The 284,222-nt window shown below is 37.2% G+C and overlaps 22 protein-coding genes, 3 long non-coding RNA genes, 5 other non-coding genes and 4 pseudogenes across 58 annotated transcripts; 19 read left to right on the top strand and 15 right to left on the bottom strand.

Moving 5' to 3' along the window:
- The first annotated feature begins 32,534 nt into the window (after positions 1-32,534).
- LOC147564610 (uncharacterized) lies at positions 32,535-34,225 on the top strand. Of its 2 annotated transcripts, none has more exons than XR_015236936.1 (3): positions 32,535-32,594; positions 32,935-33,461; positions 33,987-34,225. It is a non-coding gene; the product is annotated as an uncharacterized LOC147564610 (long non-coding RNA). The 2 variants fall into 2 exon arrangements; XR_015236934.1 differs by lacking the exon at positions 33,987-34,225 and having other exon boundaries at positions 32,935-33,052; positions 33,347-33,574.
- A 6,987-nt stretch (positions 34,226-41,212) lies between these two features.
- LOC147564609 (uncharacterized) lies at positions 41,213-44,851 on the top strand. Its single transcript, XR_015236933.1, has 3 exons — positions 41,213-41,482; positions 42,032-42,813; positions 42,915-44,851. It is a non-coding gene; the product is annotated as an uncharacterized LOC147564609 (long non-coding RNA).
- Positions 44,852-56,582: 11,731 nt separating this feature from the next.
- On the bottom strand, positions 56,583-61,444 carry LOC147564608 (splicing factor Cactin-like). Of its 2 annotated transcripts, none has more exons than XM_086648221.1 (12): positions 61,048-61,444; positions 60,857-60,948; positions 60,317-60,488; positions 60,150-60,212; positions 59,845-59,985; positions 59,219-59,314; positions 58,510-58,794; positions 58,244-58,382; positions 58,038-58,141; positions 57,369-57,545; positions 57,010-57,276; positions 56,583-56,919 (listed from the first exon to the last, which is right to left on the bottom strand). In XM_086648221.1, the coding sequence occupies exons 1-12, from the start codon at positions 61,147-61,149 to the stop codon at positions 56,800-56,802; spliced, it is 1,758 nt and encodes a 585-aa protein (XP_086504347.1). In that variant the 5' UTR covers positions 61,150-61,444; the 3' UTR covers positions 56,583-56,799. The 2 variants fall into 2 exon arrangements, with proteins under 2 accessions (XP_086504347.1, XP_086504355.1); XM_086648229.1 differs by having other exon boundaries at positions 58,038-58,138; positions 61,048-61,442.
- Positions 61,445-78,719: 17,275 nt separating this feature from the next.
- On the top strand, positions 78,720-79,496 carry LOC147564607 (uncharacterized). The gene has a single exon (XM_086635561.1). It carries the CDS (start codon positions 78,720-78,722, stop codon positions 79,494-79,496), a length of 777 nt encoding a protein of 258 aa, XP_086491687.1.
- Positions 79,497-83,201: 3,705 nt separating this feature from the next.
- On the bottom strand, positions 83,202-112,135 carry LOC147564606 (very-long-chain enoyl-CoA reductase-like). 5 transcript variants are annotated; one of them, XR_015227702.1, is made up of 6 exons: positions 111,653-112,133; positions 111,389-111,428; positions 109,028-109,779; positions 108,555-108,649; positions 106,316-107,230; positions 83,202-85,214 (listed from the first exon to the last, which is right to left on the bottom strand). XR_015227702.1 is itself a non-coding variant. In XM_086648211.1 (5 exons), exons 1-4 carry the CDS (start codon positions 111,719-111,721, stop codon positions 108,581-108,583), a joined length of 930 nt encoding a protein of 309 aa, XP_086504337.1. In that variant the 5' UTR covers positions 111,722-112,133; the 3' UTR covers positions 83,202-84,699; positions 108,555-108,580. The 5 variants fall into 5 exon arrangements, 2 of the variants coding, with proteins under 2 accessions (XP_086504337.1, XP_086504319.1); XR_015227701.1 differs by lacking the exon at positions 83,202-85,214 and adding an exon at positions 102,979-103,484; XR_015227703.1 differs by lacking the exon at positions 83,202-85,214 and having other exon boundaries at positions 106,316-106,422; positions 106,734-107,230.
- Positions 112,136-115,393: 3,258 nt separating this feature from the next.
- LOC147564605 (uncharacterized) lies at positions 115,394-116,213 on the top strand. The gene is made up of 2 exons (XM_086665979.1): positions 115,394-115,591; positions 115,692-116,213. The coding sequence occupies exons 1-2, from the start codon at positions 115,473-115,475 to the stop codon at positions 116,128-116,130; spliced, it is 558 nt and encodes a 185-aa protein (XP_086522105.1). The 5' UTR covers positions 115,394-115,472; the 3' UTR covers positions 116,131-116,213.
- A 3,395-nt stretch (positions 116,214-119,608) lies between these two features.
- Positions 119,609-123,743, top strand: LOC147564604 (U-box domain-containing protein 13-like). The gene is made up of 4 exons (XM_086648180.1): positions 119,609-120,331; positions 121,207-121,323; positions 121,442-121,897; positions 122,225-123,743. The coding sequence occupies exons 1-4, from the start codon at positions 120,059-120,061 to the stop codon at positions 123,356-123,358; spliced, it is 1,980 nt and encodes a 659-aa protein (XP_086504306.1). The 5' UTR covers positions 119,609-120,058; the 3' UTR covers positions 123,359-123,743.
- Positions 123,744-126,199: 2,456 nt separating this feature from the next.
- LOC147564603 (dof zinc finger protein DOF3.6-like) lies at positions 126,200-128,085 on the bottom strand. Its single transcript, XM_086665972.1, has 2 exons — positions 127,719-128,085; positions 126,200-127,619 (listed from the first exon to the last, which is right to left on the bottom strand). The coding sequence occupies exons 1-2, from the start codon at positions 127,767-127,769 to the stop codon at positions 126,558-126,560; spliced, it is 1,113 nt and encodes a 370-aa protein (XP_086522098.1). The 5' UTR covers positions 127,770-128,085; the 3' UTR covers positions 126,200-126,557.
- A 1,299-nt stretch (positions 128,086-129,384) lies between these two features.
- On the bottom strand, positions 129,385-133,786 carry LOC147564602 (uncharacterized). Its single transcript, XM_086648171.1, has 9 exons — positions 133,621-133,786; positions 133,428-133,489; positions 133,131-133,221; positions 132,347-132,433; positions 131,485-131,538; positions 131,138-131,322; positions 130,542-130,624; positions 130,298-130,398; positions 129,385-129,866 (listed from the first exon to the last, which is right to left on the bottom strand). The coding sequence occupies exons 1-9, from the start codon at positions 133,666-133,668 to the stop codon at positions 129,648-129,650; spliced, it is 930 nt and encodes a 309-aa protein (XP_086504297.1). The 5' UTR covers positions 133,669-133,786; the 3' UTR covers positions 129,385-129,647.
- A 117-nt stretch (positions 133,787-133,903) lies between these two features.
- On the top strand, positions 133,904-137,435 carry PGGT-I (Prenyltransferase family protein). Of its 2 annotated transcripts, XR_015227692.1 has the most exons (12): positions 133,904-134,098; positions 134,662-134,737; positions 134,830-134,888; positions 134,994-135,133; positions 135,346-135,401; positions 135,558-135,634; positions 135,733-135,778; positions 135,945-136,069; positions 136,289-136,356; positions 136,442-136,529; positions 136,845-137,306; positions 137,354-137,435. XR_015227692.1 is itself a non-coding variant. In XM_086648143.1 (11 exons), exons 1-11 carry the CDS (start codon positions 133,922-133,924, stop codon positions 136,992-136,994), a joined length of 1,062 nt encoding a protein of 353 aa, XP_086504269.1. In that variant the 5' UTR covers positions 133,904-133,921; the 3' UTR covers positions 136,995-137,435. The 2 variants fall into 2 exon arrangements, 1 of the variants encoding a protein (XP_086504269.1); XM_086648143.1 differs by having other exon boundaries at positions 136,845-137,435.
- Positions 137,436-138,309: 874 nt separating this feature from the next.
- LOC147564600 (uncharacterized) lies at positions 138,310-140,058 on the bottom strand. Its single transcript, XM_086648158.1, has one exon. The coding sequence runs from the start codon at positions 139,370-139,372 to the stop codon at positions 138,398-138,400; it is 975 nt and encodes a 324-aa protein (XP_086504284.1). The 5' UTR covers positions 139,373-140,058; the 3' UTR covers positions 138,310-138,397.
- A 641-nt stretch (positions 140,059-140,699) lies between these two features.
- LOC147564599 (pumilio homolog 1-like) lies at positions 140,700-146,784 on the bottom strand. 5 transcript variants are annotated; one of them, XM_086648124.1, is made up of 10 exons: positions 146,448-146,784; positions 145,727-146,292; positions 143,645-145,044; positions 143,426-143,567; positions 143,230-143,337; positions 142,893-143,105; positions 142,675-142,785; positions 141,681-141,875; positions 141,292-141,466; positions 140,700-141,195 (listed from the first exon to the last, which is right to left on the bottom strand). In XM_086648124.1, the coding sequence occupies exons 2-10, from the start codon at positions 146,282-146,284 to the stop codon at positions 141,155-141,157; spliced, it is 2,943 nt and encodes a 980-aa protein (XP_086504250.1). In that variant the 5' UTR covers positions 146,285-146,292; positions 146,448-146,784; the 3' UTR covers positions 140,700-141,154. The 5 variants fall into 5 exon arrangements, with proteins under 5 accessions (XP_086504250.1, XP_086504258.1, XP_086504237.1 ...); XM_086648132.1 differs by having other exon boundaries at positions 145,727-146,305; positions 146,448-146,721; XM_086648111.1 differs by lacking the exon at positions 140,700-141,195 and having other exon boundaries at positions 141,209-141,466; positions 145,727-146,305; positions 146,448-146,718.
- Positions 146,785-147,835: 1,051 nt separating this feature from the next.
- LOC147564598 (protein IQ-DOMAIN 13-like) lies at positions 147,836-153,750 on the bottom strand. 7 transcript variants are annotated; one of them, XR_015227680.1, is made up of 10 exons: positions 153,614-153,750; positions 153,460-153,516; positions 153,268-153,328; positions 152,022-152,130; positions 150,639-151,087; positions 150,411-150,484; positions 149,806-149,873; positions 148,928-149,332; positions 148,597-148,678; positions 147,836-147,993 (listed from the first exon to the last, which is right to left on the bottom strand). XR_015227680.1 is itself a non-coding variant. In XM_086648070.1 (10 exons), the coding sequence occupies exons 5-8, from the start codon at positions 150,688-150,690 to the stop codon at positions 149,264-149,266; spliced, it is 327 nt and encodes a 108-aa protein (XP_086504196.1). In that variant the 5' UTR covers positions 150,691-151,087; positions 152,022-152,130; positions 153,268-153,328; positions 153,460-153,516; positions 153,614-153,750; the 3' UTR covers positions 147,836-147,993; positions 148,597-148,678; positions 148,928-149,263. The 7 variants fall into 7 exon arrangements, 1 of the variants encoding a protein (XP_086504196.1); XM_086648070.1 differs by having other exon boundaries at positions 149,752-149,883; XR_015227677.1 differs by having other exon boundaries at positions 148,928-149,873; positions 150,634-151,087.
- A 6,251-nt stretch (positions 153,751-160,001) lies between these two features.
- On the top strand, positions 160,002-165,129 carry ELF7 (hydroxyproline-rich glycoprotein family protein). The gene is made up of 13 exons (XM_086648045.1): positions 160,002-160,173; positions 160,382-161,401; positions 161,668-161,736; positions 161,943-162,050; positions 162,151-162,331; positions 162,434-162,510; positions 162,741-162,860; positions 163,318-163,423; positions 163,750-163,836; positions 163,945-164,013; positions 164,101-164,172; positions 164,262-164,402; positions 164,785-165,129. The coding sequence occupies exons 2-13, from the start codon at positions 160,470-160,472 to the stop codon at positions 164,932-164,934; spliced, it is 2,112 nt and encodes a 703-aa protein (XP_086504171.1). The 5' UTR covers positions 160,002-160,173; positions 160,382-160,469; the 3' UTR covers positions 164,935-165,129.
- A 1,235-nt stretch (positions 165,130-166,364) lies between these two features.
- On the top strand, positions 166,365-169,240 carry LOC147564596 (laccase-17-like). Its single transcript, XM_086648057.1, has 6 exons — positions 166,365-166,696; positions 166,809-166,960; positions 167,064-167,308; positions 167,421-167,549; positions 167,641-168,627; positions 168,899-169,240. The coding sequence occupies exons 1-6, from the start codon at positions 166,568-166,570 to the stop codon at positions 169,027-169,029; spliced, it is 1,773 nt and encodes a 590-aa protein (XP_086504183.1). The 5' UTR covers positions 166,365-166,567; the 3' UTR covers positions 169,030-169,240.
- A 22,140-nt stretch (positions 169,241-191,380) lies between these two features.
- LOC147564595 (mediator of RNA polymerase II transcription subunit 19a-like) lies at positions 191,381-194,794 on the bottom strand. Of its 4 annotated transcripts, none has more exons than XR_015227673.1 (7): positions 194,308-194,752; positions 193,929-193,989; positions 192,920-193,209; positions 192,585-192,800; positions 191,947-192,006; positions 191,685-191,821; positions 191,381-191,596 (listed from the first exon to the last, which is right to left on the bottom strand). XR_015227673.1 is itself a non-coding variant. In XM_086648014.1 (6 exons), the coding sequence occupies exons 2-6, from the start codon at positions 193,957-193,959 to the stop codon at positions 191,771-191,773; spliced, it is 648 nt and encodes a 215-aa protein (XP_086504140.1). In that variant the 5' UTR covers positions 193,960-193,989; positions 194,308-194,794; the 3' UTR covers positions 191,381-191,770. The 4 variants fall into 4 exon arrangements, 2 of the variants coding, with proteins under 2 accessions (XP_086504140.1, XP_086504156.1); XR_015227674.1 differs by having other exon boundaries at positions 193,929-194,211; positions 194,252-194,729; XM_086648014.1 differs by having other exon boundaries at positions 191,381-191,821; positions 194,308-194,794.
- Positions 194,795-195,462: 668 nt separating this feature from the next.
- On the bottom strand, positions 195,463-200,038 carry LOC147564594 (oxysterol-binding protein-related protein 3A-like). Its single transcript, XM_086647998.1, has 10 exons — positions 199,552-200,038; positions 199,309-199,402; positions 199,014-199,130; positions 198,860-198,932; positions 198,665-198,783; positions 198,308-198,429; positions 197,798-197,974; positions 197,304-197,448; positions 196,668-196,846; positions 195,463-195,978 (listed from the first exon to the last, which is right to left on the bottom strand). Exons 1-10 carry the CDS (start codon positions 199,647-199,649, stop codon positions 195,732-195,734), a joined length of 1,371 nt encoding a protein of 456 aa, XP_086504124.1. The 5' UTR covers positions 199,650-200,038; the 3' UTR covers positions 195,463-195,731.
- A 3,051-nt stretch (positions 200,039-203,089) lies between these two features.
- LOC147564593 (uncharacterized) lies at positions 203,090-205,847 on the top strand. The gene is made up of 5 exons (XM_086647988.1): positions 203,090-203,319; positions 203,536-203,639; positions 205,183-205,312; positions 205,409-205,464; positions 205,608-205,847. Exons 1-4 carry the CDS (start codon positions 203,206-203,208, stop codon positions 205,445-205,447), a joined length of 387 nt encoding a protein of 128 aa, XP_086504114.1. The 5' UTR covers positions 203,090-203,205; the 3' UTR covers positions 205,448-205,464; positions 205,608-205,847.
- Positions 205,848-211,963: 6,116 nt separating this feature from the next.
- LOC147564592 (uncharacterized) lies at positions 211,964-212,850 on the bottom strand. Its single transcript, XM_086647976.1, has 2 exons — positions 212,411-212,850; positions 211,964-212,304 (listed from the first exon to the last, which is right to left on the bottom strand). Exons 1-2 carry the CDS (start codon positions 212,771-212,773, stop codon positions 212,134-212,136), a joined length of 534 nt encoding a protein of 177 aa, XP_086504102.1. The 5' UTR covers positions 212,774-212,850; the 3' UTR covers positions 211,964-212,133.
- A 672-nt stretch (positions 212,851-213,522) lies between these two features.
- LOC147564591 (guanine nucleotide-binding protein-like NSN1 pseudogene) lies at positions 213,523-216,985 on the bottom strand (annotated as a pseudogene). The gene is made up of 2 exons (XR_015223533.1): positions 214,925-216,985; positions 213,523-213,537 (listed from the first exon to the last, which is right to left on the bottom strand). The product of XR_015223533.1 is annotated as a guanine nucleotide-binding protein-like NSN1 pseudogene (transcript).
- A 2,763-nt stretch (positions 216,986-219,748) lies between these two features.
- Positions 219,749-222,628, top strand: FES1A (Fes1A). 2 transcript variants are annotated; one of them, XM_086647965.1, is made up of 6 exons: positions 219,749-220,083; positions 220,236-220,378; positions 220,471-220,521; positions 221,227-221,433; positions 221,539-221,641; positions 221,845-222,628. In XM_086647965.1, exons 1-6 carry the CDS (start codon positions 219,998-220,000, stop codon positions 222,419-222,421), a joined length of 1,167 nt encoding a protein of 388 aa, XP_086504091.1. In that variant the 5' UTR covers positions 219,749-219,997; the 3' UTR covers positions 222,422-222,628. The 2 variants fall into 2 exon arrangements, with proteins under 2 accessions (XP_086504091.1, XP_086504083.1); XM_086647957.1 differs by having other exon boundaries at positions 221,212-221,433.
- Positions 222,629-225,004: 2,376 nt separating this feature from the next.
- On the top strand, positions 225,005-226,123 carry LOC147564589 (uncharacterized). Its single transcript, XR_015236980.1, has 3 exons — positions 225,005-225,113; positions 225,221-225,278; positions 225,938-226,123. It is a non-coding gene; the product is annotated as an uncharacterized LOC147564589 (long non-coding RNA).
- A 1,343-nt stretch (positions 226,124-227,466) lies between these two features.
- LOC147564588 (transcription factor PCL1-like) lies at positions 227,467-230,048 on the top strand. Its single transcript, XM_086647939.1, has 2 exons — positions 227,467-228,790; positions 229,571-230,048. The coding sequence occupies exon 1, from the start codon at positions 227,862-227,864 to the stop codon at positions 228,762-228,764; it is 903 nt and encodes a 300-aa protein (XP_086504065.1). The 5' UTR covers positions 227,467-227,861; the 3' UTR covers positions 228,765-228,790; positions 229,571-230,048.
- On the bottom strand, positions 229,930-231,410 carry LOC147564587 (thaumatin-like protein). Its single transcript, XM_086647946.1, has 2 exons — positions 230,991-231,410; positions 229,930-230,903 (listed from the first exon to the last, which is right to left on the bottom strand). The coding sequence occupies exons 1-2, from the start codon at positions 231,058-231,060 to the stop codon at positions 230,230-230,232; spliced, it is 744 nt and encodes a 247-aa protein (XP_086504072.1). The 5' UTR covers positions 231,061-231,410; the 3' UTR covers positions 229,930-230,229.
- A 506-nt stretch (positions 231,411-231,916) lies between these two features.
- LOC147564580 (Chaperone DnaJ-domain superfamily protein) lies at positions 231,917-275,233 on the top strand. Of its 5 annotated transcripts, XR_015227646.1 has the most exons (7): positions 232,045-232,501; positions 232,992-233,148; positions 233,494-233,526; positions 233,670-233,764; positions 234,705-234,940; positions 264,961-265,152; positions 275,101-275,233. XR_015227646.1 is itself a non-coding variant. In XM_086647921.1 (6 exons), exons 1-5 carry the CDS (start codon positions 232,160-232,162, stop codon positions 234,942-234,944), a joined length of 867 nt encoding a protein of 288 aa, XP_086504047.1. In that variant the 5' UTR covers positions 232,026-232,159; the 3' UTR covers positions 234,945-234,969; positions 274,929-275,233. The 5 variants fall into 5 exon arrangements, 3 of the variants coding, with proteins under 3 accessions (XP_086504054.1, XP_086504047.1, XP_086504039.1); XM_086647921.1 differs by lacking the exon at positions 264,961-265,152 and having other exon boundaries at positions 232,026-232,501; positions 234,705-234,969; positions 274,929-275,233; XR_015227647.1 differs by lacking the exon at positions 233,494-233,526 and having other exon boundaries at positions 232,047-232,501.
- Positions 236,821-237,019, top strand: LOC147564586 (U2 spliceosomal RNA). The gene has a single exon (XR_015231584.1). It is a non-coding gene; the product is annotated as a U2 spliceosomal RNA (small nuclear RNA).
- LOC147564585 (L-type lectin-domain containing receptor kinase IV.1-like) lies at positions 241,471-243,873 on the bottom strand. The gene has a single exon (XM_086647887.1). It carries the CDS (start codon positions 243,815-243,817, stop codon positions 241,928-241,930), a length of 1,890 nt encoding a protein of 629 aa, XP_086504013.1. The 5' UTR covers positions 243,818-243,873; the 3' UTR covers positions 241,471-241,927.
- LOC147564584 (U1 spliceosomal RNA) lies at positions 266,542-266,701 on the top strand. Its single transcript, XR_015231693.1, has one exon. It is a non-coding gene; the product is annotated as a U1 spliceosomal RNA (small nuclear RNA).
- LOC147564583 (U2 spliceosomal RNA) lies at positions 267,144-267,267 on the top strand (annotated as a pseudogene).
- LOC147564582 (L-type lectin-domain containing receptor kinase IV.1 pseudogene) lies at positions 268,257-270,613 on the bottom strand (annotated as a pseudogene). The gene has a single exon (XR_015227633.1). The product of XR_015227633.1 is annotated as an L-type lectin-domain containing receptor kinase IV.1 pseudogene (transcript).
- On the top strand, positions 270,901-273,125 carry LOC147564581 (L-type lectin-domain containing receptor kinase IV.1 pseudogene; annotated as a pseudogene). Its single transcript, XR_015227626.1, has one exon. The product of XR_015227626.1 is annotated as an L-type lectin-domain containing receptor kinase IV.1 pseudogene (transcript).
- Positions 275,234-276,509: 1,276 nt separating the features above from the next.
- Positions 276,510-276,669, top strand: LOC147564579 (U1 spliceosomal RNA). The gene has a single exon (XR_015231682.1). It is a non-coding gene; the product is annotated as a U1 spliceosomal RNA (small nuclear RNA).
- Positions 276,670-277,141: 472 nt separating this feature from the next.
- Positions 277,142-277,339, top strand: LOC147564578 (U2 spliceosomal RNA). The gene has a single exon (XR_015231583.1). It is a non-coding gene; the product is annotated as a U2 spliceosomal RNA (small nuclear RNA).
- A 1,841-nt stretch (positions 277,340-279,180) lies between these two features.
- LOC147564577 (U5 spliceosomal RNA) lies at positions 279,181-279,297 on the bottom strand. The gene has a single exon (XR_015231544.1). It is a non-coding gene; the product is annotated as a U5 spliceosomal RNA (small nuclear RNA).
- Positions 279,298-284,222: the final 4,925 nt, after the last annotated feature.

Genomic DNA, 284,222 nt, shown 5'->3' with positions numbered 1-284,222 from the left:
AAATGATTGATACCCATTTCTTGTTTCTGATTTTTAAGAGAATTAGTTATGCTAAACTTGCAAATTTGCCTCCAATTGTTGGACTCTGTAAGTTTGATTTCAGATGGTATTGATAAGATGGTAATACCACCAAGAGATAAGATGGTATTGATAAGATGGTAATACCACCAGAACAGGTTGATCAACCATGATGAGGCAATACCAAATTGATATATACATACCAAATTTTATGTGTGTAAGTCATTGTTATTAGTTTGTGTTCTTAATTAGTTTGTGTTCTTTAACTAAGTTGTATTTTGCTTCCTTTCTCTCTCTAAATTTATATACTCCTATGTAAAAACTTACTTACCTAGGCGAACCGAGCAACAGAAATTGAAAAAATAGATTTTTTTTCTCTTAACGATACAAACATTGGAAAAACGAAAAGTGTCTATAGGGTAAATGTTTCTTGATGAAAAATTTTCTCCGAATAAATTTTTCTCTATTATTTTTCTTTTCCCTGAATTCTTATCAAACACAACCTTAGTGGATTTTGGAGGATAATGTTTGATTCGTGTTATTTCATCTTTATCCCTTTTGGACATTTCAAATTTGGATAGATTAGAAATACACCGACGATCAACCATCTTTTTCTGACTCAAGACCTTCTTTCTTGTCAGTCTATTCATTGCTTCTTTAAGCATTCTTGGTTATTTTGGACATACCGTCCTCATCCTTTTGTGATTTGAATGACTGTTTAGGAGAGTCATAAGTCTCTTTGCATGTTTAACCAAGTTTAGAATCTTTTGGTATGTATTGTTAAATTAGCACTTTATAACATCTCAATATAGAAATAAACTTCTTTATTGATTCTCCATAATACTTAGTACAGGGATGATGTTAAAAACTAGAAAAACACTTAATCTAGATTAGTGCCTAAAGTAGACTCCGATCACTTTCAGCATCCTTAGCAGTCTAGGCTTCTGCTCCCTCTTGGATCTTCTCTCCTTTAGCCAAATACTCAGTTCCCAGCTGCACCTGTACATTCACAATGATAGGGCATTTTAGGTATCCAATACCATATTGAGAATTTTTCAGTATTTGATAAATTAACTGTTAACACCTGAACCGGAAACTACCATTCCGTTCTTCTTGTCCTCCTGGAACTTAGGGCAGTTTCTCTTCCAGTGGCCCTTGCCATCACAGTAGAAACATTTGGTGTCAGAAGGAGGACCTTTGTCTTTAGGTTTGGCAACTCGTTTACCTTTTCCTTTTGACGCAGTTTTCTTCTTCTGTTTCCCACCATTCTTGAAACCCTTGTCCTTTTGTACCATAAGAATATCCTTCTTATTCTCCACTATTGCTACATCCTTTTCGGCTGTTAGATGCATGATATGAAGTTCCTCCAATGTCTTGTCCCATCCATTCATGTTGTAGTTCATCTTAAACTGGTTGAAACCACTACGGAGGGAATGGAGGATAGTATCGGTAGCCGTCTGTTGGCTATAAGGAAAACCCAGTTTGGCCAGCTTGCCAATGAGCCTGATCATGTGACGAACATGAGGCCCTATTGGTTTTCCTTTCTCGAGGCGCATGTCCATAAGTGCTTTAGAGGTTTCAAACCTCTCCAATCTCGACTGTTTCTGGAACATTTCCCGAAGTTGTCGAATAATGGAGCAAGCATCCATGTCTATGAACTGCTCTTGAAGAGTTGGTTCCATGGTTGCTAGCATCAAGCACGTTACTGGCTCTGCCTTCTTTCGAATACTCTTTTCATTATCTTTCTCTTCTTGAGTCGAAGTAGCATCCAATATAGGAATTGGAGTTTCTAATACATTTTGCTTGCCTTCCATCCTGAGAACTATTCCCAGGTTCCTCTCCCAGTCGAGGAAAGTTGTGCTCATTCAGCTTCTCCTTCTCGAGAAGTGAGCGAAAGTTGAAATTCTCTTTTGTCATCTTAATTCTACATAAAGAAATGGCAAAGTTCAAAAACTCGTCGTGTTTGAAAAGCATTAGTTTTCACACATAATTCAATATAAAATCGTCCCCAGTTCTTCGGAGTAAAGCGGACTAGGGCCCTGCCCTTTGACTCCGTCGTTCTAGGTGAGTAAACTTACTTCACTGATCATACCCTTATGACTCTTGGTTGATAGATTTCATTGATGAATGACTAATCTATCCTTTTGCCTCGAGTATCCAAACTCTTTTGCTGATCTCTGAGTAGAACCATTTAGACATGTAGGACTCTTCTATAGACCTACCCGCATCGTCCCAAGGTAGAGGAGGTACTCTACGAAGGTCGACCCACCTTCCTCGAACAAGGGCGCAAAGGGTGTCTTAATCTGGATAGACATTTCACTCAAGATTACTTTTAGGGACTTTTACGCTAATCTGGCATTTGTTATAGTGAACTATTTACCCTAACTAACATCCACGACATAAAACGTAAATAAGTAAGTGCGCGCGAGAAAGTAAATCAAGCAGACATGGATCCCTAGTATGGCCCCTGACCTAGAAGATCTAATGTCCATTGGTTTGCTTCTTGTTTCGTCTTTTGGTTCGTCAAGATCTCCATCTTTGAACCTCCATTGTTTTCACCCACTCGCCTTTGGATTCCTTCCTCGAGTTTCTTCAATGGACTCATAGACCCTAAACTCTAATTACAAGACTCTAACGATTCGCAGATCGTATAAACTTGAAATTAAAATTAATAACAAATTATTCACCCATCTGTGCTTAAAACAAGAAGAAATAAACATTTTCTATGGCCATACTAGTTTCCCGCATTCACATCACATGCAATCATATAATATATCAAGGCTAAGAATTATATATGCATGATAATCTTGGGAGATACTTTTGTCGACATCATATGTCACATTACGGACCTTAAGTCTAAATTCGAAGAATTGGACTAATGGTGCCTTCCGGTTTTATTTTTTATGATTTCCAAAATCAATTTTAAGAAAAACTCCGTTTTGGGCTCGAGAAAGCCCGAGTCAATTTCGAAAAAGACTTGGTTCGATTCTTAATGATTTCATAAATCAATTTAAAGAGAAAATTTGGCAAAAACTCCGGATGGCCGGGATTAATTTTGAAATTATTTGGTGGGAATCGGAAGAAACTTTCGCAAAAACTCCCACTCGAATGATGGTCCCTTTTCATGGTCCGAAAAGCCTCGAAAAAACCCGGGACAAACCCCTAGACATGTCCCGGCCCAAGCCCACAAAAGGGCTCGGACAAGGTCCGGACATGGCATGACCCATAGGGCCGGCATGTCCTGGCCGAGGCCTTTAGGCCTGATCTCGTCCTGGCCGGAGCCAGGACGCTAGTCTATGTACCAGACGCGTCCCAGACGCATCTGGTGCTGGACCGGACCAGCACTAGGTGTCTTGGACTAGGTCCGAGACACCCAGGACCTCACAGACGCATCTCCAAGACGCGTCTGGTCGAGTGCTCTGGACGCGTCTCCAAGACGTGTCCAAAAGCTTCTATCGCAGCTGCTAGTCGCGTCCTAGACGCGACCTGAACGCGTCCAGGAGCTTCCTGGTTGCAGCTGCTGGATGCGTCTAGGAACTTCCTGGTTGCAGCTGCTGGACGCGTCCAGGAGCTTCCTAACCGGACACTAGGGTTTTCCAAAAAACCCTAGTTTCCAATTTTTTTTTTTTTTGCAAATCTCTATTTGCTATTTTCCAAAATTTTAAAACTCTTTCTAAATTTTGAAATCCTTTTAGAACACTTCTAAAATTTTCAAAACTTTTAAAATATTCCAAATTTTGTTTCTGGGAGTTTCCTTAAACTCAAAACAACTCCTTTTAGAATACTTCTAAAATTCCAGATTTTTGTTTTTGGGAGTTTCTTAAAACTAAAAAACAACTCTTTAATCAAACCAATTTTGATCCAAAATCTTAGATTTTTGAAAAACTATCAAGAATAAATTTTGAAATCTTTTGAAAAAACTTGAATCCCATTCAAATTTAATCAAAATTTTGTGTTCAAAACACTTTTAAACGCAATAATCTATCTAGAAAAGCATGGAATTGGTCAAAAACTTAGATAAGATAGGCTAATTGCAAGAGGCTCTGACGCCACTGTTGGGTTTTACACCCTTATACTAATGTCAATGGCCGAAATAAGACATCTAATGTCTACATTAGTATTCCCAGGATCACATGCATACGCCCATAATAATACTAAGCAAAACTAGAAGATGAATACCTTATTCGCTAGTTTTTCCCTCGAACCTTTCCAATTGCTTTTGAGAAGACCAAGAGCTTCAAACGTAGCTCCTCCACTTAGGACACGAGCAATGAACTTTATTTCCCACCTTGTTGTTAGCTAGCATACCAATGATGGTCTGATAGAAGAACTACTTTTTCTTTGACTAAATAGATAGTTTGGAATTAGCTCACTTTCTCCCAACTACTTGATGTGGTAGTGTAAGAAAGCTTAGAGAGAAATTCCACACTTTATTCTCTTCCCTAAGAGTGTTTATAAAGAACCCTAATGAGAATACACCTCCTCAAAGGTTCCTAAAACACCCTTTAGAATAAGATTTAGGAAAATTATCGAAAATAACAACTATTGATATTTTCTCAATTCCCTAAGGAGGGGGTGTCCAAACACCACGAAATTTTGCATACATATTTCTGTATATATCAGAAATCTCCCCTAAAAAAATCAGCCTAATCCGAGCCCTAGAACTGCCCGAATTGGTCTAGGCCCAAAAACTATATTTTTGGCCTTTTTGTACTATCTTTGCCTAATTCCTTTTTAGGCCTATGAGATATGTTTATAGGACACTCCCATGATTATATCTCACTCCCACTAGTCATATCCTCGATCAAATTGTCACTCTTATGTGTAACCCGTTGTAGGATCCGATCGAAGTTAGTCGCGAATTACTTCGTAATTCGACGATCGTAGTTGGTCTTTAGCTTAAACTCTACGATCCCTAAATCAATCGGACTTGATGATCTTTTACATCAATTGTCCTATCCGACAAATTGTTCGCATTGTCACCTTGGTCGAAGGACATCTTCTTCAACTCCTTCAATCACATGGCCGGTTAGGCCCTAAGTGGGCCGGCCAAGGAAGCCCATAAAGGGCTATGTTGGCCGGCCACACTAAGGGAACCCTAAAAGGGTGTTTTGGGAAAATACCTATAATTAGGCTTTAGTAATCCTAGTTTGGGTCTATCACGTATTACAGGGATTTTTATATAAGGACCTAATTAGACAACCTAAAGAGAACATACATCAAGGTGTGTGTGTGAGTGTGGGTTTTTGAGAAGGAAAAGCCAACTGAAAAGGGTTTAGTATACACATCTCAGAGAGAGAGAGAAAAGGAGTTTTCTCTACTATCTAGTCAAGAAGAAGGAGTTCTTCATCTCAATCTTCAAGAAGGTCGACTGAAAGGAGGGAGTTCAAGTTATACACTCGGTGTCTCAAGTAGAGGAACAACAATTGGGGCTCTTATCTTCCAAATACTGGTCGGGATTTAGTTCGTGGGAAAGCGATTAAGGTAATCTTCTTTTTATTCTAGTTAATTGATATGTTCATGTATAGATCCTGGTAACCTAGTGTTAAACAACTAGATGTTTGAGATTCCGCTAACAACACTAGCAACTAGATGTATTAGATACATATATCCCTACAGCATCAACATACTTAAGATTACCACTAGAGTTATAACAAGTCTACCCAAAATTTTTTCAAATTTGATCAAATTTTTTGAACTCTCAAATCTTTTGAAACCCAAGGTCATGAGGCCAAAATGTTATATCCCCATCCCCAAACTTAAAACTAACATTGTCCTCAATGTTTTAAGCATATACTCATGAAAAGATAAAAGACATATTAATTTTAAGAGGAGAGTGGAAAAATATTACCATAGCCGGAGGTGATAAAAAAGGTTACTACTGAGACTCATGCATACCGAGTTCCAAGTTGATGATAAACTCACCGCCATCCCCAAACTTTGAACGAACCTCGTCTCAAAAGCAACACAAATAAAAACCACTCCTAAATTATCAACAATATGAAGAAAATTGAAGTACATAACTGCATGACCATATAAAAATGACCACTCACGCGGGAACACTCGATTGCATCGAACCATGCAATTAGTCGTTGATTCTCTTGCTTTCACAAGAGCACGAGTTAGGTTTCGTGGAGGGTTTCCAGAGATGATACTCACAAACATCAAACCCATCTCAATCGACCAACAAATCATATAACAAAAGACGAAAGATTTGGGGGTCTACCCAAAGAAAAGATGTAACCGGTAAGAACCGTCTCACAACAATGTGATGGCATGGGTACATATGTCAGACGACAAAAAATGAGAGGTAATCCCCAAACTTGGATGATGACAAGGCAACAAAGTTTGATATAATAACAGAGGGGGCATGCATTTCACTAGAATGATCTACAAAGGTCCCAGGAATCAAACTAATCATGTTATTATGGTCCTCCTGTGCATTAATAGTATTGTCCCTTTGAACTACCGGTGCAAGCATATATATATCACAGGTAGGGAATAATTGTTGAGAGAATGAGAGTTTAGGTCTATTAACTGGTTTAGAGCCAGATTTCGACTTTAAAACCTCGTTATGCCCATCACCATTCTCAAAAATCGCATGATCCTCGGGTATGTCTACTGTCATGGGAGTATCCAAGCTAATCATTTCATCACTTTCGAGAATGGACTTGGCACTAGGTGTATTACCCTCACCTGTACCCTTGGGATTTGTTGGAGTTTGGGGTACCAGGGGTCTATTTTGGGGCAAACCCTTTTGTTATTGTCAAAAGCCACCCCAACAGACTGTCATTGTATTTTATCGACGGAGACAAATTCAATAAACTGTCATGCGTAAAAACTAAATATTTGGATGAACAAAAGAGACCACATAGTAAAAGGTAAAACAATAGTACTGTTGGGATTTACACTCTTCTACTAGTGTTTATAGCGAAAATAAGACATCTAATGTCTACACTCGTATTCCCAGGATCACATGCATAAGCTCATAATAATACTAAGTAAAACTAGAAAGATAAATACCTTATTCGCTAGTTTTCCCTCGAACCTTTCCAATTGCTTATGAGAAGACCAAGAGCTTCAAGCGTAGCTCCTCTACTTGGGACACGAGCAATCAACTTGATCTGCCACCTTGTTGTTTAGCTAGCACACCAATGGTGGTTGGAAGAAGAACTCCTTTCTTCTTGACTAGATAGATAGTTAATGGGAATTATCTCACTTTCTCCTCTCTACTTGATATTGTAGATTAAGAAAGCTTAGAGAGAAATTCCACACCTCATTCTCTGCCCTAAAAGTGTTTATATAGAACCCTAATGAGAATACACCTCCTCAAAGGTTTCCTAAAACACCCTTTAGAATAAGATTTAGGGAAATAGTCGAAAATAGCAACTATTGATAATTTCTCAATTCCCAATTGAGGATGCGTCCAAACACCACGAAACTTTTCATGCATACTACTGGATATGTCAGAAATCTCCCCTCAAAATTTCAGCCCAATCCGAGCCCTAGAAGTGCCCGAATCGGCTAAGGCCCAAAAACCCTGTTTTTGGCCTTTTTGTACTATCTTTGCCTAATTCCTTTTCAGGCCTATGAGATATGTTTATGGGGCATTCCCATTGTTATATCTTACTCCCACTAGTCATATCCTAGATCAATTTGACACTCTTATGTGTAACCCGTTGTAGGATCCGATCGAAGTTAGCCGCGAATTACTTTGTAATTCGACGATCGTAGTTGGTCTCTAGCTACAACTCTACGATCCCTAAATCAATCGGACTTGATGATCTTCCACATAAATTGTCCTATCCGACAAATTGTTCACATTGTCACCTTGGTCGAAGGACATCTCCTTCAACTTCTTCAAGTACTATGTCTCACCAACCCAACGTCGATCATACTATAACTCCCCAATGCATTTTTGTAGATCATGTTTGGTGAAGAGTAAATAATAATGCCTTATTTCATCAAAAACAAATAACAATGCCTTTTGGTTTAAAGAAAAAAAAAAAGAATAAGTAAATGCTTCAGGGAGGGAAGGAAGCTTCTTATGTCTTCATTAACGCGGTTTAGGAAAATTAAATCATAACTTACGAATGTGAAAAGAAATACTACTACACTATAAATAAAGGCATGTGATGTAATACTAGGGGGACCTAAGGACCCTCCTTTTCACAAAAGTAGTGGGTCTAAGGCATTTGTACTAAGTGAACCAAATCCAGTCATTGGGTAGACCCCATTCTTCTCTACTAAGGGGGTAGTGGGTCAAGACATTTGTAGACATCTCAAAATGTCTGGGGCATTCAAATCCAGACATTTGAGAATTCTGAAATGTCTTAGTCATTTAAATCCGGACATTTGAAAATCTTGAAATGTCTGAGACATTTACAAATCCCCGAATGTGTGGCATTCAATTATAGACAAAATGTCTGCGAACTTTGGTAAAACTTATAGTTTGATAGATTTTGTGAAGGATTTAGAAAAAATTTGGAGGTCAAAATGTCTTTACAAAAACAAGAGACATTTAGAGTCCATGGATCTACAACATTGTCATCCGTGTGAACCTTGCAAATGACCACATCTTTTCTCTCTATGATTTCTCTAATCAAGTGGTACTTCCTTTGGGTATGCTTAGATTTTTGGTGTGCTCTTTTTTCCTTGGCTTTGGCTATTGCTCCATTGTTGTCACAATAGAGTGTCACTCTCTCTTCTATGCCAGGTAAGTCACCAAAATCTATTATGAACTTCTTTATCCAAACTCCTTCCTTTGCAGCTTCTGAGGCCGCTAGGTATTCTGCTTCAGTGGTAGAGTCTGCAATTGTGCTTTGCTTAGAACTTTTCCAACTCACTGCTCCTCCATTCAGACAGTAGACGTAACCATACTGCGATTTGAAGTCGTCTCTATCCGTCTGAAAGCTTGCATCCACATGGCCTACAACCTTTAGAGTATCTTCCCCGCCATATGCCAGGAAGTGATCCTTAGTCCTTCTCAGGTACTTTAGAATATTCTTGGCAGCGTTCCAGTGCGTTTCGCCTGAATTTGATTGGTAATGGCTGCACATGCTCAAGGCATATGAGACATCTGGGTGAGTGCAGATCATGGCGTACATGATAGATCCTGTTGCCGAAGTATATGGTACTTCCATCATGTGTGCTAGCTCAGGACTCTTAGGACACTGATCTTTGCTAAGCACTATGCCATGTGTCATGGGAAGGAACCCTCTTTTGGAGTTTGTCATCTCGAACCGTTGAAGAATCTTATCTATATAAGTTTCTTGACTAAGTCCAATCATCCTCCTTGATCTATCTCTATAGATCTTGATTCCTAATATGTATTCTGCCTCCCCTAGGTCCTTCATAGAGAAGCATTTCTGAAGCCAGTCTTTAACTGATTCCAACATCGGAATATTGTTTCCTATGATTAATATGTCATCGACATAAAGGACTAAGAAAACTAGGTTGCTCCCACTAACCTTCTTGTAAACACAAGACTCTTCTACATTCTTGAGAAATCCAAATTCCTTAATTTTCTCGTCGAATCGAAGATTCTAACTCCGACTTGCTTGCTTGAGTCCACAAATGGATTTCTTAAGCTTGCAAACTTTTCCAGCATTTTTGGAATCTACAAAACCTTCGGGTTGTGTCATGTACACATCCTCTTCCAAGTGTCCGTTCAGGAAGGCGGTTTTGACATCCATTTGCCAAATCTCATAATCATAATGAGCTGCAACTGCTAGAATGATCCGAATGGATTTAAGCATTGCGACAGGTGAAAAGGTTTCATCATAGTCTATACCATGAATCTGTTTGTATCCTTTTGCCACGAGTCTAGCTTTGAAAACGCTAACGTTTCCATCCTTGTCAGTTTTTACTTTGAAAACCCATTTGCATCCGATTGGTGTTGCTCCATCGGGTAAACCGATCAAGTCCCATACTTGATTTTCTGACATGGAACCCATTTCCGATCTCATGGCCTTTAGCCATTTTTCGGAGTCGGGGCTCGTCATAGCTTGGTTGTTTAGGTACTCGACACAAGCCAAATAACAATGTAAGTGACTTACCGCACAAGAAACTTACTCATATATAATACATGAGTGGTTCTCACACAAGTAAATCAAGATAGACGAAATAACAACCATAAAATAAAAAACATCGATAAGAAAACAAATAAGATTATTATCTTCTCAAAATTTTATCCTGAAGGTTTTACGAAATTATCAAGCCTTGAATATTTTGAGTTAACTATACCATTAACGCGCAGAACTCATATTCTGATGCCAGCAGGCCCAATGCCTAACTTAGACTAATTAGTCCTTTTTGAGTGTTATCAATAATATTTTATGTGTTTTTCTTATTAGGTATCATATTTGGAGTTAAACATTAAATTCGGAATAACATGAGCGAATCATCACTATCATTTCATGTTCCCAAAATGAGAGAAAATTACTTCAAGCAAATCAAATTACAAGTGGAGGCAATGAGGAGTCTGACGGTGAAAACGGAAGTCAATTTCGAATTCGGACGGGGAAGTTATGAAAGAAATAATTCCGAGGGTATTTTAGTCCTTTGTGACAATTTGAAGATGTAGGGACAAGGATGGAGACACCTCTTGGTTTCTAAATTAAAGCCCAAAGCCAAGTCCAAGCCCAAAGAAGAATGACAAGGAAAGATTTTATGAGCACTCTATCTTTATGGATCGAAGTCAACAAAGTCTAAATGAATTGACTAAGTCAAGGGACTGTAGGGTTTTAGTAGTCTAAACTACTTTTCATCATCTTCTACTTTGGAAACCAAGCAACCAAAAGCAAGAGAGAGAAAAAGAGGCAAAAAGCTTATCTAGGGTTTAGTTCCTGTAAGTTTGAGAGAGGGAAAAAAAGCTAAGAGGAAGGAGTAGCCAGCCTTAGCTTGGCCGGCCAAGCTAGGCCGGCGAAGCAAGGCCGGCACTACAAGAGCACGGGAAAGGCAGCCATGGAAGCTTTTGCGGGAGCTGTTAGCAGCTTGGGTCTGCTCGGCCGGGACAACCAACAACACGGACAGCACGGGACACGGCTGCGGATGCATCTGCGATGAATGACATTAACTCTCGTATTCGGATACTCTTGAAGCATGATTGAATGTGATGAATGACATTATTTGTTTACATGTGAGTTTAATTGACTTCGTCTAGTTTTATAAACTAGAAGCCTTGATTTAAATCGTCTATTGACACAAAGTTTGATAATGCGTACTTAGTTTGATAATCGATACTTACTAACCTTTGATCGACTATACTTGATTTGACGTATTATACATATTAGTGTCATACTTGTTCGTTTTCGATTCATTAGATAGTGTGTGTAAGTTTGATATTCGATGCTTAGTGACGTTTGATCGATTATGCTTAGTTAGACACATGATGCTTAGGATTGTCAATGTGGGTGAAGTTAATTACATTTTCATGCGAATAGATTATCAATATTTGTCACCTTCGATCTTGTGGATCGAAGTATCCCTCTCAATCGACTTTTGCCTGAATCGAGTCTTACCGTCTCCCGACTCTTGTTCCTCCGACTCTTCTCTCGAATCTCTCTCGCCCGTTTACATTGATAATTTAATTTGTTGTACTTGCTTTCTTCTTTGTTGCTTATTTCATTATAAAGCCCACCATTTACCTTTCTTCCTTTCCTTTTTAGTTTAAGTTAGCTTTTGATACCTAGATTGGTGGATAAGACCCCTCGATATCCAAACTACCTTCCTATCCTTGGATCAATCCCGGCTTTGCCGGATTACTACTTGATACCTCCGCTTGGGTGTGCAACCTTTTCAGGTGCATCAAGTTTTTGGCGCCGCTGTCGGGGATAGATTTAGTAGTTTGGATAACGTTTGTTGTTTTGTTCATTAGTTTAGTGTTATTTGCTTCTTAGGCATTTTTGCTTTATTTGTTTGTGTAGTTTCTTATCTTATTTTTTTAGGTACTTTTGTTTTTTCGAAAAGAGCCAAAAAGAGACATAAAAGCGAAGGAAAAGGAAGGAATCGAAGAGCTTAAGTAGAAAGGCGAACGAAACGAGAGGAGCACTCGATAATATCGCATTCTATCTCATCCTTTTTACTTGTGTGTGATTGTTTAGTTTATAAGTGTTAGTTCCCATTTTGTGATTGCGTGTTAGTATCCTTAAACATTGTGAGATCACGGCAAGTTGGTCATTTGATGAGAATGACCTTATGCTAACTCTTTCCAACATTAGTCGACCATCTACAAGTCATCAGGACCACTCAAATATATATAGGAATGTTCCGACTAATGATAGGAATAGGAGAGTTGAGCATGACCGACCAAAGATGACCATGGGTGAATATCGACGGATGTATGGAGTCGGTCAGACTCGTCATGAATATGGTTTTAGGGATTATGAGCATGAGGGTAATCAACCCCGTAAGAGTCTTCGAGACTATCGTCAAGAATTTGGGATGACAACACCTTTATGTATGGATTTGTCATTTGATGATAACCATATATAGTTATATTAGTATTGATCGACCACGTCGAAGTCTTCGTGACTATCGACAAACATATGAACGGTTCATTTAGTGATGACAATTCCCGACTCGATGTTTCCACTCAAAGAGTCGAGTCTAGGTATCTTCATGAAGGTAGTGAAGAAAGGACCATGGAGACCATTAGCCCGGTTTGGGCTATTTGTGCGAGCTTAGACCATTTGACAGAGTATTGTCCCATGATCCGTGTTCCGCGAGAGTTTTCGTCTAGTTATACTCATGTGCCTTATTAGGAGATGTCTGAAGATACTCTCCAAGCATTTTTAGAGTATCAAACTAGATTCAATCGAGATATAAAAGAGATCACGGAATGGATTCTCAATATTGTTGATAGAACTGAGTCAGAGCCTATCGTCGACGAGGAAGGGGTTTGCGCACCCCAAACTCAAGAAGAGACTATGAATGATGGTGAGGGTAATACACTGACTCTAGTCTTAAGTTAAATGTCGAAGAAGCTCCTGATAGACCCTGTGAGATTGAATTGACCGATGACCCTTGTTGCTCACTCCCTCGCCCATTGTCACTTCACTATGATCAGACTACACTAGACTTTTATGTTCAGGATGATAGCTCTACGAGCAAACTTAGGAATGACAAAATGTTGAACTTTCTAATCTTTAGCACATGTAATTATTTGGATGGGTTATGTCGAATGGAAGGTGTTATGCCTAACTTTGAGGCTCCCGATGCCTTTAAGGACGTCGATGACATGGTAGTTAGAGAGATAGCGGATGGCTTGTTGGATTATTTATTATGGACCTTGACTTGGTCCCCGAACCTATTGCCTTATCCTTGGAATCTAGTTCGACCTTTCACATGATCTTAGACTCGGTTAATGACCCCTTCTGGGACACTTCAGACGTCTTCCCTAGCATGTCTAGGGACTTAGTGGATGTTTTATCTACTAAGCTTGAGTTTGACTTTTTGCCTTCGACTGACTTGCTCTCACTTCACTTCTATGTCGATCCTTTTGACGACTTCTTAGTCGTCGCCCCTAGCATTCATGCTGACTTAGTGGACCGTGCATCCACTAAGTTTGGGGATGGCCTCTTTTCGGTTTTTGTCTCACGTGCACTTCTTTGGATTGATATCTTTGTGAGACTTACAGCTTTTGTATATAGCTTTCTTGGGTTGATCCCCAAATCTTCCGTTTGTTACTTTATGATCGTTAGCCGTTTAAGATGAGCCTTGATGTTTGTGGGTAACATCTCTGGAAACCCTCCGCGAGACATAACTCGTGCTCTTGTGTGAAAACAAGAGAATCAAAGGCTAATTGCATAGCTCAATGCAATCGTGTATACCCGCGTTAGTGGTAGACTTTATATGGTCATGTCTTTTATGTGCTTCATTCTCATTATGTTTTGGATATTAGAGGAGCATTTCTTATATGTTTTACTTCTAAGGCGTGGTTTGTTCCAAGTTTGGGGATGTCGCGAGCTTGGCATCAACTTGGAACCTCTTTATACATGAGCATTGGTAGTATCATCTTTTATCTCCTTCGGTTATGGTAATATCTCTCCACTCTTCTCTTTAAATTGATGTGCCTCTTTATCTTTTGATGAGTGTATGCTTAGAACATTGAGGACAATGTTAGTTTTAAGTTTGGGGATGCGGGATTTGACCATAACCAATGCATGACCTTGGGTTTCAAAAACAAAAGAGTTCAAATTAGCCAAAATTTGAAAATTTAGAGTATATTTGCATGTGATTGTAGTGATAGTTTTAAACATGTTGATGCATATGTGTCGAGTTGATAAGTTTTGTGATTGCTAGTGGCCTTTGCATGAAAGTCGAATCTTTTAGTGTTTGTGTTGTGCCATGTAAGTAGCATCTTAGTGAAGAAGAAACATCTCTAAGAGACCTAGAGTAGTCATTAGTGGAGACTTAACCCATGTGAGAGCTCAAAGCCTAAATTGTCCTTCGAGTGTACTCTTCTGCGCTAACTCCGAGTAGAATGAAGAGCTACTCAACCTCGTAACTATTAAAATAGCTCATTTGATCTCGTGTGCTCAACTTCCTTAGCCACTAAGAGTGACATTAGGATAGCGAATTAACCTTGCCCTTGTAGTCTATGAAACCCGATGAGAATGTTAACTAGAGGGAGGCGGATACTTCATCATCATTCATCATCTTATATCCCGAGAATGAAGACATGAGAAGAAAGAATGAAGAATGTCAAAAGCAAGTATGAAAAGAAAAGTTGATTGCAAGAATGGAGTTGTGTGTGTTGTATTTTGTTTTGGTTAATTGTCTTTTTGTTATAAAAAGAAAAAAGAAAGAGAAAAAAAGTGATATGAAAGAAAAAAAAGTGAAAAAGTGGAAGAAAGAAAGAAGGAAAGAAAGACAAAAAGAAAAATAGAAGAAGAATAAAGTTGTTTATGTTATGTTAGAGCATGTTAGCTCTTTTGTTTGAGTAATGTGATTGTATATATGTGTTTGTGTTCATGTTCATGAATAAGTATTCGAAGCAAGAAACAAATGTTGAAGTGCTTGAGAGATTCAATCATGAAAAGGTCGACATTCTCGGAATCCATCATTTCATCCATCTCTTGTATTCGCTAACCTTTAGGAGGCATTCTTAAAGGGTAGAATGGGTGAGAAGGGCGAGTGAGCTTCCCCACTCTATTTAGTGGCTAATTCCTTTTCGAAGATCATTCGTTCTAAAATGTTATCCTCACCCCTTTTTATGTGGTGAGTCCATGTTAGTGATCACACTCACACATACGAGCGAACCATTCTTGAGTGATTTCATATTTGGAGTTTATGTCTGTGAGGCCGAAGTCGAGGCGAAATGTACTAACTTAGGAATCAAAGTTTTGTGACTTCGGAACATAGATGCTCATTATGGTATGACACTTGCACTTTAGGGTAAGATCATTAATGAAGAGGTCCTTAGTTTTTATATGAACTTATTTACTTGATTCATTACGTGTTGACAAGCTTAAACCCTTTACTATATGAATCATGCTTATCTATGATTTGGATGTTGGACCCTTGTGTGTTTGAAACCATGGTGTTTGTGGGTGTCATCTATGGAAACCCTCACGAGAAAATACTCATCCTCTAGGGGTAACCTACAGGTTTAAAGGCTTGTTGCATATGCTAAATGCAACCGGGATGCCTCTAAAAATGAGTTAGGCTTTTCTTTTGTTTTATTTGCTCGAGGACTAGCAAAGTTTAGGTTTGGGGATCTTGATGGGACATGAAAATGTCACATTTGGAGCACCTAACTTAGACTAATTAGTTCTTTTCGAATGTTGTCAATATTATTTTATGTGTTTTTCTTATTAGGTATCATATTTGGAGTTAACACATGAAATTCGGAATAAAAGGAGCGAATTATCACTATCACTTCATGTGCCCAAAACGAGAGAAAATTACTTCAAGCAAATCAAATTACAAGTGGAGGCAATGACGAGTCTGACGGTGAAAACGGAAGTCAATTCCGAATTCGGACGGGGAAGTTATGAAAGAAATAATTCCGAGGGTATTTTAGTCCTTTGTGACAATTTGAAGATGTAGAGACAAGGATGGAGGCACCTCTTGGTTTCTAAATTAAAACCCAAAGCCAAGTCCAATCCTAAAGAAGAATGACAAGGAAAGATTTTATGAGCACTCTCTCTTTATGGATAAAAGTCAACAAAGTGTAAATGAATTGACTAAGTCAAGGGACCGTAGGATTTTAGTAGTCTAAACTACTATTCATCATTTTCTACTTTAGAAACCAAGCAACCAAAAGAAGGAGAGAGAAAAAGAGGCAAAAAGCTTATCTAGGGTTTGGTTCTTGCAAGTTTGAGAGAGGGAAAAAGAGCTAAGAGGAAGGAGTAGCCGGCCTTAGCTTGGTCGGCCAATCTAGGCCAGCCAAGCAAGGCCGACACTACAAGGGCACGGGAAAGGCAGCCATGGAAGCTTATGAAAGAATGATAAACCTAAGACTATGTGTAGTCTGATCTAATGTTTCAAAGTATAATCGATGTTCGACTCCTAAAGTAGATGTCTCTAAGTACTACGTATATCCGGAGATCATACTTAGTGAAACAAACGTCTAAATCAGTTTATCCCGAGTCAACGAAAGTGTTGTCTAGTCGCCTAACTATGTGAAGTGCATGACAAGACACATGAAATTATGACTTAGACTAAGATCGAGATCGAATACTTCGTTTCGTCTATTAACTATGCGACGTGCTTGACAAGACACATGAAAATACGATCAAAACGATAATCGAAATTAATGAACATCAATTTATAATCAAAACATCAAATCATATTAAACATAATCACGAATTCATCACATTTCATCTTATATAATCGACACACTAAAGTTAGCTAAATATGGTGATTGAATAAGAAATGGAAAGAAAATGATGAGAGAATCCCCCTTTTTCGATGTGGTTCGAGGCTAAGATCGTCGGAAAATATGAGTTTTTAGTTGCAGCCGATCTCCCCTTAGCAATTTTCTGGGTTCCCCATAGCGACCCCAACATCTTCTCCATTTAGAACACAACCTCTATTATAGCTGAACCCTAGCTTTCTCTCTCTAGAAATTTTAGCTCAAAATCAAATCAAATCACATGGGTAATTAGCCAAGGACATGAGAAGTAAAAGCCCCATGGTTTCGGATCGAAAAAGGTTTCCGGAAGACTCATAAAAATACGGCCAAAGTATGCATGAAATTCGGCCAAAAAGATGAAGTTCCGAGGCGGATGTCCCTAGGTCGCGTCCACGGGAGCTCGAGCTTGCTGTCCTGCGCCTGCAGTTGCGTCCCGTGGAGGCATCTCGAGCTTGCTGTTCCTGGCCGCTCCGACAGGCGTTCCGTTCGTGCACAGCAGCTGCTGCAGGTCGCGCCTGCAGCAGCGTCCCGAGCTTGATGTCACGGGGTAAAATCTCGGCTATGTTGTTTACTCCGTGCGGCACTTGTATAGCTTCTTTTCCTGCACAAGTCTAAGCCTTTATAACTTGGATGCCTATGTAACTAAGACTAATAGGCTGCTCCACACTAGTATGCTTGAACAAAGAAAGCTTCTAAGTATGCACAAGAACACTCTAAGAGAAAACTCCAAGCTTTATTGCTTATGAAAAACTCTTTACAAGTGGGCACACTTCCCAAGTCACTCACTCTCTTGGATACCAACTTGGTTGCTCCCAACTTGTTGATTTACAAATGAGGGTCTCACCCCTATTTATACTACTTTGCCTATACAATGAATGGCTAGGATTAAGCCACTTGGTTTGCATCTAATGGTTAGGAAGCTTCCTAGGAATTCTCTAGAAAACTTGGGCTCCAAGCAACTCTAGAAGCTTCCAACCAAAATATCTCCTCCATTCTCTAGAGAAGTTTCTTGGGCTGGGCCAAGGATGAAGCTCCACATGTGTACAAGGCAGCCCAACTCTTATGGGTTCTGTCCCATCATTTATAGCTGCTTCTGGGCTGCTGCCTTGAGCTCCCAAGCTGCTGTCCGACCCAACATATAGCTGCCGTTTGGTGCACTCTAATGTGGGCTGTCCGGGCTGCTCCTTGGTGTTAAGTTGCTGCTGGTCCGACCACCTGAGCTGCTAGTTGGGGCCACTGATTTTGGTCTGTGACATTCTCCCCCACCTAAGTCGCAGACGTCCTCGTCGCGTACTTGGTTGCATCCTTTGCAGTAACATGTAACTCCTCCTTTGGCCTGCTCCAAGACATTCTGGTGCTCCTTCAAGGCTCTCCTTTGCCTTTGCCTTTGGCGCCTTGATGCACCCGAAAAGGTTGCACACCCAAGCGGAGGTATCAAGTAGTAATCCGGCAAAGCCGGAATCGATCCAAGGATAGGAAGGTAGTTTGGATATCGAAAGGGTCTCGTTCGCCGGTCTAGATATCACTAACTAACTTAGACTAAAAAGGAAAAGAATATAGGTAAACGGGGGGTTTTGGATTGAATGAGAAACAAAACAAGAAAACTAAGCTAAACAATAAAAGTAAACGGGCGAGAGAGATTCGAGAGAAGAGTCGAAGGAACAAGAGTCGAGAGACGGTAAGACTCGATTCTGGCAAAAAATAAGTGAGAGAGGTGTCGAAGTCCGGGAATCTATAATGACAAATCTACGACTATGTGTAGTCCGATTTAATGTTTCAAAGTATAATTGATGTTCGACTCCTAACGTGATGTCTATAAGCACTACATATATCTGGAGATCATACTTAGTCAAACAAACGTCATAATCGGTTAATCCCGAGTCAACGAAAGTGTTGTCTAGTCGCCTAACTATGTGAAGTGCATGACAAGACACATGAAATTATGACTTAGACTACGATCGATATCGAATACTTCGTTTCGTCTATTAACTATGTGAAGTGCTTGACAAAACATATGAAAATACGATCAAAACGATAATCGAAATAAATGAACATCAATTTATAATCAAAACATCAAATCATATTAAACACAATCACGGATTCATCAAATTTTATCTCATATAATCGACACACTAAAGTTAGCTAAATATGGTGATTGAATAAGAAATGGAAAGAAAATGATGAGAGAATCCCCCTTTTTCGATGTGGTTCGAGGCTAAGATCGTCGGAAAATATGAGTCTTTAAGGTGCAGCCGATCTCCCCTTAGCAAATTTCTGGGTTCCCCATAGCGACCATCATCATCTTCTCCATTTAGAACACAACCTCCATTAAAGCTAACCCTAGCTTTCTCTCTCTAGAAATTTCTAACCCAAAATCAAATCAAACCACATGGGTAGCTAGCCAGTAATGAGGGGAACAAAAACCTTAAGGTTTTGGACAAAGAAGGTTGTCGGAAAAGCAAGAAAATCCGGCCAAGTTTCTGGCAAAAAATGCTTGAAAATCCGGCCAAGATAGTGTTGCCGGTCCCTTGGCTTCCGGCCCGAGCTGTGCGCGCGTCCCAGAAGGTGCATCCGTCCCGTGCAGCTGCTCCTTACTCTTTCCGGTTGCTACTGTTCGTGGAAGCTGCTGTTGCTGCTCGGAGTTGCTGCTGGCGTCCCGTGCTACCATCCCGTGCCGTGCTGGAGCTGCTGCGCCTGCTGTTCTTCACGGTCCGAGCTGTAGCAGCACGGCCGGAGCTGCTACCCGTGCCAACCTTTGCATCCCGAGCACACTTGTGTGCCGCCTAGCTTGGCCGGCCAAGCTAAGGCCGGCTACCCTTCTTCTTCTCTCCTTTCCTCTCTTTCAAACCCTTTAACCCTCAAGAACAAGAGAAACCCTAGAAACCCTCTTGCCTCTTTTTCTCTCTCTCTCTTGCTTGGTTGTTGATTGATGATTGATGATGATGATGAATAGTAGAATACACTAGTAAAACCCTAGGGTCCATTGACTTAGTCAACTTCTTTAGACTATGTTGACTTGGATCCATAAAGAGAGGGTGCTCATAAAATCTTCCTTGTCATTCTTCTTTGGGCTCTTGGGCTTTGATTTAGAAACCAAGAGGGTGCCTCCATCCTTGTCTCCACATCTTCAAATTCTCACAAAGGACTAGAATACCCTCGGACTACTTTCTTTCATATCTTCCCCGTCCGAACTCCGAATTGAATACCGTTTTCACCGTCGGACTCGTCATTGACTATACTTGTCATTTGATTTGCTTGAAGTCTTTTCTCTCGTTTTCGGCACATGAAATAATAGTGACAATTCGTTCCGTTTATTCCAATTTACATGTTTAACTCCAAAATAGGTACCTAACATGAAAAACACATAATATTTATAATACTCAAAATGAACTAACTAGGCTTAGTTAGGCTCTCCAAATGTGACATTTTCGTGTCACATCACGCCTCCGTGCACTTTTGCTATGCACAAGTCCCGCCTCTTTAGCTTCTCGACACGTGCCGTGCCGGCTCCTTCCTAGTGCCATCTGCTGCACTAGTGTTTGGTTGGTCCCTTCCATCCTTGGTGGTACCTGAAGTAGGCTTTGGTTGCCTCCTTTGCCCTTCACCTAGTTGGAGTGCGGATACCGTCCCAACCTTGCTATCTTTGGTGCGCTCTACCGGCACCACACATGGGGACTTCTCATCTAACACCTGCAAAATATTCAAGTGTGGTATCACAGATGCCTTGGTTACCTCGAAAAAGTCCAGCCCCAAGATAACTTTGAGATCATCAATATCCCTGACGTATGAGTCTACCCTTCCGCTCCAAGCTCCTATCTTGAGTGGAACGTGCCTTGCCACTCCATGCACGGCCTTTGCCTCTGAGTTCACCGCCTTTATTGTTGAGTTATGATCTTCCTCGACCTTCATCCCCAACCTTGCGGCTTCCTTTGGCGTGATGAAGTTTTGATTGGCTCCATAATCGACCATTGCACGGGCCGACTGTCCATTCAAGCTCAGGTCCACATACATGAGACCCTTCCTTACCTTCTTCTTTGGCATGGTGTCTCAGCCTTCTACCTTAAGAGCACTGAGGTGAATGGCACCAACCTGCGGGCCTCCTCTTCCTCTTCAGCCTTATTCTTGCCTCTGTCCCTATCTTTGCCTTTATCTTCTTTGGCTTGCAAGGCATTGAGTGTACTCTTCTTCGACCATTCTCACGATCTATGGTCGCCTCCACATTTCCAGCACTTCCTAGGTGGGTTGGCATGCTCCTTGGACTCTAAGACCTTAGGTGTCTCCTATCTCCTCAGGTCCCTGTCATGGTTTCGACCTTCTCGTGCATTTCTGTCTCGATCACCATCTCCCCCACCATGTTCCTGGCCACCTTCTTTGGGCTTCTTTGCATAGTCCACCCTAAAATCTTCAAGTTTCTCCGTCATGACCAGGGCAGCGGAGAAGTCCTCCACATCTCTGCGTCTCAGCTCGGTCCTTGCCCAATTCTGCAACCCATGTAAGAAGAAGTATAGGCGATCTGTGTCCGACATGTTCGGGATGTCAAGCATAAGGGTGTTGAACTCCTTGATATATGCTGGGATTGTTCCCGTATGCTTGAGCACCATCAACTTGTCTCGTGCTCGAAACTCGACATTCTCGGGGAAGAATTGCGCCTTGAACTCTCTTTTGAACTCCTCCCACGTGTCGATCCTGCAACGTCCCTTAGCCATCTCATCCGTCTTCCTACGCCACCATAGCAAGGCGTCCTCGGCCAAGTACATTGCTGCCGTCTTCACCATGTCCTCCTCTACTTCAAGCCCCATAGCTTTGAAGTATCTCTCCATGTGCCATAGGAAAGTTTCCACTTCTTTGGCATCCCTGGCACCACTAAAGCACTTAGGGTCAGGTATCCTTACCTTAGGTGCTGCTAGGCTTGGCCTGCTCTCCATGTTGGCCACCACCTTTTCCATCACTAGGTATCTCGATTTGAAGTCTTCGAACTCAGCACACATCCTCTCCGAGGCTTTACGCATGCCATCCATGTCCCGCTTCAACACATCCACCACCGTCTCCACTGACTTCTCGATCCCATCGATAGCATCTTGTTGACGAGCTAGGATGTTTGTCACGTCCCCACAGAACTCTTCCGACTTCTCGATACGTTCCGCCATCATGTCCAGCCTCTCCTCGATAGCTACAAATCTTGCCTCCAGGGAAGAAGCATCCCGGTCTGCCGACTGCTCTCGTGCAGCCTTACCTCCCTTTGTCTTGGGTCTCACCCCTATTTATACTACTTTGCCTATACAATGAATGGTTAGGATTAAGCCACTTGGTTTGCATCTAATGGTTAGGAAGCTTCCTAGGAATTCTCTTGAAAACTTGGGCTCCAAACAACTCTAGAAGCTTCTAACCAAAATATCTCCTCCATTCTCTAGAGAAGTCTCTTGGGCTGGGCCAAGGATGAAGCTCCCACATGTGCACAAGGCAGCCCAGCTCTTATGGGTTCTGTCCCATCATTTATAGTTGCTTCTGGGCTGCTGCCTTGAGCTCCCAAGCTGTTGTCCGACCAAACATATAGTTGTTGTTTGGTGCACTCTAATGTGGGTTGTCCTGGCTGCTCCTAGGTGCTAAGTTGCTGCTAGTCCGGGCCACCTGAGTTGCTATTTGGGGCCACCAATTTTGGTCCGTGACATTAAGGAAGCTGCTGTTTTTCCCGTGTCGTGCAGCTGCTGTGCTTCCCGTGCCGGCTCGACTTGGATGCTATTGCTTCCGCGACTTGTCTGGCTCCTTCTCTCTTTCCCTCTTGCTCTTTTAAAACCTCCACACCAAGAACAAACCCTAAAACCCTTCTTGCCTCCTTTGACCCCTTTCTCTAACTTGATTAAAAAAACCCTAGACTTAGTCAAACTTGACTAAGTCTTTAGACCACAAATGGGTGCCCATAAAATCTCTACTCCTTTCTTTCTTCTTTTTTTTCTTTGTGAGCTTTGGGCTTGGTTTTGGGCTTGATTTAGAAATCAAGAGGTGCCTCCATCTTGTCTCTACATTTGGAACCAAGGGGAGTGCCTCCAAGAAAAGACCTTGGCTTCATTCTTTCATAACTTCCCCGCCCGAACTTCGATTCGACTTTCGTTTTCACCGTCGGACTCGTCATTGACTCCGCTTGTAATTTGATTTCCTTGAGGTCATTTTTTCTCGTTTTGGACACATGAAATGATAATCATAATTCGCTCATTTTATTCTGAATTTCATGTTTAACTCCAAAAATGATACCTAACAAGAAAAATACATAAAATATTATTGATAACACTCGAAAAAGACTAATTAGTCTAAGATATGCTCTCCAAATGTGACATTTTCGTGTCACATCAATTGGATACATGTAATTCCCAACACTTTCAATCTCAGCATACATGATAGCTCGAAAAATTGTCATAAAAATATTGAATTGTTCTTGTTTGAAATGACTTTTGACTTTCGCTACCACACACTTGTCGATTTGAAAAGTACATAGTAACTTTTGAGCATTTGGAAAGACTTCACCAATGGCGTTAATTAGTGCAAGTTTACGATCGGTAACAAACACGTTTGGCATTGAGTTTGGAGGAAACAACGTCCTCAAACGATTAAGGGCCCATGTATACGGATTAGTTGTCTCCCCATCCATAAATATAATTGCCACGGTGAAGGATTTCAATGTAGAAGTTACCCCGACAATCTCAAGCAATGGCTTTTTAAATCGGTTGATTTTATACGTACAATCGAGCATTAACACGGTATGGAAACTCTGTAATAATAGAATACAATCAGGATGTGCCCAAAATAGATTTGTTACCTCATCAGTGTCTTCGTTCTTTGAAAAATAGTAGACGTAATGGTGTTCCACCAACAACTTAATGAGTTGTTGCATCGGACTCCTTCCTTCTTGTTTTTTCTTACGCATGTTCGCACGTGCATTGTAAATGGTTTCCAACGTTGATGTGTTATCCTTGAATTGCTCATGAATTTGAAAAATAATTTGGGCGGGCTTCGAACCAATTTCTAATAGACGTTTCACAACAGTATTTTTATCGGGTTTCAACCTATTCACATATGCATGGCCTAGAAAATTTTCAGCTAACTCGTGGTTGTGGATACCAGACACAACTGTCACTTTCCACATGTCATTAACCCCCGGTATTCTTTTGAGCTTGAACGGACATTGATATATTTTGGTGCTCGATTTTCTTTTCTTTATAGTTGGTTGATGGGATTTTGGAACCAAATCCTTATTCTCATGTGAACGGAATTCTCCACTTCTTTCGCAACATAATTCTAACCGGGATTTCTCTCCACCTCTTCTATTACCTGACCTGGCGATCAATACTACGAACTTAAGCTTTCTCCCAATTTCTTTAGCCCAAGCAATGAATTCCTCTTTAGTTTGAAAAACATCTTCAGTCAGAAAATACTCACCAACATCAATACTAAATTGACACCCATCATTTGAACGTTGATTTTATTCTTCGACATGGTACTTATCATCTTCAATATGAACAATATTAAGGTCCAGAATCTGTCAAAAAACATAAAAATCACTGTAAGAAAAAAATCTTCTGGATGGAACAGATCGTCTAGTCTAGGACCTCTCAGCCTTGAAAGGATCACCTTGTCCGTCCATATCTGAAAGGTCACAGACAACCTAGTTCGTGACATTTCAGACCTGGACGGACCGGGTGATCCTTTCAAGGCTTAGTGGTCCCGGACTGGTTTAGTCTGCTCACGTAACCGAAGTTTCACTTTTTTTTTTCAAAAACTCACTTAAAACGTATTGAAACATGAAAAAAGGGTCGGAGAATGATTGTATACCTCATGAGAAATTTCTCCTTGTCCGGAAATAGGTGAAAGAGTTGGAATCGATGTAGAAATAAAAATTTTAGAACTCCCTTCATCCATGGTTAACTTCTTAATTTCTTTTGAAAAGATGATATAAAGAAGCTATAAAGGAGATATAACACAGTTGAATGATGAACAAATCATTCAGATTGATGGTTCTGAATAAAAGAATGGTCGCCGGTAGGTGTCGTTGACGTCGCCGGATAATGTTGCACTCTTTTCAAAGGTTTTGTTTTGGAAGAAAAATTAATCGGGATTCCGTTTATTTTGGAAGAAGAAGATGGAAGAAGCAAACGAAGGTGAACGTCACCCACATTAAAAACCGGTGCTTATAGAGACCTTGGGTCAATGGCCATTGACCTGAACCAATAAAACATTTGGATGCTAACAACGTTTTGACCCGGAGCCTTTAGAAGCACCCTCCTTTTTAAATAAGGAGGGACCCCAACACTCTTCACATACCCCCCGACCTCCGTGGACATTTTTTGCCCTAGCTTTCTTCATCAGTTGACACTTGACTTATTTTCCTTCCCTAAGTATTAGCCTACGGAAAGTAGTATTAATTTTTTTTTTCACTTAAACAATGTGTTCTCCAAACCAGAGTCTTAAGAAGCAGAGTTGAAAAAGAGGTTCTTCATGTCTGACTGTCTGAGATTAGAAAACACTAACAATGTTATCACCAACCTCATGAAAAACAACTAACAAACAAATTGTAACAAAACTACACTTTCAAAAGGTAATTTTAAACACAATTAATTATATTACATTCATCATACTATAAGTTGCATATAAATTAGAAAATTTAAAAATAAATCACGAGAACTCCCTAGGCCGTAAAAAAACCCATAAGATTTTGGCTTCAACTTCACTTTTTGCACAAATTTGTTAAGATGTGCACAAATTGATACTTATTTTGAAGATAACTTGCATAAGTTGAATAAAATCTGACATATTTCGTACAAGGTTTACCTTTTTTTTTTTGAACTAGCTTCATATATTAAACAACAAAGTTATTACAATATTTATTTACTAATAGACTTGGGACATTCTTCCACTTTTTGCTTGCGTTCTTCTTTCTCGCCCATTTAGCTAATTTGTCTGCGCTGGAATTGAGATCTCTCTTTATGTATTTGAATTTCACCTCCTCAAATTATTTTCTGCTCTCTCGAATTTTCTGGATGTGTATAAGGGATTGCCAGTGTAATGTGTGATGTTTATTATGAAGATGCTGAATGAGATTGATGTTGTCACTCTCCACGATTATTTTCTTGTGATGGTTTGCTTTTGCCCATTCGAGGCCGAAAGAAATCGCCATCGCCTATCCTTCTTCACTATTTCTGGCTCTCGTAGTTTTAACCTGCGCTTCTATGAATTTTGATTCTGCATTGTGAACAATAAAGCTAATTCCAACATTAGATGTTATATTAGTAAAAAATGCGTCAACATTCAACTTAATAAAGTTTTGAGGCGGAGGATGCCATTTCTCCGTAGAAGTTTGTTTGATTTTCTCTTGTTTTTTGTTGGTTTTAGGGAAGTTCTCGATCATTCTGATGATTTTGTTAAGATCATTGATTTCATGCTGGAAACAATGGTCACATCTCACTTTCTATAAGATCCATAAAATGGTCGAAAAGTGAATATTATCGTTAGTATAACATAGAATAGTATTGTCCTCCCACGAGAATATCCATTCTGATATAGACGTGATATTTTCAGATTTGATATTATAGTAAAACCAGATGTTTTTCGCCATAACGCAGTGTAAAAGGGCATGTTCAATAGATTCAGTCTGAGTGCAATTAGGGCAAGTGGTAATATTGTCGATGTATTTTCCGATTCTTTCTCTAACAGGAAGAGCTTTAGTACAGATTTTCCAAATGAACATCTTAATTCGCGGAACTGTCGTAAGAGACCAGATGAAGTTCCAGTTTTGACTGCTCGTGATTTGATTGCTATTATTAATATTGAGGTGCTGATACATAGAGGCTACAGTAGATTTACCCGATTTGGTGAGTTTCCATTTGAGTTGGTCTTTACCTTCGTTGTTAACTGGGATAGTTCTTATGAGGTTTTTGGTATTAACATCAAAATTGGCTCTGAGCATATCAATATTCCAGTTATCGTTCGAGATAAGTTGTGCTACTTTGGTGAGATCAGATTGATTATTGTTTTGGATAGTGCCATTGATCTCAGTGATCCAGTTGTCAGTCCAGATGTTTATGTCCTGTCCCGATTGCACTTCCCAAGTAGTAAGATCTTCAATGAGGCTAAAGTGCTTTCGGAGTGTCTTCCAATTCCATGAGTGATGAGCTTTAGCTGGGCCTGGGATGTCAGAGTGCTTGCCTTTCAGTAATTTGACCCATATTGCCTCTGGTTCTATTTTGAGTCGCCAAGTCATCTTGGAAAGAAGTGCAGTGTTATCTAGATCTGGCAGGTGGAGCCCTAGACCTCCTTTTTTTTCTAGGGGTGCATATAGATGACCAAGCTTTTGTGCATATTCCTTTTGACTTACTCCACCAGAAATTCCATTGAACGGCCTTGATGCTTTTGCTTATTCCTTTAGGAATCGCAAAGCATTGCATCTGGTATCGGGGTACGGCCACCGCTATGGCTGAGATGACCACAGTACGACCAGCTTGAGAAAGAAACGAGTGGTTCCATTTGTTGAGTTTCTTCTTTATGTGCTTTAGTATATCTTTGAAAACTTTGGTTTTTTGAGCTCTAATGAAAAGTTGAGCTCCTAAGTATTTCTCTCAGGCGGAAGCATATTTTACTTTGAGAGCGCGCATTATAAGCCTCTTGAACTTGGGATGCGAATTCTTGGAGTAGAAAATATTGGATTTAGCATAATTGATCATTCGACCCGAGTTATCACAGAAGTCTTGGAGAATCTTTTTGAGGATGTGGATGTTATCAATCGTGTTCTTACCGAAAATGATGCAATCGTCGGCGAAGAGGAGATGGGAAATCTCAAAATCTGCATGATTAGTCGGAAAACCGAAAAACTTTTCTTGGCTGCTATTCATCATCAACTTACGACTGAGACCTTCCATTGCTAGAGTGAAGAGAAACGGGGAAAGCGAATCTCCTTGTCTAATACCCCTTGAAGGATAAAAAGCTTTACCTGGGTGTCCGTTTATAAGAACTGACATAAAAGAAGTGGATATGCATGTATTTATCATCTGAATCCAGTGTTCGTCCAATCCAAGTTTTCTCATGATGTCCGTTAGAAATTTCCACTCTATTATATCAAACGCTTTTGACATGTCAAGTTTGAGACCAAAGTATCTGGTAGGGCCTTTCATCTTTTTGAAGGAGTGAATAATTTCTTGGCCCATAATGATGTTGTCTGTAATCTATCTCCCGGGTACATAGGCTGCTTGAAATGGTGAGATGATAGGGTTTAAGGTGTGTTTGAAGCTTTCAGCAAGCAGTTTGGTTATGACTTTGTAAGTGGTGTTCAACAGACTAATGGGTCGAAAGTCTGCTGGGGTTTGGGGGATAGGGGTTTTGGGGATAAGGCAGATATGTGTATGATTTATTTCAGGAGGCAGGTAGGCTGTTTTGAAGAAGTTCTGAACCAGGTCATAAATATCGGCACTGACAGTCTCCCAGTTAGATTGGAAGAAATAAGGGGGGTATCCGTCTGGGCCCGGGGCAACTTCTTTCTTAAGGCTTTGAATAGCCCAGTTTATTTCTTCTTTATCTGGAATAGTGAGCAAATCTCTGTTCTGATTTTGATTGATAGTGGGGGTGAACAGATTGAGAGCATTCATGTCTTCTCCTGGGTTAATCGTGGTACTGATATCAAGGAGATGAGAAGTGAAAGTATCTTGTATGTCTTTAATGTCTTCTTTCCAATCTCCTTTTTTGTCTTTGATCGCATTGATAGTGTTAGTCCTGTTGCGTTGAATAGCTTGGGAATGAAAGAATTTGGTGTTTTTGTCGCCCAAGGTGATGAAGTTGTTTCTAGATTTCTCCTTCCATAAACTCTCTTGTTGCTGGTAGAGCTCCTCCAAAGCGGTTTTGAGATTTTGATTTTCCTCTTTAGAATTGGTGTTTTGTAGCTTCTTGGTGATCTGACTAATCTGATTATCTATGTTGCCAAACACCTTCTTGTTCCAGATGGTAAGTTTTTTGCTCAGCTTCTTAAGGTCATACTGGATATTATTCTGGAGATGGTTGTTCTTAATATTATTCCAATTATCCGCTATGAAATTAAAGCTATCCGGGTGTGTCATCCAAGTTCTGATAAACTTAAATGGTTTGGGACTACTATGACTACAATCTTTATTATCGAGCAGGATAGGCAGGTGGTCTGACCCGGCCGCTTCCAGGTGGATAACTCTGTAAGATTGGAAATGGTGGAGCCAATTGAGATTAGCTAAAGCTCTATCTAGTCCATCTTGGATAAGATTCTCCTCAAACTGATTATTGCTCCAAGTGTACGGATTACCTTGGTAACCTAAGTCCAATAGACCAAGGTCACTTATAATCTCAATGATACGCGTATTGATGGAGTTGGATCCGATGGTTCCACCATTTTTCTCTGTTGGATCTAGAATGCAGTTCAGATCACCTATCATAATCCAAGGGTTGTCTTTGTCTTGATTGATCTATCTAAGAGTCTTCCAGGGATGATGCTTGTTTCTATTATACGGAGACCCATAAAATCCAGTGATATTACTTGTGCTATGATTGTTATTATTCTGCATCACCGCCTGAATGATGTTATTATCCGAGTGCGCGATCTTAATGTCCAGATGATGCTTCCAGTAAAAGGCAAGCCCTCCCGCTTTGTTAATGGGCTCCACAAAATGACTAGCGTAATTTTTGTTGATAGGAATGTTTTTCATCATGTTGTTAGATTTGTTTTTGGTTTCCGATAAGAAAATGATGTCAGGCTGATGTTTACGGATAAGATTAAGCAAATGTTTCTTGGTGATAAAAGAGGGCGCACCTCTAACGTTCCAACTTAAAATGGTAGGATTATCCATAGATAAAATATAAAGGCACCCTCGGATACTCCAAAAAAGTAACACACTGAAGGCACCACTAAAGAAGCAAAACATATATATATCTTAAGTACAAGAAAACCACAAAGAGATAAGAAAACAAGATCAACCTAAACTGGAACAATAACTATTGGACTTTACATAAAAAAGATTACTCATAGAAATAAAACTATAGGAGCAAAAAGTGCCTAACCAAACCATGAACACTAGAGATTAGCCAAGTGGGAGGAAAAATTAAAACTTGTATACCATACCTAACATATAAACACCGAATAAAGCCTATAGTCTAACAACAAACATGAAAGCATCACTAGTTTAGCAACCAGTAACTACCATAGAAGATCTAATTCTATTATCCTATCTCAAAAGATTTACTAGAAGAGAGGACGACAATAGATGAGGGTTGATGTCTAAGTTACGGGATTCGATTGTGGGAGCTAAATGATGTAATGGATACGAGAGCAAATTGAAACCGAAAATAAAATTGAAGGTAAGAGAGAAGAGAAAACCTGCTTTGGTGACTGATCTTCTTTTCGATCTATCCACTACCCCAACCGTTTATATTGTCTAAATCTATTGATTCGCCATGAAAGTAACTCTGCCATAACCTAAGAGTGAAGGAGCATTAGATTTTTAGTCTCTCTAATTCATGCAGGAGCTTCTCCTTCAAATCTAAGATAAACCTAGTTTTGGGGGTTTTATGGAATTTACTGCAAAGTATCTTCTTAGATCTAGGTTTTGGTAGTTTGTGTTAAGTATTTTAGGTTGGGATCAAGGACCAAGCAAGTTGAGATAGAAATTGTAAAGGGTTTGGGGCTGGATTGCCTCTTGCGGCTAGGGTTTCAGAGATAGAAGAGGGAAAAAACGTCTCCATGATGACGTCACTCGAGAGAGTCTCTCTCCTAAAAAAACCCAGCTCAGAAAAAAGTTGTACAAGGTTTACCTAGGTCTGCAAAGGTGGCTATGCTTTAAAAAAGATTGAGCACCTCTTTATAAATAAGACTAGGGAAAAGAATTTTTGAGCTTATAGCCCTAAAAACGGGTCCTAATATGACATTTAGTTCTCTCTAATCCTTTAAAGAGTTTGAAAACCAAAATAATAATGTAAATGGATATCTAGTCTATTTGTATACATCTAGAGAGAAAACACAAATCCCTAGAATACTAATTAAATCATAATTCCTAATTTAACCTTCCTCATATATTATAATTGATTTATCTTCGAAATCCATAAATATCTTCTTTCATTTTTATCTCCCACATTCTCTCTCCAATCACGTTTCTAAATCTAACCTTCCTCATATATTATTATAACTGATTTATTTTCAAAATCCACTACAAAAAAACGTCACATTTGTAACGGCTATTTGTAACGGCTTCCATGAAAGCCGTTACAAATAACCCTTTTGTAACGGTCTGTGGAAAGCCGTTATAAATCTTAGCTCATTTGTAACGGTTCCATGCTGAAAAGCCGTTACAAAAAACCTAATTGAGTCGGCGCGAAATTTGGCGCTCACAGTTGGGTTATTGTAACGCCTTTGTTAAAATAAGGCCGTTACAAAAACTGAATTAATGGCGCCGCACGTTCGCGCCTAAAACGCTTGTTATAACGGCTGCCCTGCCGTTATAATTAACTCTTTGTGTAACGGCTCTTTTGTATTACGGCCGTTATAATTGTTGGAAGCCCTAAATTAGAAAACAGACCCTCCATCATTATTTTCTCTCTCTAACTGCTACTCGTTCTCTCCGTCCTTCTCCTTCAATATGAGCTCATTCTCCTTCACTCTCTCAAACTCAGGTAAGATCTCTCTCATCTTTGTTTTTGTTCGACTTTATCTTTGAGTCTGATTCGTTCTCTCTCTCTCTCTGGTTTATCAGTCAAATCGACCACAACGAAGGAGCCAAGCAAAACCCTAAAATGAAATAACTAATTTGTGATCGAAACCCTAAATTTTGCTTTTCTTTCTCATAACAGGGGGTTATTTTGATCTGGTTAGGGTTTATGAATAGATGGGTATGTAATTTTCTTTGATCAAAACCATAAAATTAGTTATTTCATTTTAGGGTTTTGCTTTAGATGTGATTAGTGTTTATGACTAATTGGGTATGTAATTTCTTGATGAAAAGGGAAGTAGCAGCGGAATCAATTTATAAGAAGGGTATGTAATTTCTTTCTCTCTCTCTGGTCTATTAGTCTCACTCTCTCTGATTTGTGGTAAGATCTTCTCACATTCTTGTGTTAATCTCTAACTACTTTAGTTATTTTTTATTTCTTCAATTTCTAACCACTTTGATGTGTAAATCTATAAAAGATTTTAGGATTTATTTGATTCCAACAACAACAGAGATTCTGGTGAGGGTTTACCTTGAATCTTCCTTGATGTTTGAACTTTCAACTTAATAAGTGGTTGAAATTAGGTTTTCAATATTTCATTGATGGTTGTTTTTTAATGGGATAATTTTGTTTTTCTTATTTCAGTTATTGGTTGAACTCTCAAGGATTTTGTTGCTGGAATATCAAATTTTCTAGTTTCTTTTTCTCATGGCTTGAATCCTGCGGTTTAAATCAAACCGACCTAAAAGGTTAAAATGCAAAATCAATCCTACTGTTGAAATTTCAGTCGACATTGTTTTCAAAAACCCAAGACTGTAAGTTTGAAAACTTCACCAATTTCAGTCTTTCAAGTTTAAACAAAATACGGAAAAAGAAATCGCTTAGCTATATTTACTTACGACCTTGATTTCCTAATTAGATGTTAGTGGTTCTGTTTGTTGTATAGGGTATAGCTAAGAGATGGGCGAGAGCTGCTCCAAAAGGAGCTGCAAGGAAGGAGGTGAGTTATGACAAGGTAATTTTTTTTTAGAAGGGTACTAGGTCGACTGCATTACTGCTCTCTCTTAATTTGGATCAGTCGGAAGATCCGCTTAACATTCACACGTGAACACAGCTTAATACTGGTTAAGTACACTTATACAGTGACAACTGACAACCTTGTGATAAGATTAGATACTCCTTACTTAGGATTTCTCCTATCTGACGCGTGATGTTTATCTCATCTGAATGATAGACTCGAACTAATAGTCACTGCATTTGAGTCGGATACAAAATTAGTTATTATCAGCTGATCACTAGTTAATGGTGGGCAATTTACATCTGGGGTATTCAACGAGAACTCTTCTTCTTTTCAGTGTTTCAGGTTGACTGCTTTCATGCTTCAAGCAGGAGTGATCCTTCAGATGTTCCTTCTTCCGTTTTTTGTCAAGAACGGACTTAATTCATTTGAAGTGAGCAATATGTTATTGTTAGGTATTATAACCTAATCTCCTCTTTCTTTCATTTATGTTATACGCTAAGATATAGTTTCTTGAACAATATGTTATTGTTAAGTATTATAACCTAGGTTGGTCGTGAAGTTCAAAATGTTGTAATTCTTATCTATTATCCTTATGGGTGGGCAATCCCCTTCTATGATTAATGATGCCTGTCACATTTGTATGCCTTCAATTAGCATTTTCTGTTAGGTCCAAGACTTAAGTCCTGGCATAGCTCTGGCTTGAAGTTGAAAGTATACTTAAGTTGGATAATTGTTCTGTTATTTAGGCTATGGTTAGCAAACTTGGCATATTTCAAAACCAACAAAACAGAGAAATAGAGAGTAAGACTAGAAAAGAGGCTTCAATTCATCTTGAATTCTTGATGATGTTCAAGTGTGCAGGTAACTTTTTGGCATGTTTGCTATAGCAATAGTATAATATTTGCAGATTTTTCTCATCACCTCCAGTTTTTCCTTTTTTCGTGTCTTTATGAGTTCACACATACCTCTATAAAATGAACATCGTCACATTAATACTCAACTTTCCTGTCTATAGTGTAATGTCACAGGTATCACGGAAATCTTGGTCGAAATGAGTGGTGGTCGCCCATTATGTACATTTCGACCGAGAAATTTCAGCTGAAATCACTGTTTATGTCGAACTGAACAGTCATTGACACTGTATAGTAGATTAGCTAATAGTTAGTAAATAGTTCTCGATGATTACAAAAGGGTGAAAGGCATGCAGTTATTAAAAACCTATTGATTAGCTTTTGAATCAACCTGCTGTTTTATTAGTATAAGATTAGCTAATAGTTAGTATAATATTTGCTATGTTCTTTTGCCTTTTGTTACTTCTTGTTTAAGTAGTTCTGAATGTTACTGGGGAACCCATTTAATTCTATTTTTTCAATATTCCTTTTTTAGGATGAGAAGGACAAGAAATTTTGAGAACTATCGTTGGAGCTTAATCGAATAGCATATTTACTGATACTTCGGTATATTTTCAATCTTTTTTTTTAGTTGAGTTCTTAAATGCGATCTTCATCCAAAACACTAAACGATGTATAAGAAGTACTATGAAGTGTTTCTTAAGATATGATGTTTGGTTTAGAAACCATGAATTGGAAACTTGTATTAAGAGTATGAAGTCAATATAATGAGTTTTGTTTGATTTATTGTATTAGTTTAAGTTATCTCGTTTACGTTGGTTTTTTGATGTCCAAACAGGGAAAGCAGTGCTGGATTTCACAGATTTGATTTTTTTTTTTGTTTTTTATTAGTTATTTGTAACGGCCTAATCTCAAACCGTTATAAAAAGTCAATTTGTAACGGGTTTCCTTCCTCAAGCCGTTACACACAAGTGTCAGTTTTTGGAATTTGGCTGACTCTTTTGTAACGGCCTATCTTCACAAAGCCGTTACAACAAGACTTTTTATAACGGCTAGAAGCCGTTACAAATTTATTAGCAACGGGGTTTTTTGTAACGGCTTGAATTTCTTATATAACGGCTCCTGGCCGTTACAATAGACCATTTGTAACGGTTTTTTCCTGTTTTTATAACGGTTATGGCCGTTACAAATGTGACGTATTTTTGTAGTGATCTATAAATATCTTCTCCCATTTTTATCTCCCACATTCTCTCTCCAATCACGTTTCTAAACATAGGTATGTTAGCTTCATTATTTTCAGTAACCGAAATCTCTTTACTCTCTCTCTCTAAATCTGATTCACATAACAAAATCTCCATTAAACTCTGAAATCTTGTTTCATCTCATTAGATTATTTTTCAATCATTCGTCTTCTAATCAAGTTTTACAAACATTCATCCTTCATCAGCTTCTCAGGTTAAAGTAACAGATTCTCTATCTCTAACATTAATCGTAACAGATTTATTCATTTTGTTTTCCTGTTTGTTTACAGATTTATGAGGTTTATTTTCTCTCTCTAAGATTTTCATAACTGTTTATGATATGGATGGTTAATCCTTTTTTACTGATTCGTTCAAACTGATTATGTTTTGTTTTCATCTGATTATCATATCATATTTCTTTAGATTTATGTTTAATTTTCTGTGGTTTTTTTTATCTTTCTTCAGATCAGATCTATCTGTTCGTATAATTTTCGGACCTGGTGATTATCCGTACTGTTTCTCGTAACAGAATATACAATACAGTTAATTTAGTATACATTTCTATACTTTCCGGTAAATTACGCGAACTTTACAGGTAAGATGTTATTATTACTGAATGATATATATGTGTATTTTTAATACAAATTATACGTACTTTATTATTGATATCAAATACATATTACAGATGTGCATACAGTATTAAAAATTTATCCAACATTACTCTACCTTTTCATACCTGCAAAGATGCCACGACAAGCGTATAAAGCTTCTCTTAATCAAATAAACAATCGTACTTTTCCATACATTATATATAATTTACTGAAATTTACATGTCATTTATGAGACAAAATTTGTTTTCATATTAAATGTCTCATTATTAATGTATGTTAATTTAGGTTTAAGCTTCTTGATTTTCTGATATTTCTTCACCTCAGATCTTTGGTTTCGTACAATTTTATGAACCAGGTGTTATTTCGTACGTTTATCATAACAGAATATACAATATAGGTAATTTACAGTAAATTTTCATACTATCTAGTATATTACGCAAACATCTTCTGAACCATGTTTTTATAAGAGAATGTAAAATACGCGTAATTTGTTATACATTATATATAATTTATAATAAAACATCGTATAAGTGCATATAAATTATGTATTATTTATTTACCATTACGCGTACTTTTCATCCAAAACAGTAGCCTTGTTAAGCTTACCAAATTACTCAAAACCTTCAAATATTGTCAAAATTTGACAAACATTATACATAATTTACGGAACTATACATGTAGTTTATAATACAATGTATGATTTTTTTTGTTTAATGAATGTGTATTTATGTGTGTAGATTTGATATAACAGATGAAATTTCAAACAGAATCATCAAATCAAAGTAAGTCATCGAAACTAAAACCTGATGGCTGGGAAATATTTACTGAAGTTGGTCAGTTGTTTCCTGGTGGTGCAAAAGCATTTGCATATGCTCTTCGACAATATAGTGTAACTGTTGTTTATCCTGCTCAAGACTACAAATGGAGGGTAAATGGATGGACACCATTTTTGAACCAGAGAAGATTTTGTACGTTTTTTTGTAACAGAATGTAAACGATGTGTAATGTAAAAGAAATCATGTGCAATTTGTTGAACAAGACCCACATACATTTGATAAATTACGTTGTATACATGAAAAATGATGGTTTCTTCGTCATAAATAACACATAATTTACGTATTTGTTTCATAATTTGTATTCAATTTGTATTTATGTATGAGTAAAAACGAAAACAAATGCTGCTTTAATGTTCCCAGAAAAATATACTATTTCCAAATCTGAAAGTTAAGTGAGAGAAAGTGATATATATGTTTTGTATATTAACCCCCAAATCACGCTAAATTGATCCTAGAAAATATACTCTTTCCAAATCTGAAAGTTAAGTGAGAGAAAATTGATTTGAATCGAAAATAAATAAATTAATAGTAAGATAGACAAAATTGATTTGGTTTTCAAATCTGTAAAGAAGAGAGAGAAAATTTATTTGGAAATATCCGTTGTGATGTCGTTTCGTTTTGGTTAGGATTTTGGTTTCTGATTGATTCGGATAATAGGAAAGAATAAATTTAATTTCCAAATCTGTTTAGAGGAGAGAGAAATTATGATTTGTTTCTATCCATTTTTTGTTAATAAATCCCCCAAATCACGCCCAAATCTATCTTTTCAAAACGCGCGAATTTTGAACGTGGGACATTGACAGTACTGTGTTTAGAAAGTGAGGATTTTTATGTCCATAATGTAAAAGGATTAGATATTTATATTTTGGAAAGATTAGATCATAAACCTTTTTTGAACATTATGTTGGTCTATATACCCATGGACCCTAGGGAAAATGACTATTTGGGTTCAAAATATTATCATAATAACTAAAAAAACAATTAACTTTTCCTGAACTTACCAAAATGTTCTAAGTAATTATATATAAAGTTTAAAATAATATGTATAAGTATCAATGAGGTCATTTTATATTTAAAATTTTCCAAAATTACCCCTTGATAAAACATCTCTTTTTTTCTTTTTCCTCTCTAAAATCAACCGATTCTCTCTCGTTTTCTCTCTCTAAACTCAGTCGTCTTCTTCTTTATTATCATTTTCTTCTCATGTTCATCTCTCTAGACTCAGCCGATCCATCACCCTTTCATCATCACTGGTTCATCATCTTTGATCATTACCATCAGCAATAGATTTGGATTTTAGCCGGTTCAGTTCATCAACCATTTAAGTCGGTTATTGTTTGAAATCGGGCTATACCACCATCACCAGCCGATTATTTTATTGATTTCGTTTGAGTGGCCAAGAGTTTTAGAGTTCCTACAACACTGCTGAAAGTGTAATTCATTGGGCATATGATGCCAAATACATGGAGGCTGGAGCTGTGTTCAAGATGGGTTTTGGGTTGATGTTATTATAACAAATGACCTTTTAATTGGACAGCGGACGCCAAATCCATGAAGTTCTGTTGAAGATGAGTTTTGGTGTTGATGTTACTATAACTAATGACTTTTAAATATGTCTGGGAAGTTTGGTAGTTTGGTGATACTAATATAGCACATGAGTTGTTTAATGAAATGTCTGAAAGTCACATGTTATGTTCTGTTTTAGGTGAAAACTATTGATAACTAAAAGCCAAATCCCACAGCAAGATGATAGTGGAGCTAAGTGTATCGAAAAGACAAAGAATCCAACAAGACCAACGGATGATAACGAAACAGAAACAAGATTGTGCTAGTTAAAAAAGGACAGATACTGAAATTCAAGCTAAGAGGTTATAAATCCAGAGCGCAGACATTACAACAAATCCTCCTATAACTAATAAAAGAAAGGTATATACTTATTCCTAGTAATTTATTTTTACTCCTTTATATTTACTTTAACCGTCAGAGTAAAATCTTTGGTTGTTGCTACTCTCGAAGTTAATCTACATAGCTTGGTAGCTGCAAATTGTTAAGGCGACATTTTATAATTAGGTCAATCGGATATGATACTTGAATGAACTATATCAATAGGTGGCAAGCGGGTCTTGCATGTACTTGTTTGTGGAACTCTTTTGTGCATACTGACTATTGAGATTGTAACATACTAACATCCATCCACTTACGGCCCACAAAATGTTAGACTCTGAGGACTTCCTTACCCCGTAATCTTAGTATATCTTAAACAAGATATAGGAGGATTTGTACCTGGACAATGTATTTGAACACCAATGATGAAGCAGTCCGTTTTGGACATATCAAAAGCCTTGACTTTGGACTCGTTGAATCTGTCGTCTGCTATGAAGAGGATAAATTCATAATATGAATGAATGTTTCAGGGTCTAATAGAATTTTCCATGTTGTTATTTTGTTGTGGAAACATAAAATGATGGTTGATGATGGTGAAAATCATCAAAGTAGAACTCTTGTGACAAACCAAGGATAGGAGCAAAGAAATGAATACAATTGCTTGGCCCCACATACGCATTGGTGCTGTCTCTCGATATAGCTATAAATGCTACATTTTCGTATTTCTTACCTTGTCAAGTATTTCTCAGGTTGCTCATGTCATATGTGGGGCCAAATAATCTTCGCATTGTTACTTCTTTCTGGCTTAGGAGTGATGAAGATTGGGACGGTGTACTCATTCTGATTGATTTGGGCATAATATCGTTATTTGTAGGGGTGGCAATGGGTACCCGTTTACCCGAGAACTGAACCGACCCCGAGTCTTAATGGGTAGGTACTGGGTATAGGTTTTAGATCCATTAAGGAAATCGGGTCTTAAATGGGTATACCCGAAAGGACCCGACTAGGAGGCGGGTCCTTATCGGGTATATCCGCCGGGTACCCGACGGGTAATGGGTACCCGAGATAATACGAAAAAATACCCTAGATTATATAGTATTCTTGTACGTCAGGGTTTTTCTCACCAAGTTACCAACTCACCAAGTTATGAAATTTCTCAAATCCTCTTTTCCTTGGTTGAAAACTAATTTATAAAACACAAAAGCGAGCGAGTTAATATAACATAAAGGTTCATTTCTTCTTTCTTGATTCCCCTAATCTCTAATCTCTTATACTCATCAACTATTGTACCCGAGATATTTGCTTATTTAAGGATCTATGTCGTTTATGATATTTCTTTTCACTAGATTCATGCAAATTCTTCTACTTTAAGAAATATTTGATATACTTTTGTGAATACCCAATGGGTACCCGATACCCGATGGGTACCCGAGAATTTTAAAGGTTCCGGTTCTGGATCCTTTGATTGAGGTACCGGTACCGGAACCGTCAAGAACCGAAACCGTTACGATTTATAGGTTCCGGTTCTGGATAGTTAAATACCCGAACCGGAACCGACCCGTTGACACCCCTAGTTATTTGTTCTAGGGTTGTCAGTGATTAAATTTGTTCCTCACTTTCAGCCCAGCTTTGTTTATTTACTTATCAATTGGCATGAATTGATACAATGAGGGAAAAGAAAAAGGTATTAGATTAGGGTTTCATGTCTGTTATGTGTAGGAAACTTCATTAGATCGAGAAAATATGAAGTTGTGATTTTTCTTTTTTTGTATTAGCATTAAAATTCTGTTCTGTTTTTGTTCCACTCGTAGAATCCGTGGTGAAAGAGCTTAGATCTTAAGTGGGTTTTGATTTTTTTTTCCCGTAAAATCTTATCATGTGGTATTAATCTTTGTTAATGTTTTTGGGTTTATGTTAAATCAAGGGGTTTCTTGTTATTAATGGTTGTTATAGTGAATCGTTTGTTAGAGGGTACACTACAGATTCAAGTTTTATGAATATATGAATTTGTTGATCAGCAAGTTTTATTTACACCGATGGAAAAAAAAAGTGGTGAAGAAAGAGGAAAAGGAAAAAAAAAAAGTGGAATTTGCAAATGAGATGGATTGATGGTAAAATTTTCGTATATACAGGGAGAGATCAATCCTAGTAAAGCAAGGAAAGTTTTTGGGTGGAAACCAAAAGTTGGCTTTAAGTAATTTGTGAAGATGTCGCAAATGCAAACTGAGTTTGTAATGTCGCAAATGCAAACTCAATTTGCATTGTCGCACATGCAAACGCAGTCTGCAAAATCGCAAATGCAAACTCAGTCAGCAATATCGCAAATGCAAACACATGTTTGCAATATCGCAAATGCATATACAAACACATGTTTGCAGTTTACATTATGCAAACACATGTTTGCATAACAGATTGTTGCAAACACGTTTGCAGAAAAGATTGTTGCAAACACGTTTGCAGAAAAACGTGAAGGAAAAAAACGCCGTTTTTTTTCTGTGTTTTTTTTTTTGAAAAAAAGTGTTGAAAGTGGATCTTGTTAGAAAGCTAATGAAAAATCATTTCTAAATATATAATTTTTATAGAAATCCGACATCTCAAACAAAAGTTATATCGATTTAAAGTTTAAAGAAAAATAAAAGAATTTAGTTACACAAAATGATAAAAAAGAGTATTTTAGTATTTGCACACTTTTTGACCCGAATAATAATTTTCAAATGTTCTGTGTTTTTCTATTCATTTTCAATATTACTTTGACCTTTCTAGAAATTGCCCCATAAGACTATCACGAAATTGGGGTTTTGGCCGACATTCATGGAAAATTAAATGTGAAACAAAGTAATTTGTGATTAAGGGAAGCTAGTTATGCCAAAGGTAGATTTAAAGGCGCCTTGGATATTTGTCTAAAGGGCCTCTTGCTAAATTTCCCTCAACTTTTAAAAATTATTAAAAGCGCTTCCACTCAAAAGAGGCCCTTCCACTTTTTCTTTGGCTCAATGGCCGGTGGAGTAGGGCCGATTTGGTTATAAAATCAGTTCGCGTCCACCGATTTTAAAAGATCCAAGTACTTTCTACTGAATACTAATCAATTTGGTGGATTATGACCTAATTCTTTATGATCTAATTCTTTTTTGAAAGTCTCTCAAATCCACCTAAATTCGCCCCAAGTTGGTTGAATTTGGAACGCATACTTGAGCCTAACTCTTAGAGTTTTTGCAATAGTTAACTCATATTGCGTTGCCCGTTTTGTATTACAAACCAGACATTAGAAAAATCTTAGAGTTTCTACAGGCACCACATACTTGAGCCTAACTCTTTCGGGTTAGACTTGGATAATACACCATCACCTACCACAATCTCTCTTCTCTTACAATTTGCTTCTATACTAATTGTAAGAGATTATGGGTTCGATTCATAGGAGTGGTCTTCACTACTCATGCAAAAAAAACATGTGATTATAAGGTATAGATAAAATATCGATCTTTGTGAGGTCTTGTAATGGCCTTTAAGGGTGTCGGTATAGCCGTATAGGGTTTTGCTATTGACCTTTAAAGGTGAAAGGTCCAAAGTCTGTATCGCAGTCAAAGTGCTCTCTCAAATTATCATGTTGTAATTTGCTTTTGTATGCTCGTGATATTATCAAAGTAATGTAAGATGTTTGGATTTTACTCCATCATTAATGAAATTAAAGTTTCTTTCTCAAAAAAAGATTTTGCTTTTATACAACTTAACTTACTGCTGCTCCTAGGTAATTCTTTTATAAAAACATTATTTATGTGGTTTCTCACTCGCTATCTTTAGAACTTTACTTTCACTTCTTGATGCAATTGTTGTCCATTTGATTTAAGATTCTTTTTGCTAATAACTTGTTTGATTTGTAATTGTAGTGTATTTGTGTTTGATTTTGTGACTGTTTGTTCGTTTTTCCCAATCACTGAGATGGCGCCAATGTTTTCTTCTGGTATCCCTGAGAAGAAAACATTGGCGCCATCTCAGGGATCCCAACATCAGAGGAAATAAAAGAAGTGGTCATGTCTATGGGGTCAAAAAAAGTCCAGGTCCTGACGGACTACCTTGTGAATATTTTCAACTCAATTGGGAGATCATAGGAACCGAGCTCATACAGTATGTACAAGGAATCTTCAATTCAGGTTATATCGATTCCTCTCTTAATTTCACTACCTTGGCTTTAATTCCTAAGGTCAAGAACCCGAGTTGCGCTTCTGATTTTCGACCAATTTCACTCTGCAACTCCATTTACAAAATCATCAATAAAATTATAGCAAACCGTTTAAAACCTTTTCTCGAAGATAACGTGATGTGGACCCAGAATGCTTTTGTCCCTAACAGACAAATTTTGGACAATATAGTTATCACCCAAGAGTTATTACATTCTATGAATTGTTCTAAAGTCAAGGGTGGTGGATTCTCGCTTAAGATGGACATGGCTAAGGCCTATGACAGGGTCAGCTGACAGTTTTTAGAGGATTGAGGCAGGGTTGTCCTCTGTCACCCTCCCTGGCCGAATGCTTCAGCTTATTCTTTCATGCATTACCACACCCAATTTCAACATCCAGGTCAATGGTCACTTATATGGGAGCTTTAGGAGCTCGAGAGGATTGAGGCAGGGTTGTCTTCTGTCACCCTACCTCTTCATCCTCACATCACAGGCTCTATCCCTACTTATTTATCATTATGAATCAAAGTGTCTTTTTACAGGTTACAAGATAAATAACACGAGCCCCTCGATATCTCACTTATTATTTGTTGATGACCTAATCATCTTCGGAAAGGTAACAAATGACAATCTAAATGCTATTCTTGAGTTCATGACTATTTATTCCAAGTTTTCGGGCCAAGCAGTCAATTGTGACAAATCTAGTATCTATTTCAGCTCGGGAGTACCACCTGCAACAAAAGAACATTACAAGTCAATATTACAAGTTTCTGCCATGTCCGATCAATCAAAATATTTGGGAGCTTTAATTCTCAAACCAAGTAACAAAATTAAAAGTTTCGACTGGTTAAAGGATAAATTCAAGAGCATTATCAGGGTGGAAGCAACATCTTGTTTCACAAGCTGGTCGTACGGTTCTTATCAAATCAGTTCTAGGACCTATGTGTGTCAAACCTTTTAGTTATCAGTTAATTCCTAAAGGTGTGATCCAACAGTTAGAAAGGGAAGAAAGATAATTTTGGTGGGGTCACAATGTCAAAGACAGAAGGATACATTTTATTAATTGGGACCTCATTACTAGTTCAAAGAGACATGGGGGACTGGGAATTCGATCTCTAAATGAAGCAAATGAATCACTAGTAGCCAAAATGGCATGGCGGTTCTTAACAAATAAACAGGCAACTTGGGTGAAACTATTAGAGGCAAAATATGTTAAGAGTGGAAGTTTTTGGGAAGTGGATAAGAGTAAACCTGCATCTCCTTTTTGGAAGTCTCTTCTGCAGACTAGGGACACTTTCAGGAACAACACTATCTGGATGATATGAGATGGAACAGATACACGTATCATGAAAGATAAAAGGATACCTGAAATGGACAAACACAAGTCGATATTAATCCGAGAGCTTCCAACACACATATCATGGGTGGCAGACTTAATAGACAAAGAAACAAATTCTTGGAATCTCAATATGCTCCAGCATCACTTTAACCAGGAAACAATAATAGCAATAACCAACATCACACTACCAATTGCCAATCAAAGAGATAGATTGATTTGGAAGAATACGGAGAAAGGGAATTTCACGACAAAATCATATTACTCATCCATTAAAGTTAGACCAATAGTATCTTCGGAAATAGTAGAATTTCCATGGACAAAATTATGGAAAAAAACCAATATGGATCCGAAAATACAATTGTTCATTTGGAGGACCTTACATAATGGAGTGACAACATTATCCAACATCAGTAAAGGGGCTTCAAATATAAATCAGTTATGTCAAATGTGTGACTCAAATGAGATCGAAACATGTTATCATTTATTTGGATCATGCGAAAAATTTAAGCTACTGATTTCTAATACTCAAGATGATAAGCTATCGGATCTTGCAGGAAACTATATAAATAACCTGAAATTTCTACTAAACAAAGGGGAAGAAGGAAATCAAACATGGTATAAATACACTTATCTCCTCTGGAATTGGTGGAAGAGTAGATGTGAGCTGCAATTCAGGGGTATTCATGTAGATCTGGACAGAATATGGAGATCGACTTATATGGATTTGAACCGTAACTCATCTATACTTGTTTCTCCTCAATTGTCTAATGTGTTGCAGGTACAAGCATGGAAACCACCATCATTAGGTCGGATAAAAATTAACGTTGATGGAGCTTACCGGACAACAAGGAGCGGCAGTGGCAAAGAATTGGAGGGGAGAAGTGGTGGATTCCATCACAGAAGTATTCTCTCCAATCTCTGCTCTACATAGTGAGTTGAAGGGATTTATGCTAGGGTTTGTTTTGGGTGAGAAATTGGGGCTTTATAGCTATGATTTGGAAGGAGATTCAGAAGTCATGGTTAACCTAATAACCAACGACCCAGATGCATGCCCGTGGAGACTAAAGCACGATCTCGACCTTATACGTGGGAATCTCGCAAGGAAGAGTGTGAACATCACCCACTGTTATAGAGATGCCAACCAGCCCCCCCATGAGCTGGCTAATTCCATGTTAATCCTTTAATTTCAGTTTCAGTCCTGTCATTGTGCACATGTAAACATTTCCATCCTTTGTGATGGTTTTTTATGCTATGAGAGCTTTCATTAAAAAAAACAAAAAAAAAACATCCTATTTTTTTTTTAAACCATTTTCATTCATAAGTGATTAAATCACTGACTTACATGGATAATTGTTAATTCCTCTCGGTTCAGCGACATGTACATAAACAAATTCTAAGAACTTCGAATGTAAAGTACCTCATGAGGTGAGAGAAATTGGACTAGACTCTTACGAAAAAAGATGAAAGGATCCTAAAGATCACGAAATAAAAGACCCTAAAGGTCAACATATTATCTAATAATGCAAAAGTAAAGAAAATACTAATTTAAATCTCCGTTGCTTTCGCCGAAAAACCGTCATTGTCGCCAAATATTGTCGCCAAAAAACCGTCGCCAAAAAACCGTCGCCAGAAAACGGCCGTCATCACCGGAAAACCGCCACCACCATAGAAAAACCGCCGTATCACCGGAAGACATAATTAACTCAGCAATTCTCAACGAGCCAATTCCTTATTCTTTGTTACTGATGAAAGCGATTCCTTGTTCTTTCGGCCCATATCTTCATTGTTAATCATATACGAACCATAACCAAAATCATATACGAACCATAACCATAATCAGATCTTCTTTGTTGATTAAAGATGGAGCTTTTTGTTTGACGTCACAGTTACACGGGTGTCAGCGACCAAAATTTTGAAGAAAACCAAAACCTTATCTCTCGATCAAACCGGTCGCCCTACAGTTTCTTCCTTCTCCACTTTCTGCTCAAACTTCTTCTCCAAAATACTAAGATTTCTTCAATTTTGTGGGTTACGACATTTGTGGTTCACTTGTTGAAAAGAGAAACTAGAGATACGGTTCCGAACACCTCCATTTCTAATTTTAGGTCAGATCCAAAAGGCCTAATTTTTTTGAAGTTTTTTTCCTTTAGTGACCTACTTATTGTTCTGAATTGGCTTCCGAATGATTTTAGGCTCATTTCCTTGATTTTAGGCTCATTTCCTGAAAATATTTCACCTCCTAGACATCGTAGATGGGTAACTACAAACAAAGAGGTTTGGTTGGGACTTGAGATGCTCAGAAGTTTAGTCTTCCACTTTAGACGTCAATGGTTTGAGGCACGCAGACCATTCAAAAAAAAAACTACCGACAAAGAAAAAAAATACACATCATCCTATCTTTTTCAAGAAAGTAGAATTGTATTCATATTGCTAAGTCAACAATGAAAAGGATTACAAGCAAAAACAAGGCAAGAGACCAATGATGGCATTCCAATCAAAACCCAAGTCTAGGAATGAGGTGGTTTTGAGCCAAGGTTTATTAAGACTTCAATAAAGGAGATTCCTTTGGGTTAAGGTGTTACCTAATATTCTAAGCGGAATCTCTGATAGAAAATATCTAACATTAAGTTGGATGGATAAATAATAATGAACTAGAAATAAGGAAACGCTTTAATTCGTTTATTCCCTCAAACTAGTTTAATCACTTTTTCACGAAGATCTAGAATTTGACTCGTGCAGCTCCTCTATTTGAAACACTCGAACAATCAACTCGATCTTCCGCTCTTTAAGTTATGTAGAACCGAACCGAGTCCGTTCTTGATACATCTTTAGCGGTGAAGATTGAGAACTCTTTCTGTCTTTACTAGATAGACAACTTCAGAATAGATTCTATTTTATCATTGAGAATTCTTAAGTTGGAATTAATACCCTTTTCAAAGGAGAAATAGTATTTTGGTCGACTTCTTAGAATTTCCCACATGGATTTATAGTCAACTGAAACTTAGGATTTTAGCCACTTGCGTGCCAGAACAATAAAGAGGGCCGAAAAAGAAAGAAAAAATGAAATGTGATAGAGAGATGATCGAAGATGAACAGAAGTAGAGGTGGTTGGTGGGGAGGAAAGGAGGGATTTAAATAAATAAATAAAAATTATCCTAAATGCGAGTTTGTCGGGGTCAAAAATTGCAGTGACAGTTCGAGAGAAACCAAATGTAAATAAGAAGTTTCATTAAAAAATCTCGACCTAAAAAATTAGGCAATTTAGCGATACCCCCTCACCACTAACGTCTAATTAGCGATACCCCTTTTATTAATGGATTAGGTTTCCGCCTCGTCCTACGGGCGCGACAGATCCCTCTTGGCTAACACCTTTAAAGAGGAGAAAAATAAATTTGAACTAAAATTTTGAAATGAAGTACTTACCTCTAACATTCTCAAATTCTTCCGTGTAAATTAACAACAATCCAACATAAAGTATACTCCATTTAATTAACTTCACTTCATAATTAAAAATCAACCACATTTGAATAATTTAGTAATCTAGATAAATTAGATTTTGTTATAAATCTTTGATTTATGGTGGATGACCACCACACTTTGGTAACTCCCACCACCATAAGTTCTCCACCATTATTTGTATTCAAGCACTATTGATTATATGTAACTCTTGGTTTAGTTTTGTAACTCATCAAGAGGCCTATATAAAGAGTTTTCTTGTTAGTGAATAAGATGGACCAAACTAGTGTACCAATGTACCTAATATACCAATATATCAAAGTAGAGAAATCATCTACAAACATATGAATACAAATTCTAGTTCTTCTTGTCTACAATCTTTTGGTCTATATTTCCATTGTCTTTCTTCTTCCTTCCTTTATTTTTCATAACACGTTATCAGCACGAATTGCTCTATGCTTAAAGGGAAGAAGGAATTATTCACTCCTTGATCAAGTTATAAGCAAATAAAAGATTGGTAAGTTTGGTCAATTGTAATTGGTAAGTTAAAAGGTACGTGGGTTCTCTTTGTTAAAGTTTCAAACTTATTATTTTTACTTATCTCTAACCATTGATTTTGTGATTGTTGAGGCATAGTGAATCATATCAAAAAAATATTAGAATTAAGTAGATGATAATGATGAAAGGGTTACAAACATGAATATCAACGCAATCTATTCAATGGTAAGGTCAAGGTAAGTTATTCCTCCAAATTAAATTGATATTACTCTCATAACTAATGAAAGGGTTACAAACATGAATATCATCTTAAGGATGATGGATTATCTTATATTTACCCATCAAATTTTGGTGACAATCAAATGTAATCATCTTTATGTATATGAGATTACCAAACCTGAAGTTTGGTGTATATATTTCTTCAAATCTAGACAATTCTAAAATGATTATTAGAATAAAAAAAAAAATCTCAAAGGATGAAAAGATAATATCCCTTATGAGTTGGTAAATTGTCACGAAAAAGGGTAAACCCTTGAGAAAACAAATTTATATGCGCATTCCTGAAGAATGACAAATGTTAATTTTTCAGTAGTGAAATTATTTTCCATTGATTATGAAAGGATTATAATTAGACGGTGATAAGAAAAATCCTACACTGACTTCAGATTGGAAATAGAGTGACAAAATTGAGAATCTCATTTTACTATACCAACATATAGTTTGATTAAATTTGACAAAGCTATTCATCGTGGAATGTAACTAATTTTTGTGAAACTCATCATATATTAAGTCAAAATCAAGAATATCTATTCAGGTGATGATGATGATATTTTCTTATGTGTCTGTAGACAGTGATGAGTTGTAAATTCCTGACAAATAAAATTGTTTGATTATCATATTTAGTATTACACCTGAAGTTGTAATAACCAAAGAGAAAGTGATGATGGATTTAATAAATAAAATAAAATAAATTCACATGAAGATGATATATTTCACATGTAATTAATCACACCCGAAGTTGTGATATTATAACAAATTGCTCACACCTAAAGCTGTGATCAGATAGTAGTTTTTGTCTAACGGAAAATATGATAAGAAAATAAAAATCAAATTTGCCTAAAGCAATTGATTTTTCCTTCGTCATTGTCACATCCTTGAAGTATGTGCTCATAAATAAGACGAAAATCTATCGACATTAGGGGGAAGAAGTCCTATATTCAATGTCGTTAAATACTTGAAAATGATCGAGTTTTTCTCATTTGGAATCATTATACGGAAAACTTGCTACCTAGAAATATTAATATTTTTCAGAGCTTAATATGCTTATATCCAGATAAAGGTAATGGAAAATGATCAGAGTTGATCAAAGTGACATATACTCCTTGACACTGAAGGAATAATTTTTCCTCCTGAAGAGGCTATCAAATTAGAATTGAATGTGATCCATATTCCTAATGAAATCCCCTGAAGAGGATATGTGTAAAAAGAGACACCGACCTTTTACAAAGGTACATACATACATGAGATCATTGAACTATGTATGCTGTGAGAATTTGAGAAATCAAATAAATTATTTCAGACGATGTATTTCTGAATATAGTAGCTACTGGGAGCATATTGATCCGGAATTACTCTAAGTAATATTGGTCAACTTTTGACGAGATACTTCATTACTTGTGGATTTTCTTACAAAATAATTAAATCTTCAGACATGAAGTCGAAGCACCAATTAAGAATTACCCCGAAGGTAATAAAGTAGACATGTGTAAGAAATGTCTTCTAGTCTATAAAGGATTTTATGTCCACTTATAAAATTTCAATATGAATTACAAATCTCCGAATTATATTATGAAGTATTTATAAATCCTATTGTGACTCCTGAAGAGTTTATCAAAGTTTGACAGTAGAGTATTGAAAAAGATTATTCGAGTAAAGAAAATCTTGAAAATAAACATATTCTGAAATACTAAACGGCTATAAGCTTCAAAGCAACTCATATTGTCTTAACTTATCATATGTCATGAAAATTCAGGTCCTGAAGTACCTAATATAGTTCAGACAATACATTATGTCTGTTGAAATGTGGTTTTAGAAAACAACCATCATTCATATATAAAATGTCAATCGCGTTGTACTCTTTTTCCTTCGTTAAGATTTTGTCCCATTGGGTTTTCCTTGTCAAGGTTTTAACGAGACAACTATGCGTATTGAAAATTGTTATAATTTGTTTAAAAGTTGTAGTCTTTTTCCTTCGTTCAGGTTTTGTCCCGTTGGATTTTCCTGACAAGGTTTTGGCGAGACAACTCTATTTTAAGACAATAGTCATCGAATGATGAATTTAACACCTCTTATGTGTGTCAAGTGGATTATACAACGAAATGTGATAAGTACATCAATTTCACAAGATGTTATAGTTATCTTACTGATGTACATGATACACAAATACGGATCACTAAATAGTGACTTCAATCGATATCCCTAAAGGATTAACAAGCTTCAAGTTAAAGTATGCATGAACTTTAAGACATTATACTAATGCAACTTGAAATGTCAAATGCTACAAATTGTATTTTGTGTATATATACCAAAAAGAAGCTGACGATAAAAAGTTGAACAATGCCCTCAACCTTCATGAGGGGGAGCAAGTTTATGAAGACACTATATACTATATTTTCATAAAGTACTCTTTTTCCTTCGTTAAGAATTTTTCCCATAGGATTTTTCTTAACAAGGTTTTAATGAGACTGATTATGTGTTCATCAAAGATGTACATAAACAAAGAATTTGTACTCTTTTTCCTTCACTATGATTTTGTCCCATTGGGTTTTCCTAGTAAGGTTTTAATGAGGCAATATCTGATGTGGTGGACATCCAGGGGGAGTGTTATAAATCTTTGATTTATGGTGGATGACCACCACACTTTGGTAACTCCCACCACCATAAGTTCTCCACCATTATTTGTATTCAAGCACTATTGATTATATGTAACTCTTGGTTTAGTTTTGTAACTCATCAAGAGGTCTATATAAAGAGTTTTCTTGTTAGTGAATAAGATGGACCAAACTAGTGTACCAATGTACCTAATATACCAATATATCAAAGTAGAGAAATCATCTACAAACATATGAATACAAATCAAGTTCTTCTTGTCTCTATATCTTTTGTCTATATTTCTATTATCTTTCTTCCCTACCTCTTTTATGTTTCACAACAGATTTCAATATTAATAGAGGAGAGAGAGAGAATTGCAAATGAGAGAGAGAGAGAGATCAGAGATATAACATAGGAGTGAGACTTTTAAACTAAATTAGAAGTAACCTAATAGGGAAGATTTTTCGGGAATTTGGCCAAAACTCCCTAAATAATTATGACTTCGGTTAAAAAAGATTCATCAAACTTTTTTAGGTTTCACCTCCCTAGTGGCAATTATGTAATTTTCTATTACAGTGAAAAGACCAATCTAACCTTGGTCTAAGAAATTACAATTTCTCCCTCTCTTTCTCTAAACCCACGACCGATTTCAGTCTCTCTCTAAACTCACGAAAACCCACGAACGATTCACTCTCTGATATTAGCTAGGGTTTACCACAACTTCTTCAATCTAATTACGAGGTACACTTCTTTAATCTCAATAGTTTGATTGTAATGTATTCTTAATTTTGAACTGAAATCTAGGGTTTTGTTTTGTTGTTGTTCTGTTTTTCTTTATGGATTTTAGGATTTAATTGTGTTTGAACTGAAGTTATATGAGTTTTTTTTGTTAATTTAGAAATGAGTTGTTTGAACAGAAGTTATATGATGTTGTTGTTGATATTGTTGTTGATGTGGATGATGGATTTGCAAAAAGAATTTCTGTAATATTTAGGTCTATATGTCTATTTTATGATGCTATTAGGTTTTGTATTAAACACCTAGATGTATCTTTCAAGGCTTTTGTGTAGGTTTTGTTGAAATTATGTCGTTTAAAGTGCACATGACCTGCTCGACGAAATGCTTCAATGAGTTTGCACTGCCTTGCAGACACCTTGCACTGTCTTGCAAAGCCTTGCAAACACCATGCACTGCCTTGCAGACACCTTCCACTGCCTTGTAGACACCTTGCACTGCCTTGGAGACACCTTGCACTGCCTTGCAAACACCTTGTTTAGTTTAATTTATGTTCTATAATTAAACAATCCTACAATATCTTTGTAAGGTTTATAGTATCTTGACTAACCATAAAATTCTTTTGATAGACAGTATGGGTAAAGCAGAAACAAACAAAAAACGAAAGGGATCAAATGCTAAAGCGGTCGTAGAAAGAAAATTATCAATTCGGTCAAGCTTAAATGGATTATGCAACTGCATATCTGATTTGGAGGGTTCGATATTTCTCCTTATGTATACTATAAAGTTATGTATATGTATTTTTATTGGTCAAAAAAGGAGAAAAAAGTTTGAATTTGTCTCTTGGATATGAATATTTTGATGAATGAATGAATATTTTTGTTAATATTTTGTTGATTGCATGGATATGATAATTACATTTTGAACAATGTTTGTGTATTCTTATTTTCATATTGTCTTTACATGTTTTGAATAGAGCGCAAACTCCTTGCAGAGCCTTGCAAACTCCTTGCAGAGCCTTGCAAAATGCTTGCAGAGCCTTGTAAAGTGATTGCAGTGCCTTGCAAACACCTTGCGGAGCCTTACAAAGTATTTACAATGACTTCTAAAGTTACATATTCTTTTTGTCTGAATTGCTTTGAAAATTACTTCAAAAAACGGGGGCTCCACCCCCCGCACCCGCGTAAAAGAAGACGAACATGATGTGCGTAGAGTTCATGATTACTTCAAGTGATTTTGATCATTGGTTTTCTAGAGCTTTGGTAGAAAAAAGTTTCCAAAGCTTTGCTAGAGCTTGCATGATTTTTGCAAACACCTTACATAGCCTTGCAAAAACCTTGCAGAGCCTTGCAAACACCTTACATAGCCTTGCAAACACCTTGCAAAGCCTTTTAAAGACTTTGCATGACTTTTGCAAACACCTTGCATAGCCTTGCAAACATCTTGCAGAGCCTTGGAAACACCTTGCATGACTTTTGCAAACACCTTGCAAACACCTTGCAAAGCCTTGCAAACACCTTGCATAGCCTTGCAAACACCTTGCAGACCTTGCACTGACTTGCAAACACCTTGCACTGCCTTGCAAAGGCTTGCAAACGCCTTGCATAGCCTTGCAAACACCTTGCAGAGCCTTGCAAACACCTTGCATGACTTTTGCAAACACCTTGCATAACCTAGTAAACACATTGCAGAGCCTTGCAAAAACCTTGCATAGCCTTGCAGAGTCTTGCAATTAAGTTACAGCTGCGGCTACAATGGTCTCTAGTTCAGCTACTGTCACAATCAATTACATAAACATAATTCATCAAAAAAAATGAAGAGAATAGCAAGTGAAAACATAATGAAAAATAATTCATGAATTAAGTTGGTTAGTCTTCATGGTAAAAAGTAAAACATAATGAAAACTTGTTCAAACATCAAGTTTACAAGTCTACTTGTTGTGACCAAATGTACGTCACACACTACACTTTATCGACCTCTTCCACTTTGATCCAATGTTTGGTATTCTCAAGGTCCACTCGAAAAATATCTACCATCAACAACCTCAAGTTTTCATTAAATTCTTAATTTGAACATAATCACCTATCATTATTGTCAAAGAAGAAACATTTCTCACAGGCATTTCATCAAACAACTTTATAGCTAGTTCAACCAACCCAAATCTTGTATAACCAACTAACATTACATTTTAAGCAACATCTCTTTCAAGCATTTTATCAAACACATTCCTTGCATCAACTATACTTCCATAGAAATCCAACAAATAAGTTTGAACATAAACATCAAAACTAACAAAACATCATAACTAACATAACAAAAAATTACTTCATCCTCAAAGATTCAAAAATTGGAAATTGTAACTTTCTCTCTCTAAAATTCTTCACCAAGAACTTAACTCAAAAACCCTAAATAATCTTCAAACAACAAGTAAAGAGATTCAATCACCAAAACCTAAAATAGATTTATGATCTTATAGCAAAAAAATCGGCTTCAACAATCTCGACGAAATCGCCAAATACCCCACGGTCGTTTCTCTGTTTTAGTTGTTCATGTTGATTAGAATTTCAGTTTATAGGGTTTCCTGGTATTTTTAGATTGACAAAGGGTATATTTGACCTCGAAAATGGGAGTGTCTTTAAAATTGTCCTTCAAGAACATTTTGGAAATTTGTCTGGGGCCTAGCTTTTTAAAAAGTTAACTTGTCTTTTTAACCAAAAAAAAACATAAAATTTCCTGGGTTTATTCATCCGTCAGATGTGATCTCTGTCAAAATCTCAATAAAAATGAACAACAAGACTTATACCTCACATAACGAATTGAGTTGTTTTACTATATAGGATATTAGCGAAATCCTTTTTTTTACACTTAAAAGTATGAAACACCCTTATGGTTATTGTTTTATCCTTTTTTTTCTTCGATCTCTTAAACCTCTTCAATATTAAAATACTTCATCTCTCTTTCCCAATTGTTTCTCTGTCCAAAAATTACAATTAAAAAAAAAAATCATAGAAACAACGAATTATAGTACTTTATGAAGTTATTTAGACTACATTATGAAGTTATTTAGAAACACATTTAATCCCAAGAAGAAGAAATTGATAGGAAAATTTGCAGGGCAAGTTAAGAGAATACCTCCTTCTTAAACTCTTAGGGTCGCTCGTTTCAATTTTAAAGGGAATTTGGGTCAAATGACCTTTGACCCAAATGACTTTGGTCAAATAATTCTTATTTTTCAAGTTCTTTCAAATAACTTTTTTTTACACACTTTCCCATCATTATAAAAATCGAGTCCAATTTCGTCCCAAATTCCAAAGACAAAAAGAGAAAACAAGAAACCCCTTTCTCTCTCTCAACGATTCCAACAAAGCTCAGACGACCTTTAACCCTTCCCTCTTCTTCAATCTGCTCTTCCATCTAGGGTATGGCACCTAAAATCTCTCTTCTTCTCCATCTTGAGTCCCAAGGCTAAAACCCTAAGGAAAAGAAAGTTTTCTTGGTTTCATCTCCAAGCTTCACAACACCCAATTTTATCATAGTAGTTGAACTACCAAATTACTTCGAAAATCAGTATTGCTCGAGAATAAGACTACTTTGAGAATCATAAGACCTTTACAATCTTGATTCTCAATTTCCCATCCAAATATCAGTTGAATTAACCCTCTAATGTCAATACTAAGATTCAAGTCTTGGATTTTTGGTAGCAAAACAGACCAAAGAATCTTGATTCATACCAAATTTCATTCTGTTAGAAATTCTGCAACCAAACACACCATTGAATAGCCCGAAGTTAGCGATAATTAGACAACAACAATAATCTATTAAGAACATACTATTCAAAAGTACAGATTCCACGTTCAAGAACGTAACGACAGTTTAGTGATACTTAGAACATAATAACAGTTACGATTCTGATAGTTTTATCTATTTTTTTTCTTCGATCTCTTAAACCTCTTCGATGTTAAAATATTTCATCTCTCTTTCTCAATTGTTTCTCTGTCCAAAAATTACAATTGAAAAGAAAAAAAATCATAGCAACAATGAATTATAGTACTTTATCAAGTTATTTAGACTAAATTATGAAGTTATTTAGAAACACATTTAATCCCAAGAAGAAGAAATTGATAGGAAAATTTGCAGGGTCTGTTAAGAGAATACTTTCTTCGTCTTATACTCTTAGGTCATGTTTGGCACGCGGGAATCGAATGTGATTCTTGGGAATCACATTACTGTAATTTGATGTTTGGTTTGAACATGAATAGGAATTTGATTCATGACATATTCCTAATTAGGTGTTTGCTTCGTATAGGAATACGAATGTAAATATTTGTAAAAGTTCACTTTTACCCTTACTTAAACTACATAAAATACACATCAACTTTGTTATATATTAAAATCAATATTATTTATTTAAATTCGTACATAATAATACGATACACCAAAGGGTTAGAATTTAAAGATAATAAATAAATGTCTTAAGAAAAATTTCTCCAAAATAAAATTTTGTTTGTAAACATAAATAGAAATTTATCTAAAATTAAATTTTGTTAATAAACATAAATCGTACATGTTAATACCAAATTCCACAAATTATTACTTGGTAATTCAATATTTTGTTAAGGATATATTTGTCAATATATATTAATACATGTGATTCTGGGGGAATGGGAATCACAAACCCACCTCCCCTCGTGGGTTGTTATTACCCCTTTTTTAGGGAATCACATTCCCTGACTCACATCATTCCCACGAACCAAACAATGATCTGGAATGTGATTCCCGGGAATCACATTCCATTCCCACGTCATTCCCGTGCCCAAGCACGGCCTTAGGGTTGCTCGTTTCAAGTTTAAAGGGAATTTGGGTCAAATGATCTTTGACCCAAATGATTTTTGTGAAATAAATCTTATTTTTCTAGTTCTTTCAAATAACTTTATTTTTGCCATTTCCTTACACACTTGCCCATCATTATAAAATCGAGTCCAATTTCGTCCCAAATTCCAAAGACAGAAGGAGAAAACAAGAAACCCCTTTCTCTCTCTCTCAAACGATTCCAACAAAGCTTAGACGACCTTCAACCCTTCCCTCTTCTTCAATCTGCTCTTCCATCTAGGGTTTGGCACCTAAAATCTCTCTTCTTCTTCATCTCGAGTCCCAAAGCTAAAACCCTAACGAAAAGAAAGTGTTCTTGATTTCATCTTCAAGCTTCACAACACCCAATTTTATCATAGTAATTGAACTACCAAATTACTTCCAAAATCAGTATTGCTCAAGAATAAGACTACTTTGAGAATCACATGACCTTCACAATCTTGATTCTCAAACTCCCACCCAAATATCAGTTGAATTAACCCTCTGATGTCAATACTAAGATTTAAGTCTTGGATTTTTGGTAACAAAACAGACTAAAGAATCTTGATTCATACCAAATTTCATTTTGTTAGAAGTTCTGCAACCAAACACACCATTGAATAGCCCGAGGTTAGGGATAATTAGAAAACAACAATTATCTATTAACAACATAATATTCAAAAGTACAGATTCCACATTCAAGAACGTAATGACAGTTTAGTAATACTTTGAACATAATAACAGTTACGATATCTGATAGTTTTATCCTAAATTTCCACTGGTTTCCCGAACCAAAGTGAGAACCATTTTCCTTGAACCTCTCGAAAGCTAATTATGTCGACAAGACAGCTTGAACTATCTACGATAACGGTACCGTTTAAAATTGAAGTAAACATGCAAGATTTCACGTTCAAAAGTACATTTGAAGCCCTTCTTGTGAGAGTATTCCCACTCTTTGTTCACAATCTTGAATGCCTGCATTTCCAACACACCGAAAGATTTTAGTATTTCAAGATCCAATTAGTTTCAATCTCACTTTACGAGTAAGAAATGGGATAGACTTACTATGTCCTCGTAAGGAGGACCGGCATGGAAACGTATAAGACATGTCTCTCCACTGCTGCCATCTTTTTCTATGGTGTAAGTAGGAGCCCTGGTTTTGTCTACGAGATCTGGATAAAAGATGTTAAATTTGTAGCCTTGAACAACTTTAGGAGGCGGATTGTCATGGTCGTAGTGGGTCTGGTTGTATTTGTTCCACTCGTACCCAGTATGAACACGATTGAAGTATTTAGGTTTTCTTGGACGATATTTGTCGTGCCACCAGTAAACCTATAACCACCATAAAATAAAATACTTGTGAAAACATAAGCTTTTTAACAAGAAAGCAGACAATGAGAAGTGAACGTAGAGTTATATTCCACCTGTGAATCTAGGTTTAGTTCAGCACCAGAGCCAAATACTACATCTCCGTCTTCCAATGCTCCCATTGATTTCATGGCCTTAAACTCCAAGTTATCTTCCGGAGGAGCCAGTTTTGATGTCATTGCTTCCTTCAGACTCCTTCGATGTTCTTTTTCGACAGCGATACGCTTACATTCCTGTTTGGTAAGAGTACAGCGATTAGTCTGACAGAACTGTTTAGCAATGGTAAGTGCTAATAGACAAAATTGGAGGTCATTCTCCGACTGAGCTCAGGAAACCAGGAATTCACAAAAGGAAACAACCCCAATCGTTTCCATTCCTCCCTAGTACAATCTCGTCAGACCGACAATAAAGAGAACCAAAAGCTATTTTCACCCATAATCTGTACTTGTAGATTAATTACCACACACTTTAGCAGCACATCATGCACATGATATGAAAATCATTCTAGCCCTTAGATAATCTGGACACAAAAGTTCACTTAATAATCTTTATGAGTATTTTATCATATTAAAATATGGTTCAGCTAATGAAGAAGTGGAAGACAATAAGCATATGCCGATTTTAAATGTCCTTCTGGGTAGTAATTAAAATAACCATGGTACGACAAAAGTTTCGTGATGATTAGTTGCTATAAGGAACTACACCACAAAAACAAGATAGCTTACCAATTCAACCCTGTCGTCTTCAGGGTCGATTGCTTCTTCATTGTCGTCACCGTGCAGCAATTCTGGAGAAAATGAACCAGGCTCGTCTTCTAGCTCCTCAACTTCTTATTTAACAAATTCAGGCGAGTGAGGTGGGATATCTATTTTTAGCAAAAGGAAGCAAATATCCAACATGATAGCATAAATATGAATGAGACCATCCTTACCTTCCACGCAGTAATTGCTTTTTTCCAGTAGTGGCTCCAAATCATGGTCTGCTTCTGTTTTCTTTTCACTCGCTGCACGGTTTTCCGAACGTTGGAGATGTTTACGTAAGAGGCTGGCATGAATGTCCTTCAGACAGGCCTGCGATTAGACAAGTCACCATAAGTTTCTAGTCGGAAGAAGCAAATGAGCAACAGAAAACTTACTTTTGACAAATATAATTAATGAAGGAACTTGTACGAGATAGTATCAAGATTTGCATTGTTACCTTAGCCTTGAATATGTGCAGTCGTTTTAAGACAGCTTCCCAGTACTCTACAACCTTCGCTGTGCCAGAACGCATCTTTGACTCAATCTCGGTTAGTAGTACTTCTAACTCCCTGTAAGTTTTCCCTTGCAGGATCTTCTTCACATCTGCTTCGACGCTCAAGTCCAAGCCCATATCTTCTGCAAGCAACTCAGGAGGTGGTTGCTCCCCGCGTACCCTTGCTCGATCTAGAGCATCTTTTTTTCGAGATTCTGCTAGCTCCCAATCACAAACTACCACTAATGCCTACAAGAACAAGGATTGCCATATCAGTACCATAACTTGGAAGACACTGTGCAGAGATTTCTTGATTTAGATACCAAAGTTATATAGCTGGAGAAGTAAGAACAGAACCAACTAATACAAAACTCTTACTTTGGTCTTTACATAAAGGAAATTGCATTGTCATACAGAAGATAATTATGATTTGCGATAAGACTTGAAAATATCTAGGCATCCTGATATTCATTTTTACTGATCCCTGTCTAATAATGCTACAATTTCTCCAAAAGTTTGCATATTGTCAAAGTTGATCCATAATAACACCCTTGGTTTATACTTCCTAGTCGAGGAATATTCCCCCAGAAAACCCATTAAATATAAAACTCCACAAGTAATTAGGCATTACTTTGGAAATATGAGGCAGATGAGGTAAGAGAAAGGGCGATACCTCCCAAAACTCTCTATGCGTTGGTGTTGCCCGGTCCAGATTCAGATGCATTTTTATGTCCTCGCGGAGCTCTTCCATTTCTTTCACTGTCAGAACCTGTCAAGTGAATCCCAAATGTCAATGACTATTTTGATTCTTTTCTACACGAGGAAGAAGAAATCAAAGAATACAGTTGAACAGTAAAAAGTTAAGGATCATATAATGCCAAAAATTTACACCCAAGTTCAAACTTATACAGAATAAAAAAAAAATCAAGACATACGGTATAATTGAGCTGATTGCGTCGTACAAATATATTTTTGCATGACTAGAAGGATAACATGCAAGGTACATGTAATGCAAGCGAAAGCAATTAAATTTGTATTACACAAGTAAATAGATTAAATGAGGGTGTAAGTGATCTTTTTTTAGGCCGAAGATTTTGTTCCATGACCTCTGCAAGAAGAGTTCGAAACGTCAAAGAAAATTAAGCTACAAAAATTCTGGTCTGAGGTCTCCTTAACAATCTTAAGTCTGAAATCATGGTCGACACAAAATCAAGTATAAACAAAAAACACATGCTGGTCACCAAAAGCATTTATTGTACCACATGACGAATAAAATTTGTGAAATATGATTATACATACCTTAAAGACCATGTATGGTTCATCAATTTCAATATTGAAGTCTTTCGAACGATTAAGTTGCTTGGAGAGAACATCGATAGGCTTAGTCCGTCCTTCACGAAGTCTAATCTCTGATCTAATCTTGCTTTGATTGTAGTGAAACTGCAGATGGACAAATTTAGCAAAGTAAACATTTAATTTTGCTTTTGCCCATTTAGGACAGGGTGATAATTGACCTGTTTAGTGATCCTTTTTTGGAAACTGAATCTGAGAGGGCATCCAAAACCTAGTAGCAATAAAAGCTAAAAAACAAAGCTGTCACATACCGCTTCTTCCTTCTTCCCCAAGTCCTGGAATTCAGCTCTCGCCCGTTCTCTATCCAACAATGCCTGCGAAGAACAAAAAATGTTCGGTCAAACTTGAATAAAGGCAGATCCTACATTATTTCTTTAAACAACAAGAAACACAATAATCTGATGTAAATTATACGAACCATTTCCTCTTCGTGTTGCACTTCTTGAGCAGCCCTTTCCTCCCTTCTCTTTTTAACTTTTTCAATCTCAGCCATCCTTTCTTTTTGTCGTTTCTTCTCAGATTTGATGGACAGTGAGCCAAGTGGTACACCATTAGAAACGTCAAGCTTGATCTTCTTTTGCCACACAAACCTGCGACGAGGAGCCGTAATTACTATTGAAGACGGTAAAAAATCGAAGTCTGAGCCGAGTTGGCTTCCATAATTGAGTTTCTATGTTTAAGTACGTAATGGAACTAACTTCCTAATGCTGTCTTAAATTTCTAATGAATTTGTGATAACGATGTGCATGGATTATTTGTTCTAATATACACACATGAGGAACCAAATGAGGTCAAAGACTAATCGACTTACAATTTTAAGAACTACACGGAAAGATAAACATAACTATATAAGTAACAAATATCAATCTTTCCTTAACTATATAAGTAACAAATATCAATCTTTCCTAGATCAATTAGGAACATACAGAAAATAAACAAAGAGAAAAATAAGACCTACTTTTCATTCAGGTTAGAATCACCAAAAGGATTCAACTCGTTCGCATAACCAGAAATAGTATCTGATTTTAGTTTCTTCGCAACTTTCAATGCCTGCCATAAATCAAATCGAATTCATAAATAAAGAAGAATAATTTCATGATACTAACGATAAACAAAATTAGGAATCGAGATTAGGGTTAGGAGAAATACTGTTTTGATAGCTTTCTTTGTTAAGTATTCATTCAGTTCTTCATCTGTGATTGTCCTGGAAGACTTTCGCTTTCGTCGTCTCTCATCATCATCTCGCTCCATCGGTGAAGTCAAAGCTCTCTTTCTCCCTCTAGATTTCACTCTCTCTAATAAGATACCAGCAAAACGAAGAAGAAGATAGAAAAACGAAGAACGGAGGAGATGAAATTTCAAATCCCTAGCCCTAAACTATAAAGTATGAGGAGATTCTTTTTTTAAGTAAGTATGAGGAGATTTCAACTTCAAGATCAAATATCCGAACCGGTTGTGTTTCTTTTTTATTTTTACACAATGGCGGCTTCATCCGAACCGACCGAAGGTTTTTTTTTTCTTTTTTTTGAAGTCGACTACGATCTACGTATGTCGTAACATTTGGCATTGATATATCAAAGATGTGATACGCTCAATAACTGCTCACTCAAACTGAAACAAGACCGGGCCTATAGTCCAACATGACAATGGCCTAAAGCCCAACTACATTATTTACACCCTAATAATCCCAAATCAAATAACCAAAGATTTCACCTTCTCTGGGATTCGAACCTGAGACTTCCAGGGATTTCTGGAGTTTATGTCAACACCTTGGAACCACTTGGGCTACCAACTGTTGACGAACCGACCGAAGGTTGTGTTTCTTTTTTATTTCACAATGGCGGCTTCATCCGAACCGACCGAAGGTTGTATTTCTCTTTTATTTCACAATGGCGGCTTCATCCGAACCGACCGAAGGTTGTGTTTCTTTTTTACTTTTTCACAATGGCGCGGCTTCATCTGAACCGACCGAAGGTTGTGTTTCTTTTTTATTTTTTGGATTATTTCTCAAATGGCCCCCAACTTTGTAACATGAACATTAGATCTCATATTATCTTGAATTATTCATCAGTTTGTTTTATGATTTTCTAGTGGTGATGAGAGAGCGAGATATGGAGAGAGATCGACTGAGACAAAGCTCATGAGAGAAGATCGTAGAAGAATGGAGTACCGTGAGAAATTGAGCAAAATGAACGGGAAGGAGATGGGATGGGTACTTCAAAATTGGGCATCTTTCTAAAGATGCTCCTCTTTGTCATTTTAACCTTTGGATATTATTTGGGCAAATCTCAACCATCAATGTTTTGGAGATTAAATCCCCACCATTAGAGATAAAAGCATGAAGATAAATCTGGACCGTTGGGAGGAGGGAAAAAGATACCCTCCTCCCTTATTATATAGATATTCGCAAATATCTTGTGGATTTAGACGATTATTTGAAAGAATAAAATATTTTAGTTGTAGTACATTGGCGAATGTCCTATACGTTTCAAAATTCTTGTGCATATTATGAACGCAAAGTGTAGTCGTACTTATATGGACAGTACATTTGATTATGTACCGTACGTAACAAAATGTCCTCTGTTTTCTTTCGATGAAGTGTCGAAAATTTGAAAAGTCTGTATATCATAATTACATGGACATTACACGACATTTGATATGTATTGTACATTTAGTTATGTAGTGTACATATGAAAATATCAAAAGTCTATAAGACATAATTCAGAAAGTAAGAAATTTTTTATAAGACTTAATCACATGTATTATACATTTAATTATGTATTGTACATATCAAAACGTCTTATACTTTCTGACTAAATGTGTAAGAAATTCGAAACTTTGAGAGAAAAATTGTCAAGAGAAAAAAATATCTAGAGAAAAATCTGAAGAAAATTATCAGAGAAAAAAATATAAATAGAATAAAAAACACAATTTCAAAATAAGACAAAATCTATCCAAAATAAGAAAGAAACTTTGAGATTTTAATAAAAACACTACCCAAAACACAAGAAAGAAAATAAGTAACAGAGAGTAGTTAAAGAGAGACAAAACATTTAAATCCTATTTGACCCCCTACTTTGTGGCCAGCTTCAATGGCCCCCTATTTTCATACAAATGTCATAACTACTCCTCCTATTAGTGAATTTTCAAAATAAAAATTAAAAAGAAAAACCTAAATTCCACCTCACTTCCCTCTCCACCACTCATCTCTCTCCACGTCACCTCTCTGTCCAACTCACCTCTCTCTCTCCAACTCACCACTTTCTTCTCCGATGAAGGTGGTCGGCCGGAAAATTTTCCGGCCGGCGACCTCCAAACTTAAAAAAAAAAAAATCTCTCATCTCTCTCTAAAAACTCCGGCCGTAGAGCGGTGAGTTGGAGAGAGAGAGAGAGAGGTGAGTTGGACAGAGAGGTGACGTGGAGAGAGATGAGTGGTGGAGAGGGAAGTGAGGTGGAATTTAGGTTTTCCTTTTAATTTTTATTTTGAAAATACATTAATAGGAGGGGTAGATATGGCATTTGTAAGAAATAGGGGGCCATATTTGAATTTACAGAAATTTAGGGGTCATATATGAAGCTGGTCACAAAGTAGGGGGCCAAATAGGGATTAACTCAATATCTATTATATAAAACAGAAGGGAAAACGATGACTGGGACAAACATCCTTATTTAATTATGCATATTGTCTAGAAGCCCTTCTCAAAATTTAAAATATAGTCCTTCGTAGAAATAAAGTTACCTATTTAAAAAATAATAATCATTTTCTTCTTAGAAATAAAATAACAAATTTAAGAAAAAAAGAAACAAAATAAATTTCAAGAGTTAAAGAAAGAAATTAAAATTTCTCTCTCTCTCTCAATAAAATAATAACTAATTTAAGAGAAAAGAAACAAAAAAATAATACAAAAAAATAATAACTAACAAAAATCTCTCTCTCTCATTAAATTATAAAATAAATTTTGTAACATTTGATTGATATAAGTGTCCGTGCCCTAGGGCACGAGATATACTCTAGAGGCCCTTCTCAAAATTTAAAATATAGTCCTTCGTAGAGATAAAGTTACCTATTTAAAAAATAATAACTGTATCCTTCTTAGAAATAAAAATCTTTTTTTAATAAAGGATATTGTCTAAACAATAATAATTTCCATCTTAGAAATAAAAATCTTTTTTTTTATAAAAGATATTGTCTAGAAGCCCTTCTCAAAATTTAAGACATAGTCCTTCGTAGACATAAAGTTACCTATTTAAAAAATAATAATCTTTTCATTCTTAGAAATAAAAATTCTAATTTAAGAAAAAAATAAACAAAATAAATTTCAAGGGTTAAAAAAAGAAATTAAAATATCTCTCTCTCAATAAAATAATAACTAATTTAAGAAAAAAGAAACAAAAATAATAACTAATAAAAATCTCTCTCTCTCTCAATAAAATATAAAAATAAAATTCGTAACATTTTATTGATACAATGTCCGTGCCCTAGGGTTAAAATAAAATAACTAATTTAAGAAAAAAAGTAACAAAATAAATTTCAAGGGTTAAAAAAGAAATTAAAATCTCTCTCTCTCTCAATAAAATAATAACTAATTTAAGAGAAAAGAAACAAAAAATAATACAAAAAAAAGAATAACTAATAAAAATCTCTCTCTCAACAATATAACGATAAATTTCGTGACATTTGATTGATACAAGTGTCCGTGCCCTAGGGCACGGGATATACCCTAGTCTATATAATAAAACAGAAAGAAAAACGATGATTGGGACAAACATCCTTTTTTAATAAAGGATATTGTCTAGAAGCCCTTCTCAAAATTTAAAATATAGTCCTTCGTAGAAATAAAGTTACCTATTAAAAAACAATAACCCTTTCCTTCTTAGAAATAAAATAACTAATTTACGAAAAAAAGAAACAGAATAAATTTCAAGAGTTAAAAAAAGGAATTAAAATCTCTCTCTCTCAATAAAATAATAACTTATTTAAGAGAAAAGAAACAAAAAAAATAATAACTAATAAAAATATCTCTACTCAATAAAATATAACAATAGATTTTGTAACATTTGATTGATACAAGTGTCCGTGCCCTACGGTATATCATTATTTCTACATATCATTATTTTATTTCTACATATCATTATTTCTTAGAAATAAAAGTTCTAATTTAAGAAAAAAAGAAACAAAATAAATTTCAAGGGTTAAAACTTATTTAAAAATAATAATCTTTTCCTTCTTAGAAATAAAAATTCTAGTTTAAGAAAAAAAATGAAAATAAAAATAAATTTCAAGGGTTAAAAAAAGAAATTAAAATCTCTCATTTCTCAATAAAATAATAACTAACTTAAGAGAAAATAAACAAAAAAATAATAACTAATAAAAATCTCTCTCTCAATAAAATAATAACTAATGAAAATCTCTCTTGCAAGTGTCTGTGCCCTAGGGCACGGAATATACCCTAGTCTATTATATAAAACAGAAGGGAAAACGATGACTGGGACAAACATCCTTATTTAATTATGTATATTGTTTAGGAGTCCCTCCCAAAATTTAAGATATAGTCCTTTGTAGAAATAAAGTTACCAATTTAAAAAACAATAATCCTTTCCTTCTTATAAATAAAATAACTAATTTAAGAAAAAAAGAAACAAAATAAATTTGAAGGGTTAAAAAAAGAAATTAAAATCTCTATCTCAATAAAATATTAACTAATTTAAGATAAAAGAAACAAAAAAATAATACAAAAAATAATACAAAAAATAATAACTCATAAGAGAAAAGAAACAAAAAAAATAATAACTAATAAAAATCTCTCTCTCTCTCAATAAAATATAACAATAAATTCCGTAACATTTAATTGATACAAGTGTCTGCTCGCCCTTTGTCAGGACTATACTAATACATTACATATACATAGACCTAGGTGAGGTTATTTACTCATCCCTAAGCATTTCTGAATCATGTTAACTTTGATTATATAATCGTCTGCTTTAGGCATGAATTTGATTTTAATTAAAAAAAATTTCTGGTGGTTCATGGTTGCAGTATGCAAGTGTTGAACACTAAGGTATCATGAGAAAGAAATTAAAGAAGGTATCCCTTGGACCACTTTTTAAGAGTTTCTTCTGAATGGTTCTGAAAGGGTAATTTCATTAAGTTACTATTTTCTTTATTTATTTCCACTTTCACTTTTTTCTTTATTTATCTCTACTTTCTCATGAGTTTAAAGCAGAATTCATCATTTGCGGCAACTTTGTTATAATTTCCCAGTTATAGGTAAGGAGAGAAGAATTTATGGGTTTGTTTGAAACTGAAATAAAAAGAAAAATTTATATGGTAATATCCTTCGAATGGAAATTGTTGTTTGCTTAGACCCCCATCAGTTACTTTTACGGTGTTTTTCTTCACTCAGCCTTACATTTACGTAACTAAAGAAACCTGTAAACATGAACAACTTATGTTTGGTTTATCTCGTCGAACAGTGTTGAATACTAAAGTTGATGTGTAATAAGTTTGTTTTGACCTCCATATTTGGTAAGAAAGGTTTAGTTCATCGGATTTCTGGTGAGCAATTTCAACGGAGGTTTACAAAATATTTCTTTCTTACTTTAGACCGGTGATGGGTTTATTTTCTGTTTGCCGTAATTCCGACTCCTCGATTTGGTTTCGGGAATAGAGGTGTATTATGAATTAAGTTGCACATAGGAATAGAGACGAAAGATTTGCAATAAATACAACTCAGTGATCTTTACTTATTTTTAATATTTGATTATCAGGAAAAAAAATAATCTCATTTACTTTATGTTGGTAGTAATTTTTCCAAATATTTCATTCTCTTGATTATTACTTGAATCCTAGATCCAATCTCTTCAACCCTCATTATATATCATTTAATATTCAACCCCCAACCCTATAGTTGATCAATATTTTGATTTTCTTTGATTTTTGGTTGCCACATATTTGAATAATTGGTTATGCTCTTCTTGGTTTTGGTTTATTGGAAAGTGTAAATTTTCACCGAGCTTGAAATATTAAAGTTTGTATTGCTCGACAAACTTCTGTTAGTTACTCAGTTTACTAAGGAATTTGCTCGAATTATTTTCCAGAATGCAATTAAGAAACAAGCATTGGTATACTATTGAATGCACAATCTCATTGATATAGATCAAACAATATATAACAGTGATCTTTACAGCAAAAATTTTAATCGCATTAAATATCCTCCTCCGTTAGCAGATTTTTCTTTTCGACAACTTCGAGTGGTTCAAAGAAGGTCTTTCCAGCATTCGAGGAGGCGACAAAGTTCTTCAAGATAAAGGTACTTAGGGTCTTCATTCCTTGAAGCAAATATTCTTTAACTAACTCTGAACTTCGACCATTCTCTTCATCGGGTTCAATTCCTTCGATTTTTCTGTAATTAAGTATTTTTCATTACAATTATTTGTATGTATCTCCCTTTCTAAGAATATCCTAGATGATGAAGATCTACTGTAAGGCATGTTAGTTAGTTGAGCACTTATATGAGTTGATATTATGTTAATTCTTGTGTTCATCAGTGCACTCAATTTCATTCTTCATCATATACAGATTAAATGCTATACAACCTGATGAGTCTGCTTTCTCGCCTTGTATATATTTGTCTTGTCTAGGAACAATATTTCTTTCTGATTTGAAAATACAAGTGCTTCTGCATTGGACGAGATTTTGAGCATATTAGTTAGGAGGTCGCTATGGTTTTACATTACATTTCCGGTTTTGAATTTCTTGCTACTCTTGTGAATGCTTTCTTAAAGAGAAGATATCTGAAACTTTTTCTACATATTACGTTATTTTTCTAAATAGAACGAGAGTTGGGTAAAATGCGAATTTTCTGTTGTAGCAGTGGTGATGAATTTGTCGTTATCTTCCACTAGAGGAATGGACGAGCTTTTGTATTGTTAGTTGTTCTGGATTGCAGGCAAGCAAATTGGTCTCATCAATGCTAAAGAGTTTGTAGGCCGAAGGGGCTTATATAAAGCTAGCATCTCAACAACTTCATGTTAATTTATCAACTTCATGTTGCCCTCTGCTTTGGTACTTCTCTAAGATCACTCAATTTTGTAATTTTCAATTACCATTTAATTATTCAAATTCGAGAATAAGCACAAAAGATTTTACAATTACAAAGGATTAGGTTAGTTGCAGCGGTCGAGTTTGTAACATATACTTCCTTCTCTATTCTGTAAATGTAACTAAATTATTATTATTTTGATGAACACATATTTTTAGTTAATTACAAAAAAATAATTGTTGATGAAATCCTGGTCTTCTATTTTTGTCTCAAGGGCCATTGGGCATTTGATGAACAACACATATTTTTAGTTAGTTACAAAAAAATAATTGTTGATGAAATCCAGGTCTTCTATTTTTGTCTCAAGGGCCATTGGGCATTTGTTGTTCTTGGTAGGTTTTGTTTGCTCTCACTAGGTTTTAAGACAATTTAAAATCACTTTAGGTTTAATTTATCATTCAACCTCTATCGTACCAAAGCTACCTAAACACGAAATTGAGAATTCATTATGAACTAACAACTTACTTCCCCAACTTTCTCTCCCTCACAACTTTTGTATCTACAGTTACTGTGTCGTTTTCCACTAATTCTTAGTTAAACAAGCTTTCCAAGAATAACTAACTATTGTGTATCAAGCCCTCAGCATTCTCTCTTAACGACTTTGTCCCATTATTTCACTTTTCACTAATAGGCACTAAGTCGTGCAACTCCCCTTTCTGTATTTCTTTCTTTCCAGCTTCCTTATTTTTAATTTATTTAGTCTCAATTCTCTGGTTCATGTTTGATTTTACTTTTGTAGATTGATATGGCTCGAAAATTCGTTTAGTAGTGTTATTTTTTTGTAATCATATATCATTAATTAGGGTTTTTTTTGTAGATTTATATGGCTCTAGAAATACTTTTGTTGTATATTATTGTTTTGATAGAAATTTTTATGGTTCACTAATATTCATTTCTTTTATTAGTTCATCACTAGCATAACTCATTGAATAAATTTCTCCGTGCCGAAGGCACGGGTTATATCTAGTATACATATATAAACAGTTGTATATATACAACTATACAAACAATCTAGAATGAAACAGAGATCAAAAACATTTTTTTTAATTAACCAAATATCTATTACTACAAAGGGTATGAACAGTAGCTAGAGAGATAAAAGATAAAATAAAGTATATAAACAAGTATACTTCTTTTTTGTTTGTGTTCTTGAATTAATTGATTTACGGTTTTTACTACCAACCTAGAGAGATAAAAAGATAAAGAGTGACTGTTATTGAACTATTTTTTATTTGTCTACTTTAATTAATTTATTCATGGTTCCTACTACCAATCTAGAGTGAAAAAGACTGATTGTCCTGAGCTTATGTTTGTAAAGAGTCTAGATAAGATAGCATTGACCAGTTGATTGAGATAAAGGAAAAAAAAGATTAAAAAAATACAAACATTAATTGAGGTTGAAATCTCCAATTAACCTACTACTTACACTTGTATAATCTATAGTTCACTTCCCCATAGAACATTGACTGATTTCCTACTACCTACACTGGTACAATCTACAAAGATAAAGGGAGTGAAAGTGATGAATAGAAAGAGAAAGAGAGAGAAGAAGGAAAAAATTATCTGTACTTGAAATAGTTAATGTCTTGTTGTTATACATAATGGCTGCCCAAAATTAATGGATGATGGCACATGGATACATGGGTTGCCAATAGAGTTAGTTATTGTGGGTGCCTTGATGAGTAATCTTCCATGCCTCTATGAACGTCCAAGTGGGATGTGATGAGAAGACATCTAACACTTGTGGGATGTGATGAGAAGACATCCAACACTTGTTACTTAAGTTTGAACACATGTTCATCAAGGATGGAAAACTAAGTGCCAACTCCACAAAACCACCTCTCCATCTCTCATTTGTTTTTCCTATAAATACCTTCACCACGGTTGTAATGATATAGAGATCATTATATAAAACAGAAGGGAAAACGATGACTGGGACAAACATCCTTATTTAATTATGTATATTGTTTAGGAGTCCCTCCCAAAATTTAAGATATAGTCCTTTGTAGAAATAAAGTTACCAATTTAAAAAACAATAATCCTTTCCTTCTTATAAATAAAATAACTAATTTAAGAAAAAAAGAAACAAAATAAACTTGAAGGGTTAAAAGAAGAAATTAAAATCTCTATCTCAATAAAATATTAACTAATTTAAGATAAAAGAAACAAAAAAATAATACAAAAAATAATAACTCATAAGAGAAAAGAAACAAAAAAAATAATAACTAATAAAAATCTCTCTCTCTCTCAATAAAATATAACAATAAATTCCGTAACATTTAATTGATACAAGTGTCCGTGCCCTAAGGCACGGGATATACCCTAGTTTAAAGAGAAAAAGAAATTAGTTAAGATTTGAGAGAGAAACTACAGGAGAGAATAATGTGAACAGAAATAGGAGATAAAAAAGGTTAAACAGAGAGATGACGTGTAAATTTTCCGGTCAGCGACCTCCAAACTTAAAAATAGAAAATAAAAAAATCTCTCATCTCTCTTTAAACGTCATCTCTCTGTTTGTGCTCACTTCTAGAAAGGTCCAAATAATATTGAAAATGAGTAGAAAAGCACAAAATATTTGAAAATTATTATTCAGGTCAAAAAGTGTGCAAATACTAAAATACCCCCTTTTGTCATTTTGTGTAACTAAATTCTTTTATTTTTCTTTAAACTTTAAATTGATATAACTTTTCTTTGAGATGTCGGATGTCTATAAAAATTATATATTTGGAAACGATTTTTCATTAGCTTTCTAACAAGATCCACTTTCAATACTTTTTTTCAAAAAAAAAATCCAGAAAAAACGACATTTTTTTCCTTTACGTTTTTCTGCAAACGTGTTTGCAACAATCTGTTACGCAAACGTGTTTGCAAAAATCTGTTATGCAAACTTGTTTGCAATAATCTGTTCTGCAAACGTGTTTGCAACAATCTGATCTGCAAACATGTGTTTGCATAATGTAAACTTACATCAAACACCTTCTCTAATAGGAAATTCATCAAACACCTTCTGTCCACCTTGAATAAACTTATATTTCTCATACATTTGTAATTTACAAACTCAAAAGCTTATCTTCCCTAAACTACTTTTGTTAACATGATTCAAGATGTTAAAAAAAATCGCGGTGGTATAAATTTATATTTTTAGGATTAGAGAATGATGGAAGTTCTTGGTGTGTTTTATAATGTTAATATGGAAAGTACTACCATGAGTGTATCATAACTTTTGTTTCTTGTCCAAAAGTAAAGTAACTCAAAGCTCCAAAACTTGCATAGATCAAAGATATAAAACCCATTGAAATACCTAAATTTTTTCCAAAATTTCTTTTTATCTCTTGTCTCTAGTTCTAAGGGTAAAACCATTCCAACCCCTTCAAATGCATTAACTGCAACACCCAAACCATAAAACACAACAGATAGACCACCAAAAGCTTCTAAAACTGATTTTGTTTACATAAAAATCATTATATATTCAACCATAACAACACCCATAACTCCCATTCATGAGAGTTGTCCATCAGAGAAAGTTCCTTTCAGTCATTTCGACAAACACCTCATGAGTTATGTTGGTATCACCACACCTCCCATACATATTTACAAGGTCATCATTTATAATAACATCAACTCTAAAATACATATTTACAGGGTCATTATAACGATGGAATTGTGTCGTTTAGCAAGTTTCCAAACATATTCAGATCTTGAAACTTCGAATTCAATCAATCTCGATCCAAGTTTACATGAGAACTATCTAATCGCGATCTAATTCAATCTCCTTCCATGAATTGCTCCAAAAATCGATTCATATTTGGATCTATGACCGATTCAATCAATTTGACTCAAATCAGTTAAATGACTACATAATGAATACAAATATACGACTTGAAGACCAACACATTATAGGACTTGTTTCTTCGTCAACAAATGATGAAAAAATTGAAATAGATTTTGTGCCTTCCATCTTCAAACCTCTCATCTAATCTCTATGGTTATTTTATTCTTTACCAAGAATGGTATAGAAAATTTGAACTCAAAATTCATTGAACAGAGGAATTCACTGAACATCTATCATGCACTAGTAGTGCTAATTTTGACAAAAAAAAGTCTTCGAATTGATGAAGAAGCTACTATCAGCATAGTTAAAGAAAAACCGGAATTCTACCTTATATCATAGTGTTCCAAAGAACCAAATCTGGTTTTGGAATTTCTTCGAACACTTTACTTGCATCCAAGATACCAGACCACACACTTAGAATACAAATTAACCAAACCACTTCCAACATGAGAGTTTTGATGAAATTCAGTTTCAATAATGGGAAGTGGCAGCAATTTATACCCTTCCCTAGTTGTATTATTAACATAAGATTTGATTTTACCAAATTGAATTTTCTTGCATACAATTAACATCACCAATTGAACCTTCTACCATGAGTTTCAGCAACACCATTAACACGAGCAACACCCAAGGCAACCAGCGAATATTCTCGTGATGATCCAAACCCAAAATTATCTCCAACAATTGTAGTGGAGAATATGGATTTGAATTTACCAGATTCCACAAATTTTGTTCTGTATATTTTGGAAGGAATATTTATTCGTAAGAACACCAGACTTCGCACCAATGGTTGTCTTCTCATGAACGCATCTCTAACAGAAGAAGAACCCTAACTTATCTCCGATAATCATCCCGCTTTATCTGACAATCATCCTTCTTCACAGAGCTTCGAATCTACACAAAGAAGAACAAAACGAAGAACCCTAATTTCTGGAGAGAGAAAGAGAAGAACTCAATTTCGGGTTTTTTGTAGGCAAGGGTATTTTGGAGATAAAAAAAGTATAAATTGACCTGATTAGTAATTATCTATATTATTTTAATCTTTATATATCATTAGTCATAATATTTTGTCAACTTCTAGACAATGCAAAAAATACATGTTCTTTTAGTTACTATATTATGTAAAATATTTTGACCCAAACAACCATTTTCTCCTTTTCTTTTCTCCTATTTCTTTTCACATTATTCTCTCTCATAGTTTCTTTCTGGGTTTTTTAAGCTTACCCCCTCAAAATTAATTGGTAATTAAGTTTACCCCCTTCAATAATTGGTAATTGAGCTTACCCCCTTGAATTTGGATTTTTTGTCAAAACTACTAAGGATATGTTTGGTATGTGATAATAAAATCAGAAAGTAAATAATATATAAACAAAATCGATCTTTACTAATCATATTCCTGACCAAATCAAACAATAAAATGAAGTAGAATCCCTAAATATGAATCATATTGAAGAATAGGTGTTCTTGGTAGTGGCAATTATTTCACGTGCGCCAAACATAGCCTTTGTGTTTTTGTCACTAATAGTAAGTCCAAGGAGTAAGCTCAATTATCCATTATTGAGGGGGGTAAACTCAATTACCAATTAGTGACGAGGGGGTAAGCCCAAAAAACCCTTTCTTTCTCTCTATAGATATTTTGTCTCTCTTTAACAACTTCCTCTCTTACTTATTTTCTTTCTCTGTGTTTTAGGTAATGTTTCTCTTAAAATTTCAAAGGTTCTTTCTTATTTTGTATAGATTTTGTCTTATTTTGAAATTGTGTTTTTCATTCTATTTATATTTTTTCTTCTGATATTTTTCTTCAGAGTTTTCTCTAGATTTTTTATTTTCGTCTGGCAATTTATGTTGTTGTGGCATTTTTGTAATTTTCGTCTGACAATTTATGTAAATAAGGTAACAGACTACTAACTCCTCAAATCAACCCCTAACTCCTCAAAGGCCGCGACTTTGGGGAATAAACAAAAGTCTCCGGAGAATAGAGACTTATTCAGTCAAGTTTGACTCGGGAAGTTTATTAAACTTCTAGTCCAAAAATACGTTCGATTGAAGTTTGGCACCTAATCTTCATCTTCTTCTCTCTTCCTTTCTAAATTATCTCTCTCAAGTCTAATAATAACTTATTCACTCTCTCTCTCTCTCTCTCTCTAACAGTTTGATCTTGGTGATGGTAGTGTGAACTCTAACAAAAAGTCCTATTAGATTATCAATTCCATCTATTTACACAATCTCTTCTTCCTCATCTATTTAATTTTTTTTGTCCAAAAATGCATCTCCACATCTAACTTCAACAAGTTTTATTTATCAATCTCTGTAGCAGTTTGATCAAGGTTGATGTTGTCATATATGGTCTAAGGAACAACCAAAATCAGGGCTTGTTGGATTTATAAGATTTGATTGAAGTTGCTGGTATTACATAGATAGAATGATCCTAACTTTGTTCTCTGAGACCGTTTGAAGTCTTCATGCGCTCGTCGAGTTCATCCATGATTGGTACAGTCCGTGTTGGTTGATCTCCTCCCGTTATCCATTGGGCGCCGAAGAAGATGGAACTAGTCTGTGATAATTGATTAGGGTTTCATTATGTTATTTTTGTCTCCTAGAAACCCTAGAAACCTTAACTTCATTATGTTCATCTCCACTATGTTGATTAATTTGCGGGAGAGAGAGGTCGAGAAAGAGAGACAGTAACAGTGAAAGAGAAAGCAGGAGAGAGAATGAGATAGAAGAAGAGTGGTGGAGAGATGAAGATTAAGGGGGAAAATTTAATCATATGAATTTTTGGACTAGAAGATAAATATTCCTCTTGAATCAATCTAAATTGACTTATTTCTTATTTCCTGGAGATTTTTGTTTATTCCCCTAAGCCGCGGCCCTCCTCAAATCAATCCCTAATGATGTATCCAATCCTTAAAATCGATTTATCCAAAACCCTAACCACTAAATTGAAAAATTTGATTAGAAGTATAACAAACTGCGGCAATTGAAGTTTTCATCCATGATATACGATTATGACATGTTAATATTTAACAAGATATAGATTAGAAGTATAACAAACTGCGACAATTGAAGCAAAATCTTCTCCTGGATGAGGGTGTGTTACATGTTCAACAAAAAAAAAGGGTGTGTTACACCATCACAAAAAATAAAAGTCATCCCTAGACTGGGTGCAGGGTCCACTAAGTCTGCAAACATGGTAGGAGAGATAAAATGCGTGTCACCAAAAGTATGAACACATATATGAGGTTAGGTGGTATGCCGGACTGGACTTAAAGAGTTTGATACTCCTGGTAACAAATAGGGTCATTCTCATAAGTACTCGTAAAGCTATCATCATAAACGTCCAACTCTAGCATGTTCTCATTATGGTTAAATGGAAAACAATTCGCAATACGATTTGCAATTTACCAACATTGTAAATTTCTATTAACAGCGATCATTGGTTATAAGAGCAAATTGGAGCAACAATTCTCTGCTCTTAGTAAGAACTGAGTAGTCACCATATTCTGTCGGACTCTAGTTATCAATTCAAGAAAGCCATACAGTAATGAAGAAGACTGAAGTTTAGATACTCAGAGTCGACGAACTTCGATGAAGCTTGGGTGCAAAAGCCTTTTACTGTACAAAATGGTGAACCTGATGAAAGTGGCGCGCGAGTCAGTTAAACAAATAATATCCTGCTTATTTTAAGCTAAGTGTGAACTAGAACCATGAAAAATGAATTCGAAAAGATAATGGGGATACTTTAAGTTTAATGTTCCTGGCCTTCAGCTGAAAGCATGATTTGGTAGTTTCTGAGTTATTTATCATTAACCAAAACAAGAGCTGAACTCCAATTACAATAGTTTCATTCGTTCATAGTGCAAATTTTTTGGCAAAATAATCAACTACTATCACTCTTCGAAGGGGGTTGAGTGTAGTTACTTTACCATTTCTCTGTTTTGAAACTCTATATCGAACACTAGTGTTGTCAAATAAGATCTACCGTTTTCTTATTTGGTATATCAAACACTAGAGATGTAAAATATTGGGAGGCACTGACAAGCCAGTCCTAGCCTGTAGAGCACTCCTACACAGGCTTAGGCTGTTAGAATCGGAGCCGATTTCGGATCACTCAAATCACTCAAATCCGATTCCGGATGAATGAGATATTCAAGTATGAAGTTTGATCGATGTTTGGTTAATTTAGGGACTAAATCGCAACAAGGAAATGTTGGTTTAGGGACCATTTGCGCAAAGCGAACACATCCAGATCAGACGGCTGGCGTTCGCTCCGCGCAAATGCGCCAGATCCAACGGATCTCGTTAAGCTCGTGTTGGACACGGAGTGAGACATCTCCCGAACCTCAATCAATCGACTGATCTCCTTTAAATTGTGGGATAGTTTCGGTATATGTCTATAGATCTAACGGAGGGCGTTCCTCCCGAGCTTTTGAGCAAGATCTGACGCTCCTCATTGCAACCGACATGATCTGTAGGGAATGAAGTGATGCGTCACATTTAGTTCTCAACAGATGCGTCCCTTAACCAACAGAAACGTCCTAAATGCATGTGTCTATTCGAAACCTATTTATAGGACCCAAATGAACTCCAAATTTCATTCCGTTTTTTCCAGAGCATCAAGCATTATTAGAAGTTCATTTTAGAGAGTTTAATAAGATCATTTGATAGAGTATTCAAGGAGTTTCATAAGAAGGAAGTCCGGTCCATTCGCATTAAGTCAGAGGTTTGGGGGGCGAGTTGTGAGAACTCTTAATTTGGGGTGATCTTTTCGGGGTGAAGAGATCGTGTCATGTGAAGGACGATGTGGGGGGCCTTTTATAGGCGATGTTAGGCCGACTGTGATTAGTAGCGGTGGCGAGGCGGTTGCCGTCGAACCGTAAGGGAAGTTACCTCTTTTACGTATCTAGGGTTTCTTTTCGAGTCTATCAGGATCTTTGATAAGTGAAAGTTCCTAAGTTCAAGGATACTTTATATATATCTTTCTGGAGTGATAGACTCTAAAGGATAAGTTTCCTCCTTTAGATACGTGGAGTTCAATCGGTCTTAAACACTTCGAGATATGTGGCCGACTGAGATCTTTCTAGAATCTTCGGGATTAAGTCATTAGGTCGCGCAGCGCTGATATCTCCCCAGTTCTGGGCATAAGATATGGGTCGAACCTGTGGAGACCCCCCTTATTCCTTTTGAGATCTCAGAGTTGATCTGTCCATGTCAAGGGCGTTTTGTGCAGAGCTGGTTTCTTCTGGCCGACCTCCCAGTTAGGGGAATGTGTGGTGGACCATCAGGTATTTAGTTGTCCTGCTGCTTTGAGCCGAGTCGATCCAGGAGTCTTCGGGTCTGATCTTTGACTCTTCAGACGTTAGTCCACGTCTGGACATTTTATGCATCATCATGAGTCCCACCACTCCTTAGTTGAAAGTGATGATGCATAAAATGTCCAGACGTTGACTAACGTCTGAAGAGTCAAGATCAGACCTGAAGTCTCTTGGAACGACTCGGCAGAAGGTAGCAAGACAGCTAAACACCTAATGGTCCACCATACGTTCCCCTAACTGGGAGGTCGACTGGAAGAAATCAGCTCTGCACTAAACGCCCTTGGCATGGATAAATCAATCCTGGGATCTTAAAAGGAATAAGGGGGTCTCCACAGGTTCGACTCATATCTTACGCCTAGAATTGGGGAGATATCAGCGCTGCGCGATCTAATGACTAAATCCAGGACTTTCTAGAAAGATCTCAGTCGGCCTCACATCTTGAAGTGTTTAAGCCCGATTGGACTCCACGTATCTAAAAGAGGAAACTTCTCCTTTAAAGTCCTTCACTCCGGCAAGATATATATAAAGTATCCTTGAACTTAGGAACTTTCACTTATCAAAGATCCGGGATAGACTCGAAGAGAAACCCTAGATACGCAAAAGAGGTAACTTTCTCTTTGGTCTGACGGCAACCGCCTCACCACCGCCACTAATCATAGTCGGCTTAACATCGCCTATGAAAGGCCCCCCACATCGTCCTTCCCAGGACACGATCTCTTCACTCCAGAAAATATCACCCCATACTCAGGGTTCTCACAACTCGCCCCCCGAAAGGATCGATCAATGTTTACTCTTTTACTGCAAAGAGCACCCTGACTGTCTTGAGCGTCGGAGCGATTTTCGAACCCTTTGCAGGTTTTTCCCCCTCGGGAACAGACGAACATGAGCGAGGAGCAAGAAGCAGGAGCAAAGGAGCTGGAGCAAGGAGCAAAAGAGCAGAGCAGAGAAGCAGATCGGAGAAGCGGAGCAGAACAGAAGAAAACTCCCCTCTCCAAACAGAATATACCATCATAACGGAGGCTGTCATGCATCAACTCTCTTTTTCATGCTGATTTAACCGGGAGCTAATTTTCGACATCAGCATTTGGCGCTAGAAGGAGGGGATCTCTCCAGCAAATCATCAGATTCGGTAACCCGAACCTCACTCAATACTTCTTCACAACTAATTACTTTTCCTAAAGATCTTCAGGCAGACATGCTAGCAGAAAAACGAACACCCGGTGAAGACCGAGAAGGATTTTTATATCTCATAATGGTCTCAGCAGCCCTCGAGCGGTTGAAGGTCGAAAGAAGGAAGCAGGAAGAGAAGATAACAAAACTTCGAAGCGACCTAGACGTAGCAGAGACCAAGCTGAAATCCCTGCTCGGGAAAGACCCCAGAGTAGCAGATAGTCTGAGGGGTCCTACATTCCCGGGAATAGGATCGTTCTCAAGGACGAGAGACTTTACTAATCTCACCCAAGCTCTCCTCGCTACTTCCGGAAAGCCCTCCGACAAGAGGACCGCCAACTTAAGTCAAGGAGACCAGACGGTAGCCGGGCAATTCAAGGAACGACCCCAACGGCGACAGCAATGAAGCGTTTGACAGCACTGGCGAAAGAGCTTGGCGGAATATCAGAAACTCTGGCGGAGATATTCGCAGAGGCAGAAACGGAGTCCGAATCCGAGAGCGAAGAAAGTGTCAACGTCATACCCGGGGGACCAACTCGTGTAGAGGACAGGAGCAATAAACGACGACGAAAAAACCACGAAGTCATGACGATACACGATGAGGTTTCACCTCCTGTGATTTTCACCGATCATGACCTAAAAGGGGTGATCACTCCCCACGTGGACCCCCTGGTCATGACACCGTTAGTCGCTAATTGGAAAATAGGGCGCATTCTGATCGACACCGGAAGTTCCACAGAGATCATAACCCGGACGTGCCTCCAGAAACTCCAGGTGAGAGCGCATCACACCGAAACTTATGACCATTGTTTAACAGGTTTTGGCGAAAACCGAGTACGAGCTGGGGGAAAGGTTACCTTACCCATACTTATCGAGGAAGGGGCTACCAGCAGAGCACTGATTCTAGAATTCGTGATCGTCGACAAGCTGCATGCGTACAATATCATCCTAGGGAGGAATTTCTTGAGAGAATCACGAGTCGTGATCTCAATGAACCACCTAGCTATAAAATTCCCAATCTCAGGGTCGAACCTTGTGGGAACAGTCAAGGGAGACCAGGCGACAAGAGAGTGCTACGTTGTCTCGTCTCGGCACTGTCGACGACAAGCAGTGGTTCCCACCCTTGCGAGCACCGGAAAAGTCACCGACTTTAATCACACCATAAACATGATGGAGTAGCACGCTGAGGTCAGTATGGCTCCCCAACCTCACACAGATTATCTATATATATATATATATATATATATATATATATATATATATATATATATATATATATCATCGTTATTTTAGCTGTTAGGCAAGAAAAGTAGCGCTACTAGCTACATATTTTATCTATGTATATATATATATATATATATATATATATAAACTATTTTAGCCGTTAGGCAAGAAAAGTAGCGTTGCTAGTTACATATTTTATCTCTATATATATAAATACTATCTTAGCCCTTAGGCAAGAAAAGTAGCGCTGCTCGCTGCATATTTTATCTAATAAAATAAAAGATTTTCAGCATAAGACGCTATGAGAGGAGGAGTCCTGATTAAACTCATCTCGCTCTGAATCGAGCAGGTAGCCCTGATAGCGAAAGCCACGACAAAGGGACCTAATTGTAGCCTTGGTAGCGAAAGCAACGACCAAGGGCCCTAATTTAAAAACAGCCCTGCTAGCGAGAGCCACGACCAGGGACAAGAGCAGTCCTAGTTAAACTGAACTTTGCTCGAGTAAAACTGACCCTTCACCAAGGTCCTAAGGAGAAGTCCTAGTCAAACTGATCGGCTCAAGCCGGCAAATGAGGTAGCTCCGGTAGCTACGGCTGCGACCCGAGGCCTCGCAAGGAGAAGTCCTAGTTAAACTTAAACTCTTTACTGGAGTAAAACGTGGTCCCCGAGGATCCCCAAGGAGAAGTCTTAGTTAAACTACAGCCCTGATGAAAGTGACTGGGGGTATAAGGAGAAGTCCTTGCGAAACTATTCATGCTTAAAATGAGGAAGACAACCCTGGTAGCTAAGGCAACGACCAGGGGCACGGGAGTAGTCCCGGCGAAAACTAGTCGAGCTCAAGCCGACGAAACCAGCTCTGGTAGCGAAAGTCACGACCAGAGGTCTAAGGAGAAGTCCTAGTTAAATTAGTCGAGCTCAAGCTGACGAAACCAGCTCTGGTAGCGAAAGCCACGACCAGAGGTCTAAGGTGAAGTCCTAGTTAAACTAGTCGAGCTTAAGCCGACGAAACCAACTCTGGTAGCGAAAGCCACGGCCAGAGGTCTAAGGAGAAATCCTAGTTAAACTAGTCGAGCTCAAACCGACGAAACCAGCTCTGGTAGCGAAAGTCACGAGTAGAGGTCTAAGGAGAAGTCCTAGTTAAACTAGTCGAGCTCAAACCGACGAAACCAGCTCTGGTAGCGAAAGCCACGACCAGAGGTCTAAGGAGAAGTCCTAGTTAAACTAGTTGTGCTCAAGCCAATGAAACCAGCTCTGGTAGCGAAAGCTACGACCAGAGGTCTAAGGAGAAGTCATAGTAAAACTAGGAGCTCAAGCCGACAAAATCAGCTCTGGTAGCGAAAGCTGCGATCGGAGGACCAAGGAGAAATTCAAGCTAAACGGTTCAAAATCAGATTAAATAAAAGACAACCCTGGGAGCAATAGCCGTGATCAGGGGCAAAAGTAGGCTCGGAAATCGTCATGATTTACAGAACCGCGCTAACTTGGGTTTTATTTCGCAGAGGGAAATAGATTAGAGCATGATAGGTTAAGTCTAACTTTTTTTAATCTTTTGCAGAAGCGATCATTCGGAGCATGCGTAGTAAGTTTAGGAAATTGCATTAGTAAGCTAGGACAGACTAACCATACCCTACTTTGGGAGATTCTCATATGCGCAGCAACAGAATATAAAAGCAAGTCAAACCCTCAAGATCAAATCAAAACTACTATAGCAAAATCACAATTCAGACAGAAAAATAAAGAGCATCCAAAAGACAAAAGAAAAACAAAGAGAGCTACGGTTTATCACCAGAAATGAGAGGACCAGAACGACCATCAGGACCAGGAGCGGAGAAAGCAGAGCCTTTGTCAGAGTCATCACCCACATGGACCACGGAGTTGGTGACCTCCTGGTCCCACTCATCCTCGCTAAAGGGAAAGTCTTCTTCCAAACCTCGATCAACGACGACAGCATTAACGGACGAGGCGACTCGCTCTTTATTGAGGTGACGCAGGGGAGTAGTTTCCTTAGGAACGTAAAAACGGCGAGCTGCATCCCAGGCAACCTGAAACGCAGATTTACGTTGTCGTCTCAAGATCGCCTAGAACTCATCCCCCCTCTTTAAAAGTCGCTACCGCCTTCTGAAGGTTCGAGTCAGCCAATTCGAAGATATTCTTGTAAGAAGCTTGAAGAGCAGCCCTGTCTTTCTCCCTCTATTGAATCAAAGTGGCTTCTTTCTCCTGAAGGGCTTGAAGCCTCTTTTCCAGACTAATCACACGAGCGTCATATTGAGAAGATTGAAGTTCAGCGCTGGCCTTAGACTGCTCCGCCTCCAACTTCCACGAATATCGTTCGGCAGAAGCTATCTTCACGCCATTAGCCAAGATTTCAGCTTTGGCTTTATAAGACAAAGCATCTTTTTCAGCCTTTGCAAGCTGGGATTCCAGACGCTAGATCGAGGATAAGTGGGACGCGACATCATGACTAACCTGATAATTCTGAAAAAGGGGAAGATACAGAGAAATTAGTAAAGAAAAAAAAAAAAAAAAAAAAAACGGTGAAGAACTGGCGTTGGGAGTACCTCACTTTGGAAATGGAGATAAAGGCAATCACTCAGAGAAGTCACGTGGCGAGGAACGCCCTTGGGCAAAGTGGACATCTTCGCCGATAAACTCAGGGCGGACGAAGATTTCCCTTTACTAGCCAAAGAATGAATGCAGGCCCTAGTCCGGGAGGCAACACACGATTGATCGAAAGGGGGGAGTAGGAGGTGAAGGACCGGTGGGAATCGAAGGAGAAGCCAGACTGACAGTTCTCGAATAACGACGTCGGCTGAACTCCGGCTGACCAGAGACTTGGTGCGAGATTTTTTGACACCAGAAGAAGACGGCATATCTTCAGCCCTGTTCCGTTTTCCCAGGAAAGCTTAAAAGAAGAAGGAAAACAAGAAGATCAGACACATAAGGAAATACCGAAAAGAAAAAAACACATATCCGACCAAAACTCACCAGGAAGAGAAGGAAGCGTCTTTTTCTAGTAAAGGGCCTGTAGATCGGCGGCGCCTTCATGAATGAAACCCTCTCTCCCCCTATCCAAAGCGATTAAAGCTTCAAAACATCTGACATCTCCCTTATCAGGGACAATTTTTGGACGAATATGGGCAGAACTGGATACAGGAAAACTATAGTCCTAAGTTGCAAGAGAGGGACGAACAAAAAGGAATCTATCCTTGTAAACCTTAGGGATATTCGGAGCAGAGAAGAATGGACCGATGATGGGCGTAGAAGGTTACCCTAAAAGGTCTCCACCCGCAAGTATACGGGCGTCAAGTAATAACCCGGTAAGACCGGGATCGATCCACGAAGATAGGAAGGTAATACGAATATCGAGAAAGTCTAGCCCACCGGTCTAGGTGTCACTGAACTCAGACTAAAATAAAAGATGATAATTTGGTTTTTGGAGTGATTTATAGGAAATAACGAAAAGTAAACTAAATTATATACAGGGGAGGTGAGAGAGAGTCGGGAAAAAGGGTCGAGCAAGAATAAACTGAGGGGGATACTTCGATCCACAAAATCGATAGTGACTAGTACTAATGATCTATAAGCATGAAAAGTTAGTTAACTTCACCCATTTACTTGGATTGGTCAACGAACTCTTGGTTTAACTCAGATTCCAGTCCATGAACGGTCTAAAAATCCGGAAGATTTTATCATTAAAAGCAATAAAACTCTTGTCACATCAAAACATGTATCACGAGTATCCGACTACAAAAGCTAGCTAGACATGGTGGAGCACATAATAAACGAGAAGAAAATAAAGAAAGACAGGAGTTAAGGTGAAAATCTCCCTATTTCGATGAGGCGCGAGACTAAGATCGACGGGAAGTATATGTGTTTAAGTGTTGTCGATCTCCCTGTACAAGAATGCAGGAGTCCCCTTAACAGTGTACAATAGGTGTCCTCTCAGCAGAACTTGACCTCCCCTTAACAGAGTGTCATCTTCTTCCTCTCAAACCAAACCACCATGAAAGCTTGATCAAGCTTTCTCTCACTAGAAATTTGAACACCAAAGCACAAGGAAACAACCAAAATAATAACGCAATAGAATTTCGAGTTAAAGCCCTCAACTTCCGGCCACAAAGATGACCGGAACAACCCTAGAAAACCCGGCCAAGACTCGGTTCAAAGAGAGCTGCTGTTGTTCTTCCTTGAAGGCTTGGACCCGAACTGTTGCTGCTGCTGTTCGGCTGTTCTTGGCCTCGATTTGATGCAACCCAGCTGCTGCAATGGAATCCCGCGATCTCTGTCTCGTCCTAGCTTCAATCCGAGCTTGAGCTGCTAGTCTCTGACTCGAGCTGCTTCGTTCCTCCCCTTCTTGTGATGCTGCTGCTGTTAAGAACTAAACCCGATTCCCTTGCATCCAAAATCACAAGCTGTTGAAGACCTGCTGTCGGCCCAATCTGTTGGTTTGCTGCTCCCGTGCTTGAAGATGAAGACCCAAGCAGCTCTCTTGAAGAACTGAGTTGGTGAAGAAGATTGAGGATGCTGCTGTTGTTATTCTTCTCTTTCCCGTACTGTGTCGGCCGGCCAAAGTTATGGCCAGCGGCTGCCTCCTTTCTTTCTCTCTCTCTACTCCAAAAACTCTCCAAACCCTAGCTCTTTGATCCCTGTCAAAGATGAACCAAACCCTAGTTTTTCTAATTGTTCAATGATAGAGAAGCTCCAAGTCTGATTTCCTCTCTATTTTATTCTTCCTTTACTAAAATTAAAACCCTTGACTTGACCACCTCCATAGACTTTGACTTTGACCCCTAGAGAGGAGGTGCTCGCAGAATTTCTACTTGGTCCTTTTCTTTTCGGCTTTGTGGTTAGCCTTGGAGTTCCATTAAGTAACCAAGGGGTGTTTGCATAATTGTTTCTACTTCTTCTAATTTTCAGAAAAGACAAAAATGTCCTTCGGCTTCTTTCCTCCGTAACTTTTCCGTCCCAACTCCGATTCAGCTTCCGTCTTCGCCGCCGGATTCGCCATCGACTCCACTTGCCACTTAACCTTTAATCTCTGCCAAAATTACCAAAATACCCCTGGTCTCTCTTTCCTTCCGGTCTTTTCCACATGAGATAAAATGTGATAAATGTTCTGTTTTATTCCGAATGAAGCGTCAAACTCTAAATAAGGTACCTACCAAGAAAAACTTATAAATAATTAGAAATAAAACACGAAAAGAACTAACTCATCGAAGTTAAGCGATCCAGATGTGGCATTTTAACGCCACATCAACCGACACGAGAGGAAAAATAATGCCAGCACCGATCACTGGACTTAATAGAAAAAATCTTTTCAAAAGCATAAAGACTCGCTTTCTCACCATGATGAAGACAGAGGAAGTAAAACGCCATGATAGTCATTACGGCGTTAGGTTTTAGTTGAAATAGTTGTAGCCCATAATGGTTCAGCAAGTCAACAAGAAAGAGAGGGAAAGGAACCACCAACCCTAGATTGAAGAAGACCTCGTACACACCAACGCGGCGGTCATCAGTAAGGTAAATCTTGTCTTCGGGCGAGGGAAGAAGAAGTTCAACAGTGGCTGGAATCGCATGAGCACTTCGAATTGCGTCGATCTCCTCTTCAGTCATCCGACTTGTGAAACGATTTTGGCCGGAGAAATCAGCGGCGGAAGAAGGAGTCGTCATTCTCTTTCAAGAAACAGAAGATCACAATTCAGGAAATGAAGAACTGACCAGATGAAGAAAGTAAAAGAAGAAAATATGAGCAAATCCAGAGGCTTATAAAGACTCAGCTTGAGGGTTAAGGCTAACACGCACCGGACCAATAGGAAAAAGACGTGCGACAGTAATCAATCGGCGCAAAGAAACCCTAGCTTCCCCTCGATTACCAATCAAGGACGTCAATAATCCACGTTACTCAATGAACGGCGGGACAATTAAAGAGTTCTGGAAAGATCACTCATCCTCCACTCGTAAAGGACCACGCGTCCACCATGGTTGTTGTGCACAACAGTCCAGAAGACCAACGCTGAAAACGCGTGATCAGAAGATCAAAGACGTGACGTCACAGAATCACGCATGGAAGAGAAATCAATTACTTCAGCAGAAGACGAGACTTGTGTCGGGAGAACAAACCACATGTCTAAGACAAAACATAGCTGGGATAGCTCTGGCAAAAACAGCGCTCCGTGAGAAAGGATCTCCACTTAGTAGATACCAATCGGCTTTGGAAAATCAGCAGAATACTGAGTTCCATTAACTAGCCCTGGTCAAGGTAAAACCCAAAGAGTTTCTCGATACAGCTCTGGGACAGGTAATACCCTCGACTTCATGCCTTCAAATAAAGTAAAAAACACACGAGTTACTTCTACTCCTTAGTCTCTTTACTTTCAACTAAGGAGTGGCGGGACTCATGATGATGCATAAAATGTCCAGACGTTGACTAACGTCTGAAGAGTCAAGATCAGACCTGAAGTCTCCTGGAACGACTCGGCTTAAGGCAGCAGGACAGCTAAACACCTGATGGTCCACCATACGTTCCCCTAACTGGGAGGTCGGCCGAAAGAAATCAGCTCTGCACTAAACGCCCTTGGCATGGATAGATCAGCCCTGAGATCTTAAAAGAAATAAGGGGGGTCTCCACAGATTCGGCCCATATCTTACGCCCAGAACTGGGGAGATATCAGCACTGCGCGACCTAATGACTTAATCCCAGACTTTCTAGAAAGATCTCAGTCGGCCTCACATCTTGAAGTGTTTAAGCCCGATTGGACTCCACGTATCTAGAAGAGGAAACTTCTCCTTTAAAGTCTATCACTCCGGCAAGATATATACAAAGTATCCTTGAACTTAGGAACTTTCACTTAGCAAAGATCCAGGATAGACTCGAAGAGAAACCCTAGATACGCAAAAGAGGTAACTTCTCTTACGGTTTAACGCCCACCACCTCACCACCGCCTCACCACCGCCACTAATCACAGTCAGTTTAATTTCGCCTATAAAAGGCCCCCCAGTTCGTCCTTCACAGGACATGATCTCTTCACTCCAGAAAAGATCACCTCATACTCAGAGTTCTCACAACTCGCCCCCTAAAAGGATCGATCAATATTCATTCTTTTACTGCAAAGAGCACCCTGGCTGTCTTGAGCGTCAGAGCGGTTTTCGAACCCTTTGCAGGTTTTCCCCCCTCGGGAACTGACGAACAGGGGCGAGGAGCAAGAAGCAGGAACAAAGGAGCAAAAGAGCAGAGAAGCAGATCAGAGAAGCGGAACAGAATAGAGGAATTTCTCTACTCCAAACAGAATATACCATCATAACGGAGGTTGTCATGCATCAACTCCCTTTTTCATGCTGATTTAACCGGGAGCCAATTTTCGACATCAACAGAAATTAAAGAGACTAAGGAGTAGAAATAACTCGTGTGTATTTTACTTTATTTGAAGGCCTGAAGTCGAGAGTATTACTTGTCCCAGAGTTGTATCGTGAAGCTTTTTGGGTCTTACCTGGACCAGGACTGTTTTGCGTAGCTCAGTCTTTCTATTGATATTCCAGATCTGATTGATATCTGCTAAGCGGAGATCCTTTCTGACTAATTTTCGTTTATGCCAGAGCCAGCCCAGATGTGTTCTTGTTCTGACATGTGGTTTGTTGTTCCAAGACACGTTTCGTCTTCTGCACAAGTATAACAGCTATCGTGGATGCGTGGTTCCTCATGAGTGGGGGATGAACGTTCTCGATCTTTAATTGTTCCGCCGTTTACCGAGTAACGGGAATTTTTGACGACCTTGATCAGTAGTCGAGGGGGCGTTAGGGTTTCTTTACGCCAATTGATTACTGCCACGCGTCTTTATCCTGCTGGCCCGGTGTGCGTTAGCCTGAACCCTTAAGCTGGGTCTATTTAAGCCTCCGCATTTACCTATATTTTGTTCTTTACTCTCTTCGTCTAGTCAGTTCTTCGTTTCTTGAGTTGTGATTTTCTGCTTTTCCATCTCTTAAAAGAAAATGACAACTTCTTCTCCTGCTGTTGATTTCGCCGGCCAACATTGCTTCACAAGTCAAATGACTCAAGGGGATCTTGACGTTCTTCGAAATGATCATGCGATTTCAGCCACTGTTGAGCTTCTTCTTCCCTCGCCTGAAGACAAGATTTACCTTGCTGATGATCGTCGCGTTGGTGTATACGAGGTCTTCTTCAATCTGGGGTTGGTGGTTCCTTTCCCTCTTTTTCTTGTTGACCTGTTGAACCATTATGGGCTGCAACTCTTCCAAATGAGTCCCAACGCCGTTATGACTATTATGGCGTTTTACTTCCTCTGTCTTCATCATGGTGAGAAAACGAGTCTGTATGTTTTTTATAAGATTTTTTCTGTCAAGTCCAGTGACCAGTGCTGGCATTATTTTTCTTCTCGTGTTGGTCCATTTTTCTCTGCTCCGAATATCGTGAAGTTTATAAGGATATATTCCTTTTTGTTCGTCCCTCCCTTGCAATTGAAGACTGTGGTTTTCGTTCATCTAGTTCTGCCCATGCTCGTCTAACAATCGTTCCCGATGAGGGAGATGTTAAATGTCTAGAGGCCTTAATCGCTTTGCCCAGGGGGAAAGAGGGTTTCATTCCTGAAGGCGTTGCTAATCTACAGGCTCTTTATCAGCAAAAGAATCTCCCTTCTCTTCCTGGTGAGTTCTGGCTGGAGATGTTTCTTCTTTTCTTTTCGGTATTCCTTATGTGTCTGATTTTCTTGTCTTCCTTCTTCTTTTTAAGATTTCCTTGGGAAAACGGAGTAGGGTTGAAGATATTTCGTCTTCCTCTGGTGTAAAAAAGTCTCGTACCAAGTCTTCGGCCAAACGGAGCGCAACTGGTGTCGTTATCCGGGAACCCGTTGGTCCGGCTTCACCTTCAATTCCTGCCAATTCTTCTCCTCATGTTCCTCTTTTGATCAGTCGCGGTGCTGTTGCTTCCATAACTAGGGCGAGCGTTCATTCTTCGGCTGGTCCAGAGGATCTCTACATCCATATAGGTTGGCCTTTGTATCACAAATATGGGCATGCTTTTGAGGCATTCAAACTAATTGTGGCAGATCCTGGTTGTATTCTGGATAGGCTTACCCTTGAAGTTAAAGAAGTTGATCTTGATGGGCAATAGATGACTATAGTGGTACCTGCTTTGACACCAGAGGTGAAAGATTCTCTTATAAAAGACATAGGGAGGAAAATGACTCCACAACCAACGAAAATTCATGAAGATTTTGTAATGGAACGTTTCTAGTGTGATGGGGTTCTTCACATTCAGGAAGCTATGAGAAAAGATGACGTCGCTGGTAATGCTGATTATTCTGTAAAAATTAAACTGGTGGCACCTCCACTCTATGTTTTAACCACCCGGACTCTTGACAGGGACCAAGGAATAACTGTTCTTAACAATGAAATCAAAGCTTACACTGAAGCAATTGATAGTCACACGGGAAAACTTGTTGTGAAGGAGGCAGCAAGAGTTGTGAGCGAACGTGACAATCAATTGCTTTCTGAGCACATGGCGAAACTTCGTAATGATAATGATGATGTAGAATCTGATATACAGAAAAGGGAAGGAAGGTTATCGAATGAAGGAATGAAGAATATGGGTCACGAAGCCGAGAAATACAAGTCAGAAGACAAAAAGCACATGAAGAAAGAGAAATCAAAGAATGCTCTTTGGAATTATACTTATAACACGAGGAATACAATTACGGATGAAAAGATTGATGTTAAACTCGGAGCAGATGATAAGAAGAAAATTGAAGATGTCAATGAAGAAGCAATTCAGTGGTTGGATAGTAATTGGTTAACGGAAGCCGATGAATTTGATGATACGATGAAGGAGATTTATTTAGAAAACGAAATCTGGCGATGGCTTATTAAAAACTATGTGGTAGGAATCCTTAGTGAATACCAAATCGACCCTAAGCTTCCAAACACGGATTTGTCAACTTTAGTTTGTCGACAGTATGATATATTACCTCGGGGATTCCATAAGTTGACATATTATGATGGAATTATATTCTATAAACTTCATAAAGATGAACGTGGGGAGACCGTGTTTGAGTGGCATATCGATGCTACATGTTTCAACATCGTTAACTTTTTGGGAGTTGGTTATGCTTCTAATTTGGCCCTTGAGAAGGAATCCTGAAAATTAGCTACAATTGCTCTTACTTCAGATTTGCTCGTATTACTTACCACTTTCTTGAAACATATTAAGTGGTTGAGTCTACCGTGGGAAGATGGCAAGATGAATGTTGTTTATTCACTAAAACTAATTGTGCGACACTCATTGCAATATGAGACTAAGGTTGGTGATTTCTTGCAAATTAGTATCCTTCACATTCTTTGTGAAATTCGTTCGAAGTGGGAATTACGGATCGTCATGATAGAGTTCATCGTATGCGGGTGCGTCAACTTGTTTTCTTCATCGAATCGGCTCGGGACGAACCTTCTGGGGAAAGGGGAGTTGATGCAGGCGCATACGGGTCGGACCCACAAACCCACGCGCCTATGCCCTAGTCGGCCGAGTTAGTAGTCCTAATTAGTCTAGGTATTACCTTATATTAGTATTTCTATTATTTTGAAGTTTTTATGTTTAAGTATCTTTAATATTTAGGAATCCTAGTTTGAGTCTATCTAGGAAAGTCTAATATCCTATAAAAGGAGGTCTAGTCTATTTTTATATTCATATTGAAGAGAAAAACCCCTTGAAGTTTAATAAAGTTTAGTTTATTTATAGTTATTTACCGTTCTTCTTTTATTTACATCGTTCTTCTTTTAATTCCGCTGCGTCTACATCAAGAAGGATTTGGAGAAAAGTCTCCGGAAGAAGTCTGAACCCGTAACATGCCTTATGTTAGCAACCATGGAACCCAATCTTCAGGATAAGTTCATTCACATGGATGCTTATACCATGATACGACAACTTAGGAATTTGTTCCAAAAGAAGTCGAGAATGGAAAGGTATGAGACTTCAAAGGCAATATTGGATATGCGCCTTGAAAAGGGAAAGCATGTAGGGCCACATGTTTTCAAAATGATTAGTCATTTTGAGAAACTAGCTCGACTTGGAGTCGACCATGGCCGAGATTTTGCCACTGATATTATCCTGCATTCACTTCATGATGGGTTTAATCAGTTTAGAATGCACTATAACATGAATGGATGGGATAAATCTCTGGAAGAACTACACGTCATGCTCTAGACAGCCGAAGAGAATATCGCAGTAGCTGAACCTCAGAAAGAAGTTCTGATGGTTCAAAAGGAAAAGGGATTTAAGAAGGAAGGAAGGCAGAAATTCAAGAAGAAGAAAACGGGCAAATGGAAAGGCAAATAAGTTGCCAAAAACAAAGGTGCCCAATCTGATTCCAAATGTTTCTATTGCAACGGCATTGGCCATTGGAAGAGAAACTGTCCAAAATTCCTGAAAGACAAAAAGAACGGAAATATGGTTCAGCTCAAGGTAAATATATTAAAAGTTGATTCAATTAAACACATTCCTTAAAGGTATTGGATACCTAAAAAGTTCTTTTCATTATGAATGACAGGAACAAATGGAAGTTGAGTATTTAATGAATAGGAGATGAACCTGTCAAAAGCTAAAGGAAGTAAAAGTTGCTACATAAAGCTCGAGAAGAATCATGGACTCCATAGGCATTACTTTAAAATAGTTTTAGTTTTCTTTTTAGAACATTGACTCTGTAATAAGATTATGGAGATAAATAAAATATTCAGTATTTTATGATGTTCTTAAAAGATGCTTGTTCAACTTTTAAATAATTATATCAAACGATCCAATTTAGTTATTCTAATCTAGTCAAATAATTTGAAAGAACATGGATGAAGCTAAAGTTGATTGATCACGTATCTCGCAACAATAGTTAATCATGGTTCAAACAAAGAAATTTGACAAGATCTCTTATGACAAAACAGAGGCCAGTTACTCACTAAAGCTTATGTTAGACATAAGAATGTGATTAATGTGACTAGAATAGACTAAATACTAGATTGAAGGAAAGTCTTAGAGACTGAACTTAAATCAAGTAAGGATCAATTTGACTAAAGATTACGATGAGATCATAAGTCTAAAAGTCATATGATCTTCCGAAATCAAAAGTCTAAATGCAAATCTGCCATCCCACTAAAACCGAGATAAGCTATAGTTCCATACAAGTATGAATTTTAGAAGAGTTCTAAAACTAGATTCTTCGAAAGAAGCATAACGGGGTTTCCCCCACAAATCATCGAAACAAAATTAGATTGTTGCTCTCGATGGTGTCCTATTTAAAAGATAGCATCTTTTAAGATGGACAAGTGGGAGGAAATAAATATTCGAAACGAATAGAGCAACAAATGGAGTAAGGAGTTACTCGCTATAATGGAAGTAAGGAGTTACTAGACATGACGGGAGTAAGGAATTACTCGCCATGAATCCTCTTAAGGGAGGTATCTAAATATTTGCCCAAAACCCGAGTGAGTCTTAGAAAGAAGATTCACACATACTATAGCAGAATCACTCCGAATATAGACTGGGAGTCTAGAGGGACAAGATCAAGGGTGGGATCTAACATTCGTAAAGAAATTCACTAGATTCAATTTCTTAGAATGATTAGTCTTGTTCGACAAGAAGGTAAGTGGGAGTGAACCAAGAATGTTTCAAAGTCTTGTATGTAGGGACATACTGGGTTTGAGAAAACATCAGGAATGTTAAAACAGTTAAAGAACAGACTCAATAGGACAAAAGACGAGGGTAAATTTACCAAGGCATCAAAATTCATATCGATAGATTAAAAAGTGATGAAGACTCGTTCAAAAGAAGTTTTGAAAGAGATCAAAAACTCTCAGAGAAGAGATTCCACCCATCTCACATGAAACCTGCTGAGCGAAACTCGGATTTTGGAAATTCGACGAGCGAAAGCAAAACATGAGAGAAATACTTATGTCTGGAAAACATAAGATTGATCATGAAGATGATTGATATTTACCCGCACATCTAAGAAGTACTTGGAGTATAAAAGATGTCGTCACCCATAAAGTCAGAGAAGAACATAGAATGTTGGGAATGAAGGATATATTGCCTCGGTCTGAAGGAATGGTATCCTTCCAAAGGAGTGTCCTTCGACCAAGGTTGCAATGCGTACAATTTGGCGAATAAGATCTTAATGACCTTACTCGGAAGATCATTAGTCCGGTCCAATTAGGGGTCGTAATGCTTAGCTAAAAACCAACTACGATCGTCGAATCGCGGATAACATAGACCGGATCCAACAAGGGTTACACATCAGAGTAATGATTTGAACAGAGAGAATTGACTAGAAGGATAATGGCAAATAAGTGGATTGGATCCATTATTGGTAAGTCCAGATTGATTCGGAGAAGTCCGAAGAGATACATACATGTCCGGGCCAAAAGGGAGGCCCGGAAAGGCTTTAGGTAGGCCGGCCATGTGATGGCCGACCTAGGCAATAGGGTCGGCCATGTGATGGCTCGTTAGGCCTCAAGTGGGCCGGCCAAGGAAGCCCATAAAGGGCTATGTTGGCCGGCCACTTCAAGTGACCCAAAGGAGGGTATTTTGGGTGTTGCCTTATAATTAGGTTTTAGGAATCCTAGTTTGAGTCTAATACCTCTTCTAGGGATTTCTATATATACCTAATTATACAGCCTAAAGAAAGAGAGCCAAGTTTGTGAGCTTCTCTGAGAACTTGAAAGAGTTTCAGTATATACATCTCAGAGAGAGAGAGAGAGAAAATGAGTTTTCACAAGTATCTAGTCAAGAAGAAGAAGTTCTTCATCTCAACCTTCAAGAAGGTCCTAGCTGACTGAAAGGAGGGAGTTCAAGTCATTACTCGGTGTCTCAAGTAGAGGAGCTACACTTGGAGCTCTTATCTTTCGAATACTGGTCGGGATTTAGTTCGTGGGAAAGCGATTAAGAGGTAATCATCTTTCCAATCTAGTTCATTGGTATATTCATGTATAGATCCTGGAAACTAGTGTTAAACATAGAGATGTTTGAGATTCCGCTACCAACACTAGACAATTAGGTGTATGAGATACCCTAGAGTAATCCCCTACAGTGGCATCACGAGCCGTTTGCATGAACTATCTTTGACTAGACGAATTAGATTCAAACTTGAACAACTAGATACTAGTGTTTATGATGTTTGAATGGAGATTCAAGCATAGTTTGATGAGATCAAATTAGGGTTTTGAATGTGATTCTTGACCTAGAAACACTAAAAACATAGTTTTATGAAAAGAGTTTTCATAAACAAGCTTTAGGTTTTTAGAATTTTGATAAAAATCATCAAAATCATGAAGATTGGTTGATGAATTTGTCAAAAACAGTACCTAACAGTAGCTGGAACAAAGAAAAACAAAAAGAAAATCAGTTGGAACGGTAGAGTTTCCAAAAAGTTTGGAAACCAAGCTGGCCGGACCGGACAGGACGCGTCCAGGACGCGTCCGGGCCGGACCAGCACGTCTCGGACAGACAGTCCGAGACAGAGTGGGACGCGGACTGGAAATCCCAGTCCGTGAAGGACCGGGAATCCTAGTCCGAGCTGGACTAGGAGTCCGAGACTCTCGGGTCTCGGACATCCCAGAGCGTCTTGGACACGTCTGGGATATCCCAGTCCAACACGGACTAGGAGTCCGAGACTCTCGGGTCTCGGACGTCCCAGTGCGTGGAAGACGCGTCTGGGATATCCCAGTCCGAGACGGAATAGGAGTCCGAGACAGGGGCGTCTCGGACATCCCTGACGTGGCTTGGACGCGCTCGAGGGACCTATTAAGTCTCTGTCTAGGACCGAGACACTGGACAGCGGTCCGGACGCATTAAGAATGCGTCTGGAGCGACCAGACGCATCTAAGATGCGACTGGAAGCTTCCAGACGCAACTGGGATGCGACCGGAGCATCCAGAAGCGTCTAGGACGCGTCTGGACGCGTCCAGAAGGCATCCCAAGTAGGATGGCCTTGCCGTCTGTGCACAGAAGCGTCCGGGACGAGACTGTGGAGCACGAGTGCATCTCGGACCGAACATCCGAGATGGCATATCTGCTGTCCCAGCCCAAGACACGTACGGGACGCGTCTGAATGTTCCAACACCTCTCGGACTGAGCATCCGAGAGGAATGAAAGGTGACCCGATGGTCTGGACGCGTCTAGGACACGACCAGGACGCATCCTAGACATCTCACCCGAGATGTCTATGGTCTGTCCTAGGACAGAAGCGTCTAGCTAGGCTAGGACGCGTCTTCCCGAGAGATTGAGCACGACAGGAAGGTGTTGTCTCATGGTCCGGACCTTGACCAGGTTAAGACACGGGTTGACCAGAGGCCAGTCAAAGGACTTTGACCAGGGTTGACTTAGGTCTTTTTGAGTGTGACTCAAGGGCTTTTAGGCCTCGACCTGAAAGGGAGTTTTTCAGACTTTTTCTCCCGGTTCCGAGCATACTTTTTCCGACATTGACCCGGGTTAGAGAAGAGCCCGAACGGAGTTTTTCCTTATATTGATTTAGGAAACAATTAAGGAAGAAACATAATGTGCTTCTAGTTTAAGTATTGTGAATACGAAACTTTAGAGCCCATTAGACATAGAGATGTCACATATTCCCACAAATAGCTATACGAGAAATAGCAAAACCTAGAAACGGATCTAGGATACATACTTTGTTTATTATGATTGTCATATTATTGTATGTATGGATGTATGTGATTGCGTAGAATAGTATACCTTTAGATAAGATTATCGTTTCTTGTTCTAAGCGCAAGAAGTTGTGCCTGAATAATACTTAGAGTATAGGGTCTTAGAATCTATTGACGAACTTAATGATGAGATCATGGTTCAAGTGGGAGTAGTCAGTAGAGGTTCTTGGATATGAATCCAAACGAATCATAGGCGAACAAGAAATAAACTTAAAAGATGAGATCTTTTAAGGGGTAATACTAAGATTTAACAAATCATTACGCAAACCCACATAAACTTTTACGTAATAAATCATGAATGGTTATGCAAGAGTTCACAGTAACGCAACTTGATAAATTACGTAATAAGTCTCAAAAAGAATTTTGAGTAAAGCCTACCCATATTAAGACACCTGTTGAGCCCTTGTTCATCGATGGTGGGTCATGCCAAAGCAGGGTGCCATCTTTTACCTCGGGACACAACGGGTAGATCTATGAAGAGGTCTACATGTCTAAATGGTTATTCTCAACGAGTCAGCAAAAGGGTTTTGGATTTCGGGGCTAAAGGACGATTTAATGATTAAATCGTTAACCAAGAGTCATAGGAGTATGATCAGTAAGGAGTTACTCACCCAGGACGACGAATTAAGGGCAGTGCCAAAGTACGCTTAATTTCGAAGGAATGGGATCTTGGAATTATATTATTCTAAGGGGACAACAAAAATAGAATAATATAGGCAAATTGAGAAAAATTGCCAGGATAACAAGTTTAATCACTTTCGCATTTCTTACATGTAGTTTAATTATGACAAAGAACATCTTCAACCTCTATACCATACTTGAGAAATTGAACGATACCAACTTCGTTCAATGGGAGAGGAACCTGAGAAAGGTTCTAGGAGAAAGCGCAGAAGTATTGGACACTCCGATCCCCGTGCTTTCAGAAACCTCTTCTGATGAAGAACGTAAGCAAGTAGACGATATTCGAAGGAAGTCATCGCCAGTAACCGGTTTAATGCTAATGGCCATGGAAAGAAAATATATAGATATGTTCATTGACATGGAAGCATACACCATCATTCGACGACTAAGAGAAGTGTTTGGAACACAATGTCGAATGGAGAGATTTAGAATCACAATGGTGACACTGGGAATGCGACTAGAGAAAGGGAAATCCGTTCGTTACCATGTTTTGGAGATGATTGATCACTTCAAAGACATGAAATGGATGGGGTCTCCTGTGCCAGTCGAGATGGCGGTTAACATCATCCTGAATTCATTAGATGAAAGGTTTCAGGATGTAGTAACAAACTTTGAAGATAAGTTTGGTCGAGTTTCCTTCGAAAGTCTGCTAGCAATTCTGGAAGTTGCTGAAAGTAGGTTCAACACACCTGAAACTCTAGAAGAAATTCTGAGTGTTCAGGAGACTGTAAATACGGGAACGGAAGACGTTAGGAGAAGGAAGCAATCTGGCAAGAGAATGGGCAAGAAAGCACCGAAACCCAGAACTATCCTTCCCAACAAGAGATGTCTTGTGTGCGGTAGTACATCTCATATTCGATTAAGAAATTGCCCGAGGTTTTTGGATGAATTAAACGACGGAACTGGGAGTTCCGGTCAAGGTAAAAATTATTAAAAGTTATTCAATTGAATACTAATTCCTCAAGGTATGTGATACCTAAAAGACTCTTATCATTATGAATGACAGGAGCAAGGGGGAGCTGAGTATTTATTGAAGAGGAGATGAGCCTGTCAAAAGCTAAGAAGGCAAGAGTTGCTGGAAAAGCTTAAGAAGGATCATAGACTCGTTAGGCAATACTTTAAGGCAGTTTTAGTATTCTTTTTCTTTTCAGAACATTGACTCTGTAATGAGATTATGGGAGTGAATAAAATATTAGATATTTTATGATGTTCTTAAAAGAGCCTATTTAAACTTTTAAGGAATTATACCGAATGATCAGACTTATATTCTAATCTTGTCAAATAAGATTGAAAGAACATAAAACTAAAGTTGTTTGGTCACGTATCTCTCAACGATAGTCAATCGTGTTTTGGACAAAGAAATTTGACAAGAATTCTCGTAAGAGTACGAGAGTTCAGTTAATCGTAGAAACTCATGTTAGACATAAAAGTCTACGATTAATGTGATTAGAATGGACTTAAGACTAGATTTTGGAAACTTTTGGAAACAAATCCTAAATCAAGAAATGGGTCTAGTTGACTAAAGAATATGATGAGATCATAAGTTCAATAGTCATCGATCTTCCGAAAATACAAAAGTCTAATACGTATCTGCTAACCCACTAAAAACCTAGAAAAGCTATAGTGAATAATTGAGTCCATATGAATATGGATATTCTTTTTAGAAGGAGTTCTAAAAACTAGTCAATTATTCTAATGTTTAAAGCGTGTTAGACATAAGTTCTTCGAAAAGAAGAACGGGGTTTTCTCACAAATCATCGAAACACAATGAGATTGTTGCTCTCGATGGTGTCTTCATTAAAAGGAAGGTCCTTCAAAGAAGACAAGTGGGAAGAAAAATCGAATAGGATTCGATAAAGAGCAACAAAAGGAAGTAAGGAGTTACTTGCTTTAAAACGAAAGGGAGTAAAGAGTTACTCGCCTTACGAGACGAGGGATGTCGCCTTGAATAATTCGAGGGACAATCGCCTAGAAACTTCTTAAGGAGTTAAGAAGGTTGCTCAAAAACCCCCAATGAGTCTTGAGAAGATTCAAACGGACTATAGCAGAAACTACTCTGAAATTGGACTGGAAATCCAAAGAGATAAGAGTAAGAATGGTCAAATCTTGTGCGACAAGAAGGTAAGTGGGAGTGAAACAAGCTAGTTTCATGTCCTGTATGTAGGAGACATACACGAGAGGACAGAAGACGAGGGTAGATTAACTATGGGCATCAAAGTCTATGAAGATAGACTTTAGGATGATAAAGACTCGTTCAAAAGGAGTTTTGAAGAAGTCTGAATAAGAAGATCTCTTGGAGAGAAATTCTACCCAGCTCCTGTGATGAACATGGGAGAGACACTTATGTTTGAAAATATAAGAACGATCATGAGATGATTGTTGTTTACCCGAACATCTGAAAAGTACTCGGAGTACAAAAGATGTCGTCACCCATACAAGTCAGAAGATTGAAGAAAGTCATAAAAGTAATCTTCCGAAAATAAAGATAGGAATCTTTTAGGAAGGGCTAACAGGTGGAAAAGAGTTTTTCATGCTGGGAGTCGTTACTAACTCTACTAGATAAGAAAGTAAAATTAGAACTTGGGAAGTACTAATTTCAGTGGGAGAAACTGATATTATCATAATAGCTTACGAAGGGTTCGAAAGCAAGATAATAACAAAGCGAAGTGAAAAGGAAACTAAACTGTCACCTTAGAACGATCATGGAGATGCTCGAATCTAAGGAATTAGGATCAAGGAAGGAGTATCCTAAGAAGACTTGTAAAATTGAGAACGTGAAGGAGTTCACGCGGGTGCTCAAATTTTACAGACTCTTGTTATCCGAAATAAACTGGGTTTATTTCGTCATCTAAATTGTGGTTTAGAATTTAGACGACAGTCCAAAAGGATGGAGTGTTCCAAGTAGGTTTATTATATACGTGATCTAATAAAAGAAACCCTACTAAGTGAAAATGGAAGCACACCATCTTACTATCCCTGGTCCAGGTCATTAATTGGACAATAATGACTTAAGAAGACTAGCATGAGTGATTGACAAGATAGCGTTGTTTCTTGGGTTATGGGAATAGGAGTATTCAAAGGTCAACTTCATGGGTGTCTAGTTGATACACTGGAAACCCGCCGAATGAGAGTACTTCAAGAGTTGAAGTTATAAGATGTCATAACTCTCATTTAAGCAAATTAAAGAGATTCCTCAAAACATGAGTACTCACTCAATTTATGGAAGGAATGTCGAACTTTGGTACCGTCAAACGCCATCCGTAAAAAGTGGTTATAAAAGCGGGATACTGGGGGAGACAGGATAGACATGAAATTGAGTGGGAGTACAAGAATGGAATATGTTTTCTTGGGTAAAATCAGGATAAAGTATCTCCGGGCCACTTGATGAGAAACAACTGAAAAATGCATGGTCGTGCTCAAACGAATTAAGAGTTAATCGTTTGGATTGGAAGTTGTTCTCGGGATCAAGAGAGTCTGATGAATATGAAATATCAGATGAGATACGAAAAAACATGGGAATCGAGCATTGCACTTGTTCTAAGTACAAGTGAGAGACTGAAGGATATATTGCCTCGGTCTGAAGGAATGGTATCCTTCCAAAGGAGTGTCCTTCGACCAAGGTTGCAATGCGTACAATTTGGCGAATAGGATCTTAATGACCTTACTCGGAAGATCATTAGTCCGGTCTAATTAGGGGTCGTAATGCTTAGCTAGAAGTCAACTACGATCGTCGAATCAAGGAGTTGATTCGCGGCTAACATAGACCGGATCCTACAAGGGTTACACATCAGAGTAATGATTTGAACGGAGAGAATTGACTAGAAGGATAATGGCAAATAAGTGGATTGGATCCATTATTAGTAAGTCCAGATTGATTCGGAGAAGTCCGAAGAGATACATACATGTCCGGGCCCAAAAGGGAGGCCCGGAAAGGCTTTAGGTAGGCTGGCCATGTGATGGCCGACCTAGGCAATAGGGTCGTCCATGTGATGGCCGGTTAGGCCCTAAGTGGGTCGGCCAAGGAAGCCCATAAAGGGCTATGTTGGCCGGCCACTTCAAGTGACCCAAAGGAAGGTATTTTGGGTGTTGCCTTATAATTAGGTTTTAGGAATCCTAGTTTGAGTCTAATACCTCTTCTAGGGATTTCTATGTATACCTAATTATACAACCTAAAGAAAGAGAGCCAAGTTTGTGAGCTTCTCTGAGAACCTGAAAGAGTTTCCGTATATACATCTCAGAGAGAGAGAGAGAGAGAGAGAGAAAAGGAGTTTTCTCAAGTATCTAGTCAAGAAGAAGAAGTTCTTCATCTCAACCTTCAAGAAGGTCCTAGCTGACTGAAAGGAGGGAGTTCAAGTCATTACTCGGTGTCTCAAGTAGAGGAGCTACACTTGGAGCTCTTATCTTCCGAATACTGGTCGGGATTTAGTTCGTGGGAAAGCGATTAAGAGGTAATCATCTTTCCAATCTAGTTCATTGGTATGTTCATGTATAGAACCTGGAAACTAGTGTTAAACATAGAGATGTTTGAGATTCCGCTACCAACACTAGACAATTAGGTGTATGAGATACCCTAGAGTAATCCCCTACAGGGAGCATCCAGGATTATGTCTCTGAGAACAAAGATTGAAGAAAGTCATAAAAGCAATCTTCCGAAAATAAAGATAAGAATCTTTTAGGAAGGACAAACAGATGGAAAGGAGTTTTCATGTTGGGAGTCGTTGCTAACTCTACTAGATAAGAAAGTAAAAATTAGAACTTAAGAAGTATTGATTTCAGTTCGAGAAACTGATATTATCATAAAAGCTTATGAATGTGTTCTTAAGCACGGTAATAATAAGCGAAGTGAAAACAGAAACTAAAATGTCACCTTAGAACGAACAGAGAAGATGAACGGATCTGAGGAATTAGGATCAAGGTGGAAAATCCTAAAGAGACTTGTAAAATTGAGAAACGTAAAGGAGTTTACGCAGTGCTCAAATTTTACAAATCTTGTTATCCGAAATAAACTCAGTTTATTTCGTCATCTAAAGTTTGGTTTAGAATTTAGACGACAGTCCAAAATAATGGAGTGTTCTAGGTAGGTTTATCAGATGCGTGATCTGATGAAAGAAACCCTACTAAGTGAACGTGGAAGCACCATTATACTATCCCTAGTCCAGGTAGTGGTGGCCAACGGGCCGTGCCGTGGCGGCATGGCCCGTTTGGAAGCCATGGTGTGTCAGACACGCCACGGACGTGGTAGGCACGGCTTGAGTCATGTCGTGTCGTGCCCAGATCACAAAGGTCTAGGCACAGAAACGGTCCATAGGAACGCCCCAGTCGTTTCTGTGGCGTTCCCGTGCCGTTTCCTGACGTGGTGTTTCAAAGTGTGTCAGGTCCCGTGTTTGTTCCCGTGTCTCCGACCCCCTCATAAATTATTATTTTTTATTTGTTTTAACTAAGTCTAAGTACCGACTCTTTGTCTCTCTTTTAACAAAAGAACGTCTAAGTGAAAAAAAATATAGTAAAACTTTTTTTGTTAAGTCCAAGTATTACTTTTTTTTGTTATGTCTTTATTATGTTTGTTCTCTTTGTAGTATAAAGTTCTCATAAAATCTAACCTAAGTGATTTTAGTTTTTAAATTTAAATAACCAAGGTTGGTAATGGGTTTGTGGTTGGACTTTTCGTTGTTGGCGTTTCCGTGGCGGGCCGTGTATGGGGCTTTTTCATGGCGGGCCGTGTATGGGCCATTCCGTGGTGTTCCTACGTTTCCAACGGGTCGTGTCTAACGGGTCTGGGATTGTAGAATCCCAGCCCCGCCACGGAACGCCTGACCCGTGACGGGTCGGCACGGCACGGAATGGACCGTTCCGTGTTCTTAAATAAACGGGTCGTGCCGGTCTGTTTCCGTGTCGGCACGACCCATTGGCCACCACTAAGTCTAGGTCATTGGTTGGGCAACAATGACTTAAGAAGACTAGCATGAGTGATTGACAAGATAGCGATGTTTCTTGGGTTATAGGAATAGGAGTATTCAAAGTCAACTTCATGGGTGTATAGATGATACACTGGAAACCCGCCAAAGTGAGAGTACTTCACGAGAAGAAGTCATGAAATGTCATAACTCTCATTTAAGCAATTTGGAGAGATTCCTCAAAACATGAGTACTCGCTCAGTTTATGTAAGGAATGTCGAATTTTGGTACCGTTAAACGTCGCGTTGTGAAAGGAGGTTATAAAGGCGGATTACTGGGGGAGACACGATAGACATGGAATTGAGTGGGAGTACAAGAATGGAATATGTCTTTCTGAGTAAAATCAGGATAAAATATCTCCGGGCCACTTGATGAGAAACAACTGAAAATTGCATGGTCATGCTCAAATGGATTAAGAGTTAATCATTTGATTTAACAATTTGTTCTCGAGATCAAGAAAATCTGATAAGTATGACATATCAGACGAGTTATGAAAAGAAATGGGAATCGAGCATTGCACTTGTTCTAAGTACAAGTGGGAGACTGAAGGATATATTCCCTCGGTCTGAAGGAATGGTATCCTTCCGAAGGAATGTCCTTCGACCAAGATGGCAATGCGTACGATTTGGCGAATAAGATCATAATGACCTTAGACGGAAGATCATTAGTCCGATCGAATTAGGGGTCGAAATGCTTAGCTAGAAGCCAACTACGATCGTTGGATAACTTCGGTAATCCGCGGCTAACAAACACCGGATCCTACAAGGGTTACACATAAGAGTGATGCTTTGAACGGAGAGAATTGACTAGAGATAAAATGGTAAATAAGTTGATTAGATCCATTATTGGTAAGGCCAAATAGTGTTCGGAAGAGTCCAAACACTAGTACTCAAACCTGGGCCCGAAAGGGAGCCCGAAAGCCCATAAATGGGTTCGGCCATCACATGGCCGGTTATGAGCTAAGTGGGCCGGCCACATAAGCCCTTAAAAGGGCTATAGTGGTGGGCCACAAACAAACCTTAATAGGGATTGTTTTGGGATAAGTCTTGTTTCGTCTTTTTAGGAATCCTAGTTTGGATCAAACACCTACTCTATGGTTCCCTATAAAAGGACCTCATTAGACATAAAGTAGAAGAAGAGAAGAGAATTACATACACACAACTCAAGAGAGCTTTTTCAGAGAACAAAAGCTGAGAAAGAGAAAAGGAGTTTTTCTCGGTTATCTAGTCAAGAAGAAATAGTTCTTCATTTCAATTCTTAACCTTCAAGAAGGTCCTAGTTGACTCTAAGGAGGGAATTCAAGTCATACACTCGGTGTTTCAAGTAGAGGAACTACAATTGGAGTTCTTATCTTCCGAATACTGGTCGGGATTTAGTTCGTGGGAAAGCGATTAAGGTAATTGTGGAAACTAGGGTTTCCTAGGGTTTCCTGGTTACAGAATAAAGAGGAATTAGGGCAACATTTGGGTTTATATACAGTCAAGATATTGGTCATATGAGTCAACAAATATTGACCAAAGTTCAGTCAACAGGACCGGCCAAAGTGACTTCTCCAAGACTTGTCTAGAGGCAACCTCTGTTCTTGTCTAAAGACCACCATCATCTGAAAGAGAAACAAGAAAGGTTGTTAATAGCTTTGTTGTTTCTATTTCAGTTTTTCTGTTTTTAGTTTTGTTAGTTTGTAACTGTTTGTAACTGTTTTTCTACTCTTTCTTCTCTAATCTCTTTCTATATAAAGAGAGTTGTAAAATCAAAACATTCATTGAAATAAAATAGAGTTGTAACAATGCTGTTCTAACACATTATAACAGTGATGGTGATGATTTTCAGGAATGCTATACAGCTATTATGTCAACAGACTTAGATGATGAAATTTTTTATGATTGTGAAACACATGATGAAGAATGTTATGTTTCTACAGACTCCTCAATCAAGGATAGGTCTTGGTTGGCTGACACAGGAGCCAGTAGTCACATGACCCATAGTGAAGATAATCTCACCCTTATTCATCCCTATACTGGGTCAGATGCAGTTATGGTAGGCAGTGGCAAATTTTTGCCTATTTCTAGCACTGGTATGTCAAAATTGTCTACCTCTACTCATGATTTTGAACTTAGTAAGGTTTTGTGTGTTCCTCACCTAAAAAGGAATCTGTTGTCTATATCAAAATTCACTAAAGACAATTCCTGCTCAGTTGAATTTCTACCATGGGGCTATACTATAAAGGATATTCAATCTAAACAAATCCTAGCAGAGGGACCAGTCAAAAACAATTTATATCCAATAGAAGTTCACTATGTGGTGTTACAACATAGAGTAAATTCTGCTCTTTTATCTCAGACAGCATCACAGTATCATATATGGCATGCTAGACTAGGACATGCTCACAGTGGAGTTATCAAACAACTTCAAGAAGAACACAAAATTGAGCTATCTACTAAATTTGATAAGACTTTTTGTAAGTCTTGTGAATTAGGTAAAAGCAAGTGTTTGCCTTTTGATAACTCTTCAACCACTACAAATACACCATTATATTTGGTCCATTGTGATATTTGGGGACCAGCCCCTGTTAACACTCCAAATGGTGCAAGATATTATATACTTTTTCTTGATGACTTCAGCAAATATAGTTGGATTTATGCAATGAAACTCAGGTCAGACAGCATAAAGTGCTTTAGTCATTTCAAAGCTACAAATGAAAATCTTCTCAAGGAAAAGATTGTATATTTTCAGTCAGATGGGGCACCAGAACTCAAAAATGGTGAATTCAGGAAATTCTTGGATAAATGTGGTATTCTTTTCAGATGTTCATGTCCTTATACTCCACAACAAAATGGAAAAGCTGAAAGGAAACATAGACATATCACAGAACTAGGTAATACTCTTTCTTTTCATTGTTCTTTACCAAAACAATTATGGTTTGATGCCTTCTCTACTGCAGTCTATATCATAAATAGACTTCCCACAAAAACTCTACAACGAAATACACCATATGAGACACTTTTTCATCATGCTCCTAAGTATTCATCTCTGAAAATTTTTGGATGTGCTTGTTACCCACATTTAGGAGAACTTAGAAAAGACAAACTTAGTCCCAAAAGTGTTCAGTGTGTGTTTCTAGGATACAGCAATGAACACAAGGGTTATAGATGCTATGATCCTTTAACAAAGAGACTCTATATGTCTAGACATGTTACCTTTGAAGAAGACAATTTCCCTTATGTCAACCTCAACAATGGTATGTCTAGTGGTGATCAGATAACAAAGCCACATATTTCATTACCACTGCCTCCTATTGATAAACCTCAAACTAGGGCTACTGAATTAGGGACACCTAATATTTCTATTAGTACACCAGCTAACTCAGTCTCTAGATGTCTGGCTTCACATGATGAGGGCATTACTAGTACTTCTACTAGCACACCAGCAGCATCAATAGTACCTTTACACTCTACACAGCCTAATCAGATTACAACAAGAGGCAGGAATGGAATTATCAAAAGTAAACAGCTACCCACTGACTTTGTGGCTCATTATACATCCCCTCACACATTAAATGTTGCTTATTTATCTATTTTACAATTACCCTCTGAACCAACAAGTTATAAGGAAGCAGCTAAGCATACTGCATGGGTTCAAGCCATGAATGAGGAGTATCAAGCTCTAATTGATAATCAAACATGGTCTTTAGTTCCTTATCAACATAATATGAATGTACTTGGGTGCAAGTGGGTATTCAAAATAAAGCAAAAGAGTGATGGAACTATTGAGAGATACAAAGCAAGACTTGTAGCAAAGGGGTTTCATCAACAAGAGGGAGTTGACTATGATGAAACTTTCAGTCCAGTGGTTAAAGCAAATACAATTAGACTGATTCTTACTATAGCTATCACTAAAGATTGGCAAATAAAGCAACTTGATGTCTCAAATGCTTTCTTGCATGGAGTTCTAGATGAAGATGTATTCATGATTCAACCACCTGGTTTTGTTAAACCAGGAACAGAGAAGCTTGTGTGTCATCTCCATAAGGCTCTATATGGCCTTAAACAGGCTCCAAGAGCATGGTTCAATAAATTTGCATCTTTTCTTCTGACTTATGGGTTTCAAAAGAGTAAGTCAGATCATTCAATGTTCACATACCATCAGGCATCAACAACAATGATATTGCTACTTTATGTTGATGATATCATTTTGACTGGAAGCTCAACTTCTCATATTACTACTCTAATCAGTGACTTAAGCAAGAATTTCAAAATGAAGGATCTGGGGCCATTATCTTATTTTTTTGGGAATTGAAGTATCTACTGATTCAACCAAAGGGAAATTACTTCTAACACAGAACAAGTATACACTACAACTACTTCAGAAATCAAACTTACTTGATTCCAAGCCATCAAAATTACCAGTTTCTAGTGGAAAAAGGGTTTCACTTACAGAGGGTGATGAGCTTCCAAACCCTACTGAATACAGAAGTCTTGTGGGAGCCTTGCAGTACCTTACTCTGACCAGACCAGATGTGTCTTTTGCAGTCAATTACACGGCTCAGTTCATGCACAAACCCACAACAGTACATTTAGTAGTAGTAAAAAAGATCCTGCGATACTTAAAAGGGTCAATGGGGTCTGGAATTACTTTATCTAGAGGAGATCTTACAACATTTACTGCCTATTCAGATTCAGACTGGGCTGGATGCCCAGACTCGAGGAAATCAACAGGTGGTTACTGTATTTTCTTAGGATCGAGTCTGATTTCATGGAGTTCGAAAAAGCAAGCCACAGTGGCAAAATCTTCTACAGAAGCCGAGTACAAAGCATTATCTAATACTGCTACAGAGTTGGTTTGGTTATCATACCTTATGGATGAACTTCGTCTTCCTCTGAATCGACCCTTCAATCTCTTTTGCGACAACATCAGCGCCAAATACCTTGCTTCAAATCCCATCTTCCATGCTAGGACGAAGCACATAGAAGTCGACTTCCATTACGTTAGGGATTTGGTTGCAAATGGATCGGTATTGGTTAATCACATACCCACGAAGGATCAACTTGCTGATATCTTTACAAAAGGGTTATCAGAAGATCTATTTCAAAAGTTTCGAGACAAACTGATGGTGTTTCGCCTCTCCTCACCATCGGTTTGAGGGGGGCTGTGGAAACTAGGGTTTCCTAGGGTTTCCTGGTTACAGAATAAAGAGGAATTAGGGCAACATTTGGGTTTATATACAGTCAAGATATTGGTCATATGAGTCAACAAATATTGACCAAAGTTCAGTCAACAGGACCGGCCAAAGTGACTTCTCCAAGACTTGTCTAGAGGCAACCTCTGTTCTTGTCTAAAGACCACCATCATCTGAAAGAGAAACAAGAAAGGTTGTTAATAGCTTTGTTGTTTCTATTTCAGTTTTTCTGTTTTTAGTTTTGTTAGTTTGTAACTGTTTGTAACTGTTTTTCTACTCTTTCTTCTCTAATCTCTTTCTATATAAAGAGAGTTGTAAAATCAAAACATTCATTGAAATAAAATAGAGTTGAGAGCTTCTTCTTACAGTAATCTTCTTTCCGTTCTAGTTCATTGGCTAGTCATGTATAAATCGATCCTACATATCTAGTGTTAACATATAGATGTTTGAGATTCCACAATAAACACTAGATAGTGTATTAGATACACACGAAACCCTACAAGTTGGCCTCTCGGTTCGCAAGGTGGAATCTATAGCTATTGAATTTGGCTTATTAAAAGTATGAGTTAATTCTGGTTTGATCCCTAATTGTGTCAGGTAGTTAGTTGGCCTCCAATATTTGTCAGACCTACCCAGTTTACACTTGTGACACTTTTGTAAATCCTTCTATTGTTTCTTTTTATTATTTTCCTGAATTTCTTCTTTTTTTCTTTTTAAATCTCTAGTTTGTCAATTTTTTATGTCCGACTTTCTCTCTCTGTAGCATTCTCTCTATAATTCTTTCCTATCTAATTCTCCAACTTGGAGACCAAAACGGCCAGTTACTTACAAATTGGGGGACTAAAACAAAATTAACCTCAAAAGCATAGATAATGTTTGTCGGGCTTTAGCTCTATATTTTTGGGCTTTAAGGCCCCTTTAAGTATTTGTTTAACTTCGGGTGAGAGTAGATTTGTCCGTTTTGCTTTTGGCCTACCCCTCATGGCACTTCTCGTGGGACTGGGACTAATCTATATTGTTCAAATATACACAGATTGGCCCCAAGCAAGTGCATATTTTTGGGCTTTAAGGCCCCTTTAAGTATTTGTTTAACTTCGGGTGAGAGTAGATTTGTCCGTTTTGCTTTTGGCCTACCCCTCATGGCACTTCTCGTGGGACTGGGACTAATCTATATTGTTCAAATATACACAGATTGGCCCCAAGCAAGTGCCATAGGAATGTCAGGTGTAAGCCGCAAGGGTGAGGGAGGGCAATTAACTAGCTTAACACCTAAAATCTGTTCATCAAAAAAAAACCACCTAAAATCATTAGGTTACATTAAATTAAAAGGAGTAGAATGGGGACTCCAAATGATCGATCATACGCTTGTAACGAAACAAAAAGACATGAGATTAATACTTTTCTTCAGTACCTAAACAGCATGACTTGAATAGATTTCTGTCCCATGACAAAGGTGAACAGAAAAAGTAAAACCAAAGAAGTTCGTAGCAACGGTACCAGCCGAAGATCTCTCTAGAAGCTCCTCAGAGGAATGGTGGAAGAATAACCCATCGTCGAGGATATTTTGGTCTCCCCTCCTTGCCATCAAATAACTACAAACCAAAAGAATGTGAGATACTAAACTCAATTAAACTATAAATTTACTATGTGTTAGAGGATATTCGACCCGCTATTTGCTAACAAAACAAACTTAAAAAGCAGCGATACGTAACATACTAGAGTTTAAGTCAAGTTATCTACATTCCTGGTGATTCACTTGGATGACATTTTCCGTATCTTTAACAAATATTTTACCATTCTGTATCTTTAGAAAGATTTTACCATTTCTTACAGTTTGAATGTTTAAATGCGGTTCCTAATTGAGTTCTGAACTTGTTATATACACAGACTGTTCTCAGAGCAATGATCTCGGTTAAGCCATTGTTTTCGGTAAAACATGAGAATAACTCAGCTATGAAATAACAGTTTACCTTTCTCAGACGACGGTGCTTTGCAAGAGCCCAGTTGGTCATGATAGATGCAGCCACCACAAGAAAAACGTAACCAGCGACTGTCTGTGTTGCAATATTAAAACCCAACCATTGATATATTTCTGTTGTGTAATTTGCACACGTCACTAAATTGAATAGAAAACCTTGCGGGATTTGATATCCTCCATTGCCGCTAGGGCTCCGAAGGTTCCTCAGCAAAAGATGGCAATATAAATTAGAAATCTGGCAAACTAAACCAAACACGAATCCGGTCTTCATCTGGAGATCGCTAACAGGGGTGTAAAATGGGTGGTTTACATAGTAAGCAACATATGCCCCGAATGTCCAGTAGTAGGCACAGTTCCTAAACACATTGGAGACAGGTGATGTTGCATGGCTGAATCTATGAACAAAGAACGTCTCCATGATACGTTTGAAGTAATGGAAGCACCAGTAATACATAGCATATGTCTGAAATGGGTGAATAATCTTCTCTTTGTAGCCCAAGAGTTGGTAGACGGGGAAGTAGTAAAAGATGGGGTAGATAATCAAAGGACCCACATATTCCCAGAAGAAAAGCGTCCGGTAGGAAACTTGTGGGCCTAGATCCTTGAATACCACAGTTAAGTTATCTTGGTTTCCATCACAATAATCACGAATGTTGTTCTTGGAGTTGAGGACAACAGGTTTCTCTTTCGATCCAGGATTGAGGGGGAGAGTGAGACGTTGTCTGGAAGGATAGTACTTCTTGGCTGTACAATAGAAACAGTAGAATCAAGTACCCATCTTTGATTTGTAAAAAGAGATTCTTGCATACAAAAATGTTAAACAAGTGGACGATTTAGGCACCATCAACTGCTACAGAAACCAAGAGATACATGCATAATGGAAGTTTATATTAATTTCTAGGTGCTAAAAGCCACAAGTTATTCGCTACATGTTCTCAATTGAACAGTTACAGAAACTGTAGTTATAAGTACCTACGGTTAGATACATAATCTTTGCTGCCACAGCTATGAAATGCATTCGAGATACGCCACTTGGACAAATGTTGTTCTATCATTCTATGGAACCATATATTCTACCTGTCTTCGGGACAAATACTACATACCTAATGGCATTACCTGATTCTAGCACTTATAGCACCACGGTTTGAACATAACAATATAACTGTTAACAATAACTAGGTGGAATTTTTAGCCAGATCTCTCTCGAACGGAACTTATATCTTTGTCGCATAGATCTCATGGTTTGTGTGCCATCTCACTGTTCGAGTCGAGGGGTTAAATATTTAGCTGTGTCTTTTCCATAGGGCCTATCAGTGGTGTATCCCAGACTCTGCACATCAAGATGTGAAAAAAACGGAAAAAAAACAAGAACATCCCTTCGTTATCATTCTGACTAAAGCGAGGAAGTTTAAGTGGATCTGATGGAGAAACCTGAATAAATAAAAACTGCTGAGTACAGACTAGAGATCAACTATCCTCAGGCTCCTTTATGTAGCTTATTTCTTCAGGGATAAGATCAGAAAAGGTATTCTGGCGTCCCCAAAATAAAATGCCGAAGGATCACCATATTGGTTGAAGTGTGAACCATTAACAGTTAATTATATCCAAGGAAGATCAAACTGAAATAATATGCTTATAGGTGGTGGAGTAACTAGTGTTTTTTCTTGTACACAAAGATGACCTAATTTTCAAAACGAACACGCACCCAATACCCAATCAGTTCAATCTTTTTTTTGAATTGGTAAGTGTGTGCCTCGAACCCTTGACCTTTAAGTTGGAAGACTTACCTCTTACCACTTGAGCCAAGGGTTGTTGGCTATCAGTTCAATCTTTCATCATCACAATCAACACATTACAAAATAAAATCCATTAACTAACTGGCAACTCATATTCTACTCCTTCACTTGTTCCATTTGATCGTTCTATTCATCGGTCTCTTTCACGATCAACACCTTCAGCTAGGTGTACGTCAATTCATGTTCTTTGCACCAAAAAGTCAAGGTTCTCAGACGGCATACACATACTAGTCCTCATCATAGATATCCCACCTCTAAATTTGTATTCCTGACGATATTCATCCAGATCAAACCACTTCACATCTTAAGTGTAATTATGTTAAGTCTATACAAAACCTAGCATAGCCCACCTTACTTCCATACTAATTTCAGAGAAATTGAATCCAATCAACTAATCCCCCCCAAAAAAAAATTGTAACCATCAAGATTTATCTAATAGGTGGAAATTAAGCATGAAATGAAATTTCTTTCTTGCATCACAATGTCAATTAGTAAGAGTGGGATTAAGCATCATTATCTATAAAAGGGCAAGAAAATTTCCAGTTTGAAGTACTTACTTTGGACATGAATAGCCTCCTGAAGATCAGTCACCTTAGCCTGTATAGGTCAAGAGGGAAAGGAAAAAAAATCACAACTTTGACATGAGAGGAGCTACCCAAAATCAGAGTATAGCAATAACACAGAATCACAGATCTAACAAGACAATGCGAGAAAATCCATGGTTCTTTTCTTGCTGGAAAGAAGAAATTAACTCCCAAAGACAATAAATTAAAAGGAAACAGTGAATCAGATCCGAGAGAGAGAGAAAGAGAAATGAGTACCGAATCATTGAGCTCAATTCCACCTTTGACGATTTCTTTACCACTTCGAGAAACAATAGTAACCTTCATCTTCGAGGCTACGATAAGAAGGAAACCACAAACTACAGAAACAGAGAAATGGGTAGTTGAATTTTGCAAAGAGTAGTAGATGTTTTGAACAAGATCACAATAACCTAAAATAGAAACTCAAATCCATGAAAACCCAATCCCCCAATTTATTCAATTCAATGAACTTTATCAGACTGCTGAGCTTTCTAGATTGTTTATAGGTGAGATCCAGATTGGAGTTATCTGACTGACTAGTACCAACTTCTCTCTCTCTCTCTCTCTCTCTCTCTCTCTCTCTAAGAGAGGATTCTGTGTGGGGTAGTAGTTAAGGGGTGTAGTTGGAGGTAGGAGAACTAACACTAACGCGCACTGATTTTATGCCCATAAACCAGACCACCCAATTTCTTCTCTTCTAAAACTCAAAATTGACTATGGTGCTGTTTTTTTTTTGTATGTCTGAATCTGAATTGTCTGAATCTGAATTGGCCGAGTTGAATAACAAGTTAGCATGTTTGTTTTTCAATCTGAAATATTAGGTCTGAAATTAACTTTTTACATTTATACCCTCACTCATGTTTTTAACCCAATAAACCCTAATTTTGTTGAGAAAAGAATAAACCCTAGTATAGAAAATGTCTGTCTCTCTCTCTCTTGCAATCTCTCTTCACCATCTTACTGCTTCAATGGAACTTATCTCCCTCTCTACAACCGAAGTTGAGAGCCAAGCCCTAGAAAGATGACTCTATCTTCTCCATCTTGCTACTGGTAGGGGGATGATCTCTCTCTCTCTCTCTAAATCGAAATTTACAGCCAGATCCGGGGGTTTCGAGCAAGATCACCCTCGTCATAGCCGACGAGGGTTTTAGAGCAAGATGACCTCGCTGGATCATAGATCTTCCAGTCATGGCGGTTGTGTGTGCTATGGTTATCATCGTGGTTTGTATGTGGTGCTGGTGTTGTGGTTTAGGGAGTGGTGGAGGTTTGGTTTTGTGGTGGTCTGTGGTGGTTGTGATTTGGGTTGTTGTGGTGGTCGTCTAGTTAATGGTGGTGGTTTTGTGGTGGTCTGTGGGGGTGATTGTGGGTGGTAATGGCGGTGATTTTGTAGTAATAGTGGTGGTCTGTGGTGGTGATTGTGGATCGTAATGGTGGTGGTGATTTGTAGTAATAGTGGTGGTCTGTGGTGGCTGTGGTTGGTTTGTGGTGGTGATTGTGGTTTGTAATGGTGGTGGTCTGTGGTGGTGATTTGTATTAATAGTGGTGGTGATTGTGGGTGGTAATGGTGGTGGTCTGTGGTGGCTTTGTGGCGGTGCCGGTGGTGGCTTTGCCGTTCTGGTGGTGGTGTATTGCGGGGGTGAGACAGACACATGATTTTTCTAAATCACAGGGTTATTTGCGTCATTTTACACATTTCAGGTATTAAGACCCTTTTTCAGACTTGTTTTGAAGTCTGAAATAAGTGGGTTTTTTTCAGCCCATTCAGACTTCTACGAAATTCAGTTATGTTTTCAGATTTAACAGAAAAGAAAAACACAAACATCTGATATCTGAATTGAGTCTCAATTCAGATTTCAGATCTGAAAAAACAAAAAAACAAACAGCACCTATGGCTGCTGACGTCCTGCTCAGCTGAAACAAAATCGTCCGTCCTCGAATCAAGAACCTTGGATGTTGGATACGTGGTATATGTAAATCCCAAATAAACCCCTAGTGGGGAGTGGGGACTGGGTAGTATGTGGGTTGAAAGCTACGTGGACAGGTGGGAATTATGCTCGGAAGCCCGAAAACTCGATACGGGTAGTGCACGACCGACCTGCCTATAGAAAGTGGGTGGGTTTGGGTTTCATCTCGGAAACCCTTTTCGAGTGTTTAATCCGTCGATTAAGCCCAAATATCAAACCCATCTATTGGCACCCTGAAATTTTGATCCACGTGTGAATTTAATTCATTTCTTCGTCGAGCGAGAGAGAGAAAGTGAGAGAGAGATTGGAGGAATTAATTTCTCAAGTTCTCATGTCCTTTATCTTTGATTTCATCAAAATGTACTACTATGTTATTTGTGATTAGTCTCCCCGACCCAAATGCATTTTGGACTTGTGAAACCAAATTCTCAAGGGGTAGGCTAAGTCTCTTAGGAATGATTTTCGCTATGGCTCTATATAGCACGTCATGAAGAGCTATTGGTCTAAAGTCCATGAGATTTTGGACCTGCGAAACGTTCAACTTTACGATATGATTCAATTTAATGAGTAATATACAAGTTTTAAGGATATTACTGAAGAAAATGTTCTTCGATCGAGATAGCGATGCGCTTAATGGGTAATATACAAGTTCCTTTTTTATTTCTTCTTATTTTTTCTGTCTTCTTCTTCGCCGCCAATAGTGTAAAGAAAGAGAAGAGGGGAAGACGAAGCAAAAGATAAAGAAAGAAAAGAAGAAATTTATGGGTGGAAAGTCGTCAGTCGGCGACCTTTTGCCGAACAAGAATGAAGATGGGCATTGCCTCTAACCGTACCTGATCAACTTGTTTTGACCAAGTCTTAAGTGAAAAACACATTGCCTTTAACAAAAAAAGACACTCTATAAAACTTCCCTGAAAGGGAATAATAGATAAGATTTTTAGAAATACGATAAATTTAGATTTTGGCTATGTCTTACTCAATCGATTGACGATGCAATTTGTATCTGTAAATATGAATCATTGATATTTCAAGAAAATATAATTAATAAAAATTAATGATCACACTTAATTTTGATTCTGATTTACACTCAGAAAAACGTAAACTTTGGTTTAAATGGTTCAAACTACTTCCTCTTTTTCTCTCTCACTTGAAATATTAGGAAGAAAATACTATTTACCCATATATTCTAGGCATAATTACTCAAAAAAATAATTTGTTAAGATATTTTATTCCGCTGGATCTGATCGAAAGCAAAATCCCAATAAAAAGTAGATGGTCGGACTCATCTCCCATATAATCGATTTGCTTGTTTTAATATATATGATATCTAAGAGAAACAAATATTTATCTTTATATAAAATAAAAAGGTTTAGGAAAACGTATCTACGAGATCGAATAGAAGATATCGTAAATAAATGATCAAGATCGAGAATTGAATATCTAAACCCGACCTCGTCTTGGTAGATTTAGATGTCTATGAGTTATGTAGAGGTAATAAACCTAGATTTGAAGTACTTGGATACATTTACTATACTCAAATTGTTTGTTCTTTTTGGTACCCAAAAAAACATATAAAAAAAGTCGTAAACTACAACTGCTAGTACTTTTATTGTCTGGGTGGATTGTCCAACAACTTAAGCACCTGTGTCACATTTGCTTTCGGATCAATTTTGAGAGTACAAAATTTAATGAACCACAAATATTTAGTTTAATGACACTCAACACGAATGTAATCATATAGAGTATCATTTTTATTTCCAACAAAATATATTTTCGACAAAAACTTTAACTCAAACAATTTTTTTTTTTTATTTTCATAAATCTGTAGGAGATCCAAATCTTTTACACTCATAAATTTATCTAAACACCCCATTTAGACCGAAATGGCCATAGTTCCTCCAACTCAACAAGGGTAACACCATCAAGGGTAACAAGGGTAACAGGCATCAAGGTCGTTGTTGTAAAATAACCTTAACAAGAAGCAGATCTCATCGTCTCAAACGCAAATTCCCGCCAAATTCTGGTATTTTAACACGATTCAAACCAAGCAGCATAAAAAGAACAGGGAGTTGGTTGCCGATCAAGAGAAAGAAATGGAGCAAAACAACAACAACAATTGTAGTAGAGGCGAAACCCTAAGAAGCCCCCTCGCCACCATTGAAGACATTCAGAAACGCCTCATTCCACCTTCAATTCTCTCTAACCACCAATTGTAATTCAAACTCTCATCTCTTTCTCTCTCTAGATCTATCTAATTCATTGATTAGGTTACGTTTATGAACTCAATTCATAGTTTATATGTTTAATTTCAGGAATCCATTAGAATTTGAGCCCGATCGTAGTGATTCTTGGAAGTTGAATGAGAAGATCAGGAGAAGCGAAGAAGAAGGAAGAAATCCAAGAAATAGATCAGATTTAGTTACGAGGTGTAAAAAACTTGAAGATTATTTGGATCCGGTTATTCTTTCACGAATTCGTTTGAATATGAAAGAGCATAAAGAAGATGTGATAATGATCAGAGGAAAAGAGAATTTTGATTGGCCTGGCGATGAAGATCTGAAATCTTTTACGGAAGTATCAAGAACTTTTAAGAAGAGGAAATTGAGTGATGGAATTGTTCGTTTAAGAGATGATGTCGAAATAAACATAGTAGATGATCATGATGAACAAGATCAAGAAGAAGAAGGAGATGGAGATTCTTCTCCTTTTCGGCAATTCGAGAGAACTGCATCGAAGTTGTTAAAGGAGTGAATCGAAGAAAATTGTGCAGTACAGAAGGATCGGAGGATACTATCTGCTGTTTTGAAATTGATGAATTGATTTGATAATTTTGAAATTGATGAATTGATTTGATAATTTTGGAATTGAAGAAAATTGTTGTTTGCTGAAACTATTTTGTTAAATTTGTATGTTTCAGCCAAATATAAACCCTAATATCATGTACTCAGAGTAGTTTACTTTACTGACATATTGTGAGAGTTATCCTTTTGAATTTAGTTTAACTCTGTACTATGAAATATTTGCTTTTGAAGAAAATGATTCAGGAGTTCGTTCCAAATCACTTTTTGATAATCTTGTTTTGTAATGTTTTTTTTTTTGATGATATTGTGTTGTAATGTATTTCAAGACGTTTAGAAGAGTCGTATTGCCTGAAACGTCTAAAGTTAGATTAGCTCCCGTATGTTTAATCCTTGGGTTCATTGTTCGCTCCAAATTTCGAGATACAGAGACATAGGTCTTCATGAATTGTTGGTCTTGAGATACGATCGAGACAACCAAGTCGATGGTCAATGTTGTAGCACTATAGTTCTTATGAGGCAGTGTATTTGTTTTGGTTCATAGCAAGTAATGTTACCATCCTGACTTCGACATACCTCACCCTAATCGAGAAGTTAATTACCTGCCATTTTTCATCGAAGTTACAAATATTGTACTAATGATTTGAGTAGCAACTAGATGCAAAGTTGAGCAATTTGGATTCACCAATCATTTTGGGTTTGTGATATTCCATCATCAAAAGTAAGTTGTTCTCTTATAGATATTCTTTATGGTGTTCTTTTTCATTGGTATACCGAACTTAATCGTTAAAATATCTATTAGAGAAACCAATATACTAAAGAAAGTTGAAAATGTTTTCGATTTAGAGATGACATTGTCCTCGATGAACTATGATTTTGTGTTTCAACAAAAAAAGAAAAAACTAGTATGATTTTCTGAATACTTATTTTACCATAAAATATTCTAACTTGGAGGATTGCATCATATTCATGTGTAGTGTCAAGTTTGATGGGCTGTACTATGTAGGTGGGCTTGCCAGATAATCTATGTTGGGCTGGGGTAGGCGGGCTCTTTGTTGAACTGCTCTAACTAACCCAATCTTTGGGTTAGTTAGTTAAGTGGCTTGGTTAGGACCACCAGGGTGGGTGTTTTCAGTTTGGGATTTGGTGCTGTAGTAGTACGATGTAATAGAGGAAAATTGAAAACCATGTGCTCGCTCCCTCCTCCCCTTTGGCTTATAGCTGGTGGTGGTGGGAGTCATGAGCCTCACAGTCCCCACTAAGAAAACTCCCTCCCTGGTCCCACCCACATGATCATATCACCCTTTTTACGTCTCTATTTGTATTTTGTCTTCTTCACCTTCCTTAGCTTTTTTTTGGATGAATTCCTTGGCTTTTTTTTTTTTTTTTTTTGTTAAAAGAGACCTTCCTTAGCTTGGTACTACTTTCTTATTTTTTTTTTTGTTAAGATAACTCTTGATCTCATCAAAAAAAAGATAACTCTTGCTACTTATTACGACTTCTTGTAACATAAAAGAAAACAAAAAACGAGAAAGGACCGTCACTTGGGAAAAACGTTAAAATTTTCGTAGTATAATTTTCTTAAGAGAAGTTTGTTAGTTTTATTAAACACGCGACAATTGAACATAAATTTTTTTAACCTGTTCTCGCCTCTGACTACCCCACCATTTTTTCTCATCTATCGCTCACTCTATATGCTAAATCGCTCCCTCTCCCTCTAACTTTAATTATCTTGCCGAAACTCATTGTTTCAGCGAAGAAAATCATTACCTTGCCGAAACTCATTTTGTTTCGCACAATTAGAAGTATTTTAGGCAAACATCTAAATTACACTCGTCTCATCAACCATTTTTCCTTCCGCACATTAGAATGGTGGCCAATACGTGGACAATCATTTTTCTTATATGGACAACTATTTTTGGGTCCGGTGTGGGTCAACTATGTTTGACTTAGTTGACCTTGATTTAATATGGGGACAACTCAATAAAGTCTTAAATATTAATCGAAACTAACTTATGGACCATTAACAAAACTAATAGTAGTAAAAATTGGAAGCCTAAACTGTTTTCTTCATCATCATCTTCTTTTTGTTCTTCTTCTTGTTCTTGTTCTTCTTCTTTAAACTTGTCATCCAAAGTGTAGTTTGATCAACTACAAAATTAAACTCAATAACACAAACTGAACAAAACTTTGATTTCCAAGCCAAACTAAGCTTGTTCACAGTAGCTGTTATGCATAGTAATTTCATGGGTAGTTCTATTCTGGTTCAATCTTTTGTTCACAGTAGTTGGAAATTGATAGTTGTTTGTGGAACTTAAAACCCAAGGAACAAATGAAAAAAGAGATCATCCCCAAATGTTGATATCACCAAAATTTGTTTAGAAAATTGTGCAATTGTAGTAATGGATTTAGTTCTAGACACCAAATCCAATTTAGAGAAAAACCCAGTTCCTGGTAAGTTGTTAATGAATCCAAAGTTCATGATGGGTAGAGTAAGAAACTCCTGAACAGTAGCAATTACTGATTTCAGGAGTTTGAAATCCACGAACAGTAGCAGTCATGCGCTAAAACGAGCAGATCTGCTCGTGTTTCGTCGATCTCCCGCGAATCACTAGCAGATTTACTTGTTTGTTAAAAAGAAATGATTTCTAGGGTTTTGAAGTATTTGATTTCTAAGTTTTAAAAGTTTTAGGGTTTTAGAGTTCTTAAATTTTCCTTTGAGACGATTCTTCAACAATTCATTTCCCTTTGTTTGATATCATAATCAATTATGTTTCTGCAAAAATTTTCTCTCTCTAGAAATTTGGGTGTTGGTAATGAAGATGAAGTAGTAGAACCAGAAGATCAAAATAAGTTAGGGTTTATGGAAAAAAGAGGGAGGAGTTAACATAATACATCTAATTGTAAGAGGACTTGAGTAAAAATAATAGAGATTTGTCCCCTTAAAAACTGGTGTCCATATATAAATTTTTAATTTTTCTGGTTGTCAAAATAAAATAGTTGTCCATATAAGAAAAATGGTTGTCCACGTATTGGCCACCATTAGAATTATCATTCTTTAATATATTATACACGGAGACCATTGGCTATTGTTTCTCCATTTTCTATTGTTTGAAATGTAATTTTTTGGGTGTAACATGTTTGAATTTAAATCATTTTGGAGAGTCACGCCTAAGCTTTTAGACACAAGATCTTACTTACGAGGGATTACTAAAAATCGAGTTGAGTCATGAGTATGACAAATGAGTCAAGACCGAAAGACTAACGAGGTCTATTCAGACTTACTGACGAATAATTCATACGTGTGTATATATATATATGAGGAAAAAAACCTAATTTGAACGGATAGAGATCCTGATAATCAAAAAAAGTACTTTTTTTGATGAAGGATAAAAAAAGTACTTGTGGAGATAGTAATCATACTGTGACTCTGTGAGCAACAATAATAATAGCAAATATTAAATGTTTCTTCAACAAAAAAAGAAAAAAGAAATATTAAATGTTGGGAAAAAATCACATAAAGTATGTCGAAAAAAACAATTTCCCCTTGCCTTAAAACCCGAAAATACCCTGTAAATTTGTTATGCCGCTGTCTAGATCTTGACAAGATGAAGCCCACTTGGCTTCACTCCACCAAACTCAGCTTAACTCTGGTTAGTTAATTATCTCTCTCTCTCTCTCTATCCTGGAGAGCCAACTTCTCTTTCTCTCTCTCTATAATTTGGTAACCAGTTCCTCTCTCTCTCTCTCTAGTAGCTCTCATGGAGAAGATGACATTTAACTTTCTTCACTTTTTATAGTAAACCCTAGCTAACGAAATTAATCAGACATTTCACTTCCCAGTAGATAGATAGAGAGATAGATTCTTACCCACACTAAAGATGGAAGAAGATAATGGAGTAGTACTTGTTCAGAAACTAATTGATATCGTTACTGAAATTTCAAAGATCTCTAACTATGTTTGTGTAGTTAAGAAACAATATTCAAGTTTATCAAGGAGATTGAAGCTTTTAATGCCTATGTTTGAAGAGATCAAAGATAGTAAAGAACCCATTTCTTTAGTTAATGTTAAAGCCCTAATTTCATTGAAATTAGCTCTTCAATCTGCTAAAGATCTTCTCTTATTTGGTAATCAAGGGAGCAAGATTTATCTGGTGCGTTTTATTTCTTTCCTCTTTTGGTATTTTTTTTTATGTAGTTTACTTTTACGATCTCTTTATTATGTCATTTTTTGTGCTTTTTGCCTTTCCCTTTGGACATTAGAGTTAGGGTTTTGTGAGGTTGATTTGATTTGTCTTGGAAATGTTGGTTTGATTTAAGATACTGTAAAGAGTATAGTCATTCATTGATTAGGGTAAATCGAAATTCGCTTTGATTTCTGGTATGATATAAAAATTGAGCTTACTAGTGGAAAAGCTTAGGACTTTCTCCCTCTTTCTAGCTCCTGATAGCCAATTTGAACAGAATCAGGCAACATTTACTTGGATCTTCTACTAGGTTGTGTAATTGATTGATGGTCCTTTGCTTTAACAATGCTGCATTTTGAACTTAACCCAATTCGATGTCTTGATATGTCAATTTTCTTGCAAAAGTATGACTTTGGACGGTGGATCTACATCGTACCAAATAAAACACAGATTCTCTCTTGCTTACTGGATGTCTTTCTCATTTAGTATGACTAGCTTAATGGATGTCTTTCTCATTTACAAGTTGTGGGTTTGTGTAATAGCTAATGTACATTGTTGAGTCGAGTCAAAATTGCATTAGTTTGTTTGAGCTCTTGAGAGTACTGCAGTATTTCAGTAGCTAAATCAGTACGAGCTCGAATTCTTTGACCTTTCATCTCTCTTTAAAATGGATACTAGAGTTTCAAACATGAACTTTTGGGTATGCAAATAATTTGTAAGAAAAATCTGAGTTGAACGCTGAAAAGGGTTGCTTTCTTTGTGATCTATTTCTGAATCTCTATATTCCGGACTTCTATTGTTTTCTGAGATAGCCTATCTCGTAAATAACCTTGGGCCTTCAGGTGCTGGAGAGGGAGCAAGTAATGCACAAATTCCAGGAAGTAGCATCACATTTGGAGCAAAGCATGGGCCAGATTTCCTTGGACGAACTTGGCATATCGGACGAAGTTCGGGAACAGGTACAGATCGATCCTAAAAACAATCAATATACAATTTAGTAAGAGTGGAGCTTCCTCTCATTTACATTCATTAACTAGAGCTTCGTGGACCCTGAAATAATCTTTTTTTTTTTTGCAGGTTGAGCTTGTGATTTCTCAATTCAGAAGAGCCAAAGGGCATCTTGATGCACCCGATGTTGAGTTATACGAGGATCTTTCGTCCATTTATAATAAGAGCAGTGATGCAGCTACAGATCCATCCGTCATGAGAAGATTGGCTGAAAAATTACAGTTGATGGATATAAATGATCTCAAACGTGAGTCAGTAGCTTTGCATGAGATGGTAGTTGCTAAAGGTGGTGATCCTAGGGGGAGCATAGAAAAGATATCAATGCTACTGAAGGAAATCAAGGATTTCGTGCAGACTGCAAATCCTGAGATTAGTTCCCCGGCGAGTGATAAGAGTCTCTGTTCAAGTTTTAACTGGCTAGCGACAACTGACAAGAGTCCCACATCCCCAGTAGTGCCAGACGACTTTCGCTGCCCAATATCTCTGGAGTTGATGAGAGACCCAGTCATTGTATCCACGGGGCAGGTATAGAAACTATTTTGACTCTTATTTTATTGAATGTGCACTAATTTTCTTCATTATAAATAAATCTTGACTAATCACTTTCAGACAAAAGAAAAGCCTGTATGTCAATACATGTTCATGTGCTATACGGACACCATTTTGATAAATATATTTATCTACCATTTGCTCTATTATGTCCTTTTAGTTCACAAAAGTTTCTCAATGTGGTTAGCATAGATCTTACCTCGAGAACCATCGTACTTTTGTATTCTTCCACATTTATGGACGTAGTTTATTTATGTCCTTGTGGTAGGATCCTAATTTTTTTTATTTGGTATACTGCTGCAGACCTATGAACGTGAATGCATTGAGAAATGGTTCCAAGCAGGGCATGGAGTATGCCCAAAGACACAACAAACCCTTTCTAACATGGCTCTCACACCCAACTATGTCTTGCGTAGTCTCATAGCCCAGTGGTGTGAAGCTAATGGTATCGAACCACCCAAAAGACCAGCAAATTCCCGATCCAACAAAAATAACTCTTTCTGTTCTCCCGCTGAATGTGCAAAAATTGGTATTCTCATTCGCAAGCTTGCATCTGGTAATCTTGAAGACCAGCGAGATGCCGCAGGTGAACTCCGTCTTCTTGCCAAACGCAACACAGATAACCGTATCTGCATCGCCGAAGCTGGCGCCATCCCGCTCCTCATTGGCCTCCTCACAACGCCTGATCACCGAACTCAGGAGCATGCTGTTACTGCACTCCTAAACCTGTCAATCTGTGATGAAAACAAAAGCAGCATAATTACTTCAGGTGCCATACCTGGAATAGTTCATGTGCTCAAGAAGGGAAGCATGGAAGCACGAGAGAACGCAGCAGCTACACTTTTCAGTCTATCAGTTGTTGATGCGAATAAGGTGACAATTGGTTCATCTGGAGCAATACGAGCACTTGTTACTTTACTCGATGAAGGTAGTCAGCGTGGGAAAAAGGATGCAGCAACAGCTCTCTTCAACCTGTGTAAATACCAAGGAAACAGGGTAAGGGCAGTAAGGGCTGGAGTAGTTCTTCCATTAACGAGGCTTGTGAAAGAACCTAGAGAATTAATGGTTGACGAGTCATTAGCGATACTCTCTATGCTAGCAAGCAATACTGAAGGGAAAGCAGCTATCATAGCTGCAGAGGCATTGCCTGTGTTAGTAGATATGATTGGAAGTGGGTCTCCTAGAAATAAAGAAAATGCAGCTTCAGTTCTTGTTCATCTGTGTTCCGGAGACGACCAATATCTGAAAGAAGCTCAAGACCTTGGCGTAATGGGCTCACTTCTGGACCTGGCAGATAATGGGACAGAAAGAGGCAAACGTAAGGCCCGACAGTTGCTAGAGAGCATTAACAGGTTTATCGAGCTTCGAAAGCTAACTCGTGAACAAACCAATAACCAAGTTCAGGTTCAGATCAATCATTCATCAGAACCATATTAATGATAGATAGATATGTTTTAGTTTTCTCCAATTCGATACCTGGTGCATTTAAATCCAATTAAAATGGGGTTGACTTGATTAGAACAGGAAGGTTGAAGATTATTATTTATTACCTGCCATGGATAGGGTTCTTGGTAATTCACTAGTCTGTGGCAGGGAACTGCAGACGGATTCGGTTAATGGATGAAGATTTTAAAAAACATCCAAATTGAGAAAGCAGCTGCTAACAGGTAATTGACATCAATGTGTAATGTATCAATGTACTTTATTTTATTACTGTAACATCATCTATTTCTTTGTGTTATTTTTTTTTCTGTTTTGTATCCCTTAAACAACAAGGGAGCTTGACATTTTAACGAATTAATTAATGAGAAATTCTCGAGAATCTGATGCATGTAACTGAGAAATCTACAAATTCCGTCGAAATAGGTTTGGATTACTATATTTTTGTGTGATGAGTGTGTTATATTTAAGTCGAAAGTTTTCTGAGTCAATATGGAAGGGAGTGTGGTAGTAGCTAGTGTTATGACAAAAGCGGTTTGCTATGACTGAAATCGAGTAATTCAAAAAAAAAAACAATCGGAAATAAAAAGAATACAAGAGATTTACGCGGTTCGGTTGGTGAGACCTACTCTACAGCGATAACGACGCGATGATTTTCACTGTGATAAGCAAACAAGTTACACAAGAGATTCGTGAGAATTAGACACAGCTCTTAGGGTTTTAGTCTATATAACCAATAGAACCCTAATCTCACCGCCTCACCGTCTCTCTTTCTAAATCCAAAATACACATGGATACGCTAACACTTAATAACCAACATAAGCCTAGCTCCGCATTCCAGCTCTGTTTCAGAGTCTTGCTCTGTCTCAGAGTCTTGCTCTGTCTCAGAGTCTTGCTCTTTCTCAGAGCCTTGCTTCGCATACCAGCCATGTCTCAATAATCAGCTCCGCTAACGGGTCCAAAATTCCGTATCAAGACCGTTGGCGGGTCGTAAAGCGAGTTCGATATCAACCCATATTCAAGACACTTTCAACAGCTAGGCGTGTTCATTGGTCCGATTTCTACTGTTTTGGTGTCATCTGGTAACCAATTCGAAACCCACAGTTTGGTTGGATTTAGATAATACTTTAACACCTATAGTCAATAGCAATAACTGGTTATGCTTTGTGATTCTAATGGTTTTGAAAAATGACTCTTTATCCCGAGTTAATCTCAACCGATGTATGTTTCCCGACAATTTTCTCTCTTTAAATCTTGACCAGACACATGTCCTGCCCGAAATATGTTTCTGGGTAGTTTTCTCTCTCTACATCTTGACCAGACACATCGTGCCCGGAATATGTGCCGAGTAGATCATCACAGTTGCTGAGCTGCAGAAACAGAAGCTACTTAAAGAAAGAGTAAACAAAAGAAAAGAAGATGGGAGTTCAGAACATTCCTGATATTGTTGGTGGTCTTCTATGTCTGTCTATACATCCATCAGTCACTAGATATTTTTCTTTCTTTATTGATAATGTTATTGCCAGTTTCATACCTCCATAACTTTTGGGGATCATTCCTAACCATTCCATTTCTTGGTAATCACATCCTAACCCAGAGATTGGAGAGAGAGGGGACTGTACTAGTTGTTGATTTCCATAAAGTTCAGGGTCTTGGTTTCTTCAAAAGCAAATCCAAAACTCAGATTTTTTTTCTCTTCTTTTAAATGAAGTTCTTCTGATTTACTTGTTGCAGAATTAGGCCAAATTTAGATACGGGTTAATGTCATTTTGGTCCCCAACTTGTGATTGATTAGTCATTTTAACCTCGATTGTGTCTGGTATTTTGTTATGGCCATCCCGACTTCTCTTTTGACCCCAATTCTTTTTTTGAATTTCTAGTGATACTTTGTGATTTTTTTTGCAACTCTCTTGTCTAATTATTTTTCTCTTTCCTAATCCTTTAGTTTTCTCCCATCGTCATCTTCAACCAGTGTCGTTGGAAGGTGGTCGACCCCCTACCGATGACTTTTATCTCTTAATTTTCCTCCCCCCGCTCTCCCATTACCCTCGTCTCTCTCTCTCTCTCTCTCTCTCTCTCTCTCTCTCTCTCTCTCTCTCTCTCTCTCTCTCTCTCTCTCTCTCTCTCTCTCTCTCTCTCTCTCTCTCTCTCTCTCTCTCTCTCTCTCTCTCTCTCTCTCTCTCTCTCTCTCTCTCTCTCGACAAATGGGAGGCTCCCTTCGGTAGAAACTTTCGTTTGAGATTTGGGCGTACAAAGTTTTAGAGGGAAATTGTGAACTTCGTAACTTTCCAGGGATAAATTTTTTTAAAGGAAAATAATGGATCTTGTCAAATAGGGGCAACACAATTTCTTCTTCCTTATCTTCGACCGCCCATCTCCAGCTACCACCTCCGACCACCATCATTTCTCTCCTCCCTTTCTTTTTCCTCCTCTCCTCCCACCACCACTTATCTCTCGTACTCCCTCTCTCTTTCGTACTCCCTTTCTCTCTCGTACTCCCTCTCTCTGTTTCAGCCTTCGTCAGAACCCTACTCAAGTTTGGGGTATTTCCCCCAAACCAGATCGGGTATTGGTTTAGGGATCCCCAAATCAGATAGGGGTTTCAGCGAAGAGGACCCTCCCCTTTGTCAGAACAAATAGAGAGAGGGGAAGAGAGAATTGATGGTGGCGGGAGGTGGTGGTGGATGGAGGTGAAGAGAGAAAGACTTGAAGAATTTTTTTTTATAAAGTCGCTGCCTATGACTATTTTCCGGCGACCATCACCCGAGTGGAGAATGAATGAGGGGATCACAAACGAAGTAAACCTGTGTCTGGGTTTTCCAGAGCAACATACTCTAGTATTTGCAGAACTACGTACACAACTAATGATAGATCTTAAAACCAAGAAAGTCATATCTGATTACAAAATATTAATAACACTCATTATTGTGCTAGTAGCCCTATCAGAGTATCAGCTAGATTAATTCTTACAACTACTTGAAACCATACCCCATTCAGTAAACATGTCCACCAAACACCAAAATACAAGAGGAAAAAAAAATCAAAATATGAAAAAAGAAAGAAAAAAGGAAAAAAACAATGCCAATGTATCAAACCAGAAGCCTAGTTAGCCACCATTAGTTTTAGTAGAGCTATAGTTAGTTCTTCGTTCATAAAGACGGTTAATCGAAGTTCCTCCATTTCGATGAAAAAGTTATTAGAGATGGGTAGTGGAAGAAGATGTCAAACCAGAAACATCTTTCCATGCATTGCCACTCCAATATTGATCATTCCCTTGTCCTTGACTATAACTATGATTATTACTCATACCTACAAGTTGTCTTGATAAGTTCAAACTTGCAGCTTGATTTTCTTCCATTTTGACAGAACCCAACTGACTAACTATCACCGAACTTGCCGATGGCCTAGTTCGAACCTGATGGCTCATATTCTCAAGAAGACCTCCTTGATAATCACCTTGAAATGGATACAGTCCTAGTGGGGGTTCCAATAAACCAGCCAAGAAAGGAAAATGATGCATTTGTGGTAGTTTCCATTGCTCTCCACCTCCACTTGATAAAATGTTACCACCACCACCACCACCACCACCAACACCACGATAAGTACTTCCCATAAAATCATCCATGTCATGTTCAATAAGACCGACACCAACTTGTGAAAACGACGATGGCAACATCTCCCCACTAAAATTCATTTCCATTGGATTAGTGAAATGATGTAAATTAGATGATGTAAATGGTAACTGATGAGGGTATTGAGGTTGAGATTGAGGTGTCATATGCCCTAAAGTCTGGTCACTAGTAGTAGTGAAACTAGTACTATTATTACTAGTTGAACTATTATGACTTATTGTTTGTCTGATGATTTGCTCACTAGTTCCAGATGATTTTGAAATGCTACTAATTCTCTTATTGGTCCTCCTACAACCTCCACCGACGGGAACATTTCGTAATGCTCCTCCTCTAGTCCAGTATCGTCTACACGTCTTGCAAAAATGACGAGGTTGAGAGAGACTGTAATTATTGAAGTAACAAAACTTTGTATTGGTAGAATCACATCTTGGGCATCTCATTAGTACTTGTTCTGGCTGTGGTAGCTTTGCTTGTCGGGCTCGGTCGGCCATCGAACTGGGCCTGAGTCCTGAACTAGCATTTGGGCTTGCTGCACTCTCATTCACTTGAGTAGTCTGTGATGGCAGTGGAAGTTGAGAATGATTTTGATGATTATTGTTCACATTTCCTGGTGGATTAGTTGGTTGCTGCACAAATTTTAGAAAAAAAGTTAGAATTAACATTCAAATATATCAAAAAGAAAAGATATAAAGAAACAAAATGAAATGTTAACTAGTATTAATTACTTGTTGCCAGTTGTTTGGATCTAAATAAACAGGAACAGAAGAGAAAACCATGGTTTTAGTTTCGATGATCGATCTTTGCTAACAATTATTCATCAACAAGGGAGTTTGAGAGCGAGAGAGAGAGAGAGAACGAAAGAGAAGAAGAAGAAGTAGAGATGGAAATATGGTAGAGAAATAAAGGAGGGGCTTTTATATATAAGAACAATTCAATGTCTACTTTAGGTTGTGTTTAAGATATAGTAATATTATATTTCTAGGGTTTTGGGGGGGAGTTCTTCCATTCCATTAGCAGGTGGAAATTAAGCTTCTTTAGTGATTCTCTAGTAGTAAGTGATGAGTGGCTAATTCTTCTCATGCAGGAGGAACTAACTAAAGTGAGAGTTTTAGAGAGAGAAAAGACAAGAATATGTCCACGTCAGAATAGTACCAGAAAACCGTTAATATAAATCAATAAAAACAACAAAAATGGGGGAATAAACATTGATAGGTGTGTTCAAAAAGTTAAGAGTCTCTCCCGTTGAATAGGCACGTTGCCCAATGGAAAGCGGCTCTTCACATTATGTGTTTCCCCAACACTCTTCTTTAGACAACAATGAGACATCACTTTGCCACAACTCCCTCCCTGTAAAGAAGAACAAACTGAGAAGAGAGAGAAAAAATTGGTGGTGAACAGTGACCGGAAATAGTGGTGGACTGGTGGTGATTCAAAATTGTGATAGCAGTAACAATCTAGTGCTAGCTGATTAATCTTGCATGAAATTTTGAACTTGTGGATTGTTCTAATCATTATTTAATTTCTACATCTCTTATTTTGAGGAAACTTCATTGGAACTATTTTTTAATAACTAGTAGTATAATAAAAGAAAGACATCCTCTAACTTTTAAGCCTTTAGAGGCAGCATACTATGTCCACATACTCTCATCCTTGACCGGTTTATTCAGTATCGTCGTTTATCGAGATTCAAGAGTGAAAAAAACCATCAAGAGAGAGGATCCACCTTAAAATGAAGACTATTGATTTTGTGTAGGTCTAAAATAGACTTTACCTTGTAGCCTCTTCCAGCATTATTTACAAACAACATCCTTCAACCACACCTCGTAGATATACCTTCAACTGTGATAGTCTCCTCCAAACCTGGACTGAAATTCAACTTAAATTTGAGTATGGACAGTAAACTTTTGCCCATCCAAGTGAGAGAAGTGATCATGGGCCAAGTCATATCGTCTACCTCAGTTCCTAGTGGGATTTTGGTTCAGATCCTACAAAAGTAGATATATAGTAATCTATTTGTTTCTCCAATGTCGAATCTGGTCTCTTTAGTAAAGAACTATACATTTTACCACTAAACTAAAGTCAGGTCTCATTCTCTGAAAATGTTTTTCTTGTTATATATGAGATTCGTCTTTAGGAGATGATATTAATTTAGGTTCAAAGAAAAGCAATAATCATGGAGGGAGAGAGAGAATTGAGAAATTTCATGTAGGCTCAATATGCATTTGTGAATAATGAGTGAAGAATATTTGTGTTGTGAGCCTTACCGACCAATCAATCATGTGGTCTATTTATTTCATAAAGCAAATTCAGGATTCCAGAGAGAGAAAGATATATATATATATATATATATATTTAGAGAGAGAGAGAGAGAGAGAGAATGGAAGTGGGAACTATAAAAATGAGTACTTTTCCTTTCACCTCCCAATTCCCATCCATATTACATGACAACCTCATTCCCTCTCATACAAGAAGAAAAAGAGATCAACAATAACTCACTTAGTTTAATATGTCAAAATGGGACTAACCCTCATTTTAGTATTACCTTCCCAATTACCCAAGCCTAATGCAGAAGACGATATAGCTCGGAGATGGCTATGTCTTTCATGACCCGCGATCATTTAATTGAAGATTCCTTTGGTTTCCAGACCAGATCTTCACAACCCCAGACCGCTGTAACTTGACACCTTTTTAAGAGCCTCCTCTTCCATTTCCACCAGTAGTCGACAGAATGTTTCCACATCACGTGCTTCTTCCTTGAACGAAAACCTGAACTCCCTCCACTCGTATTCACCGAAACCGTCTTTGGTTGTCTTACTAGGAACCTTCCCAAGCACCTCAAATCCCTTTCTATCCACAGAAAGCATGTACGCATCCTTCACAAGCACATAGAAAAAGCAGTTACCACTATAGTAATCAGAATACATAAAGCTTATATAATTAACTGATATACCATCTATCTCAATTCCACCCACATTTTAGCCTAATTTAGGCACTATCCAGGTACACTCATTGCAAGTCCCATAAGGTTTTTTTCGTGTTTGCCTGCCCTAAAGCGCCCCAAGCTTTTCCACCAGAAGGCTATGGCCCAACCCCCCTCAAAAGCCTAAGCAGAGACAAGATGCTACTTTAAATACCAAATATCACATCACCTACTATTCATTTGCTTATATTAGTCAGGATCACAGTTAGACGTATGTCAAAAAATAGGCCAAACTACGCTAACGAGAGTACGAGACCTAACAAACTAGCTTAAACGTAATCATTTAGTAGTGAAACGATGTTTCTCAGAAAATATATGACTTACTCTTGCGTTCATATTCAAGTATACGAAACAGAAAAGCATCAATGCTCTACGCCTTGCAGGACTTCGATTGATTCCGTCAATGAGCTTTTCAGTATATGGTGCTACATATTAAAAAACAAACATCTCAGTGGGCAAAGAAATATACCACTTACAAGTATCCAAAGACTGCATTCGGGAGAGTGGGTATTGTCATGCATTAAAGCATAAATCATAGACAGGTAAGAGTTCTTCAAACACGACTTACCTAATTGACCTGCCTTGCAGTTTTGCATTTCTTCCAAATCAATGTCATGGCTGGTTCCACTTCCATCTATGTAAGTGCATGATCTGTACAGAATATATAGTATAAATTTGACATCAGCTAAACACAAAGGGATTTTTATGCTCTAAGTATACTGTAAACTATGCATCAAAATGAATGGAGATGCACATAGAGGTTGGACTTCAACCTACAGTTTGATTTATCTCAACAATTTACCACATATATAATCCGTAGTTACCTTGCAAAAGGAAATATTATTGGTGGGTATTACCGTCTGACCATAATGGTAATGTAGCATAACGAAATGGGTATACCCCAGCCAGAAAATATGAGTTTTGTGGAATATGATTCTAATCAAATATTGAATTAATACCATCACTTAAATTGGATATCAAAAAATATCCCCTAATGTCAAACTACATTATAACAAACTTTGTAGGAACATGAACTTAAATACACTGTGAATTTATTCTACCGTATACAAGAAAAAGGGAATTTAATATTGATTTCAAAAAATTTCTTGGAAAATATGACTAGTGAAATTATGATGAGTCGATAATATCATATCAGTAGTGTACCTAATATCGAACTTGTAAACTGTGAAGGTTTCATCTCCACTCAGTACTTCTTGAAGGTTATCACTTCGCGATACAGCACTAATACCTGAAGAGGTCAATACTCCAGCTACTGAGTAACTGGCCTCGCTAATAGCTTTCCGTTCTGATAAAATGGTTTCTCTTAGACTCTCGGAGGCAAGCCGCATCTGCAGAAACCAAAAAGAATTGACAAAAAAAAAATTGACTAGTGATTATAGCTCTTGGTACTAAGTTCCTAACGAAAAGTCTGAATTCATGTCATTTGCACTTCAGAGAATGCCATTAGGTAGAAGTTTGGTAGCTCTGGAACCATTAATAGGTAACATTACCTTTTCATCTTTAAGAGGTACGACGTCACCAGTCAACGCAACCCTAGTTGGTAACTGCACCAAAAAAACATCAATTCAACTTAGCTCTACACAATAACTCAAATTATGTCTTAACCAAGAAAGAATAGAAAAAGCATATTCTCAAGCGACTTTTGATGGATACTGACATTAATAGGGGTGTACTCGAGTCGAGCTGAACCGAGTAGTAAGATGTTCAAGCTAGGTTCGTGTATTTGATTGTTTGCTCGAGCTCGAGCTCGTTCGAGTAACTGTCCACTTGTTCAAGCTCGACTCGTATAAGTTTGAAAGAGCTCGAGCTCGAGCTCTCATGGTTTTAAGCTCGTTTATCAAAATACTTCAAATTAAAACAACTTCCTAAATTATCAACATACTTCAATGATCATTTGTCACATACAATAATAACGATTAATGATTCATATTCCAATAATCTTTTAATGGTTGATATTTCATGTACAAGTTTCAATACTAATACGTAATTATGTACTACACTATTAGATAGTATGTTAAACGAGCTGTTCACGAGTAGCTCGGGATACACTAAAGAACGATCAAGCTCGGCTAGTTTACATAATCGAGTACGATTTTGGGCTCGTACTCGTTAATCTCCGAGTCGAGCACGAGCAATAGTCGAGCCAAGCTCGAGCAGCTCGTTAAAAGCTCGGTTCATGTACACCCCTTGACATAACAATTATCCAATTTCCAAGTTCTATACTTTAAAGTTTGAACAGTGGAAAACCCCTATTAGTGAAACAAAAACCTGCTAAAAATGAAAGAAAATTTCTTCGCTATCAGCAAATCAATAGTAAAGAAAGACCTTCAATCAATCCCATGCAACACCTACCTTTTTTAAGGATCTTAGCAGGTTTGCAAGTGGACCAGGATAGGGATTTGCTACAGCAAAAGATCCACGCTCGTCAATGATAGTATTCTGCATAACAAAAAATAAAAACTTCATCAACTACTATTAGGTAAAGCATTGGTCAATAAAACTTAATTCTGTTTCTAGGACTGATACTTGAAAAATCAACATGCTCCATATATGATGCATTACTTTTTTTTTGATGAACATATGATGCATTACTTGCTTCCCATGGAACGTCAGGTCATCCAAAATTACAAATTGCAAGAACCTAGATGTTGAGAAGATCTTTTACAGAAATACGACTTCCATTAAACCAAACAAACCATAGGATTAAAAGAAACTACCACATAGGGTGCACATGGCACTGAATTTAGTTTTCATTTTTCATGGTCCTGTTTTCTTGTATTAGTCAACTGTCAACATACTTTTAACTTGGAAGTATGAACCCGTAACTCCTCGAACCCGAGACCCCGAGGACAGAAGCCAAGTTTGTGACAACTCCAACTAAGGGCTGTTGGCTATTTTTTTATGGTTCCTACACGGTTTATAAATGTTTAACACGATACTATGAAGATCTAAGATAAGTTTGTGACAAGATGTAGTTTAATTTCTTAAATCCTCACTAGCAAGTGGAAGACAGGGAACTTTTTGAGCAGTTTGTTTTACATTGGACCATATGAAGATCTAAGATAAGTTTTAACAGGTACATAAACGAAGATTATAAACGGAAGCAAAACCCTAAAAGAAAGAGAATAGTGCATACCACATTATGCAAATCATCTTCTGGTACCCAAAGGTATGGCTTCCCCTTCTTAAAATAATACATAATCTTTGAGGTGTGAATATCCTCTTTGCTATTCAACATGAAAAAAGATACAAGAAATTGGAATAACAAGAAATGATATAACTGAAAGATGACATTCTTAATACTTGAGCTGTGAATAATGCCCTCTTTGCTACAATATCATTAAGTAGGTAATACACTTAACAATTGAAAAACCCTAATTTCTATCTTCATGGAAATTAGAAAAAATTCAAACTTAAGAGGCTTCATCCTTACCTTCCTTTGGCATCAGCTTTGACTGTATGAAGATGACCTCGCCAATTCGAACTCAATATATTCTGTCCATTTCAATGGTTTATTAATGAAAAAGATTATCAAAACCACTATAGTTTTCCACTCAAATTCAAATACGAAGATCAAGCATATATATATATAGAGAAAGGGAGATAAAGAGGGATGGATGAAAGACCTTGCATTTCTCTGCAAATGTTAAGGCCAATCCCTTTGCATTCTTCATCTTTAGTCAAAATTGCAGCAAATTACACCAAAAATGGCTAATTTTGATTTCTCAGGTCGATAGAGAGGATTTTGCTCCTTCTAGGGTTTATTAAGGGGTTTTAGGTCCATGCTGTTCTTTTTTTTTTTCATGGAAAACGGGTTAACCTTCTGAACCGGTTTCTTAACCATAAGACGAAACTACCCTTCTTTAACCCAATTAATAACTAGAAACGAGGGCAAGCAAGATCAAGGAACGAACAAATTGGGTGATAATGGGGGAGTCGTCATCATCATCATCTTCACACGAATTCAAGAAAGATTGTCACTTAAAATACTTGAAGATGATGTATAATACAATCCCTTCTGATTATCAATCTCAAGAGATTAATAGACTTACTCTTGCTTACTTTGTCATCTCTGGTTTCGACATTCTCCGTGCCCTAGATCACGTAATTCTCTCTCTCTTCTCTCTAGATCATCTTGAACTGGTACCAGTTTAATTTTTTAGTTGAATTGAATTGTTTTCTTTGCTTCCTTATCTTGATCATCTTATAGCTGAAACATATGATTTTTTTTTGTAATGCCCAAGTAGGATCACAATAGTCTTATTTATCTTTGTTTGAAATTTGGGTTGCCAATTGTTAATGCTATTAGCATGCATATTCTATTTGAATTACAAAAGAAAAATCTGTCCTGGAAAGGATTTTGAAGGTGATTTTGGCTAGAAAATTCTGGATTAGTAATTTCATTCGACACTGTAATTGATAAGTTTCCCTCACATTGATCATTATAGATAATGAATTGTGCTATTTGACCCCGCGATACCGTATCAATATTTATGTGATAGCATCTTGCAGCTGCACATTTGAGTTTTTTTACCTGATTTTGATCGATTAGATGCTAGCACGTTAGTCGACACTTAGTTTAGGTAGTAAACCTAGGAGAGATGACTCAGATGAGTGATCTTACAGAGTATATATTTTCTGATTCTGATGTTATTTAATGGATTTAGGTTGACAAGAAAGAAGTGACAAATTGGGTCTTGTCTTTACAAGCTCATCCCAGAAATAAAGATGATTTGCACAATGGTATTACTAGTACACATCTAATTTTTAAGAGATTTTATTGTAACGTCATGGTATCTTGTTTCCTTTAGATCTGATATTTTGAATCGTTCCAGGATGTTTTTATGGGTTCTATGGTTCAAGAACATCACAATTTCCAGAAGATGGTTGCAGAGTGAGTTAGAGTTTTTAACGAGAAAGAAAGTTATTCAACAAAGATCAATATTTTGGTATATATCCGGGTTGGTCTTATTGCTTCTTTATTTTAATGTGTGAACAGGATATGAGTGACACAGGTAGCAACTTGGCAAGCACTTATTGTGCCCTAGCCATATTGAAGATTGTTGGCTACAAAATGTCAAGTATTGATTCTGAAGCATTATTAGTTTCTATGAAGAATCTTCAACAACCAGATGGGAGGTATATTTCATATGAACCCTTTAAAAGCCAATGATATGTAACTTTTCATGTTTTCATCTTTGCCACTAGTTACTTGATTGGTTTATAGTTTTATCGACAAAAATCAAATTTATCCTATTACATCGTATTAAGCGTGGATATATTAGGTGATATATTAGGTGGATCCGTAATTTCATTTTTCTTGTGAAGTAATTATTTTATTTTGCTGGCAGCTTTATGCCTATCCATTCTGGTGCAGAAAAGGACCTCAGATTTGTATTTTGTGCCGGTATGGACTATGGACTTTGCTCCAGTTAGTATGACTAGTTCTTTTTCGAATTTCAGTTAAATTGCTATGGATTAATCTAGTGTGATTAGCTTTTTCAATTATAAGGCCCATTCATCAGATATCTTAGTATTTAGTACGAGTTAATTGTTGTTTCAGCTGCCATATGCTATATGCTAAATAATTGGAGTGGGATGGACAGAGAGAAAGCCAAAGAATATATATTGAACTGTCAGGTAGGTAAAGCTGTTTGTCTACAAGAGAACTTCTTAAATATTTCCATCCAATCTTAACCAATCCCAATTAATTTATTAACGATTGCTTCTGTATTCAGTCATATGACGGTGGATTTGGATTAGTTCCTGGATTAGAATCTCATGGTAGGGAAATTTTATTTTCAATGCGTAGCCTTTTCTTTTATTAATTAGGTGCATATTTTATCAGCTTATCTGGTTGTTCTATAAGCAATTCATGTCACTTATCTTTACTTCATTATCTAGATCGTCTTGAGGATACTTAGCATCCAAACTTGTTTTAGTGATGCAGGTGGGGGGACTTACTGTGCAGTTTCTGCTTTGCGTTTGATGGGGTTTATCAAAGATGACATTTTATCCAAAAGCACATCATCTTCCATTATCGACGTACATTTGCTGTTAGAGTGGTGCTTGCAGGTGCATTTCTTTTTACACATAAGAAGCACTAGTAATAGAGTTTTTGTTCACTATAAATATTAGATAAAATAGAGAAAGAAAGACTAGTAGATAGTGTGCTGTGTTTCCTTATAATTTGACTGACTGATAAAGATAAACTAAGCCGAACACTGCCGTCGCAACAAATAGATATGTTTGTGAGCTGCTTATCGGGGAAATTTTAATACTTCTCTGCTGCAGAGGCAAGCAATTGATGGTGGATTTCAAGGCAGACCGAACAAGGACAGTGATACGTGTTATGCTTTTTGGTATATCCTTTCTTTCCTCTAAAGGTGCAGCTTATCTTGCATGTGTTTTGATTTTTGACTTGGCAAGTCCAACGTCTTTTTACAGGGTTGGCGGAATACTGAGAATCTTGGGAGCTGAGAAGTTGTTTGACAAAGAAGCTCTACGGGAATTTTTGCTTACCTGTCAATCCAAGGTGATACTGACTATCCATGTTTTTAATATTTCCGTTCTCAGAAAACGTTTATCTTAAGAAACAGTAGATACAGTATTTTAATCAAATGATTATGACCATCCAACTTTATTGCTTTCCACTTTCCAAGATACTGTTTTGACTACTTCAACTATAACGAATCAGAGTGTCACGATAATGTGATTGGATTAGTTTTTTGTTTGGAAATTCAAAACTGTCCTTGTACCAAATGAAGGTATAGGGACATTTAAGTGAAACAATGTAGCCATTTAGAAGCACATTTGATTTTCAGTTTTATTGATGTTTCCTTGGCTCCAGTATGGTGGTTTCAGCAAGTTTCCAGGAGATTTTCCAGATCTGTATCATTCCTACTATGGGTTCTCTGCATTTAGCCTCTTGGAAGAACCTGGTCTCAACCCACTCTGCGTTGAACTAGGTATGTCAGAGATTGCTGCATTGGGTATCTGATTCATCTAATATGCCCATGGGCTTGTGCAGTAACCCAAAAATGATAACATCTTGACCTGGAGGATGCGATCTGCTTGGCCCGAGGAGTTTGGAACTGTTTCATATGATCCAAGTTTGTGAGAATTTCAGTTTGATTGCAAAACTTCAACTAGTAGTAACAGACTAACAGAGTTTGCATTAGTGTAATCTCAAGCAGAAGCTAGCAGAGTTTTCTCTTCTGCTTCCACAGTTTATGTCGCCAAACTGAGAGAAAGAACATTCTTTATTTATCTAAAGTCATTACTCGTTTATTGAGGGCATATGTCAAAGACAGTATAAAGAAACTTCAACATATGTTTGAGGACAAATGTCAAAAACAGTATACAGAAACTTAACATATGTTTGAGATTCTCAATTATTAAAGTTGGTAAAGAAATTCAAATCTATGTTTGAGATCGAAAATTGTATCAAGGTCTAAAGTTTACCCAGATTTTCGTTTGTCTTAAGTTTTTCTGAAGGGGAGCTGCAGAAATCTCTAAAAGGTTGCAATGGTAATGAGATTGCGAAATTCCGGAAAACACCATTTTTCTCGTATGGTCGGCATATGATAGCGATTGGTTTGTCGGAATTCTTATTTTCGTCTATGTAGAATAAGGGTGAACTAATGATGCTCAATTGTTTTAATCAATTGGGTACTGGGTATACAGTTCCACTTGCTTTTATATAAATGATGAAAACACTTTGTCACCAACGCCATTAAATCATTACAATTATAGATCGAATATTTAAAGAGTGCTTCTATGAGGTCCCTTTTCTTTCTTTTTTTCTCTGCTTTAAGCGGTTCTATAGGCTTGCTACCAGTTCATCTATTGTGTCTGTATCGTCTCCAGCACTTTTGATTTTGTCTTCCCTTACTTCTCATTTCCATTTGTCTTGTTCGGTCATTCAAGAATGAGACTAAATTTTGGAAAAATGTATATCATTGGTTTTAGGTTGATTTCGAGTGGTAAAAAATTTGAGTGGTCTCGTCATGAGAGCTTAAGCCGGTCCTCAAACTAAACAGTTCGAGGACATCTCAATTTAATTTCTCTCTTACCTTTTTTTTTTTTGTTGAGAGTCTTACTTTAGTTAGTAAATTGTGCAGAGTTTTCAACAAAAGAAATAGTAAGTTGTGCAGAGATAAAGATAAAAAATACATACCTAATAAAGTCTCAAAGTTTCACTTTTTTTTTAAACTATATACCTACCTCTTCATCAACAACATTTAATCATTACATGTTTTAGACCAAAAACTTAAAACACATGGACAAAATAAGAAGAAATAGGACAAGAAAAGGAAAACCAAAGAACAAAATCTCTACTAGATTCACACAAAACTTTATTTGTTAAGATGAACTATGACTAAATAAAAACAAAACCCCATTTCATTTTAGTTTTTGGAGCTCAATTGGAACATGGGTTTTACATTTTGATGGTCTAATTGTTGTTGGAGAAGAAGGTAATGGAAGCACTTGTGATGAACTTGAATGGGTATGAATTAGATTTTGCTCTTTGTTCTTAGCTACAAGAATTGTAATAAAAGACCCTTCTTCTTCATTTGTGACCATAGATGGAGAAGGATTTTGAGAAACTTTCATCATTTTATCACCTTCAACAAGATCACCAATTTTGTTACATAAAATTTTCACATCTTCTTCCATGAGTTTTCTTCTAAGTAGTTTCTCCTCTGCATCTTTCAAGAACTTGAACTTTGGAGGAGGTGAAGATTTTATCTTGCTAATTTCTATATCAGTTGATGATTCAAATAGAGGGTTGAATCCATGAAGATTATAGCTTTCTAATGGAGTCATAGGAGGAGTAAAGAATGATGGAGAAGATAAAGGTGTTAAAAATGGGGTTTCTACTGAAAGTAAAAGATCACTCAAACTCCTACCTCTTGACCCTTTAAGACTCTTGTCATATCTTGTTTTCCCATCCTCATCTTCTAAATCTTCTTTTGTTTCTTCTTTAATGGTGAAAAGAAACCTTGGGGGTCCTGAAAGATTATGTAATCTCATCAATTCTGCATCCACATTATCCTCTCCAAAGGGTTTTAGAAGAAAATCACTATTAAGATGATGGATTTCTGATTCAAGATCATGGGTATCTGTGATTCTCATGGAAGTACTGAGTTCTTGAGGATTCAAAGCTATTGAACTTAAAGAAGAAGGCTTCTTCCAACATAAGAAATAACAAAACCCTCTTCTTCCAAAAGTACTGTAATTATTATTATCTTCAATGTCTATGGTTGTGGTTCTCTTCTTCCACCATAACAAGTAGTAAATCTCTGCAACAAGAGCTAAGAAAAGGCAAGCAAACACTAAACTCAACCCTATCCCTAAACCACTCAAAGATTTCATCTTTGTCTTCAAATCAACAACATTCACTAACTACATAAAAGTTAACCCAAAGTCTACTTGATGAACTACTCTGGATGAACACCTAAAACCCTCATTATCTTCCTCAAAATCAAATGAAATCTCAAATCTGCTTGTAAAATGATGAAATCCAAGAGCAACCCAGTGCCATAAACAACCCAATTAACTCAACTTTTGGTCTAAAAAGTCAGATCCTAAAACAAAGAGTTCATGATCAAAGCTGAAAACTACTACTTGTATAGATGAAAGATCACATTGATAAAATAAAGAAGACATGAATATGGAAACCCCAGAATCAGTATTTTAGCAAGCAGTGATTCTTATGAATGAGAAACCAAAACAAACCCAGAAATTAGTTCTGGTCATTTTCAAGTTTTGTATTGTTGTCTTTAGAAGTTGCTGTCTTGAAAGAGCTCACTTAGTTCACATGGGATGAGAGAGAGAGAGAGAGAGAGAGAGAGAGAGAGAGAGGGGCAATGAAAAGAAAAGAGTTGTGTCGTTTAGTTTCTGAACTTCTGATTACAACTTTAATGGTGAAAATTTAACAAGAGAAAAGCCAAACCTAGCTCATAAGGACCATACTGCTCGTGGGTTTGTTACAGTCTCTTTGTCTCTCATCATCTCTCTCCTTTTCTCTCTCTCTTCTTTTTTCTCTCTCCAATTCAGTGATTAACAATTTTAAAACTGTCTTAAGAAATGATTAAGCAGGTAAAGTGGATAACAATGGTGTTTATTATTCCATGGGAGGCGGCCAAGAATTAGTCTGGCCTCGTATTTAGTGTTTAAAATATACTAATAAGCTCAAGGATGCCTCTAAAAGTTCCCTGTCATTTTTGCTCTTAGCCCTTCCTTTCTTGGCATTCTAGGTGGGTCTTGGACTTAGCAGTCCGAGGGCTTCAGACTGGCCCTCAGTCCGTCTTCTTCAAACCTAACACAGATCAGGTACAATCCTAGTGCCCTCGGACTGCCCAATCTGTGAGAGCCGGGAAGACCCAACAATAAAAAAGAGGGGCACCTGTAGACGCACACCCTAAGTTCAAATGGTGTAACCTAGAAAACTATCATAGGGACTTCGACCCATACCTCATTGATTAGAAAATCTAACCAAATATATCACGATTCAAACAATAATAAACAAAATGAATTAATTTAGACCTCGAGTCAGATTCCGAGTCTGACTTAAAAACATAACAAACGCCACTTTGGATTTGCTTTTCTTTCTCTCTCGCTTAAAAGAGAGCCTCTATGATAGGAAGAAAATATCATCAAATAAAACACAGGAAGAATAAGGCGGTAACTCGAACAAAAATGAGAAATTCCACTTGATAACTTGACAGAAACTATTTTATAAAAAGTTAAAACGGATAGAGTCGATCCATAATGTAAATAAAATGAGAACTTCAGTCTAACCTGAACACTAAAGGCTTTCCATATGATGAAAATTTTTGTACATTCATGTTCATTATATTTACCATTCTTCCTATGTCTTATATTCCTTTACCTCTTTACAGTACCCTTGTGGAAACTTGTACAATCACTTGTCTCGTCCATTCGGGAATCAGGTTCATATTCACTGTCTGAGATTCGGCTTTTGCATCATTCTAGCTATATGCTATATTTACCTCTTCTAACAAAAAATGTACAGTTTTCTCCAAGCATAACTGTACAAGCATCAAAATTGTTTGACCCCAGAGGCCCAGAGAGAGAGAGAGAGAGACCGATCATACTAGCTTCAATTAGCTGTACAAGGACTTTCTACAGCAGCTAAGATGACAGAGACGGAGACTGAAGAGCAATCCTTCTTTCTGCAAGCAACAAAACATTTCAATTGAAATTGAAATTCCTGAAGATGAAAAGAGAGTGACATGAAAAAGTAAGGTAAAAGAAAAACGATACAGCACCCCCAGCTTGAACAAGCTTCTCTACACGGGCAACTAAATGCTTCCCGTAGGTGTACTTCTTTAGCGCATCCAAGTGAACTTTTATTCGAGATAGGATCCTTTCACGTTGTTGATCATCACAGGTCTCCAATACCTTCTGTACTACATAGTTCCCAAACTGATCCTTCATCATAGCCTGGTCCCATCCACACAATATAGGCATCAAACAACAATTAGAAAACACACAATAACTACCCTATCAAGAATGATACGAGGAAGTGACTCGACTTTTGGATTTTTTAAGCAACAACTAATTAGTATGAGAGAAGCGACCAATCTTGCTATTATAAACAACAACATGATATTAAGATTTACCAACTCATATAGGAAGCTATTAGAGAGTGACCAACCTGTAGAGGCTCATTTTCATCAGTAGTACCAAGCATCTCATTGACCAAGGTCTGGCATTCGAGAGGACTACCATAGGTTAAACATTTCTCCACAACGTTTGAAGCAAACTTATGCTGGCTCATTTGAACTATCTGGCCAGCTAATTTCTTGATCACAGCAGAGCGTTCATGCGGCTTTCCGAACTTCAGTATATGCTGTTACCAACATACGCAACAAAATAAGTGAACCAACATAACTATAACACCAACCCCATTGACACACTTATAATCAATGCAGTACATAAACCATTGAAATCAATGAAATAAGAGTTGAGGAATAAGTGGTAGCAGATTGAGGGCATCAAAGTAAAACTATTGAAGTTAAAAGCTTGACAGGTCAAAGTGGATGATTATCCAACTCAGGATTATTAAATAAATCCATATAAATAATCCGATAGCCCTCCAACATTTGAAAAAAAGGGTAGTATTAGGCCTGATGTGCTTCTGTGAAAGAATAAGTACGGAGATCCATAACACTATTGTGGCAGTGGGACTGGATCCGAGATAAGTGTTTCCTCACTAAAAAATCCCGCCTTCGAGGGTCAAGAGTAAGTACTGTACGGATGGAAAACATCAATAACAGAAAATACGGGATGCAAGTAACGAGTAATCATTAAAACATGCGAAGACTGAGAATTGGAGTGGATCCTCGCTCAGCAATATGAACCAAATGCTCTGATAGTGCTATATTGGACCCTCAACAGCATGGATGCAGTCCAATGGGGGTAACAGGGAGCACGTTGATGAGATCGATAAAGGACTCTGAGGCACAGCCTTGTCCAAATAGGACCTTCAAACGGTTTAAGGGTTTCGTTTAATATTCAAACAAAACTTCTCCTTCTCCAAAAAAAAAATCCACAAGAATGCCAATTTTGCCAAAAAAATACAAATACAGTACTCCAAAGTTCAAACAATATTGCACAAAATATCTTAACAAATTGAAAATAAAACAAACCTGAACAACATAATTTCCATATTGGTCTTGTGCCAACATACAAACAGATTGAAAAATCTCATCCATCATAATATGCTGAGTTTTCGAATCATTGCAGTGCTCTAGGACCCGCTGCAGAGGCATGAAAGTATATCATTTTAGCATCTAGTGCAGTTTTTTAAATCTAATAAAGCCTTTGAATTGTCGTAACTCGTGAGTATACTGATAGAAATCTTAACCTGTATCACACGGCAACCATAGGGATGAGTAGATAATGTCACGACTTGATCATAGAAGGATGAGATGATGAACTGAATGGCATCTTGAGGAATGCATTCAATGCACTTCTGGATGACATGGTTCCCATTCTGATCACCTACACATCGCATAACATTTCCATCAAGCTCAGCAACCATTTTAGTCTGCTGGTCCAAATCAAGAACTTCTATGGCCTGCATCAATCAAGTCAAAAGTTAAAAGCATGATGTAACTGTCAATCTTTATATGCATATATAATTAAATAGTTCAAAATACAGTAATTTTAGCCAACGCACTTCCCAAAAGAAGTCAATATACCTTCTGGATCACCCGACACCCATACATCTGAAGGCTAAGTTGCAATACATGTCCTGTGAGCTTGTTTGCCAGTTTTCTTCTCTGGGTTGTACTACCATGCTCAAAATACTGAAGGCCAATACAATTTCATCAGTCACATATCATAGAATATAAAAGAGTTAGAATATCAAGCTAGATTATCGTGAAGTGTATATACCTTCTGAATCACATAATTGCCAAAAACATCGGTCATCAAAGAAAACGCATGAGGAATGATTTCTTGGAAGACCATGTTTTTCTCCGCTAGAGATGCGGTTCCAAGTTTTTGCTGAATGAACCGACTCCCATACTGATCAGTACTGGTCAAAGTAGATGTTGAATGAATACACTAGGAATTGATATAGCTAGTCAAAAGAATTTATATGACAGTCAATACCTGAACTCAACAACATGGCCTGAAATTTCTGACAGTGCAAAACTTCTGGATTTGTCCTTAAATTCTTCCAGAAGCGTGGATGCAAAGGTATCAACTATTCTACCACCCGCTTTAGAGTGCCAGGATCCCATGACACTCCCACTGTTTCTTATCCCAGAAGCAAAATGTGTGTTCCATTCGCTGTGCATGACTGGACTGCGAGGCCCAACAAGAGAATTGGGGAGAATTGGAGTTGCAAAGGGGTAACCAGAGTATGACATGCCTCCAAGACCAAAAGATGGATTATCATAGTAACCTTGGTTCATACCACTAGATTTTCCTATGTAGGGGACACCAAACTGGGATTTCTCAGGAAGCAGTGCTCCCGTGTAAGCATTCCGGAGACTAAGCATATCAGTGTACGAATTACCCGTGTAGTTCCCGTCCATAGATGGATCAGCAAAAGCTGCAAACTGTGCAGCATAATGAGAAGTCCTCAAGTACTGAAGATATAACTCGTCCATAGAATGCTTGTTATAACCCATTCTTTTGAGATTCTGCAAGTCTGCTGTTCCACCAAAACTATCTACGGGACGTAAACCTCTTGCAAATACTCTGGAGTTCAAGACGGGTGCTGCAACAACTTTTTCTATTGGAGGAGGCAAACTGTCGGCGTCAATTTGGCTTGCCATGGATAACATTGTAGGATTGATGGGAAGCACATTTAAACCATCGTTTGTGATTGCTGAATTTGTATTATCTGCACTCTGATAGTGAGGAAAACTTCTTGAGTTAGTAAGGATGGGACTAGAGTGAGATTTCAAATAAGTTTCTCGCAGTTCTGTTTGTGCAGCAAAAGGTAGAGGTAAATGCCCAGAATCAGATTTTCCCAAGTTAGGGTGTTGACCGATCTGGTTCTGACCACCATGCATATTGAAAAGAAAATTTTGGTGGTTGGCAATTTCCTGTTGAATCTGAGACTGCAGATGGTTTTCTTCATTCACCTCAGGACCCCTCGACAGGCTCATGCCGGACAAGGCAGAAACCAAATTTGTGGGTCCGCTCATATTAGAAGAGACGCCATTAATTGAGTCTGAATCATTGACACTTCTTGTACCTGAAGAACCAACTTTCCCTTCTCCAATAGGTGGAAGACGTGGACTAGGAGTCCTAGCCACAAGTTGAGGATCAGGACTGGCGCTTCTCGACAAGGAGGCACCAACAACAGAAGCAAAAGTATCGAAAGCTGATGCACTAGTGTTTTTCACTCCAGATATTCCCTGGTCATCTGCCACATATTTGTGCTGTTGTGAAAGTTGTGCTTCAGCAGCGTCTGCTTTGTCAAAACCACCATCAAAAGCATTACGGCTAGCTGGCCGTGAAGGGTGTGTTGAGATAGGAGTTGCATGCCCTACATCGTCCTGCACTAAAGCACACACTTACATTTGTAGAAGCACCATATATCGAGAAGTAGAAAAAAATTGGATAACTTCAAATAGCAAACATAAAGGTAACAAAAAGATTTAGATAACTCGAGACCGTCATAAACTGGATAGATAGAGAAAACACATAGAAAGGAGCGTTACAATATGGGTAGCTCGATTATTTTGGTTAAGCAAGATGAATCCCATAAGGTAACCTGAAGGTATATATATTAGTATGATGTGTTTCGGCCACCTTCAATCACATTAAATGGGCTTGTCCGAGACATATTCAATCAAAGGAAAGACTTGCGGATGAAGATTTCTGTTTAGAAACCAACGGCAGAACCACAAAAACGATGTTGAGCAGGAACTTATGCCTACTCCACTACATGAAAAAAAACAAGCAGAAAACCAGATAGAATTCTATAACATGTAAGAATTGAACGGAAATCTAATGGTTAAGTGAGGCAAAAGATATTCCCGAACACATGACATAATTTTGCAAAAAGTGGTGCAAATATCTAGTTATCTACAAAAACAATAATAACTAAAGACTGCAGAGGCAAACTTCAAAGCTCTATAAACTATTATTGTCCCACTCTTAGCATTAAAGACATAATTTGTATATCAAGAAACTAGGAATTAAAAACATTGGAAAAAGAAATCAATGAAAGCTTACCTGAAGCGTATCATGGAAGCTGTTTTTCCTGCCATCAATTCCAATTTCAGACAAACGTATCAACCCATCACCTCCCCATTCTGCATTACTCGACCCATACACACTTTCTTCTTTCTGGGGATTAAACACGGGTTGGGTAGAGAATAAAGAGTTGATATCACTTTGTTGCTGCTGCACTTTCCTCCTGTCCCCGATCCCACCGAACCCTAACCTCGCGTTCTGAAATCTCTGTGCGGACAACCAATCCTCTTTCGAGATTAGTGGTGACGGAAGCCTAGGATTCCTATTCGCCTTAGAGTAGTAATAAGATAAGTAATTTGGATTAGACATGAGTTCTTCTTCTGTCATGCAAATTTTTCCGTTCATAACACTGGAATACCCAGAAAGAGCATCATCCCCATCCTGGCTGAAAAACCCTCCAACAGCACTTAATGAACCTTCAACAGTTGGAGGAGCAGAACCACTCCTCACCATATAATCCTCTGCTTTTTTCATTCCACACTCTCTAAGCGAAATTTCTAGTTCCTTAAAATCGTCATTGTCACTTGATATCACCATTCACATTCCTATTAACGATCACTAAAACCATATTAACTCAGAGCATGTTTAGGTTTTCTAAAGAGAGAAACAGAAACACTGACAACTATAACATACAAACACAAGAACAACATTATGAAAACCTAGAAAGAGAAAATGAGAGAAGAGAGAGAGAGAATTTTACCAGTTGAGTTGAAGACGACAAAGCAAAATGTACGTAAAGATGAATTCCTTCTGGTTCAGAATTTAATGGTAGAGATTTCTGAACAAGTTGGATGACTGATTTTGTCTGACAGATACTCCTCCTTCTAGGGTTTTTTTTTTTTTTTTTTTACTTTGACCGATTAAAATACAGTGGGAGGAGATTTGTAATCAATGAAATTGGATATTACCAAATAAAGAGATGTATCAAATTGTTTCATCTTTATAAAATCTTGCATTAAGAAAGAAATAGTAGTAAAATTATACTTTTAAATATGTTATATATAGTAACTAGGTATAACCAATTCTATTAACACTGTACGTAAAGTGTTTGTATGCGTGCATAATATAAATTCAAAATCTTAATGAAAAATATACTTTCAACATAAAAAATAACATTCACCGGTTATGAAGTCCTTACTCAGCCACCTACCTAGGATATATTTTCTCCATCCCATTTTATTTGCTCACTGGTTTACACATGTTTTTTGTTGATGCTATTCATTGGAGATGTTTGTTTCTTCACTAAACAAACTCAACATTCACGACAAACTCTAAATGTGTTATGATCTTACACCAGTGTAATAAATCAAGAACAAATTTATTTTTGAAGAAGTATGGTTAGAATGGACAGAGATTCAGACATATTTCCCTTTTATAATGACTGAAGAAAAGATTTGATAGTATTTTACGACACTCGCCCCTCAACATTGTAATAACAATTCATTAACATAACAAACTACTTTTTTTTTTTGAAACTACATAACAAACTACTCAATAGAGATCGAATTGTCTCTCTTCCTTGTTACTACAAAGAGAAACATGAGTCTAAAATACAACGCAAAGATGATTATAAGTAGTTGGGATCCATATATAGTAGTGGTGTTACCGGGCTATTTGGATTTATTACTATTTGGGATCCATATATAGTACTCTGTGATGGAACATTAACATATCTGAACATATGTACTAAGTAAACACTAAAAACTTTCATCAAAAAAAAAAAAAACAGTGAACACTAAAAAAATTAGGTTTGGATTTATTTTAGGACTAAAATACCATATGGTCTTAAAATGAAAATTTAAGAAATCCAAAAATACATTAGAAGAACCAAAAAAAATGTGGGAAACATAAAAATCAAAATTTACAAAAATCAAATCAAATGCAAATGAATAATAAAAATATTACACATTAAACGAACATATAAAAAAACTATTTATGTTTTGTATGTTGAAGCACTATCATATGAATACTTCCTTTGTATATACTTAGGAAAACCACGATAAAAAATATGTTCAAAGGAGTTCATCGGAACCTTGTGGATACTTTCCCTAATCCTAACTTTCTTGTTTGATGAAAACTACAGTAAGATTTATACAAAAAAATCACTTATGTTTAACATGAAAATTGATAATAATGAATCAAAAGAACAAAATAACATGATTGCCAAGAACTAATTAAAATGATCACTAATTGCAACGTGGTATGTCTCCCTACTCCTTGAAGCTTCAACTTTCTCCCTCTAAAATCTACAATAAAAACACATCAATTACAAAAAATCACTCGTGCTTAACATAAAAGTAGATGATAATAAATGAATCTAAACCAAGATTATGTTCTTTTCTCAAAGTAACATATAGAAATAAGATTCAAACCCTTGATCAAGTTTTGTATATTGATATATGAAATCCATGAAGATATCTGACCTGGACGAAGAAAGCTCAAAGTTGCAATAAGTGACAACTTTAACAAATTACAATTGTATATGAATTTTGATTTACTCAAGCAACCTATCTTTAATCATCTCCGTATTTCATAAGAAGCTAATACTTGATCCATTTTTCCACAAACCCCTTATATAATATGAGAGAGAGAGAGAGAGAGATGAGAACGGATCGTAAATAAAATGAATAGTAAGAAAGGGTCAATCGATTACACGTAAATCTCATATTAAAAACAAAACAGAAAACAAATTTTAACAAAAAATTAGAATCAAATTGATTATGAAGCAGCTAAAATAAATAAACAAACACTTACCATCATAATAACTAAACGAAATGATAATCAAAGTCAATGAACAATATGAAACATTTCAAAATGGTAATCCGGGAACAGGTTCAATTGTTTTTTACCTTAGAATCAAATATCATATCCTTTGACGCAACTCTTGATTCAGCCAAACTTGCAATTGCTTCCAAGATATAAGAAAAATGCCTGCAAATGACCCAACTATGAAGACTAAAAACTAATAATAGAGTATAAGTAGATTTGGTCCAGGGAAGAAGTGGAATATGACGGGTGAGAGCCAATTCAAAGGGATTCCAAAATCTAACAATAGATTATATTCAAGTCATTCACATAACAAAAGAAATGCATGCATCATCTAATTCCATTCATAGGCAATAGCTAAAATCTATCATAACATGCTAAAGCTAACCAAGAAAAGTTTTATTCAAATCTAACCTCTAGATGGAGAAACATCATGCCCATTAAAACAATTCCATCGACTAAATCAAATCATGACTTTTCTTGTAGAAACATTTGATAGATTGAAATTTCTTGTTGCAACAGGTGATTTTAACGATCTTGGTGTAAGTGAATCGAGATTCTCGAGTCTGAAACTTGGTTGCTTTGAGTTGCTTGGTTCAGGTTGTCCATGATCAGGATATTGAGTTGGTTACGTGGTGGTGTTAGATAGTTCTTTGTTTATGTAGATTAAATTTCAGAAAACCGTCTGTTCTTTATAGATTGATATTCAGAATGATTTTCTGAAAGTTCTCGCTCGATCCAGTTCCACCACTATGGGAATTTACCAGCTTGAATCTCCATTAAACCTGTCTCAGTTGATTTTGAAGTTGCTTGAATCAACTGTTGGAAAAGAAGAAAAATCAATTGTATAAATTAGTCGAGATATCCATTCATTTAGACTCCATTTCTATCTGATTATATGATTATTGGTAAGTACACGAGAATAGTCTAACATAAGACCCTCCCATGACCAAGAATATTATATCTAGGGTCACCCCATTCACTGAGTTGGATGCCCGAAAAATTGATATGGTATCACAGCTAGGAGCCCAGAACTGTCCTGACACTGACAGGCCTAACGGCCACGCGTACACTCTTTGGGCCACGAGTGAAGGGCGTGCAGGAATGGCCCCACATGGACAACACGAAGTCTCATAACTTAGAATTTATAGAGCGGCTCTACTCATTGCCAATTGGTCAAGTTGCAACCCCACAAAATTAATCAAGAGAAAGGATAGACAAGTTAAGTGATACAATACCTTGTGGGCCTGAACATAAGCCAAGACTCTTACTCTTTCAATAATAGCCTCTACCTTTCTTTGTAGCCTTGCATCTACTCCCTCCTTTGTGAGCCTGCTATCGTCCCATTCTTCTTGTTGTCCTATTTCAGACTACATGAAACACTTTCTAAATTTAAATTTCAATAAAAAAAGTACACAAAAAGAGACTTGGGTTAAGGATCAATATATATATATATATATATTCATTCATATGATGTCCATGAAAAGAAATGGCTACAAAAAGCAGTTCTTAAGTATTGTTTGGGCAAACACCACTATGTTGAATAAAGAAAATAACTTGGGGTGAAAATAGAATTTCTAGCAGTCTACCAATTAACAAATAAATGGTTGCAGTCTCCGCAAGCTCTAGCATTAGTAGATGGGATTGGCATATGTAGGTAGGAAAGGCGTCGAAGCAGATTCACTGTTTAGAACAAAGTGGATTTCTCCAAAACACACTCAAGCATTTTAGATTTTCTAGTATAGTTGTAGGTTAATCCTATTATATAGAGAACTCTTGTCTAATCCTTAGAAAATAAAAGAAACCCCAGGCCAAACCTTATACAACTAAATTCATACAAAAAGTCGCCGTTTTAGATAGATAATAACCAAGTAGTTAAAGAGATAAAGAAGCTTACTTTGGTGAGGAGGATATTCATAAGATCACTTTCTGCCTTCAAATCATTAAGGTCTTTTTGTTGACTGATGAAATCTGAAAAAAAAAAAAAAAAAAAAAAAAAAAAAAGGAGATTTTTCTTGACAACAAAAGTTTCCCTCACAAGAAGCTTCACTTCTCTCAGACATTTAATCAAACACACCAGAGAGTTAAAAATGAATCAAAAAAAGCAAAAGCAGCCACACCTGACCTTTATTTTCCTTGGTGGAAGATATATCAAATATAGCTTCTTGAGCAGACATCGACTCTTGCTCTTCATCTCCATCCACCACCAAAAATGTAGCTTATGAGGACCTCAAATCGCCAGGCGCCAACTCAATCTCCGACATGGTTTCTCCTCCAATCACCTCAATGAGGGAAGAAGGTTCCGACGGACTAACTTGTGCTACACCTATCTCAACAGGTACTATCAACTCAGATTCACCACATGCTTCAGCCCTGAATGGGGATGACTTATCTACTTCAGGCAAATTGACTTCATTTGGAACAGAATTTCTCCGCTATTCGATGCCGATAAATCAGGGACTCATTATCCGTATTAAAAGGTGGTACATATCTGTCGAAGGGGGTGCCGATGCATCAGGACTTTCCATCACTGCTGCTCCCTTTAGTATCCTTTTTCTTCCTATACTGCTGGAACTAATACAACAAAAAGAAAAACAAAGATTGCTAAAACAAACTGAAATAAAAATTTTGTGTACAAAGCTGCCCAAATCATACAAAGACTGAGCAGAATCAATCTTCCAAACCAGGAACTTGGGGTGCAGCGTCGGGCGATGCCACAAAATTAGAGATATGAAGAAATCTGACAGAAACTGTACGTACATCAAAAACTCAAAACTTAACTATAGATAGTTAGCAATTAGGGAGGCTCAGAGCATACTCTCCAATATGATTTGAAGTATGGATGCTATTTTCAAGTCCCAATTCCAAAAAAAAAATCATATAGTTACATGTTGAATCAGTAGTGTAGGTAGTGTTCGCTTTTTATTGAGTCGTCTCAATTCTCATGTTGCAATATGAAGAAATAACAACAAAAAAGAAGGATATATGAGATTGAAAGAGCCTAGTGAGACAATGAATTTTTTTCCACTGTTCTAGCATCCTTTAACTTGTTGGTCAATGGTGTAATCTCCTTGTCTTGTTGCTTCTTGAGATATTTCAGAGAAGAAACTGTTATAATCTTACTTTAGAAGTATAAAAGCATGATCCACAGTATAGTTTTCCAGCTTGTAGCTACTGACAATCGCCTCTTCTGTCTTACCTATTGACTATTACTTCTTTCTAGTTTGTCCGGCAGAAAAGTAATTAAAGGACTATACATTGTCATCTAACATTGGATCACAGTATGTAGTTTGGCAATGTGGCCAGGTGAGAAAGAAAAAAGTCCAACTCATTATCTATCCTATTCAAGTAGTTAATTGTTGTAAACCAATGAGGAAAGTTGTTTGAAACATTGAAATCCGGAAAATTATGTAACACGATTATTATAGCAGTTTCATTCATGAATTCTAAATATTATGTAACACGATTATAATAGCAGTTTCAAGAACAAAATATGGGGGGAAAAAACCTTGTTCAGAGAACTCCATGTTTACCACCTTTTCCAGGTCTATGTTCCTTTCCCTAGCATTCTTTGTCTCAAGTTGTTTGAAACATAGTTTTTTTTTGTATCGCTGTACCTAAATACATACATGAAGAAATGATAAGAACAAAATGAGATAGAGATATTCAAATAATAGCTCATTTGTACACATCATAACAAAATAAATATTTGTCTTTTATGAATCTCGACATTTTTCTCATCATCAACATATAATGACCGACTTTCACAACTCAGACTCCACCCAAGACACCTAAATAATCGTCGTAAGTGTTAATTTTTTTGTTCAAGCTTAGTTTCCGATCAAATGACATTGAAGCTCCTACAAAAGTGAAAAAGTTATCGACATTTTGGTCACCATCAACATACAATGACCGACTTTCAGACTCCATCGAACAAACCTAAATATTCGTCATAAATGTCATCTCTTTTTTGTTCAAACTTAGTTTCGAATGAAATGAAATTGATGCTCCTACAAAAGTAACATCTCATGAATTTAGATCTTAGATCTTCACAGACTCAAGGTTCCAATCACCGGACCCTATTCTATACAGATATACGAACCAAAATGTGTACACACATGACCTATTTATGTTGTAGGCGAAGAAGGAAACTACAATCCACACTTTTCATCGAACACTTATCAGCATATGAACTCTACTTTGAGCAAGAACAGTAAAATCAACCAAACCTCAAATTGGTATACCTTGAACACTAAAATTAATTGGCTAATTTTCAGACATAGACATTTCATCAAACACTTAGCATCATATGAACTCTACTTTGAGCAAGAACACTAAAAACAACCAAACCACAAACCAAATAGAAAAAGGATGAAAGAAACAACCCAACCCAATCAAAAGGGTAATTATGAACAAATCAATTTAGATTCCAACCCAAAAGATGATTTCGTATAAGTTAATTACGTCCGAGTATCATCTAATTTTAGCAATTCAACTCAATAGCAATTAAAACCAATTTATTAAAATAAACCCATGATGAAAGATGACAGAAAAAATCCATGATTTTAAACATGCCTATTGAAAAGAACAAAAAGAAAACAGGAAAAAGTTATCTCTACATCGAGTTAATGCGAACCCATAATTAGATTAGCTAAAAACTAAACAGATGAACCAAATTCCAAAATTCATTTCGAAATAAATACGCAAACAATCAAAAGCACCATTCAACTTCAAAGCCGAGGTAACAATTTCACCTCAGAATTAACAAATTTCTCCTTTGTAGGTCCACAAGCATTATAATGTTGATCTCTAAACCTGTAAAATCACAAACAAAATCCAATTCAAATAGCAAAAAAATACAAAAAGAAAAACATGATTCGAAGAGGACACTAAAAACCCATTTTTGTACTCTGATTCTAAATGGTACTGTAGAAAATACACAAAACCTAAATGTTCACTTGTCGTTATCAGAAGATTGGAAGAAGAACTCCACGCCAAACTATCTGTACCAAAACAATCAGTGAGAAACAATTATAAGTTATGAAGAAAAAAATTTCATATTGTAAAACCTAGAGAGAAAAAGAGATATAGCAGTAAGACCTAGAAAGAAAACCCATTTCAGAGAGAGAGAGAACCAGAGTAGGAGAGATCTTAAACCACAATTCATCGATTTATAGTTTGTAACGTCCCAAGAGGCCATGATTTCTTCTGCCATGATTCATAATTTCTACGGCCATAAATTTTCTAACGTCCCAACAGGCATGAAGAAGGTACGGTTCGATCTGTCTTTCGGTGATAATGCGCCAAGGAAGGAAGATAAGGCGCGTAGGAAGATGATGAATCCCAGATTAAGGGTCTTATTTACCTTCTATCATTTAGTGGGTGATTAAATTTGGGAGGGTAATGGATCAAAGGGTGGGGATTGTATCAAAATCCTAACGGACGACCGGATTTGTCTTTCGGCTTGTCCCAATCAGCAAAAAACTTTGCGTTTTATATAATAGATGTGTGTGGGTACAAAAGGGTGCTCCTAAAGGCACCGGGCCAAAAGGTTGTTAGCATTCATCTCGTTTAACACCAGACCCAATCGCTTCTTTCTCTATTAGCGCCAATTAACTATGTAGACACCGGTCCCTCCTCAGTTAACCCTAACCCTTCCATCCATCTCTCACAAAACCAACCAGAAATCTCAACTTGTTTACGTTGTTAAAAAAACTGATTGATAAGAAAAACCCCACAACTTCTTTATATTGTTTCTTGAATTTGTAGTTGTAAAGGAAGAAGAAGAAGCATTTCTCTCTGTACTAGTTTGGGTGGTGGTATAAGATGATGATAAAGTTTCTATATCAATAATAACAAAACTATCATAATTTTCATTGATTTCGTTGGGACTATCTCTTTCACCTTGATCAGAACAATTCACAATTTTCTGGCTATCCATTTTTGGAAACCCAAGTTCAGAAGAAGATCAGAAAACCCACAGATGTTAAACTTACTAGAATTTAACCTGCAAAAACCCCAAACAAGATAAATTGATAAGAAAACCCCAAATCTTAATAGAACAGTGTTTAATGTTTTAATTGATTGATAAGAAAAACCCCACAACCTCTTTACCAACTTTTCTTTTGTTTTCGGCTGTCATCTCTACTTTTAGAGAGAGAGAGAAGAGAATTATAGAGAGAGAAAGTTGAGCTATGGGTACATGAAAGAAACTAAAGGCCAGCGCTTTGGGAAATCAAAATAGTTTCTGGGGTGTGAAGACTTTGTCAAAAACTGGTCAACTTTAGTTGACCAGTATATTTTCTAAATATTAGGGGGAAAGCAATTTTTTGACAATTTCTCCTCCATTCCTGCAAGGGTTGTCGGAATCTGGCCACCACCATCATCACCAAAATCCGGCCACCACCATCATCACCAAAATCCGACCACCACCATCTTCACCAAACCCTAATACTCCTCTCTCTCTCTCTCTCTCTCTCTCTCTGTTATTAATTCCACTTCTTTCCCTCTCTACATTTCCCTCTCTAATCGGCCAATGAAGAAGAAACAAGATCTCTGTTTCACCAACCTTGTAAAACCCAAGTTTGTCATATGACAACGAAGACGACTTGGTTCAGTTAGTTGAAGATGGTGGTGTCTTTTCCCCTTCTTTCCCACTATCCTTTTCCCCTCGTCATCATCGTCGCCGGTGTCTTTTCAACAGTTCTGTTAGTTGAAGGACTTGGTTCAGTTTCCACTATTGCCATTACTTATGGTTCCGGCACAGTTTGTGCATACTTGTCGAAAAACCCAATCAAGCAATCGAATGTTACAGAGAAGGAGAAGGAAGAGGAGGGTATATACTCAAATTGGAACCCAAAACCCTAAGGTAATAAAAAGATGGATGGAAACTAATAAAACGTTAAAGGGAAGAGATCTAGATTGCATTTAAGTCAAATCAAGTAAAATCATTGACATGGATGTGAGTAAAATTTGGTGCAGTTCTTGATGGCAGAACAGATAATAGTGATGTTAGTTATATATTCTATTCGAGCCTTTTCTTTTTCACATTTGTTTTGATGAATACCAATCAAGTTCATTGTTTGGGGATTGATTCCAATAAGGTAAATCAGATTGAAATGGGGGTTTAGGAACATTTCAATGTTGAGTTTAGTAGCTGGAGGTTCTCATGTGTTTGTGGGCTGAATTTTCATGGGGGTTTTGATCTGTAAAGGGATGAATGATTCAGGTCAGCTGAATATTCCTTTTTCAAATTCATCTTCATCTTCATCATAGTTGTGGCCGGAGATGGTGGTCGGAAATGGTGGCCGTTGAAGATGATGAAGAAGAAGAACAGGAAGAAACAATGTTTGATTTCCCCTTAAAATTTGTTTCCCCAGAAAATTTATAAAATTTCACATATTCCCTTTAAAATTTCACACCCTGGAAACTATTTTGTTTTCCCCCAAAGCGCTGGCCAAACTAAAAGGTCAAAAGAAAACAAAAAATTTCTTGTTTGGATGCTTTCAAATTAAACTCACCTTATTGTAGTAGTTGAAATCAGTTTTTCAAGTCTCCAAAACTTTGAAACATATCTAAAAACTAGATTAAGATTGGAAGTAATTGTAGGTGTCCGTGTTGTTGCCGTCGCCAGAGAATGTTGCAATTTTTTCTAGAGTTTAGTTTTGGAAGCAAAATTAATTGGGATTCCTTTTATTTTAGAAGAAGCAAATGAAGGTGAACGTCACCCACATTAAAAAACGGTGCTTATAGAGACCTCGGGTCAATGACCATTGACCTGAGTCAATAAACTTCTTGGATGCTAACAGCCTTTTGGCCCAGTGCCTTTAGAAGCACCCGGTACAAAATTATGGAACTAGCACTGTTAGAATATACATTTCATTCTTCTTATAATTGTTACTTATTTCATCAATGGTGTTAGAAAATTATTATGAATGTATTTATAGATTTAATATCAGTATCTATTTCCTATCACGGTATGAAATGTCCGTTGTTTCTTTAACTATAACAAAAAAATACGTTAATTTTATATTTTATAAAGACGTCTCGAGCTCATATTGTGAGGTATGATTTCGAATTCGTAAACCTTTAAACTACAAAATTGCTAAGAAATTTAGTTGCCTTGCGTCCACAGGAGAACTTGGAAATTAAACTTACTGAAATGAGCCATTCAATTCTTTTAATTTGCAAAATTGTCGTGGACTTTTTTTTTTGTTGAAAATTGTCCTGGACTTTAATTCGTGATTTCATTCTCCTGCAGGGTCTCTAATCCCCCCACCCAAAAAAAAAATTAAATTTGTAATAGCCAAAATTCGTATTATCTCTTTCCTAAACGTCGTCTATGTCCAACCTACTTTGCACAAATGTCACTTGGCTTTAGCCCACTCGCCTACCGATTTGACAATCTCTAACGAGAAATCCGACCCACTAAAAATCTAATGGCTTCGAAGCCCATGTAAATGACCTTATATGAATTTGAATGACTCATTTTCTAAATTAATGGAATTTGAACGACTCATTTTCGTAGGTTTAATTTCCAGTTTCTCCGACTCTGGACGCAAGGCAACTAAAATCTATGACGACTACTCTAACAACGAGAGATCCCCCTTTATCTGTGCGAAAATAACCGTCTCTATCTCTCTTAAACCGTACTCAGATCTACTTCTCTTTCCTCCAGTGAAGGGTCCTCCCTTCGCCAGAACCCTTTTATGTTTCCTTTGTAGTTTGTTCACCATCAATAAATAGTTTTTAGGGTTGTTTTCCTTCTGAGATTGAGTTTCTAGAGATTGTTTTCTGGACTTACCATACATCGATTCTTTCAATTTGTTATAGGATTCGAAAGATTTAGTAACAGATCGATGGAGTGAGACAGGAAGAAAAGAAGAGAGATTTTGGATTTTTAGAGTTCAACAGGAATTGAAACAACAACATTTGGCTTATTGAAGCTTCTTGAATCTTTGGATCTATCAAGTAACAAGCCTAAACAGAAGGACTCAAAGACTTGTTCGGCAGTAATGGTGGTGGTTGGCCTTGCGATTACATTCATTGACGGATGTGGTTCTCTCGGTTAGAGAAATTTTAACATTAATTCTATATATTTTGTCGACCTTTAGGGTCTTTTCATTCTCGATCTTCAAGATCTTTTGTCGACCTTTAGGGTCTTTTGTTTGAGTCTGTGTCTGGTCAATTTCTTTTCCTTCATGAGACACTTTACGTTCGAAAGTTCTATGAACTTATAGTATGTAACTCTCATGTAGTTCTCAAAGAAATAAAAATTATCATCCATGTAACTTGTGATTGATTTACTTATGAATGATATATGGTTTCATTTGGTTTAAAAAAAACTAAAATCTATGTCAATTTTGTAATTTAAAGGGATTTAATGGCTTATTTGCATTGCTTTAATGTTCACATTCATCTATTTGGAGGCACGCTTAGATTTTTTTTTTTTTGATGAGAGAAGCACGCTTAGATTTGATGTGATTTTTCGAAAGATCAACGGCGCGAGCTCCCTCAATGAATCAGCCGCCATTTTGTAATTTTTCCTTGATGGCTTGACTACATATTTGATATACTATGTATTTCAGTCTTTTTGGGAATAAAATTAGAAATGATAAGAATCATCATTTAGTCCAAAAAGAATCAATTATAGCTAGCTTGAAACCTAATATGCAATTGCCTTGGTTAAGTTTCCTATTATTTGTATGCCAAAAGAAGAAAATTTGCAAGTTGATTTTGAATGGGAATTGGAAATATTCTATCCGGCTCAAATTAAGAGACCTATACGTGAGTTCCTTCAAAAATTTCACATATTTTTTTCTTCTGCTTATACTCTCAATTAATGTTCGGATTAGTGAGATTTCTCTTTTACGCTAAATCCAAATTGGATTTCTTTGTCAAAAATAAGTGGAAGAATATTGGATTTCATTTAATGCCGAGATTATTTTTGGTAACACATGTGTAATATAGAGATAAATGGTAATGTTGGAAATTTGATGGATTCTTATGATAAAAAAAAAAAGATCTGAGTCTTTTATTTTGAGACAAATCAAAAGGGAAATTGAGTTTCTTTATTTGAGACGGAGGGAGTATTTACGTTTGAGACAAACCAAAGGGAAAGTGAGTTTCCACTTATACCCTTGTTTAACGCTCAGGTTAGTGGGATTTCTCTTTTACGCTAAATCCAAGTTGGATTTCTTTGTCGAAAATAAGTGGAAGAATATTGACTTTCATTTAATGCTCAGATTATTTTCGGCAACACATGTGTAGTATAAAGATAAACCGGTAATGTTGGAAATTTGATGGATTTTATATGATAAAAAAAGAAGTGAATCTTTTATTTTGAGACAAACTAAAAGGGAAAGTGAGTTTCTTAATTTGAGACGGACGAAGTACTTACTTTTGGGACAAATCAAAAGGGAAAGTGAGTTTCCACTTATATCGTCATTTAATGCTCAGGTTAGTGGGATTTCTCTTTTACGCTAAATCCAAATTGGATTTCTTTGTCGAGAATAAGTTGAAGAATTGGATTTCATTTAACGTTCAGATTATTGTGAGTAACACATGCGTAATATAAAGATAAATGGTAATGTTGGAAATTTAATAGATTTCATACGATAAAAAAGGAAATGAATCTTTCATTTTGAGACAAACAAAAATGAAAATGAGTTTCTTAATTTGAGATAGATGGAGTGTTTACTTTTGAGATAAGAACACATGAATATATAGTACTATTGCTCTTGCCAGAAATGGCGTATGGACTCTAAAAAACCCATCAAATTTGATGTCCCAAACTAATGCCTAAAATCTTCATAAAGAAAAAAAACCCACCAAAGCAGCTGTTTTGGCCCATAATGAAAGGTTTGAATCCTCCCATGGACACTACCAATTTTTCTTAACATGTCTTATATAGACCCTAATTCTACTTGAACCCTCCCAAATAATTGATCCTTTATTTTTCTTAATACGTGGAAAATATGCTTACGAAGAAATGCTGCAATTGTATTGTTTTTTATTATCTCGTGACAGCTCATAAGTTTCTCTTGTATATTAGTGTTGTTAAGAAAAATGTATTTCTCTACCTAAATTATATTTGATTACATAATTCGATCAAGATTCAGCTAAGATACAGTTCAGCAGGATATCACTCTTGTATTATTACAAAGTCTCAATATATAATTTTAAGACACATGTTAAATCATAAATTATTTATATTTTCTAAGAAGTCAAATTTCAACTTCCTTCACTAACTACGTCAAATCAAGATTCTTAAAATAAAAATGGAAAAAACGTATATCTATTTTTTTCCAAATTAAGAAAATTTTCTATCACGAGATTAAGCGTATGTCAAATATAAATTCAACATTTTTCCAAATTAAAAATCTTGAAATCAATATAATAAATAAATAGAGTTGAATTTTGAGTGGTTAAAAATAGAAATTGTTTATAATTTAACATGTATTTTTACAAATACAAAAAAAAGACAGTAGGTCTAAATCTGTGTGTGACGGGTAAAAATACCATGTGCCCTTAGAAAGAATTATTCACAAATCTGAAAGACATCAAGCTCCCCCCTTTTCTCCCGAGTGAGTCTCTTCCGTCTTGCTGAACAAAGAAGAAGTAAAAATAAGGAAGACGACCGGTTCATCTTCTTCCGTCCGGTAAGACTTTTCTCTTTATTATTATTTTCCGGCAAGAAAAGAAAAAGGGTTTTTAAGCTTTACCTAGTCTTGTGGTGATTATCAGTATCATCGGAGTTTCCAACGACCGATCTCTCATGACGATTTATTGATTGAGGGTTCTGTTGATTGGATTGCGGTTGTTTTATTTCTAGGGTTAAGAAATTATTTGGGTAATTCATCATTTCAGATTTTGATTCCAACCCATTATTAAAAAAAAGGGGAAGGAAGAGAAGAGAAGAGAGTGAAATTATTAGAAAGTAGAAGAGTGATCATCCATGGCGTCGTTTAGGTCGTTTCCACCACAATCTTCATTCCCTCCACCACCCACTCAGAACCCACTTCCTCAAGCTCCTCCAGCTGCTGGTAGTAATCAGTTCCCTCCAAATCGTGGGTTTTCCGGTGGTACTGGATCCCATCAACCTCCCTCATTCCCCCCAAATCCCAATTCTCACCATGCTGGTTACGGGTCTTCTTCCCACCATTACGGTGGTCCTCCTAGACCTCAACCACCACCCCAGCAACAGCAAAGTTACCCATATATGCCTCCCCAACCACCAGCTCAGTCTCCATTTCTCCCCGGAGCGCCGCCACCTCTTATGCCTCCGCCTTCCATGGGCTCACAACCACCCCAACCCCCACCTCCAATGTACTATCCATCTTCCCAATATACCCCATTTGATCCTCATGCAGCACCCCCTCCGCCTCCCCCACCTTCATCACCACCCCCGGAACCTTCTATGCCACCACCACCTCCTCCATCTGCCCCACCACCTTCACTTCCCCCACCTCCACCACCTCATTCATCGAATTCTCAACCACATCATTCTAAAGATACCAGGTCAAGTAATCATGGGCACCACCGAAGGGAGCACAAGGAACCCAGTGGGAGTGGTTGGCATTCGAAACATGGGTTGCCTCCTAAACAACACAAGTCATCTGCTCCTCCTCAAGCCATGCCAAGAGGGAGGGTTGAAACAGAGGAAGAGAGGAGGTTGCGTAAGAGAAGAGAGTATGAGAAGCAAAAGCAAGAAGAGAAACATAGACAGCATCTGAAGGAGTCCCAGAAGACACAAATGTCCTCCGGGGTGAAGGGACATGGGTCAATGGCTGGTTCACGCATGGGAGAGAGAAAAGCTACTCCATTCTTGAGCGCCGAGAGGATTGAGAACAAGTTAAAGAAGCCCACTACATTCTTGTGCAAGTTAAAGTGAGTATGTTTGATTTTGACCTTTACTTTTCCTCATTTATCTTGATAGTTTAGTTTAGGCTTATAGCTTTTTTTAATGACTGGAAAAGTTTGTTAGATCGATCAACTAAAGACAACAGACAGATGTTCCCTTCATAAGTGGAGTACGAGCAACTGAGCAAGCAATTTAGTGAAGAAGAAGTCTCTTGCCACCATCTTACAGAATGTGATGGTTTAGCATTGTTTACTTTCATACTGACACAGTTTTTTCCATTTACTCGTTGAAGGTTTAGGGATGAACTTCCTGCACCAACGGAGCAGCCAAAGGGATTGCTGTCAAACACTAGTAAAGATCTGTATGTTCCGTTACTCTGAAATCCTCTGACAAACTCCACTTTCTTACTTTTATATAACACATCTCGTTCCCTTTGAAGGTTATATTTCCCGTCTATCGACGAGGTTGACTTATGATATGAAGAATTAACTTAAGTTATACGTTCTTTATTTTGTTTACTCTATCTCTGTTTGTTGATGGTGTGATGAAATACTGATCATCTTGCAGATACAACAAATATACCATAACTTCACTGGAGAAAATGCATAAGCCTAAGTTATATGTTGAGCCAGATCTTGGAATACCTCTCGATCTACTTGACATCAGTGTATACAAGTATGAACTTTACAATGGTTATATGTTCTTTACCCCATTGAGGGACAATTTTCATGCTCCTATATCTCTGGTAATATGTGATCACGTTATGTTCTTTCAGTCCTCCTAGTAGAAGACCAACTCTTGCTCCGGAAGACGAAGAGCTGTTACATGATGTCGAGTTCAGGACACCTGTCAAACAAGATGGAATAAAAAGAAAAGATAGGCCTACTGATCAGGGCTTTTCATGGTTGGTCAAGACACAATACATTTCCTCTTTTAGTGCGAATGAAGCAAAAACGGTAAGTAATATCTGTTCAAAGTTATATGCAGGAAAAAAATGTAATGAACTTTAATACTACGCCTTAATGTCATTAACCTAACACTAAGCTTCCCTTTTGCAGCCCCTCTCTGAAAAGCAAGCTAAAGAACGGCGAGATAGTAAGGGAGGTCGCAATATTTTGGATAATCTTAATAACAGGTAATTTTTCTCTTTGAACCTATGCATGTACACCTGGAAATGGGTTATGGTCAAGCCTTGGAAATTGTAAATGTTCAACCCTAACTTATTTTTCCATGCATGAAGGTAGAGTTGACTTGCGGTTTAGTGTCATCTTTGTCAGGGGATATTCATTGAACATTTAAGGTTGTCATAATCATCTATAGGCATAACCTTTTTTATTAATGTTCAACGTTTGATACATTTTTCAGGGAAAAACAAATTCAAGCAATAGAAGCATCTTTTGAGGCATGCAAGTCAGTTCCGGTTCATGCGACTAATAATAGGTTATACCCAGTGGAGACTCTCCCGCTGTTACCTGATTTCGCTCGGTAAGAGTTTTTTCTTTTGCGAGTTTTAGATGTGGGTGTGCACATCGAATGTGGGTGTGCACATCGAAAGAAGAAAGCTTATTATTTCCCAAATTAGATCTATAATTTCTTGAAGTTGTCATAAAATAATTGCCATTATTGAATTCTTACAATTTAAAGGAGGGAAAACTTGCATATAAAGAAGCACCTTCTATCCACTTGTCACTGTAATGGATATTGTAACCTGTGTACTGTAGATAGTGGTTTTAATGGGATGTGTAGTAGTAGCATAATCATGTGAAAGAAGTTTGTGTTAGACTGGAAAAGCAAATATCTTTAATCTTCCATGATTAGAGAGAAAGACAGCCGGAAACTTAATTACTTCTTGAAATGCTTTAGAAGGAACCTAAATCTTGAATTTTAGGTAATTATTGTGTTAGACTCTTAGCTAAATCAGACAATTATGTGGCTGCACCAGGTACGATGATCGGCTTGTTTTGGCAGCCTTCGATAGCGAACCAACTGCTGACTCCGAGATATATGGCAAGTTGGATAGATCTGTTCGTGACGAGCATGAAGCACAGGTGACTTATTCAATCTTTCCTTTTTGAACTAGAAGACAAATATAAGAATTTAGTTTAGTTAGTGCTGTTTGAGATGCAAGCTGATACCATCTAGTGGCTGGGGTTACTCCTTAGTCCTTATTTTAAAACAAGGTTAGGTCAGGACACTTTTACATGGACAAGGTTAATTTGTCTTGGGTATATTATTCGATGAACTATGTTAAGAATATAAATGTAGTGAGAGAGCTATTTTACTTTTCAAGGTAAGTTTTGCTTCTCTAACCTATTGCCCTACAGTAGCTTATATTTCTACCAAAATTTTACCATACTTGCTTTTCTTTGAACAGGCAATTATGAAGAGTATTGTCGTTTCTGGCTCCGATCCTGCTAAGCCGGAGAAATTTTTAGCATACATGGTCCCTTCGCCAGATGAGGTGTTGATATACCTAATTATTTAGTTATTTCGAACACTTGGTCAAGTTGTGAATTTTCCTATTTCTAGTGCTGATTGTTCTCTTACCGTATCTTACTTATGGTGGCAGTTATGGAAGGATATTTATGATGAAAGTGAAGATATCTCTTATTCTTGGGTCAGGGAGTATCAATGGGATGTACGTATCCAATCCAAATATAAGCATTCTATTTACGTCTAATTATTATGAATGGCCATGTAAAACATTGTCGGGTTGTTTCCGCAGGTTCGAGGTGACGATACAAATGATCCTACAACATATCTTGTTACTTTTGGCGAAGAAACATCTCGCTACTTGGTAAATGTTTTCTTGAGATAAGTTAAAGTAAATCTCCTCATTTAGATGAAACTGGTCTGATTCTTAATATATTTTAACTCTTTATGTAGCCCCTTCCAACAAAGCTTGTTCTGAGGAAGAAGAGGGCAAAAGAGGGTAGGTCTAAGGAGGAGGTCGAACATTTCCCGGTACCTTCAAGTGTGACAGTAAGGAGGAGAGCCGAAGTTGCTGCAGTGGAATTGAAGGATTCGGTAATAATTTTATCTCTTATTTCACTTGATTATTTCTATTACTGTGTACCTGATCAGTTTCATCCAGTATTCTAAAAACGACCGTGATAATGTCTGTAATAGCAGTTTACAACTGAACCCTTCCCCACTCTCGGCCCCTTACACACAGGATGCCCCCCCACATACACCTTGTTCATGTTATATGTACCCTTCTTTTGCCGTGTACCCATATGATTGTTACGTCGGTTGTTTTTTCTCAACAACCAGGGTTTAATTGGTTATTAACAGTTAGTTATGTCATTAATCTACTACTACATTTTTACCGTTTCTTAGACATGACTTGTCTCGTCCTTGTCATTTGATTTTGGTTATGAAGTATTCGATTGTTGATGACTTGTATCAGGGGTACGCAACTTCAAAGGGCAGTATTTCGAGGTCAAAGAGAGGAAGGTCTGGTAGTGATGATAGCATTGCAGCGAGGCAGAAGGTTGCTCGACACCAAGAGATGGACCACTTCAGCGAGGCTGAAGAAGAAGACGACATCTCCGTTTGATTCTTGCTGGCGAGTGTAAAAAAAAAACAAGGGGAAGTTTTCTTTTCTAATAAACCTAAAACTTGTACTTTACAAAGTGTTAAATGTTGTTTTATGGCTGGGGTCATACACCTTGAAATGCTTTAAAGCATGACAAAACTAGAACCATATTTCATTACAATTAGTTATACTAAACCCCAATTTTAAGTACTGAAATTTTGTGTTAATTTATGTGGAGATAGAAAATTGTTGTTATAACTGAAATAATTGTTAATTCTTTCTGCAGCTATCGACTACCTTATTATGCTTCCAGCTAGTTGGAAACATGCCATTTTTTCTCATATAGCAATTATGATGTTTTTGTCACCTTTTTTTTTCGTTATAGCATTTGCCGGTCCGTTATATTTTTTTCAAGCAATAAAAAGGAAGACATTTCACTGACAATTGTTTTTTCTTCTTTTATGTATATAACTATTTTGTCGTAGAGCATGGGTTTTATGTATAAACTTAAGATTTACTATATGTTGCTAGATTCGGAAAATGGTAAAATGGAGATGATTGATGTTAAAATGAGTCCCAATACCATTATTCATAGATAGGAAGAGAAAAGTAATGAGTATCTGTTTAAAGGACCAAACTCAAATATGACATAAAATATCAACATCCAAAGACAACTCTGAACTTCAAGTAGGGTTTGTCCTTGGTCCAACAACAACTCTAACATATATGTAATCTCACAATTTAGTGGATGTTCTGTCTTTGAGGATCTAGAAAGGAACAAGTCATTTTCTCAATTTCTGTGTTTCAATTATTTGTTTTTGCTTTGAAGAAAGGATGGTTATTACGTCCTTCTCTTTGTTAGGAACTCCTCTACACAACATGTTCTAGAACCCTGATTCGATCTACCGGGTCAACCCGACCCATATGATTGACCTCGGTACACTTTTTTCTCAAGTCGGAACTATAGTCTGTCGAACCAAATAGTCGAGCGTAAAAAGTGGGAAAGCACTGTGTTCCTGGTCATGTAGCTAGGCGGATGTAGCCAAGTGGATCAAGGTCGTGGATTTTGGTGCGGTGAACCCACCATCTCCCACAAGAGGGTGAAGCATGCCCATCCGTGTTTTGAGAACGAAAAAAAGAAAGTAATAATAGACTCTGCGCAGAGCATGACATCAACGGTCATGATTTAAGGGTAACCTGACTCTAGATTCGTGTATCAAAACCCTGGCCGTTGATATCATTTTTTGTCCAGAGTCTGACTCACTTTTCGGTAGTTGTATGTTTGAGAGCTTACCCTAAACCTGTCTGAAAAAAGTACAAATATGCCCTCACAGCAAAGAGGAAGATTGATGTCAACTAAAAGAAAGATGGTGGTGAGTCAAAATCAGTTTTGCATGTTTGGAGTAAGTCCCAAATCTATTAAAGGACATCATTGGAATTTTCTGAAATTTGGTTAGAACATAAGATGAAAAAACACTTCAAATATGAAGTTGATAATCACTTGCCTAATACTCAAAAGTTCACCTTGACCATCCAATATTACTACTACCACTCTTCTTACCTAATCAACCCACCATTTCATTCTACATATATACCATCTCATGCAACACCCATTATATATCCCTCTTATCTCTCATTTTACTTTCAATACTAAATGGGTAGATCATCAACAACAATGTCAATGGGAGTTTTGATTGTTGCATTAAGTGTTGTTTTCTCTATATTCCCACAGACAATACTTGCCCAAGGTCAAGGGGGCATAACAAGGCACTACAAATTTGATGTACTTGTTTGCTAATACATTTTGCTTGGAGTATATATAGATCATTTATATCATATGTTATAAAGAGTGAAAAGAAAATTGATTACATTTATTCTTTTTCCTTTTTTTGCAGATTAAGATGCAGAATGTAACACGATTATGCCATACGAAGAGCATAGTGACGGTAAATGGACAATTTCCGGGGCCTAAGATTGTAGCTAGAGAAGGCGATCGAGTGGTTGTAAAGGTGGTAAATCATGTTTCTAACAATATCACCATTCATTGGTATATATATACTCTCTTCTCTAGCTAGTCCGTACAAAATTGTGTAATTTTGACAACTTCATAACCAATCACATGCATTTGCTTTTGTTTGGAAATTAAACAGGCATGGAATTCGACAGCTTCGAAGTGGGTGGGCCGACGGACCAGCATATGTGACTCAGTGCCCCATACAAACTGGCCAAACTTATGTCTACAACTTCACCATTATTGGGCAGAGAGGGACTCTATGGTGGCATGCTCATATTTCATGGCTTAGGGCTACCCTTTATGGACCCATTGTCATCTTACCCAAGCGAAACGTGCCCTACCCGTTTGTTAAACCTTATAAAGAAGTTCCCATCATCTTTGGTAATCCATCGTCCGTGGAAATTGGTTAATGAACTTCTACTTTGAGAAATAGTAAAAGCTGTTTAATTATTAGGTATCTCATTAAAATGAAGTCATCAATTTGAATTTGCAGGGGAGTGGTTCAATGGGGATACTGAGGCTATTGTGAACCAGGCTACACAAACAGGAGGAGGTCCTAACGTCTCAGACGCTTACACCACTAACGGACTCCCTGGTCTCTTGTATAACTGTTCCGCTAAAGGTATATATATGTTTATTGTCATGGGCATGAATGCATTTTAACTAGTAGACATGTGGTTTGATCTCGTTTCCTCGAATATATTTTTTGGCAGATACATTTAGGCTAAAGGTGGAGCCTGGGAAGACGTACCTCCTTCGTTTGATCAACGCTGCACTCAACGATGAGCTCTTCTTTAGTATTGCCAACCATACCTTCACCGTCGTTGATGCAGATGCTGTTTACATCAAACCCTTCGAGACCGACACACTTCTAATCACACCTGGACAGACAAGCAATGTCCTTCTCAAGACCAAGTCTCATTTTCCTAAAGCAACCTACCTTATGGAAGCAAGACCTTATGTAACTGGTCTAGGCACATTCGACAATTCCACCACGGCCGGCATCCTTGAATATCACTCACCACACTCAAACTTGTCATCATCATCTTCCCATGGAAACTCCATTAAGAAACTTCAACTCTTTAGACCTAGTCTTCCTCCTCTGAATGACACCAAATCTGCCACCAATTTTAATAACAAATTTAGAAGCTTAGCCAGTCCTCGATTCCCTTGTAACGTGCCACAAACGGTACAAAAGCGGTTCTTGTTCACAGTAGGACTAGGCACTCAACCATGTCAAAACAACCAGACTTGTCAAGGTCCTAATAATGCAACCAAGTTTGCAGCTTCTATTAATAATGTGTCTTTCGTTCTTCCAACCACGGCTCTTCTCCAATCTCACTACTTTGGGCAATCGAATGGTGTTTACACAACCGATTTTCCTACAAACCCACCGAAACCTTTTAACTATACGGGTTCTCCACCTAACAATACCATGGTGAACAATGGGAGTAAAGTTGTGGTGCTTCCTTTCAACACAAGCGTCGAGTTGGTGTTGCAAGATACAAGCATTTTGGGTGCTGAGAGTCATCCGCTTCATCTTCATGGATTCAACTTCTTTGTAGTTGGTAACGGATTTGGAAACTACAACCCTAATAAAGACCCTCTCAATTTCAATCTAGTCGATCCCGTTGAGAGAAATACTATTGGTGTTCCTTCTGGAGGTTGGGTTGCTATTCGCTTCCTCGCAGACAATCCAGGTATACACAAAGTCTATATACTAAAAACTTGATTTTAAAACCATGACCTAAAGTTTGAATACTCACTTCAAAATTTTATCTTTAATCAACAAAAAAAAAAAAACGATTTCGGACGGTTGTAAACTGTTGCAAATCAAGTTATAATCGTTGCAAAATGGGCCAAATTTCTAACATTTTATTTAAACAGTAAGATTCGAACTATGTTCTCCTTAACGGAGAGATATATATCCTACTAATTAAGTGTAATTGTTTGTTGGATGTGATTGATCAGGTGTGTGGTTTATGCACTGTCACTTAGAAGTGCATACAACTTGGGGATTAAGGATGGCGTGGATCGTATCAGATGGGAATCTACCTAATCAGAAGTTGCTTCCTCCACCGTCTGATCTTCCCAAATGCTAAATGCACCTCTATTAACTTAATCAATTTTTCCTTGTGTTCCTATTTCATTCATAAAATGTTTGATTTTAATTTAACCATTTTGATTTGTTGATTGATTTGTATTGTTTTGTTTACACTTCTATACTGAGAGAGATCTAAAGATACAGAGAGAGATAGAAATAAAGTGGTTGTCCCCATCAATGACTAATGATAATAATTCTTTCCCTTGCTATTCTCTATTTGTACTATATCCCCCCAAAATACATTTCCATTATGGACGAACGAAATTTATGTGAGAACGGTATTGAACCATTGAATACCATCACAGTATACGAGGAACATATTATGAAGTTAAACGACAGCAGAGTAAATCTTTCAACTGTATAATTTTTTAAACCTATCACGTGTGGATATTGTCATGATACCATATTAAATTTGTAATCATCTAAATCAATCAAGTGGCACTGGCTGACTGCATGGAAATGGCTTAAACATTTTATTATCCGTTATTCAAGTACTCATTTCAAATGTTGGACTATTCTCAAGTAGACTTCTCAATCATATCACACAAAACACTTTGACTCTTAGAATTCCGCATAATAATTAATTTTGTGGTCAATATTGTTTTCATATGTTGTACTGCAAACATTTTTTTTGTTGCAAAGTTATATTGCAAAACATACAACAAACTCTATTTTTTGGTCGATAGTTTTTTCAACAAATTTTAGAAACTAATGAAAATGAGGTGGATCAAATGTGTCCACAAAAACAAAGAATTTTGTTGTGTATTTGTTGTAACTGGATTGTGTGAATAGTTTTTTTGATAAATCTTTTTTTACGAATCCATAATTTCAAATGCTAATTTCCAACCATCACCCTGATCCGCTATTAATCTTTAACTGCACCATCCTAAACATATAAAAATTGTTGTGACGAAATCAAGTAATTAAAAAAGCAATAGGAAATAAAGAACAATCACAAAGAACACAAGATATTTTCGTGGTTCGGTTGGTGAGACCTACTCCACGGCGACAACGGCGCGATGATTTCCACTATGATAAGCAAACAAGTTACACAAGAAATTTGTGAGAATTCGATACAGATATCTCTTAAGGTTTTAGTTTATATAGCCACTAAAATCCTAATCCCACCACCTCATCGACTCTCTCTTTCTAAATCCGAAATACATATGGATACGCTAACACTAATAACTGCCATAAGCCATGCTCCGTGTTCCAGTTCTGTCTCGGAGATCAGCTCTGTCTCAAAGTCCTGCTTCGCAAGTTCGCATACCAGTTCTGCCTCGGTAATCAACTCCTCTAACGGGTCTAAAATTCCGCGCCGAGACCTAAGCGGGTTGGCAGGTCGTAAGCTGAGTCAGATGTCAATCCGTATTCAAGACACTTTCAACAAAAATGATATTGTAAGCTACCAAAAAAAAGGAAATGCTAAAGTTACAAAAGATTTTGACAAATGATAGTTCCCAGCTGATGTGGCGGTTGTGGTTTGAATCTTTGACCAAATCTAGGCCGTTGAGAGATGAATATCACAACTGCCACATCAACTGAGAACTTTCTTTTGTCAAAATCTTTTTTAACTCTAGCATCTCCCAAAAAAAAAATATCAATGAAAGGTTTCAATGGTAATACCTAAATACATTATAATCCCTCAAAACAACATTATCTGTGAGCTCCAAGGCTGATTCTAGATTTGGCAAACTGGTCGAGTCATGGAAACACAAAAATAACTAACTTAATCAAACATTTTCAGGCTTAATTAGCTAGAGATAGGTCAGCTTTTACTTACTATTTCAACATTGATGTTACGTATAGGTATGTAACTAGGATAACAACTTCAAATTTGATGAGAAGTCCTAACTAATGCATGATTATTGATTTAGGTTGGGCATTCTAATCAACCACCAACCATTAATCCCTCAAACGAAATATCATAATAACGTGAAAACAGCCATTCTTAAACTCATAGAGCGTCTCTGAGCCTTGGAGTTCTAATGTTCTATAGTGGCGTACATATTGTTACTCAATTAAATCGAGTTTCACTCGAAGCTTAAATCACAATTCAAGTCTCTCTATTGACATCTCTGTTATTTTATTAGTTTTAAATTTATTAATTTATTATTTTTATTTATAATAACTTCTAACATTTTTATTTCAACAAAAAAAACTTCTAACATTTGATAAATTAAATATAATATAATTTATTAAAGATACTATTGTGCGTTTACAACACCCGAAATATAAAAACTAAAATTATTACGTAACTGCTTCCGTAAAATTATTTAGTATTTCGGTAAGTCTCCACTCCGTCTCAAGACCTAAATCCGTCTACACCTTCAAATCCACTTCTGTATCCACCACTTCTGCATCCACCAATTTCATGTCCACCACCTTCATATCCACCACTTCCGTATCGACCACCTCCGTACTCTCTTCCATATCCACCTCCCCCCATATCCAGTCATTACCCACTTCTATATTGGGTAAAAATTGATAACGATTTCCCGCTCTAGTATTTTTCTCATAATTACTTGTTTTTGTTTCCGGAAATACTCATCTTATTCTGGGTCTATTATAAAACTTAAGTCTTTCCCCATAATGTTGTTCTCTAGTTATGCACGATTATAATCTATTTTATTACGTTCCACCTCTATTTTGTTACTAGGTTTCCGTTGCGCCTATGGACGCGACAGATCCCTCTTGGGTAACGCCGTAACATTCTCAAATCTATTATATAAAACAGAAGGGAAAATGATGACTAGGACAAACATCCTTATTGTTTGAAAGTCCTTCCCGAAATTTAAGATACAGTCCTTCTTAGAAATAAAATAACTTATTTAAAAAATCCTTCTTAGAATTAAAATATCTAATTTGAGTAAAAAGAAGAAACAAAAGATATGGCAAGGGTTAAAAAAAGAATTTGAAGTCTCTCTCATGAAATAACTAATTGAAGAAAAAATGAAATAAAAGAAAATATCCACTATATAGCAATAATAAATATTGAAAGTCGTCAAATTGATTGATACAACTGTTCGTGCCCTAGGGCACGGGATATACCCTAATTCTTTTACAAATTATAAACTTCTATAATTTCAGAGAAAAGAGAATTATAGAGAATAGAGAGAAATATAATCCTATGGATATTGTAACTTATTTTGTTGGAGAAATCGTGAAAGAGAAAAGTAGAATAAGAAGAAAGTGGGGCAGTTGTTATTTTGCGGATATCCTAACCGTATTTAAAAAAATTAATTAATGAAAATATTACCTTTTCTCTTTTGAGTTTAATTTACATAAAGACGGATTTATACCAGTCGTTGGATCAAGCTCCCAACAAAAATGGACGGCCACACTTATCCAAAATAACCGACTGACCTGTTTTTATATATTAGTTGTTCGTTCTCATCTTAAAACATCATAAGTTGATGACGCTTCTGAGTTTGTACAACAAGATTGCATGTTTTTGCACACTCATTTGTACTTGATCTAATATGTGACGAATTTATGTTCCTTCCTGAGACATTTTATCTAGGTAAACTCTTTTCGAGTCTTCCATACTCTTTCTCATCTTCTATTTCTTTCTCCCTACGGGCCTACTAGAGTGATCTGATTGTATTCCTACTGAAGATTCATTATTAGTTTCTTCGAGATTTAATGAGACTCGAACTCCAGGAGACTCTGGTGTGGGAGTGTATGGTTCATATTCGTAACAAAAGTGTTGGTGTCTCTGCACAGTTGCCTCTTACGACCTCTGAAATATGGCATGTATATTTCGGATTTTCTGGATCTAACAATGACAGTAATTTACTACAATCATTTGCTTTTGTTGTTAGTTTTGAATTCTATTCCATGGAGAATTCTATAGGCGCCATCTCGACAAGATCATCCACATAACATGGTTTTCTTAGAGTGCCCACAAAATGTTATTGGGGCCTTTTTTTTCTCTCAAATGGTTTTATGGTTGTTGCTACTGACTAACATAAATGTTATTTGCAAAGACAGCTTACCCCGCTGGAGTTCGTACATACATAGTTACATACTTTTTCCATAAACCGACTAACCCATAATATTTGAACAAAAGAGATTAAAAAATGCACGCTTAAAAGAATTACTCTAACACCACTATAAATTTTACAAAGACAAATAATATTCAAGCAAAATAACTTAGTCTAATGGCAAGAGATGCGCCACGAGATTTTAGTACAGTACCCATACATATGTCCGTGCACATGATGCAGTGTTATTGTACTCCTACAAGGAAAGAAATAAAAATGAGCATTCTCTAAAATATTTGGCCATCAAATGACTATCCTATTCTTAAAAATTTATTTCTCGTGTTGGATTAGGACATAAACAAGAGGGGAGGAATAAATGAACTTTCAAATTCCAAAAGACGATCTTAAAGTTTTTATATGGTCTTTTAAAGTCCCAAATGTTTTTGTGATGATAGTTAAAGAGCGTATTTAATTCATGATGGCAAATAGTATTCACGATCACTATATAATGATGTAGTAACTCATGAGTCTTGAATCCCCATAAAAAAGGTAAACAAGTAAAATTCTCTAACTCAAATTTGATCAAGTTATTAGATTTAGGGCATCTATGGCCAATAGAAGTAAGGGCATATATTTTGAAGTTGAAGAGATAGTGCATGGGTAAAATTGTAGATTGGGTCAGTATGTTCCCCTAGCATTACAAATGCATGGACCAGGGTAGTGGGGTCCCATGGGCATGTGAAGGCCTAATAGACTCGTGAACTGAATAAGTGTACTACTGGGCCCGAGTGAGTGACGAGACCATTGACCCACCAACCCACTCTCTTTTTTTTTTTTTTTTTTTTTTTTTTTTTTTTTTTTTGATTAAAGCCTAATACATAAATAAGAAGTTTACAATCGGACCATTCCTAGCAAGAAAGCAAAAAAGAAGGTCTAAACGTAAACAAATTTAACAATAAAGGGCATAACAACGAATATCATCCAGAGTGGGCCGCGGCAGCCAGATTGTGGGCCTCCATGTTCTGAGTCCGACAGCAGTGTTGGATTTCCATGCGGGTTGAATCGATCCTACTTTTTAGGCCGTCGATGAGATGCGAGAGTCTCCATGGGATTACCAAATCCACGGCTGTGATTAAGTCCACCGAAACCCTACTATCTGTCTCGAGTATATAAGGAGGCTTGTTCAGTTCATTTGCTAGGGTAATACCTAGCTCCACCGCCATAAGCTCACTGTACAGAGGAGAGATAGCCTCGATCCTCTTCTTCTTCACACCCAAAGTTACTCCATTCGAATCCCTAGCTATTACAGCACATGTAGCTCCATCTTCTTTGTGGGATCCATCGCAATTAATCTTGGTTTTACCTAATGGGGGTGGACTCCATTGATAACCCTGCATAGATTCGTTAGTAATACTTGGCATGGTTAGATCTTTTACATACCTCAGTTCCTCCTTGGTTAACCACCAACAACGAAGTAGATCTGGATTTTTGTTTTGGAAAAGACTCTCGTTTCTTGTCTTCCACCAGAACCAATAAAGGTTTGTGACTGTATACCACTCCTGATCTCCAATCTCATTTTTCTTTAAAATGTTTGATAAACATTTAATTGGGTCTGTTTTGATGTGTTGGATTGATCCCAAATCTGCATGATCGAGGAGCTGCTGGAACAGCGGGCATCTACCAAAGAGATGGTTAGTAGATTCATCCTCCCCTGTTATACATAATTTGCATGATTGTGGTTTGTCTGGAATACGTTTGTGTATATTGTTTAAAGTCGCCAAACCCTCGTTTATGAGTCTCCAAATGAACATTTGAACCTTTGGGACCATCTGTTTCTTCTTCCAATAGAGTTTCCAAGGGAACTCATTTGCCTCCTGTGATCTCACTGGAAGATGTTTGATTTCCGAGTAAAAGGACTTGGCTGAAAATTTCCCTGATTCAATTGGTTTCCAGATAAGCATATCTTCTTGATCTGTTTGTTTAATTGGTGTATTAATGATTGCTTGAGCTTCTGATGTCGAGAACCATGTCATGATATTGTCTATATCCCATGCTTTGTCTCCCTGTTTCATAAGTTGTGATACATATACAATATCATGTGGAAGATTATTAGTATTAGTAATTCTATGGTTATCAAGATCCTGGACCCAGTGGTCCGATCTAATTTTAATTTGGTTACCTTTGCCTACGAGCCAGATGATATTTCTATTGATGGTTTCTTTTGTTTGAGACATTGCCTGCCAAAAGTGTGAAGTGCCTTGAGTCCCCTCACTGGACCAAAAGTCATTATTTTTAAGGTACTTAGCATTTAATATCTTGACCCAGACCTCATCTGGTCTAGTAAGAAATTTCCATGTCAAATTAGCTATTAGTGACAGGTTGACTTCATGAATCGATCTTATACCGAGGCCTCCTCTATGTTTGGGGGAAGCAATGATATCCCAATTAATGAAGTGTAGCTTTTTCTCACTAGTATGGTGACCCCACCAAAAACTACGCTCGATTTGCTCTAGTTGATAGACTACATGCTTAGGAATCAACTGAAAACTACTAGTATATGTGCAAAAAGAGGCCAATATAGATTTAATGAGGACGGTCCTACCAGCTTGAGTAGTATATTTTTGTTTCCAGCCAGACAAAGAATTAGTAAACTTTTCTATTAGCCAGTTGTAACTCTGAATTCTATTATCTTTTTTGAGGACTAGGGCCCCTAGATATTTCTCCATGTCTGTCATCAAAGGAGCCTGAAGTTTACATACGAAAGCATCTTTAATACTTTGTGGCACCCCTTTACTGAAGAAAATAGAAGATTTGTTGAAATTTACCTGTTGGCCCGAAAAGCTGGAGTAGTGATCCATTATTTGAATAACTGTATCAAGATTATCAATGTTTGCTTTACCAAAAATAATAAGGTCATCAGCAAAAAGGAGATGTGTAATGGGGGGGGCTGCTGAATTGACCTTATATCCTGTAAATTTACCTTTGTTCTCATAATAATTAATAAGGAGAGAGAGCGACTGAGAGCAAAGAATAAATAGGTAGGGCGAAAGAGGACAGCCCTGTCTAAGGCCTCTAGAGGCCGAAAAATTACCAACAATGCTACCATTAATCTGAACATTAAAAGTAGAAGTAGTGACGCATGACATAATCAAGGCAAGGATATTGCCAGAGAACCCAGTGGAGATTAACACAGTATGGAGGAATTCCCAGCTCACTCTGTCATAGGCTTTCGCCATGTCCATTTTAAGTGAGAAGATTCCTTTTTTGGCCCTAGATGAGTTCATAGAGTGAAGTAACTCTTTGGTTATGATTATATTTTCAATAATTTGTCGATTAGGAACAAATGCATTTTGGTTCCAAGATATACAATCCTCCAAAAACGGTCTAATACGGTTTGCTATAATTTTCGTGATGAATTTGTAGACCGAATTGCAAAGGGATATAGGTCTGAACTCCGAGGCTGTACTCGGATTCCTAATTTTGGGTATTAAGGCTATAGTGGTGAAATTCAATTCGGGGTCTATGTTGCCTGTCGAGAAGGAATGTTGGATATAATGTATAAGTTCCGGACCAATTACCTCCCAATGATGTTGAAAAAAGAAACAAGGTAGCCCGTCAGGTCCCGGACTCTTTATTGACCCCATTTCCATTACTACCGCCTTAATTTCCTCCTCTGATGGAATCCTTGAGATATCCGCCAGTTGTTCAACCGATAGAACCTTATATGCATTGATGACTTCCTCCGGAGGATCATTCACCTGGTCACCTGTAAACAAATTCTGAAAAAAATTAATAAACTCATTTTGAATTTCCTCCCTGTTTTTGGAAGAACTACCATTACTAAGTCTGAGTTCATGGATTTTATTTTTCTGTTTGCGACTGGACATAGCAACATGGAATGCCTTGGTGTTTCGATCGCCATTATGCACCCATTTTGATCGAGCTCTTTGTTCCGCTTTGGTTTTTTGGATGTCCTCCAAGTACAGTAATTCCTCCTGGATTTTACTCTCCATATTTAGTATGTCGTCTGTTGGTGAAAGAGTTTGTAGTTGAAGAAGTCTCTGCCTTAGGAAAATGAGTCTATTTTTGTTCCTACCAAAAGCATTTTTACTCCACTTTTTCAATGAAAACTTCACTGTTTGAATTTTATCCAGGAATCTCCCCGAGCTTTCGGTCCACTTTTCTTGGAAAAGAGGTTTATATTCTTTATGTTTGGACCAGTACGTCTCATACTTAGTAACCGTATTTATAGGACCACCCTCCACAATTAATTTCAACAATATAGGGGCATGATCGCTATTGTATCTTGGGAGATGGAAGACCCCCGCTTCCGGATAATTTGTCAACCATTCTGCATCGCATAGGACCCTGTCTAGACGTTCTTTTGTCAGATGATGTCTGGCCTTGTTGTTCGTCCATGTATATGCTGGTCCATTGAATCCCAGATCCAGTAGGTTTGCATTGCTGATAAATTGCTGAAATTGATGCAAGAAAGGGATATTAGAGGTGCCTCCAAATTTATCTTTGTGGTTAGATAAAGCATTTAAGTCTCCTAGACAAACATATGGTCTGTTTAACCCTTGTATTCTATGGAGAATATTGTCCCAAAATCGTGGCCTATCTTGTATGTTAGGAGGGCCATAAATACAAAATAATTCCCAGGGAGTGACTCCCTGAGTAGTAACGGTGGCTTGTATTAGATTAATGGAAGAGTAAACAACATCAATAATTATATCATTAGACCAGTACAACATCAACCCACCACTCCGACCGGAGGAGGATACAACATGATAATTATTAAGATTAGCATTAGTAAAGAGGGAAAGAGGAATAAAATTGGAAATTTTGGTTTCAGAAAGAAAAACAACAGAGGGTTTGAGCGCCCTCAGGAACTGGTTGAGAGTTTCCTTTGTCGGGGTGTTCCCAAGTCCCCGACAATTCCAGGCCAGAATATTCATTTCGCCGTCGGCATTAGGGTTGCCGATACCCGATCTTCTTTCTTGTCCTGACCCTGGTTTCTGGTAGATCTCTTAAAATGTTTTGTAGCCCGGACATCCTCGAGAGTCATATCAACGTCAACATAACCCGAGTTGCTACTGGATGCCTTTCCCGAAGTACCGTCTTGATTAAACGATTCCCGTGCCAACTGTACAGTATGTTGGACCCCCATTGGTATGATAGCATTTGGTATCCCCCTTTTCCTTGTCCTACACAATTTAGACAAAAGATCTCCAAAGTTAGTTTTAATGGAATAATCAAACTCGTTTACTTGATCATCCTGGATTGGTGTAGTATCATGTGGGGGATTTGAGTCTATGTCAGGAGACAGTCCATATGAATCCAGTTCTTTAATTCTGTTTTTGGTAGTGTACGGTACTTTGAAATCCTCGCTGTATTCTGGTTGCATCGCCTTAATAACTTTGATTCTGAATTCTTCCGAAATGTCCTGTTTCAAAAGGTCATTAAAAGCAATTATAGTCGAACAGAACTTAATCGTATGGCCAGTGATACCACAAAAAATACAGAAACGAGGCAATTTCTCTATTCGGAGAGATATGGCTATGATTTTGGTATTGGACAGTTTCAAATACACCACTTGTTGAAGTGGTTTCAGGATGTTGAGTTCGATTCTGACTCTCCCAAAAAGGCTCCATTTAGATGCCTCCTCAATAGTTGTTGGTACAAAATTGCCGATAGAACCCGCTAGCCTATTAACCACCGTACTATTAAGATGGCTTGGTGGAATCCCATGCATTTGGACCCAAAACCAAGCCGAAGTAAACTCATGGTTAATAGGCATAACTTCCGGGTTGCTATGTTGAATAACAATTAATTCTTCTTGGACGACCCAAGGAGCGCTTTCCATGGCTAAATCGAGTTCGGTGGCTGTGGCGAACTTGATGAGGAAGACATTGTCTTTAACCTCACTGAGATGAAACTTATTTGGACCATGGATAACCCGTGATAACCGAGACAGTGCTTGGTTAATGTCTACTTTCTTAGAACTTTGAATCCACACAACTCCATTTTTCATTGCATCCAACTCCCATGGAACGAGATCCTGTCCGTCCACCGTGATATGAATCTTTTCGTTTGTAGTCAATTCTGCAAACTTTTGGAGAAATTGTGGGCTTGGTTCTGCCATGATAATCCTTTAGACAAGAAAAGAAATTAAGAAATAGAGAAATAAAACTCTAGACAAAAACTCCTGAAGAGAGACTGGTTTGGAATTCCAGAGAAGGGCTCTGAATTCGTGAATGGAAGATATAAAGTGGTCGTTAACCACCCATAACTGCCCGAAAAAGTGGAAAAACTAAACTAACTGCCGCCGGAAACCGAAGTCACCGCCAGGAAAGGTGGCTAGAAAGTCCAATCAGTAACTGCTCCGCCCGGCTCTCTCTCTTTCCTCTTTAATACAAAAACTTATCAACCCACTCTCTTTTGAAGGGGGGTGTTTGGCAATGGGTCCCACTACTAATTATCATAGATTAACTTAATTATGGATTTATGGTGAGTACTATGTGATAGAAACTTAGGACTTATCTTGATCTGCTACCCTGTTTAGGTCATTACTTTCAACTATAAAAGAGGGTCATACTTCAATCATTAGCTTAGTTTCTTAGTTAATCATTCATTGCTTTCTATTCCTAATAATTAGTATAATTTGAGCCTCCTTTTGATGCATTTGGACTTAAAATGTTAATGATTGACTAAGATAGAAAACACCTATTGATTCACTTTAAATGTTATCTTCCTTTTTAGTTTGAGTGGGGTTTATTTGATTTCGTATTCCACCTTTAGTATTATTCTGCAGAAGAAAAAAAAACACATTTATATTTTTGATTTGCCGTAAAATGTCCTAGAAAAGTGAATTAGAAGAACGACACAACATTATTTAACTTTAAATCTTATTATTATTGGAATATTGACTACTATTAGAATCTTGAATTCTATGTAATATTGTACTAGTTGTAGAAGAACACTACTTTTGCGTAGGGCCATAAAGGAATCACATCTGCAAGAAGACACGTTCTCAATTCTAAAGATGACAATATGATTTAAGCTAAATTGAACGTATATATATAACGTCACAATCATCTGTTTGTTAAATGTCATATCTAACTGACTAGCTCTGATAATGTCTCTGTTTAAGTCGTAACTCGCGGCACATGTTGTTGGTATAGCAAGAGACATGACCCACGCTTTATATCAATCTTCACACAACCTCTGCTCAAATGTAGTCTAAAATAGACCAAGCTCGGTGTGTTTTTTTTTGTTCTTCATATTAAAGAACATAAGTTCAAGTCTCTATAATTTATGTACATACACACGATTTATTGACTTTATATGCTACACAATCCTTGATGGTCTCAAAACAAGACTCATTAAGTCCTTATAACTTTTTAAGTTTTGGAAAGAAGAAATTAGATACAAAAAATTTTTCGGCTTACTTTTTGTTAGTTGTTTTACTGTCTTAAAAATACACCGGCGATCGGCGGGAACATTTTTAGGTCAGGCGACCCACCAAATATATTACAAGTTTTTATATAATCACTCTTCTATTTCTTCACCCCTTTTTCAATAGTAGTAAATATATATTTTGTTTACTTTTAATCTCTCAATTTTGACCTAACATAGTTACTTCAAGATTTTTTTAAAAAAAATCCCAATCAAACACATGGGTGTTCCTGTGATGCTGATTCATTTGCCGACCCCACCTGCAATATTCTTCATCCTCCAGCTGTTTATTTGTGTATTTTTGTGTTTCAATTTGCTTAAATAATGTACAATGTCAAAATTTCATGACTTCAAATTTTTCACCCTAACTTCAAAAAAAAATATAGAGCTAATTTTAATATAGTTCTCTTATTTAACTAATTCATCTGATTCGCTCTTTACAATTTACCAACTTCAATTTTAGGAAATCGTTAGCTTAACAAAGACATCGGATACTTAATGATTTTCGACTCTTTGTTAGGCACTAACCTTAATTCGAATGAATAAAGGGTCATTTGACTCTTTGGCTAAATTGGTCACTAACTTATTAGTTCTTTTTCTAAATATTCCAAAGCAAAACCCATGTTGAAACAATTTTAGCAAACCTCTTAGGTTAAATTTTGGGGTGAATAAATAGTAGTACTGCATAATTTTATTTCTTCTCTACTCCAAAAAAAAAAAAAAAAAAGTAGAATGGGCATTTAATTTGTGGAGTGAAAATGAAGAAGAGAAAGTACAGACAAGCATGTGGGAAGAAGTCAGCATCCACCTTAGCATGCAGTTGTATGTTATTCTAGAGAGAGAAAGAGAGAGCCCACTACTAAAACAAGACCCCACACATTTTCCCACCCTAAAACCATGTTCATTTTTGAAGATTCAAATACAAACACAAAATATATTAGTATGTACTTTTAATTTCTAATTTTTTTTTGGGTTATTTCCCTAATGGCCCCCTACTTTGTGACCAGCTTCCCGTCTGGCCCCCTACTTTACGAAAAATACCCATATGGCCCCCTTCCGTTATAACACCGTCACTCTCTCTCCTCCATCATGTTTTCTCTCTCTGCCAACTCACGCCACATCATCTGTTACGCCACCTCATCACCATCTCCGGCAGAGGTCGTCGGCCGGCCAAATTTCCGGCCGGCGACTTTCAAACTAAATTTTTTTTTTTTCTCTCTCTCTCTAAAATTACTCCGCCGAAGGTCTTCGCCGGAGTAATTTTAGAGAGAGAGAGAGGAAGAGAGAAAATTTTTTTTTTTTTTTTTTTAGTTTGAAGGTCGCCGGCCGGAAATTTGGCCGGCCGGCGACCTATGCCGGAGATGGTGATGAGGTGGCATAACAGATGATGTGGCGTGAGTTGGCAGAGAGAGAAAACATGATAGAGGAGAGAGAGTGACGGTGTTATAACGGAAGGGGGCCATATAGGTATTTTTTTTACTTCCCTTTCCCCCATGTAGCTTAGCTAGTTGCTGCTTGAATTCCCAATAAAATTTTAAAAAAAATTGAATTTTTAAAGAGATAATTGTCAGCCTCTTCCAGAGCATCAGCGCCTGCAATGGTTGAATGGAATCAATCTCTCTCTCTCACACACACTCTGTTCTCTCACTATCTTTATCTCTCTCTCTCTCTATCTTCTAGAGAGAGAGAGAGAGAGAGAGAGAGTAACTGTAGTAGCTAGTAGAAGTATAAGATAATACTACTAGATCACAGGATCCAGTAAAGAAAGAGATAGACCTATCACTTCAATCAACAAACAATAAACACACACATATAACATCAACCCATGATTTACCCACCCACAAACATTCAAACCCATGATAGAAAAAAAGATCAATTTATGGAAATAAACACAAGAATCAATGATTTCCAAATATGGAATTGTTAATGGTAGACTATTCTTCTTCTTCTTGTTTTAACAATTAACACTATCATATACTAATACTAATCTCTCTCAAGTCTCATTTAACTAGCTACTTCTAAAAAAAATACTAACTTGTATAAGTAACATCAAGAATCAGCCAAGAACAAAAAAAAGAAAAATTTAATCTAATAAGGAAGAAATCAAAATCTATACAAATATCCTTCTCTTCCTCCTTGGATGGCAGAAGATTTATAGTGGGTTTTCCTTTAAAACCCAAGACAACAAGTCAACAACAACAACCCATCATCTTACAGTAAGGGGCTGTATAGCTAGTGAGAGAAAAAACAGAGTATCTTCTTCTTCCTTGATGATTTTCTCTCTCTAGCATCTCTTAAATGGATTTCTTCTTCTTGGGTTTTTTAAGAATCATTCATTGTAATCTCGCCAACACATAAGCATAGTAATGCATCTTCTAACAATATAGAACTTAGCTTTCTGTTCTTTAGCCATAGTTGAACATTTCTTTGAAAAACGAGACCCCCCTGTTTTCTTTGATGATGAATTTCTAGGTAAATGTGAAGTTGAAGAAGTAGATGCATTTCTCATTAGATGACAAGTTGAAGAAGTAGATGAACTTCTCATCAAATTAGATGATGATGAATTTGATGTTGATGTTGTTGTTGTTGATGATGATGAGATTCTAGTACTCTTTGATCCATGTTTTTTTGATAATTTCCATTTCTCATCTCCATAGATCTGTGTATGTGAACTACTAGCCATTTTATCAAATTAATCAAACTCAATCTTTGTTTTTCTTTTTCACTCTCCTATACTAAACTACTTAATTGGAGAAGAAGTAGAGAGAGAGAGAGAAAGTGGGGAGAGAGTGAAAAGGAAGTGTGGGGGGTGAGTTTTGATCATTTTTCCCTATATATAAAACAGAGAGGGAGAGTGGGTTTTTTGTTCTCGAGATGCCCACCATTTATTTCACATTTTCTATTTTTTCAATCATAAATTTATCTATTACATCAAGAAAATTAAAATACTCTTTATTTCAGTTCGTAGTTATGCGAAGACAAAAAAGAAAATACGTGTTATTATACTTTTACGCAGGATATAATTGTGTAATAGTATCGACACTATTATATGTAACATATATAAACTATATACAGTATTTCATTTTGTCCATCACATAATATTGAATGTATCGCGAATTACATTTTATCTTGTACGGAACTCAGTTGTGTATTTTTTTATGCAAATACTTAGTTGTACTAAGAGTACATGGCCAATGTATAAAAGCCAATGCACAATTTATAATGCGAAAGGCACAAGGCATTGAGCACTATAAAACACTTTTGAAATGTCTTTTCTATATTACAACAAAAAAATGACTTTTACATTAATATTTGTTTACTTCATCCCTTTAATGTTAATTGGTAATTTAGTTTACCGTCCGTCTTCGAAAGGAGTAAACTCAGTTACCAGTTAAATTTACGAGGTAAAAAAAAAACTTTATGTACGTGATATTATGAGTCTTGCATCTCATATTTGTCTAATTAAACCCTCCCACGAGAGTCGTCGACCATCACATTCAAACATAAGTTTAACTATTCAAGTCACTCTCCATCCTAACTCTTTGAGCTGGTTTCAACGTAAAATTTTGAAGTGAACATTTTTAAGATTAGTGGTTACCTTTTTGGAATTGTTTCAATTTTGGGATAAAATATAACATTAATCACTTGAGAAAAAAAAATGTGGTGGGAGACTGAAACAGTACTCAAAAGAGGTTCGTTTGGTTTGGTCGACTAACGACAGAATGTCGAGTTAGCGTTAGCGGACAAGTAGTGAGAGAGAGAGAGAGAGAGAGACGGAGATAGGGCTGTTTTTGTAACAGCAAGTTAAAAAAATGACCTAAAACCGCACCGACCAAATAGGCTGCTTTTGTACCGCGTCTTTTTCCATTTCTCCTCTCCTCAGAAGCTCCCTGCTCCTCCAATTTAACTCAGGTCTCTTTCTATCCTGGAGAGTTCTATGGGCGCCCCACTTACACCAATAGACACCCCCATTTCCACATAAATCTCCCAAAAATTGCTTGCATAGAGGCGCCAATAGTAACAACGTCGGGCATCTATATCATTTCTCATCATCCTTGGCTCCTTGGTTCTTTTTCTTTTGCGTTTTCCTTTTTGAATAGTTGTGAAATATCACTAAACGGAAATGTTAAGTGTAAAAGAACATGAGATTAAACTTTGGGTTTTTGACAAAAACTTTGACTTAATGAGTCACACAGGTAAAAAAAAACAGTCTGGATCAAAGTAAAATTTTGAAAAGACTGTCTTTTAGAGAAAATGAATCATTAAATCAAAGATTTTGTCATTGTGACACTCTCTATCACTAAGTAAGAGGAGATTAAAATTGGAGGATTGAGTTCTTATACATTTTAGATAGAACAATAGGAATCTACATAATAAAGGTACGAGGTATCTATATAATCAGAAAACACGTATCTCAAAAGTCCTTATTAGTGACACTTAAGCTCTCTACTCTCCCCTTGAGGAAAAAAAAAATTCTTAACTAACACCTAAAGTTTTGAAGATTTATGAACTTTGTGTAAGGGAGAATTTTACCCTTTTACTATAAGAAATAAATAAATAAAATAAAGTGAATTTGAGAATTTTCTTTTTAATGATTATTTCTTGTAAAGTAAATAATGTGTGATGAGATAGGGATAATTAAGACCCTATAGGGCAGCTCATCAATGTCGTGAATGGGGTTAAATAGGTCATTTGGTCGAGACCCACTGACCCACACAAGTGAAAGGAGATGGTCATAAATGAGACACGTGTCGTACTATCTGAGCATGCATTTAGGGCACATTTTAGGCTTGACTGGAAAATTGACCCGCAGCGCGTATTTACACACGACTCAGATGGTGAAGAGAGATAACCTTTTGACAAAGTGACCCCCCTGGTACGGTACATGTTAATTCTTTCTTCCTTGTGGTCAAAAGAATTTTAACCCACATTCACACATCTCTTTCTTTGTACCAAATATTGGCTATATCATGATTGTCATTGTTTTTTTTAGATTTGAGGACCTCAGGTACATGTTGACATTGGTCGATTGGACTCAACTTTAATGAAGTTTAGAAGATTACTTAATATGTTTATATTTAATTCTTTAATGTTTCAATTTTACTTTATCCTTATAACCACGACTTCTTTTTTTTCCTATCATTCTCCGTATCTTGGTCTCGCTCTTTTCAAGGAAGAATTTGACTAGAGTCTCTTTGTCTTAGAAAACAGTCGATCTCCAAATCAAAAAAAATAATTTATTCGTAAAAAATAGAATTCGGACTAAGGAAAGAATTCACTTGCGCAAGACCTCTTCGTCTTGAAAAGAGAATCGATTCTTTTCCTGGAAGGAAGGAAAAAGATCTTTTGCCAGAACATAGAGAGAAGGAGGAAAGAAAGAATTACTGAGAGACAACTGATGGTTGTGATCAAAAGTGTTGGTTGTGGTGAATAAGATGAAGATTAACGGGTAAAATTTAAACATGTAAATTTTTTGTGTTCTAATTAAATCTCTCTCTCAAAAGTTGATCTTAGTCTAATATGATTGACAAGTGTTGGTTGTGGTGGAGAAGATGTAGATTAGCTGATAAAATTTAAGCATGTAATTTTTTTGGGTGCCAATTAGATTGTGTTTTCAAAATCGGTTATAGTCAACTATGATTGACAAAAGTCTATATGCTTGGTGTGACCTCCAACCCTTAAGAGATTTCGATATTGTCCATGTTTTAAACACTTATTAAACTTTGAGCAAACACCTGCAGCTAGGGCTCATGACTCTCTCTCGAGTGATGCTAGTCTATTACACTTGGAACCAAAGGCAGAGGCACTGAGCGTTGTCCCTCCGTTTTAATTTAGAAATTAGGTTTAAAATTTGGGAGCTACTATGCACATAAAATTACTCTTCGCACCCTGCACAGGTCTGCGAAAGGCGCCCGAGCGCCCCTCCCTCTTGCCTCTCTTGACATTCTCTCTCTTAACAAATCGGTCACATCTGTTCAGAGATCTACCTCATTTAAAGATGATTCAATCAAGATTACACCTTCTATAAAGATCAATCTTACTTATAAAGTATTCGATCGAGATTAACAAACCTTCAGAGATCTAAAAGATCCTAAAAATATCCAAGAAACCCTAAGATCAATCTCTCTCTCTCTCTTTCCATCAAGATTAGACCTTATAACAAAAATCAAAACACTTCATCAGATTAATCCAAACATTTCATCATATTAGACCTTATAGCAAGAATAGACCTAAAAGCTCTCGGATTGATGAAGACAAGTCTGAGACTGTGACCTGTCTGAGAGTCGAAGATGGTCTCGGACTGGGGTAGTCGAGACATCTTGGACGGGTCAGTCTATGATCTCTCTTTGGCTTTCAGACTAAACTGTTTAAGGCCTCTCTTCGTCTCCCAGCCTCACAAGTCTGGGACTTTTCTTTGGCTCTCAGACTGGTCAGTCTGAAAAAGACGCCTAGAGATATCGAAAGTCAAACCAGAGTCAGTCAACCCATAGTTCAACAAAAAAAAAAAAAGAGTCAGTCAACCCATCTTCGGAGGCGCGGAAAATAATTTCAAAGGGCGCCTTTAGCTGGTCTCTTAAACCTTAGTTGATATCTCCAACTACCTAAGCTGTGTAATACCTTGTACCAAAAATTGCAGAATTGTAATGCAAAGAAAAGAAGATGGAGAATTGAGGCAGAGAGACTAGACCGACTGTCTCCAAATGAGGTGGTGGCCCACCAAGTAGAAATCAGTGAATGGTGATAATACCTAGCAACTGGCTTTTTAAGGTTTGTTTGTGGTGAAAGAGCTTTTTATCATGAGTACACAGACGAGAGTTGTAAGTCGGCACCATCGAAGGATGATGTCTCCGGTCAACCTTACACCACCAGTTTTGGTCAACAAAAAGATTTGAGACAGTGATGATGATGAGTGAATCAATCACTAAACCCTAATGGTGTTCCAAATCCTCAAATTTGAGTTGGATCCACTTGTTAACATTATCTTCTTCTTCTTCTTCTTCTTCAATTGGTCAACGGGACAAAGAAGGAGGAGGCTGAGTCACTCCCTCCTCCACTTGGCTATATTACCACATCAATTTCTCTCTCTATATTATTAAGGGTTAATTTCAGTTTGACCCCCCAATTTGTGACAAACTTAAACATTTAACCTTCATATTAATATAATATTTCAATTTGATCCTAAGGCAATATTTCCGTTAGTCAAACACAATCGTCAATATTTTCTTTCTTTTTTACCCTTCAATCGGAAGTATTTTCTTCTTATCCATTACATGTTTTTTGATTGTTTGAATCTGATGGTTGGCAGATGAGCGACTGTCACTCACCGAGATCTTCATCAATAAAGAAAAATTCAATTTTTTTTCGTTTTTCATGTTTCTAACACCATAACCCGCCATTTCCTCCACCAAAAGCAATTGGTTCTCTTTCTCTCGTTCTTGCTCTCTCTCTTACAGTATTAAATGTTGAAGCTTGAAGCTTTAAGGAAGATTTGAGGCTTCAAGCTTCAGGGAAAATTTCAAATGAAACTTCAAGAAAAGCTTCAAGCTTCAGTGACATCAAATCTTCAAACCGTGCTTCAAGCTTCAATCAAAGCATTCACTCACCGAGGCATGAAACCCTCGCTTAGATATGGGCAAGGCACTCAATCGAAGCTTCAATACAAGGGTTTTCTTCGTAGTGTCGTTTTTTTTACTCTATCACAAGGTTGAGATGGAACTTCAGTGCAACCATTATTGTAGAGAGGGAAAAAAAAGGGATGCCTTAGATGAAAACACCCATCTTAATTACATGTCCAACTTTATTCAACAACAAAGAGAGAAATAACAAAGAGTGAAACCCCTTCGAATGAAAGGATAAAAAAGGAAAAGAATATATAGACTGCTAAGTTCGATTAGTGAAATCATGGTCTTGAGATCAAATTAAAATGTTAGACAAATGTCGAGACTAAAATTTTTAACTGGTCACAAATTGGGGGGTCGAACTAGAATTATCCCATTAATGTATTAATGAATGTTACTCCTATTAAATAATGAGAGAAGAACATGAAATCATATTATTCAATAGACCTCTGGATCTATCAGAATATTCATTACACTCTTAATTATTTGTTAATCATAGATCAAAATTCTGTAACTTCCCTTGGATGATTTGACTAGTCAATGCTAATTGGAAGACATTCCATGGATCAACGGTTCACATGAACTATAGCAGTCAACCTCTAGAGACTATGAGTGGAAGAGATGTGGTAGTTGTTAATTAGGGTTGAGATTGGTCACGTGATGGAGATGGTTGGAAACTGACTTTAATTGCTTTTCCCATGTGACCTAAATTAATAACCAATTAAATTTAATTAAGACTGATTTAAGAACATAAATAACTTTGAGGAGATGAGTTCAATTTATGAGATCTTTTTTTTACTTAAAATGTCACCATATTAGGTGCCCATTACTCTTGGAGTGATCCTAATTAATGAACAAATCAAGGTTTGATTTAATAATACTAACACATTTTTTAATTTGTGACAATGAATGGATATAAAGTTTAGTAGTGGATCTCAATTGGTTAAGCTAAATAAGACAAAAATTAGGAAACAATAAATAACTAGAATACACATAATTCTTCTAGAGAAGTAGTTAAATTAGTGACTAATCATCCTTGACTAATGTGGTTTTGTAACAACCATTAGGTATAATTGGTCTAACAGCTAGTTTTGATTCCGTGGTCCCCTGTTCTTTGTATTAAAAACCGAAGAAATAATAATTAAATTTCTAGAGTGGCGCAGATCAGCTGTTCAAACTTATTCATTTCATTTACATATAATTTATTCAAATATATTTCCAACAAGACTAGTTTACACTTTCGAAAATAATTTGAAATTGTCTTTCAAAAACAAATTAGTCGCAAGTGAATAAATTTATGTTTTCGAATTCTCCAACAAGAGTTGTATCAATACAAAAACGTAAAAACTTTTTTACAGACGTTGGAAGATCTCGCAATGTTTTTTTCGTAGTAGTAGTTGAAGTTTGAGGAGCATGTGAGATGTGAACGTAGAAAATCAAGGTAAATTACACATGCCCCCATGTGATATTAGCATTTTTCTCTTATTAAAATGACAAAGACGTTAAGCGATATGTGTCGTTTTAATTAAGTGTACAACCAAAACAAAGACATGGTATTGATTAGAGTGATATTACAATAAGAGTATAATTATGAACTGAGGTCAAATAGTTTGGATTGTTTAATCTAAGTAGTCAACATATACTCTCCGAGTGAGTCAAACTAAGAACCCTAATATGAAAGAACATTTATTAGTAAAAAACAAATCAGCATTCAGAAAGTTTGTGTTAAACTAATACCTGATCTCTCTCACCAGTATAGTAGTATCTATGAATAATATATTGAGATCGAAAAATGTTCTTTCTGCATTTAATATTTGTCTAGTCCTTTTCTATTTATCAATTAATAGTTTAGATGTAGTTTTGAATTCTTGAAAGACAAACATATCGTCAAAGATTTCGAGATTGTAGTTTCATAGGTCTCACTTTGAGACTAATAATTTAGTAATGTTTAGATTTTGGTCGGCTTTTTCATTGATTTTGCTACTGAAAAATGACAAGGAAAGAGAATCCGTGTTTGTCACTTCGTATTAATATTCTAAAGTATGAATAGAGATTAATTTCATAACGACAAGGATTTTAAATTGCCCAACGGGAATAAGGCGCTTCCTCCGAGAAACCTCCTCTTTTTTCTTTTCTCCCGAGTAGGCAAGTAGTTGCGTCTAATCATCTAAAAATCAATTCAATAAGTGATCGATAAAACCATTCCATTAATAAAGCTCCACAAGGTTATAGGAAATCTCTAAATACCATGTCTACAATTTTTGACCAAAAATTGAGTGTGGGTGGAAGAAGAGGGGACGTAATATTCTTTTAGGTTAATTTCAATTCAACCCTCAATTTGTGATAGAATAGAAAATTTGGCTATCATGTTTGTCTAACACTCTATCTTAGCCTTAAAACCATGATTCTTATAGTTAAACTTAACCGACAATATTATTTTTCCTTTTGACCCTTATTTTTCTTTCTCTAACTGGAACCAACTGTAGGTGGCTGCTAGCAGCTAAAAGAAAACTTATTTCTTTCTCTTCCTCCGACGACTACGACCACCCACCGCTATATATATATATATATATATACATCTCTATCTCTCTCACCGAAGCTTTAGACTGCAACTAGGATTTTAAGATTGGAACCTATTCAATAGAAACTTCTGCGAGAGAGAGGGAGTGGGAAAGGAGATTATGGTGGCAGAGAGAGGTGATGGTTGTTGTTGGAGGGAGAGAGAGAGAGAGAGAAAAAAATGGAAAAACAAATTTCTTTTAACATGACGGGAAATAAATCGCCAGCCAACTGCCTACAACCCTTGGTTGGAGTGGTAAGAGGTATAATCTTCCACCTAGAAGTCAAGGGTTCGAGGCACACGCTGAACGATTAAAAAAAAAAACCAATTGCCTACCATGTCCTTAACTAGTTTCCATTTCCAGTCAGAAAAGGATAAAAGAGACCAAGAGGGTAATACTACTGAACAGAGGGGTAAAAGAGAAAAGGAAAAATTGATTATTAAGGTATAACGCCTGGAACACTGCACAAATATGGGGCCAAATTTTCAACTCAGTCAAAAATTTGGGGCCAAATTTGAGTAATCCTTTTTCATTTTAAGCTGACTGGATAATTATCCTATCCCTGAGTATAGTTTACCCCTTAATATTTAAGCTGAATCGCCATTTACCACCCAGGCTGTGGGAGACAAAATGGATTACGCACTAAAGGCACATGCATGTCCTATTACAGACCCATCATCTCATATTCCAAATATTGAAACTTCACCGAAGAAGACTTGCAACGATTTATCAACATATTCAAGAATGAATTTGATTCATGTTAATTCATCTGTCATAATATAACGAACCGAGCAACCTAAAGCTCAAAAAGTTACAGTTAAAGAGAGATCTCAAGTGTGTGTAAATTAATATCTGAAACGAACGATAAAGCAGCAACAACAACCTGGAAACCATTGCTTTCTTCTGAACCCACTCATTTGATCTTGCGTTGGCGAGCATTTCTGCAAAACAAGTATCCTGACTCTCACATGGTCTTCAAAAACAAGTGAAGGAGAAATCAGATGATGGAATGGTGAAAAATGCACTTGCCTTCAGCAATTTGTGACAATGTAATCGCTGAACCTATTCAATGAATATCATCCTCAATACAAGAACTTAAAACAAAATGTGAACTCTCAGCCTGCAACTCTTATCCCCAACATTTCATCGAGTTTTGAACTTTTATGCTGAAACAAATCGAAGGTTCTGTAAATACCTAAAATGTATGGAAGAGGAGACACTGGTGTACCAGCCATTTTAAACCAAAAAAAAAGGCACATAGTGTGGACAAACCTCAACGAGTCGTCCTTACCTTATTTTTCTTGTGTTTGTGGATATCAGTGAGGTCATCGCCACCCTCATGCTTCCTCTTCTGAAATAATTATTAACATTAACAATAAAATAAAGAATAGGTAAACAGATAAATATTGCCGACACGAGACCGGCGTATTTATCAAGTTTAACTTGAACTAAGAATAATGCCAGACACTCAGTTTTCTATTAGATATGTCAATAGCTGTTTAGAAACAAAATGAAAAACAAATGCACAGGTTCATTAATGTGGGAAGATGCAAATAATCTTCTGTGGTTCACTACCCCATTTCATTTGCAGTTAAATGTCATCAGTATGAATAAAGGGAACTAGTCAAAAAAAGCAAACAGAAAGTTTATCTAATATTCGGATGACTCAAATTGATCAAGACAACATATAGGCAGGCCTTTAGCATTACTTACCCCAGGGAAGGAAAGGAAAGGTCATTGTAATATAATGGACCAGAAAGATAATACTGTCTTGTCACACTTAACAGCTTAATCAGTATGTCAAATAAGTCGGATATTCCACAAATAGTATCAACAGTTCATGAATCCCTTCTGGCTATTTACTTAAAAGATTAACAAAAAACAAAGAGGAAGATACAAGAGTATAGGAAGTTGTGCAAAGAAACAAACCTTGTCATGGTGTTTCTTTAAGTGGTCGTTACCAGGTTCATGATGCCCATTTCTATCCTTCTTCTTTTCCTTGTCTTTGTCTTTACTGCGGTCCTTATGACGGTGTTTATGTTTCTTATGCTCCTTATCCCTATCCTTGTGCTTCTTGTGTTTCCTTTCCTTGTCTTTAGAGGCACTTCTTGAGTTTCCTGCAATTGTCGGGGCTCCTTTCTCTGCCTGTTGACCATGACATGTACCAATCAACACTCGCAACCATAAATATAAGACTACACAGCAGAACAAACAAGACGTGCTGAAGAATTTCAAGATTGACAACAAAGTTATTCAATTCTTACGGAGGAGAGGTCTACAGGTTCTGTTTCCCTAAGCTGAAAGGCTTCCCTGAGATTATCCAAGTCGAAGGGTCGCATGGGAGAATTTATATCTCGTGTGTAAGATGCGCTCTGAATAAGCTGACCTAATTCCATGCCTTCTCCTTTCCTAATTTCAATGTCCCCCACCACTGTGTGCACATAATGGGTATCCGAGATTGACAAAGGAAGTGGCCTCTTGCAGAAAAATTCGTGGTGAGCCGAGAACTTGTAATGGCTTATAAGATCAACAGCACCAGTAAGCTCCCTGGGCCCTGAATGTTGAAATAAGACACCTAAATTAAACCAAAATATCTGAAAAAGTGACATGCAAACTGAAGAACAGCATTGACTGAAAGGCAGCACATTCAGATGCTAGTAGTATGTTTTTAAGTCCAGAATACATTTATTTGAAACTCTGAGTAAATAAACTAGAAAGAGTTAAAGAGTATTATGAAAGTCTAAACTTCAAAATTCCTGTACTTCCTTTTTTTCTTCGCTTGCTACCTTTTCCTCCTAGTCGAGACTCGAGACTATCTACAAAATATTGTTCTTTTCTAGAAAAAAGATCTTTAGCATTAAAAAATTAGATAAAACCCAATTCTTAGACAGTTCGTTTTTTAGTCCTAAAATTCACAATTGGATCTTGAAACTAACAAATTTCCAAACAATGACAAAATATGATTTGTTTTTCATTCATTTTCTTCTCGAAAAGAGGCTCCACATGATTTGTTAGAACATATGGTTGCTGCAAAATGGTCTGAGCCAAACTTCCTTTAACAATGGAAACTGGAAATACGAACTTAATTATACAATAAGTGCCACAGAACGGAATGAAAGTCTGAAACAAACTTATTTTCAATGAAGAAAGAGTATGAATCGATCTCATTCAATTAGAAAAATACAAAGACCAATTCTTAGATACAAGACTAGAAACTAGTTCACAGAGATAATAAGCGAAGTAAAATACTTGTGAATGTACTCAGTTTGTTACCTTTTCCGAACTTCTTCGCTTCAGGATCCATTAGAGCAGGGATATAAATGGACAGGAGTTCCTAATTGAAATGATAGTATAATCATTAGAAAAATTTAACACCATTTCTTAAATTAACAAAATTTCAGTTAAGCTAATCCAATAAAAGATAATCTATTGAAGTTCAGAGAAGGTAAATCATATACTATGCGTTCAACGACTTAAGATTTCTAGTCACCATGAGATCAAATTCAGAACAAAAAAACCCTAAAAAGTACAAACCCATTGTTATACGATCAAAACCCTTTCTTTTTCTAAGTAATAGAATCTACTCGCTTTAGTACAGATAGAAGAAGATGGGTATTAGGGAAACAATGTGAATAGAAGAATACGTAAATACCTTTTATCATCAACACGCCCAACCCCTAACCATTGATATCAGCTTGAAATAACTTTTTAATTAGGGCTTCACAACAAAATCAATGAGTGTGTACAAATCTTCGTCCTTTCTACAATGACAATTCGAGTAAGAATTTTGAAACCCTTGAACTTACAGTTAAACCCTAAATTGTGAAGTTATATAAAGTCCGTTTCTTTTTTAATCGAAATAAAAGTAGAAATAACAGATAAACCCTAATAAATCTCCAAAATTGAAGGAAGCAGAAAATGTACGGAAAAAGTGAAGAGCAAAGTAAAGAAATAGAAGATCAAATTGATTGACGAATCACACAAGAAGAGAGAGAGAGAAGATGCGAGAGAGAGAGGAAAGTGGGCGGGTTCCCGCTAGGAACCTTGTTGAGATGAGATCTTCTAAGAAAAAAACATATTATAGGCTATTTCTAGACACATATTATAGGCCAATTGATTTGTATTTAGCAACCACGTTTTTTTTTTTTTTTTTTTGTTGAAAAGCAACCACGTTTGTGGTAAGAGTAGACATTGGTCCAACCAACAACTGGCAGCTCCGTCCTAAGTACATATTCTTCGCAATATGAATGTTTCAGTTTCGAGCGTAAATCCAAAAATATTGGATTTTGGTATAAATAAAATAGTTTATGTAGACTTTTATGTCATTTAATTCGTCGACTTTAGGCAATTTAATTTCGTCGAGCTTTAAGTCAGTAGTAATTTGACAGTTATCGTGTTTATCACATCGTATTGATGTATCAAAGTTTGTAATGACCACTGTGTCAATATTCGAAAGAAAAAAAAAGTACACATTGTCTATTGTCGATCATTATCATGTTTAAAACCAATGTATATGGGAATAAGGAATAACCCAATCTAGCTAATCGGCTTCTGCTGTTATAGTTGATGTTTGTTATTGTTTCGATAATTTTCATGTTTTAAAAACCAAAACATATTTTCGTTATAGTTGATTTAGAGCAGTTTCGTATGTAAAACCAAAACATAGTGGGCATAATGATTTATTCAAATGGGTTAAATTCCAGCTGACGGGCATTCCTTAATCGTCCCCACGTATAGCTCGCCTAAGTACACTGGCACTTAGCATTTTGTGTAGATGAGAACTGAAAGATGATCTGAAGTCTGAATTTCAACCAATACGTTAATAACTTGTTATAAATCTTAACAAACTCCCAACCAATAAAGCTAGTAGTATATTAGAACAAGAAAGAAACACACTGATATAAAGAGAAACCCTAGTTGATAGATTTCCTAGGGGAGTTCTAACATTTCATAACAGACATCAATCAATCTGACTTACAAATATTTTACAGAAACTATAACACATAGTAATGGAGGCAGGGTTGTTGCTGCAACCAGATGAAAACAACACTAAGAATGAATGCAAAACATAATATTTCACTCTGCAGCTAAATTATCGTACTGCCATGGATTGAACTCCGTTGATCCGACATCAACTTCATCAATGCTTTCCGAGTTATCCACCACAGCTCGATGTTCATTGTATTTACCGTTGAATTTGTACACTTCCAGGTCACCCCACGGTGTAGCAGATATTTCCTCAGTCATGTCGAACCATCTTGGAGTGAACTGATGTCCCTTGTCCACCCGGTTTTTCTTTTCGGCTCTCTGTCTGTCTTCTAATCTGAAAGTTCCGTGGAGCACAGATTCATCAAAACCATGAACAAATTTTGCAAAATATGGACTAAGAGGTCCAATCACCATAATCAGACCATAAGCAGTTGCTCAAGTGTAAATTAGTTTTCTAAAGAAGGCACGACTGAGGGACGCGTAAACTATCATATACAAAGTGAATTACTACAAGGGATTAACTACCTGTACTGTACTCTCAACAAAATAAAAACTACCTGTACTATACAAATAACTGAAAGCTAAAACAACTGATAATAAGAGACCTTTCATCTGAAATTGCTGAAAGCCAAGTTAAGTTCATTGGGTTTTTTCTTTGTAGAGGTCAGCAGACTTCTAAGGGAGTCTGGACCCCAAACCCCTGATCTTGAGGTCAGACACAAAGTTCTTGACCACTCCAGCCGAGGATCTTCGGCATGTTAAGTGGTTACGTTTCTGAACGACTGGTTGCAACTGGTCAGATCTAACTTGGTTATTGAACCACCTATTCGATAGGTTTAATTCAGGTCCCACTGGTCCCAACTCTGTTATAAATGGTATTGAGACTGTAATAGTTCATTCTGACCTTTTGACTCCAAATTCTCAATTAATACTACTTATAATTTAAACGTATATACAGCAGGAATAAAACATCCTGCACTTTTTTTAGATCATAAAGCTTTGGAGGGAGGAATATGTAAATACCTGCTCTTCTCGCTACCAGCCTTGGAGAGATCACCCTTCTCTAGTGCGTATCTATCAGGACGTAAACGGGAATCTGATGCCAACAACTTCCTCGGGGCAGTGTCTAAGCTGATTATCTTATGTGCGAAGTGTGTGTACTGAAATTTGTCATTTTCGGGAACATCAGCAACCCTCCATACCTGCAGCACAAAACCAAGAAATTTGCTGGTAATTCATAAGAAATTGCTTATTAACTAGTTCATCCTTTTGCAAAGAAAACTGATTAGATATTAAGAGAAAACCAATGAACTTCTTCAATATGTGTTACTCTTACGCATACTGAGGAAGTTCATTTGCAAATACTACTGTTGACTAATTATTGTCAAACTTAAAATTAATTTAACTGATCCAAACATATAAAATTATGGTGTATCAAACATGTATGTAGTCTAGGAGACATAGAAAACAGATCAACTGAAGCTAGATATTATGGTGACATGTATTTTTTTAGTACAAGCATAATATTGTAGCACCAAACAAGTATGTCATTAACCAAAAAAGGTACTCCGGGGTATTCAAGAAAATATTATATACACTACAAATAAACAACCGAGAGAAGAAAGCAACAAAGGAAAAAGAGAAGGATTGGAATTTGACCTCTTTTAGTTCAGTTCCTGAAAGGGGTTCTCCTTCCATGTCACATGGTTGATAACTCATTGAACTGTTCCATTTGCCAGTCATCAAAATCTTGGGTTCCTCAGCAGCATTGTAAACATATCCATCCACTTCATAACGACCAGAGCTGCAAAATTACAATTTTAATCAAGACTCCTGCAAATTCAACCTTTAACTACAAAATGAGAGGTATCTTTAAGTTTATCTTTTTCTCCTTCCATTTTAATTCTGGTATATGAAAAAGTGTGCAACTGAACACTCAATGGAACTGATTGTTTGACCTAACAGATCTATCATCACTCAGTCACAACCCCATGTTGTCCATGGCGCAGATGATTCAACTAAATCTTAGTTCGCTTCTTAAAGATTCAAATCAACTCAAATGAACTGATACAATGTAATAGTTGCAGCTCAAAGATCACTAAATCAAGTAGCCGTGGAAGTTCATCTCAAAAGAAAAGTTAAAATAACCATACCCAAACCAACCACATGGTTGAAAATTCAGTATAACTTTATCGCCAGTAGTAACGTTGGTCATGATCATGTCTCCTGCTGAGTCAACCCAAGTCCGTCCAAAAATAAGGTTGTGAGCTTTAGTTGGAGGGGGAACTAAATCTAGGACCACACCATCTCTTTTAAGGGTTACGCGTGTTCTGCATGACATACAAGGAAACAACATAAAGAACAACTTCAAAACTAAGTAGACCACTTAAGTAAAAAGTACGTGAAACAAGAAATCAGGATGTAGTCTATAATATAAACACATCATAAATGCTTAACGCATTGACTGTAGTAACGATTGAACAATATACGGAAACTTAATTGATATATACACATAAGTTATGAAAAAGCAAACCAATAACGTATCACATATTTACAGCAATGATCTCTATTTACTTTCCCGATTAGGATTTCAACTGATTGAACTTCCCAAAAGCTATCAATAAGAAAGAGGAGCAAGTAAGCATAATGATAATTTAAGGTACCTTCCAACAGGATAAATATCAACTGAATTCCCCAACAATTTAGTCTTCAACTTGGATGTCAAATCATAAGTGAAATGTTCATTTTCAGCGTGTGCGGCACCAATTGGGGGATGATGACTCACCTGAAATGGAAACAAGTTAATCATCTTGCCAGAAGCTGCATTTAAAATGGAAAGAAAATATAGAAACAAATAAACGATTTTTGATTATCAAATTAAACATAATTTAGCTTGATCTGGACTCTGTTCATCTTGAAAAGTAGACAAATGTTTCCAAGATAACCAGTATCTCGCAAATGCAATTTAGAACACAACAGAAAGACACTTCAAAGAAAAATCATGATCCGAACTAATTCACCTGCTCTGCAACAAATGTCACGCCACCGTGATTGACCATTTCATAGGTCTCACCAAGAATGGGATTGAAAGGCTTCCATGTCCTCTGTAATGCATAGTAAACAGATACTGCCCACGTTGCTGCAATGAATAATCCATGAGATTCATATCAATCGCATAATACATTCACAACAAACATTAATCAAGAAGTACTTACAAGCATACACCATTCGCATCTGAGGATCGTCACACTCATCTGCCAGATCCAACAAATGAGAGTACTCCATTATCTGCATATGAAAATATAGAATTATATAATACCCCGGGCAGTGACTAACATCAACCAATTTTCAGTCCATATAGACACAAACCTCAGCCATTTTCTGAAGAGTACTCATTGGTTCAAAGATAAAGACTGGAAGTGTAACCAGCGACGTAATATCCGACCCAATATAGTTTTTCATTATCTTCCAATAACCATCTCGTTCCTGTAAGAAAGGGTTAACCATTATAAACAAAAATTCAACAACAAAGGGTAAGTGAATTCATCACTCAAAATCCAATACTCAAGTATAGATGTTAACTCTAAGATCTGGTCAGGAGTAGAAACCCAGATCCCAAATTGGATTTTGATGTAAAATAAGACAAGAGAAGAGATAAGAATACCTCCTGCTTCCATCTTCCTTTATCAGCTTCTTCTGCTGCATCTGATGTGCCTCCTTCTGGATTTATAACTTCCAGACCTTCGTACTCTTTCACACTGAAGAAATTATCAAACTGTTACAACTCCAGTACTAATAAAATCTTCCCCAAAAGGAAACCACAATTTTGATTGAACAAGTTAATGAAACTGAGCCAAAGATAGAAAACTTTTTAAGATGATAAAATCCACTAGTGGAATTTTCATACCTATTAACAGATTTGTGCATCGTGATACCAAGATTAGACAAACTAGATGTGATTGAGGAGAAAAATCCACCGCCTTGCTTTTGATCATTTGAAGCCATTTGAAGAAACCCTAGATAGATGATTCTAGTGTGATATTTCTTAGTTATTAATTGAAAAATCGAGATGACAGAAACCCTATTTTTGTCAAAGATACTTTGAGAGACGAAATCAACAAGTTCCTTTTAGATCAGGAAAATATTCAAATCCTAAAAGAGAGAGAGAAGATGGACAAGGAGTAGTGGAAGTCGCTGGCAGTTTTGGCTTTCAAAGAAGACTGTAATGTTAAATGCACTCACTATTTCTGTTATTTGAACTCACAACTACAACCATTTTAAGTCCGAGGGGGGATGATATGAAAGTCTCAATCGAGAGAACTTCTCAAAAAAGGACATTATTCACATAGTGTGGAACGCGTTGGCTTTCCTTCTTTGTTTGACTTTTCAACAACTTGTTTCAGTCCCTTTTGACGCCCATCTATTAATTGTGACTTATGAAGAGTACAGTATCCCCCTCCGGATACGTGGATAATCCTCTCAGCGACATCCAAGATGTTTAAACTCGTTCCGACTAAATGGGTCATGTGGTGGCTCATAAATTTTGACCATGTTATCCTATCAAAACAGTTACTATATCGACTAGCAATTTCTATTTAAAGAAACTTTTTACGGACAAGTTGTAAACACAATATTTAATGGGAAATTTTAAAAGGCCCCCCCGTTTTTGTTAAAAGGCCTCCCCGCTAAAAGCGCCCCTCATTATAACCCATTTGGTTATAGGGCCCCCTCTACAAAAGAGCACCTCCTTCATCAATATTTGACCTAACGGCAAAGTTAACGCCGTTAGGTCAAACTTAACCCAAGACCAGAGATGTTGACCACGCCACATCATCATCTTCTCCGGTAGGTCGCCGGCCGGCAAAACTTCCGGCCGGCGACCTTCAAATTTCTTTTTTGGAGAGAGAGAGAGAGAGAAGAGAGAGAATAAAAAAAAAAAAAAAAAAAATTTGAAGGTCGCCGGCCGGAAGTTTGGCCGGCCGGCGACCTACCGGAGAAGATGATGATGTGGCAGAGAGAGAAAATGAGATGGAGGAGAGAAAATGTGGGTGAAATACACCTTTAAAGGGGGTTTTTTTCACCCCATTCAAAGAGGGGGGCCCTTTAACCAAGCTAAGTCAAAGGGTTTTTACTAAGTCAACGAAATCATGGGGAGACCTTTTAACAAAAACGGGGAGGCCTTTTAAAATCTCCCATATTTAATTGGTAACATTGATCAAATTTTGAGATGGTTTGATCTCATCTCCTCCAACCTAAATGTTTTGGGACGAATCTTAGATGAAAATCAATTTTATAGCATTTCAGTATTAATAACTTTTTGCAACTGTTTGTTTTTATCTCTTTTTTGTTACAGATATTATGGACCATCCGAGGGAGCAGGATTAATTTTGTAAAGTGACAAACTGGCAATATCAATTGAAAATGGTTCAATTTTGTAGATTCTACCCAATGGCCTCTCCGGTTGGAGTGGGCTAGGGCTAGAGCTGCCAAATTTATATTTGAGAGTCCTATCTCTTAACGTTGGGCTTGCTCTTATGTGTAGGAAGGGACGATTCTAGTGGGGCTTTTAATTGTATAGATCAAGATAATATAAAAAATAAGTAAAAAAACACAAAACATTTGAAAATTATTATTTAGGTCGACAAGTTACAAATACCAAAATCATACTATACTATAAGGGGTTGGGCTTTTAACTATAAGGGGTTGGTAGGGTACATGTCCCCAACCCAATTATACTTCACTTCCCAATGAACTGGCCACCTAAGAAATCACCAACTAATCCCACCATAACACCCACACACAAAAAAAAATATTTCTACCCTTTACACTCAAAACTAGTCATATTGAATCTCCCAAGCTCCTTTCCTAACAAGTTTACTTTTTGCTTGTTATTTGAGGTGCCTAGTCGAATTTCTTTCTGGTGAATACATAATTATGGTTTGTATCATTTATTCCCACATTCATCCGAAGATCATAGTTGGTTAAACTTTTTTTCATTTCTAATTTTATTTTTTTGAAAGCAGTTTAAATTAAACTTCCATCAGACCCTTTTGGTCGGCTGGCGACCTTAAAAAAAATCTCTTGTTCTTCCTCTCTCTCTCTCTCTCTCTCTCTCTCCTATTTTCTCTATCTTCTTCTTTCTCTCTCCTATTCTTTTTCGCTCTCTCTCTCTCTTTCTTTCCCTCCCTTCTCTTTGTTTTCTCTCTCTCGACCTCCGACGAACTGGAGTCCTCGCCGGAGGTCTGATGAACCAGCAAACCAGACCTTCGAAGGTCTGGTTCTTCGCGCGGAGGTCTGGTGAACCAGCAAACCAGACCTCTGGTGAAGACTCCACTTCGCCGAAGTTTAGAGAGAGAAAACAGGGAGAATAGAGGGAAAGATAGAGAGAAAGAAGAAGAGAGAGAGAAAATAGGAGAGAGAAACAAGAAGAGAGAGAAAACATGAGAGAGGAAGAAGAAGAGATTTTTTTAAAGGTTTGAAGGTCGTCGATCGGAAAATTGGTCAGCCGGCGACCTTTGCGGGTGAAGACGATGAGGTGGCGAGAAGAAGAAGTGGCAGAGAGAGGTGATGAGATGAAGGAGAGAGAGATGATGACTAGTTAACGGAGTTATAACGGTAACTCAAAAAGGGAGCCATCTGGGTATTTTTGATGAAGTAGGGGCTAGGCAGGAAGTTGGTCACAAAGTTAGGGCTATTTGAAAAATAACCCAAAAAAATATTTCTACCCTTTACACCAACCATAGTGAATCTCCAAAGCACCTTTCCGAACAAGTTCTTGTTACTTTTTGCTTGTTATTTGACGTGCGTAGTTTGATTCTTTCCAGGGAATACATAATTATGGTGTGTATAATATATTCTGACATTCATCCTTAGATCATAATTGGTTAAACTTTTTTCGTTTCTAATTTTCTTTTTCTGAAAGCAGTTTAATTTAACTTCCATCAAACCCTTTTTGTTGTTTGTTTCCCAATGTTCTTTTGAAGAATGTGATTATATTAATAATAATTATTAGTATTTTATTATTATGATTATATTTTGTGGAATACATTTTGAAATATAATTTTGAGTATGATTTTTAATTACCAGAATATCAAAGGGATGACATGACGATTCATCTTGTGAGATTCTAGAAAAAAAGTCACTTGAAAAAAGTTGTCGAGCGACTACATTTTTCTGGCGACCGTCTTGGATAGAAGAAGGTGAGGTGGAGGAAAGATAAGGATGAGGTGGAGGAAAGAGAATGAGGTAGAGAGGAAAAAAGTACGAGTCGGATAAGAAAAATTTTAATTACAAAAATATCATAAGGATAAGATGGTAACTGTACAAACTTTGGGGCCAATTCGAACTCCCAGACACAACTGGGGGCCAAACAGGAAAACCGGATACTTATGGGGCCACATCGGCCAGTTAGTTACAAATTAGGGGCCGAAACGGAATTAACCCTAGTTTTTCTAAATAGGGGGAGAATTTTGAATATTTCTCACTCTACTTCTAAACCCTAGTTAGCTCGAACCTCAATCTCGCTCGAGTAATTCTTCACAAGTGTTACTTAATTTCGAGCATGAAAGAAGGGAAATCAGTAAAACCTAACCTTCATCATCATCATCAACAGAATGGTCACATTTTCCCATTCAATTTTGCTAAATATTTAGATCCGGAAGCTTCTTGGGAGAAGGTAACGACATTGTTTAATCCTCAAATATTTTCTGTTTTTGTTTATGGTATTCGATCTTAAGTAAATTAAGTTTTGTAAACTTTTGGGCGAAAAACATGTCGAATTGTTGTTGCCATGATCATTTTAAGTCAGATTAGGTATATGATAACTGTTCTTTACCCATACATATGACCTAAATGTAGCTGAATTATTGATTGTTGATTTGTTATTATGCAGGACCAATTAGGAGATTTATTGCACTGGGTTAGGCAATTTCTAGGTCTAATTTGCGGGTTAATTTGGGGTGCTGTTCCTTTGGTTGGTGCTATATGGATAGTTGTGTAAGTAATACCCTTTTCTTTTTTCTTGAAGTAATTGTCATTCAAATATGATTTTTTCTACTTGCCCATGAATTAGTCGACTTTTATTCGTCGTACCTTTTGGTATTGTATTTGCTACTGCTGGACTGCTTGCATTTTGTATTTGTGTTTTGAAAGCTTTGAAATGTCGGGTAGAGGCGCCTAACTATGTCCTTGTACTTTCTTTAGGAGATAGTCGATTTTGTTTAGTTTTTAGGGTGTGAACAAATTTTTTATTTTGCCGGAATTGAGTCGATTGTCGATTCAAGCATCTTAATACCCGTGTGAGTTTAATTGAATGCTATTGGTTTGTTGAGTAGATGTTGGTGCAACATAGGAAGCGTAAAAATCTTCTATGTTACATACACACACATTGTTCTAGGGTTCTCATCTAAACAGGATTCCAACTCTTCTCACTGAAGTCAGAGTTGAGTGGGTTGAAGTAGATTAATGATCTCCCTAAGTGCTAGTTGGCTGTTCAAAGGTCAGATCTTTAGAGTAAAAAGATATAGAAGATGTTGTCCTGCTACTGAAGAGTTCTATTATGAAAGCCCAGTCAAATGATAAGATTGGGTTAATAATTCAGTACCGTCAAGTTTGTAGTTTACGAATGCTATCATATAATCATATTAAAACATTGTTTTTAGAAATGTCGGTGTGCCCAAGTTCGCTATGAAGTTTCTTATTCATCAAAATAGAAAAAGTAATCTCCAGGCTATGAATTCATGAACCATATGGGATGGGCCTGGGAAATCTAGTTTAGTCGAATAGCAAAATAGGAACTCATTATTTTTTCCTTTTTATACTCAGTACATGATTATCTTAGTGCTCTTAAGTCAATTGTAATCAGATTGTTAGCTGTATTATTAACTGACTGAAAGTGAAGCCTCTAGGTTTTCGGTAAGAACTTTAATTCATGTTGGAGAATTCTCTAGAGTCTAGACTATTAACTTCTAATCTTGGATGATGAAGCACCCTCCTAACTACTGTAAGCTGTATTTCACTAACTGTTTTTTGTTGAACATGGACTGTTCATTTCCCACCATCTGCTTGCTGAATTACGTCCTTGTATGGAATCGTGGGTGATGGATGTATTTGTTGAATGTGGACCATTACTGACTGGGAGGACTATCCAGGCCTAGAGAGGACAAACTGACTATACGATCAGTGAACCTAATGCCGTAACTCCCTGGGAAACTTTATTTGGAGTCTTGACCACGGATTCATGGCCCTTTTCTTGTTATCTCATTTTAATGTGTTTCTTTGGATATTCTATGTCCTAAAAATGGGAATGAACGAAATTTTTTGTGTATGACCTAGATCATCTGCTTCGCGTTTCGAACATTATGATTATAGGTGAAAAAGGTAAACCAATTATCACATGAAATTTCTTACTTAGCTTATTATACATCATTATTAAGTACAAAGATTTATGGAACACATTTTTATTAAATATTAATATTTCAAGTGCATATATTTAATAGATTAATTGGGAAATCTAAATGAAACACGATATTGGTTTCAGGTTCCTTGTGCTATCTTCTGGGATCATCTATGGGTATTATGCAGTAATTCTAAAGATCGATGAAGAAGATTTTGGGGGCCATGGTGCTCTTTTGCAAGAGGGACTCTTTGCTTCCATAACCCTCTTTCTGGTTTGTACTTCATTTTAATTCTCAATTACAACTGTCTTTGGTAAGTTAATGTTTCTTATTTTTGACGTTTCTTTTTACTCGTTATTTCGTTTGCAGCTTTCATGGATTCTAGTATACAGCCTGATGCACTTCTAATGAGCTAGTTCAAACGGGTTGGCACTCGTGTTCCTTACTAAAATTTTCTTTGTTTTGCGTTTGTTTGATTGAGAAAACTTTGAATGATATGGAGAAAAATGATTCGGGCATAGGAATTTATTGTTCTAGTTGTTTATAACCTGTAATTTGGAATTTGCAGGTGAAATTTTTGGCTAACTAATATTTGAAGCAATGGGTTAATTCTCCTGAGCATCTGGTCTGCTCCATCCAAGACATGATATTTTTGCAGTGTTTATAGAGAACCACCGATTTATACGATTTTGAATTGAACTATTTTTGTGTTTCATTGGAATTTCAAATTTCTTATATTGGGTTGTCAAAATTGTTATATTATCTGTTAAATAATTCTTATATGTTAGATAGAAATATTTTTGTGTTTCATTTTAGTTCAAGTCTCTAGGACTCCTTTGGCCATGGGAAGAAAATCTCTCGAAATGATTACCCCATTTTGTGATGGTGTTTGGTGCATGGGAATCACATTCCAAGGGAAATTCTATTTCTCAAAGGGAAATTTTATTTCTCAAAGGGTGTTGCGCTGTTGGTGAGTTTGTAGTTCTCTTTCTATTGGGACTAGGTTCCCACCGCGTCCTACGGACGCGGTAGATTCCTTTTGGCTGCGCCGTCGTGTTAAGAATATTGTAACAGTTGAATAGCCATTTTACATTTAGAGAAAATAATAATTATAATTATATATTAAACAACCAAGAGGAGCAATCAAATACTAAGCTATTTACATTTAATAAAAGAGAATTACATTTAAAAAAGAAAAATAATATTTCATTGTACATTTAAAAAAAGAGAATTACATTTAATAAAAAGATGTGAGGGATTGTTTTTTCCTTACAGTGAAAGAGAAATTTTCTCCCCACTAATTTCTCATCCTCCCACGTTTTTCTACTCAACAGAAAAAAAAATAGAGAAATATATGGGTAGTAGTTACTCTAACTAATTTTAGTTGATTTACATAGATATCCTTCTTTTTGTAGTCTATTTACATAAAAAAAAATTATATCATCCGTCGGATGTGTTCCCAACTAAATCTCTAAAATAAAATGGACGGTCAGACTTATCTCCTGAATAACCGACTGACCTGTTTTAATATAATAGATTGTCAATTAAATTACAAAATGTATTGCAATCGTCAGAGCATCCCAACGGCACACTGTTCCATCCTACCAAAATGGTGGGATGGTGGGCTATGGGTTAAATCCTTTTTGGTTGGATCCTCTGTTTTCTATATATTTTTTTTTTGTTTTAGTCCTTTTCTTGGGTGTGTTTTCTTTCTTTTAACCCTTTTAGTATTTCTCTTTTTTGGGTGTTTGGTCCCATAAAATTATTAATTACTTAATTAAATTATAATAAAACTGAAAATTAAACATTTTACTAAAATATTCAAAAAAGAAACTACCTTAAATATTTTTATTTATACCTTTAATAACACATAATCGAAGTATTATGATGATTTACTCCCGTATTAACGAATTAGTTTTAGTTTGTAGTTTTCGGAAAATGTTGTAGTTTTAGTAAAATGTCGTGTTAGCTTCGTTTTGTAGTTTTGGTAAAATGTCGTAATTTTAGTAAAATATCGTATTAGTTTTAATTTGTAGTTTAAGTCGTGTAATTTCAATTAGATGTTATGTAATCTTATTTTATTACAAAAAAAATGAATGTTAAAAACGGTAAAAATGAAATTTAGTATGATGAACTGTGATTTAGTGGGAGTTTTCGTGTTTTGTCTTTGAATTTAAAAATTTGAAAACACCAAATAATTTGGTGAAAATTCCTTTTAGGTGATTTTTTTTGTGCCAACGATTGGATGCTCTTAGAAATGAACCTTTGTAAATTATGTTCTAAACAAAACGAATATAGTTGGGAATTGTGATTATTAGGAGCTACATTCTTAAAAATCATGGGTGCATTTCTAGTGTGAAAATGATCGCGGGTCATATAGTTAAACAATTACTTTCCACGTAAGTTCATTGTCACTGTAAAATTGTAATTTGGCCCCCACTAAAACTGTGGGTACAAATTTCTAATTTAGCTTCTAAGATTATAATTATATTAATGAAATTTAATAGTTAACAATCTCATTTTTTTCTCTTGTACACTTCATTTCAAAAGATTTATATTTGTAACTCTTGTCTTCAGGATATCCAATGAAAGGAAGAAAGGTTTAAAATGATGATTTTACATCACGATTTGATAATGTTTTGAGTTGATGTGACGCCTCAAGTCTTAGCAGCATTGGTTCTCGTTTTTTTGCCACCCCGCATATGTACAATGTTTTGATTTTGCCGAAGACTCCATGAGCCCACCAAAACCCCTCGGTGTGAGAGAAGATACGATTCTCCCGAACATCAGATAGGCAGCGATGCCGTGAACTCCTAACAACGATATTGTCCTCACTTTACCCCCCACCTACTGTGATATGAATTTTTGTTTCCTACCGGAGGCCTCGATACTTAGCTTGAGCGTACACCTAATATTTCTATCTAATTTTATAAAAAAAAATTGCCTCTTTTATCCTATGTTTGTTTTCTTTTCATGGAAAGCCTAAAATTCCTATCTAATTTTTTCATGCAATGGAATTTTTTTTTAGATATTTAAGTATTTATCGAAGATTTTAGTTTTTTTCTCTTGAAATTATAATTTTTGGAAGAATAAGAAATGTGTTTTATACTACTTTATAGAAAAATTGTTTAGTCAATCATATATCAACTTCAGACGAGAGAGAGAAAGTAGATCTCAACATATCCTACCAAGAACAGAGTGCGAAAGACAAATCTTGCCTTCAAACTTTCCAAACCATCTCAAATCAACCTAAAGAATCAATCAGTTTTTCAATCTCAACTACTATGTGCAAAAGAAGCATCAATTTTCAACCATTAACAGTTCTATTTTCCATTATTATTCCCACCTGAAAACCTAATCTCAAAATCATTCCAGATCAGATCAGAAAACAAAATCCAAACGAATTTCTTCAACAACAGATCTGTCATATATTAATAGGAACCCTAAAGTTAAGTAAATCAATTACCGGAGCTCAAATCCAGGAAGCAATTAGGGGCAATAACGAGTAGAAGACAGTTTCGGTTCCTCGACCGCGGCAGTCTTGCATGTCTTCAAAGGCAACGGTGAGTCAACGACAAAGCAGAAGCATAAGTTTTCTCGAACTTAGACATAGACAGGGAAGTAATCTAGACTTTTTTTTATCTTTGTTTCTAGGTTAATTAGTTAGTACCTAGCTTTTATTTCAGTCTTGGATGTCGTTTAACAAGCATATAGTCCACCATCGGAGGGGGATTTTCTTCCCACTCCGGTTAATCGATGATCATATCATAAGTTCCAATTTCTCTTCTATTTCAACTGAATGTTACTCTAAAGTTAATCCAACTCCTATCATCTTACTTTTCATCTCCAAGAAAGGTTGTAAAGTATGTAATCATTTCATGTTTATTTGGATCCATCGCTTAACCTTATGGATCATGAGTTCGTATCGTATGTCTTATAAGAGATTTAATATTAGCATTAACTTACCTTTCGACCCCGGAAGACACTTCGATTCACATAGGTATGTCCATCTTAGTAGCCCACCTTTTGTCTCTTACGCTTCAGCTCAATCTCTTTCGAATTCTTTCGCTTTTGTTTTTAGCATAGATTTAACTACTTATCCAAGGTCCTTAACATGCTCACTTCCACCCCTCGTCGCATCTCATGTGCGATCTTTTGTCGAATTAGCCGAGTATTTATACTCGGGCTATGACGGCGATCCCATTTACCAGGTGTCTGATCAAATTCTACTTTGTGGAACTCGAACGGATATGGTCTCTGCATACGGAGAATACTGGCGGGATACCCCGGAACCATCCTTTGGCTCCACCCTACAGACACCCTTGTTCCAATCTGGAACTTCGGGTGTCTGTTTAATCCATCTTACATGTTACAGGAAGGCAGGTACTAGTTACATCTTTCAATCTATCGGAAGAAATCTCAAGACCAACTTTCACGTAATCATCTTGAAGAGTTGCCAGACATCTAAGCTACAGAATAAAGGAAGATCCACTACACGAAGTTATTTTACGCAATTCCTCATTTCTGTATTTTGGTGTATTACTTTGTTTACTGTTTATGTTAATCTTTTTACTTTGGATATTGTAATAGACTTTTAAGTTAATGTATTTGATTTCAACAAAAAAAAAATATATCAACTTCAGACATCAAAATTTGGATATTTTATCAGTGATGTAATGTCTTTTCTCTAGTTATATTTTTCGATTTTTTATTTATAACTTTGTTGTAAAAAAATGAGACCTAATATTTTTCGTATAAAAAGGTCACGATTGAAGTTTGACACTAGACTCCTAATTTATCAACCACGGCTTTTGTATGTATGACTGTCATTGCTAGCGACTCTTAACAATTTTTTCAATCTCTCTCTTCATCCGAAGAGTAAGAGTCGAGGGTGGGTCCGGTGACTATGGGCTAACTCCCTCATCAAGTCGGGTTAGCAAGCTCTGAAATTTTATGTCCATTAAAGTTATTGGTCCTCAGGTAAGTAATTTTTAAATCCTAGCGCCCAACATCCATAAGCTTGTAAAGTCTTTCGGGTTTGACCATAATAGGGCAGTCCGGTTTCGAGTTTACACTATCCAAAGTTAGGGCAAGTTCACACACTACTTAATGATGTTTTGAGAAACTCAACCATTATGAATGAGGGTCACCCAAATATATATTCTGGATTATGGCAAAACATTTAAACTTGCTGACGTAGGAATATTTAACTTCAACTCGTAAGATCTTCGTTTTTCACCTTTAGCCACCACTAAAATTCTAATCTGGACCATTGAAACTTCAATCTTATATTATTAAATTTAACTCTCTTATCTTTTCACCCAAATTTCAATCTTATACTCAGTATATTAATTTAACTACCTCGTCTTTTATAATATTTAATTAGTTGTATTGCGTATGGTGGATGAACTCTTTTTTTTGAATTGCGACCCGATCGTAGAACGGTAATTAAATACCCAACTGATTAGTTATCAGGAATTAGGAAAGGGGTGAACCGTCCCATCCCAAACTGGCCCAGGTAATAAGTAAATATTGTAACAGATGGACACTCCGCTCCTAAGACTCGACTCTCTTTTATATTGTCGTCGTTTAGACCTCTTTCATTATTGCGTAAATTGTAAAGTTAAAATTTGTTCATCACTTTATTTTCCACCCTACTTCCTCTCACGGCCTCACGCCCTCACCCACCAACATCATCATCTTTATATCTCTCACTCAAACTCTCTTTTCTATGGATGCTTCAAACCAAACTTTCATATTCAAAAAACATAAAGTCGAAATTTCCTAGTTTTAGTCAGAAATTGGTGCCAAAATGAAATTAACCCTAGAAAGAATTGTGTGTAGAGAAAAATGTGAGATGGAGTTAGTAGACAAAAACGGGACTGAATTAAACCCGTTGTCTGTGGATACCACATCCCTACGGTTGTCTGGCCGCTGCCAATCCATCGGAAAAAGGGTGGGAAAGGTTGGTTTCCCGGCCCTTCTCAAATCGACTGGCTTTCTCTGTATGCATCGTTGGTATACACAAGAGTAAGGATGTAATGCCTTTTCTCTCTCTATAACCCAACATATGCTAATGCTAATTAACCTATAAATCAACTCATAAAAGAAAGATGTTTAAAATAAAAATGGAAGATTCAGAGACAAAAAAAAAAGAGGAGATTAAAACGTTTGAGAGGCTAATTTCTGGTTCTAGGTTATGTGATTGAGGGACACAAGGTTGGGTATTTATATTTTTCAATCTTCAAGATTAGGGTTTAGTGAGAGAGACAGAAACCACTTCGGAGCCTCATTAGGAAACCCGAAAAATCAAAATGTTTTTGATAATGGCCTATTCATTTTTAAGCCCATTATTCAACTGTGGGCCTGTTCTTTTTTAAGCACGGTATCCAACTATATGGTGTAGGAGACTGAGAATTAGGCAGACAAGGGCATCCACAGGTTGCAATGGGGGCATCCAGAGGTTGCAATGGCTCCGGCAGGTTAGATGGATATTTTCTTCGACTATTTAGCCTAACAATCTAAATACATACATTCAAATAGATGGAGTTACATTTCGGAGTAATGAAAGAATGGACGGATACGTATTCCATACTCAAACTGAGGAGGGACTTCAAGTAACTTCTAATGTCCATGTCACCCACTAAAATCAAGTGGTTGTGTATTATTACCCACCGTCATATTTAAGCGTCCACAAGTCTCATGGGACTCACTAGAATGGGTCTGATCTTACACTTTTTTTTCCACCCTTTAGCCAGAGCCTGGTAGAGAGGAAAACCAATGCTGCTTTCCATGTGTGTATCAATGACTCGTGACAAAATAAAAAAAAAAATCTGTTAAACTTAAATATGGCAGATTTCAATATTCAAATTTAGACTGATTAACTTTTGATTTATATGTTTTCAACAAAAAAAAAACTTTTGATTTATACGTGATGATTAATGATTCAAATTGAATTGAACGATCGTTTTACAGTCAAGAGATGTGAAAGAAAAGAAATGAGAGAAAAAACACAAGTGTACTATTAATCTACATTAACAAACATAAATGCTGAATTACAGAAAACAGATTTTGGGTAGAACTCAAAATGTAAATTAATCATCAAACTCATCTTCATCAATCTTCTGTCCAAATCCTCTGGGTCCAGTTCTGGATCTAACAACACCCTTTTTCCCACCTCTCTTTTTCTTCTTCTCCGACTCTTCTTTCTCAAACTTCTCCCTCTCCCTTTTTGTCAAGAAATCTGTCACAGCTATATACACAACCTGTTTAACCCAAAAAACAAAAACCCATCTTAATTTACTCATCAAGAACTTCATTAAAGAAAAAAAAAAACTATGAGAAATTGGAAGAATCTTGTTAATTTTTTACCCCAATAGTGAGAATAGAGAGACCAACAAAAGCAATGAACAAAAGAAAAGAGATAACATTAGATACACCAGTGTCTTCAGGGGAAGAAGTTATCTGTTGAATACTTTCTACTTGATCATTTGTAATCAAAGCTCCTCCTTCTTCAGGTGTGGCTGAAATTCTCCATATTTCTTTATTTTTGTCTGGTGAGTGTGAATGAAAAATGGTGCTGTTTGAATTAAGAATGGTTAGTGAGGAAATTAGAGGTGAATTCAGATGAAGAGATGGGTGATTCCAGGGTTTGGGAGAAAAGGGAAATTTGGGTCTGATAATGGAGACGATAGGTGGTGGTGGGTGAAGCAGAGATATAGATGAGGCTGCCATTTTTCATCTGGTTCCAGCTTTTCCCCTGAATTGAGTGGCTTTGGCTGAGATTTTGCTATATCGTGTAGTAAACTATAGATGGAGGGAGGTGATAAGAGGGGATGGGAGTTCGGGACTTTTAATTTCGGGTAACTCCATTTTACCCCTCTAAAAATGACCAAGTCACTAAAATGTCCATCTAAAAATAACCAGCTTCCAAAATGCCCCCTAAACTATCATTGAGTCACATTTTGATGACATGTATTTTGAGTTCTAGGTTTGGCTTCTTTTTTTTTTATCAAATTTTTATTGTCACAATAGATATAGAGAAATTGCCAACCTTAATCTATGCGGATTATTGTCGGATTCACGTCGATGAGAGGGAGAGTTACCTTTGATTCTTCTTCCACACCATCTCTTCATCTTCTCTATCATATCTTCATTTTCTCCACCTTACCTTTATCTTATCCACCATATCTTCATCACCATCTTACTTCCTCTTCTGCACTACGATTTTTCTTTCATCTCCTTTTTTTGTTGGAAATTGGGTTAGGGATGAATCCCAACCACATTCCACCATAAGAAAGGAGATGTAGGGAAGATGGTATTGTGAAAATGACGAATAAACGATGAGGAATATTAAGAAAATGAAAGATAGATAGATAAAATGAATAGATAATGTAGAAGAAGAAATTCAAGGGTGACTCTTTTACATGGTGATGACCAATGTGACGAGTTACCCAAAATAAGTCAGGCAAGATTAAACTTGTCTAATTCTCTTTCCTCTGTTATGACGAAATACAAAATTTAACGAAAAGAGCAAACTTGAAATTTAATACATGGCATAAAATATCTTATTAAAAATAGCTTGGGGAACTATATTGGAAACTGCTCACCTTATGATGTCATTTTGGTTAGTTGATCATCTATCTTTAAGGGGCCAAAATTGTTCAATGTATCTCATGGGTTTAATTTTGTGGTGAGATGACACTAAGTCCAATTTGGTCCCCAATTTGTGACTAGTTGGAAAATTTAGCTCACATGTTTATCCATTTTTCTAGCTTCCAAGACCATGATTTTGTCGGTTAGACTTAACACTCATATTTTTATTATTATTTTTTTTTTTACTTTTTGTTTTAGAATTATTTATCTTTTGTCCTTTCTTTCTTCATACTAGTCAGAATTGGTTGCACACAACGACCAATCAAACATCGGCAACAACCTCCAATTTTTCCCTTCTTCTGATTACCACCTCTATCATCCTTTATGTCTTTCTCTCTAACAAAGCCAAATTGTGGTTTACCCGATTATGGTTTTAAATAAACCTTAAAATTGAGGTTTCTTACCTCAAACCAAATCAGAATTTCTTCCCTCACCCAAATTGGAGTTTCTTCGGACCTCATTATGGATTTCTAGTAGATAGAGAGGTTGGCAGACCACCATTGACATCGACCCATCCGACGACCAGTTTCGATGATTATGGAGACATGAAGGACGCAGGCAACTTTCTTAAAACAAAAGGCTGTAAAGGGAAAGATAGAGTGATGTAGACGCAGCGGAATTAAAATAAGAACAATAAAATAAACGAAGAACTGTAAAGAAAACGATAAATAAACTAAAACTTAATTAACTTCAATGGTTTTTCTCTTCAATCTGAATAACAAAATAGACTAGACCTCCTTTTATAGGATAATAGACTTTCCTAGATAGACTCAAACTAGGATTCCTAAAATAATAAAATACTCAAAACATAGAAACTTCAAAATAAAGAAATATCAAATTAAAGTAACTTCCTAATCCTATACTAATTAAAACTACTATTATGGCCGAATAGGATGTGGGAACGCGTGGACGTGGGCCCACATGTCATGCGCCTGCATCAGCACCCTGTTCCCCAGAAGGTTCGTCCTGAACCGATTTCGATGAAGAAAACAAGTTGATGCACCCGCAGACGATGAACTTTGTCATGACGATCCGTAATTCCCACTTCGAACGAAGTTTGCACTAGAATGGAAGGATACTAATGTGCAAGTAATCGTCAACCTCGTACCCAAACTCATATGCCAATGATTCTCGCAAAATTAACCTTAGTGAATAAATAATGTTCATCTCGCCATCTTCCCACGGTAGACTCAACCACTTAATACGTTTCAAGAAAGTGGTAAGTAATACGAGCAAATCTGAAGTAAGAGCAATTGTAGCTAATTTACAGGATTCCTCGTCAAGGGCCAAATTAGAAGCATAACCAATTCCCAAAAAGTTAACGATGTTGAAGCATGTAGCATCGATATGCCACTCAAAAACGGTCGTCCCACGTTCATCTTCATTATCATCGTCTTCTTCGTCCATGCTGACTGATTTCTTAGTGAAATCCACCTTGAAATCGTAGTCTGCATCCATTTTATTTGCCGATGCTAATTTGTTTGCTTTCTTCTTTTTCTTCTTTTCGGCCTTCCTTAACCTCGGATTTAGCATACCTTCTGATGCATATAGCTTTTCATATTGTTTGAAGTTAATGGTTCTTGGTTTGGTTGTATTTAGATCCTTTTCTTGACTTTCCATTGGTTCATCATCACCGTCTCTGTTTCTTCCTTCTGGTTGTTCGTCTCTTTGAGTCCCTGCTTTGGGTTGTTCATCTCCCTCTAGCATCTTCTCGTCGAAAGTAAGAGGGTAACTTGGAGGAACTTCAACACGGCTAAAATCTTCAACGGATACAAGACTACCAATGAATGAAGATTCACCCATGTAAACTTCATCAACATTGAATTGTTTGCTGAGTTCCGTCACAATTGTTGCCTCAAAATTCTCTTCTTGATTTCTAGTAGGTGGCATTGTATAGTATGGAATTTTACCCTCATTCCAATCATGGAGAACTATCTTCGCGGCAGCTGCAACATCCACGGCACCACCCTTTTTAAGCTTACCCCTAGCCGTCGCCACCATCTGAAGGAACTCATCAACTGACTCAAAGCTTTGAATTTTGTAAAGCGAAACCAACATCTTGGCAGGACAAAGCTTGAGGATCTCTTTCACTGGAGCAATGGGATCTTCTAATTTCTCAATTCTTTTGCAATTCCGAAGAACTACCGATGCATCGTTTTTCTCAGACTTGAGCATTACAACACCAGGGCAATCCAACAATTTGACATTCTTATCTAACTGAACTTCTTGTAGTGATCGTGTTAATCCTGGGGTAGCACCAACACTGACAACCCGGCATCTCTTCAAACTATTAATCAGACTACTCTTACCAACGTTAGGAAGCCCAATCACACCGACTGTAATGGACTTTTTAATCTCATGACTTCTTGAGTAATTCTTTAGCAACTTTAGAAGAGTTTCAGCTCCCAGACAGTCACTGGTTTGGAGAATATTGCCTGGTTTTTCATGTTTTGACTTAGACTTCCCACCTTTGCTGGATTTCCAACCATAATTCGACTTCTGTTCCTGTGTGCTGCATTTGAATGCACCAGCAGGTAACTCTTCCCTAAGATAGTTGAGCCATTTCTCGACAGCCTCTCGAGGAACAAGATCAATTTTGTTGAGAAGTAATACGAGATGTTTCTCGGGACCCGCCTTCAATACCAACTTCTCCATATCAACACAACGGGTACCAAAGGGATCCCTAACATCAATAACTTCCAAAATGACATCTGATGCTTCTATGACTTTGACCAACTCCTTGTAGAAAGCCTTGTCCGAGTTGTCTCGACTCTTACTATATACAGCATCATCTTCCACATTGTTTTCTACTCCAATTTTTTGTTGTTTTGAAGGAGTTGTGTCATCATCAATATCATCGTCATCTAGCAAGCCCAGCTTTCTCTTTTGTGCCTTGAAATTCATCTCCCAAGCCATCACGATTCCTGCCTCTCCTCGTTTAATAAGAATTGGAACACTCATAACGACGTTTGGACCATAATAATCAAATCTTTCTTCGGTTCCGTCTACACAATAAGATTTAGGTTGTGTTTTTGAATAAGCTCCAAAGCTACCACAACACCGCCCTTTAACTTTTACGGTACAACCTAAAGAATTATTAGTGTCGGTCAACGCTTCAATTGCACCTCCAGAATTATACAGATCAATCAAATTGGTCGGGGTAAAGGAACCCACATGATTGTATTCTCTGATTGGAGATACAATATACGGATCAAATAAATTGTCGGAGATTGTGTTATCCAATTGGATCTCTTCTTCCTTATCCGTCTCATCAAATTTTTCTTCCTCCATTATTGAAAAACTATGATTTTTTTTATCAAGAACCTCTCCTTCAATATCATCGATCTTAGTGATTAAAGTAACTTCGGAGAACTGTCTTCTCAATTCAATTTTTGTTTCTACACATGACAAACATTCATCGAGAGGAAGAAAACCATACCTGAAAATACTTTTCAATGTATCCCAATCATCAATGATCGATTTTCCTTGATCAATAAGTCTCCATTGCAGGGCATTATATTGTTCATAGATTCTTTCGGACATATGTTGCTCAACCAAAAAAACCTTATCTTCGTCGGGAACGTCTTGATTTCTGAACCAATCTTCCATTTGTTGAATCCAGAAATTTATATGAAATTGACCTTCGAAGAGTGGAATTTTAGAAATTTGATGAATTTTTCTTTCATCTTCTCGATCAATATAAAATTGAGTTGTATCTCGAATAGGATCCCAAGATAAACGTGGAAAAAATTTCCAACATTCAAGAGGAGATGTATCCATAGATATATATATATATATATTTTTTTTTGTAAAAAAAAAATCCAGAATTTTGATGGCTTTGAATACCACTTGATGTAGACGCAGCGGAATTAAAATAAGAACAATAAAATAAACGAAGAACTGTAAAGAAAACGATAAATAAACTAAAACTTAATTAACTTCAATGGTTTTTCTCTTCAATCTGAATAACAAAATAGACTAGACCTCCTTTTATAGGATAATAGACTTTCCTAGATAGACTCAAACTAGGATTCCTAAAATAATAAAATACTCAAAACATAGAAACTTCAAAATAAAGAAATATCAAATTAAAGTAACTTCCTAATCCTATACTAATTAAAACTACTATTATGGCCGAATAGGATGTGGGCACGCGTGGACGTGGGCCCACATGTCATGCGCCTGCATCATAGAGTTAATTCCTATATGGCCCCCTACTTTGTGACCAGCTTCCTTTATGGCCCCAAATTTCTGTAAATTCAAATATGGCCCCTACTTTCATGGAAATGTCATAACTACCCCTCCCATTAATATATTTTGAAAATAAATTTAGTTAGAAAATATCTCTCTCCACCTCACTTCCACCTCACATCCCTCTCCACCACACATGTCTCTCTCCACCTCACCTCTTTCATCTCCGACGGAGGTCGCCGACCGGACAATTTTCCAGCCGGCAACCTTCATCATAAAAAAAGAAAAAACTATTTTGTTTAAACTCTCCTCTTTCTCTCTCTCTCTTACCAAAAAAAGAAAAAAAAAGAAAAGAAAATCCTCCCTTCTCTCTCTCTAAATATTCTGGCGAAGGGGTTCCCCTTCGCCGGAAAAACCAGACCTTGAAGGGAGGATATTTTTTTAGAGAGAGAGAAAGAGGAGAGTTAAAAAAAAGTTTTTCTTTTATGTTGAAGGTCACCGACCGAAAATTTTTCCGGCCGGCGACCTTCGTCGGAGAAGAAATAGGTGAGGTGGAGAGAGAGATAAGGTGGAGAGACATGTGTGGTGGAGAGGGATGTGAGGTGGAGAGAGATATTTCCTAACTAAATTTATTTTAAAATTATATAAATGAGAGGGGTAATTATGGCATTTACATGAAAATAGGAGCCCATATTTGAATTTACAGAAATTTGGGGGCCATCAAGGAAGTTGGTCACAAAGTAGGGGGCGGAATTAACTCAAGAAAATAATCATTGCCAAGTTTGTGTAAGGTTGTGTTTGTTTTTTAAACTTTTCAGATCTGAAATCTGAATTGGGTTCCAATTCAGATTTCAGATGTTTGTTTTTTTTCATTAGTGAAATCTGAAAATTAAGCTGAATCGTGCATTTGTCTGAATTGGTTGAATTAGAGCCCATTTTATTCAGACTTTAAAACAAGTCTGAAATGAAGACATAAATTCTGAAATATGTAAAATGTCATATATGCCCATATATTTAGAACAATCTTTTTTCTCCACCACCACTACCACCACCAAAACAAACCACCACCACCACCAAAACAAAACCACCACCACTACCACCACCACAGACCAACACCACCACCACCACTACCACCACCACCACAATCCACCACCACAATCCACCACCACCAAAGTCCACCACCACCACAGCTCACTACTATATACCACCACCGAAAACCACTACCACCACCACGACGCCGTCATGAAAAACACCACGAAGACAACCACAAGAAACCCCACGAAAGCCACTGTAGAAAAGTAAGTGAAAACTCGTCGGATCTGTGAGGGTTTTCTTGGATCCCTAGGATTTTTCAATCAACCAGAGATATAGGTCATGGATGAAAAGCTTTAATGGATCCCTAGGGAGTGTGGGCTGGTTTTGCTACATATACATATCTAAATCCTTAATAGAACATAGTCAGACCAAATTTTGATCGTATTTGAGAGATGGGTTTAGGGTTGGTTATGTGTTCATTATTTAGGTTTTGTGATCTGCTGTGTAGAGAGAGAAAGGGAAGGAGAGAGAGTGAGCAGGAAGAAAATGAGAAAGGTAAGAAGAAATTAGGGTTTTTTTAAAAGAGATACATGAGGGTATATATGTCAAACCTATAATTCAGATTTAACTATTCAGATATGATAAACAAACATCTTACTTGGAAAATAATTCAGATTTTTCAGATTCAGCCATTTCAGTTCAGCCAATTCAGATTCAGTAGTTCAGATTCAGACTCACAAAGAAAAAACAAACACAACCTAAGACTATCATGGTCTTGGAGCCCAAATTGGAAGCTATACAACTATGGGGGCCAAATCTTCAGTTGGTGTCAGATTGGGGGCCAAATTAGAATAATATAAAAATATGACCGGCGATTACTTACTAGGTTTTAGACTTGTAAATACTCGAACCCTCCAGAAGTTTCTGGAAGAGTGAAGGAGAGGAGTCGGTCGGGATTTGAAGAAAAGAAAGTCTATTCTTATAAGTAATCTTCTCTGGTTATTCTTGGAGATTAAGAAGAGATTTTCAAGCAGTTAAGAACTGAAAAGAGTTTGTTGTGATTTTTGGTTGGAAGATATGGCGAAAGATGGATCAAATTTGGAAGGGATACTCAAATGGAGTCTTGCTCATAGTGACGGTACTCGTCCCTCTCGAAATTTGAGGTAAACTTCTCTCTATAAAACTCAAAATATGATCGATATCGTATTTCTTTAGTATGGATAGCTAGGTATTCCTGAATTAGGTATTTGTGAATTAGGGTTTTGGAATGTCTTGATTAAAGTTAATTAATTGTTGTTGGTTTGGATTGGGTTAGTGAGGAAGATAAGAAATGGTTTATGGAAGCAATGCAATCTCAGACAGTGGATGTGATAAAGAGAATGAAAGAGATAACTATTGTCATGAAAACTCCTGAGAATATATTGAAGGATCAAGGTGTTACTTCAGCTGATATTGAAGGTATATATTACCATCATTATATATTTTTTTTTTCCCTTGTTCTTGTAATGAACTTGTAACTTAATTTCTTCCATATATGTTGTTTTTGGCAGATATGTTAGATGAATTACAAGAGCATGTTGAGTCCATTGACATGGCTAATGGTAAGTTCATTCCCGTTCTTGTTCTTGTGCTTTCTTTTGTCTGAAATTTAGCTCTAAATTGTTCCTGGAACCTTGCTCTAGTTGTTATGTACACATTTTGAAATTTGAATCGCTTTTGTTTCTCCCATGCTCTTTTCTCTTATTTGGGAGTTGCATATTTGATATAGGATTATCCAATCATTTGACCTTAGCGCATATGATAAGATATAAATTCTTTTCTTTTTTTAAGTTTGAAATTTCGGGATACGTATAATCAGTGGGGTGAGTTGAACTTTGACTTGTTAAAAGTGGAAAGAAGAAAGCACATAGTAGAAAGACCCTCTAGTGATACATCGTTTTGGATTGTCGAAGACCCAATTTCCTAATGTCCTTGGTTAAACAGACGACAAACTATGTAATCAATGCAAACTTGTTCAATTTATGTGCACACGTTATGTATTGTGCAAGCCTTATTTTGTGAAAACCCTTTCAGAACTTACACAGGGAACTGAACCCCGAATGACAGGGTGAATTCTTTTTAAGCTAAACTTTGTTTTGGTAAACAATTTTTGGTTAATTTCCGATTCTCCAGTTAGCTGAGATTATGAATTCTATCATGATAGTCGATAGAGATTATGAGTGACATTGAGTTTGTTAACTCACACTAAAATATTTATTGTAGTCAATTGGTATGTTGTGGTAATGTGGCAGATCTTCATTCAATAGGTGGTCTAGTCCCTCTGCTGGACTATTTAAAGAACACACATGCTGGGATAAGAGCAAAGGCTGCTGAGGTTGTGACCACTATAGTTCAGAACAATCCCAGGAGTCAGCAGCTTGTAATGGAAGCAAATGGCCTTGAACATCTACTCTCTAACTTCGTGTCGGATTCTGATGTAACTGTTAGGACCAAAGCTCTTGGTGCCATCTCCTGTAAGTATTCTTTTGTGCTATTTCTTTCTTACTGCCCTATTAAGACTAGCACGTTAAGAATTTTATATAAATATTTGTTAATGTGTTGCATTGGTATGCTTTCAGCTTTGATTCGAAACAACAAACCTGGTACGACTGCTTTCAGGCTAGCGAATGGTTATGCAGCACTAAGGGATGCATTAAGTTCAGAGAGTGTGAGATTTCAAAGGTGCTATACCCTATACATATGTATACACATTTCTTGGTGCTCCCTGGTCATTGTTCCCTCAACTACCTCTTGCTTGGACATGTGAAATTGCAAAATAGATCGTTTAAATTTTTTTCCTGTTTCCTTTGTTGCTTTATGAGATAACCGTATTATTGTCAATTCGGGTGATGAAATTTGTGCTAATACGAGTGAATCATCAACAGGAAAGCCCTCTACTTGGTTGAGTACCTGCTTCAGGAAAACAGATCAGACTGCGGCGTGATTGCAGAACTAGGTTTTCCTCGTTTGATGATGCACCTTTTGGCATCCAGTGATGATGCAGATGTACGTGAAGCTTCACTCAGAGGCCTCCTTGAACTTGCTCGAGATGATAAAGGAGGGGCCAGTGGAGGTAGTTTGTTTAAAGATGATGTGAATCTGAAGCAAATTTTAGAAGAGAGAGTAAGAGGTATCAGTGCGATGACACCAGAAGATCTGGGTGCCACCCGGGAGGAAAGGCAGTTGTTGGATTCACTATGGAATGCTTGCTATGAAGAACCATCACGGCTTCGAGAGAAGGGTTTACTTGTTGTGGCCGGAGAAGAAGCAGGTGAAGCGCCCCCACCAGATGTAGCTAGCAGATACTTTGAACCTCCTCTGAGAGCTTGGGCAGCTGATAAGAACTCTGGAGAGAAGAAGGAAACTCAACCTCCATTGCTACTAGGTCTTGGGCCTCCATCAAATGTTCAAAGCAATTCATCAAGCTCGAGCAGGGATGAACAGCAAAATAGTCAATCTTGAGGACTAGTCTGGTGTTTCTGCTCCAGAGCTGTCTGTTTGGTTTTCTGGGTTTGCAACCTCTACCGAGGGTGAGAACTGATGTGGTTCTTGCTTACTTTTTTTCATTCACCCTTAAGCTGATGAAACAGTGAGTGTTTGTACCCATGGATTAACCATGAGAAAAACGGGTTAACGTTTATTCTCTAATTATAATTACGTGTTTAGTTTGTTTTGTTGTTGTTGAGAGAATCGTAATTATAATTACGTGTTTAGTTTTTTTTGTTGAACTAGTCGCAGATGGAAATTGTAAGCTACCCCAAATGATATCCCCTCTTTGTGTCAAACTTCCGTACGAAGAGCAAGGGGGGAAATGGGGAAATCTTTGGTAGTAACAAAAGAAAGGAGGTGAATTTTTCTCCCTCCCTTTAATTTTAGGCCACCGTTTCGGGAAAAGCAGAAAAATTTCCGGGGAAGACGGTGAAAAACCAAAAAAACTCAAACCAAACGCATGTTTAAGTTGCCGGAAGAAAGTCGCCAGCGACAACTGACATCTTCTCTCTCCCCTTTCTTTCTCTCTCTTCTCTCTCCTGACTCTCTCTCTGTCTGCTCTCTCCTGACTCTCTCTCTCTCTCTCCTAACTCTTCTCTCTCCTGACTCTTTCTCTTCTCTCTCCTGACTCTCTCTATCTGCTCTCTCTCTTCTCTATCCCGACTCTCTCTATCTGCTCTCTCTCTCTTTGTCTCCGGCGAAGGGAGGAGCCCCTTCGCCGGAGCTCTTCTGGTTTGCAACCAAACGGGATCTGGTTTCTTCAGACCAGATCTTGTCTGGTTTACAACCAAACGAGCTCCGGCGAAGTGGCTCCTCCCTTCGCCGAAGACAGAGAGAGATAGCAGATAGAGAGCGAAGAAAAAGAAACAAAAGAGAGAAAGAGAGTGGCAGGAGAGAGTGAGAGAAAAGGAAAAGGAGAGGAACAAAAAAGATCTCGCCGGAAATGGTTGAAGTCGCCGGTGATGGTGGAATTTGTCGGAGATGGTGGTGTCAGGTGAAAGGAAGAAGAAGATGAAAAGTGGAGTATAAAGATTTGGTTGTTTGGGAGAAACAAAAAATTTGTAATTTTTTTTGTTTCCACCCAAAACTTCACACCCCAGAAAATTTCTTTATTTCCCCATAACACCGACCTAATTTTATGAGGGCAATGGGGGAGTAAATAAGGAAGAAAGAAAGAAAAAGAGAGCAAAGTCCGCATGCCGAATAAAGAAAAAGAAAAACAAAGAGAGAAAAGTCACAAGAGCAAACTAGAAAAGAAAAATTTTTGGGTTTCTGTGAGCATGATGCCATGATCAACCCTATAATCCATGAGACTTGAATAAAATAATACATCAGAACCCTGGCAAGCAGGGGCGAGGCTACATGAGGGCTTGTACCAGCAAAGGGCTTGTACCAGCAAAGGGCTTGTACCAGCAAAGCAGCGTTTGTCTTTGACCTGGTGAAGGTCCAACTCTTTGAACCAAATTTTTGTTAAGCCCGTAACAAAAGAGAGAGTAGACGATGAACAATTCTAAAAGAAATCTTTTGCCATTGATATGAACAGTGATCCAAAAGTTGGATGGACAGAGATATTGTCGAATTAAAGGTAGATATCACCAGATTAAGGGAGAGAGTCAGAGGGATAAAAAGCGAGCCGGAGATAAATATATACGAAGAAGATCCATTGGTAAAGAGTTCTTTTGCTGCAGACAACAAAAAAAATCGAAAAACACTATCTTTCTCACTCTTCATCTCTCTCTATCTCTCGGCAGAGGCAACCCTTTTATCCATGACACTCTTTTTACTTATATTTTTGTTTATGTTGCGTGTACAACTATTGTATGTGGACTAAAATTCTCAGGTTTTCCAAATGAGTTGGTTACAGATAAGTGAACCTGTAATTTCTTGTGTGCTCATATAACATCCAATTTCATTTTTAATCCTAACCTTCTTATTATAAATATTTCGTATAACTTTTCTTTATTTACAGTCACTAAAACGTGCCCCTACAACAAAAATGTTTTGGCCTTGTCAGGGTTGGCAAGTGATATATTTTTTGATGTTCATTTTATTTTTCGGGCTTACTATGTTAGCATTTGACCTTACTCTGGTAAATTTTTATGCAAAAAATCATTCCATAAAGATTAGGTTACCGACAACCATGGATTGACTAATTTGACCGGAAAATAATAATAAAAAATAGAATTTTTGGGTGTATGGCCCAAAAAAGTGGCCCTAATAGGACTTTTAGTCCTCCCTAATCCCATAAAGGGTATAAAAACCAAAATAATATTAGAAATAGATATCTAATCCTTTTGGTTCAATCTAGAGAGCAATCACAAATCCCTAGAATAATTATACTTTATTAATACCCAGACTAACCTTTAGTCCTATATCTAAACAGTTATAAGATCAAAATCTGTTAAGATATTTTCCATTTTTATCTCACTCTTTCTCTCTCCAATCACGTTTTATATTAAGCAACCGTGATCTTCATTAGCTTTCTATAACCGAAACCTTCTGGTTTTGTCTCTCTCTCTCTCTACATCTTAACCGAAACCTTCTAGTTTTTGTCTCTCTCTCTCTCTCTCTCTCTACATCTTAATCGAAAAATCCTCCATTAAATCAGAAACCTTGTTTCATATTCATTTGAGTTGCTGAAATCATCTTCATCATTGTTAATCAGGTAAAACAAAAATCAATTTAAAAGTTTTCTGATCCTGTTTCAGTTTATTATAGTTGATTCTCTCTCTCTCTACATCTTAATCGACTGAAAATCTTCCATTAAAACAGAAAACTTGTTTCATATTCATTGGAGCTTCTGAAAATCATCTTCTTAATTGTTAATCAGGTAAACAAAATTCTTCTTTACTGATTCTGTTTCAAATCGAGTATGTTATTATTGTCTTTCTCTCTCTCTTAAAGTTTCATTAATGTTTTTGATATTGATGAGATAATCCTTCATTACTGATTCCTACAAATCGAGTATACTTATTGTTGCAATCGATCATCATATCAGATAACTTTAGATTTGCAATTTAAGCCTAATGATATTCACACTTTTTCTTCAGATCTGGTTTTCAATCTGTACGGATTTATGAAACGTGCGTTTTTTGTACGGTTCCTAATAACAGAATTAACATTACATGTACTTTAACATAAATTATCATACTTTACAGTAAACTATGCAAACATCCCCCGTACGAGATTTTTGAAAATGAGAATATGATATATGTATTTTCTAACAAATTGTATATACTTTATCAGGAATATCATGAAACTTATATTATTGTCCATAAATTATGCGTAATTTATAGAACATTACGTATGTTTTAATCTCAAAACAGCACTCGTTTCATTATTAGAACAACTTCGCTTTATTTATGCAAATCTAGTGTACTTTGAAATAAATTATATATAATTTACATAAACGTTCGTGTCATTTATTGTAAAAAATATGCTTTTCTATAAAATTTATATGTATTAATCTCTCTCCATTTGTTATCACAGATGGAGTTTCAAGTAGAATCATCAAATCAAAAAAAGCAAATCACACTGAAATCAGAGGGGTTGGATAAGATATTTACAGATGGAGTTTCAGGCAATATAGAATCAACACAGGGCATGATTTCAAATTCTTAAAAAATGATTTGAACCGTGTTACTGATGTGTGTCATGTTGAAGATAGCAAATGAAGCGTGCATGTGGGCACCATTGAAATGCGAATCCATGTTCATAACTGATTTTATTTCTTCGGTTACCGCATCTACTATGTACTTCCGGTTCTATTTTTGACAATCTAATGAATAAAATTTTATTATTTTTGATAAATGTATCATTATGTTTCGTAAAGTTTGCATAATTTATTCTAAATTAGTCAAGTGTTTTCTTTTGTTTTCCCTTTCTTGGTGGCTGAGTTTGCTCCGACCTGTAATAAATATAAATGTTGCATAAAGCATAAACACTTAGATACAATATATATAACATTATACATAAATTATGCATTCTTTATCATAAATTACAAAAAGTAAGATTTTCAAATAAAACCCTAAACCCCCAAAATTACATTACATGTTTAATAAAGTATGCGTACTTTGTTACTGAAATTTGTCTAAATCTCAAACAAAAGTAAGATTTTCAAATAAAAATTAGGTTTTTACCGATTATAAACCATTACCAAAACGATGAAATACATTGTTTTCTGATCTATTCAAATTCGATTATTTAGGGTTTCGGTTTTGAAAAGATTTGAATTTGGATTTTGATTCCGAAACGGTTGAGAAAAGAGAGAAATGATTGATTCTATACACAGATTTAATAAAAGATGGAGACAAAGGATAGTATTTCATCGTTTTGATTCGAATTCGATGTGCGTACGATTGTTTAGGGTTTCGGTTTTGAAAAGATTTGATTCTGGATTTTGATTCCGAAACGGTTGAGAAGAGAGAGAAAAGATTGATTCGTTGCTTTTATCAAATCCCATAAATCACGCTGGGAAAAGATGGAAAATACGCTTTAACCCCCGACTTCATTAACACCCGCGTGTTTTGAACGAGGGACATGGACGGTATGGATTTTGTAAAGTATGGATAATTTCGTCCATTAAGCAAAATGACTAAATATCCATGTTTTGAGAAGATTGGATCATAAATCTTTTTAGAAGATTATTTTGGACCTTATACCCACGGACCCTAAAAAATAACTCCGTTAAGATATCCAGAAATGTTAAAATTTCAATTATGACTCCAGGCATAAAAAAAATATAGAAATTTTTTTGAGTTTGTCTATGGACTAGCTACAAGCAAACGGAGATCTTAACAAAAAAAAAAAAAAATAGAAGCAAACGGAGAAAATAGCACAGAACAAAGTGGGAAAGAAATCTCCAACCTTAGATAATTGTTTTTTTTTTTTTTTTTTTTTTTTTTGTTGAAAGTCCAACCTTAGATAATTGTTGTTATTGGGAAATAAATATAAGAGAGCTAAAAATAGAGACAAAAATATCTAGGCTAAGAAGGCCACGTAGGATTAAGTAAAGTGACAAGTTGAGAGTTGGATATTTGCACTTTCTTCCCTTTTCCTTCATAAAGAGCAAAAAGGACTTTTCTTCTTTAATCGGGAATCTCTCCCCCCTTCCTTTTTCCACTAGCCCAAAATATCTTCTTCCTTCTTCTCCCCCTATTCCCCCCTAGTCTCTCTACTATTTCTCCCCTTCTTCCCTCTAGATTTCCACTCCTCACCCGTTTCTCTTCTCCGACACAACTAAGAAAACCCTAGATTCTTCCTCACCTATTCTCCCATAAACCTCAAATCTTTCATCTCCGTGTGATTTGAAAACCCTAGATTCTTTATCCTTCCGATTTCTTTCCTTTTATTTACTACCAGAAATTTTGACCCGGAAGCCATTTGAAGATATCCGAAATTTTCCTTTCTGACTATGGGGGAAGAAGTACAGATGATCGATCAAGGACGCAGTGAAGATGAAGAAAGAGTTCAAGAATGGGAATTTGGTTTACCAAACTCCGACGACATCACTCCTTTATCTCAATCGTTGATCTCACCGGAACTTGCATCTGCTTTCTGTATAAGTCCTGAACCTTATCGAACCATGACTGATGTAAATCGTGCTTCAAATTCTACTTTAAAGAATCTTCGTCTACAAAATCAAGACTTTTCATCATCAAATCATCTTAAATCTTTACCTACTTTTACTGAAAATCAAAACAGAGATCAAGAAGTTGATGAAGATGAACCAGCACAGAAGAGAAAAGAAGAAGATGGGTATTCTGATTTACAATCTAATGATGATCAATCAACTAGAACTTCATCAAAACGACCAAGATTAGATTGGACTCCACAACTTCACAAAAGATTTGTTGATGTAGTTTCACATTTGGGTATTAAAAATGCTGTACCCAAAACAATTATGCAATTGATGAATGTAGAAGGATTAACAAGAGAAAATGTTGCTAGTCATTTACAGAAATATAGATTGTATTTGAAAAGAATGGAAGGATTATCAAATGAAGGACCTTCTTCGTCGGATCCTCTGTTTGCTACAACCCCTGTTCCTAAAAGCTTGAATGAATCTGGTGGACAAGGTCATGTTCCTGTTCATCCAATGTCTTATGGGCAGCCATTAATGTCTATGCAAGCTTATCATGGTGGTCATATGGGGATGCCTGTTAGTGGTAATCATCCTCCTCCTCATCCTCAAGGGGTATATCCAGGGTTTGAGTCTCAGCAGTATAATATGTACTGGGAGCAGCAGAGAGATTGGTCTGGTAATAAGTTCAATTCAATGGGGTCTTACCCATATGTTAATCAAAATCATAAGTGAAAATTTGTTTTGTCATCAGTTATGTGGTGAGTATCTCAATCTTCTTCAACTATAAATGAAATTTCTTTTAGGAAACTTGAATTTATAGCAGCTCATATGCCCTTATTTTGTTTTCTTGATGAAATCTTGATCTTGAATGGATGTTTATTTGCTTCATTTGAATGCCAATGTTACCTAATTGTCCATGAATTATTAATTCTGTGAAGATGATTGTTGTATCCATGGTTCCTAGGCTTATAAAATTAGCAAGAGTTGTGGTGGGAACTTCGCAAAATTGTAGTATTACTTATGCTAACTAGTAAAATATTATGCTTTGTCCCTTTAGATGATCTAATCTGGTGCTTCATCTGTTTCTTTTGTTTAATGTTGTTGTGGTTCTTGTTTGCGAAGAAGTCATAAATTTTGATTGCACAGGGGAATTTGACATGCTTTGTTATAAGTTATAACGGATTTTTGAACTATGCTGATATCTGGTAGTGTACTCAACTTTTTTGTACAAGTAAAGAAACTTAAGAATTTAACTTGTAATAAGTAGTAATGTTCATTTCCAGACAAATCTTGCGAACACCACTCACTTTGAGGGTCCTTTCTCTATGACCCTAAGAAAACCAATCATTACAATGCACGAGTTGACTGGTTATTTCGTGATTGCTTGTGGTAAAAAATTGCTATGCAGCAGCATAGAATATGTGACTTGATATGTATATGGTTTGCTAGAGAGTTTTGACTGAATGACTGTCTCTGATGTTATTGAGGCCAATTTGATGCATACAACTTCTCTTTTTCCTCCTACTATAATCTTGCAGGTGATACTAAAATATAATGAGTTGAGTTAGGCGTATTGCTGCAAAATCCTGTTTTTGTCCTTCCAAGCCGTATTATGTTTGGAGTTACCAGATGCTTCTCTGCGACGCTTGTCAAGATAAAGAGGTGTAGCTGCAACCATGTTTTCTCTAGCCCTAATACATCTAGTTTGATGGTTCGAAGAAATTATTTGTACTCGTCTACTTGTCTGATTTCATGACAAATGAGCTTGCGAAAGACAGGTTAAGTTTGTTCACTGGATAGTAAGGTAGATGTACTTTCGATACAGTGTATATGCTTGCACGGTATGGAGTGGTTGCGGTGTGCCAATTTGTTAATTAGGAGATGTGAATCTCTAGTATTTTGTTGTAATCCTATTTATTTGGAAAGGTTCTGCTTGTTCATATACAAATTTCCAAGTTTGATGTTTGTGTGCAGATCTATCATGAACTGATTATATTGTACTTGACATTTGTTCTATAGCAAAATCCCAAGCAACCATTGACAATTTACATGGCGACATAAAGCCTTGGCAGGTCATGCTAAGAAGAGCAAACTAAGGTATGACAAGAACTAAAGTTCAAAAGGTAAAAGACCCATATTAGGCACATATAATGCTTTGGTTGCTTCATTGTGGAGGACAGAATGTGATTTGGTTGCTTCATTGTGGAGGACAGAATGTGATAACATATCGAGGTGCCCTGCATTTGTGAAGACTGGAAGAGTCGTCGTAGGCAAAGCTATAGGCCCTTGGGCAGATGGCCTTGAAGAGATGGGCAAAGAGGGTTGGTTTACAAGTGTTTGGGCTGGCATAGTCTCCTGTGCAGCAATACTTGGCTGATTTCATTGCCAAGCAAGCACTCTTGCATCCCACCACTTTACCTCCTCGTTTCACCTCTAGTGCAGAAGGACAGCAAACGTTCAGGTCCAACTCGCATCCTGCAACTCCACACCCAACCCCACCTCCGACTGGCACCATACTTACTGGAAGGTTGAAGCCGTCGACTAAGCTAACATCGTAGTAGTGTAAGGGAGAGCTAGATGTTCCAAGCGTCATTTCAACAACTGTTGCAGGTGGTGCTCCAGCTGCACCCTTGCAATGGAGTAGGCCAGCACAGTCGCCCGTATCACATGAGCCTACACCGTCAGCGTTGAAGGAGCATCCTTGCCTACCCCATATTCTCCCGGACCACTTTTCTGGGACGTTCATGACCACTTCATCCCCAAAGTTTAGACGGAAACCGCCTTTACCTAGAGTTGAATGGCCTGCAGAACCTAGGACACCAGGCCATATGCTATCCCTGCAATTGTTCACCAGTATCAGTTGAGTCCCACCTACAGCAAAAAAACAAACAAAAATAAACTCAGTACTACTTGTGCTTCTTTGTTAAGAGATAGAAAGAAAGGGAGAAAGATTAATACTTGAAAAGGAGAGGAAGATGAAGAGTGGGATTAGGAAGGAGAAGAGGCGTAAGAAAGTCGGATAGTTCATATTGTTTTCGGAGTTTGGGGAGGATGATATGACACTTTTGAGATAAGAGAGACTCGGAAGTGGGTGAATGATCAAATAAGTGTACTGAAGTGAGTCAATTTATGAAGATTGAAGAGAGTGATAGAAGTAGAAGATAGTGGTTTCAGTTCTGTTTTGATTTTCTTTCTCTCACAACCTACAAGTACATAAAAAGGGGAATATATACTTTGCTTTGGTTGGAGGGTGTGTGTTCAGCCCTTTTCCTTTGATTAAGGTTAGGGTTCCACACACACACACACACACACACACACTAGTGGAGTGCTTTTTACACACATTATCTTCCTCTAGATAGTTCAACAAAAGAATACCCCCACTACTAAACAAGATAAAGTAATGAGATGTGCCAATTATCTATAAAATCCAAAAAACTATTCCCTTTTGTGTGAGATAAGCTCCATTTACTAGTTCTGGTCTCTTTTTTGTTTTCTTTTCCCTCCAATGAAGTGGCTAGAGAATCAAATACTCTGTAATGTTGATGTGTTTGGTTAAAGATGCACATAACAAATCCAGTTCCAATCTCACTGGTTGGGAAGTTTTAGAAGACTAGCAAAAATTCGCGATCCTGATCCTAATCCTAATCTTCTCTATTAGTTTACTTTCATCAAGTGGACGTAAATGCAATCAAATGTTTCTTTTTTGAAGGGTATAATAGACAATGATTAGTAAGGATGAAATATGGTGATAAGCGTCATGGAAACTGTCCTAAATACACTCAAAGTCTCATACCCTAATTTGTCAAAAAAAAAAAAGTCATCCTAACCGTAAATAATAAAATAATGGATCATCTACCAGATTTTGATACTCAAGTAATTTTCAGCGTAGATGCACCACGGCTGGGGTAAGATTCCAAAGGGAGAGAATTTTCGATCAAACTTCGAACAGAAAAATGGTCTAACTTCGAACAGAAAAATGGTCTAATACTGTCCGGGGGGCTAGATGGCTAGATGTGGATCTGAAGGGTTGCACAGGATTACAGAGAACATAGGCCACAAAAACAATAAGAACACATATGAAGGGGATGAGAGAGAAAATATAGATCTCTGCCTTACCCATCACGAATATGCATGGAAATCCCAATCTCTCTCTAATATCACCAACTCTTTCTTCTCTCTCATCCCCCTCTCTTCTCCCTTCTCTCTGGAGTCAATCAAAATCCTATTTTGGATGCAGTTATCACCATGGAAGTGATTTCAAGCTTCCCTGGTTTCATACCCCTTCTAATTTCCCTTTGAGACTCAATAAGAAGAAGAAAAGGAGAAGCAGTTCTCTTCCTTTGAGAGCTGCGGGTAGTGGTGATTCTCCATATCAAGTCTTGGGTGTTTCTCCTTCTGCTACTCCTCAAGAAATCAAGAGAGCTTATCGTAAACTTGCTCTTAAATTCCATCCTGATGTCAACAAACAGGTACTTACTAACTCTTTCTTTTCAACAATCATTCAAATTCTAACATTACCCATATCTTTATTTGCTTATATTTTGGTTGAATTTTAGCATTTTTCAACCTCAAATTGAAAACTTCAATATGTAGGTTTCTTGTTTCTTCTAAATTTATCGTCTTGTTTGGTCTGATCCACTTCTGTTTGTTAAGTGGGCATTTATGCTTCAATCTGTTATGAATTCAAAATGGTGGGTTAATCATGATGATTCAACTTGATAGGTATACATTTGGCCTAGAAATTTGACCTTGATGAATTACTATTTTATGTAGAAACTTTGATTGAAACATAAGTCTAGATTTTGCTCTATCTTTCTACAAAATTTAACTTGAATGAGTTGATGTACAACTTCTATAATCTCCCTCTGCTTATTATCAAGTTGTACCCATATTTACCAATTAACTTGAATGTGTCGAATCTAGTCTTATGCCAAGAAGTTTGCCATTTTTGATGTATAGGCGAATGCCCAAGAGAAATTTATGCGGATAAAACATGCGTACAATACATTGCTGAACTCGGAATCACGACGGAAATATGACTATGGGAGAGGCACGTACAGAACTGACAGAAACCAAACCAAGAACACCCCAGAGGAGCAAGATTTTTACGGGTTTGGTATTCATTTCTACTCGTTTGCTTTTACATATATTTCATGATTCATATTTTGAGGTCTGGATTACTTGTTCTTCCTTTCTGCACGAAATTACACCTAGAAGGAACAAAGGTATTCACATGACAGGTTTTAACTCTTTAGGTCTACCAACCAATATCATGGTGATAAGATGGATCTCGGAACACATGAATTCGTTTCCTACAAAACTAAAAGTACACGTGATTCTGCGTCTACTTTAATCATCCATCTCGATACTTCGTCTAAATGAGTTTGTTCCGTATTTTAACCTATCATCCAAGGGGTCAAATTTCTTTGAAGTCTTATACATAAACCGGTTTATTATGCAGGTAATTTTTTGAAGGATGTTCAAATAACAATAGGTAGATTTATTGTTACATAAGATTTGGTTGGAACTCGGAGATTATCATGCATCCTTTTAAGACCATCTTAGACGTATTTTTCTGTGGTTTGGCGTGACATTGTTTTGTTATTTTCCAAAACCTGAAAATTGTCGATGTTACAGGTGACTTTTTTAGGGATCTCCAGGTTGAATTTCAGAACTGGGAAGCTACTGCTGGTTCTCAAGGGAAGCCCAAGAGCTTGTGGGAAGAGTTAGCAGTAAGATACTATTGCACTCTCATCTTTTACATCTTCGTATAATAAATACATATTTTATATAATAAGATGCCAAAAATTTCTTACTTTTGATTGGTCAAGAGTTGATTTGTGCTTAACACAAGGAACAATGAAAATCTAAACAGAACCCATGTTGAATTTTAAATAATAAAAAGAATTTATATTATTATGTATAAAACTTTTCAGGATACGAACCAAAAGGTTCGTGAGCTCCACTAATTACATTTTTGCAAAGATGGCCTCGAAGTTATTAGTAAAATCCCTAAAAGAGATTAGATGTGTCCAATTTTTTCTCCTTGCCAAAAACATAAACGAAAGTGAGAATCACCACTGTAGCGTCTTCAAAGCGAATTCTAACTCCCTTAAAAAGTGCCTTTTTACGTGTTCTTGCAAACCCCAAGTTATTGCATGAGGTAGTAACGTCCACAACTAATTGCCTTCTATTGGTATTCAACATTTACCGCAACACATTCTCTAGATTCATTTGTACTGCCCATATAATATTAACTCAAAGATACGGAGAAATTGCCACGCTAGAGGGCAATGTGGAGATAAATGGCTTTGTAGATTCCACATCTTCTTTGCAGAATATGCATATATTTGGGGAAATAACTCCTCTTCTTTGTAGATTATAACCATGGGAAAGTCACTTGAAAGCACCTCAGCCTTCCACCTCACTGGAATCTCTATATTGTCGTGCCTTCCTCCGCAAAAGCTTCATTAAGATTCTGACCCGAAAATCTGTTCTCCATATTTGTTTACCTTCTTCTCCAATCCTCAGATTGTTGTTGGCCGAACCCTCTCTAGTGCATTTACTTGTGCGGCCTTATCATCTACTCCTAAGTTATATACTTAAAACTCATCTTGGAAAATTTATAGGAGAAGTATTGCAAAATGATGACTTATTATTCAAATTCTACAGGACATAGGTGAAGAGTTTGTGGAGTTTCTCGAAAAAGAGCTTAACATCACTGAATCAAAAGATGAAGCACAAAGCAGCAATTCGTGGTCTGAGGAGGGAAACACTAGTGAAAAATCAGGCCCACAGAGAGGCGGATCCGATGTTCAGAATGATAATAACAAGCAAAGCAGCATTGAAGATAACATTGACGAAATCGAAGTCACCCTTGCACAGTTGAAAAAGGAATTAGGACTCCAGTAAAAATAGATATTGTTTCTTGTTATATGTACTCTTATTCTTATGGAAGAGAAAGATGTATAGACCGGTTCGATCTTAGTTGGCGGAGCAAGAAGGCACAGACTAATGGAAAGTCAGTTTCGTGCGGAAAGTCAACGTGCGATCAGGCATTTAGTAACTCCAGTTGGATGTAGGAATGTTATCGCTCGTTGGTGGTGCTAACAGCTAACACTTGACTTTGAATTTTCTTCTAAAAGCAATGTGACTTTATGAAGCTGGGCTTTCATATTTCGTCTTGGAGAACATTTGATTGTTGTGAAGTAGGGGTAAAAAGAGAAATTTGTAATTTACTTCTTGGCAACCTATTCTCAATTTAAAGGATCTCTTTTTTGTACTTTGTTCACTTTCAACTACTGAAGAAACGATGAAACATCGGCTATTAGACGGTCGTACCCTAAACTACCCCTGGGGTGAGACTCCACCGGAGACCTCAAATCACCAAATCATAAAACTAATGGCAAAGAAGGGTACCGTTGTCCTCCAGGGTAGTCTATCTGTATTATGCATTGAAACAAATTAAATGAAAAGAAGAAAAGGAAAATCACCAACTTCACTATGTCCGTAAGGACTAATTAATTAATGTCAACGATCATCAGAGAGGAGTGACTCGACGATCGATGACGATGAAACAAAGTAGACCTTATCTACATAACCAGGGTAGCAATTTCTTCTGTCTTAGATTTCGGTGCCTTATGGGTCTCCTCCCACAAGCTAAACTCGCAATTTAAATTTGTAAAAGTTATATGTACTGTGGATAACTCAGCCTGTCCCTCTGTGAGTTCCTGGCGTTCGCTCCTGAGGTGTACTAATGATCCAAATAAATACACATCCTTAGATGAAATCAACCTTGTTTCTTGGGATAGAGGCGAGAGTGGAACACCTGGTTTCTCCACTCCTTTACCCTAGACTTTTATGGGTTGTTCACTAGTAAATCTTAAGTTCTTAAAACCACCTTTCTGGCTACTAAAATACTTGGCCGGAGAGGATTGAACAAACTTGGCACTACTGAACATGATTGAAGTGTATATTTGTACCCTTATTCTCATCATCTCTTACGAAAATCACACAACTTTACAATAGTTGAAGTCGAAATAGGAGAAGATGATCTTTATGGAGATAGGCATTGAAATAATGAGAAGGTATGCTTGAGGATTTTGCTAAAACTCATTTGTTTTGTCATGTGCGGAGAGACAGATGAAGTGATGGAGATACATGTAGTTATTTGGGCTTTGGTGGAGGTACACTTCCTACTACAAGTTACTTGGGGCTAGCCTTGAGCTCTATAGTAAGCCGGACTAGATTTAGTTGTTGTGCCGTTTCAGAACTTGATAGCCCCACATCCATCAAGTGAAATAAAAAGCTACAGTAGTTGTACAAAAAAAGGTGGATGAGTAACTCTAAAACATACTTACCTGGACGGGGTCAATGGTTTTACGCTCAATGATTGGATGCTCAAAGTTTATACAAATTAGATTAATAATATTTATGACTAGGTGGAACAAATTTCTCAATGTTTACACAACAATTGAAAATGTCTTCTCATGTTTACACAACAATTGCAATTGCTTGGAACAAACTCGCCATCTTCCTTTGTGTTTTCACAACGACTGCAATCCTTCATATGGAACAAACTCACTATCTTCTCTTTGTGTTTTCACATATATCGTTTAGCCGTCTATCCATATCCTCTAGTTTAAGAGCTATAGTCCCTAGATGAGAGTCGTTTTGAAAATTAATCGAATCAACCATTAAGCATAACTATAGTCACACACAGATGGGCTTAAGAAAGTAAGGAAGTTGGAAACTAATATAAAAACACGAAAGAGATAATGTAGAAAGCATACCATTCTCGGCCTTTTGGCTAAGATCAAGTGTAGTATATGTTCTTATCAGTTTAATATCTGATATGTGGACCATCGGTTCACACGATATTAAATTAATTTTTTTCATTAGGGAGGGTACATAACAGTAGCTTGCTGCTGGGGCTCTCAAGTGTCGCCTTTGTGTTTGCACTATTGCATTGGCCTGGCACACCCCCCTACCAATACTGAAATACCAAAGTTTTTCTATTGTATGACTTTGTTCGTTCAGACGAAACAGCTGAGCAAGCTTCAACGAACTGCAGAACATGATTTTGAGACCCCTGCCTCTACGAATTCTCTGGTTTATATTAAGCTTTTATTGGAGGAAGCTTAAGAAAAGGACCTTTATACTGTATGGAAGTATGGAACTGCATCGAGGTATTGCATCTCCTGAAGAATAAGAAAACTAAAACTAAGTAAGAACTACCTGCAACTACTTTTCAATGGTCCATCTATCCACCAGTTTCGTGTAATAATATTCATTATCAATTGTCCTTCAATAGTGAAAATAGAAAAAAAATAATTCCACAAAGTCCGTTTTGAGAGCCCAAACAATGGAATGACTCCCAAAGTGTGTTGATAGTCACGTTGATGACAACGAGTGTGCGGATTGTTATTTTGCACCAACACTCAAAATTTCGTCCAATTCCGACACCTATACTTTGATTTTGGTCGTTTTAGCTGTGCTTTCCTTTATTTTTGGTCGCATAGATTCTTCCATATATTTTTCAGCCAATTCCTCTACATCAAGTGACACTATTGATATCAACACCCTCATGGACATGGTTATGGTCTACGTCATTTACATCAGGGCTATAGTTAGTATATAATTCCACAACAAGGACATGGGGTGAGTGATTCCTAGAGTTTGATGCATTGAATAACCCTCGATACGGGCTTGGTAGACAAAACCAAAATCATATTCTGATGAGCCTTCAACACTTTTATCTAGAAGCAATAGCACCGATACAAACTTGAATATAACCATACTTCTTCATTGTTGTTTGGGGCAGCAGCAAGTGGTAACTCCACTACTAGTAACACCATCTGTACTGCCTCTTTTTCTTTAACTTTTGTGTTTGCAGTAAGTCTCCAAGTATCCTGATATTAGTAGCCATGGAATTGCCTTTGTTCTTTCACCTTAAAGAGGGGTACCCGAATCACTACCAAGCTACTTTCTAACTAGAAGAGAGTAATTGGGATAAAGAATGTTATACTTATTAACAAGTTATACTTATAGGATGTTTCAACAAAAAAAAAGTTATACTTATAGGATGTACATTATGATTACAAGAAGATATGCTGGATAAATACAATATCGAAAATTCTAAAATCAAATCTACCAAAATCTTCCTCCTTGTTTTCTTTCATCAGCCGATTTGGGGGTGCTCATTGCTCGAGACACCCACTCCTTTATTCGTATTTCCTGGCTATTAAAGTACTTCTTGGCTGGAGAGTATTGAACAGACTAGGCACTATTAAACATGATTGAATTGTATATTTGTAGCCTTCTTCCCATCATCTTTTGCGAACCACTACACGACAATATAACTTACAATAGTTCTGATCGATATTGGAGAAGATGAAATTTGGTTCTGTATGTTTTTTTTATTTGAAATTGTCAACGGGATTTAGGGGCCCGACCCTTACAAAGAAAGAAACCAAAAAGGCTAAGACTAAGAAATCAAATAAACCATACTCTTACAACTCAAAACTGAACTAAGAAATAGAAAACAATGAAAATCTAAGGATGCCGCACTCTTATTACTCCTCTTTTGTCCTCCCGTATGAGCCTTTGTAACTTGTCCGGAAGTTCATTTGGTGTCATCTCAGTATAACCCACCTGTAAACTCATTTTGGAAAGAAAGTCTGCCACTTGATTTATTTCTCTATATACATGTATTATTGAGCATTCCTCTAGTCGTACCCATAAATCTCTAATTTCTCGGACAATTCTCATAATCTGCCAAGGGGGTTCCTTGTCTAACTTTGTCAAGATTAAGGCCGTGAGGGCTGAATCCGTGGCGATCTTAACCTTGGGCCTGTTATACTTGAGGGCGAGTTGAAGGCCCAGCAAAACCCCTTGCATTTCGTGCAGCAGAACTGATACCCGAGTTGTCTTGACTGCTGCAGCAACAATGGGGTCCCCCTTTGAGTTTCGTAGGATGGCCCCGTATCCGCCCCACAATTCTGTGTATGATCCGTCCGTGTTTATGATAACCTCATCACCCAATGGGCCTTGCCATTTACATATGGTGGGTGCCTTAGAATGTAAAGGAATTACCAGGTTCCACTTCGCTAATATCTGTTGGGCCTCACTTGTTAATTTCGGTGGTTGTTTCCAAGCGACCACTTTGATTTTAACCTCAGTAATTACTGTTTGAAGGATAGTGTGTGGTGGTTTATTGTGTTTCCGAAAGACCCTGTTATTTCTCTCACCCCAAATGTGGTAAACGTAGCCAGTGAATACCAGCCCACCCATTCTGCCTAGCAGTGTGCTTCCATGAAACGTTTTAACACACCATGTAATTTCTTCATCCCAATTTCCCGTATAGTTACGAGTCACACCCAGCAGCTGTAGTAAATTTGTCCAAATAGAAATCGAATATGGACATTGGAACAAAAGGTGTTCATCCGTCTCCTCAGCCAATAAACATAGTGGACATCGAACATCAATATCCAAACCCCATGAACGTAGTTTTGTTTTCGTTTTTAAGCCCCTCTTAAGTGATATCCAAGCAGCAAATGAGTGTTTAGGTATACATTCCGTACACCATACTAATTTGGTCCATGGGATTGGTGTACCTTTTCGCCGAATATAGTTGTACGTGTCTTTCACCGTATATTCTCCTGTTGAAGTGATTTTCCAGACTACCTTGTCCTCTTCCAAGCCACCTATCTCTACAAAGGGTAGTGAAAGGAACTCCTCTCCTAAGATGTGACGAACATGGTCAGTGAAAACCCATCTGCCATTTATTAAGTAGTCCGATACTAAGGCATCTTCCCTTAAAGTTGCTGCAGAACGATGAAATTCTGGAAATTTATTAGCTAAAGAGCCTGAGGGGTGCCATATGTCTCGCCAAAAGTAAGTCTGACTACCATCATGTATGAGGTACTGAACCATAGTCTTTGCAATGCCTCTGCATTGTAGAATACGTCGCCAACACCACGAACAATTCCTAGGTATATCCATCGTCCAGAAACTATTTCCTCTGATTAGATAATTTTTAACCCATTTGACCCAGAGAGTGTTCTTCCCACTAATAGATAATTTTTAACCCATTTGGTTCTGTATGTAGATAGGCATTGAAATCATGAGAAGTGCGCTTAAGGATTTTGCTAGAACTCATCTGTTTTGGCATTTGGGATGGGACAGATGAAGTCATGGGATGTATATAGTTACTAGACATGACCCGTGCATTCGACACGAACGATTTTGTGAAGCAGTGTATGTGTCATAAAAGAATTAGATGCAGATACTTAAGATTTCGTGAAGTACTTTAGGATATGTTAGGTATTGTTATTTCTAAGAAGTCACCTAACCATTAGTCAATTACCAACTCTTTGTCACACCAAAACATAGACTCGCATTGGAGATGCTTTAAGCAGAGTTGAATGGCGATTAAAATTATTTCTCTTACCCATAATGTATAACTCATGGTTTCAACTATAAATAATAGATTTAAACTTCATAGGGTGCAATTTACATTTTACATTTATCTTGTGTGATTCATAGGTACATTTGCATTAAATAAAGTTAAGGTAATGTTTAATGGCCTTTGTTGACATGGCTTTGTCGTGGTTTATTTTCATGGATATTAGCGCGATAATATGTTTCACCTTGGTTCTGTGTATGTTCCATCTTTTGATGTGTCTATCTATGTCTTAACAGCATGAAAATATCAACAAATAATTCAAACAGTAGTGGTGTTGACGGATTGATGAATATTGAAAGCTTTGCATGATCTCAAATTTTGGCATCCAAACTGTCAAGCAATTGTGCAACCATGCATGGATTCACCTTCTGAGGTCATACTACGAAAGTTGGGCTCCAAAACTTATCTTTTGAAAATATCGTTTAAGATGAACTTTTATTTTACAAATGTCCTTTAAGATAAACTGGAGTCATACCATCGTAAGATTTGCAGTGGATATTGATTAGATTAGAATCAAATGAGCATCCCTGAAGGATTAGGATATGCATTGCCTCTAAGAAGGATGGTGGGTAGCCGAAAATCCGCTCAGTCTAGTCACTGTTATTCTTCTTCCCCACAACACCACAAGTTTGAACTGCCAACGTTTTCCCTTTTTTCTTTGCTAATGTAGTACTAGTTGAAAGTAATTCCTTTATCAAGGTTGTGTCCTTGCCCCAACATGCTTAACTGATAGACCTGATGCTCACATTTAGAGGAAGAGCTCGTGCACATAAACATGTGTTTACATGTGAACTTGACTGACCAGTGCTTGACTGAGGCTGCCGGCAGAAGTCTTTTGTAATGATTCCAAGACTAATAATCTACCCTTGTATCATTGTATGTATGACAGAGAAAGCTTTAACTTGAAATCAATTCATGAAATTATATCCAGCCTAAGAGCATCTCCAATGCAACACTCAACTTGAATCTCAATAATCAATATGATGTGGCAACAATAAATGTAGAAATACTCAAAAGAAAGCTCGTATCTCAATTGGCCAACATCATCATTTTATATATTAAAACAAAAAACAAGAGTAAATCTAAAGCAAATGTTGAGTTTTTTGAGTGTTGCATTAGATAAAGTATTTTGAATTGAGGATCTCGATAGTGCCCCCTAGGAAAGAGGATCTCAATTCATACTTGACACATTGGATTAATTGAGTTTTTGTTGAGTGTTGCATTGGAGATGCTCTAACACATGAAATCAGCGACCACCAGAGAGGAGTGACTCAGCAATCGAAGACGATGATCCTGTGAATGCCTGGTCTAGAGAAGAAGGATACGACAGGGCACAATCCTGAAAAGTTTCTCTACGTGGCACCGCCCGATTGATACTGTTGCTCATATTAACGACCCACAACTCTGTAAGTGGCAAATCTCCTTCCAATTATAGCACAACTTGTTTCATGGTGGGCCTAGCTGCTGGAACACTATGAGAACAGAACAAGCCCAGCTTCAGAACCAACTCCATCTCTTCAACCACATATTCACTTCTCAAGTTTGGATCACTTGTCTCTAAAATCACACCTTTACTCCAACAAGAAAACACCCAGTCCACCAAAACTAGATCCTCTTCGGTCTCAGATTGGAAAAGTTCTGTTGGTTTCTTTCCACATGCAATTTCAAGCAAGAATTGCCCAAACGCAAAGACATCTGTGTTGGTCGTTGCCTTTCCTGTTCTTACCAATTCTGGTGCTATGAAACCAAATGTCCCAACCACATTGGTTGTCTGATGATTGGTTCCACGATCGTACAATCTTGCTAGACCAAAATCTCCCAATTTTGCATTCATTTGGCCATCTAATAGAATGTTACTAGCCTTGATGTCTCTGTGAATCACAACCTGATCCCATCCTTCGTGCAGATAAAGTAATCCACTTGCCACATCTTTGATGATTTTAAATCTTTGGTTCCAATTAAGTGTCACTGATGAGTTCATTTGAGAGCCAAAGAGGAACTTGTCCAGGCTTCCATTAGGCATGTAATCGTAGACCAAAAGTAACTCTCTTTTACGTCTGCAATAACCTAATAGTTGTACCAAGTTTCTGTGCCGAAGTTCACCAATACTAACAATCTCCGCTATAAATTCCCTTATGCCCTGTCTAGAATCATGGGAAACTCTTTTGACGGCTATTTCGAGGTTAGACGTTGGTAATACACCTCTGTAGACCCTGCCGAAGCCACCGACACCAAGAAGCTCCTTCTCTCCAAACCCCTCCGTAGCAATGTATAGATCTTGATATCTGAATTTCTGGCTACCGTAGTTGAGCTCCCACTCTTCCACGGGAAACTTCCTCTTCCTTCTTATGATAAAAAAGACGCCGAAGATAATCATAAACACAATAATTTGGACAACTATTGGCAATCCAATTTGTAAGATTTGTAAATGATTCTTACGTTTTTGTCGAGGAAGTCGAGGAAGTTTTGGAAGTTGAGAAAGATATAGTGCTTTAGTTTCACTATTAATCTTAAAACTCCATCCTAGTATGTAATGAGATGTCAAAATTGATCCTGTAGCTGAGGAGAAGCCAACGTACATGGATTCTGAGATGATGGTTGAAAGATCTCGGGACAAAGACAAGAGTGGAACATTTGGTTTAGGTATGTTAATTGGAGCAATTGTTACATTAAGTTGCTTATGTATCCCATCATAATCTACCCAAACTTGCATTGGTTCCCCACTAATAAGACTCAAATTCCTAAACCCACTAACTTTTGAATCAAAGTACATAGCAGGAGAGGATTGCACGGACTTGAGACCGTTGATATCGATACCAACGTGATTATTGTCTGTATCAAACTCAGTGTTATATACAGTATCTAGTTCGACAGCAAGGACATGGTTTGTGGAATTGCCGTTCGTAGATCCATTGAAAAGACCAAGATAGTAGCTTGGTAGAGCTCTTGGTAGCCCTCTTTGGGGTGCAAGAACAAAGACAATTCCATCACCACCAATTTCGGTGAACTCAGAGATTATTGCAAAAACAAAAGTAGTAGAGAAGGAAACAACACTAGCACTATTATTACCATTGGCTGCTTCCCCAACCGGAAATGAAAAAATGTTTTTGAACTGAAATGGATAAGAGTAGAAGGCATGACCAAACCCTGTTACTGTGTTGCTAGTCAATCTGAGGAGGCCATTGGGTGTGATTTGGGCTAGTCCATCTAGACTCAAATTCGCCGCATCTCTGAATCCATTGTATACAAAACCATGATCATACAAAGATAACGATGTCGGAAGAAATCTAAGAAGAAGAAAGTAGATTAACAACGACATGACTGTTGCTTACTAAACAAAGCAATTCAAATTTCTTTTTAGCAACAAAGTGATAAGGTTATATTATTAGTAACTGAACAAAATTCAGATTGGCCATTAAGCAGACATTAAACAATTCAAGGTCTTTTTCTAGGACATCGACTTGCTTAGATATTTAAGGCTTACCACAAAATTAAGTCCGTGTTTTTTGATTTTTCTCTCAAATGTTTGGTCTAAATTGATTAACCTTGTGCTGTTATAGTCGTCAGTATCTTAATGTTTACGTTATTGTGTCCAGTCAAGAAGTTGATTGGGTGATGGCCCCTGATACATTAATTCTCCTGGACTTTTGGTTGACTCGTTTTTTTTTAGAGCTGGGAGATATATAAGAGCATCTTCAATGCAAAACTAAAAAAAAATATCAAATTTTTCTATGTGTCAAGGCTCATTTAAGTTTCTTTTTTTTAGAGATTCTCAATCCGAAAAACATCTCCAATGCAACACTCTAAAAACTTAAAAGTAACTTAGTTGTCATTTCCTAGACAGTTAAATTTGCTTTTAATATTGAGTGGCTAATTGAGATCCTCAAAAGAAAACTCAAATATTGTGTTTCCTCTTGAGATATTTCAACATTAAATGATGTCACATCATTTTGAGATCCAAATTGAGTGTTGCATTCGAGAGAGTTTCTTACAAAAAAAAACTTACAAAAATCTTAGGTGGCACATTGAATTTTTCAATTTGAGTGTTGCATTGGAGATGCCCTCACATAATAAGAGAGAGATTATGCTTACAAATGAAGAAACTCTCTCGAATGCAACACTTTGAGGTGCCTATAGACATTAGTGTAATAGTGGTGTAAGTATAATCAAGTCTGTTAAGACTTAGATTATAACTAACACTTTGAGTTTCTGTTAAAGTAGTTAGGAGTTAGTTTTTTCTGTTTCTCTCTCTCTCTAGAAATAACAAACTCTCTCTCTCTACTGAATACTTGTATTAGCTATATAAAGTGATTGAATCACTAATTGTACTTTACTTTTAATAAAATAAAAAGATCAAAAGAGAAAGTTCATAGAGTTTATAATTCTTTCATGGTATCAGATTTCAGAGTTTCAAAATGAATCACGCTTCGAATTTAGCTTCTTCTTCTTCTTCGTTCAATCACCATAATCAATCAATCTCTCATATTTCTAATTTTGTTTCTGATAAGTTAGATGGATCAAACTATCTTGTTTGGAAAGATCAGGTTGAGATGATTCTTTATGGAGCTGATCTTATTTCCTATGTTGATGGATCGATTGAAGAACCACAAAAGTTTATTACAGAAAATGATCGAGAGGTTTTGAATCCTGAGTTTTTGTTATGGAAGAAACAAGATAGTATAGTTCAATCCTGTTTGAAGGCGACATTCTCACAAGAAATGAAATCAGATGTGTTAGGTTTAAAATCCTCACCTCAGATTTGGTCTTATCTCGATCTTATTTACACAGAGGAATTTGAAGCCAAGAAGGATCTTCTTCGTGCTCATATTCATTCTATAAAGAAAGGAAAGTCCTGGGAATACCTAAGGAAGATCAAGTCTCTTGCAGATGCTTTATCGGCTGTCAATGATAAGGTTAGTGATAAAGAACTTTGTCAAATTACCTTATTAGGATTAGGCAAAGATTTTCGCCAGTTTGTGATTTCAATTAATCATAGAGAAGGAAGGATTACCTTTCCTGAACTTCGATCCAAATTGTTACATCATGAACAATGGCTTTTAAATGAATCACAAGATGAGCCAGAAATTGCATTCTTTGGAAATAGAGCACAGTACAAACATAGATCTCAACAAGATAGACATAAAGCTCAAGCTAAATAATATCAAAATTACAAGGATAAGATCACAAATGGCCATTATTCAACAGATAGGTCAAAATTGGGGACTTCTTCCTCCAATAAAGGCAAAACACAGATAGATATATCCAAATTGGGTCAAAAGGCAGAAAATTTCGATTTCACAAATGTTCCTTGTGGACTTTGTAGAAGATGGGTCCATCTAGCACCTAATTGTTTCTTTAGGTATGCTCCCCCAAATGATATTTCGAATTCTCAGCAAAAATTTGTTGGTCTTCATATAGAAGATGAAGAAGAAGGTATAGATGAGACAGAATCACAACATTTTGTTGAAGAAGATGAGGAAGACATTGTTGTTGCTGAATGTAATCTTGTTGTTCTTGGTGATTCTTCACTCCAAGCAGAGGATGATGATGATAAGTCAAATGAGCAATGTTTTCTAGCTGAAGCTGTTCCATGGCTTGCAGATACTGGTGCTTCAAGTCATATGACTAATAATCAGTCTGTCATTAGCAATCCAAAAGGGTATAATGGCAAAGAAGGTGTTATGGTTGGAAGTGGCAAATTTCTTCCAATCAAAGAAACTGGTAACACTCTTCTTTCTACTTCTTCTCAACAGTTTCAACTAAATAATGTTCTTCATGTTCCACATATAAAGAGGAATCTCTTATCCATTTCTAAGTTTACAAAAGAAAATTTATGTTCAGTGGAATTTCTACCTTAGGGATATAACATCAAGGATCTATGTTCTAATAAGATTCTAGCAGAAGGTCCAATGGTTAATGATTTATATCCCATTAACTTCTCTAAGTCAGAATCTTCTTTTGAGGCAAATACAGCTACAATAAGAGAAGAGCCAACACTTTGGCACTTGAGATTAGGACATCCAGCAAAGACAGTTCTAATGCAACTCGAGCAGGAAAATAAAATTCAATTCAACTCTCATAACCTTGAGAAGCTTTGTCACTCTTGTCAGCTTGGTAAGAGTAAATGTCTTCCCTTTCCTATCTCTACTTTAAAATCAACTTGTCCACCTGAATTAGTACACTGTGACATCTGGGGACCAGCACCTATTCCTACTTCAAATGGTTTTAGAATTATATATTAATCATTGATGACTATAGCAGATTCTCCTGGATATATCCATTGGTCTCAAGGTCTGATAGCTTATATTGCTTTAAACATGTCAAGACTTCAAATGAGAATCTTCTCAATGTTAAGATAAAGAAATTTCAAAGTGATGGTGCTCTTGAACTTGCTAAAGGAGATTTCAAGCTGTTCCTTGATGAAAATGGGATTATTTTTAGGTGCTCATGCCCTTACATTCCTCAACAAAATGGGAAGGTTGAGAGGAAGAACAGACATGTCACTGAAATGGGTAATACTTTTCTCATCCAAGCCTCTTTACCTAAATTTTATTAGTTTGATGCATTTTCTGCTGCAACCTTTACTATAAATAGGTTACCCACTGTTATTTTGAATAACAAGTCACCATATGAGTCTCTTTTTAGCAAAAGTCCAGACTACTCTTATTTGAAAGTCTTTGGATCCTTGTGTTACCCTTACCTTGCACATTCTAGAAAGGACAAATTGAGTCCAAAATTTGTAAGATGTGGTTTCCTAGGCTATAATTCTCTACATAAAGGGGACAAATGCTCTAAAGTTCAGTCAAAGAGATTACATATCTCTAGAAATGTTATCTTTGATGAACATAGCTTTCCATTTCAGAATTGTGCTAGTGACAACTCTTTACCCAAGCCTGTGTCCACTGTGGTACTTCCTTTATCCTTACAACTCAGTCCACATGTATTACCAACCACTCACTTACAAACTCATCCTACTTCTAGTAATTCTTCTGCTCCACCTACTATTCAGTCAACTACTATCTCTTCTCAATGTCCATCTAGACCCATTGTTTCAGATGTTTCTCATAGGACACATCCTATGCTTACTAGACTAAGAAATGGTATTCATAAACCTAAGTCTATTCCTGATTTTGTAGCAAATTACACAGTTTGTCATCCTATTTCATCAGCCTTTGTGGCCTTACTAAACACTTATCCTGAACCCACAACTTTCAAGGAAGCTTCAAAGTCACCTCAGTGGATGACAACTATGAATGAAGAGTTTTCAGCTCTTGAAAGAAACAAGACTTGGTCTCTGGTTCCTTATGACAAGTCTATGAATGTGTTAGGATGTAAATGGGTTTATAAAGTCAAGCTTAGGTCTGATGGGAGCCTAGAAAGGTTTAAAGCTAGGCTAGTGGCTAAAGGCTTTCACTAACAGGATGGAATTGATTATAATGAAACTTTTAGTCCAGTGGTTAAGCCTACTACAATAAGGTTAGTACTTGCTATTGTTGTCACAAAAGCTTGGGAGATAAAACAACTTGATGTCTCAAATGCCTTCCTCCATGGTGTTTTGGAAGAGAAGGTATACATGTCCCAACCTCCTGGTTTTATATGCTCAGATAAGAGATCTCATGTCTGTTTACTTCATAAGTCCTTATATGGACTAAAACAAGCTCCCAGAGCTTGGTTCAATAGGTTTGCAAATTTTATTCTGCAATTAGGTTTTGTCAAGAGCTCAACAGATCACTCCATGTTCATCTTGCTTCAACATGGTGAATCTCTTATTCTCTTACTGTATGTTGATAATATAATTTTTACTGATTCTTCAAGTGTTCTAATCTATTCACTTATCAAGACATGCAGCACTGAATTTGCAATGAAAGACCTAGGATCATTGCACTATTTTTTGGGTATTGAGGTAACCCTCACGAGACGACACTCGTCCACTAGGGGTAACCTAGGGGTTTAACGGCTTGTTGCATACGCTAAATGCAACCGGGATTCCTCCGAAAGTGAGTTAGGATTTTACTTTATTGTTTTGTTTTCTTTATTTGCTCGAGGACTAGCAAATTCTAAGTTTGGGGATGTTTGATGTGGCGTTAAAATACCACATTGAGATCACTTAACTTGGATGAGTTAGTTCGTTTCGGGTTTTATTTCTAATAATTTATGTATTTTTCTTGTTAGGAAGCTTATTTGGAGTTTGGCATTACATTCGGAATAAAATGAAGCAATTCGTCACATTTTCGTCTCATGTGGAAGAGATCGGAAGGAGAGGGAACCAGGGGTATTTTGGTCATTTTGTGAGAGATCAGAGGTTAAGTGGCAAGTGGAGTCGATGGAAAATCCGGCGGCGAAGACGGAAGTCGAATCGGAGTTGGGACGGAAAAATTACGGAAGAAATAAGTCGAAGGCTATTTTGGTTTTTTCTAAAAATTAGACATGTAGAGAGAATGATTAAGGCACTCCCATGACTTTTAAATCAAAGCCTAAACCCAAGCCCACAATTCTAAAGAAGAAAACATAAACAGAGATTCTATGAGCACCTCTATTTAGGTCCACATAGTCTTAATTGAGGGGGTCTCTTCTTCTCAATTAGGAATTAGGGTTTGGAGAGTTAGAGGGGGGAGAGAAGGAAGCCGGCCAGCAGCTCGGCCGGCACGGCAGAGAGAGCAGACACCAGCAGCTTCACGTCGGCAAGAATAACAGTTGCAGCTCGGGTTTCTATTGAGAACAGCATCAACGGAACAGCAGCATCTCTCGGTTGAAGAAGGCACCGGACAGGGAAGCTTCCAAGAACAGCAACAGCTCGGGTTATCATCGGCCGGCACGGGATTAGTTCGGGACTTAATCGAGGACGCGACTACTGACAAGAACAGCCGGCACGGGACGAATCTTCAACTTGGCCGAACTGCTCTTGGCCGGAAATCCTTACTCTCGGTCGGATTTGGTTGTTGTATTTCCGGCCATAATTTTGCCCGGAAATCATAGGGCTTTCACTTGGAACTCTTTTGTCTTGCTTCTCTTGATCTTTGATTTGGTTTTGAGTTGAAATTATAGTGAGAGAAAGCTTGAAGCAAGCTTTCATGGTGGTTTGGTTTGAGAGGAAGAAGATGACACTCTGTTAAGGGGAGGTCAAGTTCTGCTGAGAGGACACCCATTGTATACTGTTAAGAGGACTCCTGCATTCTGTTACAGGGAGATCGACAGCACTTAAACACATATATTTCCCGTCGATCTTAGTCTCGCACCTTATCGAAATAGGGAGATTTTCACCTTAACTTATGTCTTTCTTTATTTTCTTCTCGTTTATTATGTGCTCCACCATGTTTAGCTAACTTTTGTAGTCGGATACTCGTGATACATGTTTTGATGTGACAAGAGTTTTATTGCTTTTAATGATAAAATCTTCCGGATTTTTAGACCGTTCATGGACTGGAATCTGAGTTAAACCAAGAGTTCGTTGACCCATCCAAGTAAATGGGTGAAGTTAACTAACTCTTCATGCTTATAGATCATTAGTACTAGTCACTATCGACTTTGTGGATCGAAGTATCTTCCTCACTTTATTCTTGCTCGACCCTTTTTCCCGAATCTCTCTCACCTCTCACTTTTAGATTAGATCGTTTTATTTGTTTATTTATTATAAACCAATCAAAACCCTAATTATCATCTTTTCATCTTAGTCTGAGTTAGTGGTTGACACCTAGACCGGTGGGCTAGACTTTCTCGATATTCTTATTACCTTCCTATCTTCGTGGATCGATCCCGGTCTTACCGGGTTATTACTTGACGCCCGTATACTTGCGGGTGGAGACCTTTTAGGCCCATCAAGTTTTTGGCGCCGCTGCCGGGGATAGGTTTAGTAGTTCGGATATTGTTTGTTAGTTTTGTTCAATAGTTTAGTGTTATTTGTTAACTTAGACGTTTTTGTTTATTTTCATAGTTTCTGACTCTTTCTTGTTTTCAGGAACTACTTTAAGAAAAAAAAGCCAAAAAGAGAAATAGGAGCGAAGGAAAAGAAAGAAATCGAAGGAAAAACGAAACGAGAGGAGCATCCGCTAGTATCGTATTCTATCTCTTTCTTTCTTACTTGTGTGTGATTGGTTGGATAAGTTTTGATTTGCATTGATAGCTTGTTTGTTAGTTCCTTGAGCATTGTGAGATCATGGCACGTTACTCTAACGGTTGGCCATTCCATGTTGATGATGACCTTGATCTGAGGAGTTCCATCACTACCCGACCTGGTATGACCTTTGGGGAATACCAACAGATGAGTAGAAACGAGCCTGACCGACCTGGTATGACATTTGGGGATTATCAACGAATGTCTAGAAACGGTCCGATTAGTGAGTGGAGTAGACCAGAACCTGATCGATCTCGTATGACATTAGGAGAATACCGACAAATGTATAGAGATGGTCAAATTAGTGATGGATATGGTCTGACACCAAATATGTATGAGAGACCTTATAGTCCACACTATTTTGAGACCAATGATTTTAGAGACAGGTATGATCCTAATATGTACGATGAGAGTTATGATCAAGAGTCGTCATTGAATTACACTAGTGAGCCTTATTATGAGGAGACTCTTGAAGAGTCCACGATTCGTCTTAGAGAGATGATGTCACAATTTGCGACTCAAACGACCCAGGAGATTGAGTCATTGACTCAACAGGTAAAGATGCTTAAGTCACAGTTATTCGTCGACGAGGAAGGGGTTTCACCACCCCAAACTCAAGAGGGTACTAGGTACGATGACGAGGGTAATACGTCTAACCCTAGTACTAAGTTAAATGTTGATGAATTTACTGATAGTATCTTAGAGCCTGAACGGTCTGATGACCTTGTTGTCTTGTTTCCTCCACCAGTGTCGTCTCACCATGATAGGACTACATTAGACGTTGATGTTCAGGGTGATGGCTCTACGAGCAAGTTTGAGGATGACACGATTATGAACTATCCGATTTTCGACACTTGTAAGGAGTCAGTCTTAGATGCAATGCTAGGAAGGCCTGATATTATAACTGACTGCGAGGCTCCAGATGCCTTTGAGGATCTTGATGACTTAGTAGTTAGAGACATGTTGGATAGTTTGTCAGACTATTTACCTAAGGAAACCATGGACCTTGACTTGGTCCCCGAGCCTATTGCCTTACCCTTAGAGTCTAGTTCGACTTTCCACATGATCTCAAACTCGGTTGTTGATCCCTTTTGGGACATTTCAGACGTCTTTCCAAAGACGTCTATGGACATAGTGGATATTCTGTCCACTAAGCTTCCAGATGATTTTTTGCCTGCGACTGATATTTTGACTCTTCACATGTATGTCGATCCTTTTGCTGATTTATTTGTTGTCGTTCCTTCTATTTATGCCTACTTAGTGGACTGTGCACCCACTAAGTTTGGGGATGGCTTGTTTTCTTCTATCGTCTCATGTGCACTTCATATCCTTTATCTTTTTGTGAGACGATTAGCACCTGCATATAGCTTTCTTTGGGTTGACCCCCAAAATTTCCGTCTCTTATTATATGATCTTTGACTGATTGAGATGGGTTTTGATGTTTGTGGGTATCATCTCTGGAAACCCTCCACGAGACAAAACTCGTGCTCTTGTGAAAGCAAGAGAATCAACGGCTAATTGCATAGCTCAATGCAATCGTGTGTACCCGCGTTAGTGGTCATTTTTATGGTCATGATCTTATGTGCTTTATTCTCATATCTCTTGTTGATCATAGGAGCATTTCTTACTTGTTTTGCTTCTGAGGCATGGTTTGTTCCAAGTTTGGGGATGGCGACGAGCTCGACATCAACTTGGAACCTGTTCATACACGAGTCTCGGTAGTAGTATCTCTTATCTCCTCCGGCTATGGTAATATCTTTCCATTCTTCTCTTTAAATTAATATGTCTTATCTTTTGGTGAGTATACGGTTGAAACATTGAGGACAATGTTAATTTTAAGTTTGGGGATGGGGTATGACTTTTAGCCATGACCATGAGGTTTCAAAAGACAAGAAGGTTCGATAAATTCGACCAAATTTGAAAATTTTTGGGTAGATTTGATATGACTTTAGTGGTATGCTTAAGTATGTTGATGCATGTGTTTCAGTTTTGGTGAATGTTATGCATGTTCTTAGTCTTTTTCATGAATGTCGAGTCCTTTAGCGTTTTTGTCTGATCATGTGAGCAACATCCTAAGGAAGAAGAAACATTTCTGAGGGACCTATACTAGTCATTAGTGGAGACTTAAACCCATGTGAGATATCTGAGCCTTTATATTGTTTTCGAGTGTACTCTTCTGCGCTAACTCTGAGTAGAATGAAGAGCTACTCAACCTCGCAACTTTTAAAAGAGCTTAGACGATCTCATGAGCTCAACTTTCTTAGCCACTAGGAGTGACATCAGGATAGCGACCTTACTCTTGTAGTCCATGAAACCCGATAATAGTGTCAACTTTAGGGAAACGGATACTCCACCACCTATTCATCATCTTGCTCCTGAGAATGAAGGCATGATAGTTATAGAAAGAAGAATGTGAAAGCAAAGTGTGAATGAAGAAAAAAAAGTTGTTTGTTGAGAATACTAGTGTTAGTATTTGTTTTGTTAAGAAAAAAAAAAAAGAAAAAAAAGAAAGTGAAAAAAAAAAAAAAAAAAGAGTTTATGTGTTATTTTATGCTTTTGATGTGTAAGTGTTGTGGAAATAAAGTGTTCAAAGCAAAAAAAGCTAAGTTTAGTAGTTGTTTGAGTGTTCTTTTTATTGAAGGAGTCGACATTCTCGGGATTTCATCACTTCCATCTCATTACTTGTATCCGTTGACCTTTAGAAAGCATTGTTAAAGGGTATAGTGGGTGAGAAGGGTGAGTGAACTTCCCCATTCCATTTTAGTGGTTATTTCCATTCTTTAGAGATCATTTCGTTCTAAAACTTGTTATCCTCATTTGTTTTGTATGTGTTGAGTTTCTCTTTATTCCATGCTCACACATTAGAGTGAACCATTATTATATATTCTTGAGTGATTTCATGTTTTTGAGTGTATAACCGTGAGGCTAAAGTCGAGGCGAAATGTACTAAGATAGGAATCGAGGTTTTGTAACTTTGGACTTAGATGATGCTCATTATGGTTGGACAATTACATTTTAGGATGAAACTACTAGTGAGGAGACTTTTAGCATTTATATGCGTTTATCGATTTTGATTCGCTTGTTTAGCATGCTTGAGTGTGTCATTTGTTGTCATTATCTTATTTACATCGATGTTGAACTCTTTTATCTCTTTGAAACTTGAATTTTGTGGGTATATTCTCTGGAAACCCTCACGAGACGACACTCGTCCACTAGGGGTAACCTAGGGGTTTAACGGCTTGTTGCATACGCTAAATGCAACCGGGATTCCTCCGAAAGTGAGTTAGGATTTTACTTTATTGTTTTGTTTTCTTTATTTGCTCGAGGACTAGCAAATTCTAAGTTTGGGGATGTTTGATGTGGCGTTAAAATACCACATTGAGATCACTTAACTTGGATGAGTTAGTTCGTTTCGGGTTTTATTTCTAATAATTTATGTATTTTTCTTGTTAGGAAGCTTATTTGGAGTTTGGCATTACATTCGGAATAAAATGAAGCAATTCGTCACATTTTCGTCTCATGTGGAAGAGATCGGAAGGAGAGGGAACCAGGGGTATTTTGGTCATTTTGTGAGAGATCAGAGGTTAAGTGGCAAGTGGAGTCGATGGAAAATCCGGCGGCGAAGACGGAAGTCGAATCGGAGTTGGGACGGAAAAATTACGGAAGAAATAAGTCGAAGGCTATTTTGGTTTTTTCTAAAAATTAGACATGTAGAGAGAATGATTAAGGCACTCCCATGACTTTTAAATCAAAGCCTAAACCCAAGCCCACAATTCTAAAGAAGAAAACATAAACAGAGATTCTATGAGCACCTCTATTTAGGTCCACATAGTCTTAATTGAGGGGGTCTCTTCTTCTCAATTAGGAATTAGGGTTTGGAGAGTTAGAGGGGGGAGAGAAGGAAGCCGGCCAGCAGCTCGGCCGGCACGGCAGAGAGAGCAGACACCAGCAGCTTCACGTCGGCAAGAATAACAGTTGCAGCTCGGGTTTCTATTGAGAACAGCATCAACGGAACAGCAGCATCTCTCGGTTGAAGAAGGCACCGGACAGGGAAGCTTCCAAGAACAGCAACAGCTCGGGTTATCATCGGCCGGCACGGGATTAGTTCGGGACTTAATCGAGGACGCGACTACTGACAAGAACAGCCGGCACGGGACGAATCTTCAACTTGGCCGAACTGCTCTTGGCCGGAAATCCTTACTCTCGGTCGGATTTGGTTGTTGTATTTCCGGCCATAATTTTGCCCGGAAATCATAGGGCTTTCACTTGGAACTCTTTTGTCTTGCTTCTCTTGATCTTTGATTTGGTTTTGAGTTGAAATTATAGTGAGAGAAAGCTTGAAGCAAGCTTTCATGGTGGTTTGGTTTGAGAGGAAGAAGATGACACTCTGTTAAGGGGAGGTCAAGTTCTGCTGAGAGGACACCCATTGTATACTGTTAAGAGGACTCCTGCATTCTGTTACAGGGAGATCGACAGCACTTAAACACATATATTTCCCGTCGATCTTAGTCTCGCACCTTATCGAAATAGGGAGATTTTCACCTTAACTTATGTCTTTCTTTATTTTCTTCTCGTTTATTATGTGCTCCACCATGTTTAGCTAACTTTTGTAGTCGGATACTCGTGATACATGTTTTGATGTGACAAGAGTTTTATTGCTTTTAATGATAAAATCTTCCGGATTTTTAGACCGTTCATGGACTGGAATCTGAGTTAAACCAAGAGTTCGTTGACCCATCCAAGTAAATGGGTGAAGTTAACTAACTCTTCATGCTTATAGATCATTAGTACTAGTCACTATCGACTTTGTGGATCGAAGTATCTTCCTCACTTTATTCTTGCTCGACCCTTTTTCCCGAATCTCTCTCACCTCTCACTTTTAGATTAGATCGTTTTATTTGTTTATTTATTATAAACCAATCAAAACCCCAATTATCATCTTTTCATCTTAGTCTGAGTTAGTGGTTGACACCTAGACCGGTGGGCTAGACTTTCTCGATATTCTTATTACCTTCCTATCTTCGTGGATCGATCCCGGTCTTACCGGGTTATTACTTGACGCCCGTATACTTGCGGGTGGAGACCTTTTAGGCCCATCACTTATTCTGATTCAGATTGGGCAGGATGCCCAGATACTAGAAGGTCTTCCAATGGATATTGTATTTTTCTTGGTTCAACACTTCTTTCCTGGTCTTCTAAGAAACAACCCACTGTTGCTAGATCTTCAACAGAAGCTGAGTATAAAGCCTTGAGTGTTGCTACCACAGAAATTCTATGGATAAGCTACTTAATGGATGAGTTGCATTTGTCTCTTGCCAAACACTTTATTCTATTCTGTGATAATCAAGGAGCTAATAGCTTCCAATCCTATTTTTCATGCTAGGTCTAAGCATATAGAGGTTGATTATCATTTCATTAGGAATCTTGTCAGCAATGGTTCTCTCCAAATTCAGTATGTATCAACTCATCAACAGCTAGCTGATATACTCACCAAGGGTCTTCCCTCTCCTGCCTTTACTCTCTTGAAGAACAAGCTGATGCATTTTGAGGAAGGCTCAGCTTGAGGGGGGAATATTAGAGAAAGGATAGCTTATGAAGACTTATGTGAAGTTTCAAGCCTTGTAGGTGCCTATAGGCATTAGTGTAATAGTGGTGTAAGTATAATCAAGTCTGTTAATACTTAGATTATAACTAACACTTTGAGATTCTGTTAAAGTAGTTAGGAGTTAGTTTTTTCTGTTTCTCTCTAGAAATAACAAACTCTCTCTCTCTCTCTCTCTACTAAATACTTGTATTAGTTATATAAAGTGATTGAATCACTAATTGTACTTTACTTTTAATAAAATAGAAAGATCAAAAGAGAAAAGTTCATAGAGTTTATAATTCTTTCACTTCTAAATAAAAGTGTTGAAGCCTCATCAGAATATAATTTTGGTTTCGTCTATAATGGTTTCAAAGATGCAGCTAATCTGCATCTCGACCGAGTAGCTTATGTCACACCCAATGGTCTATTAAGTTTAATTTAAACAATGAAACCAAAACAGAAGTAGGCCGCTCGCTTAAATTCAACATCAATAATTCATCATCACCACCACCAGATCCAAATGGTAACACTACTGCTATAACAACTACTCTCTCTCTCTCTGTACTACTTTTATTTTTGCCATAACCTCCAAGTATTACGATTTAAAGGTATCTAGTTCGACAACAACAACATGATTGGTAAATTTTGCATTGATGAATGCACTGGAAAGGCCAAGATAGTTACTCAGTAGCTCTTGGCAGCCCTCTTTGGGGTGCAAAAACAAAGACATTTTTTTAGAGTCCATTTGATATCACTCACTGAGTACCAACCGGAGCCACCACCCCCCAGACCCCGCGATAGAATCAAGAATGCTATCAGGGTCGGGGCCTGAGATTTCGGTGGCCCGAAGCGAGATTTGAGAATGTGGCCCATACACGTTTCTCAAGAAAAAAAATTGTAGTTTGAGTCAAACGATCTGATTGACTTCCTCGGAAATCGGTTCAGGTCAAGGAGAGTCCTCGCTGGTCCTTAGTCTAAATCCCAATTTAGTGGTTCAACAAATTCGCAACTCAACTAATCGGTAACTTGTTCAGTTTCCTTCTTGTTTTTAAACAGAAAAAAGTAATAATTAGAAAATAATTCTCTAAGAAAAGAGAACAAAGAAATTGTTGCTACTTTTTTGGTGGTTAGTGTTTGATGGTCGGAGAGTATTAGTAAATGTGGCAGCGGTAGTATAGTTGCGGAGGTTTAGTCATCCTGATATTGATAGAAGTGTCAACTAAAGTAAATAAGAAAAGTATAATGTAAAAAGAAAAAATGTTTCTGCTTGACATCTTTTTTGGAAATTGACTATGATCTACGATAGTCATTACAATGGCATTGATACATCAAAGATGTGATAAACACGATAACTACCGAATTCAAACTCTTACAACGAACGGACCTATAGCCCAACTGAACTATGGCCTAAAGCCCAATAACATTATTTATACCTTAATAAACCAAGTTAATTAAACCATAGAATCCACCTCAGAGACTCGAACCTGGGACCTCTAGGATTTTAGAGTTTATGTCAACACATTGGACCACTTGGACAACCAATTGTTGATTTTCTGCTTGAGATTGAAATTGGAATAATTAGACTCAATAGCATGTTTTATACCAATTGAGCTGAAGTAGACTAATTGTTATTCCTAGTAATTTTTCATTAGAGATAAAATAAATTGGGCCCCTTCATTATTTCATAAGATATATCCTCTCTAAACGTTTGAAATTAAATGTAACAACCAATTTAGAATTTCCGATAACTGGTTTCCATAACCCTATACCATACAGTATGTAGAACAGTATAGGGGTGCGAGGGAGGTGAGCTCCACTAATTACATTTTTGCAAAGATGGCCTCAAAGTTATTAGTAGAATCCCTAAAAGAGATTAAATGTGTCCAATTTTTTCTCTTTGCCCAAAACATAAACGAAAGTGAGAATCACCGGTGTAGCATCTCCAAAGCGAATTCTAACTCCTTCAAAAAGTGCATTTTTACGTGTTCTTGCAAACCCCAAGTTATTGCATGAGGTAGTAACGTCCACAACTTATTGTCTTCTTTTGGTATTCAACATTTACCGTAACAACACTCTCTAGATTCATTTGTATTGCCCATATAATATCAACTGAAGGATACGGAGAAATTGTCAGGCTAGAGGGCAATGTGGAGATAAATGGCTTTGTAGATTCCACATCTTCTTTGCACTCGATTCGGGCAAAAGTTGATTGAGAGGGATATTTCGATCCACAAGATCGAAAGTGACAAATACTAATAATCTATTCGCATGAAAATGGAATTAGCTTCACCCACATTGACAATCCTAAGCATCATGTGTCTAATTAAGCATAATCGATCAAATGTCACTAAGCATCGGCTATCAAACTTATACACACTATCTAATGAATTGAAAATGAGTATGACACTTATAAGTATAATACGTCAAACTAAGTATAATCGATCAAAGGTTAGTAAGCATCGACTATCAAACTAAGTACGCATTATCAAACTTTGTGTCAATTGACGATTAAGATCAAGGCTTCTAATTTATAAAACTAGACGAAGTCAATTAAACTCACATGGAAACAAATCATAAGTCATTCATCGCATTCAAATCATGTTTCAAAAGTATCCGAATACAAAAGTTAGCTAAAATGTTGAATAAACAATAAAAGAAAAGAAAATGATGAGAGAATCCCCCTTTTTCGATGTGGTTCGAGACTAAGATCGTCGGAAAATACAAGTCTTTAGTTGCAGCCGACCTCCCCTTAGCAAAATTCTGGGTTCCCCATAACGACCACCATCATCTTCTCCATTTTTACTCAAACTTCATTAAAGCTAACCCTAGCTTTCTCTCTCTAGCAATTTCTAACCCAAAATCAAATCTAACCACATGAGAAGCTAGCCAAAGATGAGGGGAACAAAAGCCCTAAGATTTCCGGGCAAGAAAGTGGTCGGAACACCATGAAAATTCCGGCCAAAGTTGGAAGAAATCAGGCCAAGAAAGCTTCGTCCCGGACCTTGTGCATCCGTCCGGAGTTGTCCCGTGCATGTGCACGCTGCCCGTGAACGCGTCCCGAGCCTGCAGCCTCATCCGTGAAGCATGAAGTCCGAGCTACTCTGGCCGGAACTAGCAGTGCATCCTTCATTGATGTCCCGTGCTGCTACAACTCGGAGCAGCTGCTGGTCGCGTCCACAACAGCTGCTCCCGAGGACGCGTCCCCTTGCCGGCTGCTGCTCCTATGCCGGCATATGCTTGGTCGGCCAAGCATAGGCTGGCTGCTCCTTCCTCTTTCTCTCTCTTGTCCCTTCTTTCAAACTTCAAGAACAATCCTCAAACTCAAGAACCTTCTTGCCTCTTTTCTCTCTCTTCCTTCTTTGCCCCCTCTCCAAGGTAGAAGATGATGAATAGTAGAATAAACTACTAAAACCATAGGGTCCCTTGACTTAGTCAATTCATTTAGACTATGTTGACTTGGATCCATAAAGAGAGTGGTCATAAAATCTTCCTTGTCATTCTTCTTTGGGCTCTTGGGCTTTGATTTAGAAATCAAGAGGGTGCCTCCATCCTTGTCTCTACATCTTCAAATTATCACAAAGGACTAAAATACCCTCGGGCTTCTTTCTTTAGTAACTTCCCTGTCCGAACTCCGATTCAACTTTCGTTTTCACCGTCGGACTCGTCATTGACTCCACTTGTCATTTGATTTGCTTTGGTATCTTTTTCTCCCATTTCGTCCGCATGAGATGAAAGTGATAATTGCTCTGCTTTATTCCGAATCAAACGCCTAGCTCCAAAATAGAAACCTAGCATGAAAAACACATAAACCCTTATTTATAATACCCGAAATGAACTAATTAGTCTAAGTTGGACGCTCCAAATGTGACATTTTCGTGTCACATCACACAATATGCTTATATTTGGGGAAATACCTCCTCGTCTTTGTAGACTATAACCATGGGAAAGTCCCCTGAAAGCACCTCGGCCTTCCACTTTCACCTACTTGAAATTGATCAAAGAAATTGTTTTATTCCTTGATGGTTTACAAAAGAAATATAAGACTCTATTATATAGTTACAATACTACTAATTTCTATATTTACTAGCTTCTAATATATTTACTAGTTCCTAATATCTTAATAGTTTCTAATATTTGGTACTTCCTAATATTTTAATATAGGAACAATATTATATGTGATATCTTAAAATATGGAAAGATATTCCAACACTCCCCCTCAAGTTGGTGGATAGATATCGCACATGCCCAATTTGTCCACCAATTCAAAAATATTCGACTTGAAATTATTTTTGTAAGAACATCAGCCAATTGATCTTCAAATCGGATCTTTGGTAACTCTACAATGTTGTGGTCCAACTTTTCTTTAATAAAACATCGATCCGCCTAAACATGCTTTGTAAGGTTGTGTTGGACTGGATTGTGAGCAATATCACATGCTGCTTTATTGTCACAATATAATTGAATTTGTCTTTCACAAGGATATCCTAAATCATCCAAGAGGAGTTTTAACCATAGCGATTCACATATGCCATCTGCCATACCTCTAAATTCAGACTCTTCACTTGAACGTGCAACAACGTTATGTTTTTTTTACTTCTCCACGTAACAGGATTTCCACCAATAAAGGTAAAATATCCTGCAGTTGATCACCTACCATTTACTTTCCCGGCCTTATCTGCATCAGTATATACATCAATAGTTTTACAACTAGTATTTTTAGTAAACAAATACCTTTTCCAGGAGCCGCCTTCAAATATCTCAAAATGCGTAAAACAACATTCATTTATTTTTCACCGAGATTGTGCATAAATTGACTAACAATACTTAACACATATGCAAGATCTGGCCTCGTGTGCGCCAAGTACATTAACCTTCCAACGAGTCGTTGATATCTTCCTTTATCAACCGGTATCTGATTAGGCTCCGCGAACAACTTTAATCCTTCTTCGACAGGTGTGTCAATTGACTCACACGCTGACATTCCCACTTCATGTAACAAATCTAAAGTATACTTTCTCTGAGATAGGTAAATTCCATTACTAGATCGAGATACTTCAATTCCAAGAAAGTATTTCAACGGACCAAGGTCTTTTATCTCAAACTCTTTAGATAAGTAATTATGTAAAACCTTCCGTTCTTCGGGATCATCCCCAGTAACCACCATGTCATCAATTTATACAATAAATGTTGTGAGTTTTTCTTTTTGTCTTTTTATAAGTAAGGTATGGTCGCCATTGCTTTGGCGATACCCAAATTCCTTCATAGCCTTTGTAAATCTTCCAAACCACGCTTTTGGTGATTGTTTTAATCCATACAATGACTTTTTCAATCTACATACCTTTTGGTTATGTACCTCTGGTATCTTGCATCCCGGTGGAAGGTCCATATAGACTTCTTCTAATAGTTCCTCATGCAAAAAACCATTCTTCACATCAAATTGTTGTAGTGGCCAATCTAAATTTGCTGATAACGATAACAAGACGCGAACTTTGTTGATTTTTGCAACTGGAGCAAATGTCTTTGTGTAATCAACTCCATAAGTTTGAGTGTAGCCTTTTGCCACTAGTCTCGCTTTGTAACGTTCAATTGTACCGTTTGCTTTGTACTTCACCGAATAAATTCAACGACATCCCACTAGATTTTTATCAACTTGACGATTACCTAGCTCCCAAGTCCCAAGTGTCATTTTTTTGTAAGGATTTTATTTCATCATTCATAGTTGCTTTCCATTTTGGATCAGATAAAGCTTTCTGCACATTGTTAGAAATAGATACAGTAGATAATTGATTTACAAATGACTTATTTGATTCTAACAACCGATGATCTGACACATATTGGCTCATAGGATATTTGACTTAACTAGACAACTCAGGTTCATATGTCGGTTTAGGAATATCTTTGGTTTGATGTAACAGTAATATTTTTTTAAGTGGTTTAGAAGGTGCTTCAGGAACATCCTCGACAAGCGATTGGTTTGGTGTATTACTAACCCCTGGTTCAACGGTTTCAATTGGAGATAAATCCACAATTTGCTCAACGATTTCATCAACACTTTCTTCAATTACCGATTCAGGTGGTGGTAATTCTGGAATTTCAATTTCAGACCTAATTGTTTCTCTAGGAATCAAATTTACTTTAATATTAGATCTCATGTTGTTCTCTTCTACATGATTATTTGTTTCTTCATAATGAAGAGTCAAATCTTCCTGCTTGCTTTTCTCCCCCTGAAGTTCAGGCTCAGGTGAAAAATACTTGGAATCTTCATGAAAGATAACCTCCAATGAAAATACTTGGAATCTTCGTGAAAGATAACATCCAATGTAACAAATATTCATTTAGTTGGAGGATGATAACATTTGTACCCTTTTTTATTTGCAGCGTCCCTTACAAATACACATCTTAATGCTCCTGGAGTTAATTTTGTACGTTGGTGCTCATGAAGATGAACAATTGCTACACAATCAAAGATACGGGGAGGTAAATTTGAAACTGTCGGAGAGGTTGTAGGATTCAAAAGAGCTTGAAAAGGAGTCTTAAACTCAATAGTACTAGAAGGTACTCTATTAATTAAATAGGTTGCGGCAAGAAGTGCTTCTCCCTAATAAGATAATGACATGTGTGCTTCGATCAACATAGCCCTGATAACTTCTAACAAGTGATGATTCTTTCTTTCAGCGACCCAATTTTGTTAAGGGGTATCTAGACAAGTAGTTTGATGAACAATATCATGAGAATCCAGATAAGTTTGTATTCATGATCCATATACTCTCCTCTGTTGTCACTACGAAGTAGCTGGACATTTGCGTTGTACTGAATACTAAACAACTTATGAACCTTCTGAAATAATAACTTTACCTCACTTTTAGATTCCATCAAACACACCCAAGTCATCCTAGTACAATCATCAATAAAAGTAACAAACCACCGCGACCCACCCAAAGTAGGAACCTTAGATGGACCCCAAACATCAGAATGTAAGATCATAAAAGGAGTTGGATTTTTATTTAAATTTAACGAAAACGATGCACGATGACTTTTTGCAAGTGCACAAACATTACATTGAAAACTTGAAACATCGCATTTAATAAATAACGATGGAAATAATTTCTTAAGGTAACCGAAGGAGGCATTCCCCAGTCGTCGATTCCATAACCATATTTCAACTTTATTTTTTTACTTCAGAACTGTTCATTACTAATGCCGACGCAATTTACTAGAGCTTTCAGATACTAAATCCAAGTAATACAAGTTTCATCGCCTAACACCATAACCAATCGTTTGCCTCGTCCGGATGTCCTTAAATACACAAAATTCAGGCCAAAAGATGACAACACAAAATAAAGTGGTGGTTATTTGAGACACTGATAATAAATTATGATCTAAAGATGGGACAACCAAAACAGAGTCTAAGTTCAAGGTATTAGTTAGATTTATCGGTCTTTCTCTTATAACTAGGGTTGAGGTGCCATTGACAGTAGAGACACATGTATGTGAGGATTGGTTAATGGTTGAGACCTATCTAGAATCAAAAGTCATATGATCTGTAGCACCAGAGTCAATTATCCAAGTACTATTTGAAACATGTGTAGACATATTTAAAGTCTTACCTACATTACCTGTAGTGGCTACCGTTGATGAAGATTGCTCAACAGTTGAAACTACAATGGTCTTCTTAGAGTTTTTCTTTCGATTATAATCCCACCATTCTGGATAACCTAATAATTCATAACAATGGCTTTTGGTATGACCAATTTTGTTGTAGTGAGTACACTTGTATGTAGTTTTGTCGGATTGACCAACAACCTTAGCAAAATCTGATTTTGCCTTATTCCGAGTCATTATTGCGGAAGCATCAGTTGTTTCAGTTTCTCCCTTTCATAAACTAAATTAAAAACTTCGATGAAGATTTTTTTTTTCCTTCACTCTAGCTAAAACGGAAAAACAAGATGAAGATGAATGCTCTTTCTCTTTCAATCAATAGAATTTCACAAAACAAATTTAAGACTGTAGGCTCTGATACCAAGTTGAAATTGATCAAAGAAATTGTTTTATTCTTTGATGGTTTACAAAAGAAATATAAAACTCAATTTATATAGTTACAATACTACTAATTTCTATATTTACTCGCTTCTAATATATTTACTAGTTCCTAATATCTTACTATTTTTAAAATTTGGTACTTCCTAATATTTTAATATAGGAACAATATTATATGGGATATCTTAAAATATGGAAAGATATTCCAACACACCTCCCTGGAATTTTTATATTGTCGTGCGTGACTTCCTCCGCAAAAGCTACATTACGAGTCTGACCCGAAAATCTATTCTCCCTATTTGTTTACCTTCTTCTCCAATCCTCAGATGGTTGTTGGCTGAACCCTCTCTAGTGCATTTACTTGTGCCCCCTTATCATCTACTCATAAGTCATATTCTTATCATCTAATCCTAAGTCATATTCTTAAAACTCATGTTGGAAAATTTATAGGAGAAGTATTGCAAAATCATGACTTGTTATTCAAATTCTACAGGACATATGTGAAGAGTTTGTGGCGTTTCTCGAGAAAGGGCTTAACATCACTGAGTCAAAAGATGAAGCGCGAAGCAGCAATTCATTGTCTGAAGAGGGAAACACTAGTGAAAAATCAGGCCCTCAGATAGGAGGACCCGATGTTCAAAATGATAATAACAATCAGAGCAGCATTGAAGATAACATTGACGAAATCGAAGCCACTGTTGCACAGTTGAAAAAGGAACTAGGACTCCAGTAAGATAGATACTGTTTCTTGTTATATGCACTTGTATTCTTATGGAATAGAAAGATGTATAGACCGGTTTGATCTTAGTTAGCGTATCAAGAAGGCAACCTCAGGCATTTAGTGACTCCAGTTGGAAGTAGGACGATTTCTCGCTCGTTGGCGGTGCTAACACTGGACTTGGAATTTTCTTCTAAAAGCAAGGTGACTTTATGAAGCTGGGGTTGCATATTTTGTCTTGGAGAAAATTTGATTGTTGTGAAGTAGGGAAAAAGAGAAAATTTGTAATTTACTTCTTGGCAACCTATTCTCAATTTAAAAGGATCTCTCTTTTGTACTTCGTTTACTCTCGACTAAGGACCTCAGTTTTTCGATATATTTCAAGTAAAAGGAGAAATAGAGATTTCGGGTAAGCCCCAGCTTCGGAATGGGTGGGAATTGGTAAAGAAGAGAAACACAAGAATAACTCAAGAACTTGATTGTGAAACCCAAAAAAATCACTATATGAATTAACTGTCCAAATTTCTCAAATACTACACAGAGCTTCCCATCAAAACTTCCCCTGGGTGAGACTCCAGGCAAAGAATGGTACCATTGTCCTCGAGGGTAATCTGTATTTTTATGACAACACGAGCAATTCAGAAACCATATATATACTGCACTGAAACAAATTAAACGAAAAAGAAGAAAAGGAAAGTCACCAACTTCACTACGTTTGTGCGGACTAACTTAATTGATATGAACGATCATCAGAGAGGAGTGACTCGGGAAATCGATGACAATGAAACATAGCAGGCCTTATCTACATAACCAGGGTAGCAATTTCTTGTGTCTTAGATTTCTGTGCCTTTATGGGTCTCCTCCCACAAGCTAAACTCCAATTTTAAATTTGTACAGTTACATGTTCTGTACTTAACTCAGCCCCGTCCCTCTGTGAATTTCTAGCGTCCGCCCCTGTGATGTACCAATGATCCAAATACACATCCTTAGATGAAATCAACCTTGTCTATTGGAATAGAGGCTAGAGTTGAAAACCTGGTTTATCCATGTTATTTGGAGCTACTGTTAGACAAAGTTGTTTCTCCACCCCATCATAATCTACCGAAGACTTTTGTGGGTTGTCCAGTTGTGAGGCTTAAGTTCTTATAACCACCTTCCTGGCTACTAAAATACTTGGCTGGAGAGGATTGAACAAGCTTGGCACTACTGAACATGATTGAATTGTATATTTGTACCCTTATTCTCATAATCTCTTACGAAAACCAAACAACTTTACAATAGTTGAAGTCGAAATAGGAGAAGATGATCTTTATGGAGATAGGCATTGAAATAATGAGAAGGTATGTTTGAGGATTTTGCTAAAACTCATTTGTTTTGTCATGTGTGGTGGGACAGATGAAGTGATGGAGATACATGTAGTTAGAACTATTTGGGCTTGATGGAGGTACACTTCCTACAAGTTACTTGGGGCTAGCCTTTGAGGTCTAGTAAGCGGGATTAGATTTAGAACTTGATAGTCCCACATCCATCAAGTGAAATAAAAAGCTATATAGAGTAGTTGTACAAGAAAAGGTGGATGAGTAACCTTAAAACATACTTACCTGGACGGGGTCAATGGTTGATCAAGAAGGACCATGGCCTAGGTTAGTGACCTCCATTGCACTTAGGAGGGGCACTCGTCTAAGATCTACCCAAGTGGTGGAGTCTACGTCATAATTTGTGATAGAGGGGGTACGCGTCCGCGCGGCCCCTGCCAATTTTATGTTTTAATGTTTGAAATGTTGGAATCTTATATAGATTAAATTTGTCATATTTTTCACCGGATGGAACAAACTTACACTTACCATCCTCTTTTTGTGTTTACAACAATTGCAAAGTGCAATCGCTTGGAACAAACACCCCATCTTCCTTTTGTGTTTTACAACTGCAATCCTTCATTGCTTCATATGGAACAAACTCACCATCTTCTTTCTCTTTGTGTTTTCACAATGATTGTTTAGCGGTCTATCCATATTCTCCATTTTAAGAGCAAATTCATTTTCTAAAATTTTGCGGTCTATCCATATCCTGTAGTTTAAGAGCAGTAGTCCCCGGATGAAAGACGTTTTTGGAAATGAATCGAATCAATCAATAATTATAGGGTGAGTCGAAATAGTCCCACACAGATGGGGTTAAGCAAGAAAGGAAGTTGGACCATTGGTTCACTCGATATTAAATTAATTTTTTTTCATGGGGGAGGGTCCATCACAGTAGCTTGCTACTGGGGCACTCGAGTGTCGCCTTTGCATTGCACTATTGCATTGGCCTGGCACACCCCCCTACCAATTCTTGACCATCAAAATTTGTTATTGTCTTTAGTCCTCAATTGAGTAGGGAAACTTTTGGTGAGTTAGCTCCGTACTGTTAGACTGTCAGTCTATGACGACAAAGCTGTAGAGTCAGCTTCAACCAACTGCTAGAAGTGATGATGGATCTGTCTTTATGAGTTCTTCATAAGTTCAAATGAAAACACATCTTTGCTACTGATTCCAAGAACTCGAAGAGCTAAAATGATAAACTAGATATATTAATTTAACCATGGAAGAGAGCATCAACTTGAGTAGGGTTTATGCAAAAAAAACTTGAGTAGGGTTCATGCTAAATTTTATTTATTCTAAGACATTAACATATGCTGACGCAACGTAAACTCAAGTATGTTTTAGAAAGTCGCTAAAATCTGAAAAACTGATAAACTCTCAAGGATAGAGAAACTGCTAATTTTTATTAACTGAATTACATCATAAAACCTGGAGAGGAACTCATTCGTACCATATTAGAGTTTCCTACTCCAAACAATCTCCTCAATGAAGTCCTTTTCCCTTTGTCTTATCATGTGAAAACTCTCTTGACACCAACTTCGATTTTAGAAGTGGAAAACTATTATAAAAACGCGAAAGAGGTAATGGAAAAACAGACCTTTCTCGGCCTTTTGGCGAAGATAAAGTGTTGTATTTTCCAAAAAAAAAAAATCAAATGTAGTTTTTGTCCTTACCAGTTTAATATTTGATATGGGGGCCATTGGTTCACATCATATTAAATTAATTTGTTTATTTTGAAGTCTTTTGTAATGATTCCAAGACTAATAATCTGATATGCGGGCCATTTTATGTATGAGAAAGTTTTAACTTGAAATCAATTCATGAAATTTTATTAAGCCTAAGAGCATCTCCAATGCAACCCTCAACTCGAAAAACTCAAATTTTATTACTTGAGTTTTTGACAAAAACACTCTCCAATGCAACTCTCGACTATGTTGAGATACTCAAAAGAAAATTCAATTGGCCACATCATCATTTTATATATTAAAGTAAAACACGAGATAATCTAAAGCAAATGTTGAGTTTTTTGAGTGTCGCATTGGAGAACTATTTTGAATTGAGGATCCTAATAGTGCCACCTAGGAAAGAGAATCTCAATTCATACTCAACACATTCGATTAATTGAGTTTTTGTTGAATGTTGCATTGGAGATGCTCTAACATATGAAATCAACGACCACCAGAGAGGAGTGACTCAGCAATCGATGACGATGATCCTGTGAATGCCTGGTCTACAGAAGAAGGATACAACAGGGCACAATCCGGAAAGCTTTCTCCACATGGCACCGCTCGATTGATACTGTTGCTCATATTAACGACCCACAACTCTGTCGGTGGCAGTGGCAAATCTCCTTCCAAGTATTGCACAACTTGTTTCATGGCGGGCCTAGCTGCTGAAACACTATGAGAACAGAACAAGCCCAACTTCAGAACCAACTCCATCTCTTCAACCACATATTCACTTCTCAAGTTTGGATCAGTTGTCTCTAGAATCACACCTTTACTCCAACAAGAAAACACCCAGTCCGCCAAAACTAGATCCTCTTCGGTCTCAAATTGGTATAGTCCTGTTGGTTTCTTTCCACATGCAACTTCAAGCAAGAATTGCCCAAATGCAAAGACATCGGTGCTGGTCGTTGCCTTTCCAGTTCTTACCAGTTCTGGTGCTATGAAACCAAATGTCCCAACCACATCGGTTGTTTGATGATTGGTTTCACGATCGTACAATCTTGCTAAACCAAAATCTCCCAATTTTGCATTCATTTCGCCATCTAATAGAATGTTACTAGCCTTGATGTCTCTGTGAATCACAACCTGTACCCACCCTTCGTGCAGATAAAGTAATCCACTTGCCACATCTTTGATGATTTTAAATCTTTGGTTCCAATTTAGTGTCAGTGATGAGTTCATTTGAGACCCAAAAAGGAACTTGTCCAGGCTTCCGTTAGGCATGTAATTGTAGACCAAAAGTAACTCTCTTTTACGTCTGCAATAACCTAATAGTTGTACCAAGTTTCTGTGCCGAAGTTCACCAATACTAACAATCTCCGCTATAAATTCCCTTATGCCCTGTCTAGAATCACGGGAAACTCTTTTGACGGCTACTTCGAGGTTAGAAGTAGGTAATACACCTCTGTAGACCTTGCCGAAGCCACCGACACCAAGAAGCTCATTCTCTCCAAACCCTTCTGTCGCAATGTATAGATCTTGATATCTGAATCTCTGGCTACCGTAGTTGAGCTCCCAATCTTCCACAATATCGGGAAACTTCTTCTTCCTTCTTATCATAAAGAAGATGACAAGGATCATTGTTAACACAAGAATTGGGAGAAATGTAGGCAATCCAATTTGTAAGATTTGTAAATGCTTCTTACGTTTTCGTGGAGGAAGTTTTGGAAGTTTTGGAAGTTGAGAGAGATCTAGTGCTTGAGTTTCACCATTAATCTTAAAACTCCATCCTAGTATGTAATGAGATGTCAAAATTGATCCAGTAGCCGAGGAGAAGCCCACGTACATGGAATCTAAGATGATAGTTGAAAGGTCTCGGGACAAAGACAAGAGTGGAACATCTGGTTTAGATATGTTAATTGGAGCAATCGTTACATTAAGTTGCTTATGTATCCCATTATATACCCAAACTTGCATTGGTTCCCCACTAATAAGACTCAAATTCCTAAACCCACTAGATTTTGAATCGAAGTACATAGCATAAGAGGATTGAACAGACTTAAGACCGTTGATATCGATACCAACATGATTATTGTTTGTATCAAACTCAGTGTTATATATTGTATCTAGTTCCACAGCAAGGACATGGTTTGCCGAATTACCGTTCGTATCTTCGTTGAAAAGGCCAAGATAGTAGCTTGGTAGAGCTCCTGGTAGCCCTATTTGGGGTGTAAGAACAAAGACAATTCCATGACTACCAATTTCGGTATACTCAGAAACTATTCCAAAAATAAAAGTAGTAGAGAAGGAAACAACACTAGCACTATTATTACCATTGGCTGATGCCCCAACCGGAAATGAAGAAACGTTTTTGAACTGAAATGGATAAGAGTAGAAAGCATGACCCAACCCTAGTCTGGTGTCGTTGGTCAATCTGAGTAGGCCATTGGGTGTGATTTGGGCTAGTCCATCTCGACTCAAATTCGCGGCATCTCTGAATCCGGTGTATACAAAACCAGGATCATACAAAGATAACGATGTCGGAATAAATCTAAGAAGAAGAAGAAGAAGAAGAAGATAGAAGATTAACAACCACATTACTGTTGCTTACTAAACAAAGTGATAAGGTTATTATTAGAAACTGAAGAAAATTCAGATTGGCCGTTAAGCAGACATTAAACAATCCAAGGTCTTTTTTCTAGGACATGGACTTCCTAAGATATTTAAGACTTACCAAAAAATTAAGTCAGTCTTTTTGATTTTTCTCTCAAATGTGGTGTTAAAGTCATCAGTATCTTAATGTTTACGTTATTGTATCCAGTCAAGTCTCCTAAATGTTTGGCCCCTACCACATTAATTCTGCAGGACTTTTAGTTGACTCCTTTTTTTAGAGCTGCGAGATATAATAAGTGAGAGAGATTATGCTTACAAATGAAGAATCCAACCATGATATTGTTACTATTCAAGTTTGTATCTACCATGGTATTTCTTCTAAATAAAAGTGTTCAAGGCTCATCAGAATATAATTTTGGTTTCGTCTACAATGGTTTCAGAAATGCAACTAATCTGCATCTCGATGGAGTAGCTTCTGTCACACCCAATGGTCTATTAAGTTTAAACAATGACATCACAAGAGGTCTAGGCCGTTCCTTCTACTCCCGTCCGCTTAAATTCAAGATCAATAATTCATCATCACCACCATATCCAGATAGTAATTCTAGTAAGACAACTACTCTCTCTTTCTCTACTATTTATGTTTTTGCCATAACCTCCACATTTTACAATTTTAATGGTCATGGAATAGACTTTGTTCTTGCACCTCAACGAGAAGCTCAAGCAGGACCTTTGCCACACCCGTATCGAGGGTTATTCAATGCATCAAACAATGGGAATCTCTCAAACCATGTAGTTGCTGTGGAACTAGATACTAACTATAGCCCTGATGTAAATGACATAGACAACAACCATGTCGGAATTGATATCAATAGTGTCAATTCCGTTCAATCCTCTCCAGCCAAGTACTTTAGTAGCGAAGAAGGTGGTTTCAGTAACTTAAGTCTTACAAGCGGACAACCAATGCAAGTTTGGGTAGAATATGATGGGGTGGAAAAGCAACTTAACGTAACGATAGCTCCAATTAACATACCTAAACCAGATATTCCACTCTTGTCTTTGTCCCAAGATCTTTCAACTGTCATATTAGATTCTATGTATGTGGGGTTCTCTTCAGTAAACGGAGCATTTTTATCATCACATTATATATTAGGATGGAGCTTTAAGATGAACGGGAGAGCTCAAGAACTCGACCTCTCGCGACTTCCTAAGCTACCTAGAATAGGATCAAAGAAGAAACCAAAGAAGAAACCAAAGATTTTGGTGTATGGGTTACCTATATTTGTCCCAATTCTTGTGTTAACAATGATCCTTGTTATCTTTTTTATCATAAGAAGGAATAGGAAGTTTCCCGGTATTGTGGAAGATTGGGAACTCAACAACTGTAGCCAGAGATTCAGATATAAAGATCTATACATTGCTACAGGGGGATTCACAGAGAAGGAGCTTCTCGGTGTTGGTGGCTTTGGTAAGGTCTACAAAGGTGTATTAACCACTTCTAAGCTCGAGGTTGCCATTAAGAGAGTTTCGCATGATTCAAGACAAGGCGTAAGGGAATTTATAGCGGAGATAGTTAGTATTGGCCAAATTAGGCACCGAAACTTGGTACAACTATTAGGCTATTGCAGACGTAAAAGTGAGTTACTTTTGATCTACGATTACATGCCTAACGGAAGCCTAGACAAGTTCCTCTTTGGCCGTCGAATGAATTCATCATCGATACTAAATTGGAACCAAAGGTTTAAAATCATCAAAGATGTGGCAAGTGGACTATTTTATCTGCACGAAGGGTGGGAACAGGTTGTGATTCACAGAGACATCAAGGCTAGTAACATTCTATTAGATGGTGAAATGAATGCAAAATTGGGAGATTTTGGTCTAGCAAGATTGTACGATCGTGGAACTAATCCTCAGACAACCAATGTGGTTGGAACATTTGGTTTCATAGCACCAGAACTGACTAGAACTGGAAAGGCAACGACTAGCACCGATGTCTTTGCATTTGGACAATTCTTGCTTGAAGTTGCCTGTGGAAAGAAACCAGCAGGACTTTACCAATCTGAGACCGAAGACGGTCTAGGTTTGTTGGATTGGGTGTTTTCTTGTTGGAGTAAAGGTGTGATTTTAGAAACAAGTGATCCAAATTTGGGAGGTGAATATGTGGTTGAAGAGATGGAGTTGGTTCTGAAGCTGGGTTTGTTCTATTCTCATAGTGTTCCAGCAGCTAGGCCCACCATGAAACAAGTTGTGCAATACTTGGAAGGAGATTTGCCGCTGCCATCGACAGAGTTGTGCGTCGTTAATATGAGCAACACTATCAATCGGGCGGTGCCACGAGGAGAAACTTTTCAGGATTTTGCTCGGTCGTACCCTTCTTCTGTACACAAGGCATTAACAGGATCATTGTCATCGATTGCTGAGTCAATCCTATCTGGTGGCCGTTGATTTAATAAGTTTGACTGAAATTTACTAGGAGCTAATTTAATTTATGTTTATGTGTCAGGCTCAATATAATTTCATAAATTGATTTCAAGTTAAAGCTTTTTCTGTCATATATATAATGGTAGATTAGTAGTCGTGGAATCATTAGAAAAGACTTCTGCCGGCAGCCTCTGTCAAGCACTGGTCAGTCAATTGGACTCCAAAATAAACAAATTCTGACAGTGAAGGATTGGTAGGGGGTGTGCCAGGCCAATGCAATAGTGCAAGGCAAAGGCAACACTCGAGGGCCCAGCAGCAAGCAACTGTAATGGACCCTCCCCCATGATCCACCAGTCTTGCTAGCCCAAAATTGTAGAAACCGGATCTATTTTTTGTCTATTTGCAACCAAACATTGTCCAAATCAGGATCAAGACATACCATTGGATTCGTCTCGTCGAACTCTTGAATTTAGACATAAAGTTTGTCAAAATCTGGTTTCATATGAATGAATTATCATTGATTTACTTGGGGAAGATATAAGGATAACTACAACGTGTAGTTCTATTATTAGTACGGTTGGATAAATAAGGAAAGTTCTACATCCTTGTACAAACTTTTTCCACATACTAATAATTGATTCTTTTGAAATGATGGGCTGCTTTGCGTTGGGCAAACCGCACGTGGGCGCTTTAGAGGCTTGATCCGATGGTGGAAAGGTAATCAACGTATCTGATAGATCTAACGCCAGGCGTTCGAGGCGTCAAATCTATATAGGTCCGTTGAGACGGTTGGAAACATCCATTCGTCTATAGGCACACGTACGAGTTAAATAAATTAAGGGGTTCAAATTGCCATAATGATTACGTAAGGGTAAAATCAGATATTTTTTAAGTATGACTTTAGAGACAAAATATTCTCATAATATTCCGTCAAAAGGCCGGAGTCCAAAGTGTAACACTGGAAAAAGGGAGTCCAAACAACATATCTCTCAGAAGAGGAATGTGTTGTCTGAGGTTTATGGAAGAAAAAAAAGGAAGACTTAAAGTAAAAGCTCTAATTTTTAAAGGGCGCGAGTGAATTATATTAGAGTAACGTCCCCCTAAAAATGGTTGTCCACATAAAATTGTTGTCCACCTAAAATATTTGATTGTCCATATACCGATCACCTATAGTATTTGCAGCTCAATTAAGACATTAAGGGATCACAAAACTCTTCACTAATTTAGGAGGTACTTCAAGGGTAAATGAGTTTATTCCATATTTTATTCTATCATCCAAGGGGTCAAATTTCTTTGAAGTCTTATACATAAACATGTTTATTATGCAAGTAATTTTTTGAAGGATGTTCAAATAACAATAGGTAGATTTGTTGTTACATAAGATTTGATTGGAACGCAGAGATTATTATGCATCCTTTTAAGATCATCTTAGACGTATTTTTCTGTGGTTTAGTGTGACATTGTTTTGTTATTTTCCAAAACCTGAAAATGGTCGATGTTACAGAGGACTTTTTTAGGGATCTCCAGGTTGAATTTCAGACCTGGGAAGCTACTGTTGGTTCTCAAGGGAAGCCCAAGAGCTTGTGGGAAGAGTTAGCAGTAAGATACTATTACACTCTCATCTTTTACGTTTCGTATACTAAATACATATTTTATCTAATAAGATGCAAAAAATTTCTTACTTTTGATTGGCCAAGTGTCGATTTGTGCTTAACATAAGAAACAATTAAAATCTTAAAAGAACTCGTGTTGAGTTTTAAAAAAATTAAAAGGTTCGTGAGCTCCACTAATTACATTTGTTAACCTTGTTCTCCAATCCTCAGATTGTTGTTGGCGGAACCCTCTCTAGTGCATTTACTAGTGCCCCCTTGTCATCTACTCATAAGTCATATTCTTAAAACTCATGTTGGAAAATTTATAGAAGTATTGCACTCGTATTCTTATGGAAGAGAAAGATGTATAGACCGGTTTGATCTTAGTTAGCGGATCAAGAAGGCAACCTCGGGCATTTAGTGACTCCAGTTGGAAGTAGGAAGATTTCTCGCTCGTTGGCGGTGCTAACACTTGACTTGGGAGTTTCTTCTAAAAGCAAGGTGACTTTATGAAGCTGGGCTTGCATATTTTGTCTTGGAGAACATTTGATTGTTGTGAATTAGGGAAAAAGAGAAAATTTGTAATTTACTTCTTGGAAACCTATTCTCAATTTAAAAGGATCTCTCTTTTGTACTTCGTTTACTCTCGACTAAGGACCTCAGTTTTTCGATATATTTCAAGTAAAAGGAGAAATAGAGATTTCGGGTAAATCTGCCTCAGCTTCGGAATGGGTGGGAATTGGTAAAGAAGAGAAACACAAGAATAACTCAAGAACTTGATTGTGAAACCAAAAAAGATCACTACATGAATTAACTGTCCAAATTTCTCGAATACTAGACAGAGCTTTCCATCAAAACTTCCCCTGGGCGAGACTCCACCTGAGGCCTTCAAATCCCCAAATCATAAAATTTAATGGCAAAGAATGGTACCATTGTCCTTGAGGGTAATCTGTATTTTTATGACAACACGAGCAATTCAGAAACCATATATATATACTGCACTGAAACAAATTAAACGAAAAAGAAGAAAAGGAAAGTCACCAACTTCACTACGTTTATGCGGACTAACTTAATTGATATGAACGATCATGAGAGAGGAGTGACTCGGGAAATCGATGACAATGAAACAGAGCAGGCCTTATCTACATAACCAGGGTAGCAATTTCTCGTGTCTTAGATTTCTGTGCCTTTATGGGTCTCCTCCCACAAGCTAAACTCCAATTTTAAATTTGTACAGTTACATGTTCTGTACTTAACTCAGCCCCGTCCCTCTGTGAATTTCTGGCGTCCGCCCCTGTGATGTACCAATGATATCAACCTTGTCTCTTGGGATAGAGGCTAGAGTTGAAAACCTGGTTTATCCATGTTATTTGGAGCTACTGTTAGACAAAGTTGTTTCTCCACCCCATCATAATCTACCCAAGACTTTTGTGGGTTGTCCAGTTGTGAGGCTTAAGTTCTTATAACCACCTTCCTGGCTACTAAAATACTTGGCTGGAGAGGATTGAACAAGCTCGGCACTACTGAACATGATTGAATTGTATATTTGTACCCTTATTCTCATCATCTCTTACGAAAACCAAACAACTTTACAATAGTTGAAGTCGAAATAGGAGAAGATGATCTTTATGGAGATAGGCATTGAAATAATGAGAAGGTATGCTTGAGGATTTTGCTAAAACTCATTTGTTTTGTCATGTGTGGTGGGACAGATGAAGTGATGGAGATACATGTAGTTAGAACTATTTGGGCTTGATGGAGGTACACTTCCTACAAGTTACTTGGGGCTAGCCTTTGAGCTCTAGTAAGCGGGATTAGATTTAGAACATGATAGTCCCACATCCATCAAGTGAAATAAAAAGCTATATAGAGTAGTTGTACAAGAAAAGGTGGATGAGTAACCTTAAAACATACTTACCTGGACGGGGTCAATGGTTGATCAAGAAGGACCATGGCCTAGGTTAGTGACCTCCATTGCACTTAGGAGGGGCACTCGCCTAAGATCTACCCAAGTGGTGGAGTCTACGTCATAATTTGTGATAGAGGGGGTACGCGTTCGCGCGGCCCCTGCCAATTTGATGTATAATGTTTGAAATGGTCGAAGCTTATATAGATTAAATTTGTAATATTTTTCACCGGATGGAAAAAACTTGCCATCCTCTTTTTGTGTTTACAACAATTGCAAAGTGCAATCGCTTGGAACAAACACCCCATCTTCCTTCTGTGTTTTACAACTGCAATCCTTCATTGCTTCATATGGAACAAACTCACCATCTTCTTTCTCTTTGTGTTTTCACAATGATTATTTAGCGGTCTATCCATATTCTCCATTTTAAGAGCAAAGTCATTTTCTAAAATTTTGCGGTCTATCCATATCGTCTAGTTTAAGAGCAGTAGTCCCCGGATGAAAGACGTTTTTGGAAATGAATCGATAAATAAGCATAACTATAGGGTGAGTCGAAATAGTCCCACACAGATAAGTGAAAGCAACCAAGGAAGTTGGCAACTATTATAAAAACACACAAGAGATACAGGAGAAAGCATACCTTTCTCGGCCTTTTGGCTAAGATCAAGTGTAGTATTTGTTCTTATCAGTTTAATATCTTATATGTGGACCATTGGTTCACACGATATTAAATTAATTTTTTTCATGGGGGAGGGTCCATCACAGTAGCTTGCTGCTGGGGCTCTCGAGTGTTGCCTTTGTGTTGCACTATTGCATTGGCCTGGCACACCCCTTACCATTCCTTAACTTCCAAAATTTGTTAGTGCCTTCTGTCTTTCAGTACAGATTACTGAAAGCAGTTTCCGGTAGTCCTTCCATAGTTTTCTTATTCTTCAGGAGATGCAACACCTTGACGCAGTTGCATACACCGTATAAAAGTCTCTTTACTAAGCTGCCCCCAACTAAAGCTTACTCATAATGCAAAAAAAATTAAAGCTTACTCGTAATGCAAAAAAAATTAAAGCTTACTCATTGAGGCAAGTCCCAACATCGTTGAAGAACAAGAAACTAGGGATGGACTACCTGCAAGGCTGCAACCACTTTTCGATGGTCCATCTATCCACCACTTGTGTTATATTCATCCACCACTTGTGTTATATTCATTATCAATTGTCCTCCCATAGTAATTCTTTTTTTCCTACAAGTACGTTCTGAGAACCTAAATGATGGAATGGTAACGAGTGTGCGGATTGTTATTTTTTACCAACGCTCAAAATTTCATTTAATTCCGACACTTGTACTTCGATATTAGTAGTTTTAGCTGCTTTCCTTTATTTTTGGTCGCATCGATTTCTTCTATATATTTTTTGGTCAATTCCTCTACATCAAGTGACACTATTGATATCAACACCGACATGGTTATCGTCTACGTCATTTACATCAGGGCTATAGTTAGTATCTAGTTCCACAACAAGGACATGGTTTGAGGGATTCCTACAGTTTTTGATGCATTGCATAACCCTCGATACGGGCTTGGTAGACAACCAAGACCTCTTTCAAACCATAACCCGGCAACCCCATTCTACTACTACATTTGAACCAGTAGATTTTGTAATTAGAATAGTTATGATCGTAATAATGTTTTCTTATCGAAATTGGAATGTATCTAAAACGTCAAGTAAAAGATATCAAAATTGGATTGTGTCTAAAACGTCAAATAAAAGAGATAGAATGCGTCTAAAGAATTGCAACAAAAATGACATTCTTTTAAGCGTAATACACCTCTTAGAAACAAAAGAAAGGAAAACCTAAGTAGTGATAAATAGAATTGGACCCAAGATCCTCGAAGCCTGAAACAAAGCATGAATAATGTGGTATATCATACAAACCAATTTCTCTACATTCTCAGTGTGTCTAGTACTGCCCTAGTCTATATTAAAAGTTGGGAATGTAGCCTTTCTTTTCTTATACTCAATCTGTACTGCCCCTCTTCACGTTCTTTTCCATTCTACTCGTGTAGTTAATTACCTCATATAAAAATTGTTTATTAGTACATTTCTTCGCCGAAATAGAGTGACATCTAAAACACATTTTTTGAATCTCACCTTGGTTGATTGGGAACATTGTCTTTTCGCGGGAGAGACAAACATCTACACAAATGAGAAGTGTAGCAAAAACTCAAGTAAACTATACAATAAATGGTGAGTCAGACGCTCGACAAATTGCTCTTCGTCCGCTCTTCACTATCATCCGAAGCCCAAGGGGAGCGCTGCTCTTCACTATCATCCGAAGCCCAAGGGGAGCGCTGCTCTTCACTAACATCCCAACACACACTCCGGCCAGTCCGAAGCCCAAGGGGAGCACTGCTCTTCACTAACATCCCAACACACACTCCGGCCAGTCCGAAGCCGAAGGGGAGCGCCAAAAGAGGGGCGAGCCTACAGAAACCTTTCAATAAAATATGCTAACTCCCCATCTTGCACAACCTCTCATTTGGTCTACAGGATTGCTATACCTGAATCATAACTTGGCTTGAAATGGGGACCAACCCCACTAATAACCTCAAGCTGCTTCAAGTAGATGATTTTTCCTGGCTCGTACTCCACTATTAACACTTTTTATTGAAATTTGTTAAGGGGTTTCTGATTAGGAAAACCCTCCAAAAATAAGCGTATGCCACTCTTAGCAACATGCACACGGTATTCTTTAGTAAAAGGCGAAAGAATAGTTCGCTCTGTGCATATTGCGTGGCTCCGTGATTTGTACTAATCCAACCAGTATTATTATGTATACAAGCTAGAAATGTTAGTCTTTAAATAGCTCCAATGTGGGACTTTATTCATTTCTTCTAGTGTACGAATATCCCTGATTCAAATGTGAACTCATTTGATTCACAATGACAGCAAATGTGGTTTTCTTGTGATTCTGAGTGCCTTTCTTTTTTATTCTACTAGTAGATTAGGATGAATGATTTTAAAGCTGAAAAGTAGTTAGTAACGTGTATGCTAGTTACAATATTATCTCTTTTGATTTCTCACTACAACAAGTCTACGTGATCCGCCTCCTTGAACTCCCACTTGAACCGCCTGTGAGAGAAACAAGGATTTCTCTCTTTATGTGGCTGGAACATGTGGGAGGAGAAAGAAACCTTTGTTTCTCTCACGGGCGGTTCAAGTGGGAGTCTGAGGAGGGGAGTTGAGTATACTTTTTGTTTTCATTTAGAGTCCATAAATATTTACGTGGGTACAAAATTAATAGAAGCAACCCTAGCATCATCCATCTTCTTTTTGCGGACGATTTTATTATCTTCGGTAAAGCTTCCTCCCAAAACCTCCAAGATATCCTTGACATAATGAAGAGTACGTCCAATTCTCTGGCCAACGGGCCAACTTTGACAAATCCTCCATATTCTTTGGAAAAGGAGTGCCTCAAGATATCAGGAATTTGTATACTTCATCTCTAAAAGCTTCGATCATGCAGAACCAGGCTAAATACCTTGGCTCTTTCATCCTGCAAAAGGTCAATAGAATAAACAGTCATTCTTGGTTACTTGATCAACACACACACTCAGCCTCGCGCTAGTACGAAGCCCAAGGGGAGTGCCAAAAGAGGGGTGAGCCAAGACAAGCGCGCCTACAACAAACTTCCAATAAAATATGCTAGCACTCCTCCACTTGCACAACCTCTGATTTGGTCTACTCACATTTCTTTTCTTTTTATTTTGAAATTAAACCTTTCATTAAAAGAAATACCAGTTAAGCTGGTACAACAGGGACTAAAAAGGTAAGGATCTAACTGGAAAGGGGCAAATGTTCGAATTTGCTAAATTATAGACTTAAGTTGAATGTCCTAAGTCACGTGACTCGGAATCGCATTCACGTCTGGTAAACTGAATTGTTGCGTGGCTAACGTGAAGTTTTCCACATGTATGAAGGATCTCGTTATTTAACCTCCACATGATAGCTTGTGAAGCGTCCGATAGGAATGTTACCAAATATTGTGAGTCAGACTCAACTATAAAAGAGAAAAACCCTAGGAGATTTGCTAGATCTAACCCAACCTTCACCGCTTGTAACCCACTATGTAATACTGATTTAGGGTTGAAGCTTCGAACCCTTGTTTCTAATGTGTCTCCCATTGAATGTTTTGCTATTGTGTTGTCGATGCTCGTAAGCGGTTGTAAGCTCCGTCGACATTGATTTTGATTACTCCAGCTGCCCCAGGAATCCATGAAAGAGCCTGCAAATCAACTTGGTCAGTAGTTAGAGAGGGTGAAGGAGATGTATACCCGAGTTCTATGTGTATCATGTTGTAGATCTGAAGGTGGTTGATCGGTCTTTGATGGTCGCGAGCTCATTTCTTGCTTTCCACCACTGCCATAAGATGAATATACTAACCATATCTCATTTTCACTATCTCCTTTGTTGAGTAAATTTTGTATGGTTGATATTGGGTTTGTATCTATATGACTTATAAACTCTAGGTCGGATAAATTTGATAAAGATAGAAAGCCAGAGCATTTGCCAAATAAATGTAGAACTATTTTTTGTCCGAGTCACAAACCACACATGTTTGATTAACTTGACTTATTACCCTTCCTATGTTTGCCAATATTGCTATACCATTGTGCAAAACCTTCCATATGAATAGTAGAATCTTAGGTTCTGCAAAATCTAAGGTTGCCTTTCTATTTTTTCCAGAGCTTGCTGCAAGGGAAATCTTCTGAGGGTGACCTTAATGGAGGCCTAGCTTTGATGGAAGAGTAAAAAGATTTAGTTGAGAACTTACATGTCTTTGTTGGAATCGGAGCCAATTTTGGCTTGACCTGACTCGTCAAACTCAGTAACAGAATGCGCCATTGCATTCATCTCGTCGAGCTCTTCAAGTTAGAGCCAAGAATCACTTGAATCCGATGCCGGATGAATGAGAAATTCAAGTTTAAAGTTTGGACAATGATCGGTTGAAATAGGGACTAAATCGTCAAGTTGGACAAGTCACTTTGGAGGTCGTTTGAGCGAAGCACTCGCGTGCAAATCTGGACGGTCGGCGTTCAGTCCGCGGGAATTCGCGAGATCTGACGGCAGCGCGTTATGATTAGCGGGATAGTGTTGGGATCACGTCAGACGTGTTGGATCAACGTGATCCAACGACCTACGCTTACTCTGCGTCAGGCAGCAAGTGGCCTACGCCCAATCTGTCCATCCAACGACCATTTCGCTCCATCGTTGGGCAGATTTCGGGCCTTAGCTATCTCCATCCAACATATGGCGTTTGTTCTGCGGTTTAAGATAGATCTAATGGATCAGATTTGCTACCGACTTGATTCAGACTTCAAGTTTAGTTCCTAATTCCGAACAGTTGTGTCCTAACAACCCAATATACACATGTACCCGTTCACTTCCTATATAGACAACCCAAATCCATTTCTCTTTTCAATCAATTCATTATCTTCTTCTTTTATCTTCTAACAATCAATATCTGATTGGAATCTAGTATATCTAGAAACTCTTGCTCTGCATCTCTTTGACTAGGTAAATCTATCATCAAGCACGGAAAGGAATACGCCCCCATGAACGAGGGTCAACAAAAATCAGGGAAGTTTTTTCAACATTAGTTTGTAATTCTTTAGGGGTTTTGGTTTTAATTTCTCCACTGCTTCATGACCTGGGTTCTTGTCCTATTTTCTTGTTAGGTGCTAATTCTTAATTCCTAGTTGCATATACCATGGAAGAAGTAGTAGACCACCCTTTGCATGTCCGATTTACTGTTGATTTCGCTCAGCTGATTCCCTAGTCTGGATTATTAAGATATTATCTACCCGTGGTCAAGCTTATAGCTCTTCAAATGAGGTTTTTTCTCCTCCAACTCATATCCACCAATGATTTTCAATCTTAACAGACCTTTAAGGTCATGTACCTCTATTGTATATCCTGGTCTTGTTTCTATCAGCCTACTTATCATGTTGAACCTTTATGCCTACTTCGATAATATATCTTTTCCTAGTTATATAGAGTATATATGTTGTCGAACTACTTACAATCATTTTGATCGGCTATCCATTCTAGTTTCACCCATCTTGAACCGAAATTAGTTTAGGAACACTAATCGTTCATTTGTGGGACACTTATGCCTATCAATCAGACCAGTAATAAAAAACATTCATGTCAACTTTCCCATCGACCCCGGTCGACACTCCACTCTGAATATTAATCTCCATCTTCGTCGTGCAGATAATGTTGCTTATCTTCCAGCTCACTTTTTGTTAATTACATTTGTGTTTGGTTATCAAATAGATTTAACTCTGAATCGAAGTTCCGTAACATTTTCACTTTCACCCCTTTTCGCAATTTTATTGCGATCGTTTGTCGGATTAGCTGGGTATTTATCGGGCTATGACGGCGATCCCATTTACCAGATGTCCGACCTGTTTCTACTTTGTAGAATTCGATCGGATATGGTCTCTGTATATGGAGAATACTGGTGGGATAATCCGGAATCATCCTTTGATTCCATCTTGCAGACTTCCTCGTTTTTTCTTGAAACTTTGGATGTATGTTTAATCTATCTTAAGTGTTACGTGAATTTAGGTACGAGCTTCATCTTTAAATCAACCAGACGGACTCTCAAGATCACATATTATATCTTTCTCAAGAAGAGCTGCCAACCTCCCAAGCTACAGAATGAAGTCTGCTCTACAAACCGAAGTTATATCATGCACTTCTTCAGTTCTATTATTTTGTTTTACTACTTTACTTATTGTAGTTTTGCTTTTCTACTTGGTTCATTGTAATAGACTTTTTATGTTAATGTATTGCCTTTCAACAAAGAAAAAATCTAGAAACTCTTCTAACAAACAGTATTTGATTGCGAAGTATTATAGTATATATAGAAAAAGGAACAAAGAAGTTTTGAGTGAAGTGATAATCCTAAAACGTCTACAAGACCCAAGTCGTTTTCTTCTTCTCTTCTCTTCTAACAATCAATATCTGATTGGGAAATATTCTAGTATATCTAAAAACTCTTCTAACAAACAGGATCTGATTGAAGTATTCTAGTATATCTAGAAAAGGAAGAGAGAAATATCCTAGTGTCTAGAAGATCTATTCGCCTCAATCAAGAGCTCATAATATTTAGGAAGGTTCGCCCGCTTTCAGAATATAGAAGTACCATCTTAAATTCTAAAAGGATAGTCGTTGTATCCCGAAGGCATACACCCTAACGATTGGTACTGTTACGGGGGTGTAAAATGTCTTAAAGAAAGATAATTTATTCTCGCCTCGGCTTCATTATCCTTTGTCTATCTCCGTAAATCAGAAAGAAGGAATTACTGATAAAGTCGGTATTTACTTATCGTTTATCTCTCTATAACTTAGAGAAATGAAGCTCCCTACTTCAATCCAGACTCCGTCTTAATTAAGATAAGACAAAGATAAAGTGAACTCAAACCATAACCAGAGGAACAACAATTTATTATTGCACTATACCAGTTTGTCTTATTGTGTTGATTTAGGTATTATTAACTCCATAATGGTATCAACGGTCTAATTGTCAAAATGTTGGTGCAAAGTTGAAATATTCTATCTTTTAGTAGTATGACAAAATAAATGTGATACCTTTGAGATATAAGGAGGTAATTCAAAAATGGGGGTTGGAGTACGATTTGAGAGAGTTGGCATCC

The sequence above is a fragment of the Eschscholzia californica genome, unplaced genomic scaffold (assembly GCF_041429995.1).
Source record: "Eschscholzia californica isolate CP2 unplaced genomic scaffold, dmEscCali1.0.p SCAF_1, whole genome shotgun sequence".
In the NCBI taxonomy this organism is placed as follows: Eukaryota; Viridiplantae; Streptophyta; class Magnoliopsida; order Ranunculales; family Papaveraceae; genus Eschscholzia; species Eschscholzia californica.
The sequence above is the reverse complement of the archived record's forward strand: the minus strand, read 5'-3'. Positions and strand labels throughout refer to the sequence as shown.

Coding starts and splice junctions, on each gene's coding strand:
- LOC147564605 (XM_086665979.1), top strand. CDS start 115,473: ATGGAGCAAAACAACAACAACAATTGTAGTAGAGGCGAAACCCTAAGA. Junction 115,592..115,691: donor ATTCTCTCTAACCACCAATT/GTAATTCAAACT, acceptor GTTTAATTTCAG/GAATCCATTAGAATTTGAGC.
- LOC147564600 (XM_086648158.1), bottom strand. CDS start 139,372: ATGAAATCTTTGAGTGGTTTAGGGATAGGGTTGAGTTTAGTGTTTGCT.
- PGGT-I (XM_086648143.1), top strand. CDS start 133,922: ATGGGGGAGTCGTCATCATCATCATCTTCACACGAATTCAAGAAAGAT. Junction 134,099..134,661: donor TTCTCCGTGCCCTAGATCAC/GTAATTCTCTCT, acceptor TAATGGATTTAG/GTTGACAAGAAAGAAGTGAC. Junction 134,889..134,993: donor TTCCAGAAGATGGTTGCAGA/GTGAGTTAGAGT, acceptor ATGTGTGAACAG/GATATGAGTGACACAGGTAG.
- LOC147564606 (XM_086648193.1), bottom strand. CDS start 111,721: ATGAAGGTTACTATTGTTTCTCGAAGTGGTAAAGAAATCGTCAAAGGT. Junction 111,429..111,652: donor GAATTGAGCTCAATGATTCG/GTACTCATTTCT, acceptor TGACCTATACAG/GCTAAGGTGACTGATCTTCA. Junction 108,650..109,027: donor AGCACCGTCGTCTGAGAAAG/GTAAACTGTTAT, acceptor TTTGGTTTGTAG/TTATTTGATGGCAAGGAGGG.
- LOC147564580 (XM_086647921.1), top strand. CDS start 232,160: ATGCATGGAAATCCCAATCTCTCTCTAATATCACCAACTCTTTCTTCT. Junction 232,502..232,991: donor ATCCTGATGTCAACAAACAG/GTACTTACTAAC, acceptor TTTGATGTATAG/GCGAATGCCCAAGAGAAATT. Junction 233,765..234,704: donor GCTTGTGGGAAGAGTTAGCA/GTAAGATACTAT, acceptor CAAATTCTACAG/GACATAGGTGAAGAGTTTGT.
- LOC147564602 (XM_086648171.1), bottom strand. CDS start 133,668: ATGAAGAATGCAAAGGGATTGGCCTTAACATTTGCAGAGAAATGCAAG. Junction 133,222..133,427: donor AAAGCTGATGCCAAAGGAAG/GTAAGGATGAAG, acceptor CATGTTGAATAG/CAAAGAGGATATTCACACCT. Junction 130,625..131,137: donor GTTTACAAGTTCGATATTAG/GTACACTACTGA, acceptor TATTCTGTACAG/ATCATGCACTTACATAGATG.
- LOC147564594 (XM_086647998.1), bottom strand. CDS start 199,649: ATGGCTTCAAATGATCAAAAGCAAGGCGGTGGATTTTTCTCCTCAATC. Junction 199,403..199,551: donor ATGCACAAATCTGTTAATAG/GTATGAAAATTC, acceptor TAATTTCTTCAG/TGTGAAAGAGTACGAAGGTC. Junction 197,975..198,307: donor GATATTTATCCTGTTGGAAG/GTACCTTAAATT, acceptor TATGTCATGCAG/AACACGCGTAACCCTTAAAA.
- LOC147564603 (XM_086665972.1), bottom strand. CDS start 127,769: ATGGTTTTCTCTTCTGTTCCTGTTTATTTAGATCCAAACAACTGGCAA. Junction 127,620..127,718: donor ATCCAAACAACTGGCAACAA/GTAATTAATACT, acceptor AAATTTGTGCAG/CAACCAACTAATCCACCAGG.
- LOC147564588 (XM_086647939.1), top strand. CDS start 227,862: ATGGGGGAAGAAGTACAGATGATCGATCAAGGACGCAGTGAAGATGAA.
- LOC147564599 (XM_086648111.1), bottom strand. CDS start 146,284: ATGGTGATATCAAGTGACAATGACGATTTTAAGGAACTAGAAATTTCG. Junction 142,786..142,892: donor ATGGTTGCCGTGTGATACAG/GTTAAGATTTCT, acceptor ATGCCTCTGCAG/CGGGTCCTAGAGCACTGCAA. Junction 141,467..141,680: donor ATGAAAATGAGCCTCTACAG/GTTGGTCACTCT, acceptor GGATGGGACCAG/GCTATGATGAAGGATCAGTT.
- LOC147564596 (XM_086648057.1), top strand. CDS start 166,568: ATGGGTAGATCATCAACAACAATGTCAATGGGAGTTTTGATTGTTGCA. Junction 166,697..166,808: donor CAAGGCACTACAAATTTGAT/GTACTTGTTTGC, acceptor CTTTTTTTGCAG/ATTAAGATGCAGAATGTAAC. Junction 168,628..168,898: donor CTTCCTCGCAGACAATCCAG/GTATACACAAAG, acceptor GTGATTGATCAG/GTGTGTGGTTTATGCACTGT.
- ELF7 (XM_086648045.1), top strand. CDS start 160,470: ATGGCGTCGTTTAGGTCGTTTCCACCACAATCTTCATTCCCTCCACCA. Junction 161,737..161,942: donor TCAAACACTAGTAAAGATCT/GTATGTTCCGTT, acceptor ATCATCTTGCAG/ATACAACAAATATACCATAA. Junction 162,051..162,150: donor CTTGACATCAGTGTATACAA/GTATGAACTTTA, acceptor ATGTTCTTTCAG/TCCTCCTAGTAGAAGACCAA.
- LOC147564604 (XM_086648180.1), top strand. CDS start 120,059: ATGGAAGAAGATAATGGAGTAGTACTTGTTCAGAAACTAATTGATATC. Junction 120,332..121,206: donor AAGGGAGCAAGATTTATCTG/GTGCGTTTTATT, acceptor TTGGGCCTTCAG/GTGCTGGAGAGGGAGCAAGT. Junction 121,324..121,441: donor CGGACGAAGTTCGGGAACAG/GTACAGATCGAT, acceptor TTTTTTTTGCAG/GTTGAGCTTGTGATTTCTCA.
- LOC147564587 (XM_086647946.1), bottom strand. CDS start 231,060: ATGAACTATCCGACTTTCTTACGCCTCTTCTCCTTCCTAATCCCACTC. Junction 230,904..230,990: donor CATCTTCCTCTCCTTTTCAA/GTATTAATCTTT, acceptor TTTTTGCTGTAG/GTGGGACTCAACTGATACTG.
- LOC147564598 (XM_086648070.1), bottom strand. CDS start 150,690: ATGTCTGCTCAAGAAGCTATATTTGATATATCTTCCACCAAGGAAAAT. Junction 150,485..150,638: donor TTCCACCAAGGAAAATAAAG/GTCAGGTGTGGC, acceptor TTTTTTTTTCAG/ATTTCATCAGTCAACAAAAA. Junction 149,333..149,751: donor CTTATGTTCAGGCCCACAAG/GTATTGTATCAC, acceptor CTTTTCCAACAG/TTGATTCAAGCAACTTCAAA.
- LOC147564595 (XM_086648014.1), bottom strand. CDS start 193,959: ATGGATCCTGAAGCGAAGAAGTTCGGAAAAG. Junction 192,801..192,919: donor AACCTGTAGACCTCTCCTCC/GTAAGAATTGAA, acceptor CATGGTCAACAG/GCAGAGAAAGGAGCCCCGAC. Junction 192,007..192,584: donor TAAAGAAACACCATGACAAG/GTTTGTTTCTTT, acceptor TAATTATTTCAG/AAGAGGAAGCATGAGGGTGG.
- LOC147564585 (XM_086647887.1), bottom strand. CDS start 243,817: ATGTCGTTGTTAATCTACTTTCTTCTTCTTAGATTTCTTCCGACATCG.
- LOC147564592 (XM_086647976.1), bottom strand. CDS start 212,773: ATGGCAGCCTCATCTATATCTCTGCTTCACCCACCACCACCTATCGTC. Junction 212,305..212,410: donor TCTCTATTCTCACTATTGGG/GTAAAAAATTAA, acceptor TGGGTTAAACAG/GTTGTGTATATAGCTGTGAC.
- LOC147564608 (XM_086648221.1), bottom strand. CDS start 61,149: ATGGAGCGAGATGATGATGAGAGACGACGAAAGCGAAAGTCTTCCAGG. Junction 60,949..61,047: donor CAAAGAAAGCTATCAAAACA/GTATTTCTCCTA, acceptor GATTTATGGCAG/GCATTGAAAGTTGCGAAGAA. Junction 58,383..58,509: donor TGCACATATTCAAGGCTAAG/GTAACAATGCAA, acceptor GTCTAATCGCAG/GCCTGTCTGAAGGACATTCA.
- LOC147564593 (XM_086647988.1), top strand. CDS start 203,206: ATGAAAGAAGGGAAATCAGTAAAACCTAACCTTCATCATCATCATCAA. Junction 203,640..205,182: donor GGTGCTATATGGATAGTTGT/GTAAGTAATACC, acceptor TATTGGTTTCAG/GTTCCTTGTGCTATCTTCTG. Junction 205,313..205,408: donor CTTCCATAACCCTCTTTCTG/GTTTGTACTTCA, acceptor TTTCGTTTGCAG/CTTTCATGGATTCTAGTATA.
- FES1A (XM_086647957.1), top strand. CDS start 219,998: ATGGCGAAAGATGGATCAAATTTGGAAGGGATACTCAAATGGAGTCTT. Junction 220,522..221,211: donor GTCCATTGACATGGCTAATG/GTAAGTTCATTC, acceptor GTAATGTGGCAG/ATCTTCATTCAATAGGTGGT. Junction 221,642..221,844: donor GAGAGTGTGAGATTTCAAAG/GTGCTATACCCT, acceptor AATCATCAACAG/GAAAGCCCTCTACTTGGTTG.
- LOC147564607 (XM_086635561.1), top strand. CDS start 78,720: ATGAAGCGTTTGACAGCACTGGCGAAAGAGCTTGGCGGAATATCAGAA.